The sequence below is a fragment of the Eleutherodactylus coqui genome, chromosome 1, assembly GCF_035609145.1.
Source record: "Eleutherodactylus coqui strain aEleCoq1 chromosome 1, aEleCoq1.hap1, whole genome shotgun sequence".
NCBI lineage: Eukaryota > Metazoa > Chordata > Amphibia > Anura > Eleutherodactylidae > Eleutherodactylus > Eleutherodactylus coqui.
This window is the reverse complement of record NC_089837.1, coordinates 478,254,997-478,538,570: the sequence shown is the minus strand read 5'-3', so window position 1 is coordinate 478,538,570 and position 283,574 is coordinate 478,254,997. Positions and strand designations below refer to the sequence as shown.

At 43.5% G+C, this 283,574-nt stretch overlaps 1 protein-coding gene across 1 annotated transcript; it reads left to right on the top strand.

The window, feature by feature from the left end:
- The first annotated feature begins 52,726 nt into the window (after positions 1-52,726).
- GDF11 (growth differentiation factor 11) lies at positions 52,727-216,776 on the top strand. Its single transcript, XM_066584949.1, has 3 exons — positions 52,727-53,405; positions 207,867-208,240; positions 210,846-216,776. Exons 1-3 carry the CDS (start codon positions 53,006-53,008, stop codon positions 211,224-211,226), a joined length of 1,155 nt encoding a protein of 384 aa, XP_066441046.1. The 5' UTR covers positions 52,727-53,005; the 3' UTR covers positions 211,227-216,776.
- Positions 216,777-283,574: the final 66,798 nt, after the last annotated feature.

Sequence of the window (283,574 nt, the reverse complement as noted above, 5' to 3'; positions counted from 1 at the left end):
ACTATGGAAATGTCCCATAGGTGACTATAAGCTGCTGTATAGACATAAAGCAAGGCTCAGAATGAAAAGGGCACATCTACAGGGTTAAATTGTTGAAAATGTAGCTAAGGTTCATCCAGGTGCTTGCAGCAGGACCTCTGCTGTCACAAACACCTGCCATTCCGCTATGGCTACTAGGAGGCTTAGCTTCTAAGCCCTCCTGGTAGAAGCGATGTACTGCACAATCTGGAGCTTGCTGGCACTCCCATGCCGTACATATATGGCGCGTGACGAGAAGGTTAAAACAGCCTAAAAACACTGACCAGCCTAATCGAAACACCAATCACAAACTAAAATGGTTTACACAAATGCACAGAGCATGGGAAACAAACAAGGAGAATTGGAGCTCCCAACACAGGAAGAGCTATATGATGTCATAGGCATCACGCAAACTTGGTGGACTGATGGACATGATTGGAATGCAAGGTTTGAAAGATGCAACTTATTTTTAGGGAACAGACCTAAAAAAAAAAAAGGGGGTGTTGGATGTTAGGAAAACATTTATCTCCACAGAGATTCAGGCTTCAGAGCATGGGAGTTCTGTAGAAACTGGGTAAGCATACAAGGAGAGAACAACAGAAAGGACACCATTGTAGGCATTTACTATAGGCTGCCTGGACAAGCAGAAGATATGGATGAACTCTTTCTACATCAGATGGCCAAGCTCTCCAAAAAGCATGACATAGTGATGATGTGAGATTTTAACTATCCAGACATTTGTTGGGAATCTCTCTCAGGTAAAAGTAATGGATCCAACAAATTCTTATCAGCTCTTACTGACAACTTTATCTTCCAAAAAGTCGAAGAGAAAACAAGGGGATCTGCTATCTTGGACCTAATTCTTACCAACAGGGAGGAAATGGTTGAGGAAGTAAGGGTGGTTGGGTCCTTAGGAGGCAGTGATCATGCTATCCTTGAATTTTGGATTAAAAGGTGAGGAAGACCTAAGAAAACTCAGCCCAGGTTGGATTTCAGAAAGGCAGATTCCAATGAACTCAGAAAGAGGGTAGGGAGAATCCAATGGCTGGATGTTCTTAAGGACAGAAATGTCCAAGAAGGTTGGGAAATATTGTCAAATGAGATTCTCAAAGCGCATTCGTTACCAATCCCTAAAAGAAAGCAGACTGGGAAGCATTTAAAGTAACCAGGCTTGATGAACACAGAACTTGCAGACATGTTAAAAATGAAAAATATGTTTATCAAATGGAAAGAGGGTGGGATATCTAAAGAAGAAACTGTACGGTAAGTTTCAGAAAAACTAATAATGAATTGAGGCTTGCAAGAGAGACCAAAAGCAATAAAAAAAGGATTTGCAGGGTATGTCAAAAGCAAAAGAAAAGTCAAAGATGCTATTGGATGTTTACAAAAGGGAAATGGTGAATTGGTTAAGAATGATGTTGACAAGGCCGAGCTTCAAATATTTTGTATCTGTTTTCTCTCAGAAAGTAGATGGAACATCAACTGATCTTCCCTGTGCTATTGGGGGAATAAAAGAATGCAGGCTATCTATAAGCAGAGAGATGGTGAGGGAACACTTACCTAACTTACATCCTAGGATACTAAAGGAAGCAGCAGAGGTACTTGCTGAACCACTCGCCATAATCTTTGAAAATGCCTGGAGAACAGAAGTCCCAGAAGATAGGGGAAAAAAATTGCCCTTTTCCTCCCTTTTAAAAAAAAGGGAAGAAGGTGGATCCAGGAAACTACAAGCCTGTGAGCCTAACTTTTGTACCGGGAAAGATGTTTGAACAAATTATTAAACAGCATGTATGTAAGTACTTGGATGAAAATGGATTAATTAACCAGAGCCAGCATGGGTTTTCAAACAAGTCATGCTAGACGAATCTAATTTTCTTCTATGACAGTATCACCGACTGGGTTGATCAGGGAAATACGATAGATATAGTTTACCTTGACCTTTTTAGTAAAGCATTTGACAAAGTATCATACTATACTTATTGAAAAAATGACCATAATATGGGATTGACAAAGCAACTGTTGGGTAGATTCACAACTGGCTGAGTGATCACACTCAAAGATTGGTCATAAGTGCCTGCACATCCAAGTGGAAGAATGCATCAAGTGGGGAACCACAATGCTCTATCCTGGGCTAGTGCTGTTTATAATTTTTTATAAATGATCTGGAGGAGGGAATTGATGGAAAACTGATCAAATTTGCCGACGACAGAAGGCTACGAGGGATAGCTAACACTAGCGGAGAGAGAGCGAGAGAGTATTCAGAAAGATCTAGAAAAGCTTGGACAGTGGGCAGCGACTAATAGAATGGTATTTAACCCCTTAGTGACGAAGCCAAATTTTGGAAATCTGACATGCGTCGTTCAACGTAGCATAACTTCGTAAAGGCTTTACCTATCCAAGTGATTCTGACATTATTTTTTCACCACATGTACTTCATTTTGGTTGTAAAAAGAGACCGATATAATTTGTGTATATTTATTAAAAGTACCAATATTGGAAACATTTTGAAAAAATTGTCATTTTTTCACATTTTCAACCGTAATATCTCAAATATGTCCAAACATACTGTACAAATTTTTGATAAGATATGTATTTCCATCTGTTTACTTTATTCTGAATGCACACTTGAAAAACTTTTTTTTTTTTTTTTTTTTTTTAACCATTTAGAAGACGTACAAATTTAACATTACTTTTCAGCATTTTGAGGAGCACTTTGTTTTCCTGCACCAAGCCAAGTTTGCAAAGGCTCATAAGTGTCAGAATAATAGATACCGCCACAATTGACCCCATTTAAAAAACTACACCCCTTAATGTATTCACTGAGGGGTGTCATGAGTATTTTGACCCCACCAGTTTTTTTCAGGAATTAATTCAATTTAGAGGAGAAAAAATAAAATTTCATATTTTTGCAAATATGTCATTTTAAAGACATATATTTTTTTCCTATAGAGCCCATGAAAATGAGAATTTACACCCCAAAATGGATACCACCGTTTCTCCCGTGTTCAGAAACATACCCATTGTGGCCCTAATTTTATGTCTGGATGCACAAAGGGACCCAAAATGAGAGGAGCAGTCGGTGTCTTTCAGAACATAAATTTTCCTTGAAGGCGTTTTAGGCCCCATAGCACTTTTGTAGAGCTCTTGAGCAGCCAAAACCAAAGAGACCCCCACAAGTGACCCCCACTTTGAAAACTAGACCCCTTAACGAATTTATCTAGGGGTGTACTGCCCATTTTGACCCCACAGTTTTTGAATGAATTCAAGCCAAGCAAAAGGAAAAAATTGTGATTTTCGTTTTTTTCTCAATTCTGTCATTTTAAAAACAGCTTTTTTTGTACAGCACACACATGAATGAAGCCTTGCACCCCAAAATGGATACCCCTGTTTCTCCCGTGTTCAGAGACATACCCATTGTGGCCCTAATCTTATGTCTGGATGCACAACGGGGCCCAAAACGAAAGGAGTAGTCGGTGGTTTTCAGAACATAAATTTTCCTTGAAGGCGTTTTAGGCCCCATAGCACATTTGTAGAGCTCTTGAGAGGCCAAAACCAAAGAGAACCCCCACAAGTGACCCCATTTTGAAAACTAGACCCCTTAACGAATTTATCTAGGGGTGTACTGCCCATTTTGACCCCACAGTTTTTGAATGAATTGAAGCAAAGCAAAAGGAAAAAATTGTGATTTTTTTCGTTTTTTTGGCAATTCTGTCATTTTAAAAACAGCTTTTTTTGTACAGCCCACACATGAATGAAGACTTGCACCCCAAAATGGATACCCCTGTTTCTCCCGTGTTCAGAGACATACCCATTGTGGCCCTAATCTTTTGTTTGGATGCACAACGGGGCCCAAAATGTAAGGAGTAGACGGTGGCTTTCAGAACAGAAATTTAGCATGAAGGTGATTTAGGCCCCATTGCCCACTTGTAGAGCCCTTGAGCGGCCAAAACGACAGAGAACCCCCACAAATGATCCCATTTTGAAAACAAGACCCCTCAACGAATTTATCTAGGGGTGTATTGCGTATTTTGACCCCACAGTATTTGAATAAATCTAAGCAAAGCAGAAGGAAAAAATTACGATTTTCATTTTTTTGGCAATTTTGTCAATTTAAAAACTTTTTTGTACAGTGTACATAGGAGTGAAGACGTTTACCCCAAAATGGATACCCCTGTTTGTCCCGTGTTCAAAAACATACTGTGGCCCTAATCTACTTACAGGACACATGGCAAGGCCTGTAATGGAGGGAACACCCATTGGATTGCGGGGCACAACTGAATAAATTCCAGGCCCCATTGCTCATTTGTACGGAATAAAAATTGACTCCCTAAAAATATCACCCCCCCACACACACACACACTCCGCGCCCTTTTCGGCGTTCCCCAAATCTTAGATAAAAGTAATAATGTGAACTGTGTGGTATTTCCAAAGACGGGTAATTACGGAGACTGGTTGGGATGGGTACATGGGGCAATAAAACCGGGTATCCCCCTCCTCTCATGCTTTTTGGGGGTATTTCGTGACCTCAGTAGCGGGTATGGGGTGTAAAAAGTAGCGTTTCGTGAGTCTTCGTAAGCTTGATGAGGTTCGGCGGTCTCGCATAGAAGACGCTCAACAAGCTGCTCCTGGAACTGCAGGAAGGTGAGCGTTCCTGGGGCTTCTTGTAAATTACAGATAACAGGTAGCAGTCTGAATAACGCCGGGCTCAAGCAGCCGTAGGTGGAATCCGCTTGCGGAGGCCCACAGCGGATCCCGGCTGAGACCCTGCGTATGGCCACGTAATGTACTGCGCATAACTGCCTACTCACACAGACGATCATTTTTTGTTGTTTGTATTTCCCGCACCTTCGCTTAGCAATGACGCGGGTACCCGCAGCCCGTATACAAGGTAGTTGCATATGGGCTGCGGGTATATCCGCGACCATGGAGCACAATGGGCTCTATGTTGCGGATATCCGCGGTAAAATAGAACCTTCTGCGTTCTCTTTTCTGCGAGTGGATTATACAATTCCAACCCACTAATGTGAGCGGAATCGTGTAATCCAATACGATTGATCTGCGTATTACCGCGGATCAGACACATGCAGAATCCGTAATTCCTATCCGGTCATGTGAGACCGGCCAAAGGTAGATCGCTACCTTTTTTTCACGTGACCGGGGACCGCTCAACGAGGCCACCCGTCACTGCTCCAGGCTCTCGGCGACCCTTGGTCGCTGGGAGTAAGGAGATTTTAAGTTTCCTGGGCTCCCCGACTCCTGCGCATGTGTCCGGTGTTTTGCTGGCGGTCGCATGCGCAGAATCCGGGAAAGTTCACGGAAGAAGATTGCGTCGGGGTGCAAATACGGAGGCCTCCGGTAAAAAGTTTCATCTCCTCTCACTGATCGCATCGGTGAGAGGAGATGAAGTTTCACCTTTTTTTAACTTTTACGTGATCACCATTATCCATTGGATAACGGCGAACACGTGATCAGGAACTGCTCACCGCGGCCCCCTGTGAAATCTCCAGGCTCTCGGCTAAGTTTTGTAGCCAGGAGCAGGGAGATTTTAAATTACCACGGCTTTTGCGCTGCGCCTGCCATATTGGCGACGGGCGCGTGCGCAGAAGCTGGGGTAAGGTCCGCGGATAAATCCGCGGGCCTTAGGTACGTCATTTCATCCTCCCTCACGGATATGATCCATAGGGGAAGATGAAACGCAAGGTTTTTTAAACTTTTTTTTTTACTTTTTGCACTTTTTTTTTTTTTTTTTTTTTTTACTATACATGATCACTGTCATCCATTGGATGACAGTGATCATGTCCCTGGTGACATCTCTCTGCTCCTGGCTACACATGGCAGCCAGGAGCAAAGGAATTTTAAATTTCCCAGGGCTCTAGCCCCTCTATGCACGCGCCCGATGTCAATCATCGGGCGCGCATGCGCAGACGGGGATTGATTTCGGGTCCCGGGACATCGCAGAGGACCGGGGGTGAGTATTTTCACCTCCCCTCATGGATCCGATCCATGAGGGGAGGTGAAACTTTACTTTTCTTTTACTTTTTCAACTTTTTCGTGATCGCCGCTATCCAATGGATAGCGGCGATCGCGGGCCCCGGGACCGCTCACAGCGGTCCCTGGTAACACCTCCTGGTTCCCGGCTACCTTCAGGAGCCGGGAGCCAGGAGATTTTAAATTTGCCGGGGACACCCGGGCTTCTGCGCATGCGCGTGACGTCATCGTCTGGCACGCATGCGCAGATGGCCGCCGGCGGGACCGGGGGACACCGCCGACAAGCCAGGTGAGAATTTTCAGCTGCCCTGATGGATTGGATCCATCAGGGTAGCTGAATATCTGTCATTTTACACAGTTTTGTGTACTTTTTTGCGATCGGCGCTATCCATTGGATAGCGCCGATCGCAATACCGGGGGGGGACTGTCCGCATCCTGGGATGACAGCTCCATGCTGTCGGCTACCTGCGGGCACCAACAGTATGGAGCTGTCACGTCCTCAGGCAAGTGGGCATTAATCCAAAGAGGATGCATAAAACTACGTCCTCTAGGATTAAAGCCCACTTGCTGAGGACGTAGTTTGCCGATGGGGCCGTCGTTAAGGGGTTAACAAGGAGAAACACAAAGTCCTAGGTCTGGGCAAGAAAAATGAAGAAAGCACATACAGAATGGGAGGAATTGCTAAGCAGCAGCACATGTGAAAAAGAATTGGGTAAACTAATAGATCGTAGACTGAACATGAGTCTACAATGTGATGCAGCAGCCAAAAAGGCAAACCCGATTCTGGGATGTATTAGAGAAGCATAGAGTCTAGATCACATGAGGAATCACATGAGTTAATTATCCCCCTCTACTCTTCCTTAGTGAGACCTCATCTGGAATACTGTGTCCAGTTCTGGGCACCCCACTTTAAAAAAAGACATAGACAAACTGGAGTAAGTTCAGAGAAGAGTTACCAAGAGGGTGAGCGGGCTACAAATCATGTCCTGTGAAGAATGGTTAAAGGATCTGGGAATGTTTAGCTTGTACAAAAGAAGGCTGAGGGTAGACTTAATAGCTGTCTACAAATATCTGAAGGGCTGTCACAGTGCAGAGGGATCAGCCCTATTCTCATTTCTACAAGGAAAGACTAGAAGCAATGGGATGAAACTGAAAGGGAGGAGACACAGATATTAGAAAAAACTTTCTGACGGTGAGGGTGATTAATGAGTGGAACAGGTTACCTCGGGAGGTGGTGAGTTCCTCTTCAATGTAAGTGTTAAAAAAAAGGTGGACAAATATCTGTCTTGGATGATTTAGTGAATGCTGCACTGAGAAGGGGGTTGGACCCGATGACCCTGAAGGTCCCTTCCAACTCTACCATTCTATGATTCTAATAGTCTGACATGTTCTGCTCTGTACAGAAAACTTTGCAGTTACACCTATATATAGAATCCACCATTCACAATGAATGGTCGCAGCATGCATAAAAGGGCGAACTGTGGGGCAAACGGCCCAAGGCTTGGAGTGAGGAGGGGGTAGGGGACGAGATAAGTGGCTGGGGCTCTTTGTAGAGGAGAAAAGAAGGTGGTAGGTACTCTGGGAAGAAAGCAAGCAAGGGGGCCACAGTTGGGAAAGTGAAGCGCTGGAATAAGATAAAAGACAGGCGAATGTTCCTGAGCACGGACGATGCTGTCCCCACACTGGCTCTGCTGTTGGGGCTTGTGATGAGATAGGCAGGAACTCTGGACACCCAACCACCACTCCTGTGGCCTGCAATGAATACGGTCATTGCATCATTGTGGAGCCAGAGGTGAAAGTGGGTCCTGCCACATCCTTTTTGTCGCTGCAGCTATTGGCACTTGATTGGCTACTTTTTATGTCACCCTACAAACCGCAGACAGCAGCCATATCTCTAGTGCAACAAGGAGGGGGTGGGGTTCAGGGTGAGCCTGGACTGGGTTTTAAATCGTGTAGTTTGCAGCAATCCTAGGCCCCCTGATGTCAAGGGCCCTGTAGCTAAACATGTGCTCTGCCTCTATGGGAGGTCACTGGTGGACAATAGAATTTGTAGATTTTTTTTATTTTATGAAAAAAAGGAAAATGTTTCACAATATGGGTTTAACAAGTAAAGCGGAAAAAAGGGGATACACACTCCCTTTAATGAATATCTGGAAATAGTATTTAAGGGTATGTTCATCTGTAGCAGAAATGTTGTGGAAAATTTGCCCCAAAACCACGTTCCTTTTTCTTGCCATTCTGCAGCAAATTTTACCGTTTCAATTCAAGGGTAAAGTCTGATGCGATTGCGATATTTCCACTACATGTGAATGTACTCTGGGTCACCCCAAAAAATGTTCCCTTCTCTCCTCTCTGTCCACTGAACTGCTCCACAACTCATAGTTACCTGGTCAAACCAGGAGCCTACCCCAGCTGGCAACTGCACAGGAGGAGGAACTCAATGGACAGAAAGAAGTGCACATAACAGAAAAGGCCGTCCCCCAGAGCGTGTGCGGCGGTACAAGGGACTGAGACCTAGTTTTATCGATGCAGCAGATGCTACAGTTCTGAACAAAAATAAGTGCAGAGGAGATTATACTTATGCCGCGCTGTCAGTGGCTTTGCATCAGCAATATAGCTGACAGACTATCGCTCTTTTTAGAGGCCGGAAATAGAGGAGGCTTGGTGAGGCTGATGGAGGCTATTTCTAAGCTTAGGACTTATTCATATGTGCAAGTACAATTGTGGTCCCTGAAAAATGGACTGTTATGGGTTTTTTTCCGTTTTCTTTTTGTTTACCCAAGTGCAATCTGTTTATTGTGCACTTGAGAAAAAAATCAAGGTGGCCCAATCAATGTTTAAAGCTACACTGTGCAATTCTGTAAAAAACAAACAAACAACTAAATAGCCTAAAATCCTAGCAGGCAGTCAGTGTCATGCGTGTACAAAAAGTACAGTACTATGTGCAAATGTGTTGCACTGAAGTGTGCGCAATTGTGATTGCGTCTGTCTGAAGAAACCATTAAAATGGTAACCATTATATGATACATCCTACATTCCACATCTTGGTTTTCAGTGTTTTTGATAAATACGTGCTTAGATGAATGGAACATATATTTACAGGACATTTCAAACTTTTCCTAAATTCTCATGAAAAGAAATATGCAACAAATTCTGCACTGAATTAATTATAATATACAATATATTTTTTAAATCTTTTGATTTTTATTTTTAGGTTAACAAAGATTTTTATTATTTTAGATCATTTAGAATCATTTAATATTCCAACATTAAGGTCATGTTTGAAATCAGGGGGTTACAGAATAACAATAAAGTTACCGTATATTCCAGCATAGAAGACGACCCCCCCCAACTGTCGACTTATACGCCGGGCATGCCGTGTAGGAAAAAAACAAAACAATACTCACCTCCCGCGGCGCTGCTGCAGGCTGTCGCTCCCTCCTCCTCGCCGACAGAGCATTGCTTTCTGGATGCGGGGCTTGAAATCCCCCCCTCCAGAAAGCTAATGCTCTGATTGGCTAACTCAGGCAGCGTCAGCCAATGAAAGCTGCCGCTGCGTTAGCCGTTCACAGCCATTCAATTGAATGGCTGTGATTGGCTAACGCAGCGCTAGCTTTTATTGGCTGACGCCGCCTGAGTTAGCCAATCACAGCCATTCAATGATGTCATTGAATGGCTATGATTGGCTAACGCAGCACCAGCTTTCATTGGCTGACGTCGCCTGAATTAGCCAATCAGAGCATTAGCTTTCTGGAGGTGGGGATTTCAAGCCCCGCCTCCAGAAAGCAATGCTCTGTCGGCGAGGAGGAGGGAGCGACAGCGTGCAGCAGCACCGCAGAACGCCACAGGAGTTGAGTATTGTTTTTTTTTTCTACAGCTTATACCCTGCGTATAAGAAGATCCCCGGCTTAGGAGAAGATTCTCCAAGGTTAAAAGATCGTCTTAGACACCGGTATTTACGGTATATAATCAGTTTTTGAAAATATTGAAGAAGTAGGAATTTGAAGCATAACATTACCCCCTAGTAAAATAATTGTAACTTAAAAAAAAAAAAAATTTAACTGATTCGGAATCAGTACATTTCTATCGACTTCAACTCCACCAAAATAGAACTCTGACTCGCTTTTTCCACAGCCCTGATTGAACCTTTGTGTATTGCCTCTACTACCACTTCAGGTTGAATATTATGTCTTGGCAATCTTAAGAATGAGCGAAAAGAAGAGCTGACACTCTGGATGGAGTGCTTGACAGGATCGTTGCACACTTTTATCAATATGCTTATGTATTAAACGTATTGGAAATTCTGTTTTTTCCAGGAGATGGCACCATTGTGCAGAAAACTGATTTTACTTTCTTGCGGTTGCAGCGCATGATGCCAGCGTCACCTAATTGAAATGTTTGGACTATATGAAGTCATCGTAAATATAGAATAGCCTGTATATTACAGTAGATTATAGCTTTATATAGAACCCCCAATTTTTTAATTGTTTTATTTTATATTGGAATGTATTAGTTATGACATTATTATAGTATATAACAACATATAATGTTACATGTGCTAAGAAGATAAACCATCCTTCACAAATCTATAGGCATTCTAACATACCAACGCTCTGTTCATACGGTCATGGCTTTTAGTTATGATTGAAAAGTCTTAAACAGAAATTTTAAAAAAACAAAACGTGTTGCTCCATAGAGCTGAACTTTCTTGTATAAATGACAGATAGAACTAGTCTGTTAGATTCACTTAGTAATGGATCCTATTGACTACAGGCGGTCAGATAATGACACTGGTGCATGTCTATGAGGTTGCATACAGTGGCTTGAGGGCTCTATAGGAACTTCAGCTTCTTTGAGAACACCTGAAAAGTTATATTCGTGGAAATCTTCACTCCAGTCCTCAGGGACCCCAACAGGTCATGTTTTCAGGATTTCCTCAGTATCACACAGGTGATGTAATTATTGTCAGTCCACAGACATTGTCACAGGGGTTCTTACCATTGGATATCCTGAAAACATGACCTGTTGGTGGTCCCTGAGGACTGGAGTTGGGGATCCCTGCTCTAGATCATCACAATTTTCCTAGATCAGTGTTACCCATCCTGTTGGAAATCTATGTGACCAGTCAATGAATGATTTTTAGTTCCAAACTGACAAAAGAAGAAACCAACCTTAGGTTTGATGTGTTTCTACTTTAATCTTACCCATTTTTTGCACCAACTGTACTGTGCACTGGCTAAAAGTATGATCGTGTGCACAATAAGTTATACTTGAAGTCTTAGTTGTTGAATTCTACTTTAATTAAATGTTAGCTCATTGATATTCATCTATGCACAGCAGGGCACACCTTTTGGTAACGCCTGTGTGTATGAATATTATTAGGCCTAATCTCATATGCGATCACAAGATGTTACTTAGTGTCCAAGTGCGAACTTGTACGGTCCAAAGAAAAGGAGCATTTGTTCTGGATGGTGGTGCACACTTGCATGAAACATAAGTCCGGACTGTGGGTGTGGCTCATTTATATTCATATATTCACTACACATCACACCTTTTGGTAATGACTCAATCTCCTAGCCTCAGCGTTATCAAAAGGCAAGCCCTAAAATGAGTGTATGTATATAGTAACATAGTATGTAAGGCTGAAAAAAGATATATGTCCATCCAGTTCAGGCTATTACCCCACAATGTTGATCCAGAGGAATGTCTCATTTAGGGGGAAAAAAATTCCTTCCTGACTCTAATCTGGCAATTGGAATTAAGGCCCATTTACACACAAGGATGATTGTTCAAAAGATGGCTTTTGAGAGATCATTTTTGCATAAACTACTAATTGGTACTAATGCCAATTAATAGCTTATTAATGCGTGTGAGCCACCAGGAGCTATATTTGGAGAACAGAGGGTGGTCTGCTTTCTGATTACATTCCCTTTGTTCTGCCGAGGGGCTGACGGCTGAGACAATGTTATCAGTGCTCCCCGCGGAGAACACAGCATGAAGTCCCTGATATCAGCTCTTCTGCTGAACAATGGATTTTATGCAGAATATACAACCATTGTTCTGCAGAAAAGTGAAAGAGGGCCACATTTGCATGGAATGATTATCGCTCAAAAGATGACTTTTGAGCGAATTTTGAGTTATAATCATTGTGTGTAAAAGGGCCTTAATTCTTGGATCAACAACCCTTGCAGTTATTAATGATTATGACATATAATATTATTATGCTCAAGAAAGGCGTCCAGACCCCTCTTAAACTCTTTTATCGAATTCACCATAACCACGTCCTCAGGCAAGAAAGTTCCATAGTGTCACTGCTCTTACAGTAAAGAATCCACATCTATGTCAGTGTAGAAACCTTCTTTCCTCTAGACGTAGAGGGCGCCCCCTTGTTACAGTCACAGTCCTGGGTATAAATAGATGATGGGAGAGATCTCTGTATTGTCCCCTGATATATTTATACATAGTTATTAGGTCGCCCCTCAGCCATTTTTCTTCTAAACTAAATAACTCCAATTTTAATAACCTCTCTGGGTATTGTAGTCCACCCATTCTGTTTATTACTTTAGTTGCCCACTTTTGTACCCACTCATATGACCTTCTTAAGTACCGGTGCCCAAAACCATCCACAATATTCCATGTGTGGTCTGACCAGTGACTTGTAAAGAGCAGGTATAACTTTCAAGTTGCACTGATTTATGAAAGTTTTCTGGAACTTTTGAGTGAACTGGTGTAATTCAGTAGCTGATCACTTTAATTAAAACATACCTTCAATGATCTTAAAAACCAGTTGGGGATATGCACCTCACTGCAAATTCAGGTTTCTAATCTAAAATGTTGTTCTAATTTGCCATTTATTAGCTTAATTCCTGAGAGAGAGCATGTGATATATGCCAAATAACTTATATTTAACTTAAAGGAGATGTCTCGAGGAAGCAGTTAAATTTTTTTTTTGCCCAGTCCCCCCCATTAAACATACATTACTAAGCCCCCCTGTAAATGACATTTCTAGCTGGTTTGTACTTACCGTTCCAGCGTTTCAGCAACTTATAAAAGTTTTCTCAAGATGGCCGCCGGCTCTTTCCCCGTCGCTCGCTGCAGCCCGACGTGCGCGCTCCCGAGACGCTACCAGCTGTGTCTCCATGGCAACCGGACGCATCGCAGCCGCCGACCAGACGCCCCGCACCGCCAGGCAGCAGGTAAGGCGCTAGCCCCCGGCTCCCCAGCGCTAGACCCTCAGCCCAGGTGAAGGCCCCGGAGCCCAGCGCTAGGTTCCGGAGCCCAGCGCTAGTTCCCCCGGCCTAGCGGCAGCCCCCCCCGGCCTAGCGGCAGCCCCCCCATCGCAGCGGCAGCCCCCCCCCCCGGCCTAGCGACAGCCCCCCCATCGCAGCGGCAGCCCCCCCCCGGCCTAGCGACAGCCCCCCCATCGCAGCGGCAGCCCCCCCCCGGCCTAGCGACAGCCCCCCCATCGCAGCGGCAGCCCCCCCCGGCCTAGCGACAGCCCCCCCGGCCTAGCGACAGCCCCCCCGGCCTAGCGCTAGTTCCCCCATCGCAGCGGCAGCCCCCCCCAGCCTAGCGACAGCCCCCCCGGCCTAGCGACAGCCCCCCCGGCCTAGCGCTAGTTCCCCCATCACAGCGGCAGCCCCCCCCGGCCTAGCGACAGCCCCCCTATCGCAGCGACAGCCCCCCCGGCCTAGCGACAGCCCCCCCGGCCTAGCGCTAGTTCCCCCATCGCAGCGGCAGCCCCCCCCGGCCTAGCGACAGCCCCCCCGGCCTAGCGACAGCCCCCCCGGCCTAGCGCTAGTTCCCCCATCACAGCGGCAGCCCCCCCCGGCCTAGCGACAGCCCCCCCATCGCAGCGACAGCCCCCCCGGCCTAGCGACAGCCCCCCCGGCCTAGCGACAGCCCCCCCATCGCAGCGACAGCCCCCCCGGCCTAGCGCTAGTTCCCCCATCACAGCGGCAGCCCCCCCCCGGCGCAGCGACAGCCCCCCCCCCGGCGCAGCGCTAGTTCCCCCGGCGCAGCGCTAGTTCCCCCCCGACCCATCACTTACCTGGGACGCTTCTCGGGGCTGCTGGGCTGGGCTGGGCTTCTCCGCTGGGCAGCTCCAGTTTCTGCACCTTCCTCTAACAGAGGAAGGTGCAGAATGGCCGCTGCAGCGCGCTCCCGAGCAGTGACAGCTCGTCTGCGCATGCGCAGAAGAGCTGTAGCGGGGAGCACACTGAAGCGGCTCGTGCTGAATAGAGAAGAGCGGACTGCGCAAGCGCGTCTAAAAAAGCAAGCTGCCAGCGAATTTAGACGGAACCATGGAGACGAGGACGCTAGCAACGGAGCAGGTAAGTGGAATAACTTCTGTATGGCTCATATTTAATGCACGATGTACATTACAAAGTGCATTAATATGGCCATACGGAAGTGTATACCCCCACTTGGTTTCGCGAGACCACCCCTTTAAGCAACTGTGTTTTTTTGCCTATTCCATACCTTCAATTCCAACTAAAATGCACACATGGACTGGACTTCAGAGCTGATCCAGTCACTGAGTCGGTCTGGAAAAAATTCAGAACCCTCAGGATTGGAGACTTGCTCTCCATAGCGCATCTTTCCCCTTCAGAGATACTCCAAACCCTCCTGCCCTCGCATAAGCTATCTTTTCTACACCAAGCAATGGTGACCAGCGTAATAGGAGAATTCATTAAGAGATATAAAGGGGCTAGACCTATGCTTCCCTTTGAGACTACCCTGAATAATAAAGACCCGAAATTAAGGAAAATCGCCTCTCTACGTAAACGCTACATAACACCTCAGAGTATAACTAAACCAGCTTTCATTAGCTCTTGGGAGAGAGAGCTGGGTGTTTCTTTATCCCAAGAAGACATAAATCCAATATTAGCAACTTCATTTGGTATCTCCCCCTGCATTATGGCTCAGGAGGCGCACTATAAACTGCTTGTAAGGTAGTATAAGACCCCGCAGTGGCTCTATGCCTATAAATTAGCCTCCCATGATAAATGTTGGAGGTGCGGTAGAGAGGAGGGGTCGTACCTTCACCTATGGTGGAACTGCTCCCCCCTAAAATCCTACTGGAGGGGAGTTGAGGAGATCCTGAGGAAAATTAAACCAAATTTACACTCTCACCAGAGATACTGTTCCTCTGGAAGCCTTCCGCAACATTCCACCCCAGAAAGGACAAACTGATGGCCTTCCTGATAGACTCAGCTAAAGCATTAATACCACTGCACTGGCAATGCGAAGCACCCCCCTCACTAAAACCATGGAAAGAAAGAGTAGATGGTCTCTTCAATCTCGAGGAGTTATCGAGTTGGAAGAACGGTACACTTAACAGATTTACCAAAATCTGGAACCCCTGGCGCAGCTTGAGGCTCTTGGACATCTTTTCTCATGGAGGTACCTCTCCTAGTACCACCACCACCTGAACCCCCCCCCTCCTTTTCCTACCCCCTTTCCTCCCATTTACACCTCCCCCATTCTTTACTTAACTGTTTATTAAGAAGTTTATGTTTTATCTCAACGCCCTGGTTTCAGGACTAGCGCAATGTAGGGCGAAGTACCGGGATGATTGAGATGCAAAATGCGTATTTAGTATGTTTATAAGCAAATAGCTATACCTTAACCTAAGCTTGTAATATGAACGAATGTTTGTTTCTTGCATTGAGTGAAAAGCTTACTTGTTTTTGATATCCTATACGACTTGTCTGTTAGAAAAACGTGAATAAAAATTGATTTGAAAAAAAAAAAAAATGCACATATGGCTGTGCTACTGCCCAAAATATATTTGCCTGTCCATTATCTTATGTCTGCAAGTTATACTATTAACCCTTCCCAATCCACTGTCTGATATCTGAAGACATTCTGATTGAAGGCTGTACAGCTCCGATGTCTGAAGACGTCCAGCAGGGTATTCTTACTGTATTTTACTGGCTGCTCTGTTGTTGGGGGCCTCTCCAGCATGTCCTATACCCCAGTACTGGCTCTAGCCAGCAGACAGCGCCATTGTATAATGACAGAAAGAGAAAGCCCCCCTAGGAAACCCTGAATCCAAAATTGGATTGCAAAGGGTTAAAAAGTTCAAGCAATTTCCCCCCCAAAAAACCATCACCCAGCACTGTTAACAAAGAAAGAAAAATCTTAGGCCGATTTCACATGGGCAGTAAAATCGTGCGAGATTTTTGTGCATTGCGAGACACACAAATCTCAAACAAATATGAACCCCATTCTTTTGAATAGGGTCATACACATGAGGGATGTTTTCTTGCATGGCTCAGAAACGCTATTTTTTCTCCTTAGGGAGTGCAACTATAAACTAAGTGAGGAGACTCAAATGGCCATGCACGCTCCTCTGGGTAATATGCAAATAAGGGAGATGGAATAAATCCTCCACAGTGCCACCTATTGAAAGGCAGCATTCCTTCAAGCCAAAGTCAGACTTTTTATACAAGCCTTGTTACAATGACCGGGAATTAAAAGCAAAGCCAGACTCCATGCACATACAGCTGTTTCAGGGTTTTTGCCCTTCATCAGTGTACAGTAGGAGTCTGGCTTTGCTAATGAGAGGTCTGGGATGGGGGGGTCAGAAATGCTATCTTTTCTCCCTAGGGAGAGCAACTATAAACTAAGTGAGAAGACTCAAATGGCCATGCACGCTCCTCTGGGTAATATGCAAATAAGGGAGATGGAATAAATCCTCCACAGTGCCACCTATTGAAAGGCAGCATTCCTTCAAGCCAAAGTCAGACTTTTTATACAAGCCTTGTTACAATGACCGGGAATTAAAAGCAAAGCCAGACTCCATGTACATACAGCTGTTTCAGGGTTTTTGCCCTTCATCAGTGTACAGTAGGAGTCTGGCTTTGCTAATGAGAGGTCTGGGATGGGGGTCAGAAATGCTATCTTTTCTCCCTAGGGAGAGCAACTATAAACTAAGTGAGAAGACTCAAATGGCCATGCACGCTCCTCTGGGTAATATGCAAATAAGGGAGATGGAATAAATCCTCCACAGTGCCACCTATTGAAAGGCAGCATTCCTTCAAGCCAAAGTCAGACTTTTTATACAAGCCTTGTTACAATGACCGGGAATTAAAAGCAAAGCCAGACTCCATGTACATACAGCTGTTTCAGGGTTTTTGCCCTTCATCAGTGTACAGTAGGAGTCTGGCTTTGCTAATGAGAGGTCTGGGATGGGGGTCAGAAATGCTATCTTTTCTCCCTAGGGAGAGCAACTATAAACTAAGTGAGAAGACTCAAATGGCCATGCACGCTCCTCTGGGTAATATGCAAATAAGAGAGATGGAATAAATCCTCCACATGCTTGTGCATCGCAGCACCCATTGATTTCAATGGGACCCGACGGCATAGCCAGGTCCTGCATTGAAAGCAGTGGGAGAAACTCCGCAATCCTCCTGCCGTAGCTGTGCACGAAAAATCTCTATAAATTTGGTATTGACATAAACATACTGGCCTGCAGAATTAATTTAACTTATTGTAGTGGAAGGTGAACGTTGTTAACAATAATAAAACCTATCAGAATTGCTGATTTTGTTAATCTTGAATCTGGAAAAAATGGAACAAAGAGTAATCAAAATGTTATATGTTCCTGCAAAAAAATATGGGTCTTGGAATGCAGCAACACAAAAGCAAATCTTTCTGCACAAATATAAATTGTTGATTTTTAGTTGAACAGGATCATTCAATTGTTTAGTTCGCTGTACCAGTGAATGAGAACGACCGAATGATCAGTTTTTAAGCCAAACGATTAGCAAATGAGCCAACAATTAATCTTCATGCTTGCATGAAATGAGCAATAAGCGAACAAATTATCATTCATCATTCAATCGTTGGCCATGTTTACACTGAACATGTTTTCTAAGAACAACATGTAAAAGCAACTAAACTGTAATCTAGTCAAGCCCTGGAGGATAAGAGTTCAAATTTCCAGGTTGTGGTCTGGAACCATGCCAGTTATCTAGCAATGCTGGTGATTGGGGTTTCCTCTTAGTCTTAAGCAAGACCACAGTTGACTCCCTTAAGAGTCTAGGGTGACAGATTAACACCCACAGAATGCCAGGGACTATAATATAGCGGTACACTCACTGGGCCCAACTCCATCTCTCACAGGAAATTGTATATGACTCTTCCATTTTCAGTCAGTCCCAGGTAGCCAAAACAGGTACCACTTTTTCTTTCTGCCACTACTTCACAGCACAAGTGGCACGTAAAGTAGCCCCAATTATAGTCTCAAGCTTTTGCCTAGATGGAGCCATGCTCCGGTGTCTGCACTCCTGATTAGAACTAATCACATGCCTGGTAACATGACCAACAGCCAACTATCTGTATACCCCAGCTCCTGTACATAAAACATGTTCATACTTCAGGGCCAATAGTACAACAATAAGCATAAGAGTGATCAGAATGACACAGTCCCAGTTGCATTACTCGGATTACTGTAGTTTAATATTATAGTTCAGTTCACACATGCTCAATGCAAGAGGACGCGATTCATGGCGGCAGCAGTAACGCCCCCCTTTCATATGTAATTGTTTATTGGTCATCAAAGAAGTCCCATGGGCCTACTGAAAATGAAGTAGGATGTGTGTTTCCTGTGCTCCCGAATCTCATCTCATAAAACACCCTGCTGCTGTTCATCTGCCTGCAAGCCATTAAGAACAAAAGGCACCAGAAACCTCCTGAGGCTCCCTCTTCTGCCCTGCAGGGACAAAATCCCTAGTGTACCACTTAGCAGCAGACCCCATGACCTCAGGTCACCATGTGGCCTGGATGGTGCTGGACTCCTCACCCTTATATAAAGGCAACTGCACAGAAAGACATCACACTTTCAGCCAACTCAACTCAGCTTCCCACAGACCTTCATTGTCTCGCTGCCGCCATAATATAATCGCTGTCAGATTAAAGAAGGATTTTCCCCTGCTGCCTCCCAGCTTTTCCTTCAGCTAACACTGCTAGAGCAATGCCCATTCACTTGCCACCAAGAACCAGTAGAGAAGGGGACAAAATGCAGCACCCACAGATACTACACAGGTTGCTGGCCAGGAAACACCCTCAGCATCCCTTCTAGGCACCCTAATATTGTCACAAGACCATCTGTCACCAACACACTCTCCGCTTAATATCTCATAAAGGCCTTGGTCCTCTCCGTCCTCACATACCTCTAGTAAGGAGATGCTTAACTTAGAAATGCTACACTACCTTCCATGTGTACAATATCGGAAAACTCTACCTGAAACAATCAGAACTTCCAACTCCTTATTCTCAAAGTCAGAAATGTCTATCATGTTGAAATTGGCACTGTCAGGGAAGACCTAAAGGCTGGGCTGTCCATGAGTGTATAGAATAACTAGAAGAGAACCATGAGCAGACCCGCTCTTTGAGCTTCTGAGGTGTTGTGGACCTGTATTGTCAAACACTCACGTATAGACTCACGTGTCAGACTCACGTATTTTGGCCATGTTATGCGAGCAGAGTCGCTAGAAAAATCTATAATGCTTGGACAGATCAGGGGCAAAAGAAGACCTGGCCGCCAAAGGACACCATGGCCTGATACTGTCAAAGCTAATACTGGCATGGATATCACACCTGAAAGAAGCAGTGCAAAACCAGAAAAACATGGAGAGAGAAAACCTTTAGGATCGCTGAGGATCGTGAACGATTAAACGGCTAACAACAACATTGTCAAACACAAGCTCTTTGAGAGATACGTAAACACCTTGAGATTCTAGACAATAGAAGACATTGAGATTGCAAGAGCAGTGAGACTATGGATCTCTCTGCCTGAGGACGTAGCAAATTTGCTAAAAGAGTTCAAGAGGGGCGAGCTCACCTTTCTTCAGCAATACAATATTACATGTTATAATCATTAATAACTTCGAAAGAGTTGTTGATCGAGGGATTATTCCGATTGCCAGATTGCATTCAGGAAGGAATTTTTTCCCTAAAATGGGTGAAATTGGCTTCTACCTCATTGGGGTTTTTTTTTTGCCTTCCTCTAGAGCAACAATGGAGAAGAGAGAGGGCGGGTTAATAGGCTGAACTGGATGGACATGTGTCTTTTTTCAGCCTTACACACTATGTTACTAAATGACAGAACATTAGACTTAAAGGCCTCCATGAACCAGCTGACCCTGAAAGCCTCCAAGAAATTCTTTAAACTCTCTTTGAACAATTATTGGGTCATCCAAAAGAGTTGCCGTAAAAATGGACGGGCACACAGGACACTCTGTCACGGCATGACAAAGCTTGACATGGCATGATGTAATCTGCTCTGTGATAGACTTCATTCTCATGTCAGTCGTATCTGATCCAGGGGCTCACCATTCAAACTGCTCCAACCACAGACCAAACTCACTTCTCAACTCCAATCTTAAAATCTTCTCTAATTGTCTAGTCAACAGATTGAATATTTGGATGCCCGTCCTTGTCCATATAGATCAAGTTGGATGTTGCTGTTGCTCTTTGCTCTGTGCATAGAACACCTTGCTGTGGCAATCCGTGAATGCCCGGATACTTGGGAGATGAAAGTCTAGGACAAAGCTTTTAAAATATGCTGATGATGTTGCAATGATTACCCGACATCTATTCTCACTTCCAAACCTTCATGATCCTGATATACAAATATGACCATCTGTCCGGTCATAAAATTAAAAACCTCCAAAACAGATGCTCTCCCTATCAACTTACCTGCTTCACTCACTGCCTCCCTACAATAGTTTCCTATATTCCTGGCAGTCAATGCACCTAAATTACTTTGGAATAATAATCACCAGTTTATAATGTACTACCATACCCACCCCCATCCTTTTTCAGGAAGTCAGGAATATGTTAGACAGATGGAAATACTTCGAACATCCATCCTTCACTAATTCCTTCTCTAGATACATTCACTCTATGAATTTTGCCTGGAAAAAACATTTGCAATAGAATCCATACCACTGTCCTAACTTCTCTCCTGCCACAAGGCAATCGATCTCTCCTCAATTTAACTAAATATTATTTTGTCACTCACCTATGACATTTCCCACAGTGGATAACACTCTTGGCATACAACAAGTGAAGAGGGGTAGAAAAGCTTTGGCTTTTCCCTGTTCATCCTATGGTGCTTCTCTGGAGTGCCAAACAAACCCATCTCCATGTCCAACTTTTAGCACCAATGGAATATCAACTTGGCACTGCTGTAAGTCCCAATTTGGTTTGGCACATACATCATCTCCCCTTGCACCATTTCTATAAACATCACGTCTTGAGACAGTTTGAATTCATCCATGTTTAGACAAGTGTTTCCTAATTCCAGTCCTCAAGACGCACTCAACAGGTCATGCTTTCAGGATTTCCATAGTATTGCACAGATGATGTAATTATTGTCAGTCCCTCAAACATGATCACAAGTGTTTAATAAGATATCCTGAAAGCATGATCTGTTGGGGGTCTTGAGGAGTGAAGTTGATGATTGCTCCAGGCTGGTGTGTTTTACCTCTGTGATTTAATAAACCAGGTCTCATAGGAGTTAGTTGCCTTCATTCAACTCACTCCAAAATAAATTTTATATTTCCAGCCATTCCTACTAACAGATACGCAATATATCTACTTATTTTTGCTCTCTCGTCACATCCCGTTTCACACCCTTCAAATCCTTCAGAGGTTCAGCCTCTAAGGTCTTGATATTGAATATCTATAAACTGCTATTTTCTACATCCCTCTGGGGAAACATCCAAACATGGTTATATGCTTAGGTGGGATCGATACCTGGTTAGAAACATACCTACCACCATCGGGCAAATTATTTGGCGTAATGCAGGTAAATCATCTCTTCCAGCTTTATTAAAAGAGTTAATCTAAAATACTAACACATTTTGCCAATCTCAAAGTATTGTTTTTCCTATGTTACAACCCTCTTTTTTATTTTTATCCCTGGTTGCCGGATATCTGGTATCTCTTTGATATGATACTTTGTATGTCCCCCTTTTTTTCCTATCTTTCATTCATCCTGGAGTTTAGACCGATATATGGTACCAGTGGACATAAGTTTGCGCTGACATAGTTAACTCGTGTGAGACCGTTTGGTGTGTCAGATACAAACCATGTAATACGATAGGCAAAGACAATCTTATGCTTGCACAAAGGTCGCGCTCCACCAGTGATGTTGTTGTAATCTACTTTAACCCAAATTTTCTTTGATTTTATGTGGTCCTGTTAGATCTGATTTGTCTGTTGTTAAAAAATGTTTTCAATAAAAAAGATTGAACATAAAATATTAACACAATGGTACCACACTCCAGCACACTTTCATAATTTGATCCCCAGGGACCGTACTTCATATTTTTTTAGAACTGCTCTCTTATAACCCCGTATTGCTTTACGGTTCAATCCCTCATAGTAAGCATCTTTGTCCAGCCTTTGTTTGAACACTTGCATTGAAGGAGAACTCCCCACCTCCCGTGGTAACCTGCTCCACTCATTGATCACCCTCACTGTCAGAAAGTTTTTTCTAATATCTAATTTGTGTCTCCTCCCTTTCAGTTTCATCCCATTGCTTCTAGTCTTTCCTTGTACAAATGAGTATAAGGCTGATCCCTCTGCACTGCGACAGCCCTTCGGATACTTGTAGACAGCTATTAAGTCTCCTCTCAGCCTTCTTTTTAGCAAGCTAAACATTCCCAGATCCTTTAACCGTTCTTCATAGGATATGTTTTGCAGACCGTTCACCATCTTGGTAACTCTTCTCTGAACTTGCTCCAGTTTGTCTATGTCTTTTTTAAAGTGATACTATACAGAAAAAACTTTTCTTACAGCTGCGCTACACAGAAAGGTGAACGTGGATTCCCGGTGCAGGCGGGACACAAAGTTTTTGTTGCTCCGCCTGACACCCGGTAAGTAGAATCCTTTAGTTACTTAGTATATTATTTTTTCCCCTGGGCTATGGCGCTCTCCCTAATTTGTGTTTCTTTTTTAAAGTGGGGTGCCCAGAACTGGACACTGTATTCTAGATGAGGTCTGACTAAGGAAGAGTAGAGGGCGATAATTAACTCACGTAATCTAGACTCTATGCTTCTCTTAATACAGCTCAAAATTGTGTTTGCCTATTTGGCTGCTGCATCACACTGTTTACTCATGTTCAGTCTATGATCTATTGGTATACCCAAGTCTTTTTCACATGTGCTGCTGCTTAGCCCAATTTCTCCCATTCTGTATGTGCTTTCTTCAGACTACTTCTAGACTTACTGTGATGACTACTAGCTGACTATTGGACCATCCAAGTATAATTTATTCCTTCTGGAGATTACCAATCATTTAAATCCCTCCTTTCCCCATTTTTCTTATTCCTCCCTTTTGTTTTCCTTTCCATATCCCATTTTAAAATGTCCACAGCTCTCTCTGGTCTGACGGCTCTTCTGCTTTATTTTCTATTTTACAAGTTTTATCTTCACTATGATAATCTCAGTTTTCAATCCAAATATTAAGGGGACTACTTTCTGTACTCTAGCCAAGTATGGACACTCACTTTACTACATACTTCAGGTTTATTTATTTTATATCCCCCCTCTTAAAATAGTTTCCATTTCATGGTATGTTTATGTAAATATACCTTTATTGGCATTTCAATTCCTTCAATAAAAAGACAATTGATTGGGCAGCTTGGCTTCAGAGCTCCTTCTGTTGTTTCCCTTATCTGATACTTTAACGATATTTAGTCTACACTTGACCTATTGAGAAAATTACTATATATGATTTGAGAAACCATAACTTGACAAGTTTTCTTTCACTTACTTTTATATTAGAACTGTGTGCTTTGTTTTAATTCAAGCAATGAAACTTAAGAATTCACATGCTTTACTCGAATATTGCTTTGTTTTCCTTGTTAAGAAAAGTGTGAAAAATTCAATAAAAATACTGTTTAAAAAAAAATACAATTGCTAAAAAAGGTCCTGTATATAGAAAACTTCCATACAAGAAAGGTTTAGGTCTTGCTTGCACAAGTCTGTTTTACACAGCACCTTTGGGAAATTCTGATAGCAGGTATTACCATGCCACTATAACAGATGTTTGTATCTTCCCTAGGAAGCCAGAAATAGTCATGGTTATCACAATTCACGGATATCAGATAACTCAAGTAACTTAAGATTTGTCTACTGATCAATGAACGCCTGACCAAACTCATGATTCTTCATAGAGCATACTATACAACCTCAAAATGACATACATTTCAATTGGATTTCCAAGATGTGTGCCCAAAGTGTCATCATAAGTTTGGTACCTTCTTCCACCTACTTTGGCAGTGTCCCAGGAATAGGTGCTAAGTTTCTTAATGATGAGATAGGTATGCACCTTCTATTGAGCCCAAAGGTTTGTCTCTTGTCCGTGGACCCTGACTTACACTCTTCTAGATGTTCATATATATTACAGAAAGTCTTTACTATGCTTAGAAGGTAATTGCTAAATCTTGGTTGGTGTCTTGGGTGCCTTTAGGTCTCTGACTGGATCATTTTGGTGAACTCTATGATACCCCAGAAAAAATGGATGTTCCAAAATAGAAACCATCCAGAATTTTTTTTTTCAAAGTTTGGAATCGGTAGCTCTGGCCTTCCTCCCTTTTGGGTCAACCCCATTATATGACATATGAAGATTTCCCCCCTTGTTTGATGTAAATATGGTATTAGTACTAACGTCTTTTTTCAGCTGCGCAAAGTATGTTTAAGTGACAGTTAGCTGATAGGCTAGATGGGAACAATCGTTGATTGCGATTTTGTGAATGGTTTAAAGTAGGACCAATATTTGTTTGTGTTGTTATGTTTAAATTATACAGCTAACGGGCCTCCGTTAACTAATTTCTAATCCAGTCTAGGGCTTTTAGATGCAGGATGCTTGACTTGTACAGTATATTACACTGTAGCATCTTGGCATGTATCTTTTTGTAATTCCTACTGCCTTCGTTAATGCACTGTGTTTTAGGTGCAACTTACATGTTCTCAGTTTCTACGTCGCTTTTGGCAAAGATTTATACATTTTGTACAAGTGCTTTGTTACTTGTCAATAAAGTTTTATTATAAATTTAAAAAATATTTGTCTACTAACCATACCATTAGGTCATGTGACGTTGATACGCAAACCTAAATTGACACCAACTTGATTAGATAATAGAGTCAAGAAGACATTACATTCCTTGAGTACATCAATAAAATAAAACAATTTGAAATCTCCAACTTTGTCAAACTAAGTGGCACCCCAACTAAGGAAATGGGTTGGCTATTGGTTGGAACACGTGACTAGGTCCAACAATTTGCGTCATGCCTTGTACAATCCATGTGTTTTTTGGCCTGGCAAAAATGGACAAAATTAATAACAATAAAGCAAGACTTAGAAATACAAGTCTATCGCCCTAAGGCCGGGCTCACATGACCATATGCTAACATGCTGCGTAAAAATCGCAGAATTTTACCGGCGTAAGGAATTGCGTATCCGTGTGTTTCTTTGCATTCTTGCTAGTGTGTGCCTGTGTGTATACAGTGTATTTGACGCATGCTGTCCTGCACTGGCTTCCTGATTTCTTCTTTTTCTTTAATTTCCTTCTCATGTCTCCTAGCAACAAAAAACGCTGCATATACATAATATAATTGTGTATGGACACCATTTTAAACGCACCCATAGTGAACGATAGGGCTCTTACACGCTTAATACCTGGTAAAATAGAACATGCTGCGTTCTCTTTTATGCGCATAACATATGCAATAAACATATGCAAGTGTGAGCGGAACAATGGAAATCAAAGTACTTTCATTGATGCCATTTACCAGAATATTATGCAGGTGTTCATTGTGCACGTAATACACAATGCAAATATATTTGCATCAGCACAGCCTAAGGGATGCCAAAGACGATCAATCTACTAAGACAGAGTCCCTCGAGTTCTAGTACCCACACAGGGAAATGTGGCCATTAATCCTTAATTTTAAGGTTCTGATTGCTACAGTTAATGGAGCATAACATTGGCCTGCTTGCTAGTAGTCCTTGCAAATAAAGTGGATTAATCTCAAATAATTAAATAAGGGAGATGGAATAAATCCTCCACAGTGCCACCTATTGAAAGGCAGCATTCCTTAAAGCCAAAGTTAGACTCTTTATACAAGCCTTGTAACAATGTTTTGAGTCTCCTCACTCACCGTATAGGTGCTCTCCCTAAGGAGAAAAGATAGCGTTTGTCTCAAATAATTGTCACAGACCTTTGACACAATCTTTAAGACATGTACAGATCTTCAACGGAACTTCTTGACTGTCGTCCATATTAGAAACAGCAATAGCTAGGGATTAAACATGAGTTCAAGTTTTAGCACCTGCTTTGGCTTCTGTTGTTTTTGAACCTCTGAGGTTATAATCTCAAGATCTAAGCAGCTAAAATCTGACTTCTGATATTCAAAATGCAACATAATACATTTTCATTACGGTAAACTTTTGAATGAGCTTGCTTGCATGAGGGTATGAGTCTTGATTTTATTTCTAAAAGGCAATGCTGAGGTGAAATCTGTTTCCTTGTAGGGCATATTACTCCCTGATTTGTTTCAGATCTCTTTGGATACCACTAGTAGCAGAGTGAAACCGCCCCAAACTCCATAGATAGTCACAATCCTGAGTTCTAACAATGTAGGGTACTGACAGTATTTTCCCTTTTGTTATAGCAAATGATTTGTAATAGAAATATATACAGGGTGTCCAAAAATATATAATAATAGCGTGAAATAGCGTATAACTCTCTAACTCACTGGGGGAGATAAATCAAAACTAGTTCAAAATAAAACTGGTTTAGTTGCCCTTTTCGGGCTTAACCGGTTAGAAATAATGGGTGAAGCCAGGCTAAGCTTAGTACAAAGGAAATCTATTCCAAAAGTGCAAAGATGGTTTCAGACAAGGTTTCAAAGAAATCCAACTGCAACTAACTATCACTCGAATTAGAGATAAGTTTGAAGCAGATGGAACTGTTCAGAATGTCCACAAGAAACGGAACTCCGTGAAGATCGACGACCCCTACAAAGCAAAAAAGGTCTATGGAAAAGTATCTCCAGAGTGCGACTTTGTAGTGCCACAAAATTGCGGTACCCAGCGATATCGTTGCGACTTTCTCGCGGAAATCTCATGTCACCCATGTGAAGGAGGCCTTATGCAAATAAGGGAGATGGAATAAATCCTCCACAGTGCCACCTATTGAAAGGCAGCATTCCTTCGAGTCAAAGTAGGACTTTTTATACAAGTCTTGTTACAATGACTGGGAATCAAAAGCAAAGCCAGACTCCATGTACATACAGGCCTTATACACACGTGTCACAATACATAATCTTATATTTTGGGGTACCAAATTCCTAGATGATCTTCCTGGGTTTTATAAAGGACCTTACCCCCCATACCAGGCCTAAACAATAAAGTCCATCTGCTTCCATTGTTCTGCTTAGGAGTTAGTTTACTCTTATTACTGACCCGCCTTGCATATTTGATCACATCCATTTGTCGTCAGCCCTCACCTCTGTTTACTGTTGCTGACAGATCCTGTCAGCCATAACCCTTTCTCCGCCTGACTAAGACTTCTGCCTGCTGACTTGGTACCACAACTTGCCATCAGTTCAGTTATTCATCAGATCTTGCTAAAAGAGACTAATCCTGGGGTAGTAACTAGGGATTCTCTGTGGGATAATCCAGACCCTCAAGAGGTTAAGGTTTAAGGGTGAGAAATTCTAAATTCCTTGCATTCTGTTTGCAGAATTAGCTTTAAATGGGTATTCTGGAGACTGGGCAAAGGTTTTAAAATCTACCTAACAATTCCACTTATTGCCATTATTCCAAATGCTCATCTAAATCATCAACCTCAACCTTTTTTTGCCAACCTGCACTACTACTGCTTTCCAGCCATCTTCAGATTTCTATATTGTTATTTAAAATGGCCCTTGGGGAGTGCAAAAAACTACATCTCCCATAATGCCCTATTGCCAGTTATTGATGAGTGCACATTTACAACTGTACAAACTGTGTCATCATTACAGAAATTAAAGGCACTAAGCGTGCCTGAAGAGTAAAACAGCTTAGCATATATAATGTAACTATTGGATACTAATGGAGAACTAAGCAGGGGGGACTGCAGGTAAAGCAATATTTCTGCAGCTTTGTAAAGCAAGTTATAACATTAAATTGAAAAATTACATGTTAATACCGTATGAAGCATATAACTTTCACCTTTGAATCACTGGATTACCCATTTAAAGGGGTTGCCCCATTTTTAGCTATGTTGCTGCAGGAAGCAGACAGTGCCGCACAATATGTAGCGGCCTAAATTGGTACTACAGGCTAAGTTCCATTCATTTCAGTAGGACTCATCTTGTAGTACCAACGTGAGCCACTGAGCAATGTACGTCGCTGTCTGCTTCCGTCAGCAACACAGCTAGAAGTGGGATAACTCCTTTTAGAAAAAATAATTAGGGACTCTTTCATGCTTCTTACAGACCTTGCCATAGTATGCATTCGCCTCTTTAGCATTATTAAAGGGGTTTTCCGGGCAGCGCCCTCTGTCACAGCCAGGATGTACCAGGGTTAGAGCAGAAGCCGCTGCTCCAACCCCTGTGTAGTGGCCAGCACCTGTAATTGCAGGCGCAGCTCCCATTGATTTTAATGAGAGCTGAGCTTGCAATTACGAACACCTGCTGCTACCGAGGGGTCAAAGCAGCAGCTTCTACTGGGACTATGGTGCATACAGGCTGTGACAACAGGTGCTGCCCGGAAAACCCCTTTAACCCCTTCCCGCTGCAGGGCATAAGTTTACGTCCTGGGAGCCTGGTACTTCCCGCAACAGGACATAAACTTACGTCCTGGAGATACCGCGGGATCACATATGATCCCACACTATCCCGCAGCGGGAGCCGGCTGTCAGACACAGCCGGCGTCCCGCTGCAACAGCGGGGGAGCATCGGAGATGCACCCCCCGCTGTTAACCCCTTCTCTGCTGCGATCTAAGTAGATCGCGGCAGGGAAAGAGTTCACAGAGGGAGCGGACTCCCTCTGTGTCTCCGGCTGGCTCTCGCGATGTTATCGCGAGAGCCCGGCCGGTCACCATGGTAACAGAACGCCAGACCCTGGCGTCCTGTATTGCCTGTGCCTATGACAGCGATTATCAGGGCAGTGGTCAAAGTCCCTCAGAGGGACACAAATGTTGTAAAAAAAAAAAAATTAAAAAATGAATTTAAAAAAAATGTAAAAAAATAGTTAAAAAAACATATTTTTAATGCTTTTTCTCAGATTAGCATAAAAAAAGGTAAAAAAAACCCCAAACCCCACATATTTGGTATTGTCGCATCCATAACGACGCGTACAATAAGTTGCACATGCTTTTGACTTGCTCGGAAAAAAACGCAAAAAAAACCCCTAAAAAACTGAGGCAAAATGCTAATTTTTACCATTTTACCACACTAAAAACGCAATAAAAGTGATCAAAAAAGCTGTATGTACCCCAAAATGGTACCAGTAAAAACTACAGCTCGTCTCGCAAAAAATAAGCCCTCACAGAGCTCCGTGCATCAAAAAATAAAAAAGTTACAGGACTTTGAATGCAGCGATTTAGAATAGAAAAAAGATTTCCAAAAAAAGGGGTTTTATTGCAGAAAAGTGAGAAAACCTAAAAAAAATGTAATAATTTTGGTATCGTTGTAACCGTACCGACCCGCAGAAAAAATGGAATGTCTCATTTATGCTGCATGATTAACGCTGTAAAAAAAAAAAAAATCTATGGCAGAATTGATGCGTTTTCTCTCCCTGCTATCATAACAACAACAACAACAAAAAAGTTTTACAATATAGTCTATGTACCCAAAAGTGGCACCGATAAAAACTACAGTTCGCCACGCAAAAAACAAGCCCTCATACGGCCGCGTCGATGGAAAAATACAAAAGTTATGGCTTTTGATAAACGGAGAAGAAAATGCGCCAAAAATTGTTGCGTCCTTAAGCCCAAAATAGGCCGTGTCATGAAGGGGTTAAGCTTTTGTGTGTGAAAAACAGTAAAAAGAATACATTTCTAAAGTTCAAATATTCTTCATCACATAGATAGTTCCTGAGAAAGAATGCATGCATTGCTCACTGTTGTCCACTCTTCAAATTGGTGCCAAGTCTTAGTGAACATGACTACACAAAAAGAAGGAGACTGGATGAAATGGATGCTTCATGTTGGGGCAGCAAGGTGGAAGCCATTGCAGTTAAATAAAGCATTATATAACATAGCTGGTGGATAACCTAATCCTTAATACTTCATGCAAAACTTGTTTTTCCTTAGATCCCATTTGTCTAACATGAAGGTTGGGTTGGTTTATACGTTCTGAAGACAAAGCACTTGTACTTTGCTGATGTTCAGGCTGAGGTAGGTTGCTTTGGCACATGTATCCTTCTTTTATTAGAACATGCTATAATGCAAAATGTTTCCTTGTATATATTATTCTCCTCTAGTTACAATATACTCATCTCTAAAGCCTGTTTGGATATCATGTATGGCTTGGATATCTACACATTTTTCTAATACTGTATTTTATTAGATGGTAGTATTTCCTTTTGAGGATATCATAGTATGGACTGCTGAGTGTCTTTGCTATATAATAGTGCATCTGCTAAAAACATTTTTTTCAATAGTGACATCTGTGTTTGGTAACAAGACAAATTATTGCTAACTAGTTAAAGGCATCTTCATCCAGCAGATTTGCAAATACGTAAACTACGTGGATAGCACAACTACAGTAGAGTTGTAGCTACAGTAATGTTTTCTTTACCTGGAGCTAAGAGTCACACATGCATAAAATGTAACTTAAAATATATATATATATAGTTCTGCATTATTTTGTTTCTGTGCATGGGGGTGTGGGGTTCTTAATGACAATTCAGCATCACAGGCTTTTTTTACAGGTGCTAAAGTGGTGCAAGGCCTGATAATGGACCCAGTGGAATACAGAGCAGTCATCAAGTTCCTTTACTTGAAAGGCCGCACACCAGGGGAGACATTCAATGAGATGAAAGAGGTTTATGGGGAGGATTCTCCATCATAGGGTGTAGTCAAGAACTGGCATCGTCAATTCAAATGTGGTTTGACTTTGGTGGAAATGGCTACAATTCCAGGGCGACCCTACTCCGCTGTCGATAAACACACCATCCAGCAAGTGGAGGCTGCCATTTCAGAAAATTGCAGCATAACCATTCGTGACCTGGCCCAAAATGTCAAGATTAGTGTGGGGTATGTGACAAAAATCATCCAAGATCATCTTCATATGTATAAGGTATCCATTGGCTGGGTTCCCTGACTGCTCACACCTTTCCAGAAACAGGAAGGAGTCGAATGCTCCCAGGCTCTTTTGACGATGTGCCATGGAAACCAGGAAGACTTTTTCAACAGACCAATCACGCAGGATGAAAGCTGGGTCCATCACTATGATCCGGAGACTAAAGTCCAGTTGATGCAATGGAAGCATCCAGACTCACCGCCTCCAAAGGAAGCACGTGCCCAACCCTTGGGAGGCAAGGTCATGCTCACAGTCTTTTGGGACCAGCATAAAGTAGTCTTGATGGATTTCCTAGCAAAGGCTACCATGATTACTGGGGTATACTGTGCTTCACTGCTGCGGAAATTGCAGGAGGCCAACAAAACCAAGAGATGTGGCATGCTCACCAGAGGTGTCTACCCTCTGCAAGACCATGCCCAAGTTCACAACTTAAATGTTGCCCAGATGGAAGCATGCAGCTGCGGGTATGAAATTCTACCACATCCCCCTGATTCACCCGACTCGCACCACCGGACTTCCATCTCTTTCCAACAATGACGTCATTTTTGAAGGGCAAGCATTTTCCAGATGATGAGACTCTGAATTCCGAAGTCACAACAGGATTTTGAAGCAACCTGTCAACTGCTACAAGCAAAGTGTTTACAGTTGCATGAAGAGATGGGAGAAGTGTGTGTCCCTAGGTGGCACCTATGTAGAGAAGGACTAATAACTGGGCCAAGTTTCATTGCTCTCAATCCACAGGAAGTGGGACAGGGGAAATCTCTAATGAACGCCCCTTGTATTTCAGTACAAAATAAGGAAAGAGGGAAAAAAAACTGTAAAACACAAACATGAAAAAATAGAAAGACTGTGTGACACCAATCTAAGGCTTGTAGCGGTGCATTACACAGAATGGCCTGCAGAGTGTGCTAGTCAGGCATTCTAATACCTGCAAGAGGGAAAGAGAGGGTTAATACCCTAGTTGTAGCAATAGTTAGCTACAAAAGAGGCAGCTAAGCAGGAAGAGAGGACCAGTGCAGCAGAGCTGAGGTGCTGCAGGCTGGTGGCCTAGCAAAGGCCAGAGTCCGACAGGGATGACAACCCTGGACTCATACCAGCGAGATGTTGGCTGAGAGAGCCAGAGAGACAGCTTAGGGGAGCTGAAGGGGACGACAACCCTAACCTCAAACACCCAGGTGGGGTGCTTATATGGACTTTGTTTTTGTTGTATGCTATTTGCTTTGAATTAAAGGCTGGCAGGAGCCAGATAAAGAAATCCACGTCTCTGGAGTTTATACACGTGTGGTGCACTACTTTCATGAAAGAGAGGCCAGCGATCCCGAGGCGTGTGACCCCCAACTGCTTACCTATGGTAGAGGATGCGCTGGCATGATATGGAGTGGCGCCCAAAGCTGCAGGAGCAACACATGGATGTCTGCTGGGAGCAGTGCTGCTGTATGCAGAGTTTAAAGGGCCAGAAGGCCGAGTGTACAGTTTAAAGGGCCAGGAGGCCGAGTGTACAGTTTAAATGGCCAGGAGGCCGAAGTCTGCGAGGCACGTTTATGAACTTGTTTCTTTATATTATGAACTGTAATCAAGGACTGTCGTCTGGGGGTCCAGAAGAGCGGCGGCAATGCCACCTACCAAGTCGGGGGAGTGGGGAGAGCACTCCAGGGACTGAGGAAATGAGGCAATATGGACTGCAACATTCTGATGTGCAAAGTCTGAAAAAAAAGCATAACGTGTCTTTTTTGCACGTTGGTGCTGGGGAATCTGCATAGTGTGAACTGACATCCATTAACCATGACATGTCATGTATGGGGGAGTGTGGGATGTGCTTTCTATGTGATGTGCCTATTGTGGCTAGAAATGTTCCCCAGTGTGAACAGGTAGCTGTAAGGAGTGCAGCCAACGCCCATGTTGGAGTTAGCACAACAATGCCTTTAGAGAGAGAGAGAGGATAGATAGCACGAAAGGTGCAAAGAAGAAAAAGGCTGCTACTGGTGAGACAAGTGAAATTGTTAGGGCAGATCCTGAGGTCCAGGGTGAGACAGCAAGAGAACACTTGTTTGAAATCCAGGAGAGATTTGCACCAATGCAAGCTTACATAAAGTCTCTGGGGGAAGCATTGCAAACTGCTGATAAAAGGTAGGATGCGCAGTTGGAAAAAGAAAGGGCCAACTTGTGTCTGCTTGGAGAAGAAGCCAAGAGGCAAAGACTGTAAGCAGGGAATGCAGTTCTTTTAAAGGAGAATGAGCACCTTGGGAGATTGGCTAAGGAGGAAGCTTAACACAGGGTGTTGCTGGAACAGAAGAATGTTCAGTGTGAACTGAGCCTAGAAGAGATGAGAAGTGAGAAAAAGTATGTGGGGTACCTTTCAACAGCCCATGAAGAGATACAAGACCTCAGAGATGTAGCCAGAGATGAGGTTGATCGCAGAGTATGTCTGGAGGCACAATCTGTGCAGTATGAACAGGACTGTAAAAAACTGCAAATGAAAACCCAAGAGTTGGAGATGACAAGTTGCAAGTTAGAAAGAGCTTCTACAGATGCACACACTATAGGTTTGCAGAATAAAGTTGCAGAATTGAAAATGCAGTTAGCACAGAAAAATGGTGAATTGGAGTTCCAGATGTCAGCTTAAGGAAAGGCTGGAAATAGAAAAAGCTGCTTGCAGTCTGGCAGAGAAGCAAGCAGAGATCTTGAAAGACAGACTGGGTCACAAGGAAAACCAGGAAGCACTGCATGAGAGACTGGTGTCCCAGCTACAGATGAGCTTGGATGAGGAAGCTGAGGAATATGAAGCTCAAATCCAGGAGCTTAATCAGACCCATGCGCTAGCTATGAGGGAACTGTCCCAACGGTTAGTGCAAGCTGAAAAAATGAAAGAAACCTTGGAAGAGGTCAAACAGGCTGTGGAAAGCAAGTGTACTGAGCTTACCCATAAGGTGAAGGTGCTTTTGCAGACTAAGCAGGAGTCTGAGTGCAAGAGAAATACAGTAGAGATGCAGCTTCAAGAGCTACAAAAAAAACAAACTGAAGGTAAGGTGACAGTGTGCAGACAGCGTTGTCTGAGCAGGCTGCAGGTGGAGCTGGAAGCTCAGAGTGAAGAGTCCTAGAAGCTACTGCAAGAAGAGATGCAGCAGAAGCTTGGTCTCAGTGTACACCTGAAGACAGTGCAAGATGAGAGAGATGTGTTCCTCAAGAAAGGTAGAGAAAGATGCGGAAGCTAAAAGAAACCTGTCAGTGCAGGTTGCAACACTTCAGGCTGAGGTGATCTGGAATATAGATTGGAGAAGAGTGCGGTGTGCCTGGATTCTGTGGAAGAGCAGAAAAGAGAAATACCAGGGGAATTAGAAGCCACAAGTCAGCAGTATGAAGAGAAAACAGCTGCCTATGATAAACTTGGGAAGGTTAAAGTAAGTCTTTAGCAAGAGTTAGAAGATGTTACTGTGAAGCTTAATAACCAACAGGAGATTGTGTTCAACTTGAAGAGGAAGCAGGAGAAGTTTGATCAGTTGCTTATTGAGAAAGAAACCAAAGTGATCCCCTTGCAGCGCACCCTGGAAGAGGCCTTCGAAGTGAAGGTTGAGTTAGAAAGACTTAACAAGCAGTTGTGTTCAAGTCTGAACAGGGAGAAACAGAAGCAAGAGAGGCTTCATGGTGAGCTTGAGAGAAAGTCAGAGGATTTAAAGGAACAGCGTGCGATCGTCCAAGCATCGTAAGAAGACATAGCTCAGGTGAAACTCCAGCTGTCACAGGTACAAGCAAGTGTATGGTTTGCAGAGTCTCAGAGCTTGATATTGAAGTATAAAGAGGCTGAAGTCCAGAGGTCGCAGCAGAAAACTAACAGACATGATAGTGGCCAACCAGCAGATGGAAGTGGAGATGACCCATATGCAGGAAGAGCTTGCAGTGGCAGAGTGTGCCAGAAGACAAGAGCAAAAAGAGAGAGATAAACTCCCTAATGAAATTGCAGTAGCAGTAGTGAAGAGGCTCTACTTGTGCAAGAAGAGAGACTGTTAGAATCCAGTACGACACAACTAGAGGAAAATGAAATAACCGGAGTGTTTGCGGTTCTCACTGTCTCATATGTGGAGACCATTCAGAGTGGAACAGATCTCTGTGTAGAGAACATAGTCCTAAGGGAGATGGAAAACGCAGAAGTTGTGCAAGAGTCACTCTCGACAAATAAATGTGAACATGACCTGAAGTTCCCAATGGAGACACGGCAAGAGTTCCTGAACATACATCTGGAAGGTGAGGAAAATGCCATCGAAGGGTTCTTAAGCCATTCATTAATTGATCTGAGTCAGAAATATGAACAGAAGCTGAATGGTTTAAAAAGAGAGCTAGTAGGAAGTCTACAAGATGCTCTGAGAAAACAGGAAGCGAAGGCCACCAGTCGGGCTACAATACAGTCTTGTCACGCTTGACGTGTCCTCGGAAAGTGGTGTCAAAAGAAAAGGTGTGGTTTCCAAAGGTTGCCCAGAAGTTAAGCGCAAAGATGAAATGCATGGAGTCAGATAGTTGTTTTGCTAGAAGGGAGGCTCAGAGACTAGAGAGGTCTAGGGCCCAGTTCAGACAAGTAAAGGAAAAGAAGATCCGGATGAAGAATTTTAAAAAGTAAAAACCGTGAAAGTAATTGAGAGTTGAGCTACAGATGGAGGCGGAGCAGCCCTCTGAGTTACAAGAGTGAGTATAAATAAAAAGAGACCCCCGAGCCTTGAGTTTTGACCCTGGAGGGCCAAAAGAAAGTGTGATACGGCCTACGGCCTATATCAAAGGGGGAAGGTATGTAGCGGTGCATTACACAGAATGGCCTGCAGAGTGTGGTAGTCAGGCATTCTAATACCTGCAAGAGGGAAAGAGAGGGTTAATACCCTAGTTGTAGCAAGTGTTAGCTACAAAAGAGGCAGCTAAGCAGGAAGAGAGGACCAGTGCAGCAGAGCTGAGGTGCTGCAGGCTGGTGGCCTAGCAAAGGTCAGAGTCCGACAGGGACGATAACCCTGGACTCCTACCCGAGAGACAGCACAGGGGAACTGAAGCGGACGACAACTCTAACCTCAAACACCCAGGTGGGGTGCTTATATGGACTTTGTTTTTGTTGTATGCTGTTTGCTTTGAAATTAAGGCTGGCAGGAGACAGATAAAGAAATCCATGTCTCTGGAGCTTATACACGTGTGGTGCGCCACTTTCATGAAAGAGAGGCCAGCGATCCCGAGGTGTGTGACCCCCAACTGCTTACAGGCTTCTTTGTTTCCTTCTAACAGCCTTTTTTCTGGTCTAGTTTAAAAATCGCATACAAGTTTTCTGACGATGCATGCGTTTTTGTACGGGTTTTTTAGAGCATTGTTTGGTGATGCATTACTTTTTTGTTTGTCATTTCTTTCTATGGGTCCAAAATGTGCACCGAATTGCAGAAAAAATGTCACACCAAAAAAACGCTCCGTTAGGGTGACTACCCACTACAGTTTTTTTTTTCCCTGCGAAATTCGCAGCATTTTTTTTTCTGCAGGGGTCTATGGGACTTGTAATGTTGCGATCGCGCAAAATCGCAATTTTAGCATTACAAGTCCCATAGACCCCTGCAGAAAAAAAATGCTGCGAATTTCGCAGGGAAAAAAAGAAACTGTAGTGGGTAGTCACCCTTAGTAGTAGATTTCAAATTCACTGTTATCCTACAGCAAAGGGCCTTTTACACTACAAGATAAATTGGAACATTTGACCGATTGTGAAGTATTGATCATATATCATTCCTTTGGTGCGCATTTACACTAAACAAATGTGGTAGTTTCGATTTGTTTATTGGATCGTAACCATGCCTTTATGTTCAATAATTTTATTAACATTTTGAATAATAAACAACAGCGTTACAGTGAGTAACTCAATCTGGGGGAAATTTACATTTTAGGCTTAAGTAAAACCCATTGCTGGGGTTCAATCTTATAACTGGCTTTACCCATATTTCCCATTCAGGTTATCTAAAATCTAAACACAACTAAATACAAGTTAACATGATGAAACAAGACAAAAAAAAGGGGGAAGGGGAGGGGGAGGACAGACAAGGGAAGGAAGGGAGAGGGGAGATAGGAGGGGATAGGAAATAGGAAATACGACCTTGCTCACATGTCACACTAAATTCGTTAAGGCTCCAGTCGACCAGATTCAAGCCACGATTTGAAGGGATCCGACGCTCTCATAACTATCCAGGGACTCCATAGCTCATAGGCGCCAATCCGATCCTGGTCATCCCTAGACCCTTCTTCTTCGTATCTCATGATCATATCCAATTTCTCCATCCATATGATCCTCGATGGAGGGGAGGTGGAACACCACAAACCAGGAACAGACATCCTTGCCGTCAAAATAAACAGGCGCAGTAAATCTGCCTTAATTTTGGCAATAGACCGTGGCAGCATTAGGAGGAGGGCCATTTCAGCTGTTATGGACACCGCCGACCTGGTCATAGCATTATACAACAATTCCACGCTCCACGCATTTCTGACAGCGGGACATTCCCACCAGATATGTAACATATGTTCCAGGACTGCCCTGGCATCTCCAACACACCGGGGAAACGCGGGCATCCATTTGGTGTGGCCTCATCGGTGTCCTGTACCAGCGAGATAGGATTTTGAAATTCTGCTCCTGTAGTCTACCAAATTTAGTGCTCTTATGACATAGATTAAAGACACTCTTATTACCGAGATCCCATGCTCGACGGGGGACGACATCATACATAGGCCCTCAAATGGCGTCAACTGTTGCCTCCTGAATCCACCGGGCGTCAGGGACTCTGCAAAACCCTGCACTTGGAGATAGCTCAACCATGCTCGCGGGGGGGCTCTAGACTCCGTGTAGAACTCTCTCAAGGGCCTTACCCTCTCCTGTGACACCACATCTCGGACCCGCGGAATCGAAGAATAACCATGCCTTTAGACAGCCCTCTGCCACTTTCGATTCAGCAAATCCTTACTACAGCTGTTTACACGAAAAGGTTTGCATCAGATGAATGCTGATTTCTAGGTCCACATGAAAAATTCAATCAGTGAGCTAACAATTTATTGCTGATCGGCCACTCGCTGCACACATTTACATCTAACAATTATCATGAAAACCACTCGATCTACCAATTATTCGCACAATAATTGTGCCGTGTAAATGGGCCATAAGGCTACTTTTATACAGGACAACAGTCACTCCTGTGATCCACATAGGAGGAATAGGAAGGATAAGTTAAAGGGCAGCGCTCTGAGTAAGAATTGGAATAAGAGTAATTGTGTTAGGGAGCTACAATAGAGCTCACCATAAAGAATATAGGTAGATGTGTCGAATGACACAATCGTGCATAAAACATGTGGAACTACCTACTCAATATCTCCCAAATCCACCCAAAGGCAGAGAGCAAAGGGAGATCAAGGGTACACCAGTTTGCTAAAAAACTGAGCAATCCAGGATACAACAACAGCAATTCTATATAAAAACTTCATAGATATAGGTAAAACCTCTTTCGAGGAGACCTTCCCAATGATGATTTTCATTGCATGGAGGGTCCTTTATCCAGAGGGTTCAATCAAAGAGTATTTATTACTCCAAATATAAAAAACGCTGTCAGAAAAAAGTAAAGGTAGATGACATCAAGGACTAGACTTCTACGTTGCATATTACTCCTTGATGTCACCTACCTGCACTTTTTTCTGTCATCGGTTTTTATATTTGATTCTAAAGGCTGGATGCCACAGAGACCTTACCTTGATGCCATCTGCATATTTCTATATCACCTGCTTATGTTCTACATTGTTGACTTTTCATTCATTCTGGCCTGGGTCTACTAGGTGCGTGATAGCCTTAGCGCACGTTTAGGCTGCTCTTACACTGACACTTTTTTTGCGTTTACCGCGGCGTTTTGAATGGGATTTCAATGGGAGCCTCAATGATTTCAATGATGAGGTGTGCTAAACACCACCCTGCGGCTAAAAACGAAAGTAAAATAGCGATGCTTTGCCGCACTACTGTGTCAGAGTGGCCTAAGAAGGACGATTTCTCGTTTGAATAAGCGAATGACGTCAGAGTTCGTTTGTTTGCCCCAAGCAGCCTATTTACACAGACAAATGCATCATTGGCTTGTTCAAATGAGAAATCATTCAGTCGTTCACATCCACTGTATAGTGAATGAGAAGGACTGAACAATCGCTATTTAATCGGAAAGATTAGTGAACGAGCCAACAATGATTTTTAGACCTACGTAAAAGGAACGACGAACAAAAAGTAAACCGTTATTGTTTTGTGGTTGTTGACTAATTGTTCACATTCACTTGTTTGAGCGATTTTTTTTTAATTTTTTTTTATTTTTTTTTTGAAAGGTAATTGTTTCATGTAAAAGGGCTTTTAGCTTATCTCCCTGCCAAAATGTTGATAAAAATGTTACCGCAGCTCAGTGGTTAGCACTGTTCTGACATTGCAACTACCAAGCTCTGTGCCTTTAAAAGACTCTGCAACCTCCAAGCCTTCATACATTGTGACTGTCAGAATCGGCGGTTCTGAGCTCCCCGTGATTGGCTCTTGTTGCTGTCAGGCTCTCTTCCCCAATCATCTCCTGGGGAATGAGTTCTGACAGCATTTAAACATTCAGTGTTCCTTCCTGCAAGTGCCAGTGTATGTTTGGTCTTCAACTGCACCCGCGTTTCTTGTTTTTGACTCCTTGCTTTGACTCACTTGCTCTGAACCCGACTTCGCCTTCGCCTGACCCTTCTGTACTGTATTCTCTCCTGTTGCCGACCCGGATTGCCTGACCTGCCTTGTGTTTTGTTTGTGCCCCGTATTTGTCTGTAAGTCTAAATCCTGCCCCACATCCCTAGCTAGCCTAGGGACTGTCGCCCAGTTGTCGCCCTAGGGCTTAGCATAGGGAGGCAAGTAGGTAGGGACAGGGGTTGCGGGTAGTTAGGGACTTCCATTTACCCGGACCCCAGTCCTTGACAGTGACTGTAACAGTCAAGTTCTGAGGCTTCTGTGGGATCCCAAAGTAAAGGTCAAGAGCCACACATAAAGCTGAGCCTCCAACAGGTGGACAGTTTAGGCTGAAATTGGGGTATAGTTTCATTCCCTTAATTTGAGATATGCCTGTATTAGGCCTCATGTCCACGGGGAAAATCAGGCCCGCTACGGATTCTACATGGAGAATCTGCAGCGGGTCCCTCCTGCCCCGCGGACATGAGCGCTGAAAATAGGAATTTAAAAGAATTTACCCATCCGGAGCGGGCGGGGAAAGTCTTCTCTTCCTCACGGCCGGATCTTCTTTTTCGGCCGGCGGATGAACTCGTCACGCCGGCGGCACGTCGCCGACACGTCGCCGACGTGCCGCGCGCATGCGCCGGGCACATCCGCCGAGCCGAAGCAAGAAAGATCTGGCCGTGAGGAAGAGAAGACCTTCCCTGCCCGCTCCGGATGGGTAAATTCTTTTAAATTTCTATTTTAGGTCTCCCGCGGATCCGGACGGCTTCCATAGGCTTAAATAGAAGCCCGCGGGAGCCGTCCCCGCGGGAGACCCGCACGAAAATGGAGCATGGTCCAGATTTTTTCATGCTCCATTTTTAAAAAAATCCCTTTTATTGACCATCCGCGGGTATTTATCTACCCCGCGGGTGGTCAATGCATCCCTATGGGGTGCGGATCCGCGGGCAGGAGAAGAGTTAAAATCTGCTGCGGATTTTAATTCTTCTTTTGCCCGTGGACATGAGCCTTTAATACTACTGTATAGTAAACCCTCTGTATATAGGATATAGAATTAGTATTGATTATTTAAACAATATTATATAAATGTTGCAAATACTACTCTGATTAGAGAATATTGGGCAACAAAGCAAACCTTGTGAGAAATCAACATTGGCTTTTAGAGGCCAGAGGGCTCTTTCACAATTGGGCTATAGTGCCAAGTCATTTCTAGACTGGATCTCATGATACACTAACGAGACTCTGCATTTTTATGCTATTACATATATCTTAGTAGCTCTGCAGTGTTCAGAGCAGGGCAAGTGTTATTATGATGTAGTTTGGACTTTTATTTTATTTTAATTAAATACTGAAGAAATCTATAGACTATATTGCATGCACCACCTCTGTCCCATGTCTTTAGGTTGGCTTTACATATATACCGTATATCTAGCAAAGAATCATAGAATCATAGAATGGTAGAGTTGGAAGGGACCTCCAGGGTCATCGGGTCCAACCCCCTGCTCAGTGCAGGATTCACTAAATCATCCCAGACAGATATTTGTCCAGCCTTTGTTTGAACACTTCTATTGAAGGAGAACTCACCACCTCCCGTGGTAACCTGTTCCACTCATTGTTCACCCTCCCTGTCTAATATCTAATCTGTGTCTCCTCCCTTTCAGTTTCATCCCATTGCTTCTAGTCTTTCCTTGTGTAAATGAGAATAGGGCTGATCCCTCTGCACTGTGACAGCCCTTCAGATATTTGTAGGCAGCTATTAAGTCTCCTCTCAGCCTTCTTTTTTTCAAGCTAAACATTCCCAGATCCTTTAACTGTTCCTCATAGGACATGATTGGCAGACTGCTTACCATCTTGGTAACTCTTCTCTGAACTTGATCCAATTTGTCTGTCTTTTTTTAAAGTGGGGTACCTAGCACTTGACACAGTATTCCATATGAAGTCTGACTAAGGAAGAGTAGAGGGCGATAATGACCTCACATGATCTAGACTCTATGCTTCTCTTAATACATCCCAGTATTGTGGTTGCCTTTTTGGCTGCTGCATCACAATTTTCACTCATGTTCAGTCTGTGATCTATTAGTATACCCAAGTCTTTTTCACATGTGCTGCTGCTCAGCCCAATTCCTACCATTCTGTATGTGCCTTTTTTCTTTTTTCTTGCCCAAATGTAGGACTTTGCATTTTTCCTTGTTAAATACCATTCTGTTAGTCGCCGCCCACTGTTCAAGCTTTTCTAGATCTTTTTGAATATTCTCTCTCTCTTCCCTAGTGTTAGCTTGCACCTCATTAATGCACCTCATTATTGCAACTTTTCAGTATTGTTACAGCATACGGATACACCAAGCAAAGGTTTCTCTTAACAAACTGGTCCTAAATGTCACATAAAAAAACCCACCCTCACAGGTTTGAATATAAGTTCAGGCAGTTCAATCCGCTGCTTATTTTTATTAGTATTTGTATTTATATAGCATTGACCTTGGACCCTGTTGGCCTAAAGTCCAGCTGCCCCCCTTACCCCCATCCCCACATGCATAACAAAAAGCTAAAGATGACAGTAAATGACTGATGTACTATGCTACAAATCTCCCTCAGACAAAGGTTACATATTGAAAAGGTTTACATATGTATATGCACAAAATATATATTATTATTATTATATAATATCACAATATTATATTATATTACCAGAACTAGGTTTATGCTTTAGCCTATATTATAATTTGATCAAACATTTGCCCACTGTTTTCTTAAGACGGTCTGGAAGTTGTAAGGTACTCAGATATTCAGTGGAACTTTTAATATAGCCATATTTTGCTAAGTATCAGCTCATGATTTATTACTATATATATATTATTTTTCTGTACTTTGCACATTTATTATTATTTTTTTAATTTAGGCAACTAAAAAAGGGATTGAGTAACAAAATGAATTCCAACTCAAAACTAACTAATTTAGCTAAAATACCCATAAACTTGAAAATTTAACTCATTTTTAGTGTTTAAATGCTCATTAAAACACAATTCAAATGGCATTGTCTAAACAATATATATTCATGAAACTTGATCACCCTTTGACTGACAGATAACAGCTGAGCCATGATTGAGGTCAGTGGAGTCAAGATAAAATAAATCATCAATACAATAGTTTTCAAAAGCAGAGGCCGGTGTTACGTCTGCCTGGCGCACTAAAGCGCCACGCCTCCATACAGACGCAGGATTGTGTCCTTTTAAAACCGTAATCACACACATAGTATTGCAAGGACCAACTGCACCTCTCCAGGCCAAGATGGTAGCCCCCCTGTCCCTTACTGATCAGGGAAAGTAGTGAACCCCTGCATAAAAGCGGGGTGCTCATCCCAATAAGGTCGGCCCCACTGTCTTCATCTGGGGCCTAGATATCCCTGATCAGGAACCTGGAGAAGATGCACTAAAAACACGTAGGACACGACACTGTTCACACACACTGAACACAGAAGATGACTGCACATACAGCACATGTCTGGCCACTTGCACAGACATACAAAACACGTCGCTGTTCACACCAACATACCAGGTTGTGCATACAACATATAACAAGAACGCCACCCAGAGCTCACATGCATACAGATGGTCAACCATAGCCAGTCCAAGTGTCCTCACACCAGGGGAATAGAAAGTCCACCACCATGTTAACATAGGTGATGCCTAACACTGTTCCCTATCTGACAAACACATAGGACATCAGACGTCTGGAGGCCGTACCTGCCCAGGGATAGGGAGAAACCTGCGGATGTGTGCACCTGTGCAGTCACCATACTACACACTACTCAACGCATGCAACCCAGAAAGCAAGGAGGGGAGGGACAGCAGGTGTCCAGACCGTCTTCAGGGTAGGAGAGAAATACTACAGTCAAGCATGCATATACCGACAGAGTGGAAGATATCAAATGTACGGCTGATGTCAAAAATAACTGAGGCTCTACCACTGAGACTGGTGCTGCTACTTTGTTATTATGTTCCTGCAACTTATTCTGGGGGAAACTGGGTTTATTTCTTTTGCCTAGTGATAGAATCGTCTATCTCCCTCATTGTCTGAGATTAATCTCCCTATTTTGGGGTTTACCGGCTGGTCTCAAGCTGATCTATTTAACTATAATTCTTTGGTTCCTGATGAGGCTACGCTATCTGTAGCGGAAACGCGTTGAACCTGTCGATGCACTTATTTTGCAGTTATCGTACTGTATTTTGGCTCCTGTTGGCCATTGCTCACAAGAACTTTGTTGAGCCTTAGTTATTTTTGACATCAGCCGTACATTTGATATCTTCCACTCTGTCGGTGTAGGTGTGTCTGCTCCTAATACTCATGCACACCTATGGCTGCTGACGCAACAGGCAGCGACAGTTAGTAGTGGGAACGCTGCACCTGCTCCAATGCAGGAGCATTTTTTCGTTTCCTACTTATTGAATAGCTGTAGAAATTAGTGGAGCTGGGAACATCATTCCTAGAGAGCTGACCTTCGTCCTGCCCCCAGCCTTTTGACATATACGGCTGGGTGCTAAGAAAGTGAATTGGGATTTTCCGAAATCCAATATTGTTGGTTCATATACCTTCTCCCAAGGCAGCTCATAAACTACTTTCCCCGCTTTATGATTGGGGTTATGCTTTAATTTTTGTTCGTGTGTCTTTGACTTAGGATTTGAGACACGAAATCCTATTTTAATTTTATACTTTGAATAAAAGTTACGTTTTAGAGACTACAATTGAACCCTCACTGTGACAAATTAGTTCTATATCTAGGCGTTCTTCCTGCAACTGTGAAACTCTTAATACCAAGTAATAGTTTAAGCAAAATGATCACTCAAAAGCCATCTTTTGAGCGATCATTTTTGTGTGTAAAAGGGCCTTTAGCATTACGTGTATTAATTAGATTAGTAGCTTGTTCTTTTCAGCTTCACTTTACAGTAGATTCAGTGCTAAAATGTAAAAAAAAAAGGGAAAAAACGACAAACTTTCTTAGCATTTAAATCCAAATTTGCGCAAAATAATAATGGAAATCTAGCATTGTCTGTACGTATTTTAAAGCAGAGCATTAAAAGGTATCATATCTACAAGATTACTTGGTTTCTCACTCTGAGAACAATCACTTATTGCTGCGATAAAACGTCGGCCGAAAATCCCAACCATCGGCTGTATTGAATTCCAATGCATTTGTTCAGATGCTCGATTTTCCGGTGCGTAAAATCGGCTGTCCAAAAAAGACGGCGCACATGTAGTGCATTCCGGTTTTTATGCCAGGCGGAAAAGATAGGTCTTGTACTATCTTTTGCCGGAATATACCGGCCATTCCCATAGACTCTTATGGGAGCCTATGAGAACCATTAAAAAAGAGAAGGGGGAGGGAGTTTAGCAGTGGCCCGCGTTTCTAAAGTCCCTCCCCTCCACTTGCCAGCAGCTACCATAGACTGGGATGGGAGTTTAGCATGACCACTTCTGTTAAGTTCCCGCCCTGTCCTGCCCTCTTTCCCTGCCGACAGTCGGCAAGGGTGGAGAGGGAGTTTAGCACACTAGTTCTGCTAAGTTCCCGCCCCCTCCCTTTGCCGACAGCTGGAAAGGGGCGGAAAGAGGGAGAGAGTTTAGCAGAACTGAACTCTCTCTCCCAAGCTGACGGGAATTCCGGGCTGCAGCCTATACACGCCGCACCCAACCGTCTGAATGGGCGAGAAAATGGGAGATGCAGTCACAGCTTGGTCATGCCTGCCTCTCGTTTATGTGATTTTTGCCCGCAATTCGGGCAACCGAAAATCGCAAATCGCAGCGCCCATGTGAAAGAGCCCTTAAAGGTAGACAAATCAACACAACATTTACAGTTGCAAGAAAACATAAGTGAAACCTTTAGAGTTATCCAGATTTCTAAATTGATTACTATGTCTGAAGTTATCTAATTAGTGATCATAGACAAACACAATCTAACTAATACTACACTAATAGTTATACTGTTCATGTATTTTATTGAGCCCATTGAATAAATATTCACAGTCCAGAGAGAAAAAGTAAGGGTGACTTTTCACGGGACAACTATTGTCTGAATGTTTGCTAGATAGAGCAAATGTGACAGTTGTTCCAACCAATGTGACGAGTGAGAATTTGTTCACTAGTTGCTACTTGCTTGGTTTCAGCTCACCTAAAAATAGTCTCTAGTTGATTATTGCCTAGTCAGGTCACAGTCTTGACTCCTGAACCTTAGCCTATCAACATGCTGTGGAATGACTTGAAGAGGGCTGTGCACGCAAGGCATCCTAGAAATATTGATGAATGAAAGACATTTGCAGGGGGGAATGGTCCTAATTTCCTCTTCAATGTTGTGTAAATCTTATCTGTAGCTACAGGAAATGTTTGGTGGAGGTGATGGCTGCTTAAAGGGGAACCTACAAGTCATTAAATTGAAGAGTTCATTTACTTTTCTCCTTACACTGTGGGTGCTTTCTCAATGTGCTCAATAAAAGATATGAATGTTTTAACTAATAACTGTTTGCGTGTTATTAGTTTAGATTATGTTTTTCTTAAATTGTGATTTAGACAACAACCAGGTCACATTTTATCAGTAATCACTGATGAAGTCTGGGTCATTTCAAAGGGTTCACTTTTTTTGTGACTGTATAGAATTCCCCTTCTTTGCAGTTTTTGGGAGTCAGTATATTCTGAGAACTCAGGTCAGGATTGTAGGTAGGCCAAAGACTTGAGAAGAAAACCTACCTTTAGATAAGTAAACAATGAGTCTTTCTTTAGTACTTTTGACTGATAGCATTGCAAACATATACAAACATTCAAAGATTAAATACCCCGTAGGCTCTCTTTCAGAACGCCTGATCAAACCCTTATTAACTGTAGCAACATAAACTTCAGACCATAGCCGGATAATAACTCAAAAGAAATGGCAGATCATATTGTAGAAGTCAATATGGTCATACACCCAATTATGTACTGTTGAAATGACTGTTTTTGCACTGCTGTGCAATCATAATGCTAAGATATGCTACAAATTTCTTATGGGTGCAGGCCTGACCACTTGAATCTGCACAATGCCTAGAACAGATGGGCCATGGCTTCATTTTCACTGAACAGTAAACTATAACACAACTCTATTCAATTTAGTTAAATTGCAGAACTTGCAGAGTGTTAACTTTTACTAACGCTGTAGTAAGTTATTGCATATCCTAGTAATAGCCTTTAAAAGAGCTGTCCAAGTATGAAAAGAAATGTAATCCCTTAGTGACATGGCCTACTTTTGACCTAAGGATGTGACAATTTTTTTGAAAATTTTCATCTCCACATTGCAAAAGCCATAACATTTTTATTTTACTGCTAATATGGCCATATGAGGGCTTGTTTTTTTGCGTGGCAAGTAGTTATAGTTTTTATTGGTACCATTTTTCGGGTACATATAATAAATTGCATAACTAAATTTTTTGGGGACGGCAGAGAGAAAAAACACATCAATTCTGCCATTGTTTTTTGGGTGTTTTTTTTTACAGCCTTAATCATACAGCATAAATGACAAGATCAATTATTTTGTGCAGGTTGGTACGATTACAACAATCACAAATATATATATATATATATATATATATATATATATATATATATTTTTTTTTTTAGGTTTTTCCACTTTTTTTTTTTTTTGCGTTGCTGGGTTCAAAGTTCGAGAGCTTACATCCTGGGGACGGAACTGCTTCCCAGCCAGTATGTTACGTAAGTTTACATCCTGGGGAGGGAAGGGGTTAAACGGCTAAAAATGTGTTAAAATAATAAAAGAAATAATACCAACGCATTCTCTCTCCCAGCAATAGAGCTCAGCACTTTAGATTGATTTTTCAGCACAAAAATGTAAATTTAGGAAAGGTAAGGCTCCCTGATGCAAGCATCGAGTCATGACTGACTCCTAGTGTGACGTCACGTCGTGATGTTTTCTTGGTTTTTACAGGGTGTTTTTGCCATTGCCTTCCCCAATCATCTTTTTGCCCCCCAGCAAGCTGGGTACTCATTTTACTGACCTCAGATGGAAGGAAGGCTGAGTCAACCTTAAACCAGCTACCTGAGTCACACAGGGCTTGAAGACCACAATCTTCAGGTCGTGAGTGAGAGCTTAAGACTGCATTTCTACTGCCCTAACACTCTTCCCCACGCGATTGCACTTATTGCAATTATCACACTGGCTACCATATTACCACCAGTTATCGAAAAGTTTGTGATTATTTATGCTAGTACTGTAGCCATATTGTTCTAGGGCATAGTGGGATCTGAGTGGTTAGATCCCCTGATCAGATATTGATGGCAATGACATATCCTAGTGATATGCTATTAATCACTATGGTGGAAAAATCTCTTTAAGGTGATCATAGATGGAAAGATGCATCCCGATATCAGAACATTCCTCTGTAATCCACATATATGCAAATATATTCTGCTAGAACTATAGCAACTTTGCCTTTGTTAGTTAACCACTTTATTGCGGTGGCCAATAGCGGAATGACTTGATTTTGTAGCAAGAACTATTAGTGACAACTGCATATTTTTTATGCAGGGCTGATAAAGCACAGATATCACAAGTATTATTCTGAACTCCTATTATTAGCAAGATTAAATGATATATTAGTTCTCTATATGTAAATGAACAGGAGTCATGGATGCCTTCTAGAGTTGAGTGAAAGCTTGATGCTCGTTCGAGTATTAGTGTACTCGATGGTGCTCGTTACTCGAATGAGCATCAAGCCGTGTTCGACCCCGCCCCAGTTTTTGGCTCCTCCCCTCTGTGACGTGCCTGTTTTGGCCCCTCCCCGCCGCGACAAAGCGCACGTCAATGGCAATTTTTTTGTCTGGCAGGCAGGGGAGAGAGAGAGAGAGACCAAAAAAAAAAAAAAAAGCTCGGAACCTGGCGTCCCACATACAAAAATGCTCGAGTCTCCCATTGTAGCCAATGGGGTTCGTTACTCGAGTAGAGCTCTCGAATTTTACGAAAAGCTCGACTCGAATAACGCGGACCCAAGCATTTGGGTGCTCGCTCATCTCTAATGCCTTCTAATGACAGCTCCTCAAGCTTGATAGTCAAGGTAAGAAATGTATTCTTTTAATCTCCATATATAGATCAACGGACTAGCGCTCCAATCAAGGAGGTTCTAAAGAGAAGGTTGCTGTAAGGTGGTATATAGATATACAAGAATGTATAAGGTGGCCATATGACAGGCGGCCACACGGTTAATCCTGGAAGGCCTTACAGATGTATCCAAAGGAATAGGATCCTTAATCCATAGGGAGAGCTTCTGGGGGAGAGTCCGAAGGTGAAGATGACCTTGGTTGTAAACACAATAGGATTAGGTAGAAAGAACCCCACGCTCCTTAGCAGTTTGGATAACAGAGAGGCTATGGATCAATTATTAGTAAGGATAGTAGAACTTACTTTGTAGAGGAGCCCTGTGTAAAAACGGGACTCCTCTAAATCCAGGTTGTGTTATAATATTGCTAAGAGAAGAAGGTAGATAGAAACAGCGATGCAGTCCTGTATAGAGATGTGGCAGTGCCAAATTTTTGTAAAAGGGTACGTCATAGTCGATGTACGATACAGTGGAAATTGAAGGAGAGAAAACTGGATCTTGTAAGTTGCTGCCACAAATGATGGCATGGTTTGAGTCTAACAGCCAAACCTACACTGGGCAAAAATTGTGTACTGATCCGACTGTTATTTTATGTTGACTAAAAGTCTGAAGCAAAGAAATGCGCCTTTATCTAGTCACCTGCCTCTTCATCCACTTGTTCTAATGGGGCCCTGTGATCTGACTTTCTTTAGGAAATGTTCCTTGATAGACCAGCCTTCTGGGAAGTAATACATTCAGACTCCATCAACGTCTCACCCGGTAAGCCCTGAAAAGTACCTGCCTAGGTCCCATCCAGCCACAGGGACCTTTCAGTACTACACCACCAGATTGTAGCTATCTAAATGCATAGCGTTGGGTTCCAAGATGGGCTAGTCCATTCCACACATATAATCTTTGTATACTAACTGAACTAGGAATCAAGGCATAAATAGAATTAGGCAAACTCTTATTGAAAAGATCCTCTACACATTAAAGGAGTTGTACCAGAATTAACTTTTATCAACTATACATAGGACAGGTGATAAAAGTGCTTCTTCCACCCGCAGTAACATCACACTGAATGGAGCAATGGCCACAAATAGATGGCTGCTGCTCCATTTGGAAATAACCAAGCACGTTTCTCGGCTATCTCGGGTAGTCCTGTTAAGAATGAATCGAGCGACACCCTGCAATGCACAACCAGTGCTCCGAGCAAACTCCTTCATAGTTGCACGCGGAAACAGGTCCCCTTTCTCAGGAATGGTGAGGGTCTCAGTGGTGAGACCCCCACCAATTAAACTTTTATCACCTTCCGGTACATCTCCTTTAAGTTTGCTATAAGGATAAAAGAACAAAATTATTTTCAGGCTAGACTGTGGGTGGAATTGTGACTGCATGGTTAGCAATGTTGTCTATCAGAACTAGCACTATGCATCCATTCTACCTGGTACTCCATCTAACACTGCCAAAGCATAAATCCTGTAAAATTGTGCCTGAGAGAGAAATCAGATGGTAAGATTTGCTTATGCCAGTGCCTTCTCTGTAATTTCATGAGTAATAAGTTGGCAGAATGTATAGGGTCCGTATATATTGTGTCAACTTATTACTTAAGAAACTACTAAGAAAGGACCTGACATAAGTGAATCTTACAATCTAATTTCTCTCTCAGGCACAATATATACACTGTAGTGATTTTGACGATGGGCATATTGTGTAGGCGAGATGACTGGGTCAGAATATCTCCAAAACAGAAGCTCTTGTGAGGCATTTCAGGTATGCAGTGCTTAGTGCCTACCAAAACTGGTCCAAGGAAAGACATAGGTGAACTGGCGACAGAATAATGGGTGCCCAAGACTCACTGATTCAGGTGGGGAGCAAAGTCTAGCCTTTTGAAAAGTTAGTTATGGCTATGATAGATAGGTATCAGAACATATGGTGTACACTGATCAGGGTGTTCATGCTGGGCCCTGTGCACATGCAAACCGGATGATGGAGCCAAAGAAGAAGGTGGCCTGGTCTGATGAATCGTTTTCCTTTAGATCATATGTGAAGCAAAGGATAGCCAGGTGGATGTGCAACGCTTACCTGAGGAAGAGAAGGCATCAGGATCTCCTATGGGAGTAAGGCAAACTGGTGGAGGTAGTGTGGTGCTCTGGGCATTGTTGTGTTGGGTATGGCCAATAATAACAATGTTAATTTAACACATACTGTCTACCTAACCGTTTATACAGAACAAGTATATCCCCATCATGGCAGCAGTATTTCCTAATGGCAGTGGCCTCTTTTATCAGGATAATGTGCCTTGCCACACTACAAAAACTTGTTAGAGGAACATGCTAAAGATTTTGAGATGCTGATTGATGTCCAAATTCCCCAGGTCTAAATCCAATTGAACATCTATGGGATGCATTGGAGGGGTCTCACCACTATACATACTATATGAGCACTAAAGGCGAGACCCGGAGCATGCGCACTAAAGCAGGCTCCAAGGATTGGCATTCCCTGCTAGGCAGTGAATGTTATGTCACTAGTGACCTGCAGGAAGAAGAATGCCGGCAATGGAAAGGCTTGTACACGTGTGACTACCTCTCTACTCCTTCACACAGCTGGTGGTCATAACTATCTGTACTGGAAATGCCATCTATTACACACACATCTATTTATCTAATATCTATTTTTCTTTCTTATTTCTATCTGTATCTAATTTATATCTATCTATCTAATATCTCTCTCTCTCATATCTGTGTATCTATCTATCTATCTATCTATCTATCTATATCTATTATCCATCTATCTATCTATCCCCTATGTATATCTATCTACCTCATATCTATCTGTCTATCTCATATCTATCTATCTATCTATCTATCTATCTCATATCTATCTATCTATCTATCTATCTATCTATCTCATATCTAGCTATCTATCTCATATCTATCTATCTGTTATCCATCTATCTCATATCAATCTATCTATCCATCTATATCATATCTTTCTTTCTCATATCTATCTGTTTATCTAATATCTATCTATCTATCTCATATTCATCTATCTAATATCTCTCTCTCTCATATCTATCTATCTATCTATCTATCTCATATCTAGCTATCTCATATCTATCTATCTATCTCATATCTAGCTATCTATCTAATATCTCTCTCATATCTATCTATCTATCTATTTTATCTATCTACACTACGATAGCACATGCTGAGACAATAAGCTGGTGACAATGACACCTCCTGACAAATGCCATCTATAACACTGATACACTGACAAACTCAGCCCTGCTACATCTGTCTATCAGAATGCTACTGAAAATGCTATTGCTACATATTATCCAACATACAGTATACATGTGTATATATTTATATATAATCTACACAGAGAAACACACACATCTACTAAGGCTGTAGAGACTGCTGTGCACTTGCCCACTTGCCTTCAGCTACAGGTTCTGCATGCCATAAAGCAGCCATAAAGGGGGTGTGATCCCTGTTCTAGAGGTGGATGAGGAGTGTTACAATAAGAAGGCTTTGTGTCTTGGAGATGTGTCACAGCCCCCTTCCCTGTACCAAGTCACAGGCTCTGAATCTAGAGTAGTCACTTTGCTCCTGTTCTCTTCCTCTCCTCTCTCTCTCCCTGTGTTTTACTTTGTTGACAGCCCTGCTAGGGGCCTTTTGTTACCTCTCCAGCCAATGAATGCATTTTACGACAGAGAACAGTTGGGATATAAAAAGAAGGAGTCCCTGTGCCTAGTACATGATCTGTGGTTGCCTACCCCTCCCCTATAAAGACCTGCACAAGGCAGCTGTCCTCTGTGCACCAGCAGCAGCAGCAGCACTCAGCCTGGACACTCAGCTATGCTGTCTCAGCGCTCCCCACTCTTCTTCTGCATGCTGGTTCTGTCCCTGGAGTTTTCCAAGAGTGGAGGAGAGTCTATGATGGAGAAAGGAGCCCTGCAGGTGGAGACCTCTCTGGGAGAAAGTGAGGAGCAGGACTGCCCAGTGTGTATGTGGAGGAAGCACAGTAAGGAGATGAGGCTGGAGAGCATCAAGTCCCAGATCCTCAGCAAACTCAGGCTAAAGGAAGCCCCCAACATCACCAGGGAGGTGGTCAACCAGCTGCTGCCCAAGGCTCCCCCTCTGCAGCAGATCCTGGACCAGCACGAGTTCCAGGGAGACTCCTTCCAGCATAATGCTTTCGTGGAAGAGGATGAGTATCATGCCACCACGGAGACTGTCATCAGCATGGCACAGGAAAGTAAGTGCACCCCACTGCTCAGTACTGCATCAGTCACTATTGCTATAGCGCTGGAGGTTACAGCTTGTCAGGGCATTCACACGTGCTTTGTACCCACGTGTGACAGCTCACCCATTGATCATCAGTGCAGGCAATGTATGGCAGGAGCTGCTTGGCAATTCTCTTGGGCATAGTAGGGGTTAAATGCAGTTTCATGCCATCACCTGAGTGCATGCAAAGATTAAAGTGTCTAATGATGCCCTGAGATTGTATCTGCATTTACTGCTTTCACTGACACTATTGTAAGTTTAGCTAGCATATAATGTGCTGCAGTAATCTGGGTACTGTAGTGCCAGTAAAGCTCTTTGCAGACTCCACTAGTTGTGCCTTGTAGAGAACTGCTAGGCTTACAGTTTTTAATAAGTTAATGAAGTAACTGCGTAACTTCTTCAAGTATGAAGTGAACATAGAACCTTCGAAGGGACCTTTCACACAGGACAGAATATTCCACAAGAGGATTGTGGAATATACCATCCTGCTGAGTACTCTGCACCAAAATCCGCACTGCTAATGTGTAGATTTTGGTGCTGAATTGAAATTAGCAAAGTCCTGTCTGCAATTCTGCATCAAAATCTGCTGCTATCAGTGGGGATTGTTGTGCAGAATTCTGAGACGCGTATTCCGCTATGCTGTTGCAGAATATTCTGCCCCGTGTGAAGGTTCCCTTAGGGTGCTTTCACGCGGGACGTAGTTAGTCCGCACGGACATTTCTGCGTCAGTGATATTCCTATTGGGCTTGAATTTCGCATCTTTTAAAATCCATGCGTTGTTACTTCAAAACTGCACAATTAATTTCTGCAGCGGTAAAAGCTTTCTGCCATTGTTGCGGATTTCTAACATACAGGAAATGTAATTCCGCAATTAAAGTCTGCCGAAAAAAAGCACAACAAATTCCGCAAAATGTTCAGCAGAACTCATTCTGCAGTTAAAAATGCAACCAAATCTGCACTATTTAACAAAATCCGCAACTATTCTGCATCCTGCGGACTAATTCCGTCTCTTGTGAAAGCACCCTTATGGGGAAAACTGCAGAGTGCAGACTACCTACCTGAGGTTGCGGTTATATTACGGGATTTTTCTTATTATAGGGCCGTTTTAGACAAGCATATATGGAAGTGTTATAGATGACATTACAGCTGTATATCATCAGTATTTGCCTCCGTATATTTTATTTTCTCCTGGACAAATACTGATCCGTATTTGCCGGATAGAAAAAAGTAGCAAAACAGAAGCAGAAACGGGAAAAATAGGTCATGCTGTGTATCTATGTGAATAGATACATAGATTTATATTAGCTCTGTATTACAGTCCGCAAAACGTGGACCAAGTATGGAGCTAAATACTCATCTGAAAGGGGCCTGATTCTGTGAGCATCTAGTGTTAATCATTGCCTGTAAAAGACTTCTAGAGATTGTCTTCAATTTATGATAATCGCTGCCATAGTAATTAATGGACATGATAAAGATTTGTGTCACTCTATTGTGTAGATGGCAGTCATTAGCATAGAAATGAATTGCCTCCAAATGTCAGACACTGATATAAAGGAGCTGATCATATCATATCTGTGCGGTAATACTCAGTCTATAGTTGTTTGCAATCAGCAGAATTCATATCTTTTTAGAATTGTAGTTTGTGCATCCAATCATAATGAAATGTGTGTTTGATTGCTCAAAATGTGGATTCCTGGTGCTGAAGTATATATGGCAGAATAATGGTAATCTTGCAATGATTTTTCCTATGATACAGCCAACAACATAGCAAAGTAACAATGTGTTACATCTAGAAGGTGTTTGGATTATTTTGGATATGTATCAAAATGTGTCAAAGTTTGCTTCTGTTGACATTAAATTGTAATTTGAGACATTTATTTGTCAATCTGTTGAATCAAAAGTGACATTTTCTGTGAATGCTCTGAATGTGCACTATTCTGATTAATCATTTTATGTACAGGAATTTGGGCTGATCAAGCAAGCAATTTGATGACCTATTGTTACTGAAGGGAACCTGTCATAAGGTTTTCCTATGAAATGTAAGCTATGCATGTAGTAGTGCTGATAATGTGATTGGCATATTGCTATATACTGTTGTTACAAGTGCCCTGGTACCTTTACAATCCTCTTTTGAAGTTTTCCAATGCTGTATCAAAATTGGGCGAAAAGAGTCAGATTTTGGTGAAAGAGTCCGATTTTCTCCATATCGTTACGCCAGGCATGCCCCACAGTTTTGATGGACAGGCATAATAATTTTCTATCCTTTGATGAAATCCCGCACAGGCGCTGTGTCAAAGAATGCCCATGCTTCCATACCAGCATCCACCTTCACTTGCGCTCACTTCATGTACTGAATGCGCATGCGCTTTCACAGCCAGGTTCACCTGACAAACAGCCAGATGGAGTCTGATGTCATGCAACCCTGCAAGCAATGGCTGTGAAAGCGCATGCGTATTCAGTACATGAAGTGAGCGCAAGTGAAGGTCGACACTAGTATACAAGCATGGGGATCCTGTGACACAGCGCCTGCGCAGGATTTCATCAGAGGATAGAAAAGTAATATGTTGTCCATCAAAACCGGAGTCATGCCTGGTGCAATTGTGCAGAGAAAATCCTTTACCAAAATCTGACTCTTTTTGCCTAATTTTAATACAGTCCGGGAAAACTTCAAAAGAGGATTGTAAATGTATCGGGGCACATATAACAATAGTATACAGCAATATGGCAATATCATTATCAACACTATCAGGGCTCATTCACATGAGCATGTATAGACCGCGCATTTAAGCACGCTGTTTTCGTGAGTGTAATTCCTATGAATAGAACCCATTGATTTCAATGGGTTCATTCACATTTGCATACTTTTGTGGCATATTTCGGTCGCTTAAAAAAAACTGTAGCGTGTCCTATGTTTATGTGTATTTAAGCGCCAAAATACTGTATTAAGTATATAGAGTGCATAAATATGTTGCACAAAAATGAACGCACTTGCGTATGTACGCTGCATTTTGTGCAGCGTATTTACACGACCGAAACCCGCAATACACCATGTGAATGCATCCTTACATGTATAACTTAGATTGCGCAGGAAAAACCTGATGGCAGGTTCCCTTCACGGAAGATCATTAGTCTAGAGCTAGTTTACATGACTGTACACTTACTTATGTCTTCAAATGTATTATTTGTTGTGCACTTAGTTCTGTTTATTGTGACAACTATAGCACGGACATGGTTCTGCAATATCAGTTAATGTTACTTTCTCAATTATTACTGTACTTTTCATTAGTGTCGCACTTTTCCTGATATTTTCACCATTACTTGAAAGCTATAATGCTTAAAATCAATGCATTTCTATTGTGTCATATTTAAAAAGGGGTCACCTCACCTGGTCCTCGTACTGACAGAAGGACTGACATGTCCACAAAGTCATTACCTGATAACAAGTGTCCAACAAGTGATATGGTTTCCACATTCTGACAGAACAAGTTTCCCTAAGCAGCTGGGGTCATTGAGCCTCAAATGTCTCTTGTCTTAAGAGGGATACTGCTGTGTCATGCTTTGCAGCCTATGTAGAACATTTGCTTTGGTGTTTGTTAATACATTGTCTGCAGATTTATTGCAAAAACTATATAGATGTATCTCCATCTACTTGAAAGTTATTTAGAAATAGCTGAGGGTGGTCTATCTATCTATCTATCTATCTATCTATCTATCTATCTATCTATCTAAATCTATCTCAAATCTATCTATCTATCTAAATCTATCTCAAATCTATCTATCTATCTAAATCTATCTCAAATCAATCTATCTATCTCAAATCAATCTATCTATTTATCTATCTATCTCATATCTATCTCATATCTATCTATCTATCTCATATCTATCTATCCATCTCATATCAATCTATCTATCTCATATCTATCTATCTATCTATCTATCTATCTATCTATCTATCTATCTATCTATCTATCTATCTATCTCATATCTATCTATCTCATATTTATCTATCTCATATCTATCTATCTATCTCGTATTTATCCATCTCATATCTATCTATCTCATATCTATCTATCTAATATCTATCTATCTATCTCATATCTATCTATCTATCTATCTATCTATCTCATATCTATCTATCTCATATCTATTTATCCATCTCATATATCTATCTATCTTTCTACGTGTTCCTATATGCATTTACTTAAAGCTGTACATTTTATTTTCTATCTTATTCTTTCCCTCTTGTCAACAGATTATATTCCATTACCAATGCCTTTTCTTTTTCATACTTTCCCGGTTATCCCTTCTGCTAATTCCTTGCCGTTATCCCCTTTTATTTTCGCTCTGGTTTGCGTTCTCCTAAGCTCATTCTCTCTAGTCTTTTGTTATACTCAGGTCACTTCTGTTGGTTTTTCCTTTTGACCATGTGCAGTAATAACAAAGCCTGGCTGTGGTTACCCCCATGGGGTCCTTGTGTTGTCCTTTTCATTGGTTTTGGGAGGAGATGGACAGATCCATTTGGCAGTGTTAAAGGAATGTGACTGGAAGCATTTCTAATCCGCTATGTCTATTCCAACTCATGCTAAATACCTAAATTTTATGATGTCCCTAGATCTACTGCCTCTTCACTGTCATTGCTCATGTTTGCTCAAGTTATTGAATAGGGACCCAATCGTCAATATGCCTGCACCTGTAGAAAGTTACCTTGTGAATACTGAGTTCTACGCAGTAGTGTTTTGATTTATTGGCCAAACTCTTCACCAACCAACTTTTAATATACATTTAAAAACAACTTTTTCACTTAAGAACCCTTATCTTTCCATGGATTTGGTAAGACTCCAATTCATCGCAGTACATATTCAATACACGTATAGCATAAACAATTTGGTGCAAAGTATTTTTTTTTATTTCAACGCTTGTCATCTCACACTATTCAGCTTATAATATTTTGAATATCACAAACAAAGAGGAAAGTTGAGGAAGGACCCATCTATATCATAATTACACTGAGAATTTATCAGGAAGCTTTTATGTCGATACTACTCACTTGGGTGTTAAAAGTAAGCCGAAATATAAACGTACCATTCTGTAATTTCCCTTCATGTCTTATTATCATATTATTATATGCATGTTTTTATTATAATACAGAATAGATGTTTATCATACAGATGCAAAGTGTACTAAAGACATTACAACAAGAATGCTACAGGACACAGGTGTACCAGTGGCATCATGGGGATTCACGGAAAATGATAGAATATGTTTATGGCCAAGGCTATTTTTCTCCATTGTGAAGTTACATAATGTTTTGTGTCACACTTCAGGCCTGATGATAAAGTTACTGCTCCCTACTACTTTTACATTCTATAGCCAAATGCTTTTGTTTGTGCTTATTATTGTGTTTGACAATAATAAATAGTTTATACAAGTTCTGATAGTTGAAGAATAGTAGAATCCATATCTATCAATAGAAGTTGTAATCAGGATTCAATGCTAAGTATTGTCATTTCATTGAACCAATAACATAGAATGGAATACCTTTTGAAATGTTAATATCTAGAGATGAGTGAGCATACTCGTTAAGGACAGATACTTGAGCAAGTATCGTCCTTTTCGAGTACTTGCCTGCTCGCCCGCAAAGATTCAGGTGCCATCGGGGGTGAGCGGTGGGTTGAAGGAGTGAGCAGGGGGGAGCAGGAGGGGGGGAGAGAGAGATCTCCCCCCCGTTCCCCCCCGCCGCACCCCGCTGGCACCCGAATCTTTGCGGGCGAGCAGGCAGGTACTCGAAAAGGACGATACTCGCTCAAGTATCTGTCCTTAATGAGTACGCTCGCTCATCTCTATTAATATCAGGTGCAGAAATGTGAAAATACATACAGCAGTACTTACCTGTCTTCAGCCCCAGCAATCCAGCGCTTTAGCACCACGGATCTCCCGGTCTCTGTTGACAGCGGACATTAGGTAACTGCTGCCTTCCAATCAGAAGCCGCTGTGTCACTCTTCCCAACTCCTGGCATCATGGCATCCAGAGTGTGAGAACTGATGCCAGGATAACGGGCTGTGACACTGCGGCCTCTGATTGGCAGGCAGCGGTTACCTGGCTTGCTCTGTAAATTTTTTCGTCACATAACAATGTACACTAAAGATACTATATAGAAAGGGTGGTCACAATGTGTCTTGACATCTGTATGCGGTTTGAAGGACACTTTACATCCAGCTCTTGAATAACCATCTCCATACTAAAATGGCCCATGATTTACAACGTCATTCCCTTCTTCATAGCTCTCTCAGAGTTCACAATATTTGCACACAAGGGTTATGCCTTGGGCTTTCCTCTACTCATGTTCTGAAGACTGTGCCACAGTAGTATTTAGCCATGTTCATATGTTTAGGATTCGGTCAGGTATGGATTTCACACCTAAATTCTGACATCATTTTTTGAGATTCCACCAGCAATTTTATATCCCCCCCAGCATGTCCATTATTGCCAGCAGAAATCCAGATGCGCTCCACCTCCATTCACTGAATGACTATCGCTCTTGTGCGAAAGTACAGGAGTAATAGTTGTTGGGATGACTGTCGGGCACCCGAAAGTTGTCCCAAGTAAAGGTATCTTAATTCACGCTCCTCCAAACAAATCTCTCAACTGTGGACATCTTCTACTAACTAAACATGTTACAAACTATGATCCCTTTAAACGTATCACCATACTGCGACGTAACATTTAACAACGTTGTATATACATTTCTTTACTACATCTTTGTTTCTCATTTGCAGTGCTGAATATTTTCGGTTGGGAACCTAAAGCTGGTCAAACACATTAGATAGAAGTGGGTTGATAGTTGAACAACTGTTGAACGAATGATGGTTCGGTGAACAGAAGCAGCCATAAACATTTTCGTTCATACTGGCTATGACAATCGTTCAAACTAACCATGTTGTTCAATGACACGAAGAATTGATTGAAAGATCTTTCTGGGAGCATCCTTTCAAAGATAGATCTTTGGTAGAGATGAGCGAGTATACTCGCTAAGGCACATTACTCGAGCGAGTAGTGCCTTAGCCGAGTATCTCCCCGCTCGTCTCTAAAGATTCGGGGGCCGGCGCCGGTGACAGGTGAGTTGCGGCGGGGAGCGGGAGGGAGAGAGGGAAAGAGAGAACTCCCCTCCGTTCCTCCCTGCTCTCCCCCGCTGCTCCCCGCCCCTGCGCCGGCCCCCGAGTCTTTAGAGTCGAGTGGGGAGATACTTGGCTAAGGCACTACTCGCTCGAGTAATGCGCCTTAGCGAGTATACTCGCTCATCTCTAATCTTTGGTGGATGAAACATCTTTGTTTCAAAGAACTTTCATCCGACCACAGTATAAAAAATTTGGCATGGCCAACTTCTTTCCAGACAATGACTGTCTATTATTTGGCAGCTGAAAGAAGTTTTTGATGTTAAATTTCACCAAATGAAAGACTGTTTTGGTTGATACCATTTCCCTCTGAAAGTAAGCCCAACCCAAAAGTAAGCCCCACCCTGCTTTTCTGGGTAGGCTTGAACTATAAGCCATCCCCCAAAAATAAGCCCTAGCTGAAGTACATGAAAAAAAACCCCATCAATACTCACCTGGCCCGCAGCGTTTGAGTCCCTTGCGATGGTCCCTGGCGCTGTGGCAAGCTGCCATGTCCCCTACGCTGCGATATCCTCTTCCTTCTGGTGACGGGGCTTTCAATACCCCGCCTCCAGCAAAGCGAGCATTGTGATTGGATCTAGTGCCAGCCAATCAGAGCCAATCAGGACCAGATAAGTATAAGCTCCCCCAAAAATAAGACACTGTGCCTCTTTTGGTGTAAAAATCAATATAAGACAGTGTCTTATTTTCAGGGAAACACGGCATCATCCATTTTCATCTACTTTAGCCTAAAGGGTAGTATCAATTTGCCATAGACAAATGCTTTGTGAGGGTTTTTTTTAGCAAATTCATGGAAGACCTCCACAGTCAATTTTTCCCTATCCTATGGATAGGGAAGAAGTTTATATCTTGGGTTAACCTCTTTAACTTTTAATAGGGCTCTTGCTATTTATCTGGTAAATTTAGGAAACAGATGAATGAGGTAAAATCTATGCTTTGTAATCGCTATAGCTCATAATTCATACTAGATCTATAGATATAAGATACAATTTAAATGTTTAGTTGCTCTTTCTCTCTTGATACATTTCATGAGTTTGCTGACAGAATGAAACCCCGCAATAATGCTTCATCACTCATAAAGAATTCATTTTATTTCCATCATAAAACCTGTGCTTTGTGATGTTTCAACCCAACAGTTTCATTAGATCTTTTCATCATGTGGAATCTGTGCACGTTGCCATAACCTTGTGCAGGAATGAGGTGATCACATAACATGCTTTAATATCTTTTATGCTTCAATAGGCTTTATGTAATTCTGTAAATCATTACTCACACTCCCCCAATGGAAAATGAAGTCAGTTATTCAATGCTATGCACGGATACTTTTGTAGGCATAGTAACAAGTTTTCAAGGATAATTCATGAAAATTGCCGTTACGATGTCACAATGCATATGAATCATATTTCACTTAATTGGTATCTGCATATTCAGTATGCATAAAAAAGATGTGTGACCTGTGTTTTACATACATCATGTTGAAGAAATGGCCTTAGCCATTGTGATTCCTAAGGTGAGCTGTAAATTCTCACTCGTCTTCTTTATAGAAGAAGGATATGTTCAAGGATTTGGTACAGAGTAGCAGCAGTAAAGGGTTTGCTTAAACTCTTATTAGAATGTAGATTACAGCAACTAGGGAACTCTAAAAATGTATTTTCTGGAATACCCCATCAGTAAACTAGAGTTTTTGAAAGACATTACTCTCGCTGCAGGCCTCGATTCCCGAAAAGTTTGGATGCTGTGTAAAATGTAAATAGATGTAATGAAGAAATTATGCAACGATTTGGAAATCTCATAGAACTATATTTTATTCACAATAGAACATATAACATATCAGAAGTTAAAAATGAGACATTTCTCCATAACCTAAAAAAAAAATTAACTCATTTAGAAATTGATGGCAGCAACACATCTCAAAAAAGTTTGTACTAGAGATGAGCGAGTATACTCCCTAAGACACATTACTCGAGCGAGTAGTGCCTTAGCCAAGTATCCTCCCGCTCGTCTCTAAAGATTCGGGGGCCGGCGCGGGTGACAGGTGAGTTGCGGGGGGGGGGGGGGGGGGGGGGGAGAGAGGGAGAGAGAGATCTCCCCTTCGTTCCTCCCTGCTCTCCCCCGCTGCTCCCCGCTCCCCCGCCGGCCCCCGAATCTTTAGAGACGAGCGGGGAGATATTCGGCTAAGGCACTACTCGCTCGAGTAATGTGCCTTAGCGAGTATACTCGCTCATCTCTAGTTTGTACCATGCCATGTCTACCATTGTGTAGCATTGCCTCCAATTTTTACAGCAGTCCGGGTAGTGAGGAGACCAATTGTTGGAACTTTAGGAGAGGAATATTCTCTTTCATGTAGGATTCTAGCTGCTCAACAGTCCTGGGTCTTCTTGGCCGTATTTGTTCATTTGATATATGGCAAATGTTTTCTATTGGTGAAAGGTCTGACTGCAGGCCGCTGGTTCAGCACATGGCCTCTTCTTCTTTGAAGCCATGCTGTTGTGGTCATGCAGTATGTGGTTTAGCATTGTCTTGCTGAAACAAGCAAGGCCTTCCGTGAAAGAGATGTCTGAATGGGAGCATATGTTGTTTTTAAACTTCTATATACTGCTCAGCATTGATAGTGCCCATCATAATGTGTAAGTTGCCCATGCCATAGGCAGTAATGCAACCCCTTACCATCCGAGATGCAAGCTTTCGAATTGTGTGCTGATAACAAGCTTCTCTTCTCTTGAGTCCGCAGGACACGCCATCCGTGGTTTCTGAAAAGAATTTCAAATTTTAATTCATCTAATTATAATTCATCATAAAACAGAACAGTTTTCCATTTTGTCTCAGTGCATTAAAATGAGCTTTGGCCCAGAGAAGACACCGGTGTTTCTGGATAGTGTTGATAAATGGCTTTTTCTTTGCATGATGCAGCTTTACCTTGCATTTGTGGATTGCACAGCAAACTGGATTCACAGACAATGATTTCTGGAAATATTCCTGAGCCCATGCAGTGATTTGCATGACAGAATCATGCCTGTTTTTAATGCAGTGTGTCCAGTTTTGACCATTGTCCGTGTTCCTTGTGCACATGTATTCCTACAGATTCTCTGAATCTGTTGATGAAAATATATAATGTCGATGACGCGATATTCAAAGTCTTTGCACTTTTACGTTGAGAAACATTTTTCTGAAATTGTTCCACAATTTTTAGACATAGTTTTCACAGATTGTTGAAACTTTGACCATCTTTGTTTCTGAGAGACTCTGCCTCTGTAACCTGCTCTTTTTATACATAGTCATCTGACTTAGTAGAAAATTGACCCTCCAGCTGTTTTTCATTAGTGCCACTTACTTTTCCAGACTTTTTAAAGTGGCTTATCACTTTAAACTTAATTTTTAGTAGTGAAACCAAAAAATGTCAATGCAAGTATATTACTAGATTGATGATAAGTAGTGTGAAGAATTAGTGTCCATTTAAGTACTGGTAGAGGGTCCCCAACACTTCTGCCTGTTGCAGTTCGCAACAGATAGTAAATTTCAGTTTGTTGATGTTGAAGATTTGCCTATCCATGTACGGTCTTATCTACGGATATAGTAAACTTTAACCAGACATTTAAAGTGTTTCGTTCATACTGTATTTAATGTGTTAAATGTCAAGTTAAAGTTTGCTAAATTTCTACCTATCTTATAGGTGAGTGTAGAGCAGAACTGTTAATCACACTGCGGCAGTGGCCAGAAAAAGTGGGTTTGAAAACAAAAAATAAGATGGTCCACTTATATAGTACTAGATTATATACTCGGTGTTGCCTGGGTTTCCACTCTTACAGCACATTCCAGGAAGCTCTGTATAAAATTTCATGGCATGACAGTAGTTACATTATTGGTCCATTCATCCAATAATAACATTCAGATGTAAAACGCAGTCCTTGTACCCTTGTGCCCTTGATTCACTAGCTATGCCTTATTCTTTTAGAATTCAGACCTGATGCTTTTCTGGGGTCTCTGCGGCCCTTGATGTCCTGATTCTTTCAGTCTTTTTTTGAATTTGGGCCTCAGGCTGTTCCAGGGTCTCTGCAGCCCTTGTTTTAGTGTCTCTTTCCCACAATACTTGAAGTTGGGTCTCATGCTATTCTGTGGTTTCTTACACCCTTGTTCACTTGTCTCACTCACTCGCGATAATTTTACTTGCTTTCGGCTGGACTTGTCCAAAGGGTTTCCATTTTTTCTAAGGCATTCCGGATCCAACGCACATCTAAGTTATTCACTACGCTGAATTACAAAGCATCTTATGTTACCATAGATTTTTTGAAATCGTGTAAGAAAACTGTGATTGGTAAACATGGCAACCAATCATCATTCTTTTAGCTCCTCTAGAATATCTATCTATCTATCTATCTATCTATCTATCATATCTATCTATCTTTTATATCTATATATCTATCTCTCTCTCTATATATATATATCTATATATATATGCGCAATTTTATGTTCACGTTATACTCAACCCCTTCTAAGTAACTACATTTGAGATAGAAAAGTACAGAATTCAATTAAGGGAAAGGTGATAAGAAGGTCGTCGCAGCATTTTACAATAGATTTACTTATCATTTTACAGGCGAGCAACAGTTCTTCTTTGAAGCAAATAATCAGCTCTGTACTACCAGGTAAATGGGGTCCCTCAAGATAGAAGAAGAAGAAGCTTTTTATACTTATACTAGTGCATTGTTTGAAATGTGAGGCCAGCATTACAGGGCACTTTCTTTTGGGTATGCCCTAGGGAGAACAGGTGCCAGCTCTCCATTTAAATGCTTCTCACAATGCAGTGAAGTGGTGCAACTGCAAGAACCAAGACATTGTGCACCACAGTATTCTGCTGGGTGTGGTGATAAAGTGGTGAGGTCTTATGTCAGAGTTGTCATGCAAATAATTATATCTATGTATTACTGTACTGTAGTATTCCCTTTACTTTATAGATAATCATAAATATACTGAGATTTCCTTTCTAATAGATATGTATTATGTATTAGGAATTGTCTTTTACTATTTTGTTTGGAAACTTTTTAAAATTTTTCTTTTACGTAAACTTTGTTTGCACATGCCTAGGTGGTGCTGTCCTCCAGCCTTTTGATGTCACTACTTTTCTCGCCACCACCACTCAGTATAGAGGGATGTGCATTAGTGTAGATTGGTTAGCACTGTTCTTACTAATGCAATCCCTTTCTGAGTCAGTATTCCTTCAGGGAGCTCTTTGATAATCTCCACTAAATGATGAGCAGGTTCTATAAAATAATATACCGTTTATAAAGATAATATTCCAAGTATTAATGACAAACTTTTTTATATTTCATGTTATGGCAACATAGCAAATGTTATTACAACAGAGGTCTAATTCCGTGATTTAAGTTATTTGTAAGTCAGCACATTTGCATAATGCTTGAGTAATATCGTCTCCGATGTTTGCCGCCTAGGTACCTTTTTGGTAGTGCTCCAGTAGAGTAGTTGTCATGGCTCGCTAACAGATTTGCAGCGCAATGACCACAATGCGGTAGCCGGTCTGGCGACAAAAAGTCAGCCTGGCCCATGTGACTGCAGCGTTGGCTCTGCTGCTGTGGGGCTTGGTCGGTTGGGTGGTTGTTTCCCCAACCAGTCAGCCTTATTGTAGTATATACATTTTGGCTCCTCCTCTCAGAGGGCATTGGTTATTTCTCTGTATGGTAAAATTCTGGTTTGCTCCACGTCCGTGGGGTGCTTCCGTAGCCTCAGATAAGTCCCTGGTGTTTACTAATTAATATTTGATCTGGCTTATCTACTATCTAGCACTGTCATATTTATTGTTATTTACATCTGTCAGTAATTTCCCCTATGCTATCTATACACAGTCCAGATAGCCTCCAGGTTCATAACATGGGGCCACCCTCGTCAGGGCGATTGCCCTGCTTTCATGCAAGGTTTTTCCCATGGTACCGCGATAGGTTTAGACTTCTCTTTTCCTGCTTTTGAGTTGAATTATATCTCGTTATGTCCTCTGAGGTTTTATTACTGTGTATATCCATCCTGTTTGATAACTATCATGTCTGATCCAAATTAGGTGTTTTGGTGTCCGGCTTAGGCTTAACAGCAGTGACCCTGGCTTAGCTGCATTGTTAAATAGGAGTTTGACGGGGGTGGGGTGGGGGTGGGGGGTGGAAGCAGATTTCAGAATACATCAGTGATGTTTCTGCTCTACCCACATTGCTTTACACTGCAGGTCATCTGCTAGCCTAGGTTGAATTCTGTGTAAAAGAAGAGGCTGGTACAAACTTACCAGGCAGTCGTTATGTAGATTACAAACTTAAGTGAGAAAATGAAATTATCGGATAATTGCTGCATAGATTTTGTGGTTAGTGGGCTACAATAAGGTCAGAACCTGCATATCAGATTTATTAAGGATCTATCATGAGATAAGGTTAGTGGGGTTGGCTGCATAACTCTGCAGTTGTGGCCTCACTGACTCTATTCATGTTTTCTATTTCATTTTTCATACTCACCTCCCTTCACCTGGATGAGCTTTCCGTAGATCCGGCTCCGGGCATTGTCAATGTGTCAAGTATTTGGCCATTCATTCTCAAGGGGTGACATCAGACTTGATTGATGATAGCCTGACATCACCCATTGACAGTGAGTGGTAGGGACCACCCACTTGACACATTAACAGCGCTGGGAGTAGGACCTACAGTAGGAAGATCTTATCTGTGCAAGGGGACATGAGTATGAGAAAAAAACAAGAATAGAATAAGTGGTGCTGTGGCTGCAGAGCTCTGCTTTATCCCATGATGCGTCCTCTTTAAGTAAGTTGCGTTTTTTTTTTGCTTGATCGGTTTTCATATATGTGGATATAAGAAGTAGCATGAAAAGAGCGTCAGTGATTTTTCTTAAATGTTTTAATATCCTAGACTATGTGGGTTTTAAGTGACATGACTTCCAATGTGCTGATACACATCAATCTATCCAAGACATAAGCAGTTAATTATTTGGATTGTTTCCAAGGTTTAATATTTATTAGTTAAGTAATTATGTTGTGCCTCAAAAGTAAACTTAGTGCCAGATGGGTCAAGACATTTGATGCTTGGGAGCCACTGTAGTAAATGTTTCCAATTACACAAATATCTTGGTTTAATTGTCAATGAAGTGTACATGACACTCCTGACCCTTGACCTCTACCCTTGCTAGAAGGCCTAAAATAACACTAATTTGACCTGTTTAGATAGGGAAGTGTGTAAAGGCCTGGCATGTGCGTTTAGGGAACTATATATATAACGTGTAATGAGAAAATATCAAATGTGGTAACCTTGAGTCACTGCTCGTAAAAGGCAGACTTAATAGGGCTTGTCGCTAACATCTTGTTATATATGATTGCATTGAAGTTGCAAGTATATTTTAAATGTTGCTTGCCCTTTTTAAAAAATCTTTGAACAGAAATAAGAAGTGTGCATAAAGAAAATATATTACAAACTTATTAAGCGTTACTGTAGTTTTCGTTTATAAGATGCGTCTTATAAAGTGAATGTGCCGAAATTCGTTGAAATCTGCATTTGTTCGTGCAAGTTTAACGTATGTGCGAACAAATGTACGATCAGTTGGCAGTTCTCTCTTCATACCACTGCTGCCCATCATACGTACCGCGGATTGGTGGTGAGCACCATCGGGAACTGCTGCTGCTTCCCCGTCTCCACCAATCGGCTTCTTCCCTTTCTCCTGCCATACACAAGTGCCGGTGTGACACAGAGCTCCGGTGTTTCAGACCTCTACTGCTCCTTCTGCTCTGTCGCCCGGTACTATCCCCTACACTGTACCAGGGTGAGTTCAAAATATTTTTCCTCCCCGAAAACAGGGGTGCATCTTATTGTCCGGTGCGTCTTATAAAGCGAAAAATAGAGATGAGCGAGCACCAAAATGCTTGAGTGCTCGTTACTCGAGTCAAACTTCCCGCGATGCTCGAGGGTTCGTTTCGAGTAACGAACCCCATTAAAGTCAATGGGCGACTCGAGCATTTTTGTATATCGCCGATGCTCGCTAAGGTTTTCATTTGTGAAAATCTGGGAAATTCACGAAAGTGATAGGAACGACACAGAAACGGATAGGGCAGGCGAGGGGCTACATGTTGGGCTGCATCTCAAGTTCCCAGGTCCCACTATTAAGCCACAATAGCGGCAAGAGTGGGCCCCCCCCCCCCCCCGCACTGTCAGCATAAGCAGAGAAGAACGATGTTAGCCCATTGAATTCAATGGAGCCGGCAATACAGCCGGCTCCACTGAAAGCAATGGGCTGCCGGCGAGCGCGGGATGAATTTTCGGGAAGGGCTTAAAAATATAAGCCCTTACCTGAAAATCATCCTAAAATGTGTAAAAATAAAAAGAAAATGTATACTCACCTTTCCGCTGAAGCCGGAGTTCAGCCGCGTGTGGACGGCAGTTCTCCTGAACTGCTCTGTGTAGTATTCAGCAGCCGGGGATTTAAAATCCCCGCCTGCTGAATGAGCTGCCTCTGATTGGTCACAGCCTCACCAATCAGAGGCAGCTCTCACTCACACCCATTCATGCATTCAGCAGGCGGGGATTTTAAATACCTACCTGCTGAATACTACAGAGAGCAGTTCAGGAGAACTGCCGGCCAGACGCAGCTGAACTCCGGCTGCAGCGGAAAGGTGAGTATACATTTTTTTTAATTTTTTTTTACACATTTTAGGATGATTTTCAGGTAAGGGCTTATATTTTTAAGCCCTTCCCGAAAATTGATCCTGCGCTCGCCGGCAGCCCATTGCTTTCAATGGAGCCGGCTGTATTGCCGGCTCCATTGAATTCAATGGGCTAACATCGTTCTTCTCTGCCACAGCTGTTACAGCTATGGCAGAGGAGAACGATCTTTATGCTGACATATTTTTTATTTTTACACATTTTAGGATGATTTTCAGGTAAGGGCTTATATTTTTAAGCCCTTCCCGAAAATTCATCCTGAGATCGCCGGCAGCCCATTGCTTTCAATGGAGCCGGCTGTATTGCCGGCTCCATTGAATTCAATGGTCAGTGCTCGTTTAATCGAGACGAGTACCGGGTGGTGCTCGTCTCGAGTAACGAGCATCTCGAGCACCCTAATACTTGAACGAGCATCAAGCTCGGACGAGTATGCTCGCTCATCTCTAGTAATAATGTACAAAATGTATAAATATCCGATGATTTGGGTACAGGAATGCATACCTTGTGTATCTTGATCTAAACCGAGGAGAACAATGAGGAAGTACATCAAAAAATAACTTTGCTCAGAAAGAACAATCTAGTAAGCACTCAGAATACTCTTGGATGGAGAAAAAGAAGTGTTGTGAAAAAATGAGAGTGGTGGTTGTGGCTGATTCCCTTTTGAGAGGAACAGAGGCCGCTGTCTGCAGAGCTGACACCTCACGAGAGATGCGCTGTCTTCCAGGTGCACAAATCAAGATGTATCTGGTAGGCTGTCAAGACTCTTCAGTCACCAGTCCTACTAATACATGTAGGGACAAATGACAATGCAAAAAAGGACCTTGCAACTATCTGCAGAGACTTTGAAGACCTTGGAAAGAAGGTGAAGGAACTAGGAGCACAGGTGGTCTTCTCATCCATCCTCCCAGTGGATGGCCATGGAATAAGAAGATGGATTTTAGAGGTGAGCAACTGGCTACATTAATGGCTCAGTCAGCAAAGATTTGGATTTCTAGACCATGGAGTGAATTACTTATATGATGGACTCCTTGCTTCAGACGGGTTGCATTTGCAGTTTGGATGTAATATGACTCCCATTATTGCCTCTGGGGGAAACATTGACAGCAGCAGGGTCCCAATTTATTACTCTGCTGTAGGTATTAAATGTTCTACCCAAATTGTGCAACTGAAGACACTTCAGATATTTCCTTCTCTTCATCCTGCCTCAACCATCTTTAACATACATTCATTTTACTGTTAATTAACTTCAGCTGGGTGAAGGAACTCAGAAGCAGCCACATGCCATCATATAGCAAATTCAATTTGTAATGATTTAGGGCTCCCCATCTTTCTCTCATCCCTTTAATCAAGCAAATATGAAAATGTTGTTACAGTCATGTGATTTTGACGATGATAATGTTACGACTGACCTGTATGTATTGGTTGCGTCCTAAATGGACAAATAATATGTACTCAAGTACAAACGCGGAGAACACAAATATGTTATAAGAAAGCACAAAATTAGGAATACGGGGGAATCTGACCCTAACTCTTAAGGTATGAGAAGACCCAACTAGCGGAGTGCTTGCCCTGATGAGGGTGACCCTATGTCAGGAAACTGGGGCAACGCTATGCTAACTTTCCCTAGATGTGACAGAGAGTAGTGGCAAATGTTAGATGGCACACAGTGCAATATAACTAGAGTTCAGGGAAAAGGTGTACAAATATGTCACATGATAAAGTATTAAAAATCAGCAGACTTATCTTAACAGAAATGCAGATCACAACCAGGAACCGCCAGCTGGACCAGGAATACCTTCAGAATGAGAGTATGACAGGCGTCCTCTGTGAGGAGGAGCCAGAATAAATGTACAAACACTGAAGCTGATTGGCTGGCTGGTGATGCCACCTCCCAGCCAACCAGTCTGGCCATAGACTGAAAGAAGTGTCTCAGTCGGCATCTAGCAACAAAATAAGATAGAGCATGAGGATCACATAGAAAGGGGCTGATGCCGTGATGTCACCGCAGTCCCAATTATCTGTCTTGGCCAGCGAGCCATGACAGAAAATGTTTGACTTTTGTTTGAAAAATACATAAATTGACAATATACTTATATAGCTATGTATATAGTGCTTCAAATGTTTGGCAATTACTATAGGCTCAATTGTCCTTTCATCTAAAACAGCATTATGATTGTACAGCACTCCAAGAATCGTCTGCTTCTCGCCTTAAATACAGAGTAGAATGGGCCTAGTATTTGCTCAGCAATATTCAGCAGCTCCTTAGAGCTTTTCAGTGTACTTGAACATGTTAATTTTGTGCTGAACAAGTTGGACACACTGCTTGCCAACATAACTGAAACAATCCAAGTTGCCCACAGTTCAGAGCCATTGAGCAGATCTGTATTTGGCAGCAGCATGATCATTTGGATAACTTACTTTCACAAAACAGTGCCAATGGATTGCTTGGATTCTAAAGCTCCATCCTGGTCTGAATGAAAGCTTTCAAAGACTGGCCGTTTTCACTCGTTTTCTCAAACTGGAGTTTAGTTTCTTCTGACAAAATTAAAGGTGTGCATTGCTAGGAGTGTAGCTAAAGAGGGGCTACTGGGGCATGTGTCCTGGGTGGCAAGGAGTGCCAACAAGCCTCTTTGCCTGGGTTGGTGTATTTAAATACAAGGCTAAGACAAGCAAAGGAAAGTTCTTCTAGTCAATGTGACTAACAACCTTTAGAATGTACATGGACATAGAACATACTGTACATGGGCGTACAACATACATGGGCCTCTTGCTAATTAGGAAGGGCTTGTTAGGGTAGCTTCACACACAGCACTTTTTGAAAAATGCATTTGCAGATTTTCATGCAGCCACAAGTGGTTTGAGATAGAATGAGAACTATAAAGGAAGGACTTCTATTTCTTCTCCATGCTGGATCCACTTCTGGCTTTGGGTAAAAAGACTATCAAAATCCGCAAGTGCTTTTTTTCCTAAAATATGGTGTGTGTGAGGCCACTCTTAACCCCTTTAGTGGCATGCCCGGAAAATCTCCAGGGCTTGCTGCACTGACTTGCACAGGATGCAAGATAAACCTGCCACTGAAGGGGTTAATATATAGTTGGGAAGTGGAACGCCTCTTTTATTGTAGAATATTTAGGCCTCATGTCCACGGGGAAAATCAGGCCCGCCGCGGATTCTTCATGCAGAATCCGCAGCGGGTCCCTCCTTTCCCGCGGACATGAGGCCTGAAAATAAGAATAAACTCACCTGTCCTTGACGCTGCGTGTCTCCCCTTCGCCGCGGCCGGATCTTCTTTCTTCGGCCCGGCGGATGTGCTCGGCACGCCGGCAGCGTGCCGCGCGAATGCGCCGGGCACATCTGCCAGGCCGAAGAAAGAAGGTCTGGCTGCGAAGGAGGGGAGACCCGCAGCATCAAGGACAGATAAGTTTTAACTCTGGTACGCGTGTTCCGCGGATCCAGACAGCTTCCATAGGCTTCAATATAAGCCTGCGGGAGCCGTCCCTGCGGGACACCCGCACGAAAATGGAGCATGTTGTGGTTTTTTTCCCGCACGCGGATCCGCGGCTGAAGGGAAAAGTGACATCCGCAGGTATTTAAGTACCTGCGGGTGTCCAATGCATCCCTATGGGGCGCGGATCCACGTGCAGGAAAAACGCTGCGAATTTAAAATAAAAATGATCCCGTGGACATGAGGCCTTAATGTGACCACTAAAGGATTCCAGAAGTTTAACATAAACATTATAGTATTCTGACAAGAAGTAGTTGTTACATCCAAGCCGGACAAAATTATTGTGTCCTTAAAGGATGAGTATATACACACTTGATACATGTGCAGATAACACAAAATAGAATAAGGAAACATAAAAGTGGGGAAAGAGTGAATCTGACCCTACTGACTATCCTACTGATACGAGAAAACCCTACCTAAAAGAGAAGTGCTTGCCCTGATGAGGGTGACTCCACATCAGGAACCTGGGGTGACCCTGATTCTCCCTACATGTTAACAGGGAATATGGCAAAAATTAGATGTAACACAAGCAAATGAAACACAAAACTTTCTGACAGTGAGGGTGACCAATGAGTGGAACAGGTTACCACGGGAGGTGGTGAGTTCTCCTTCAATGGAAGTGCTCAAACAAAGGCTGGACAAATATCTGTCTGGGATGATTTAGTGATCCTGCACTGAGCAGGTGGTTGGACCCGATGACCCTGGAGGTCCCTTCCAACTCTACCATTCAATGAAATGTTCCGGAGATAAGATGTAGCAACACACCAAATAAAGTAAACCACTAGACAGACATCTGTACTGAGGTATAGGACTGAACCATAAGCCACCGACAAGAACAGAAACCCCATCAGACGGAGAGAATAACCGGCATCCTCTGAGAGGAGGAGCCAGAATGATTGTGTACAAACTAAAGCTGATTGGCTGCCTGGGATACCCACCTCCCAAGCAACCAGTCTATCCACACACCAGCAAAGAAGTGTCGGATTCAGCATCCAGCACTGAAATGACACTGAGCATGCGCTGGCATGAGGATCATGTGGACCGGGGGCTGACACCGTAACATTACCCCAGTCCTGATCCTCCAACACAGCTGGCGAGCCATAACAGTAGTATTTTTGAGCTTCCCTTAAAGAAGTTATCAAACTTAAAACAAAATCTATAACAGCAGTCAGCGGTATAAAACATAAAAAGAACCAGTATTCTGGGTGTGATAAAAGATAAAGGTGTTTTAGGGCTGCATTTCTGTGTGAATTAGGGTAATTTGTATGATGGAAGTGCTGTCTGGATATTTGGGACCTCTGGGTTGCTCAATTTTTTAGGGGCCTGTGACACCTCCTCCACATTTAAAAGAAGCTTGGGTGAGGTAGCCTCAAAGAAAATGAGCAGCAGAGTAGAGTTTGCTACAGTATTCTAATCTATAGTCTATGGAAGTTACAGAAACGTCAGTTTAAATGTTTTTCATTCATTATTTATTTTTGAAGATCACTATGAATGGGAAACTATATAATGATGGGTCATGAGGAGTCCTCCTGTAAATTGTTTCTCACCTTATGTAATGCGCTAAGATACACCAGTCCTTGCTATAGCACCAGTTTGAGTTTCTGCCAGTTTAGGCTGCTCTCACATCTGCGCTGTGGTTCCAGGTTTCCTTAAAGGGGTTGTCCCGCGCCGAAACGTTTTTTTTTTTTTCAATAGCCCCCCCGTTCGGCGCGAGACAAACCCGATGCAGGGGTTAAAAAAGAAAACCGGATAGTGCTTACCTGAATCCCCGCGCTCTGGTGACTTCTTACTTACCTGGTGAAGATGGCCGCCGGGATCTTCACCCTCGGTGGACCGCAGGTCTTCTGTGCGGTCCATTGCCGATTCCAGCCTCCTGATTGGCTGGAATCGGCACGTGACGGGGCGGAGCTACGAGGAGCCGCTCTCCGGCACGAGCGGCCCCATTCAGAAAAGAAGAAGACCGGACTGCGCAAGCTCGTCTAATCCGGCGATTAGACGCTGAAAATCAGACGGCACCATGGAGACGAGGACGCTAGCAACGCAACAGGTAAGTGAATAACTTCTGTATGGCTCATAATTAATGCACAATGTACATTACAAAGTGCATTAATATGGCCATACAGAAGTGTATACCCCCACTTGCTTTCGCGGGACAACCCCTTTAAGAGACATCGTACATGCATGCCCATCTATACATTGAAGTTTATAGGATTTATGAAATGCCAGGCCGTTACCTCGACATCCATAATCTACAATGGAGAGCCACTTGCATTGTCTCCTCCTTTCCAGAGTGCTGATTAGGGGGTAAGGTGACCCCCCATTCTCCCAATGGTTTGGAATTCTGGAAGTGAACTTACTTTGTTTTATTATCATAGAATGTTAGAGTTGGAAGGGACCTCCAGGGTCATCGGGTCCAACCCCCTGCTCAGTGCAGGATTCACTAAATCATCCCAGACAGATACTTGTCCAGCCTTTGTTTGAACACTTCCATTGAAGGAGAACTCACCACCTCCCGTGGTAACCTGTTCCACTCATTGATCACCCTGACTGTCAGAATGTTTTTTCTAATATCTAATCTGCGTCTCCTCTCTTTCAGTTTCATCCAATTGCTTCTAGTCTTTCCTTGTGCAAATGAGAATAGGGCTGATCCCTTAGGACTGATTATGTTATGTACTTGGGATATACCATAAATGTCTCCGGTGGGAGCACCCTTGCAGACCCTGAAAGTAGTTCAGTATGGCAATGTGGCCCTCAAACGAAAAAATGTGCTGAAATTTGGCAGGAAAAAAAAAAGATCATATTCTGGTAATTGCGAGGAACTGACTCTCCAACCATGCTCATTTTGCCATGTGTTTCACATACATGACAGCCATAAAGTAACACATTATTTTTGGTTGGTCACATTGTTTTCAAGGCTGATTCTTTAATGGATTTTTGTTGAACCTGTTTATTGTTCCCTCTAGTTAAATGCTTAAATTAAACGTTATCTTATAAAGCTCTACATCGAATAAAGTAGAATTCAGATGTGGACATGAAGTCGTATGAGTGGCATTTGTCATTTTTATATTGTCTAAAGTTCTCTACTGAAGTTCTTTACTCTGAAAGCTCCATAGGCTGTAGGATTGAATATGGGTTATACTGTTTCTTGTGTATTATGCATATACTGAATAGGCACTTTATTACTAGAGATGAGCGAGTATACTCGTTAAGGCACATTACTCGAGCGAGTAGTGCCTTATCCGAGTATCTCCCCGCTCTAAAGATTCGGGTGCCAGCGGGGGAGAGCGGGAAGGAACGGAGGGGAGATCTCTCTCTCCCTCTCTCCCCCCCCCCCCCGCTCCCCGCCGCAACTCACCTGTCACCCGCGCTGGCCCCCGAATCTTTAGAGATGAGCGGGGAGATACTTGGCTAAGGCACTACTCGCTCGAGTAATGTGCCTTAGCGAGTATACTCGCTCATCTCTATTTATTAGTCATCTGCCCTTTCACAGTAGGAGCTTTTCTGTATGCAAATTGGACACGTGACACCGGAGTGCATTATAAAATCAAGCCAGTAAGTTTTCCATGGATAAGTTTTAGTGTGAATCCACAGTGGAAAAATTGAAAAAGTTGAGCGATCAGAGCCACTTTGAACATAGCATGCTCATTGGTGCTAGAATAGCCAGGGCCAGCATTTCAAAAACTGCCAACCTTGTGGATTTCCTTGTGCAATGATGTTGAGAGTATACAGAAAATAGTATGATTGAGAAAAAAAATCTTGCAGCAGATGAATCGACATTTCTGTTGCATCTTTCTGATGAGAATGGCAGAATTTGGTGCAAGCAGCATTAATGAATGAACCCTTCCTGTTTGCTGTCAGTAACTTCATCTAATTTGTGGCAACTACAAGAAGCTATCCTGTCCACATGCGCCAATATTCCTGCAGAACGACACCTAGTGGAATCTACGCCATGACAAACTGCTGTGGTTCTGAAGGCCAACAGGGGTCTAATGCACTACTGAATGGGTTTCTCCGACAAAGCGGCCCTTCAATGTACAATGAACAATATAGGTGACACACATCAAAAATGAGGTTCCAGTTATTGTACTCCTCAGTCTGTTGGAAAAAAAGGCCTAAAATCTAAACTATGAAGATGTCTGTATTGGTGATGAAGAGTATTTGTAATAAATCTTTCCATACTTATTTTCCTACTTTACTTGCTGTAAAAACAGAATCAACCAATAGTATCCTTATCTCAGGTTTAGCAAAGATTTCTCATTTTTGGAAATTTTTCCCTTAATTACATGAAAGAAAAGATTTGGGTTCCGGCGGGGGGCTGCGGGGGAGAGCAGGGGGAAACGGAGGGGAGATCTCTCTCTCCCTCTCTCTCCCTCTCTCCCCCCTGCTCACTCCCACAACTCACCGCTCACGCGCGCCGGCACCCGAATCTTTTCTTCCGAGCGGGCAGGTACTCGCTAAGGACAATACTCGAGTAATTGTCCTTAGCGAGTATGCTCGCTCATCTCTACTGGTAAACCAATTTTATCAATGAAGTATCTCTTATAGATAGATCTTCGTACATCATATCAATATTGGCAAAAAAATCCCAAAATCTAGTAGTATGAAAAAAGTAAGGACGCCCCATATACAGCTTTTGAATTTTCTTTTTACCTTTGTGGATACACAGACATAATATTTGCTTTGCATTTAAAAAATATATAAAAACTAAGATGATGGAATTGACCCAAAATTCTGCAGATATGCCATTTTCTTTTTATGAAAAACTAATTAGGTTTGGCTTTCTTTTTGTTGTTTACATGTGTGGGTATCACCGTGCCTCGATCTAAAGGGCTTTCTGAGGCCTTCAGGGAAAAAAAAGTTTGCTTATGAGTCTAGAAAGGGATTTAAAAACATCAGAAGATCATTCACAGCGTATCACGCATCTCCTTGGTTATTGCACGTGCGCTTGCGCATCCCCATTGACTTCTATGGGGACCTTTGGTGCGCAAGTGCGGTGGAAAATAGAGAATTCTGCTTTTTTTTGGCATGACCAAAATGCGCAGGAAAATACGCACATGTGATCGAACCCATTAAAATCAATAGATTCTAAACTCTGCGTATTGTGCGCACACATTTTGATTGCGCAAATCAGCACAAAAATACGCCCCTGTGAAGGGGGCCTAAAAGGATTGTTTTCTTTGCAGTACCCGACTGCATAGGAATGCACAGCTGTACTTTTCTATATACCAAAAAGTTTTAAAAAAAAAGAGTATCAACTTATACCACTTCTGCAGAAACCAAAATGACACTCTTTTGACATTCCTTGGGACCATAGAAGTCTATGCACAGATTCAGCAAACATTCCAGGGGCATTTCAGTGCAAATGCTGCCTTAATAGACTCTTTTAAAAAAAAACAATTTTGAAAATCATGTTTTCTGGGTCTTTATTGTATAATATTTTATTAGTTTTGATTTTTTTCTGATTTTTCTTGCTGTATAATGCAGTATATACCGTTATCATTGGTTGCTCATCATAAAATACAATTCTGAAGGTCTTTTCAAAAAAGTATATAAACAGAGATGGCCGATAATGTGATAGCACTGTCAGTAAGTTTGGAGATAAGGTCACTAGCAACCTGTATATAAACTTTTGTGAACTTCTGAATGTTATTCTAATTAACCATCATAGTATCTTTAACCACCTTTCATACCATCCATGACCTTGTCCCTGTTCTTTGACCATACTGTTGCTTGCTGATTGAGCATTAATGACCCTACTGGTTTCACTTGACCTTTTAACCTAAGTGACTAATCTCTTCTGCATGCCACAAAGGTTCTGGGGACTGTCAATAACCAGTAAAGTCGGCTACGGGTTTGCCAGCTGGATCCCTGTAACAACTAGTAGGTAGCAGTTGTCAATTACAATCTGAATACTTATATTTTGCACTTAATGTTCAAAGATGAACTAGTACTTCAGAGTTCTTATACTGTTCAGGACGTATGGGTGAGCATCTTTAGATGCCCTCTGTCATGGATCTATCATATGCCCTAGTAAGCTATGCCCATGTGTATGGACATGTTATTGCTCTCAGTAAGTGAAACTAAATTAGCTGGTAGATATAATACTTTTTAATGACAAACAAAAGGAAATGATGTTAACAGTGCAAGCTTTCGAGACTACTTGGGTCTCTTCATCAGGCATGGAAAAAGTATCATATCTACAAGAGTTTGTTTCTCTTATCGACAGCAATAATATTTTGTTCTTCGGGCTAACATGGTACTAAACATTTTTTCTTTTTACCAGTCCACGCAGAGTTGGTTTTAGATAAAATGTGGCCATGGGCAAAGTTAAAAGTAGGGCCTCAAAATCTGAAATGTTGCACCAACGTAGCCACATTCACTCAACTCTATGAGTTGGGATTATTTGGTGACTCTTGCATTGAGCAGGGGGTTGGACCCGATGACACATCCAACTCTATGTTTCTATGAACTCAGTAAATAAAAAAAATATAATCCTGTTTTACTTCAGTTCTCAGAACCCAGGCCAGATCTGACTAAATAAAAAAATAGAAGATCCTAATCCTCAGACCAGCCTGTGCAGCTATACAAATACAGTATCCGCAAATTCGATAGCAGGTAGACAGCTCATGTGATTTTTCTCACCATGGGACCACTGAACAATTTCTTCCTCAGACTTCTTATGTGATATCCATCTTGTGTATGTCCTCACCAGGGGCGGATTTAGGGTGAATACCCACTTTTTTGACCCAGCGATATTTTTACGCAATTTCCAATGGGACTTTCTGATGTTAAAAATGCATCACAAGTTTGTGCTTTGCGATTTTTGTGCGATGCGTTTTTAACATTAGAAAGTCCCATTGACGATTGCGTGAAAAAAACGCAGCGATATCGCGTGAAAAAAACGCACAAGAAAAACGCAAGTGTGCAGGAGCCCTAAGGCTACCACAAAGCCTGTATGAAGATTTTGGTCCTCCCAGCAGTCTAAAGTTTTAATGATGTTCTGAATTTTAGTGCATAGATACAATAGCAGAACCAAGCTTACTGTGTGCATTCGTTACAAAAAATAAGCGGGCTACAGAGATATGGAACCAAAACTAAGCTCACAATAGAGATACTGTTCCAGAATCAAGTGTACTGTATGGATACAAGTACTACGTGTCTTATACATCGATACGGTACCAGAACCAGCTTTCTATGTAGATACATTTCCAGAACCAACCATAATACAGATATATAATAACAGAACCAACCTTATTATAAAAAATATGGTACCAGCACCAAGCTTAAAGTCGCGTGATTTTGTAGCTGCAATGCTACAAATCGCATGTATGTAAAGCCCATGCTTTCCTATGGGTTCCTTCACACATGCAATGTTTTGTAGCATGCCACAAAGTGACACAAAAACCTCACAGGTCCGTCGATATGCACGCGACTCGTGAGGTTTTGTAGCCCGTGTTTCCCTATGGAGCCTTCTTCTCTGTTGCATCGCATCGCACAAAAACGCGTCTTACGTGCGATCCGATGCAACTTTGACAGTAGCAAATGCTACTGTCAAAGCTATAATCTAAGCCTTAACTGTAAAGAAAAAAAAATACACATACATCACCTTAGATGCGCTGTCAGCCCGGCCGCAGCTTCTCCCTGTGTCCTGGCACTGATCTTCTTCTTCTCTTCTGGCCGGAGATTCAAAATCCCCGCCTCCTGGAAGTGCTGGTTGTGATTGGCTGACACTTAGCCAATCACAACCATCACTCGATGAATGGCAGAGATTGAACCAGAAGAAAAAGAAGGAGCAGATTTGGCGATTTAATTACAAGCAAACTACAGAAGACAGGTACACAATCCACACATCACTGAAAGGAGGAAGGTTCAATGTTTTTCATGACCTTCTAGTACGTCCTACGTTCTGACATATAGCAGCACTGTTTCTTATTTACAATTTATAGTAGGAGAACAATTTGCAATTTATCTATAGGAAAATAGTGATACCACAGGAGAAATCAATGTGTGTGCTTGAGTTTGCTGAGTGTGAATCCATTGTTCAAGTGCAATGTGAATTCTGGTATCGATTCCAAAAACAGCATCTCGTCACAAGCAGATTTATGAGTGACACAGAAAATTTGTTGAACTTGGTTGCATATGCAAACAGAAAAGTACTGGTTGCCCATGCACGTCTTGTGAAATTGTGGAGTGTATTGGAGACACCCAGCATTGCAATGTGGCACAGAATGGAATTTACTGGAATGTCATAAAAACCTTTAAACCTTTTTCTTATCAGTGATGTGGATTGTGTACCTGTCTTTTGTAGTTTGTAATTAAATCCACAAATCTGCTCCTCCTTTTTGAACAACCCTGTATATACAGGCATAATTTAACGGTACTGGTGCATCTTGTCTCCACCGGAAGTATGGGTGAAGTAATGGGTTTGTCCTGGTTGAGTTATATGAAACGCCCAAAGCAGCTGATTGGCTACCTTCATGGCAGCTGAAGACAGCGTCTGAAACCTGGCGGGGAAAGGGACACACAGAGTGGGGCCGGCTTCAGCGCGATTGCCTACCTTGACACTGGCTGAAAACAGCGCCTGACACCCGGTGAGGGACGAGGAGACAGAGAGCTGGTCTTGCTTCAGGGGAGGCGGTGGGATGGGAGGAGAGATTGCAGCGCTGATGGGAGTCCAGTGGGGAGAGTGACAACGGGGGGATGGGAGCGGAGCTGATCCTCCGCTTACCTACATGCAGGTTATTTTGGTAGCGGCTTTGGCGGCGGAGCTTTCATCCATCCACCCATGTGACAGGGGAGCCGGCTTCAGTGGTGGAGGAGTACAGGAGCACTGATTCTAGCAGAGATGGGAGGGAGGGGTGGAGTGGGTTGGGGAAGACTGGCAGCACCGGGCCCAGGAGGGTTGAAGGGAGAGTGTCTGGGAGAGTGACAGGAACCAGGAGGGGGGATCATGGTAGACTGCCATGGAAAGTGACATCAGGCTCTGATGCAGAGATGGCTGGACTTCGGAGAGAGAATGACAGCGGGGCCAGGAGCAGAGATAGGAGGCCGGCGCAGCCACAGTGAAGGTAGCCAATCGGCAGCTGTGAGCATTCCTTATAACTCCACCAGGACAAACCCATGATTCCACCCATAGTTCTGGTGGAGACAAGATACACCAGTACCTAATTTAACATACATACACACTTATATAATGCAAACACATATGGATACTTACACCACCACCGGCAAGAAGAGCATTCATGCATAGTGGAGTACTGCTGATTCTTTAATATAGTTTTAATATAGTCTGTGTTTCATTTCCTAACCATTCTCAAGGAGTGTACTTGCAGTCTGTTATAAGACAGAGCGCTGGTCTACTTAAAAGAATCTGGAGATGTACAGTTTCTTCTTGTGGAGACCGAGAAGTAAGTGTGGGGAGACTTATGGGCCATGTAGCGCTCTTTTCGGTAATTGGAGATTGTACAGTGCCTCTACAGTGCCACCTATTGGAAGGCAGCTTCATTATAAATCAATGTCTGGCCTTATAACAATGACTGGGAATATAATCCAAAACTAAAGTCTTCTGTTTCTGAGGTTTTGCCTCTCATCAGTGAGGAGTACGTTTCTGGTTTGCTGGATGAGATGCCTGTGATATGGGTCAGGAGAGGTGCAGTTTCTCCTTGTATAGACCTACAGATAGGAGTGAGGAGACTTATAGTCAATGCAATGCTCCTGTGGGAACATACTGCACACTGATGAGGGGCAAAAGCCCCAAAACAGCCTGTCTGTTTCTGGCTATCCAGTCCTCCTGGAGAAGTCTCTGGTTTTGGTTTATATTTCCCGTTATGCTACAAGACCTGTTAGAAGGTTTCTTTCAATAGCTGGCACTGCAGAGGCATTATGCTATCTCCATGTGCATACTTAAAGGGATCTGTCGCAAACTCATGGTACAGTAATCCTTAAACTTGAACCTTACTTCAGTGGTGCCTGTAGGTCAAAGAGCACTCATTGAACAACTCTTGAACTCATCTTTGGGCGTATGGGATAGGCATTAAAGTCTGATTGACAAAGAGTGAGGCTAACATTTCAAAACTTCATGTACAAGTATCAGTAAGGTAGCCATGATTTTTGACAATATCACCACTGAAGCCTTTGATTGCTGAGCAGTCACATGTCAGAGGCAAGGCTAATAGGATGCCTGTCAGTGATAAGATGGCAGGCATAATGCACTGCAATACCGTAGGATGAATAGTGCTAGATGGTGCTAGACAGGGGAGCCATTGTATGGCTTTTTCCTCTATTTTACACCTTATGTACCCCTTGTGATTTTTTTTTTCATTCTTGGAAAACCTCTTTAAGGCCCAAAAGAGCTTAGGGGTTTAAAGAGAATCTGTCATCTCTGAAAACCTCCCCCACAACTACTGTAATCAATAAATAGTTTAATTTTTATTGTTCTACTAATTTGTGTCCACCTTCTGTAATCCCATAAATGAGCTGTGCGCAGAATGCTGATGAAGTAGTCCTAAGGGTCATCTTCATTATATTGCATGCGTTTAGGAGTCCTCAGTGTGCATCAGCATGGGGCCTTTGGAGGTAAAAGATTCCCTTTAAGAAGAAGAGGGCTTTACAACACAATGTTTGTTGTGACGGATGAGGGATAGGGGAGTCAATGTATGGACTTGACAGTTTCAGAGTTGGATGGAGTCTTAATCAGTTTGGTATTTACAGCTCACACTGCCCCAGTCTGGATATGCCTCAATAGAGCCCATTTATATTTGCCAATTATGATCATGATTTGCATATTTCCAAGCCATTATGATATGAGTGTAACATGTTAGCTAGTGGCTACTGCTAGCACATGCGTTTTCCCAATAATTGTCGGGCTGCACTTGCAAGTTCATGCCTTAACCACAAATGACAGCGGAGTTATGTTATTGGCTGCAGCACCTCTGACATCACATAAACAGGCAGCCTGTAAACATGACATCAGAGGGGTAACTTGGAGCAGCAGCATGGGGCACAGTGGAAAGCCGGGAGAGGTGAGTATATGCTGATTTTATTGCATGGAGAAACATACGTTTACTGAAAAAATATTATCAGACCACCCCCTTAAGAAAGGCACAGATCAGCAATGAAACCATCATTTATCCTCAATTGCGACGACATAAAAACAATTGATATCAGTGGAACAATTGATAAATTTCAAATGCATCTCAATGACATTTGTCATTGCTGCCCAATACACATCCAGGTCCTGGCGTTCAGTGGTGTGGACTGAGTTCCCCAGTTTTGTGATTGGGAAATACGGGACCTATTACTCTGTACCAGATTTAGAATCTGTATACATAGAGTAGTAAGCTCTACCCCCAAATAATACATATGGTAATTAAATATCACCACCACATAATACTGGTTAATATAGTCATACCATTACTGATGACACCATACCACACTGCAGACTGTCTAAACGAATGAAATTCTGATAAGATTCAAGGGCAGAATAAATATTTACATCCAGTGACACACAGGTGATGTCTTCTCTAATTGGAGTTATTTGCCTCTTGCATCTTCTCCTTCCAACCCAGACCGCCATGACAGTTTCTTGCAGCCACGACTCACCTCTGCAGAGTTTACAGCACATACTTCAGCTCCATACTTTCACAACACATACAACCTCTTCACCAACACCCTATCCAGCTGACCCTGCAAAAAAATAATAGTGAAATACAGATACCTGTAGCACTCTTCATAATAATAGTGCCATGCAAATTACATAGCACCACTCACATAGTGACCTCTCTAGTGACTCGCAGTTAATAGCTTCATAGAGATAGTGCCCCCATGTGCGCCATAGTAAATAGAACTAATACAGTATACAGCTCTCAAAGTGCCCTATAGAAATTTCCGCCATATAGAAAGTTATGTCCTATACATGGCCAATATAAAATTATGCCACATATATACTGTATAATGTCTCCCAAAGCTCACCATATAAAATTGTGCTCCACATAAAATTATGTGCCCCATAATGTCCTATATAAAACGGTGCTTCCAAAACAGCCCCAAAGAAGATTATGTGCACCACATTAAATTCTCTCTAACCCCCACATATATAATTATGCCACCCCAAAATTTCCTGTATAAAATGATGCCACCTTCAAAGAGACCCATATAAATAATGTCTCCCTCTCTCATACACCCTGCTGTTAAATCACCCTCTTCTCTCATAGACTGTTCTCCATAGCTGCTTTCCAACACAGATTGATACCCATGTCCTATTTCTCTTGCAGGCTGCTCCCTTCTCTCACACAGAACGCTCCCCTGCGGTTCCCGCCTTTCTCAGACAGACTGATCTTCATGTCCTTCCTTTCTCACAAACTTCTCCCCAAGGCTCTACCCTCTCACACAGACTACCTCTCTCATGCAAAGTCTCCTGATTACCTTCACAAGTGTTCATAGTAGCAGACTCTTTTTTCCCCTATGTCGAGACTCAAGCTGCATTGGACCTAATCCCTTCCTGTCCGATCATGTGATCTCAACTATCGCTTCTTTTGTGCCACATAGACCGCTGGCTAAAAAAAGCCAACAGTGTTGGACTGGGTTGCCTAGGGCCCAGTGTACATCTAAAGAAAGAGAATGCAAGGCCCAGGAAGGGAGGATAGTGGCCCACCACCTGATACACCTAGATGTCATCTCAACCACCCTACGCATCTATATAAATAGATAAACTAGCCTCTTTATTATGTGAACATATAGGCTGGCTGATATGCTGCCTATCTGTATGTGCTGAAGTGAGTGTACTTTGCCATGTACTGCTTATGCGGGGGTGATGGGCCCACTCCTGGCTCAAAGCCCATTGGGGGATTCATCTGTTCACTTTTTGCCCAGTCCAAGCATGCCTTAAATCCACCGAATCAGTTAAGAACCTGAGCGTGAGGCAAGAGCTGGAAAGAAAGAAAAAAAAATTATTTTTTGAGTGTGATTTTGCCGCCCTCCTACAATGCACCGCCCTGGGCACTGGACTTCCGGTGTCTAGGGATAAATATGACCCTGATTGTAATACAGCACGTATAGGATTTTATGAAGCCCTAGCTTACCCGTATCTGCATCCAATTTTATTTGAAGTTTGTTCTGTTAGATTCCTTATGAAAAACATATCTTTAATATGGCGCTGTTCGGAACTCTATACAGTGGCACATGGAGACCCTACAGAACCAAATGGACTACTACTGGTTTCTGGGTGATAATGTAGAAAGACTTCTAAACTTTGCATTGGAACTTAGGTGCTCTCGTAATGTTGGAAGGGCTTTTACAACAACTGAGGTACATTGTAAATGTAACGCTAGCGAGTAAAATGGGTTGAACAAATGGCGAAGAACAACTTTTGCTATTTTTATGCCCAACTGCATATTAAAGATGATGAAGCAGGGCTTTCTTTAAATGGTTAGCAAAGAAGAAAAAAATGAGAGCACAGATCCTGGCATTTCGGTGTGTTATCAGTATAGTTTCTAATACTCCACATATTAGCAGTTGGCTTAGCGGGATTTACTGAAGCATAATTAAGTGCTACTGTGAACAATAATTGGGACCCATCTGCTTTTCACATAGCAATACAAATGACATCCCGTAATCATGGGGAAGGTCATGGAAATGAATGGCTGGTGTCATGTGCGGATGAGGTAGTGCAATTGAATTGGAGATGTCATTATAAAACATGGACTGGAGAACTGTGGTCTTTATATATTGACTGCATGTAATGAAACTTTTATCAGGGAGAGAAAATTACAATAATGAGCTTTTTTCTTAGCAAACAGTGTTGCAAGCCGATTATGTAATACTGTGCAATGTACTTGATTTATTGTGAGTGTGACATAATGGGAATCCTAATTTCTGGCAGTAGACTCGCTGTGTTCTCAGGCTTTGTCAGCTGTTGAAACAGTATAAGCATCTAAATTGAGATGTAAAAAAGTCTTTCAAAGAAGCTGTGGAGTCATTGCCCAACTTACCATAAAACCGAACGCAGAATGCGGGATGCCAGCGCAGACAAGAATAGAAATTACCAGTAATAGTAATAAAATCTTGTGCTGATTAATATTTACGAATTGTTAATGTTATTGTAAACCAACAAGATCCCTTATTATATTAGATATATGATTAAAGTGAAGTTCCATCTTTTGTCATCCAACATTCTGCGTGCGCAAAACACAGAAAATAGAACCCATTGATTTCACTGCATTTGTTTTCATTTCCTTTTTTTGCACTCACATTTCTCATACGTGCAAAAAAATAGGACCTGCCTTATTTTACTGCGTATTTACACACCAAGGACCCAATAGAAGTCTGTGGTAGGTGCTCAAAACACAAGAACATGTCCAATACGCTGCACAATTCTGTGAAATAGAGAGCACATCTGGACCTCATTAGGCTAAATAGCTTTTTAAATCAGTGAAGGGGATGGGGGAGAGGGACTGTCGTACGCGCATGTAAATCCCAATAGGCCCGCTCTCCCTGCTATGGGGATCCCCAATGGATATCCCCATAGCGCAGAGAGAGGGGGCGGGGCTGTAGGGCTTCTCACAGGGATTTCCAATGGCAAATAGAGAGGGGCGGGGCTAGAGGACAGATCCCTATAGCCCCACCCTCTCATTCCATGCTCTTGGAGAAGCCCAGTAACCCTGCTCTCTCTCTCTCCCGGCTATAGCGAAATCCCTTGTAGCGAGAGGTGGAGGGTGTCCCCTAGTGCCCCCCGCTGCTGGGGAACTTCCCAGCAGTGGGGCTGGAGGAATAACCCACTACTTACAGCAGGACATTTAAAACATGTTGCCCAGTAGCACATTTTAAATGCCCCGTTATAAATTCCTGTTACTCCCCGTGGGGATTAAGGGAACCCTCGGTGCTTCCCCTTACCCCTGCAGGGACTAACAGGAGTTTACAGCAGGACATTCAAAATGTGCTTCTGGTCAGTACATTTTAAATGTCCCGCTGTAAGCAGCGGGAAATTCCCTCGGTCGGCAGAAATCCTCCTAAAATGAATTGTAATCTTTTCCTGTGCAGGAGTTTCCATAGACTCCTGCTCCCATAGGAGTCAATGGGAACTCCTGTGCACCAAAGATAGGTAAAGTAGTATCTTTTCTCACAGCATGGACCTTAGATTCGGGCATTGTAGCCACGCATGTCCTGTCTTTGATTGGTGCGAGTATTTGACGCGTCTAAAATTCCTTCATGCGAACGCCTCTATAGGAAACCATTGGTTCTATTAGAAGCGCTCTTTTCGCGCGCTTCTGATGCGCGAAAACAGCGCTCGTGTAAAACAGGTCCAATGGTCAGTTGATAACATCCTGTCTGCTTGCAGCCACTACTGGTAACTAGGTGGAGTTCTGGAACAAACTGCAAATGGTTTTGTTATTGAGGTCCCTATACAAACAATATGCATTATTCACATAATGACCAAACTATTTTGGGCCCTATTGACCATGTGATTTTTTTTTTTCATTTTTTTCATTGTTATGTTACAACATTTCTTTAATCTTCCCATTGACATAGCCATATGACGGTTTGTTTTTGGTATGAAGTGTGTTTTTTAATGGCGGCATTTTGGGGTAAGTATAACATAATGATTATAACTTTTATTCAACATGATGAACTGTTTCATGACTCAGGTCTCATTCATATGGGCGATGCGTTTCTACACTGGCCACATCGTGGACGATAATCGCATGGATGAAAAAAATTTGGTCACGGCCAAAATTTGTGTTTTCTCACCCATTCACATGGCCGGCTGTGGCGTATTGCCGGAATAATATACCGCAGCCTCGAAATCCCTCGATCAGCAGAAAGACCTCCTAAAGCCTTTGGGTTATTGATGCTCTGCATCCAGGTTTCATTCTTCAGTTCTGCTCTTCCCACTTTCAAAAAATATTACCTTGTTTATTTTTCTGGTGACATATCTAAATGTGGACTAGTATTTGCAGGAGAAGTTGTATTTTTCAATGGTATCATTTAGCATGCCATATAATGTATTGGAAGACTTAAAAAAAAATTTGTGGGACAAAATGAAAAGAAAACACAATTAGGGCTTAAACAGACGGGCTCATGCGCTAATACGCTCGCTGCTACGAAGTTAATTAGCGCATGAACCAGGGGTTTTTCTTCTTGACTATTAAAAAAGAGTAATCAGATGCATTGCAATAACTTGCTATGAAAATTAACGTAATCACAAAAACCTGACTTCCACTAGATTTCAGACCTGCCAAAAAAAGACCTGCTAACATCTTTTCAATAACCTTCTCATTAGCTCAGGAGAAATTGTTAACGAGGACAAGGCAATTGATTTCATTTCGTCGAATTCTAAGAGCAGAGTGGTTGCTTTTAAAAGGGAAATGGTGCTTGAAATCATTGTCTCGTTAACCATGGTTACCTCCAAGGAAACACGTGCAGTCATCACTGCTTTGTATTAAAAGGGCTTTATAGGCAGGGACATAGCTACTTGTAAGATTGCCCCTAAATCAACCTTTTCTCAAATCATCAAGAACTTCAAGGAGAGAGGTTCAGTTGCTGTAAAGAAGGCTTCTGGGCGCCAAGAAAGTCCAGGACAATCTCATAAAGAAGATTCAGCTAAGGGATTGGATCAACACCAGCTTGCTCAGTTATACCACCAGGCAGGTAGGTGTCAGTGCATCTGCATATACAGTGAGGCGAAGGCTTTTGGAGGCTGGCCAGGTGTCAGGAAGGGCAGCGAAGAAGCCACTTCTCTCCAAGAAAACAACAAGGATAGACTGAGATTCTGCAGGAAGTACAGGGATTGGACTGCTGAGGACTGGGGTAAAGTTATCTGTTCTGATGAAGCCCCCTTCAGACTTCTCGGGACATCTGGGAGAATGATTGTCCAAAGAAGAAAAGATGAGCATCCTGGGACCATTCAGTGTGGGCTTTTCATCTGACAGAATGGGCTCACTTACAATTTTTCCTAAGAACACTACCATGAATAAAGAATAGTATCTAAACATCCTCCAAGAGAAACTTCTCCCAATGATCCAGAAGCAATGTGGTGATGAACAATGTCTTTTCTAGCACTTGTCAAGACCACTTCTCCTGGTGTTCTGTGGTAGGCTCGCAGCGCCTTCTGGTAACACCAGCGCTTTTGGGTTAATTCTGAAGCCCCAAGAGTTATGTCTAATCCAGCTTAACTGATGAAGGGGCCTACCCCGAAACGCTTATCTGCTGGTTTTAATTGACACAATGAAAAGAGAAGTTGGATAAATCTTAACCCACTGCTTGGTGAAATTCATTGGAGAGCAGCGCCGGGCTACCAGCATCATTTCTCCATTTTTTTCTAGCACCTTGTCACAAGGCAAAAGTGATAGCTAAGTGACTCGGTGAACATAACATTGAAATTGTGGGTCCATAGCCAGGAAACTCCCCAGATCTTAATACCCTTGAGAACCTGTGGACTATCCTCAAAAAGCGAGTGGACAAAGAAAAACTCAGAAGTTGTGAACAAACTCGAAGCAGTAATTAGGCTAGAATGGGTAAAAGATCACTCAAACGACAGTTTTCAGCGACAGCTTTGAGCGATCATTTTACATAAACTATTAGGCCTTAGTCACACGGGCGTTTTTTCACGCGATTTGCGCATCGCATGACGGATGCGCATGCGCAAATCGCGTGACCGGCGCCGAAAAATCACCCGAAAATCTGCTCCTAGCCGCGTTTCATTAGAAACGGGCTGGAGCTGTCCAGCACATTGCATTCAATGGAGCCGGCAATACAGCCGGCTCCATTGAAAGCAATGCGCTGCGGGCGAGTCCGGAATGAATTGTCGGGAAGGGCTTAAATATATAAGCCCTTCCCTGCAATTCATCCTAAAATGTGTTAAAATAAAAAAAAATTGTATACTCACCCTTCCGCTGCAGCCGGAGTCCTGAATTCATGAATGGGTGTGTGAGTGAGCCCTGCCTCTGATTGGTCAGGCTGTGACCAATCAGAGGCAGATCATTCAGCAGGCGGGGATTTTAAAGCCCCGCCGGCTGAATAGTGCCGAGAAGCAGTTCAGGAGAACTGACAGCGGCCGCGGCTGGACTCCAGCTGCAGCGGAAAGGTGAGTATACAATTTTTTTTTATTTTAACACATTTTAGGATGAATTGCAGGGAAGGGCTTATATATTTAATTCATCCCGCGCACGCCGGCAGCCCATTGCTTTCAATGGAGTCGGTTGTATTGCCGGCTCCATTGAATTCAATGGGCAAACATCGTTCTTCTCTGTCACAGCTGTTACAGCTGTGGCAGAGAAGAATGATTTGTCTTCTATATATTCTCAATGGGGTCGCCGCTGCTGCCGCCGGCCCCATTGAGCGCATATACAGAAGAGAACAGGAATCGCAGATCGCAGATAGGTGCGATTTGCGATTTCTGTTCTATAATTTATCGGACGAGCGCATAAAAAGCGCTCATGTGTCCGATACCATTGCAAAGCAATGGTTTTATAAAATCGCCGGACGCATGCGCATGCGCAAATCGCGGCTAAAAACGCCCGTGTGACTAAGGCCTTAGGTAGCTAGTCAGCTACTTAATAGCTTATCCGCGTGCAAATGAAGCCTTTAGCTGAATGCAGTTAATAGTCAGAGGGCTCTTATCTGCTTTTGTTCTCCGAGGGAAACAATGCTATCAGCACTACCCGCGGAGAACTCCTAATAAGACCACACATTGATTTTTTGGTTGGCCTAAATTTAACGATCAGCTTGCAGTGCACGAAAAGTGCATGACGGACGCGAGTTTAGATGCAACGATGATCGCTCAAACGATCGCTTTTTAACAATTTTTGAGTGATCATTGCTTGGAGTAACTCGGCCTTTACCTTCGCTCAAGATTTGGCCCAGAAGCTGATATCCAGAATCTCAGGGCGAATTGCAGAAGTCTTGTAAAATAAGGGTCAACACTGTAAATATCGAGTCTTTTCCTAAACTTGATATATCCGTAAAAGTTTAAAAACTTATGAAATGCTAATAGTTGTACTTCAGTATACCATAGAAACATCTGACTAAAAGATCTAAAGACACTGAAGTAGCAAATATTGTGAAAATCTAAATTTGTGTCAGTCTCAAAACTTTTGGTCATGACTTGTATGTAAATATCCCAGATAGCATATTTCAATAGCCCAACACTTTTTCCCAGGCTTGCTGGTTCATCAGGGGGCAATAGAAAAAATTCTAGAAATCTGGACTACAAATACTAAAAGAGATAGAAAAATAACCTTTAAATATACAGTACTTAATAGTAACACAATCGCCAATAGACAATAATGGCATACTTAGCTCCATGCAGTAACTCGAAATGTAGAAGAGATAGATCATCCCAAAAAGGTATATGTAACAGGAGCATCCACATTCTGAACACAGTCCGACATGCGGAATCCGACCCGTCCGTGTGAGACCGGCCTTAGACTTATGTAGTGCGGCTTGTCACAAAAATAACTCTACCCTCATGTGTATGCATTATGTACCTCTACACACTGTGCCTCAAACTCGCACATCGTCACCATAGCATCTATGACATACTTCATGCCTCTCATTATCTACATCCACACAAGCAGCATGAAGCTGCCTCTCTCAATCAGATATACAAGCCTGCATTGTAAAACATACAGTTTTTTATCAGTCATCTGCTAAGGTCCCACAACAACGGTTTCACGAAGTGGCAAAATCTTGGTTTAACAAATTCTAAACTTAAAGGGGTTGTCCAGTAGGAAATTATTGATGGCCTGTCAATAGAATAGGTCATCACTAGTAGATCGGTGGGGGTCTGCTGCCTGCTGATCAGCTGTTTGTTGGGTCGGTGTTCTGGCGCACGAGTGGATTTCTGCAGGAAGCAGACAGCTCTGTTCTCATTACAGAGGCCTGGCTTGGTATTACAAGCAAAGTTCCTATTCACTTTAATACTTGTAATACCAAGCCTGGCCATATCAGTGGGAACGAAGCTGTCTTCCTGCAGAAATCAGTGGAGTGCATAAGTGTATTTGCCCAGCAAACAGCTCCCAGACAGCAGACCCCTGCTCATTTATGCTGCAGATAGGCCACCAATACTTTACAACTGGACAACCACATTAGGTCCTGTAAAGTCATGATACATTCTTAAATGCATAATAGCGAATTGAAGCAGCAAACAGAGAGAATGAGATAATGAAGGGAACTCCCCGTTGGTTTGCCCTGAGTATTATATGTATTCAAAATAGCTGATGCCTTTCCATTATAGCTATTATTCCTAATTCTACTTAATCATATTTCTGAGCATTGATATTTATATATAGATTGAAGTCACCATCCTGGGATGGGCTAAGAAAATAATATATACAAATATAGCAAATGTGAACAGGACATTTAATGTGTTATAATAACTTAACCCTTTCCAATCCACAGTCTGACATCTTCCTACATTCTGAATGAAGCTTGTACAGCTCCAATGTCAGAAGACGTCCGACAGGGTATTCTTACCGTCTATTGCCGGCCACTCCACTGTTGGAGCCTCTCTGGAGCACACACACTGGCTTTGGCCAACGGATGGCACCGTTGTATAACAGCAAAAAGAGAAAGCCTTTTAGGAAACACTGAATCTAAAATTGGATCAGAAAGGGTTAAATAAGCACTCTGCTTTTTTTGGAGGGGAGGAAACCATTACAATATTACTGAAGACAATCTCTGTCTTGAAGAGTCCCCATCTATAGCTAGTCCTTTCCAGGCTGTGTGTTCTGCACTTTCTTCGAGCCTGCAGGTCACATAATCAGCACTGTGACAGCAGAGGGAGTGCTAACAGAGTTGTCCACTCCCTGTCCAACCATTCACTGCTTCCTGTGAGATACCAGTAGTGCGATGATGTAACCGTGCCACCTGGGGACAGGTAAGTATTTTTTACTTGAGTAGAGGGCACTGTTATTTTCAGGGGGCACGGTGTATTATTCACTTCAGGGACAGTCGTTTTTATTTCAGGGGGCACGGAGAGTAGCGCTATTTTCAGGTGACAGTGTGTGTGGCTACTATTATTTTCATAGGAGCCAAAGATGTTTGGGCGGCCAACTCAGCAGTGGCGACACCTAGCTGGCAGAAGTTATGAAGGTTTGGACTAGATACAGAAGAATAAGAACAAGTACCATCAGACAACGTTACCTGTGAGTCAATGAATGTTACTGTGCATTCTACCTCATGAAATTGCAACACTCAGCATACTCTTACTATTGTTCACATCGTACTTGGAGCTGTAGTTTCATATGGTAAAATCTGTTATAGCATGAGTTAACTTGACTTGGGTCAGGAAGGGTATCCTTAAGGAGAGCACCTAGGAGGTGAGTGAGGAGACTTAGAAGGCCATTCATGCTCCTCTGGGAAATATGCAAATAAGGAAGATGGAACAATACCTCTGCAGCGCCACCTATTGGATGGCAACATTTCTGCAAATCAATGTCCGACCCTTTATACAAGTCTTTATCAGAATGATTGGGAATTGAAAACTTAAAGACAGAAAAACATACACAGACAGCTGTTTCGGGGTTTTTTCGCTCCTCATCAGTATGCAGTAGGTTTCTGGCTTGGCTAGTGAGAGGCCTGTGATGTGGATGGGGAAGGTTATCATTACTCCTTAACGACAGCACCTGGACGTTGTGTACAAAAGACACCTTATAAGTCATTAACTTGAGTTGGTAATTGGTATACTTGATTATTAGATTAGAAATCATTTTCCACAGTGTGCTACACCCTAGACATCCCTCATACCTAGCAGAGAACCTGTTGTTACAAATTTGAATCCCACCTCTGACCACCTTTGATCTGTCTATAGACTTGGGTCTCAGTACTCGAACACCCCCTGACCAAAATTTCTCTAGGCCTTTAAGAGTAAAGTAGCCATCACTACAGACCCACTAAAGGAGTTTCATGATAAAAATGGAGCAGATGAGAAAATATGTTTAAATTGCATTAGTCTGGAATGGGTAAGGGCATGTCCACACAAGAAGGAAATCCACAGGTAGGATTTTGTTGCTAATTTGCATGAAATTTGCAGGTGGAATGCAGTGCAAACATTTGCTGTTTATGGATCTGGCCTTAAAGGGAACCATTACCTCCTACAAGCACCATAAAGTAATTTTAAAAAGACATAGACAAACTGGAGTAAGCTCAGAGAAGAGTTAGCAAGATGGAAAGCGGTCTGCAAATCATGTCCTATGAGGGACAGTTAAAGGATCTGGGAATGTTTAGCTTGCAAAACAAAAGGCTAAGAGGAGACTTAATAGCTGTCTACAAATATCTGAAGGGCTGTCACAGTGCAGAGGGATCAGCCCTATTCTCATTTGTACAAGGAAAGACCAGAAGCAATGGGATGAAACTGAACGGGAGGAGACACAGATTAGATATTAGAAAAACTTTCTGAAAGTGAGCATGATCAATGAGTGGAACAGGTTGCCATGGGAGGTGGTGAGTTCTCCTTCAATGGAAGTCTTCAAACAAAGGCTGGACAAATATCTGTCTGGGATGATTTAGTGATCCTGAATTGAGCAGGGGATTGGACCCGATGACCCTGGAGGTCCCTTACAACTCTACTATTCTATTAAAGGGGTTGTCCCGCGCCGAAACGGGTTTTTTTTTTTTCAACCCCCCCCCCCCCCCCCCCCCCGTTCGGCGCGAGACAACCCCGATGCAGGGACTTAAAAAAAAAACAGCACAGCGCTTACCTTAATCCCCGCGCTCCGGTGACTTCTATACTTACCGGTGAAGATGGCCGCCGGGATCTTCTTCCTCCGTGGACCGCAGCTCTTCTGTGCGGTCCATTGCCGATTCCAGCCTCCTGATTGGCTGGAATCGGCACGTGACGGGGCGGAGCTACACGGAGTCGGCATCCTGCACGAGAGGCTCCATTGAAGAAAGCAGAAGACCCGGACTGCGCAAGCGCGGCTAATTTGTCCATCAGAGGCCGAAAATTAGTCGGCACCATGGGAACGAGGACGCTAGCAACGGAGCAGGTAAGTATAAAACTTTTGATAACTTCTGTATGGCTCATGATTAATGCACAATGTACATTACAAAGTGCATTAATATGGCCATACAGAAGTGTATAGACCCACTTGCTGCCGCGGGACAACCCCTTTAAGTATATTGATAAGTGAAACATTTATCTTGAGTCAGTTGATTTGAGATATAATTGTACCTTATAAAAACTTATAAAATAAGCTCATGATATATTAAAGTGGTTTTCTGGGTGAATACTATTGATGTCTTATTTTCAAGATAGGTCATCAATAGTTTCCAGTGCAACTAAACTAAACATTGTCATTGAGGTTGGAGCAGAAAGTCGAATAGGCAGATTCGCTCCCATTGATTTTAATGTGAGCTTTGCCTGCAATTAGCTGCGCTGCCTGATAAACAAGGGTCAGAGCTATCTGCTTCCGCTCCATAACTTATGTTGTAATGCTGACAGCTGGCACCTAAATGGCTTTTTTTGGTTGTGGGTCCTGAGCAGCAGACACTGCCAATCAGCTATTGATTACCAATCCTGATAGGTCATCATTATAATTTGCCCAGAAAACCCCTTTAACCCCTTGAGTGGCACGCCCGGAAAAGTTCCGTGACGAGCTCCACTGCTCATAGCAACATAGCCCGGAAGATTTCCGGGCTATGTATCACTATGGGAGCTGCAGAGCACAATGCCACAAGCTGTGACAGTGTGCTCTGCCTGCACAGACCCACAGAGAACAAAGCAAGGGCTTTGAAAAACCAGCAGAAGATATTGCCGACATGTCGGCAATGTCCTGCTTTGTTTACAGGTTGCCATAGAGACCATCGGCTTGTCAGAAGCAAGCCGATGGTCTCTGTGGCAGGGAGAGCTGGTTGTTAGCTGTCAGAGGACAGCTAGGTACCAGCTCTTACAGCAGAGATCAGAGAAAACCTCCGATCTCTGCTGTGTTAACCCTTTACATGCTGCAGTCTATGTGACTGCAGCATGTAAAGGGCTGTTACTGCAGCATGTAAAGGGCTGTCACCATCGGACCCCCGGAATGTGATCAGGGGTCCTGATGGGTCCCTGTGGAAGTCCCCTAAAGGGACAAAAAAAAAAAAAAAATTTTAAAAAAATAAAAAAAAAAAAAAAGTAAAAAAATTATTAAAAAAATAAAAAAAAACACTTGTCTCCCTTTGCTTTGTAAAAAATCAAAAATACAATCACACATGTGGTATCCATGCGTCGTAATGACCCAGAGAAGGAACTTAATACATTATTTAACCCCTTAATGACATGGCCCCATTTTTCTTTTTTCCTCATTTCTTTTTTTCCTCCCCCCTGTTTAAAAAATCACAACTTGTCCCGCAAAAAACAAGCCCTTATATGGCCATGTCAATGGAAAAATGAAAAAGTTATGGCTCTTGAGACGCAACTGCAAAACTAGTTGAAATTCAATGATTAGACCATTTTAAAAAACCTGCCCTGGTGGGCACGACAGGGTGGTAGGAAACCTGCCACTCAAGGGGTTAAAAGTTCACAATCCCCCTTTTCCAATTTTTCATATAAAGGAATACATAAATAAAAACCAAAGAGAAGTGGTATTGTCGCATCCGTAAAATTCCATATTATCAAAATATCACGGTATTTATTCCATAAAAAAATACAGAATGCCAGAATTGTAGTTTTTTTTTGATTACCCTGTCTTTCAAAAAAATGGAATAAAAAGTGATATATTAATAAAAATTACAGAAAGCAGTTTTATTTAAAAAAAAGTTAATTTACTTTTTCAAAATAGTAAAACATAAACTATAAATTTGGTATCATCATCATCATACTGACCTGCAAAATCAAATGCACATTTCATTTTTACTGTACCATTAACATCATAATCAAAAATTGCGCAATTGTTTTTTAAAATTTCACCAACACTTAAAAATGTTTCAAAAATTTTCAGTAAATTATGAAGTACATTTAAGGGGTTGTCAACTATTAATTGCCTATCCTTAAGATGGTCCATCAATAGTATCCTAACAAAAAGACCCTCAATAGTTTACGACTGGACACACCCTTTAAATAGTACGATTATAAAATACAACTCATACCACAAAAAATAAGCCCTGGAAAGTTATGACTCTTTGAAGGTGGGGACGAAAAAGCACAAAAATAATCTTTGATCTTGAAGGGGTTAAGGAACGTACTGCCAACTTTGATATACTAATCTAGCCATTTGTGCATCTGGGGCTTTATATTTAGATCAAGTTTGCCTTTTCCCCTGAAGATATCTGCTTTTGGAAAATTGATGCATAGAATAGCCTTTATTTATCGAAACAAAAACATATTGATTTGTTTCTTGACAAAACTGTTTCTTTTTTGGCCCGTTAACATTTAAACATGATTAAGGATGTATTAAAGCTTTGTTCATATCTTGCCGTAAAAAGTGTTAGTTTTCCATCAAAGCGATGGGCTTCTCCCGGCAGAATGCAATGGACCCCATTAAACGTCAGTGAGGTCCACTGGGAGGTGCTGGCATCCGTTGTGCGATGGATCCAGCACAATGTTGCAGCTTTAATTTTTATGAATGGAGGCCGCTACGCTGATGTAAATAGAGCCTAACAAAGATTGCCTTTATAGGCTGATATACTACTATATCATGCGATTAGGGGGCAATCAGAATACCTCTGTAATACAGCATGCCATGTTTTCTTTCTTGTGGAACCTCATGCAATCCATGAAAAGTAAACTCAGATTCTGTATTTAATATGAGACCCATGGAGCTACATTATCTGTACCATATCGATACCATGACTGTCTTCAGCTTTTAAATTTTCTATTTGGAATCTTACCAGATATTCCTTAATATATGTTTTGTATAGAGTGTAGAGATGAGCGAGCACGCTCGGTAAGGTCAGTTGCTCGAGCGAGCATCGCTCATCTCGAGTAACTGCCTTCTCGTCCGAGCGTGCTCGGGGGGGCGGTGGGGGAAGCGGGGGGGAGAGAGAGAAAGATCTCTTTCCCTCTCCCACCGCTCCGCCCCCCGCCTCGTGCTGCCCCCCCCCCCCCGAGCATGCTCGGACAAGAAGGCAGTTACTCGAGATGAGCGATGCTTGCTCCAGTAACTGACCTTATCGAGTGTGCTCGCTCATCTCTTATAGAGTGTTATTAACATTGTATGGAACTAAGAGATGTCCATTTAGCCTATAAGCTCTTGTGGGCAGAGACCTCTCTTTTTGTCTCTTTGTTAGTTTTGATTAATTGTTTTTTACTTGCTTGTTACTTTAACAATTGTAAGAGAGAATGTGTTAATGCTATACTAATACAAATATTAATAATTACTACTATATGTAAATAGCTGTTCTCTGCTTGTAAAAACTTCTCAGAATGTCTAAAGGCCCTTTAACACACAACGATTATCACTCAAAATTCGCTCAAAGGCCATCTTTTGAGTGATAATCATTGTGTATAAATGTGCGTCCATTGTGCACTTACCGTGCACTTTTCGTCCATTGCTGACTTCAGGTCCGCCTGAAATCCTGGTCCTTCAGGATGGTAAGATAAGAGGGACCGCACGCTGAGTTCTCCGCATGCAGCACTGATAACAGCTGATAACATTCTTTAACAGCTGTAAACAGCTGCTGTCCCACTGCAGAACAATAGCGATGTATTTAGAGAACAGACCCCCCCACTGTTCTCTAAATACATGCAATTAAGTACTAAAGAGCTTATTAGCTCATTAGTATCTATGCAAAATAATTGTTTAGAACTGTCAGTTTCTGACGAATTTTGAGCGATCATCTGTTTGTATAAATGCACCCTAACTACCTCCTTTAAATATCCAGTCTGAAAACATGTAATTCTTTTTTAATTGTACTCCCAGACTAATCTAATTTCTTTCTATGACAGAATCACTAACTGGGTTGATCAGGGAAATGTGGTAGATATAGTATATCTTAACTTTAGTAAAGCCCTTGACAAAGTATCTCATAGCATACTTATTAAAAAAAATGACCACATATGGTACTGACAAGGCAACTGTTAGGTGGATTCACAACTGGCTGAGTGATCGTACTCAAAGAGTGGTCATAAATGGCTGCACATCCAATTGGAAGAATGTCTTAAGTGGGGTACCAGAGGGCTCTCTCGTGGGTTCAGTGTGGTTCAGCATTTTTTATAAATGACCTGGTGGAGGGAATTAAGAAAAAACTGATCAAAATTGCAGATGACACAAAGCTAAGAGTGATAGCTAACACTAGTGAAGAGAGAAAGGATTCAAAATCAAGATCTAGACAAGCTTAAACAGTGGGCAGCAACTACCAAAATAGTATTTAAGAAGGAGAAATGTAAAGTCCTACATCTGGGCAAGAAAGAAAGAAAAAGCACATACAGAATGGGAGGAATTGAGCTAAGCAGTAGCACATGTGAAAAAGTATTGGGTATACTTATAGACCACAGACTGAAGATGAGTCAACAGTGTGATGCAGCAGCAAAAAAAGCAAACACAATTCTGGGATGTGTTAAGAGAAGCATAGAGTCTAGATCACGTGAGGTAATTATCCCCCTCTACTCTTCATTAGTCAGAACTCATCTCGAATACCGTGTCCAGTTCTGGGCACCCCAATTTAAAAAAGACATAGAGAAACTGCAGCAAGTTCAGAGAAGAGTTAGGCTGCCTGTCCACGGGCGATAGTTTATTGTGTTACCCACGGCGAGAATCCGGCTGTGGGTAACGCAGTGAACGCTTTCCATAGTGGTCCCTTCCAACTCTACGATTCTATGATTGTATGTAAGTTTCTGACAAAAAAAATGAAGATCCATAAGTAGAGACAGGCTTCTAGAGTGTATTTAGGCTCTTACTTTCGGGCATCCAACTTGAAATATTCTCCTTATGTAAAAAAAAGTTACCCCTTGTCAAACTAATTTCATGTTCCTACATTTCAGGAGTGGGACCCAGTGTGGTCTTGTACTGTAGCCCTTTCACTTCTGGGTCTGGATTCAAAATCCGTTCTTTTAAATAGGGCCTGCTCACATCTCTTTACTGTCTCAGCCCAAGGGTTCTGTCAGGGTAAAAGTCTAAAATCCTCAAAATGAAGCCCCTGGATTGAAAGTAGACAGAACCTTTATCTGCCACTAATAGTATTCATTCTGCCAAGGAATTCAGGAAACAAATGGAAACCTGTTGAAACTGAGAGCTATTGGTTTCCAATTCAGTAAATTCCACCAATGGCATATATAGTATGCGGTAAGAAAAACACTTGATGCAGCACTCATACACATTTAATACCTGAATAAAATTGCACAACTCTTGTTTATATTTGCATGGTTTTATAATACAAGGTTCTTAGCACCCATTTTGATCAAAACATGTGGGCCCAGTCAATACATCCAGGCGAACCTTATTGGATGGGTTCCTAGCTCTAAAAACACCTCTATTTGGGCAAAAAGCCTCCAAATAAATAAAAAGGCTGGATACCTGGCTATAAACTCTTACTAGAGCACCTGGGATAGATGGATGAATGGAGAGTATGACAAAAATTATGGCAGCCACTGCTCCGCCAAAAGCATATGCAACAATGTAGTCAGAACTTCCAACAAATAAATTAAATGTGAAGGTGCACGTTAGCCATGGCTGTGACAAATACAGTAACCGAAACACATGCTGTACATTCAGAAATACTTTTTTGCATCTTAGCATCCCAAGATTAAAAGGGAACCTGTCAGCACCTTTGAACCCCATAAACTAAGTTATGTGGCTCAAAAGTGAGAGGGTTCCAGGGAGATGCATTTTATACTCACTAAATCCCCTAATTCAGTACTGTGCCCCAGAGAGTTACACACAGAGTGACTCTTTTCCGAAGGTTATGTGCATGCGCTCTCCCATAGAGATCAATGAGGGTGACACATGCACAGCTTTCTAAAAGTAGTCAAACTGTGCAAGCCTGCTGATTTCTTGGGTGCACATTGCTGGAGTGAGATACCTGGTGAGTATGAAACGCAGCTCATCGGACACCCTCTTTCCCTTACTTTTGATCCCCTTAATACAGTTTTTGTGGCTCAAACGTATTGACAGGTTCCCTTTAAATAGCAATAGGGAATAAACTAGCCTATAGGATGAAGTAATCCTTCAGTTGCCTTCTCTGCTCATAGACGTTTTCCTTGGATACTTTAACATTATTTGTCTATGACTTTTGAAGCAGTCTCAGTCTCCAACTACACAAGTCTTTTTTATCATTTCTATCTATTAACTTTATTTATTACAACCAGGACAACCCCTTTAAGTTGAAGAATTAATACTCTGAGTGCAAAGTAAAAAATAGGATTTGTTAAAGAAAGGTAAGGTAAAGTCCCCTGGTGACTGACTCCTAGGGGAACGTCACATTGTGATGTTTTCTTGGCAGACTGTTTTTGTGGGGTGGTTTGCCATTGCCTTCCTCAGTCATCTTTTACCCCCTAGCAAGCTGGGTACTCATTTTACTGACCTCGGAAGGATGGAAAGCTGAGTCAACCTTGAGTTGGCTACCTGAACCACACAGGGATTGCACCTGCAACCTTCAGGTCGTGAGCGAGAGCTTAGGACTGCATTTCTGCTGCCTTAACACTCTGCCTCACACAGGGTAAAAGAAAACCTGTCATCAACTTGGAGTTGGTGACACCAGTGGCAGGTAGGGAATAATACATTAGAGGGTCTGGTTGAGCTTTTTTTAAATTAAAGCCTGTAATGTTTAGAGGTTTAAACTTTCCTACGCTGTATAATAATGAGTTAAGAATGGTCTGGTAGGGGGTTTTAGACCGTCTATGCTGTCTGCAATGCCCTTCAATCCCTGGCCATTCTTTCTGTGATTGGTGGATGACATGGATAACATCTCATATGTCATCCACAGTCCCCTCCAAATCTTGCGCAACCACAGTAGAGCCGGTGGAGTATGCCCACAGCTAGATGATTTGTGTAAGCTCTGGTCCGTGGTTGCATGAGGTTTGGATGGCTCTTTGGGTGGCATAGGGAATGTCATCCACATCACCCATCAATCACAGAATGAATGGCGGGTATTGGAGGACTCTGCAGGCAACAGAGATGGTTCTCTCCTGCCGACCAGACCTTTTGGGATTCATTACCAATTCAGCGTGAGAGGACTTAAACCTTACATTTACAAGGTATCTGGACATTACAGGCTTAAATAAATAGAAAAAAATGTTGACACTCTCTCTAATGTATCCTTTCCTACATGTCATTGGAGTCACCATTTCTAAGCTAATAATAGGTTTAACGGATAGGTGCAGCGGAGTATATCATTGTTTTTTTCTGTATAGAATCTGATTAAAACAACTTTGTATGTTCTGTATGAAAATGGAGACATAAAAGTACCTGTCGCCTGAACCCACTGATAACGGCAGGAACGGATGACTGTAATGTGCATGGAGGCTGCTCAATGGGTGATGTTGAGGGAAAGAAGGATCAGAGAGATGTAAAGGTTTCTTATGCCATTACATGGTCATGTATGGCCTTTCTGATATTTATGCAGTGTGTGGACAAAACCTCTTAAAGCTGTAACAGATTCTAAATTCATGTCGGTCATGTTCCATTTTGTTCTTCATAACTGGCAGATTCTTTTTTTTGCATTTTTCTGCAGCATTTTATACAATGTCAACATCTCCCCATTAAAACTCTTTGGGTCTCTGTCAATTTTTTAATTATCAGATTAATAGTATTTTTTCATTATAGTACAGTTCATTCATACCGATCTGTCCTTGATACATTGCTGAGCTTTGATTTATACCATGAATTTTTTGGTTCAGCATGGGAATTATGAGTTATTTCCGATGTAAATCATTAGGATCACCAATGGGTCTTATTTGTAGATTTATCACAATTCCCACTGGGATCTTTCACGTTTCTGAAAAGTTTCTTGGATGAAACAATATAATAATAATGTGATTAAACACAGTATTTTATTATATTTAATGAAGATTATTTTTAGTATTATCATGGTGATCTATCCTGCATTACCAAAATGAATTATACTTAATGAGATGTTTCCTGAAACATAAGAAAGAAGCAGTAAAATGTAAAAAAAAAAATTGGCTGAAAAAGCTATTGGCTGAGAACAGATTTGAAATATTGAAAAAAAGTCCTTACAGGGGTTTTCCTTAGGATAGACCAAGTGGAGTATTGATTTTTTTCCACCCCTATCAATCATCTGTGGCATCCCCTTCATTGATGATCTTGCATAGTGTCTTACATTGCGTATTGGCTGTGCCTGTTATTGCAGCTCCCTGCAGATCATTTGAATCGAACTCAATCACTACCAAGTGTATGGTACTGTGCTTGGTAAATTGGGAAAGTCAACACTACGGCCTCTTCAATCAGCTGATCAGTAGAAGTGCCAGGAGTCAGATCTTCACCGATGTGACATTACTGACCTGTCCTAAGAAGAGGCCATCAATATCAAAGTCATGGAAAGTAGCTTTAAAATTGCAAAGGAGGCATTTCCTCAGTATGGTGTAAGTAGTGAAAGGTGTGAGAACTAAATCTGTCCATACACACTGGATAAACCTAGGCCGATCCCACTTAACATTTATAGGGACAGTCCCTAAAGAGCAGAAGAACCAAGGCACATGATAGTACCCAATACTTTACTCTTCAAGGAGATATGGTATAGAAGTGTCACTCAGAAGTTTGTCTTTCTCATGTTTATTGATCAAGTATGTCTGCAAAGAGGCTGGCGGATATTCCTGTCGGCATAGCAAGCACTCGGCCACCAAATTTAGAGTCCAGATGTTGCTTGATTCATTAAAATGAGTATAAAAATGGTAAAACTAGATTTTTATGGGTGTTGAATACAGTATTAAGAAGTGCCAGAGATGAGGAACAGTTCAGTTATGCTCACGCAGATTTGGTTGCAGACATTTCTGAGACTGAAAGTCCCCTCCATGCATCTGAATAGGGTTGTTTCAACAACCTGTGCATGAATTTCAGCAAACCCCATTCAAATAATTAGAAAAAAAAGTGATTTTTCTCTGTTAAACACATCCAAAACACCCTCCAGATTGCATTAATATTAATGACGCCTAATTCACTTTTTAAGGATAAAAAAGGCCTTTTGAGACATTTCCTAGAGGTGGCAAGGATGGTGACCACTAGACATTGGAGATCTACAGTGGAGGAATTAATAGCCTCCACATTTCTTTTGCTATGGCATCCATGGAAAGATTTCAGAGGCTCTCATGAGTTTCCTGTGTTTGCATCATCCTGAGCTTGGAGGTTTCACCTTTTCCCTCCTCTCCCCCTAATTATTTTTCTTCCTCTATTTCCTCCCTATTTCCAGATTTAATTTAGTAGTAATTGGATTTACTTTGGGTAATTGTTGTCCTGTGCTACAAGGCTGTATATCTTATCCTCTTATTTGTTGGGTAACTTTTATTACCTCTAATGACTTAAAGAGGACTTGTTATGGGATGGAATCAGTGGGGTTGGCTGCATGGCTCTGCAACCATGGTCCCACAGACTTCTTTTTTTATACTTTCCTTCTCTGTTGACGGTAAGTGATGCGGAATGCCTACTTGACAAGTTGACAACCCCTGGGACTAGATCTAAGTAGCTCCGGGTGAAGGAAGGTGAGTAAGAAAAAAAACGCAAATAGAGTAAGCGGGGCAGTAACTGCAAAGCAACGCAACTAACCCCACTGACTCAGGCCCGTGGCAGTTCCTTTTTAATTGGAGGTTATGCACAGTGGAACGCTCAATTGATCTACAGATTTTAATTCATTAAAAGACGACTCAGTTTCTACATTCTGCATTTGTGTCCTTTGTTTATGCTTCTACAAATAATTCCATGATGCATTATAAAATTCATTGCTTTATTCCAGATTTTCTGGGTAATAAATTGTTGTTTTAAAAACTTAATAAAAATATAATAATAATAATCTTTATTTGTATAGCGCCAACTTATTCTGCAGCGCTTTCAGGCATGGATAAATGCAAAACAATACAACAATTACAATATGAGGTATATTGGGTTAGACAGAAATGGGTTGGGGGTGGTACAGGAGGTGCAAGGGGTGGGGAACACAGGCAGTAGGAAATTTCATGTGCAGATCAGATTTGGTGTGCCTCCCTGAAGAGGTGCGTTTTTAAGGCACGTCTGAAATTTTGTGCATCGGAAATTGTCCGGATGCCTTGGGGTAGAGCATTCCAGAGGATTAGTGCTGCTCTGGTGAAGTCCTGTAGGTGAGCATGTGAGGTTCGTATTACAGGGGTGTTTAGTCTTAGTGTGTTAGCCGATCGGAGTGAGCGGGCTGGGTGGTGTACTGACAGGAGAGAGGCGATGTATGCTGGCGCAGCGCCATGCAGAGCTTTGTGGGTGAGGTAGAGGAGTTTAAATTTAGTTCTGTAGTGGATGGGCAGCCAATGCAGCGACTGGCATAATGCAGAGGTGTCTGAATAACGACTGGATAGAAAAATGAGTCTAGCTGCTGCATTTAGTGTGGATTGGAGTGGAGCGGGTCTAGTATGGGGGAGGCCGATGAGTAGCGAGTTGCAGTAGTCAAGCTGGGAGTGGATGAGGGCGACCACGAGCGTCTTTAGCGTGTCCGTGGTTAGGAACGGACGTATTTTAGCAATATTTCTGAGGTGCATGTGGCATGTTTGGGCCAGAGATTTGATATGGGGAATAAAGGGGAGGTCAGAGTCCAGTGTGACCCCAAGGCATCGGGCATGCTGTCTGGAGGTTATGATGGTGCCAGACACTGGAATGGAGATGTTGAGGGGAGGTCGGTTAGAAGGTGGAAAGACAAGGAGGTCAGTTTTAGAGAGGTTTAGTTTGAGAAAAAGGGAGGACATAGTGTTAGAGACAGCAACAGACAGTTGGTGATATTTTGGAGGAATGGTCCATATATCATATATATATTATACACAAATAAATAAAACAGTCACAGACATTTCTGCAACAAATCTGCCACCATCAGTGGTGCTTATCAGGCACCATCTTCATGGTGAGATATTTACTTTCAGTTTCATATCAATCCCATGATGCATCAGCACAGCATTAGCTAGAGGCTGTACTATCTGTGCCTGCCGGGAACAGTTTATTTATCCTTACATTATATATTAACCTAAATAAACTAAAGATCGTAAGTATGGAGTTAAGAAAATAAACTGTGACCTCCTCTATTATAACTGTGTGACAGGAACTCTGTGATGATCATCAGTAAGTGTTATAGGAGTGTCTGTATCCCCCTCTAGACAGTTTCTGTGGTTGGTTTCATAAAACAGTATAACACAGACTGTAAAACTGACTTGTTTCAGGCAACATTATCCCAGGTCAGAATTGAGATCACATGACCATCTGAGGAGGGGGAGGCCGGGAGTTTTAGGTAGAAAGGAAAAACTAAACAAGGTAGCACTAGCTCACTTATATATACTGTGAGAATAGCTACATAATAAATGGGGGAAAAATCACTGGAGTGGCCCTTTAATTGTTAACAAAATTATTGCAGATATTTTTCAATTCTTTCACTATGACTGGAAAGATGGGAATTAAAATGATAGATTTTCAACGAACTTATCGCTACAAAAATCACCTTGGGAAGCTCTGTTGGGCAAACATCCCCAAATACACATCCAAATGAATAAGTATTGCAATTGATCGCTCCTGGAGGAAAACCACAGTTAGTATTGACTTTATGAAGGCAAAATCATCCTGGATCATGGTCAATGAGAAGTTGGCAGCTATCCTTAGGGATCATAAAGGGCTGTATGAAAAAACTTGGGTGTCCTGGTATCATTATTCGTAGTACAGGAAATGGTATCATTATTCGTACTACAGTCTATGGAACCCAACAGCCAGAGCTTTGTCCCTTCCGGGACAACCCAGTTTACCATCAAGCATTTCATATACTCCCCAGTGGATTTATGAAGAACATGAGTTCCGACCAGTTCAACAGAAGAAGTTCATATTAACTTCCCATCTCAGGTTTACTCACATGATTAACCATACCACAGCCTTAATCCCCCCCCCCCCCCTCGACATTTCCTTATATGTTCCTCCCACGTTCTTTGTCCTCCCCCACCCAGTACATCCGTTTGTGGTCGTCCTGTGTTTATACTAATTAATTTTAGTTAGGGTTACAGTTTTTGAAGAAGCGGAAAATGAGTATTTTTTTTATATTTGATTAACTGTACAAAAAACAGTTTCAGACAATGTAACTCTTGATTTATTTGTTCAATTTTGCGGCATCTTGACTTAACACGTGAATGTGATGTTGTAAGTCTGGATTGATTTGTTATGACTATTAAAAAAATCAATAAACAGTTTGTTAACCAATACCATAAAATCAACCAGATTTGGGGGCAATCACTTGAATATCACAGACCAGGGGCGTAACTATAGAGGGTGCAGGGGATGCAGTTGCACCCAGGCCCATGAGCCTTAGGGGGCCCATAAGGCCTCTCTTCTCTATATAGGGAGCCCAGTACTATGAATAAAGCATTATAGTTGGGGCCCTGTTACAGGTTTTGCATTGGGGCCCAGAAGCTTCAAGTTATGTCTCTGTGCAGCATGGTTTAGGTATGGGTACGGGTACAGATATAGATAGAGGGGGGGGGGGGCAGCTCACCTTTTGCATCAGGGCCCCTGAGCCTTTACTTACGCCCCTGTCACAGACTATTGCCATGTGTCCAATACCACAAAAGCAAACAGATTTGGAAAACGTCATTTGATTACTACAGATTATTGTCACAAACTCCTCTATTTGTCATTTAAAGCATCCAGATATCCAGCATATATTAATGTGTGTCACTAATTAAACAGAAAAGCATTATAACATCATTAGAGTGCATGCTTAGTGCAAAGTCAAAGACCATTATATAAGATTACGAAATGAGAGTCATTAGGTTGTGTGTATAAGGCCATGTAATGTATTAATGACATTTTCAGGGACCTGTCACATTCACCAGCATGTACCATACCCTTACTTGCCAGTCCGGGTCATTGGGTCTTTGTTTACCCAGCAGCTGGAGCCTATTAAATCTGACACGTGCAGGTAGTCTTTGACCTATTTCAACTCAATGCAGCCCAGATGTTGCTATGATAGTAGTTCAGTAAGGTGAACATTTAGTTAATTGCTTTTGAAACAATGCATAACCTTGTCCTCAAGTGTAAACTACATGACATATGTAAGCAGTATAAATCACACAGCAGTTTTAATGACTTGAGAAACACGTTTCTATCGAACACTTATGCTATTTAAATTGTGATATTTGAAATAATCCACAAAATTTCCATAGTCCTGGATCATATATTTGCTTTTTATTATTTTTTTGCTACATTTAAAAAGGATACCATTTAAGTGTACTTAAATTAACCATTTTTCTCAATTCCATCACAATGTGTTTTTCAGTAATGGGAATTTTGCAGCACTGAATGGAGTCAATGAAAGTGCATTGATTTTCATTGATTTATTCACACGTGAGAAAATCGATTGCGTATAATATGTGCACAAAAAAGAACACAGCATGTTCTATTTTGCCACATGTTACGCGCAATAGAGCCCAGTGTTCTCTATTGGTGAGTAATCAACGCTGTACATACACAGTAAAAAAAAGCAGGAAGATGCGTGTGATGCGCCATACGCAGCAATAGACCGGCTCACCGCTGGCTCCATAGCGGTAAAACGCTGCATGATACACGCAGCGTTTTACGTTTAGGGCTTAGTCACATGGGCGCATCAGCACCCGTACACCAGCGCCGATGCGCCTATGTGACTGAGCCCTTACTGCAGGAAGAAGACGGCTGTACTTCAAGACGGACGACTCCCCGCAGTGCTGAAGAAAGAACACATGACCGGCAATGAAGCAGGTCACATGTTTTTTCTCCCGACGCTGCAGAGAAACGTCTGTCTTGAAGTACGGCCGTCTCCTTCCTGCAGTGACATGGGCGCCAATGTGCCTGTGCGACTGAGCCCTTACGGTCGTGTGAGAGCCTGGCCTTACTGTGGTTGTTCTCAGTAAGACAAACAATGTAATCTCATAGATATAATACCTTTTCGTACCTAACAAACAGAGATTACGTTACAGCAAGCTTTTGAATCTACTTAGGATATATGTTAAGAAATATATATTTATATATTTATTTATATATATATATATATATATATATATATATATATATATAAAAGGCACAGACATGGTGTGATTAATTTGCACTTAAAGCAATAACAGAACAGGATGAGCAGAGGAGAAATTGCTTAATTAATTAGTCCATTGATAAGCATGTAAGAGTTTCATGGTATCTAAACTGATGTTATAGCCCTTTTACATGGGCCGACAGTTGGGTAAACGACTGCATGAGGGCTGACGTCACTGCTAAGGTCGTCAACACTCGTAAAGAGCGTAAAGACTGAAAAACATTGTTGGGTTCTCATTGGCTTTTTACTTGGCGCTTCACTTTCTAAGTAAAGCGCTGAGCGTTTGCATGTAACGAGAAGCCTGTGATAGATTTTGCGCTGACTAAAGTCAGCAATAAACAAACCACGAACAAATAGTTTGCATTTACACTGAATGACTAGCGCTCAAATTTGTTCGTTTAAGCGAATTTTGAGCGATAATCGTTGTGTAAATGGGCCATTAGGAGGGACCAGGCCTGTGTGTTATCTCTGCACCACCCCACCATAAAACCTTGAAAATGATTCATCTGTGTATTGCGAGTATCAATGATGGTTATACATTTGTGTTCCCAGATTTGTAATTGCCTTTTAATATAATAACCATCATGTGTTTTCTCGCATATATTTTCTTGGTGGTTCTGCTCAATTCACTAATATTGGATTTGTTTTTATTTTCCGATCGTTTTTCTTTATTGCTGGACTTAACTTTATTGGGGCCATCAATAGAAAGTCATTCCTAAGCCTATCCTCTAGAACAACCATATGTCTCCTCTTAAACTATTTAGTTTGTTCCGTCATAAATTAGAGCCCTGTAAAATAATTGAAAAGGTGATAAGCCCAACACAGTATGCAGTAACCCTCTGCTTTGCCTCATAGACCCTGTTGCTGCTCGTTATGGTGTTAGAACCTGGATGCACTGAAGTCTCCCCAAAAACAGACTTCTTTCCAATAATTCTGTAAACTTTCACAGGAATGGGGAGTTGTTGGGTTTGAAAGTCAATCCAACAAATTTTGTATTGAGCGCCACTGAAGGATAGGGATTATCAATTCAGTGATGATATTAGTACCCTTCTTGTGCTGCACAGACAGTAGCTAGACGAGCTGGGAGGGACTCAGTAAGGTGCAGGTAGGTTGTCTCAGGTATCTGGAGCCATGCTGACTGCAGTACATCCCACAGTTGCTGGAGGGTGCGTCGGGTAGGATCTATAGAGCGAACACGATGATCAAGGTGGTCCCACAGATGGTCAATTAGGGTCAAGTCTGGGGTATTAGGGGGCCAGAGAGTACTTAGAAGTCTTGGTCATGCTCTTCCAGCCAGTGTTTGATATTTCTAGCCATGTGACTTGTTGTATTGTCTTGCTGGAAGATCCCATCTGCCTCAGGCAAGAAAAATGGCATGTATGGGTGTATATGATCCGCAAGGATAGATTCATAACCAAATCAGTTTAGAGTGCCTTCCAGATGGATGAGTGGGCCCCGAGAGTGCCACAAAAAAGTTTCCCAGATCATAACGCTGACGCCAACCGGTTGTGTTTTTTCAGCAACGGTTGCAGGGTGTTTGTTCTCTGATATTTCTCACCTGACATGCCAACATCCATCTGTTCGATGAAGAAGAAAATAAGACTCCTCTGGGAAGGCAACTCTTTGCCAATTAGCAGCGGTCCACGACACATCCGTTCCTTCATGGGCTACGCACTGCCAATGTCAAAAGTATGAGGTGGTCATAATCATGTAACTCAATTGTGTATAAATAACATCTTTAGAGACCTCACATGGAATTAAAAGACCCCACATATGGCTCTTAATTAGAGATGAGCGAACGTACTCGGATAGGCACTACTCGTCTGAGTAATGTGCCTTATCCGAGTACCGCTGTACTCGTGCTCAAAGATTCGGGGCGCTCCGCTGCTGACAGGTGAGTCGTTCCTCCCCGCTCTCCCCTTCAGCTCCCCGCTCCGCAGCGCGTCCCGAATCTTTGAGCACGAGCACAGCGGTACTCGGATAAGGCACATTACTCGGACGAGTAGTGCCTATCCGAGTACGTTCGCTCATTTCTACTCTTAATTTATTATTTTAGAAAATGAAGGTTGGATGTCGTTCAGTTCTTAACACTAAAATACTTTTCTTTATTGGCCAAACTCAAATACATTTTAGACTGGAAGACCTATTCTGTAAATAAAGAGTGGCTTGACTTGGTAATGAAATTTGGGCATAGCACACTCTTTCATATTTTGGAATCAGGGACCCTGTAGAACTCTACAAGGGTAGTCAAAAATTATATATATGGTCTTTAACAATGTGTTGCTATGTACGTAAAAAGATCTAGTAAAAGGCACAGAAAATGTTTTTGAAGGCCGCCTTCAGGCAACTGCACATCATCACAGGCCTTTTGGCGCATGTCCATGGGGCTGTCACAAACTCCTTAGTCATCGCGGCTCGAAGATGCTGCCCCTCCTGGAAATTGTTTCTTTATGCTCACGCAAAGAGAAAGCATTAAATTTGAATCACTCATGTTGCATTTGAAGTCCATAGCATGTTATTAGTTACATAAACAGTTTCATAGGGATTGGTCAAATATAAAAATAATTTTTGATATCGCTAATGGGCCTAGGAATAGGCAATTAGAAACTAGGAACAGGGTGGCAAGAGAAAAATCCACAAAAGCAGTAGACCAAATGAAACGGGTGTCATGGAACCGTTCTGTTCTTTTTAAGCATTTACAAATGTTTTAAAAGTTATATACTACGCAACGCAAACAGATACTATGCTGCAATAATCTAAATCTATTATATTTAGAGAACCAATCAGAGCTATTGCTTGCTGGAGGCGGGGTTTACAATCCCCGTTACCAGTAAGCAATGTTCTGTCGGCACTAAAAACTGCAAACAAGCCTGCCAGAACTGTGGAGACCAGCGGAAGGGGCCCGGACGGCGCCTGCTAGGTAAGCATTTTTTCTTTTTTTTTGCGTAGTGTGCTAGGGCTTATTTTTAGAGTAGATATTATATTTTGAGGTTCCCCAAAAAATAGGGTAGGGCTTATTTTAGGGGTAGGCCTTACTTTTCCTGCATTTTAAGGCATGCCCTTGAGTTTTACGGCAAGAGTTGTACCAAATAGTTTTTTTTAACTTTTTTCCAGCTTTTCTCATAGTACTTTCAAAAAGTTATGATTCTAAGCAAAATTTTCAAATTGCATGACAATTCAAATTTGCAACTAAAATGCTTACTCAAGTGGCCCCTTTATACAAATAAGATGTATTCTGTAAAATCTGCAATGTGAGGGGTTCCTATTTGCTACAAATGTTTACATTTAAAATAATCCCAAAACCTAATGTAATGTGTTAAATGGGTTCTTCTTTGTTCCTATATGATGGACAGAACACTTGATTCTTTTGCAGGTTATCAGAACCAGAGTTAATGGTATACTATAAGGCCGCCTTTACGCTGGCGTGAAAATCGTGCGAGTTTGTGCATTGTGAGACACACATATCTCGCACAGATAAGGACCCTATTCTTTTGAATGGGTTGATTCACATTAGCTATGTTTTCCTACATGGCACCGCAATGTGAGGCTATGCGAGAAAGAAATTGCAGTATGTCCTATTTTTCAGTGAGATCGCCTATTGTTTTCAATGAAGGCAATGGAAGAACTCCAATATCCTCTGCTGTGGCTGTGACATCCGCAGCGGGAATTCCCTTCATCTCTGCAGTGATGCAAGGCTGTTTTAAGATAGAGCATGCCCCGATTTTTTGTTCTCTCAACATTGCATGAGTGAAAACATTGCAGATGGGAAGGAAACCATTGTAAATCATTGGTTTCCTAAGCTGCTTTTTTACTGACTATCGCAGCAGGGGAAAATCGCGTGATTTTCTTGCCTGTGTGAAACGACCCTAACTGTGATTCTGATGAAGCATGGAAGGTTCAGGTGTGGTGCCTTTAACCCTTTCCAATCCAATTTTGGATTCAGAATTTCCTAAAAGGCTTTCTCTTTTTGCTGTTATACAACAGTGCCATCTGCTGGCTAAAGCCAGTGTGTGTGTGTGCACCAGAGAGGATCCGACAGCGGAGTGGCGGGCAATAGACGGTAAGAATACCCTGTCGGACGTGTTCTGACATTGGAGCTGTACAAGCTTCAATCAGAATGTAGGAAGACGTCAGACAGTGGATTGGAATGGGTTAATACAAGCGTAAAAAAAAAAAAGCATTATACTCACCTAAAGGCAGCCATATTCGGTCTTTTTTTTTCTTGTGAGCTAGTTGAAAACAATCATTTATGGTGACTGTCAGTGTTTGAAAATCTCTTTTCTGACTTTTTTGTATGACTTCTTTGACTCTGCGCTCAGGATGCTGGTAAACGTCTGGTTCATGGAGTCAGTAAACATCCTAATTAGGTACAGAGGGGTGAGTAGATGAATTTTCGGAAGGAAAATAAAAGACCCCCAATCTGTGACAATCATAGAGGAAATACATCTGGGTGATCCATAGTTGTACAGACGAATCTGATCTACCCATTCATTTTAATGGGACTACCAGGGATAGCTTTTTAAGTGCTCAACAATTACTAGCAGTGTCCCTGAAATGAATGGGACCACTGGAGACTGCCATTGACATGTCCGGCAGTACCTATTGAAGTAAATGGTGCAGTGGTGTGGTCGGCGCTTTTAAATTTTCAGTTACACACTGGGGGCGATATCTGGACTAGTAGTTGGACCTCCAGCAATTATTTGGCAAGTTATCCCATATCCTGTGGATAATGATTTGCTAAGATCAGAATACACCTTTGGTGCTCGTTTAGACGCACGTTTTTTGCACGCCTATGTGCGCAAAAAAAAAAATGCTGCATAGATGTGCAAAATGCACGTGCAATGGAAGCTCTGTGCTACTGGAGCAGCTGTGCTTGTAGAAGATCACGAAGATCACTGAACATTGTGACAGCACTGCACCTTGTTCAGTGATGAGGGAACTGCAACGGGGACGAAAGGATCCCCTGCCACAGCTGTCACAGCAGTGGCAGAGGATCACGATGTTTTCCCATTGCTTTTAATAGGGCTGGTGCTACTGCCACCCCATTGAAAGCACTGGGAGCGGATCGCTATTCCTTGCTATGGCTGTGACAGCTGCAGCAGGGGATTCCTTGGATGTGAAATGCCTGGATGCTGCATCGGCCCCATTAAAAACATAGGGAGAAGATGTGTTCCCCTGCCACAGTTGTAACAGCTTATATTTACACTTATATCTCAAGCCACCCCCCGACAGGGGTTGCCTTCATCCCATTGCTTTCAATGGGGCGGCAGCTGCACCAGCCCCATTGAAAGCAATGGGATGACAGCTGTGACAGGGGATTCTTTTTAGTCCCCGCTGCAGACCCCTCATCACTGAACACTGTGACAGTGCTGTCACAGTGTTCAGTGGTGAGGAGACTCACTGCGGGGATTAACAGAACTCTCCAGGAGTCCCCTCGTCCCCTGCCACCTCTGTCTTTTATGCGCAGAATGGGCCCTATCTGTGCGCATTAAAGGCACGCATGTCCTATCTTTTGCAGTTGCTACATAGGAAACCAATGGTTCTAATAGACACAAATTTATTTGCTCACATAGGCGCGTACAAAAGTGGCTCTTCTGACCGCGGCCTTAAAGGGAATATGTCATCAGACACTTGTTTTTTAAGAATTTTTGGCAAATTTTTTTTAGTTTTGATGTCACAATCTATGTTTTAACAAATTCTAATCCTACAATTTTCACACTGACCACCAAGCCTAATAACAGTGACATGGACCACAGATGAATGAGCTCTATATTAAGTGACTGGCAAGGATGGGAAGCGGAACTCTGAGCTATTCGGTCTTGCTTCGGCCTCTATCAATGTTATTTGGGAGACTTGACATTAAACTGATTTTTTGTCTTCTTTTCATCATTGACTTTATTTTGCTAACTTTGGAGCGATATACTGATGGTGTTTTTAGGAGAGTTTGGAATTGGGTCCATAGTGTTTTGCGTCCTGGGCATTGTGCATGCGTGGCATTTCCTTCCCGCGGTTGAGACCTTTTGCCGTCACCTATAGAGTGGTGATACAGGATCCTGAGTCCATTGATCCAGTCCCCATTTTTTCATCTTCTCTCCCCTATTGCCTTTATCATAGGCTTGTTCTTTCTCATGTATAGTCGTCATTTATTTTTATGACAAACCGCAAGCGGGGCTGTTTAATATGGCACTTAGTGTTGTGAACTCTCTTATATATATTTATATTCTTCTGTTTAGAGCAGCCCAATAGAAATGATGTAGGCTGCATTTCCTGCTTCCCCTCTTCGATAAAGCTAGTGTTTGTCGGCCTCTAGGCAACAGTCAGCTGACTGCATCATTGACAGCAATGATGCAATGAATTCTTATTGGTGGGAGTCAGCGCATAAACATTGAGCGCTATGGGATACTTTGCCATTAGACCACCTGCACACGGCAGAACCAGATTCTGTAAGCGGGATTCTGCAGTAGAATCCAGCCCTGGGAAAAGCAGTATCCGCGCTACCTTCTTACTTTCGGTTTTATCTGTGCTGCAGATGGTTCGCACAGCTCGCCATCGGACATGCGCAGTACAGTCCTGTTTTTTCCCCCATCATCGCTTAGCGATAACACAGAATCCGCAACCTTTCTACAATGTCAATGCGGAAGGGCCGCCGATTGGATGGCTTCCATTAACTTCAATGGAAGCCGTCCGTGTGGAATCTGCACAAAAATGGAGCATGCTGCTATTTTTCTTCTGCTTGCAAAAGCTGCAGTTGGTTTCTGTAAGTGTGTAGGAAGAATTGATTTCCCATAGCATGCTAAGGGCGGCATTTGTTGCAGATCCGCAGTGCGGACGCTCACCGCCAATTCCGATAGGCGTCCACCTATCATTTATCTCCGCCCATGAGCAGGAGATAAATGATAGGTGGATCAGGGTGGAGTTACTCAATGCAGTTACTTTGCTTGTAGTCCTTAATTTTCAGCCATGTACTTCTGTATCTGATTTATGGGCTGTTGATTGGTAATGGGTAGAGATGAGCGAGCACCAAAATGCTCGGGTGCTCGTTACTCGGGACAAAATTTTCACGATCCTCGAGGGTTCGTTTTGAGTAACGAACCCTATTGAAGTCAATGGGCGACCCGAGCATTTTTGTATATCGCCGATGCTCGCTAAGGTTTCTATTTGTGAAAATCTGGGCAATTCAAGAAAGTGATGGGAACGACACAGCAACGGGTAGGGCAGGCGAGGGGCTACATGTTGGGCTGCATCTCAAGTTCCCAGGTCCCACTATTAAGCCACAATAGCGGCAAGAGTGGGCCCCCCCCCCTCCCAACAATTTTTACTTCTGAAAAGCCCTCATTAGCAATGCATACCTTAGCTAAGCACCACATTACTTCCAACAAAGCACAATCACTGCCTGCATGACACTCCGCTGCCACTTCTCCTGGGTAACAAGCTGCCCAACCCCCCCCACGACCCAGTGTCCACAGCGCACACCAAAGTATCCCTGCGCAGCCTTCAGCTGCCCTCATGCCACACCACCCTCATGTCTATTTATAAGTGCGTCTGCCATGAGGAGGAACCGCAGGCACACACTGCAGAGGGTTGGCACGGCTAGGCAGCGACCCTCTTTAAAAAGGGCGGGGCGATAGCCCACAATACTGTACAGAAGCAATGAGAAATATAATCCTGTGCCACCGCCATCAGGAGCTGCACACGTGGGCATAGCAATGGGGAACCTATGTGCCACACACTATTCATTCTGTCAAGGTGTCTGCATGCCCCAGTCAGACCGTGGTTTTTTATAAATAGTCACAGGCAGGTACAACTCCGCAATGGGAATTCCGTGTGCACCCACAGCATGGGTGGCTCCCTGGAACCCACCGGCTGTACATAAATGTATCCCATTGCAGTGCCCTGGACAGCAGAGCTAACGTCAGATTAAATGCAGGTGGGCTTCGGCCCACACTGCATGCCCCAACCTGACCGGGGGTTTTAATTCATAGACACAGGCAGGTACAACTCCCTATTGTGAAGTCCCTGTGGACCGACAGCATGGGTGGGTGCCAGGAAGCCACCGGCGGTACATAAATATATCCCATTGCATTGCCCATCACAGCTGAGGTAATGTCATGTTTAATGCAGGTGGGCTTCGGCTCACACTGCATGCCCCAGTCAGACTGGGGTTCTTTAGAAGTGGACACATGCAGTTACAACTCCGTATGGACCGACAGCATGGGTGGCTCCCTGGAACCCACCGGCGGTACATAAATATATCCCATTGCATTGCCCATCACAGCTGAGGTAATGTCATGTTTAATGCAGGTGGGCTTCGGCCCACACTGCATGCCCCAGTCAGACTGGGGTTCTTTAGAAGTGGACACATGCAGTTACAACTCTGTGTGGACCGACAGCATTGGTGGGTGCCAGGAAGCCACCGGCGGTACATAAATATATCCCATTGCAGTGCCCAGCACAGCTGATGTAACGTCAGCTTTAATGCAGGTGGGCAAAAAATTAATTGGATTACACTGTAGGCGAGGGCCCCCAAAAATTGGTGTACCAACAGTACTAATGTATGTCAGAAAAATTGCCCATGCCCAACCAAGAGGGCAGGTGAAACCCATTAATCGCTTTGGTTAATGTGGCTTAATTTGTAACTAGGCCTGGAGGCAGCCCAGTTAAAATAAAAATTGGTTCAGGTGCATGTTTCAACGCTTTAATGAGCATTGAAATGTATAAAAATTGTTTACAAAAATTATATGACTGAGCCTTGTGGGCCTAAGAAAAATTGCCCGTTCGGCGTGATTACATGAGGTTTCAGGAGGAGGAGGATGAATATTATACACAGATTGATGAAGCTAAAAGGTCCACGTTTTTGATGGTGATAGAGAACAATGCTTCCATCCGTGGGTGCAGCCTACGTATTGTTTAGGTATCGCTGCTGTCCGCTGGTGGAGAAGAGAAGTCTGGGGAAATCCAGGCTTTGTTCATCTTGATGAGTGTAAGCCTGTCGGCACTGTCGGTTGACAGGCGGGTACGCTTATCTGTGATGATTCCCCCAGCCGCACTAAACAGAATTGAGGAGGCTGACTCCCACTGCGCCGCCCATGTTGGAGTTGGTATTCCACTATAGCTCTACACTGCTCATAGAGCCTGGCCAACATGTGGAGCGTAGAGTTCCACCGTGTGGGCACGTCGCACAGCAGTCGGTGCACTGGCAGATGAAACCGATGTTGCAGGGTGGCAGCGTCCGTGTGGGACTTGCGGAAATGTGCGCAGAGCCGGCGCACCTTTCCGAGCAGGTCTGACAAGCGTGGGTAGCTTTTCAGAAAGCGCTGAACCACCAAATTAAAGACATGGGCCAGGCATGGCACGTGCGTGAGGCTGCCGAGCTGCAGAGCCGCCACCAGGTTACGGCCGTTGTCACACACGACCATGCCCGGTTGGAGGCTCAGTGGCGCAAGCCAGCGGTCGGTCTGCTCTGTCAGACCCTGCAGCAGTTCGTGGGCCGTGTGCCTCTTATCTCCTAAGCTGAGTAGTTTCAGCACGGCCTGCTGACGCTTGCCCACCGCTGTGCTGCCACGCCGCGCGACACCGACTGCTGCCGACGTGCTGCTGTTGACACATCTTGATTGCAAGACAGAGGTTGCGTAGGAGGAGGAGGAGGGTGGTTTAGTGGAGTAAGCATACACCGCCGCAGATACCACCACCGAGCTGGGGCCCGCAATTCTGGGGGTGGGTAGGACGTGAGCGGTCCCTGGCTCTGACTCTGTCCCAGCCTCCACTAAATTCACCCAATGTGCCGTCAGGGAGATATAGTGGCCCTGCCCGCCTGTGCTTGTCCACGTGTCCGTTGTTAAGTGGACCTTGGCAGTAACCGCGTTGGTGAGGGCGCGTACAATGTTGCGGGAGACGTGGTCGTGCAGGGCTGGGACGGCACATCGGGAAAAGTAGTGGTGACTGGGAACTGAGTAGCACGGGGCCCCATCATACCTTTGAAAGCCTCCGTTTCCACAAGCCTATACGGCAGCATCTCCAGGCTGATAAATTTGGCTATGTGCACGTTTAACGCTTGAGCGTGCGGGTGCGTGGTGGCGTACTTGCGCTTGCGCTCCAACACTTGCGCTTGCGACGGCTGGACGGTGCGCTGAGAGACATTGGTGGATGGGGCCGAGGTCAGCGGAGTTGAGGGTGTGGGTGCAGGCCAGGAGACGGTAGTGCCTGTGTCCTGAGAGGGGGGTTGGATCTCAGTGGCAGGTTGGGGCACAGGGGGAGAGGCAGCGGTGCAAACCGGAGGCGGTGAACGGCCTTCATCCCACCTTGTGGGGTGCTTGGCCATCATATGTCTGCGCATGCTGGTGGTGGTGAGGCTGGTGGTGGTGGCTCCCCGGCTGATCTTGGCGCGACAAAGGTTGCACACCACTGTTTGTCGGTCGTCTGCACTCTCAGTGAAAAACTGCCAGACCTTTGAGCACCTCGGCCTCTGCAGGGTGGCATGGCGCGAGGGGGCGCTTTGGGAAACAGTTGGTTGATTATTCGGTCTGGCCCTGCCTCTACCCCTGGCCACCGCACTGCCTCTTCCAACCTGCCCTACTGCTGCACTTGCCTCCCCCTCTAAAGACCTGTCCTCAGTAGGCGTAGCAAACCAGGTGGGGCCAGTCACCTCATCGTCCTGCTGCTCTTCCTCCGAATCCTCTGTGCGCTCCTTCCTCGGACTTACTCCAATTACTACTACCTGAGTGATAGACAATTGTGTCTCATCGTCATCGTCCTCCTCACCCACTGAAAGCTCTTGAGACAGTTGGCGGAAGTCCCCAGCCTCATCCCCCGGAACCCCGCGAACTTTCCAAAGGTTGGGCATCGGTCACGACAAACTCCTCCAGTGGGAGAGGATTCGGAACCATTGCTGCCCATTCTGGGCAGGGGCCCGAGAACAGTTCCTGGGAGTCTGCCTGCTTCTCAGAATGTGTCATTGTAATGGAGTGAGGAGGCTGGGAGGAAGGAGGAGCAGCAGCCAGAGGATTCAGAGTTGCAGCAGTGGACGGCGCAGAATTCTGGGTGGTCGATAGATTGCTGGATGCACTTTCTGCCATCCACGACAGGACCTGCTCACACTGCTCATTTTCTAATAAAGGTCTACCGCGTGGACCCATTAATTGTGAGATGAATGTGGGGACGCCAGAAATGTGCCTCTCTCCTAATCCCGCAGCAGTCGGCTGCGATATACCTGGATCAGGAGCTCGGCCTATGCCCACACCCTGACTTGGGCCTCCGCGTCCTCGCCCGCGTCCACGTCCTCTAGGCCTACCCCTACCCCTCAGCATGCTGTATTACCAGTAGTGCAGAAACAGAACGCTGTAATTAAATGTGCCGCTTATTGGCCTGTGGTTGGAGGCTGACTTCGCTTACGGAACGCACAGCAGAGGCAGGAAAGAATTTTGCGCAAGCCTGCTGTAACACTTAGCTGGCTGTGTATGAATTAGGACAACTACCCCCAGCAGAGACGCAGTACAGTCAGGATGGTCACAGGCAGCCCAAATAGATTTTTTTTCCCAAATTTTTTTGGAAAAGCCCACTGCCTATATAGACTGGATATGTCTTTCACTGTCCCTGCCTCACCAGCACTACTGGCCGTGGACTATGTAAAATTACTGCAGGACGCAATGCTCTGGACGCAATGCTCTGCACGGCCGATATACAAAAAAAAAAGTGCAACACTGCAAAAAGCAGCCTCAACAGTACTGCACACGGTCAGATGTGGCCCTAAGAAGGACCGTTGGGGTTCTTGAAGCCTAAAATCACTCCTAACGCTCTCCATATACAAGCTCCGGCATCAGCAGCACTTTCCCTGATCTCTGTCAGAATGCATCTGTGGCGAGCCGCGGGAGGGGCCGATTTATATACTCGGGTGACACCTGATCTCGCCAGCCACTCACTGCAGGGGGGTGGTATAGGGCTTGAACGTCGCAGGGGGAAGTTGTAATGCCTTCCCTGTCTTTCTATTGGCCAGAAAAGCGCGCTAACGTCTCAGAGATGAAAGTGAAAGTAACTCGAACATTGCGTGGTGCTCGCCTCTAGTAACGAGCATCTCGAACACGCTAATACTCGAACGAGTATCAAGCTCGGACGAGTACGTTCGCTCATCTCTAGTAATGGGTGGTGATTAGAGATGAGCGAACGTACTCGGTTCGGGTGTTTTTGGAACCGAGTACCTTCCCTCATCTGTAGTGGTGATGTGATTTGATTGGGGGAAGTGGATAGCACTGTATAGTCTCTCTCTATATATACTACTTGTATTTATGCTTAGAAAAGATCAATACAGTCAAAATGTTGCTAGAGATGAGCGAACGTACTCGTTTCGAGTAATTACTCGATCGAGCATCGCTATTTTCGAGTACCTGGCTACTCGGGTGCAAAGATTCAGGGGGCGCCGGGGAGCGGGGAATGGCGTGGTGGAGCGGGGGGTAGCAGTGGGGAACAGGTGGGAGCTCTCTCTCTCTAACTCTCCCCCCCACTCCCCTCTGCAACCCCCCGTTCACCCACGGCGCCCACCGAATCTTTTCACCCGAGTAGAGAAGTACTCAAAAATCGCGGTGCTCGAGTGAAAAAGGGGCATGGCCGAGTACGTTCACTCATCTCTAAATGTTGTATTTACTATGCAGGAATAAAGATTCTTTATCCTTTAGCAGCTTGAATGTTGCAATGGAGGATTTTTTTGTTGTACTTGTAGCTTTATGGATTCCAGGTCCCGGTGACTGTGCATTCACTTTGATGCTGTGTATGTAAAGAGCGCTGCTAAGCTTTTATTTTCTAAAGCCTATTGGTACTCGTGACACATCCCGTTCTGTAGAGAAAACTTATCAGCAGTCATCTCATTATATCATAGGCAGGACTACAACGAAAAGTAACATCCAGATCCTACTTAAAAGTAAGATCCACCATTCTCAAGAGGTGATGGTCATGGCTTATCTACTATATAAAAAAAATTAGTTTTTGTTCCATAACAGTAAAAAGCAGCAATACAGCAGCAAGGGATCAAAACAGAGAATGACCTTACGCGTTTCAAGCCTGAACAACTCAGCTCCTAGTCATAGCAAGGTTCCATGTTACCATTCAACAGTAATAGCAAAGACAAAATGTGATTGTTCCCAGTAAGAGAAACCACATAATCTTGTAGATATGATACTTTTAACAGCTAACAAAAAATACATGATGTTATAGCGAGATTCCGCACAAGAGAATCTCTCCCTCTCTCCCCCGCGCTCCCCCCTGCCGCCCCCTGCTCACCCACGCACCCCCCCCCCCCGAATCTGCTTGGATGAGTATGCAGTTACTCGAGAAGAGCGATGCTCGCTCATCTCGAGTCTTAACTTATTATTATCCCCTTGTAAAATTCACCAATAATTTGCCATATACAAATAATAAATCTACATATGTAATCAAAACTATTTGTATATCTACTATATGTAATTAAAAATAAACATCCATAGTAATATAGGAATCCAAATGTTGCAAGACTGTTGATATATACATATATTAATATATACACGACAGTTCAAAAGTTTTAAAACACCTCAATTTTTCCAGTAATGTTTGACATTAATACAGTTCAAGTCCAGCAAATAATGTGAAGTAGTTCAAAGGTTCAAAAGTTAAAAACATAAAAATATTATGAAATTTTAGCTTAAAACTCAACAATACTATGAATTTATGATTTTAACCAAAGGGTTTTTTCCAGGGAGCAACTCAAGGACAGCTGCTCTGCAGCACAGAAAGCAAAGTGTGGTTTGATATTGGATGCAGACTATTCCTATAGGTGTCTCAACTTTTGTAGATTACTTTCAAACCTTCTGATTCTTTATAACCAGTGTTAGAACAGACTACATTACAACACCCACTAGAGCAGGATTTGGACAGTGCTGCTCTTCAGGACAGAGCACATTGCTATCATAATGGGAAGAAAAAGGCAATGAACCAAAGAAGACAGATGGAAATTATAACCCTTTTATAGATCTGTCCTACAGAGAAATTGCCCAAAAAGCCAAGGTGGCCGTCACTACAGTTTTCTACATCATCTAAAAGCACTGGGAAAGTGGAAGAAACTGTGACCAAAAGAGGTTTGACAGATCAAAGGCCAATATAATTTCAGTCAACAGTTTGCTTAATCGGCGCCTCACGGCACAAAATCTTCAAGTACAGCTGATTGTAGCAAAAAAAATAAAATAAAACACATTTCAATTTTCAACAGTGAATTGAAGATTTCTATCTGCAGGTAGATTATCAGTAAGAAAGCCACTGCTAAGATTGCAAAATGAAAAAAAAAGACTTGCCGAGACAACAGCATTTCCAGTGGACTACTGAAGAATGGAAGAAGGTCTTATGGACTGATGAATCAAGATTTTACATCTTTGGTACATCATGCAGGGTTTTTGTACATTGTCAAGTATGTGAAAGCATGGTTCCTGAGTGTGTGTCACCAACTGTCAAACATGGAGGAGGAAGAGTGATGCTCTGGGGCTCTTTTGCTGGATCCAGACTTGGCAACTTGCACAGGGTGACTGGCACACTGAAAAAAAGGACTATTGTAGCATTTTGATATGCCATGCAATACCCTCTGATGTATGCCTATTTGGTCAGGGGTTCGTGTTACAGCAAGACAATGATCCAAAGCATACTTAACGAAGACAAGAAGAAGCCTGTAGGCTTCAACGAATTGAAGGGTCTGTAGAGTCTTCAGACTTAGACCCCACTGAGCTTGTGAACTGCACAGAAGGGTGAAAGGAAAGCAACCTACAAGGGCAGCACATTTGTGGGAACTTCTGCAACAATGTTGGGAGAAAATTTTGGAACAATATCTGAATATGATTGTAGAAGGAATGCCTGGATTGTTTAAAGCTGTTATATCAGCTAGAGGGGCTACTTTGGGGAGTCAAAAATCTAGATTTAATTTGGTAAAACACAGTTAATTCATTATCTTTATTTATCTTAACTCGTATATTTGTTATATGCCTTCATTTCCAAGAACATTTGAGACATTGAACTGTGTAAATATCAATGAAAACTGGAAAAATTCATTTCAATGGGGCTTCTCGGATGAGCATTTCAGCGAAGCGTTTCTAATGCGCTCTAAAGCAAATGCTGTATGTCCTATTAGATGTCTTAAGAAGAAATAGTATACTTCTTACCCGTAACAGTAGAATGACAAAACTTAGTATTACGCATGTACTTGCAACATCCACAAAGGGATACTTGACCCTGATATACATCTATATGACCTGGTTACACTCAACCATGTACCAAGAGATCTACCACTAGTAGAAATAGCAGGACAAAGCATATTCCCTATGGTATGACCTTTCCTGGCTAAAAATCTGCAGCCATGTTGCAGGATGGATCTAAGCTTAGAATCTGCATATAGTATTGTTAAATGTTTCCTGATGATAGACACAATTTTGCCATAATCCCTTAAAAATTAGGTAACAAAAGTGGTTATGGTATCCCCCCTAGAAGCTGCCTTGTTTTAAGAGATTTCTGTAAGGTATCAATTCTATCCGTACTACTACCGGTAGCATGACTCCATTGTATAGAGGAAAACGGATACTTTCTAGACTTAAGTCGAGCAGATACTCTCTGACATTTGATGGTATAATGGAGTGATAACACAGTACCTTGCTATGAGTAAGAGGCAAGTTCTTCAGGCTTGAAACATGTAAGACTTTATCTGTTTTTATCTCTTGCTCCTGTATTGTGGCTTTTTACTGTTATGGAATAAAAGTTACATTTTAGATATATTTTTTGAGTGCTGGAAATTTTCCAAATTCTGCTGTGATACTATCGGCAACTGGCATTTCCTTCTCTGCAGATCAGGTTAATATGACTGTAATTGATGGCAGTGAACTAGTCTGAAGTTAGTTTTTTCAGATGAGCGAGCACGCTTGGATACAGCAGTTAGTCAAGCGAGCATCGCTCTTCTCGAGTAACTGCTTGCTGGTCTGAGCGTGCTCGGGGGGGGGGGCGGCTGGGGGTGGAGGTGAGCGGACAGCGGCAAGGGGTAGCGGGGGGGGATTGAGAGAGATCTCTCTTCCCCCCTCACTCACCTCTGACGCCCCTCCTGAGCACACTCGGACCAGTAAGCAGTTACTCAAGAAGAGCGATACTCGCTCGACTAACTGCTGTATCCGAGCGTGCTCGCTCATCTCTATTAGTTTCTGAACAGCTTTTTGGCGCTGGCTTTTTTACTACTTTTAGAAACACATGGGGCCAAAATTCTGCTCACCCAAGAGAGCCAATGGCTGCATGATATTGCCAATAGTGCTACCTTTCTACTGGCAGAATTGTGGGGGTCATTGGCTATTGAGACCAGGTGAGGTTTTGGCCACATGCTCTTACCACATAGTGGAAACCAAGCCTTAATAACTTTTCACCACCTTTAGCGACAACATACAGCAAGTGTTTTACAGGTTGGCAGTTTTTAAAGTATGACTTATAGCGGTTTTCCCACAACTTAAAATTGTCTCACAACGACTCTGACTTTGTGGTTGCTGCTGACTAGGACATGTGACTGCTGCAGCCAATTACTGGCCGTAAAAGTGACCTTCTATAACAAGTGATTGGCTGCAGTAGTCACATGTCCTGGTCAGCAGCAACAGAGTGGTTCTGAGGCAATTATAAATTGTCGGGAACCCTTGTAATTACATTTTAGCTTATAGACAGATGATTGTCCTATAGCATCTCCTGATACGGTGTGGAATTCAGTGAAGAATTTCTCTCTGCAGCCACTTATAGGGAGCGCTCACTGCTGCCATTGGCTCTGTACAGGAACATTTAGATATATCTTTAAAGGGACTATCTAACAGTTAAAACCCCAAATGTTCTAAAACAAAAAATACTGCTTACCTCTCCAATGCTCTGCTATTCCAGGCGGTCTACCCAGTTTACAAGCGGTGAGCATGTGACCACGGCAGCCAACCAATGGCCCAGCAGTCATGTCCTATACTACTTACATTACCGCTCAGCGATGGCAACCATGGCGCAGTAATATAAATAGTGTCAGTAAACCCATTTTTACAAACCTCTTCCCAAAGGTACAAGAATTGGTAGAGCACTCATGAAGAATTAATTAATTGTATTCATTGCAATTTGATATTAAACAAACTGCACATATTTGGTCTAGGCATATTATGGACCTGTACTTATGTTGCCAATGACAGATCCGCCTTAAGAATTTTGATATACCATGCTGAAGCGCTAAGAAATATAATGCTATACGGGATCTTTGTGTTTTTTTTTGCATTTGATCATTTTGATCACTTCAGGCTTTTAGACCATATGATTTTGGCATTTTCATATTTTTCAATTCAGATACATTTTTATCATTGGCTGTGGACTTGAAAAGCCGATATAAGTAACGTTATAAGATGCACTGTTTTCTAGAAAAGAGTTTCAAGAACTTTGCTCCAAACTTGGCGTTGGAGAAACATTGCAAATCAGATGCTTAATTTATGATAGATTTTCTAATCTCATACATCATAATCCACCCAATTTGTAGGTTCACTCCCATGTCACCGATGAATTGTCATTTTTTTCTTGCTATTTTCAATCCTTTTTTACCCCTCACTTCTTTCCTGCTATCCCTATTTTTTCCTAGACTCTCTCACCTCCCAATGTTTTTGGCGATGATGGCATTGATTCATGAGGTAAGTTCACATATAGTATATCTTGTTTTTCATATATTGTCGGAGGTTCGCATCACTTCTGCAGCTTAAAAATTCTACATGACTTCTTTATTTAACAGTTATAAAGGAGGCCTACTAGAAGATAATACAATTTATATTGAAAATGTTGTCAAGGAGACATTTTGTGGATTCAGTTACCAAATATAACGATATGTGCATCCTAATGGGCTTTTATAGTGGCATTTATCTGTGTGAACATGGTTGCCACGGGAGGTGGTGAGTTCTCCTTCAAACAAAGGCTGGACAAATATCTGTCTGGGATGATTTAGTAAATCCTGCCCTGAGCAGGGGGTTGGACCCGATGACCCTGGAGGCCCCTTCCAACTCTATGATTCTATGTATTTGTAACATTGTAATATAGTGTGTAAGCCTGAAAAAAGACACATGTCCATCAAAGTTCAGCCTATTATCCTACAATGTTGATACAGAGGAAGGCAAAAAAAACCATGAAGTATAAGACCATTTCCCTCATTTTGGTGGAAAAATTCCTTGCCGACACCAATCTGGTAGTCCGCAAAAATCCCTGGATCACCGACCCTTCTGAAAGAATCAGTTATTGTAACATGTAATATTGTTACACTCAAGGAAGGCTTCCACATCACCACGTCCTCAGGCAGAGAGTACTATAAGTCTCACTGCTCTAACAGTAAATTTGATAACCTCTCAGGGTATTGCATCCCGCCCATTCCTTTTAATAATTTATTTGCCCACCTTTGAACCCGCTCAAGCGCTGATATGTCCTTCTTGAGTACCGGTGTCCAAAACTGTCCACAATATTCCATGTGTGGTCGGACCAGTGACTTGTAAAGAGGGAGAACAATGTTCTCGTCTTGTGCTTCTATATCTCTTTTTTGACCCACCCTATTTGCCTTGGCAGCAGCTGCCTGGCACTGGTTGAATGGACACAACATATGCATAATAACTCTGCATCTGGCAGAAATCAGGAGACATGTCGCCATCAGATGCCCTCAATGCATCAGCCTTCGAATTCAGGCATGACAATTTAAGAAATCATAGCTCAGGAAGGAAGTACTGTAAGATAATGAAATACAGTTTTCTCCTTTTTTCAATGTTCTGGTCATGTTTAAATTTTTTTCCAGTATGTCCCCTTTAAATGTTCTGCTGACATAAAATTATCCACTTTCCAGAAAGTCACAATTAGCTCAGCCCAAGAGAACCTCTTTTCCTTGGCACCTAATGAATATTAACATTGTTTTCTGAATAGGACTTTTAGTAAAACATACTAACTTCAAAGTCCATTTATTATTCTTGGGGGAGATTTTAATCTTGCTTTTTCCGTGCCCCAAGACAGGAAATTTCAATTACAGTCATAAGCATTTTCAGCTATTGAAAAATCAGCCAAGAAAGCTCTGAAGGAAGATCATATTGTTGATGCATAGAGAATGCAAGAGCTGCTGGAAAAGGCTCCACATTTTGTCATCCAATGAAACATTCACACTCATTAAAACATCTTGCTCCGCTTCTGACCATATTTCCTGACCAATCTCATTATCTTGCATACAACCTCCACACGACCTTCTTCTTCATCCAACAATCAATGGTTTAGAATATTGCTATAGGCATTGGATATTTCCATCATTACAATTATCATATTTATGCAGCCATGGAAAAAATGTGTTCATAGCGACATTGTACTTTAATAACCAAAATCAGCATCAAAATCTGCAACATTTGGTGTGGCTATTGAGGTGTTTTTATCTAATCTATTTTTTTTCTAAATTTCTAATTTAGTAATCCACTTTTAATTGAAGGGGTGAAGTCTGCTGAGGGTCCATGTCTAAATTGGCATCAAAATTTACAGCAATGGCACAGATTGTGATTGGGCTTTTCAATTCGGAATTTAACAAGGATTTTGTTGCAGATTTTTGTCCCCAATTCCGCAGAGTATAAATGACCAGGTTTAATCAACAATAAAACGGAAATTTAACATTTATTATTTTCCGTTTTTACACTGGATGATTATTACCAGAAATGCAAGAAAAGGTACAAGTTGTAACAATAATTCATAAGAGATGAGCGAGCACCCAAATGCTCGTGTCCACATTATTTGAGTCGAGCTTTTCGTAAAATTTGAGAGCTCTACTCGAGTAACGAACCCCACTGACTACAATGGGAGACTCGAGCATTTTTATATGTGGGACGCTGGGTGCTGAGCTTTTTTTTTTCTTTTTCTTGGTTTGTGTGTTTTTTCTCTCTCTCTCTCTCTCTCGGGGGTGGGCCAAAACAGGCACGTTACAGCGGGGAGGAGCCAAAAACTGGGGCGGGGTCGAACATGGCTTGATGCTCGTTCGAGTAACGAGCACCATCGAGTATGCTAATACTCGAACGAGCATCAAGCTCGGCAGAGTATGTTCGCTCAACTCTATTCATAAGTATAAATGGATAGTTTTTTTTAGAATTCCATTCCTAATGCCATCTACCTCTACCTTCTATGGCTTTGAACATATCCAGAGAACCTGCCTCTTCTGCAAAACCTATAAACTGGTCCAAAGTCTTCTTAAACCCATGTTCCAATCCACGCCCCACCTGATAGGTTTATAGCTGCCTGGGATAACTTTACGTAGAACAACTGCCTTTCAGGTAGTCACTCAGAAAAGTCGCTTAAGCGAATGAACAACAATTGTTTGAAAGCTTTTACACAGAGTGCTTATTGCTCATTTGCTTTTTCGCCAAGATACTGTTTGTAGGAGATGTCTCCATGCAAATTCACTCGCTAGTCGTTGACTTTCCACCAGATGACTTTTGAGCAACCAGTCACTATTTTTTAGTTGAGCTGAGATTAAATGACTAGCTACTAGTAATCGAATTATCGCTTATCACCCTGTTTTTCACTCTAAAAAAAAATCTCAATTCACATCCGTACGTCTGCTTGAATCTGGGGAAGTTAATGCCTTCCAAAGGGCGAATATTATAGTGAATCATCTGAGTGGGTGCCGATCGCGGATTCCGCAATTCAAATCCATTCGTGTGCAGGCGGCCTTACTTGTTATGCATCTACCCCTAAATTTCTTTCAGAATTTAGGTTTGTACAGGGCTCATGTATCTAATGTGCATTGGGTTTACATTTGCTTGATCCTTGTTTAAGTGACAGAAATGCAGTCAGCTCTTGCTCACGACCTGAAGGTTGTGAGTCCAATTCCTGCTTGGTTAAGGTAGCCAGCTCAAGGTTGACTCATCCTTCTGAGGTTGGTAAAATGAGTACCCAGCCTGCTCAGGGGTAAATATGGAATGCAATGGCAAAAAAATCTACCAAGAAAATGTCGGAATGTGATGTGAATTTAGGAGTCAGTCATGACTCGGTGCTTGCACCAGGGGACTTTACCTGACCTACACCTGCAGTTACTAGCACCAGCCGCTACAAAGGGGTTGAGCAATAGCTTCCACTCTGCACAATGTGTATTTTGACGGTGACAGTGGGCACTGGAACAGCTGATCAACTATCCTGTCCTGAGGTCATGAATAAAAATTGTCTGGAAACCCCCCTTAACATTTCCGAATTAACAGTGACAACCATAGTTTCACAATAAGACAGTGACAGGTAAAGTACCCGCAAGTAAACAGTGACAGCGACAGATATTATTTAAAGCAGAAAAAATAATACATTTTGTGAACTGTTCATTAATTAATGGTCAGTTAGCAATCATGGTTGACACATAAGATCCATAGCATTTACCTACTTAAGGAAAAAAGTAGAAAATAAAGAGAATAAGTGAGAAAGCAACAGTAGCAAAGGGAAAATGTAGCAATGAAGAAGTGATTTGAAAGGCTTTTCTACATGGACCCAAAACACAATAAATGATATTTAGTGCAAAAATTCTGAAATTGTCTTAATTGATCAAGTTCCTTAAAGGTGTTTTAAGCGGTTGCTCCATGGGAATAGCATTACATGGTGGCCATTAAGCTAAATGTTTATCAATGTAATACAAGGATAGCTTGAGTCTGCCAGAACAGGAGATGTTCCTCCAGACTTTTATTGGAGTGGCAACTTGCTTGGTCAACTGCTCCTCCATTTAAACTCCTTTTTAATGCAGTTCTGTGGTAAAGAAAGACAAGGGATTCAGGAGCAATCAGCAGTCCTAGGGATTTGATGCCTCCAGTTACCATACAGTTATCACTTATGGTTAAAGGGCTATTCTGGGACTTTTAAAATTTTTTCTATTGATGACCGACAAGTCATCCATAGTTGGTCATTGGGGACCTGCTGCTTCGATCCCCGTTGATCCCCATTGATCAACTATTGATGGCCTGTCGGTCATTAGTAACATAGTAACATAGTATGTAAGGCCGAATGAAGACAATGTCCATCTAGTTCAGCCTGTTTATCCTTCTATGTTGTTTATCCAGAGGAAGGCATAAAAACCCAAGAGGCAGGAGCCAATTAGCCCTTTTGGGGGAAAATTCCTTCCCGACTCCCTAATGGCAATCAGACTAATCCCTGGATCAACCCCTAATAGTTCCTACTTGCCTGTGTACCCGGATTAACAATTAACCTAAGATTTATATCCTGTAATATCCTTCCCCTCTAGAAAGACATCAAGCCCCATTTTAGACTCCTCTATGGATTTTGCCATCATCACATCCTCAGGCAGAGAGTTCCACAGTCTCACTGCTCTTACAGTAAAGAACGCTTTTTTGTGTTGGCGATGAAACCTGCTTTCTTCTTGTTACCATTGCAGTCCTGGGTATAAACAGATCATGGGAGAGATCCTTGTCTTGTCCCTTATGTATTTATATATAGTTATTTGATCACCCCTTAGCCGTCTTTTTTCCAGGGTAAATAATTCCAATTCTCTGGGTATTCCAGTCCTCTCATTCCATGTATTAGTTTAGTTGCCCTTCTTTGAACCCCCTCAAGCACTGTAGCATCTTTCCTGAGCACCGGTGACCAGAACTGCACACAGTATTCCATGTGAGGCCTGACAAGTGCCTTATATAGTGGGAGGATAATGTTTTCGTCCCTCGCCCCTAGACCTCTTTTAATGCACCCCAAGACTCTATTAGCTTTTGCAGCAGCTGTTTGGCATTGGTTACTCCAGTTTAATCTATAATCCACTAATACCCCCATGTCTTTTTCCATATCACTTTTCCCTAGCAGTACCCCATTTAGTGTAGATTGGTGACATCTGTTTCTCCTGCCCATGTGTATAACCTTACATTTATCAACATTGAACTTCATTTGCCATTTTTCTGCCCAAGCCCCCGGCTTATCTAGGTCTGTTTGTAGCCGTACCTTGTCCTCCGTTGCATTGATTATATTGTATAGTTTTGTGTCATCTGCAAATATTGATATTTTATTGTGCAGCCCCTCTATCAGGTCGTTAATAAATATATTGAACAGGGCTCAATACAGAGCCCTGTGGCACCCCGCTAGCGATGGTGGCCCAATCAGAGTATGAACCATTTATTACCACCTTCTGCTTTCTATCACTGAGCCAATTCTTTACCCACTTACACACGTTTTCCCCCAGACCGAGCTGTCTCATTTTATATATTAGCCTATTATGCGGCACGGCGTCAAATGCTTTAGAGAAGTCCAGATATACAAGATCAATAGACTCTCCCAGGTCCAGCCTAGAACTTACTTCATCGTAGAAGCTGATCAGATTGGTCTGACATGATCGACCCTTTATGAACCCTTGCTGATGAGGAGTTATTCCCTTGTTCTCCTTGAGGTATTCTTCGATGGCGTCTCTTAGAAACCCCTCAAATATTTTTCCAGTTACTGAAGTAAGACTTACCGGCCTGTAGTTACCAGGCACACTTTTGGACCCCTTTTTGTAAATTGGAACCATGTTGGCAATGCGCCAATCCAATGGTACAACCCTGGTCTTGATAGTATCCATAAATATTAGATATAGCGGCCTAGCTATCACATCACTTAGTTCCCTTAGAACCCTTGGGTCTATTCCATCTGGGCCTGGTGATTTATCGATTTTAATCTTTTTTAACCTGTTCCGCACCTCCTCCTGCGTAAGGTATGAGATATTTTGTGAGGAGTTCATTTTATTCCCCTGCATCTCATATGGCATTTCCTTTTCGTTTGTCTATATGCTTGAAAAGAAACTATTTAATAGGTTTGCCTTCCCTCCATCATCTTTAATGGTTTCTCCTGCATTATTTGTTAAAGGGCCAGTGCTCTCAGTGCAAATCCTTTTGCTGTTAATATAGTTGAAGAATAGTTCCGGGTTGTTTTTGCTCTCTTTGGCGATCAGTCTTTCAGCCCCCTCCTTAGCAATTTTGATCTTATCTTTGCATATTTTGTTTTTTTCCCTGTACGATTTTAGCGCTTCTTCGCTGCCTTCTTGCTTTAGTAGTTTGAATGCTTTATTTTTTTCATTTATTGCCCCCCCCCCTTACCGTCTTGTCAAGCCACATTGATTTCCTTTTACTCGAAGTTCTTTTATTTTTAAAGGGAATGAACTTCTCACATGAGGTGATTAGGATCCTTTTAAACTTTTCCCATTTGTCCTCTGTACTGATATTTTTGAGGATGCTGTCCCAATTAATGTTGCCGATAGTAGTTCTAAGCTGATCAAATTTTGCTTTACTAAAGTTTAGTTTATTTGTTGCTCCCTGATAAGGCTTCTTATTGAATGCCAGCTGGAAGATGATTATATTGTGGTCACTGTTCCCCAAGTGCCCCTCAACCTGCACCCCCGTTATTCGGTCCAGTTTGTTAGTTAGTACTAAGTCCAGAATGGCCCTCCCTCTCGTTGGTTCCCGCACAAGTTGGGTAAGGTAGTTATCTCTAATTGTTCTCAAGAACTTATTACCCCTATGAGATTTGCAGGTTTTGTTTTCCCATGTTATATCCGGATAATTAAAGTCTCCGATGATAATTACTTTGTTGCGGTTTGACACCTCTTCTATCTGCCTTAATAGTAAGGTTTCGATTTCTTCTGTTGCTTTTGGTGGTCTATAGAAAACCCCTATCAGGATTTTGTTATTTTTTTTCCCCTGTATTTCTACCCATAGAGATTCCACCTGTTCGTCTCCTACCCCTATATCTTCCCGTAGTCTCGGCATTAAGTACGATTTAATGTATAGACATACCCCTCCCCCTTTCTGGTTTCCACGGTCTCTTCTGAAGAGATTTTAACCCTGTAATTTCACCACCCAATCACACTTATCATCAAGCCATGATTCCGTTATTCCAACTATATCATAGTTTTCATCGGTCATTCTCGCTTCAAGCTCACCCACTTTACCGATCAGACTTCTTGCATTCATGGTCATACAATTTATACAGTTTTTTTTGTTCTTTAAATTCATTTTGTTACTAATGGTACTATTGGCCGATCTGTCAGTTCTAACTGTACTAACCCACCCCCTGCTCAACTCCCATTCCCATTGCTTAGACCCAGGTTGTTAGCTACACTGACTACCCCCTTATTTCTCTTTTTGCCCTCCCCCCAGTCCCTAGTTTAAACACTCCTCCAGCCTTCTAGCCATCTTCTCCACCAGCACAGCTGCACCCTGCCCATTAAGATGCAGCCAATCCCTACGGTAGAGCCTGTAGCCGACAGCAAAGTCAGCCCAGTTCTCCAGGAATCCAAATCCCTCCTTCTTACACCAACTCTGGAGCCACTTGTTTACCTCCCTAAGATCCTGCTGCCTTTCTAGTGTGGCTTTAGGTGCAGGTAGTATTTCCGAGAAAACTACCCTGGAGGTCCTCGCCCTAAGCTTGGACTCTAAGTCCCAGAAATCATTTTTGAGGGCCCTTCATTGACCTCTAATTTGTTCATTGGTGCCAACATGCACCATGACCGCTGGATCCTCACCAGCCCCTCCCAGTAATCTGTCAATCCAATCCGCGATGTGTCGAACTCGAGCGCCAGGAAGACAACACACTGTTCGACGATCCCGGTCTTTATGGCAGATTGCCCTGTCTGTCCCCCTTATAATTGAGTCCCCCACTACTAGGACCTGTCTAGCCTGCCCTGCGCTCCCCGTCCCCATCTCACTGGAGCAGTCAGCTCCCTGGCGTTCAGAGGGCATGTCATGCTGCAGCAGTGCTGGCTCTGTATTGGCATCCCCCTCATCTGCCAACTTTGCAAACTTGTTGGGTTGTGCCAGTTCAGGACTAGCCTCCCTGGTTCTCTTCCCTCTACCCCTCCTTTTATCTGTCACCCAGCTAGCTGCCTGCTCCACCTGCTCTTATGTACTACCGTCCGCCCCCGCCTCTACCCCAGCGAGTGCCTGCTCAGTAAGCAGCAAACTCCTTTCCATGTTGTCAATGGCTCTCAGTGTTGCCAGTTGCTTATTTAGATCCAAGATTTGGGCTTCTAAATGTGCGATGTGCACGCATCTTGCTCAACAATATGCACCCTCGATCGGCTGATCAAGGACCGCATACATTGCACAAGTAGCACACTGGATGACATTGCCAGGCATGGAGCTCATCTTAACGGGGATCTACAATTTACTTGTGGAAGTAGTGAAGATAGACTTGCTCACACTCCGCTCCCACCGCCGCCTATGCGCAACCGCTCACACATCGCCGCCTACGTGCAACCGCTCACACCGCCGCCTATGCGCAACCGCTCACACACCGCCGCCTATGTGCAACCGCTCACACACTGCCGCCTATGCGCAACCGCTCACACACTGCCGACTATGTGCAACTGCACACACTCCGCCGCCTATGCGCAACTGCGCACACACTGCCACCTATGCGCAACTGCTCACACACTGCCGCCTATGCGTACTAAAAATAAAAGATGTCCTAGAATAACCCTTTAAGAAGGGGATGCCCTTCCCATACTGTATGTTCCTCCTTATTTCAGCTTCAGTTTTGGAAGAATGGTCCAAATGTAAAGGTGATTATATATTAGCTCAAAGTTGGTGGGACCGTCTCCACATCTAGTATGTGTGGAGATGTCCCAGCTCTCCATTGGCAAAAGATGGGGTACAGAAGGGTCGAGCATGCATTTCAAAGTACTTTGTGATTGTTCTCAGTAAGGGAAACCAAGTAATCTTGAAGATATGATACCTTTTAATGGCTAACAAAAATACATGATATAGTGAGCTTTCCAACCTACGCAGGGTTCTTCTTATGTAATAGCTAGCAAAAGTGCAAAACGCTTTATTTAACTCTTTATCAGAAGTTCAATTCAGAACCTGCAACAGATCTGGCAAAAAATTCCAGACAAAATAGTGCATCATGCTGTGCTATTCTGTCCTGTAAAGTGCTGGTCAGAATGCTGAAAGCTAGACAAACCCATTAAAGTCAATGGGGTTCATATAGAGCTAGGTCTGGCATGTGCTGGGTCTGGCGTTTATTTATATTGTTCGGCTCCAAGGATGGAGATGAAAAACAGATATCTCTTAGAGCCCCAACACAGGTGTGAAGGGGGCCTGAAATGATGTTTTTGTGTTGAAAAATCCTTTTAAAGTGTTGGCCATTAGGGGTCTCACTTCGTTGTGATTTGCTGTCCATTTCTTGTTGTCATAAATCCATCTCTAATAACATAGACACCAAGACGTGTACCACAATAGGGGGAATTTATGTTTGTTGTTGTTTCATGCTGCTCATAGAAGTCTATGGAGAGGGAGGGTGAAGAGGAGGAAGCTGTTGGAAGGAGACAGGTGCAGAGAGATTCACACAAAGATGCTGCTGCAGCTAATAGTGTTTGCTGTCTCAGAGCTACCGAAATCACATTTACATTGCTCAGTATTTCTATATAATGTTCTCCATGATGCTATTACTTATGAGGGTGTTCTACAGAGAGTTAGAGAAGAAAATATCCTATTCACCTATGTGAGACGAGCGGGCAGGTACTCACATAAGGCACTACTCGCTCGAGTAGTTTGCCTTAGCAAGTACGTTCGCTCATCTCTAGTTTCTACCTACCTGCTCAGGGAAGACTGAGAATTAGAGATATAGCCTGCAGAGGGCCAAAACCGCTGAAAAATGCCATATACAAGTCATATAATGGTCAGGAATAGTGCTGCTACTAGTGTACATACAAGTGACAGCTTATTGTGAGCTGTCTCCTGAAAAGTTAGGTATGGTTTAATGTCATATTCTGTAAATTTAACAATTCTGTAATTTTCTTACAATTAGCATATGAACCAATCATATCTAAATATCTTTTAGATGATGTACAACATTGTAATGGTAATTAAGGAGAATTAGTTATAAGGACTCAAAATTTGCTCAAAAGCCATCTTTTGCGCGATAACCGCTGTGTCGAAACGTACGCCTATTGGTCACTTTTCGGGCACTATTCGTTTATCGATGACTTCAAACCAACTTGAAAATCATCATGCGGTCTTGTTCTCTGTGGGATAGCGCTCATAGTATTCTTTCAGCTGCTATCCTACTCGAGAACAATGGAGCTGAATGCAGATAAAAGACATCAAACTGTTATCTGCATTCAGCGAAAGGCTTCATTTTCACACTAATGTTATAGTAATAATATAAATGTGTTTCTTAAATCAGCCTATGCAAACATACATATATATTCATATATCCACCTTCAAAAGAAATAGTTAGCAGTTAAATGGTTAATGACCTCAGTATTATAGGTTGGTATATACAAGTAGAAGTTGAAGCTCCCACGTACGGTTCCCATAGATCACTAGCAAGGGAAGGAGCTTCTTATCTCTGACTGCATACTTTCGGTCCAGATTGGTATATTAATAAAGTCTGTGCTACTTGGGTATATAGGAATTACGTGTTCAAATAGCGACATACACCTGAGGCGTAAACATATGTTAATTATCAGCTTCATTACATACTAGGCCAATCATGAGTTGTTATGATGTTAGCAGGAGTATGCATGTAATTGGTGTGTCATATTCAGTATTATCTGTATTGTACTTCCTTTCAATAAACCGGAAGGGTATGGGGGCTGACGGAGAACATCCGTGAGTCCAAATACATATATTCATGCATGAAGCTTCTCATTATAACCAATCTGGAGCAAACCAGTGAAATCTTCTGAAATATGATTTATTCCCTTAACACTAATAAGCTATTAAGTAGCTGAGTAGCTACTTAGTAGTTTATGCAACATGATCGCTCAAAACTGCAGTTCAAGTTTTATATTTTGAACGAATTTTGAGCGTTCATCTTAAATGGGCCTTAAGTTGTACTGGAGTAAAATGCAACAGATTTATTAAAATGCAAATCTCTTAATAAATTTGGCAAATCTTTGGCTGTCTGTGCGTCGAAAAATGAAATCTAGCACATAGAATTGCTGAATAATGTATGCCAATTTCTGTCATAAATGATATAATCCTGCCCACTTTCACTAAAGCTCACCCACTGTTTTAAAAAGTTGAGAGAGCAGGGTAAAATACAAAAGTCACATATTTTGCACAGAAAGGTGTGTGCAAAAATGTATGACTTTTTTAAAATCACCTACTAAATTACTTCCAGTGTGCAGTGTTCAAAAGACTATTCTGGAGCTACAGTGCAACATGCTGACATGGCCTACTTAGATAGCTCAGCAAATGCTCTTAGACATTTGTCATCAAGCGAGACTTACCATAGAAATGGGAAGTGGTTAGAGATGAGCGAGCACGCTTGGATAATCAGTTACTCGAGCGAGCCTCACTCTTTTCGAGTAACTGCATTCTTATCCGAGCACCATGCGGGGGGTGGGGTTGGGGGGTGAAGTGAGACAGATCTCTCTCACTCTCTCCTCCGCTACTCCCCGCTATCCCCCACCACTACCCCGAGCATGCTCGGACAAGAATGCAGTTACTCGAGAAGAGAGAGGCTCGCTTGAGTAACTGACTTATCCGAGCATTCTCACTCATTTCTAGAAGTGGTATATTATTGTGTCAAATTATGAATGCTACATATGGTATGGTTGGCTATAAATTATATATGTACATAGATATCCAAAAGGAAACGTTAGAGATTATATATGAAAGAACAAGCCAATTTGAAGAGCACTAATAGTAAAGTGTGGCATAGAGTGTTAAGGCAGCCGAAATGTATGAGAGTTGCAGGTTCAATCCCTGCATGGTTCAGGTAGCCGGCTCAAGGTTGACTCAGCCTTCCATTCTTTCAAGGTCGGTAAAGTGAGTACCCAGCTTGCTGGGGGGTAAAAGATGACTGAAGAAGGCAATGGCAAACCACCCCGAAAAAACAGTCTGCCAAGAAAACTGCACAACGTGACGTCACCCTAAGAGTCAGTCATGACTTGTCGCTTGCACGGGGGGACTTTACCTTTACCTACAACAGAATATGTCACTAATTTTGCAGTTCTGAAACTTTGGAAAACATTTACTTAAAGGGGTTATCTATTTTTGTTTTGTAAGAGTCAGCCAATCACAGGAAGCTCTCCCCGAATGAATGACGGGCGAGAGCTACAGATCTGGGGACAGCAGCAGAAGTCGACGCTGGCCCCGGCAGGTGAGTTTTTTTTTTTACTATTTTAAAAGGCTTTTCAGGGAAGGGCTTATGAAGCCCTTCCCTGCAAAGCCACTGACAGCTGCTGGGGCTCAGTGGCGACTTCTGCCGCTGTCCCCGGCTCTGTAGCGCTGCGGAGCTATCAGCAGCCGGGGATTTAAAATCCCCGCCTGCTGGTAGCTCTGATTGTGGTTGGCTGATTTAAAATCCCCACCTGCTGGTAGCTCTGATTGTGGTTGGCTGAAGTGCTTCAGCCAACCACAATCAGAGCTACCAGCAGGCGGGGATTTTAAATCCCCAGCTGCTGATAGCTTAGAACTACAGAGCAGGGAACAGTGCCAGAAGTTGCGGCTGAGCCCCGGCAGCTGAAGGGAGGTGAGTATTGTTTTTTGTTTTTTAAACATATTTTTTTTAATGGCTTTTCAGGAAAGGCTTATGAAGCCCTTCATTGAAAAGCCATTGACGGGATGCCAGCAGCAGGATTCTCTACCGCAGCTGTCATGTGTGACAGCTGCGGTTGAGAATTGAAGAATTCCCTTTGCTGCATCTGCCACAGATGTGGCAGATGTAGCAACAGGGAATTTTTTAAACTAGCGGGGGTGAAGGAAACATCTGCCGCATGCGGCAGATGTGTTCTTCATGCCCGCGGGGGTCACGGCAGTGGCGGAGAGGTAAGTTGTTTTTGTTTTTTTTTGTTTTGCACTAAAATTTTTCTTTTTCAGGGAACATAGTAACATAGTATGTAAGGCCGAATGAAGACAATGTCCATCTAGTCCAACCTGTCTATCCTCCTGTGTTGATCCAGAGGAAGGCAAAAAACCCCAAGGGCAGAAACCAATTTAGCCCTTTTGGGGAAAAAATTCCTTCCAGACTCCCTAATGGCAATCAGACTCTTCCCTGGATCAACCCCTAATAGTTCCTACCTGCCTGTATACCCGGATTGACAATTAACCTAAGACTTGTATCTTATAATGTCCTTCCTCTCCAGAAAGACATCAAGTCCCCTTTTAAACTCCTCTATGGATTTTGCCATCACCACTTCCTCCGGCAGAGAGTTCCACAGTCTAACTGCTCTTACAGTAAAGAATCCGCTTCTATGTTGGTGATGAAACCTACTTTCCTCTAATCGTAGCGGATGTCCTCTTGTTACCGTCGCGGTCCTGGGTGTAAACAGATCTTGGGAGAGATCCTTGTATTGTCCCCTCATGTACTTATACATGGTTATTTGATCACCTCTTAGCCGTCTTTTTTCCAGGGTGAATAATCCCAATTTGGATAGCCTCTCTGGGTATTCCAGTCCCTTCATTCCATGTATTAGTTTAGTTGCCCTTCTTTGAATCCCTTCAAGCACTGTGACATCTTTCCTGAGTACCGGTGACCAGAACTGTACGCAGTGTTCCATGTGAGGCCTGACAAGTGCCTTATATAGTGGGAGGATAATGTTCTCGTCCTTCGCCCCTATACCTCTTTTAATGCACCCCAAGACTTTATTTGCCTTTGCAGCAGCTGACTGGCATTGGTTACTCCAGTTCAGTCTACAATCCACTAGTACCCCCAGATCCTTTTCCATATCACTTTTCCCTAGTGGTAACCCATTAAGTGAATATTGGTGACATCCGTTTCTCCTGCCCGTGTGCATAGTCTTACATTTTTCAACATTGAACTTCATTTGCCATTTTCCTGCCCAAGCCCCCAGCTTATCCAGGTCCGTTTGTAGCCGCACATTGTCCTCCGTTGCATTAATTATATTGTATAATTTTGTGTCATCTGCAAATATTGATATTTTGCTGTGCAGCCTAATACTGAACCCTGTGGCACCCCACTAGCGACTGTGGTCCAATCAGAGTATGAACCATTTATTACCACCCTCTGCTTTCTATCTCTGAGCCAATTTTTTACCCACTTACACACGTTTTCGCCCAGTCCGAGCTGCCTCATTTTGTATATTAGCCTATTATGTGGCACAGTGTCAAAGGCTTTAGAGAAGTCCAGATATACGAGATCAATAGATTCTCCCTGGTCCAGCTTAGAGCTTACTTCATCGTAGAAAGTGATCAGATTTGTCTGACATGAGCGACCCTTCATGAATCCATGCTGGTGAGGAGTTATTCCCTTGTTCTCCTTGAGGTACTTATCGATGGCGTTTCTCAAAATCCCCTTGAAAATTTTTCCCATTACTGAAGTGAGACTTACTGGCCTATAGTTACCAGGCTCACTTTTGCTCCCTTTTTTGTAAATTGGAACCACGTTGGAAATGCGCCAATCCAAAGGTACTACACCGGTCTTGATAGTGTCTAGAAATATTAGATATAGCGGCCTAGCTACCTCGTCACTTAGTTCCCTTAGTATCCTTGGGTGTAATCCATCTGGGCCCGGCGATTTATCAATTTTAGTCTTATTTAGTCGCTTCCGCACCTCCTCCTGCGTTAGGTATGAGATATTTTGTGATGGGTTCATTTTATTCCCCTGCATCTCGTGTGGCATTTCCTTTTCGTTTGTGAATACACTTGAGAAGAAACTGTTTAGTAGATTTGCTTTCCCTCCGTCATCATCAATGATCTCTCCTGCATTATTTTTTAAAGGGCCAGTGCTCTCCCTGCAAATCCTTTTGCTGTTAATATAGTTGAAAAATAGTTTCGGGTTGTTTTTGCTCTCTTTGGCGATCAGTCTTTCAGCCTCCTCCTTGGCAGTTTTGATCTTATCTTTGCATATTTTGTTTTTTTCCCTGTACGATTTTAGCGCTTCTTCGCTGCCTTCTTGCTTTAGTAGTTTGAACGCTTTCTTTTTTTCGTTTATTGCCCCTCTTACCGTCTTGTCGAGCTACATTGGTTTCCTTTTAGTTGAGTTTCTTTTATTTTTAAAGGGAATGAACTGCTCACATGAGGTGATTAGGATCCTTTTAAACTTTTCCCATTTGTCCTCTGTACCGTCATTTTTGAGGATGTTGTCCCAATTAATGTTACCGATAGTAGTTCTAAGCTCATCAAATTTTGCTTTACTAAAGTTTAGTTTCTTTGTCGCTCCTTGACAAAGAAACTAAACTTTAGTAAAGCAAAATTGGCTTTGTAAAGCCCTTCCCTGAAAAAGAATGCTGAGGGCCAGCAGAGCATTGTTTTCAATGGAGCCGCCGGCAGCAGCCACGGCTCCATTGACAACAAGCACGCATCTGTGTTCACGCGTGTTTTTGCTCGTACCTAGGTGCGGACGTATGTACCTAGGTGCGGACATACGTACACACAAAAACACGCTCGTGTGAACGTACACTTAATCATGCAGCATAAATGACACAATACATTTTTTATGTGGGTCTGTTCGATTACAACGATACAACTTTTCCGCAATAAAATCCCTTTGTTTGGAGATTTTTTTTTTTCCCTAAATCACTGCATTCAAAGTCCTATAACTTTTTTATTTTTCCATGGATGGAGCTCTGTGAGGGCTTATTTTTTCAGAGACAAGCTGTAGTTTTTATTGGTACCATCTTGGGATACATACAACTTTTTTTAAACACTTTAATTGTGGTTTTTTGGGAGGCAAAATGAAAAAAATAAGCAATTTTAGTGTAAAAAAAGAAAAAAAAGTACTTACCTGTCCGTCACTGCCATGTATTGGTATTGCTGCATCCGTAAAAGTCCTTTCTATCATAGTAGCGCAATATTTATCCCGCACGATGAACATTGTCAGGGCTCAGTCACACGGGCGCCAATGCGCCCATGTTTCTGCACGATAAGACCGCTGCACTGCAGATGCGGACGACTCTACGCATTGGCTGGAAGAAAGAACACATGGCAATGGAGCCGGTCATGCAGAGAGTCATCCGCACGCGGTGCTGCCGTTTTATCGTGCAGAAACACGGGTGGATTGGCGCCCTGTGTGACTGAGCCCTCAGGAGAAAAAAAAACAACACCAGAATTGGGCTTTGATGGTCATCAAAGCGCTGTGGAATAAGTTGGCACTATACAAATAAAGATTATTATTATGTGGACACTAAGAAAAAATTTAATAAAACATCTAATGGTACCAATAGAAACTACAGGATATCCTGCAAAAAAGTAGCCCTCACTCAACTATGTGGAAAGATAAAAATGTTATGGCTGACAAAGATGGCAGGAGAAAAACTTTTTTTTTTCTTTAAAGATATTTTACTTTTTAATAATAGTACAGCAAAAAAACACCTACATAAATTTTGTATTGTCGTAATTGTACTGAGCCGTAGGATAAAGTTATCGTGACATTTTTGTACTCCGTAAAAACTAGACCCCATCCAAATATGGAAGAATTTTCCAAAGTTTTGTTCCATTTCACTTCACATAGAAATTGTAGAAAGTTTTTCAGTTAAGTATATGGTCCAATAAATAGTACCGTTGAAAAATACAATTCGTCCCGCAAAAACAGCCCATCAGACAGCGACGTCGACTGAAAAATAAAAGTTACAACTTTTTGACAGTGGGGAGGAGAAACCAAAAATCAAAAAAGAAAAAGGATTGCATCCTTAATAGTTTCGGCAATTTCTTCCTCATTTAGTGCTTTAGTAGCATCTTTAATATGTTTATGCCACCTAATTTTATACAGATTTCTGTCAGCTACACTACAAGTTTCTTAACTCTTTTAAACCTCTTATGGGCAGACTTCTTTTCTTTTACTATATTGCTAACTTCTCTAATGAACTAAAGTGGCTTCTTTTACTTTTGCTAGTGTGTTTGGTATTAAGTTTAGTTGCTTTTAGAATGACCACTGAGCACACAGTCCTGCAGTTTGTTTTCCACCCTGTTAATTAATGTTTTACTTAAACTCACCCGTATCCTTGAAATTAGTCCTTTTTAAATTTGATAGTGTGGTTGAAGTAAAGGATTTCTCAAAATTAAATTTATTTAAAAAATTTGAATTCTGCAGCAAGCACTTCTTCTGTCTTTATGTGAAGGATGCATACTATCCCTCTTGAAAAACTCTATCTTAAACCACCTACCACCATCATCAGTAACATATCCAAAACCTTCAGTTTTACACCACTGTTGTAGATACCGTGCTTCCCTGAAAATAAAACAGTGTCTTATATTAATTTTTCTTCAAAAAGGTTTAACTTTTTTTACATGTATAGCTGCCTGGACACTATTTAAATTGCCTTTTTTAATTAACTGTTAGCAGGGCTGAACTTTGGAGTAGGGCTTATATTTCAAGCATCCTCAAAAAGCCTGAAAAATCATTTTGCATCCTCAAAAATTCTGGAAAATCATGCTATGTCTTATTTTCAGGGTATGTCTTATTTTCAGTGAAACAGGGTACTTATTAAACTCTGAGATACAAAGTGTATTGTTCATTTCATTACAGACTGGTAGAACAACTGAAACTGTAACAGAATTTTGTTATTTTACAAAGCTCCTAGCTTAAAATTTGGAATTCTCTTTGTGCAGAAACTAAATTATTTTGAGACGAATCATCATTGGTTCCAAGGTGCAGCACAAGATCAACTTTACTACTTGTAGCCTTGACAATATTTACTATACAACTTTTATCTTTACTGACTTTACATCCAAATTCTTCCCTACATCAACATCTCTAATTCTTGAATCACCAACAAGAACATGTCTTGTTTTCTTGGTTATTCCATTAACTGCATCAAACTGGTTAGTAACACTTGATGCTTCAGATCGAAGAATTTCTCCCTTGCTAGCAGCATTGTCCTATAGTGTCATATGTTCTGTGTAGAGATGAGCGAGCACCAAAATGCTCGGGTGCTCGTTACTCGGGACAAAATTATCGCGATGCTCGAGGGTTCGTTTCCAGTAACGAACCCCATTGAAATCAATGGGCGACCCGAGCATTTTTGTATATCGCCGATGCTCGCTAAGGTTTTCATTTGTGAAAATCGGGGCAATTCAAGAAAATGATGGGAACGACACAGCAACGGATAGGGCAGGCGAGGGGCTACATGTTGGGCTGCATCTCAAGTTCCCAGGTCCCACTATTAAGCCACAATAGCGGCAAGAGTGGGCCCCCCCCCCCTCCCAACAACTTTTACTTCTGAAAAGCCCTCATTAGCAATGCATACCTTAGCTAAGCACCACACTACCTCCAACAAAGCACAATCACTGCCTGCATGACACTCCGCTGCCACTTCTCCTGGGTTACATGCTGCCCAACCCCCCCCCCCCCGCACGACCCAGTGTCCACAGCGCACACCAAAGTGTCCCTGCTTAGCCTTCAGCTGCACTCATGCCACACCACCCTCATGTCTATTTATAAATGCATCTGCCATGAGGAGGAACCGCAGGCACACACTGCAGAGGGTTGGCATGGCTAGGCAGCGACCCTCTATAAAGGGGCGGGGCGATAGCCCACAATGCTGTACAGAAGCAATGAGAAATATAATCCTGTGCCACCGCCATCAGGAGCTGCACACGTGGGCATAGCAATGGGGAACCTATGTGCCACACACTATTCATTCTGTCAAGGTGTCTGCATGCCCCAGTGAGACCGCGTTTTTTTTATAAATAGTCACAGGCAGGTACAACTCCGCAAGGGAATTCCGTGTGCACCCACAGCATGCGTGGCTCCCTGGAACCCACCGGCTGTACATAAATGTATCCCATTGCAGTGCCCATCACAGCTGAGGTAACGTCCGATTAAATGCAGGTGGGCTTCGGCCCACACTGCATGCCCCAGTCAGACTGGGGTTCTTTAGAAGTGGACACATGCACTTACAACTCCCTGTGGACCCACAGCATGGGTGGGTGCCAGGAAGCCACCGGTGGTACATAAATATATCCCATTGCATTGCCCATCACAGCTGATGTAACGTCAGCTTTAATGCAGGTGGGCAAAAAATTAATTGGATTACACTGTAGGCGAGGGCCCCAAAAAATTGGTGTACCAACAGTACTAATGTACATCAGAAAAATTGCCCATGCCCAACCAAGAGGGCAGGTGAAACCCATTAATCGCTTTGGTTAATGTGGCTTAATTGGTAACTAGGCCTGGAGGCAGCCCAGTTAAAATAAAAATTGGTTCAGGTGCAAGTTTCAACGCTTTAATGAGCATTGAAACGTATAAAAATTGTTTACAAAAATTATATGACTGAGCCTTGTGGGCCTAAGAAAAATTGCCCATTCGGCGTGACTACGTGAGGTTCCAGGAGGAGGAGCAGGAGGAGGAGGATGAATAGAATACACAGATTGATGAAGCAAAAAGGTCCCCGTTTTTGATGGTGATAGAGAACGATGCTTCCATCCGCGGGTGCAACCTACGTATTGCTTAGGTATCGCTGCTGTCCGCTGGTGGAGAAGAGAAGTCTGGGGAAATCCAGGCTTTGTTCATCTTGATGAGTGTAAGCCTGTCGGCACTGTCGGTTGACGGGCGGGTACGCTTATCCGTGATGATTCCCCCAGCCGCACTAAGCACCCTCTCTGACAAGACGCTAGCCGCAGGACAAGCAAGCACCTCCAGGGCATACAGCGCGAGTTCAGGCCACATGTCCAGCTTCGACACCCAGTAGTTGTAGGGGGCAGAGGCGTCACCGAGGACGGTCGTGCGATCGGCTACGTACTCCCTCACCATCCTTTTACAGTGCTCCCGCCAACTCAGCCTTGACTGGGGAGCGGTGACACAGTCTTGCTGGGGAGCCATAAAGCTGGCAAAGGCCTTGGAGAATGTTCCCCTGCCTGCGCTGTACATGCTGCCTGATCTCTGCGCCTCCCCTGCTACCTGGCCCTCGGAACTGCACCTTCTGCCACTAGCGCTGTCGGATGGGAATGTTACCATCAGTTTGTCCGCCAGGGTCCTGTGGTATAGCATCACTCTCGAACCCCTTTCCTCTTCGGGTATGAGAGTGGAAAGGTTCTCCTTATACCGTGGGTCGAGCAGTGTGTACACCCAGTAATCCGTAGTGGCCAGAATGCGTGTAACGCGAGGGTCTCGAGAAAGGCATCCTAACATGAAGTCAGCCATGTGTGCCAGGGTACCTGTACGCAACACATGGCTGTCCTCACTAGGAAGATCACTTTCAGGATCCTCCTCCTCCTCCGGCCATACACGCTGAAAGGATGACAGGCAAGCAGCATGGGTACCCTCAGCAGTGGGCCAAGCTGTCTCTTCCTCCTCCTCCTCATGCTCCTCCCCCTCCTCCTCAACACGCTGAGATATAGACATGAGGGTGCTCTGACTATCCAGCGACATACTGTCTTCCCCCGCCTCCGTTTCCAAGCGCAAAGCGTCTGCCTTTATGCTTTGCAGGGAACTTCTCAAGAGGCATAGCAGAGGAATGGTGACGCTAATGATTGCAGCATCCCCGCTCACCATCTGGGTAGACTCCTCAAAGTTTCCAAGGACCTGTCAGATGGCTGCCAACCAGGCCCACTCTTCTGTAATGAATTGAGGAGGCTGACTCCCACTACACCGCCCATGTTGGAGTTGGTATTCCACTATAGCTCTACGCTGCTCATAGTCTGGCCAACATGTGGAGCGTAGAGTTCCACCGTGTGGGCATGTCGCACAGCAGTCTGTGCACTGGCAGATTAAACCGATGTTGCAGAGTCCGCAGGGTGGCAGCGTCCGTCTTGGACTTGCGGAAATGTGCGCTGACCCGGCGCACCTTTCCGAGCAGGTATGACAAGTGTGGGTAGCTTTTCAGAAAGCGCTGAACCACCAAATTAAAGACATGGGCCAGGCATGGCACGTGCGTGAGGCTGCCGAGCTGCAGAGCCGCCACCAGGTTACGGCCGTTGTCACACACGACCATGCCCAGTTGGAGGCTCAGCGGCGCAAGCCTGCGGTCGGTCTGCTCTGTCAGACCCTGCAGCAGTTCGTGGGCCGTGTGCCTCTTCTCTCCTAAGCTGAGTAGTTTCAGCACGGCCTGCTGACGCTTGCCCACCGCTGTGCTGCCACGCCGCGCGACATCGACTGCTGGCGACGTGCTGCTGCTGCTGACACATCTTGATTGCGAGACAGAGGTTGCGTTGGAGGAGGAGGAGGGTGGTTTAGTGGAGGAAGCATACACCGCCGCAGATACCACCACCGAGCTGGGGCACGCAATTCTGGGGGTGGGTAGGACGTGAGCGGTCCCAGGCTCTGACTCTGTCCCAGCCTCCACTAAATTCACCCAATGTGCCGTCAGGGAGATATAGTGGCCCTGCCCGCCTGTGCTTGTCCACGTGTCCGTTGTTAAGTGGACCTTGACAGTAACCGCGTTGGTGAGGGCGCGTACAATGTTGCGGGAGACGTGGTCGTGCAGGGCTGGGACGGCACATCGGGAAAAGTAGTGGCGACTGGGAACCGAGTAGCGCGGGGCCGCCGCCGCCATCATGCTTTTGAAAGCCTCCGTTTCCACAAGCCTATACGGCAGCATCTCCAGGCTGATCAATTTGGCTATGTGCACGTTTAACGCTTGAGCGTGCGGTGCGTGGCGGCGTACTTGCGCTTGCGCTCAAACAGTTGCGCTAGCGACGTCTGGACGCTGCGCTGAGAGACATTGCTGGATGGGGCCGAGGACAGCGGAGGTGAGGGTGTGGGTGCAGGCCGGTAGGCACTCGTGCCTGTGTCCTCAGAGGGGGGTTGGATCTCAGTGGCAGGTTGGGGCACAGGGGGAGAGGCAGTGGTGCAAACCGGAGGCGGTGAACGGCCTTCGTCCCACCTTGTGGGGTGCTTGGCCATCATATGCCTGCGCATGCTGGTGGTGGTGGCTCCCCAGCTGATCTTGGCGCGACAAAGGTTGCACACCACTGTTCGTCGGTCGTCAGGCGTCTCTGTGAAAAACTGCCACATCTTAGAGCACCTTGGCCTCTGCAGGGTGGCATGGCGCGAGGGGGCGCTTTGGGAAACAGTTAGTGGATTATTCGGTCTGGCCCTGCCTCTACCCCTGGGCAGCGCACTGGCTCGGCCTGTGCCCACACCCTGACTTGGGCCTCCGCGTCATCGCCCGCGTCCACGTCCTCTAGGCCTACCCCTACCCCTCAGCATGCTGTATTACCAGTAGTGCAGAAACAGAATGCTGTAATTAAATGTGCCGCTTATTGGCCTGTGGTTGGAGGCTGACTTCACTTACGAAACGCACAGCAGAGCCAGGAAAGAATTTTGCGCAAGCCTGCTGTAACACTTAGCTGGCTGCATATGAATTAGGACAACTACCCCCAGCAGAGACCCTGTACACTGAGGATGGTCACAGGCAGCCCAAATAGATTTTTTTCCCAAATGTTTTTGGAAAGGCCCACTGCCTATATACACTAAATATGTCTTCTGTCCCTGCCTCACCACTACTGGCCCTGGACAATGTAAAATTACTGCAGACTGTTTCACTGTGGACAGGAATACAGCAGTGATGTAACAGGCAACACAGAGCCAGGAAATAATTTTGTGCAAGCCTGCTGTAACACTTAGCTGGCTGCGTATGAATTAGGACAACTACCCCCAGCAGAGACCCTGTACACTGAGGACGGTCACAGGCAGCCCAAATAGATTTTTTTCCCCAAATGTTTTTGGAAAGGCCCACTGCCTATATACACTAAATATGTCTTCTGTCCCTGCCTCACCACCACTACTGGCCCTGGACAATGTAAAATTACTGCAGGACGCAATGCTCTGCACGGCCGATATACAAAAAAAAAAAAAGTGCAACACTGCAAAAAGCAGCCTCCACACTACTGCACACGGTTAGATGTGGCCCTAAGAAGGACCGTTGGGGTTCTTGAAGCCTAAAATCACTCCTAACGCTCTCCCTATAGCAGCTTCGGCACCAGCAGCACTTTCCCTGAACTACGTCAGAATGCATCTGTGGCGAGTACAGTCAGGATGGTCACAGGCAGCCCAAATAGATTTTTTTTCCCAAATTTTTTTGGAAAAGCCCACTGCCTATATAGACTGGATATGTCTTTCACTGTCCCTGCCTCACCAGCACTACTGGCCGTGGACTATGTAAAATTACTGCAGGATGCAATGCTCTGGACGCAATGCTCTGCATGGCCGATATACAAAAAAAAATGTGCAACACTGCAAAAAGCAGGCTTAACAGTACTGCACACGGTCAGATGTGGCCCTAAGAAGGACCGTTGGGGTTCTTGAAGCCTAAAATAACTCCTAACGCTCTCCCTATAGCAGCTCCGGCATCAGCAGCACTTTCCCTGATCTCTGTCAGAATGCATCTGTGGCGAGCCGCGGGAGGGGCCGATTTATATACTCGGGTGACACCTGATCTCGCCAGCCACTCACTGCAGGGGGGTGGTATAGGGCTTGAACGTCGCAGGAGGAAGTTGTAATGCCTTCCCTGTCTTTCTATTGGCCAGAAAAGCGCGCTAACGTCTCAGAGATGAAAGTGAAAGTAACTCGAACATCGCGTGGTACTCGTCTCGAGTAACGAGCATCTCGAACACGCTAATACTCGAACGAGTATCAAGCTCGGACGAGTACGTTCGCTCATCTCTAGCTCTGTGTTATCTAGGACCTCCAAAAAGAAGGATTTAGGGGTTCTGATTTCTGACAGCTTCAAAATGAGTCCATAGTGCAGTCAGACAGCAGGGAAACAAGTAGGATGCTCGGCTGCATAGCTAGAGGTATAACCAGTAGAAAGAGGGAGATTGTGATACCGCTATATAGAACTCTGGTGAGACCACATCTGGAATATTGTCCTCAGTTCTGGAGATCTCACCCACAGAAAGACATTGATAAAATAGAATGAGTTCAAAGATGCGCTAAAAAAATGGTGGAAGGTCTGAAGAGCAAAACTCATTAGGAAAGACTTAAAGAACTTCATTTATGCAGACTGTGGGAAAGATGAGAAAGGAGGGACATGGAAAACAATCATCAAGTTTTAGGACTAAAGGCACTTAAGTGTGCTGGAAATGCATCAGTAAAGTTTTTTCTGATGTTTTATATTTTTGGATTAATACAATTATTGATTGTAGATGTTTTTCAAGTTTCGGATGAGCTGGCAAAAATCTACAGTTTTTGGTTTCTACATCCGGTCAAGGAGGCACGTGCTCTGACCCTAATACATGGACTGGTTCCTGAGCTGGTTCGGGAAGGAAGTGTTTTTAATATGAAACTAAACATTAGTTCAAGGGAGCACAATCTGGGATTAGTTGGGAGGAAATCAGAAGCAATGTCAGAAAATATCATGTTACTGAAAGTGTCATAGATCGTTGGAAGAAACTTACAGCAGACGTGGTTGAAAAATCAATTAATCAAATCAGGCTTCCTGTGATAAGTATAGATCTATCCTAAGAGAGAAATAAAAAGGAAATAATATAAGGGTAGATCAGATGGACGAAGTGGTCTTTTTCTTCTGTCAGTTTTCTATGTTTCTATGCTTACAAATTACCATTTTTGGGGGTTATTTATGGACATAGATAGATACTTGGTAATATCTGTTTTATGCGTTGATCTTGTTATGGGAATAAATCATTTTTCAGAAGATTTCACTGGTCTGCTCCAGATTGGTTATAATGAGAAGCTTCTTGCATGATAATGTATTTGAGCTGACTCAAGTTATCAGTCACACTCTAATACCCTTCTGATTCATTCAAAGGAATACAATACAGATATAGTTGAACATGACACACCCATTACATGCAGCGACCCCCCCCCCCCCAACATCATAACAACTCATGATTGGCCTAGTATTTAATGATGCTAATGATTAACATAAATTTATGCCCCAGGTGTATGCCGCTACTACACAAATCACCTTTAAGTAGATGAGAACAAACTACACTTACACTGTGTTCATTGTGCCTGGACCAAAGGAATGTAGGAATAGATAAGGAGCTCCCCCCCTTGTGCCAGGAATTATGTGTACGGGTCTACAGCACAGAATTCAACATACACACACCAGTGTACAATATTGAACCAGTTAACCATTTAACTGCTAGCTATTTCCTATGAAGGTGGATATAACAGTATATATATAACACATTTATTAATACTACAACAATCTGATTGCTATCTAATGGCCCTTTTATACCGGATGATTATCGTTCAGAATCGTTCAAATATCCGTGCTCAGTCATTCACTTTCTGAACGACTTTCTGTTTACTGTGAATAGAAGCAGGTGGGTGGAGAACGCTGGTTGATGCCAGCGATTTTCGACCCTGTGTGGTTACACACCACTGGGACACACTGCCAAGCATCGTTTGCCCAATAGCTCGTCCCATGTAAATGGACCACAAGTCATAGTTTTAAATAAAGACAATCTAATTAAACTAGCAACACGCAAAAAGTTTACTGTTCATGTCTTTTATTGAACATTGTGTCAATATCCACAGGGAGAAAAAGAAATGACAAATGGTGTTACAATTAAGGAGATGAGACTGAAGTGTGTGCTTCAAAGGTATTTTACTCATTAAATAAAGGCACCAAAGTCTGGTTAGGCTCTTTATACACTGCATTGTTCTATCCAGCACAGCCTCCGTCCCAGCTTTTTGTCTTCTATGTAGAAAACTGCATAGGGATGGAAAGCATGACAGAACTGGGACAGAATGATAGGGTTCAGTACATGAGATGGAGACCACTAGGGTCCTCTTTTCACATAGTTTTCATCCGTCAAGCTTTTAAACTGGATAGTAAAGTGTCATCCTCACGCCAGGATGGAGCATACACTGGATCGAATAGCGCAAGGCGTGAAAACATCTTTACTGACAAATCTGTCCTTTTCTAGAAATATTGGTTAGTTTGAACCATTCCTTGATGGTAACAACTTTCAGAAGACCTCAGGAGATGTGTTATAGAGATACATGAAGATGGAAAATGTTACAAAAGCATTGCTAAAGACCTGGTTGTACATCAATCCCCAGTTGGACAAATTATCTACAAATAAGACAAAATTCTGGATTAATGCTACTCTCCCTAGTAGTGGGCGCCCTGTTAAAATCACTCCAAGAACACAATGGACGATCCTGAAAGAGATAAAGCTAACAACAGCAAAGGTCATACAGAAGACTCAACAAACTGAAAAACCTCTCTTCATGTGTTTATGTATATTAGAAAAGCATGACACCGTGAAGGAAGGCGCTGCTGCGCAAGGAAAACAGCCCATCTTAAGTTTGACTCAACAGCGCTTCTGAAAAAATGTTTTATGCATACTCGTAGTTAAGACAAAGTGAAACCTTTTAGCACAAATGTACAATACAATGATCGAAGAAAAAAAGAATGCTGCACACCAACAGCAGAACCTCATCCCAACTGTGAAACATGGTGGAGGGAGCATCATGGTTTGGAGCTGCTTTGCTGTCTCAGGGCCTGAATGCCTTGCAGTCATTGAGGGAACAATGAATTCTAAGGTGTGTCAAAACATTTTACAGGAAAATCTAAGGGCAGCAGTCCATGACCTTAGCTGAAGAGATGTTGGGTGATGCAACAAGGCAACATAGGCACACAAGTAAATCAACTAAACGATTGTTTAGTTAGAGTCCTGACCATACGACCATGTTCACACAGTGTAACTTGCCACCGATTCATTGAATGGATGTGATTGGTTCCTGCACTCAGCCAATCAGAGGCAGCGCATCCAGGAGGTGGGGATTTTTCAATCCCTGGCCAGAAGAAATGAAGAACATTTCCGGGAAGAGAATAAGCGCCGGAGCGGACAGCTCTTTTAGGTGGTGTGTTTTTGTAAAAATTTTTTCATGCAGTTAGGGCTTCTTTCAGGTAAGGCTTATATTTCAAGCCCCTTTATGAAAATCCCTGCGGGTGTTGCATTATCCCATTGCTTTCAATGGGGCTGCAGCAGCGCCTGTCCCATTGAAAGCAACGGGAGAAGATTATAGCTGTGGCAGGGGATTCTTTCATCCCTGCGAGGAGTCTCCTCATCACTGAACACTGTGACAGTGCTGTCACAGTGTTCAGTGAGGAGGGGATTCCCCAAGGGGATTAATCGAAGCCTCGGCGAGTCCCCTCATCCCCGCGGGGATTAACAGGAGTTAACAGCGGGACATTTAAAAGGTGCTTCCGGCCAGAAGTACCTTTTAAATGTCCTGCTGTAAGCAGCAAGGAATCTATTACCAACGCAGGAGTTTCCATTAACTTCTGCTCCCATACAAGTCAATGGAAACTCCTGCAAAATGCGCACCAAAGATAGAACATGTTCTATCATTTTTAGGTGCACAGCATTTTGCACTGCTAATTCCTCGCATATGAACGCTTCTATGAGAACCCATTGGTTCTTTTAGAAGCATGCATTATGCGCGTGCAAAACGCACACTCATCTGACCGAGCCCTAAGTGGGCTGTACATTCAAGGCATCACAGAAATAATGATGAACTGAAACATATTTGCAGGCAGCAATAGGCCAAAAATTCCTCATCAATGTCATGCAAACTTTGTTTTTTGCATTTACAGGAAATGTTTAGTAGAGGTAATCACTGCTAAAGGGGAAACTGCAGGCTACTAAATTCAAAGGCTCAGTTTTCTCTGTGCACTGTATGTACTGTACTCATTGTCCTTACTAAAAGACATGAATAGTACAACTAGCTGTGTGTTATTAGTCCAGATAGATTGTATTTGTGTATAATTTTGACTTAGATAACAATTAGACTACATTTTATTAGTAATCATTATGCAGAAATCAAGGTACATTTACTCTTCACTTACTCTTTTTGTAATGATAGATAGACATAAACTCGTTTTGCATAACTAAAATGACCTTTTAGTATCATGGACAGTGCTATTAGTGTAAAGATTTACAATATTGATCATTTACTATCATTCCATAGTATAGTGCGGATGTAATATTGCAAAAGTAAATTTGATGATGTTAGATTAATAGGATTGGATAGAGAGATATCAAAATTAGGGTCTTACTGTACTTGAGGATGCTACCACTAGATGGCACTTCTTGTACTTAAGGTTTTCACAGCAATCGTACAGCAAGGATGTTGTTTCTAATGACTGAAGGAGAAAAGAAAGATTCTTAGTTTTGGAGTAGCTATACAATAAACTGCTAATAAAGGAATACACATTTTCAAAAGTTCAAATAGAAATAAGCCAAAGCATGTTAAAGGCCAGTGAAATTAATAGGACAATATGTGTTAACCCTTTAAGGAGCCCTGTGGTTTGGTCTGAAAGGACCAGACATTTTTTAAGGATTTTACCCATGTGGTGGTTTTACTGCCCTATTTTTTTCTTCAGCTATCAAAATTATTTTTGCTGCATTTTTTCTCCATAACATATAGGGATATTTTTTATAGCTTTTTTCAATGATTTTTTTTCCCATTTTTTAATTTAACTAGTGGTAAAAAGCTAAAACAAAATGATATTTTAAAATGTATCCCTGTTTATTTTTAAAATTAGTATAATTACCCCAAAATAAAGTACAGAAATGAGTTCATTTTGTTTCAGACATTTTGATATATGATTTGTAAAGTCTCGGATTACAGAGCGCATATGGTGACAGTTTTGGATGGCGTTAACGGTGGGTTCTTTTTTTTTATGTATCTATTTTTATTTTATTCTGTAATTTTTTTGCCTATTCTTGTAACCATTTTCTTCAACATCTATGTTTCCCATGACATCCTGTAAAACCTCTGGGGGACATTCACATTGTCTTCTCCTCCGAGTCCTCAGCTGTGACTTACAACCAAGGACCTGATCTACAAAAGGACCTGTAATCCCACTCCCCATTTTTACTATAGGCCAGGATTAAAGCCCAGGACCAAGCGCTGTAAATTTACTGTGCTTGTTCCTTAAGGGGTTAAAGGGGGATTTGGTAACTCCTGAGGACATTTCATAAATGTGTGTGTTGGGAATATATATTATAGCTCATTCTGTTTCTTAGGGTCGCTTCACACAAGCGTGTTTTTGTGCGTATATAGGTGCATACATCAGTGCGCACCCATGTACATACAAAAACACGCGTGAATGCAGGTCCGTGCTTTGTTTTCAATGGAGCCGCGGCTGCTGCCGGCGGCTCAATTGAAAACAATAATCTGCCGGCATCCCTGCATTATTTTTCAGGGAAGGGCTTTACATATAAGCCCTTCCCTGAAAAACAAAAATTTTAGTGTAAAAAAAATAAAAAATAAACGTACCTCTCCGCCACTGCCGTGTCCCCCACGGGGATGAAGAACACATCTACCGCATGCGGCAGATGTTTCGTTCATCCCCGCTAGTAAAAAGAATTCCCTGCTGCTACATCTGCCACATCTGTGACAGATGCAGCAGGGGAATTCTTCAATTCTCTACCGACACCCCATCAATTGATTTCAGGTAAGGGCTTTAAATATGAATGATGGGCAAGAGCTGCCTGTGATTGGCTGAGCACCTCAGCCAATCACAATCAGCTCTTTCAGCAGGAGAAGACGCGTCTGAGCCCCGGCAGCTGAAGGGAGGTGAGTATGTATTTTTTTTGCTTTTTACACCACTTTTACTGGATTTTCAGGGAAGGGCTTATATTTAAAGCCCTTCCCTGAAATTAATTGACGGGGTGCGGCAGTTGTGGCAGATGTAGCAGCAGGGAATTCTTTTTACTAGTGGGGATGAAGGAAACATCTGCAGATGTGTTCTTCATCCCCGCAGGGGTCATGGCAGCGGCGGACAGGTAAGTTTATTTTTTATTTTTTTACACAGCCGAAGCTCCATTGAAAACAATGCGTGCATTCACTATGGTGCACGCATGTCCTATCTTTGCAGGCACACGCCTGTAAAGTACAGACATGTGCACACACAATAGGGAATGCATTAAGGCTAATAGATGCATGTTTTTGTGCGCACGTATGCACGCATAAAAATACACGCTCGTCTGAAGCTACCCTTACTGTATGACTGTTATTTTATATGTTTGCTATGTTAGTATGTATTCATAATAACGTAATAAATAGAGTTTAGAAATTATGGCTCTATACAATCACAGAGTTGTAGAGTTCCTTAATATGGCACCCATAGAAGTCTTATCAGGCCAAACTGCTACAATTTCAGATAGAACTTTTTTCTGTCTGATTGATGCGTAATCTGACACATGTTCCTTCTGGTGCTTTAAAGTTGGTTTATTGTCTCTAAAAGCATTACTTATAGAAGAGAATGTCTCCTCCCTATGAAGCCTTAGGGATTGCGCACCAGTTCACATAAATCATGCAATGGATTTGGGTTTGCTTGATTCCATAATGTTATTCCTCAGGAAGGTCTCTTATACTAGTTTCAAAAGGTGAGAAGGTAGTTAAAGGGGTTTGCAGTTGTAAGCTATTGGTGGTCTATCCTCAGGACAGGTCATCAATAGTAGATCAGCAGTGATCTGCCGCCCAGAGACCTTGGCCAGTCAACTGTTCACTGTATTTTTTTACTAAGCTGATTTTTGCAGGAAACAGACATCTCTGTTCCGACTGCATTCATTTCAATGAGAACTTGGCCTGCAATTCCAAACCTGGACACTGCAGTAAGAACAGAGCTGTCTGCTTCCTGAAGAAATCAGATATGTGCATGAGTGCACTGGCCCAGTGAACAGCTGATTGTCGGAGGTTCAGAATGAGGAAGAACTGCTGATCTGCTATTGATGACTTGTGCTGTGGATAGGCCATCAATGGTTCACAACTGAACAATGCCTTTTATATCTCATCTTTATTTTTTTCCTATCACTTTGTGGTGAACTGGTTGTAAAATATCATTATATTATAAGTATTAAATAGTACTCCAATAACAGGAGGTCAACAGAAACCTCCACAGAACCTCATAAAACTAGAAATCCTAGCAGTGTACTCCACATGGAAGCGCACAAGTCTTGGATTTCAGGTTTTCACTGAATCTAAGAGAATAAGTGCAGAGAATCAAACAGTGAAAGGTGAAACTTTAGGCATATGCAACATTCCAAAACAACTTGAGATATTTTATGGATTACATTATGATCCCCTAAACTATTGGAAAAATGCAAGATTATGCAAGAAAGATTATTAGAAAATCCATGTGTGAGTTATACCTCCAGGCATCTAAAGGTATATATATATATATATATATATATATATATATGGTTATTGTGTACAATACGTTAATTAAGTGAAATGGCCATTGACAATGTATGTGGGCAAAAGCACAGCACTGATGAGTAAAAGAAGGTCCATAATTATGGAATAAATGAAATCTTTTTAACATAAAACCTGTACCAGTTACATAATTGGAATATGCAAAAGTACATATAAAGTCAAATTTGGTTTTCTTGAGGTGATCCTTCAAATAAGAAAGCAGATGATGTTTCAATGGAGCCAGATCAGCTGAATAAAGAGGATAATCCAGCATCTTGAACCCCAGTCCAGCCAGTTTGCATTGGGTGATGGCCGCTGTGTGTCACGAGGTATGTTCGTGCAAGAACATGACACCTTGGGTCAACTTTCCACAACTTTTAGACTTCATTGCTTCCTTCCATTTATCCAGAAATGTTGTGTAATACACAGCCCTGATAGTAGACCCCTTTGTAAGGTAGTTTGTAAACAGTATCCCATCTTTATCCCGAAAGTACAGACAAATATAACCTTGGATGACAACTTATGCTCTCTTAACTTTTTTGGATGCGGAAAACCACTGTGTTTCCATTCTTTTGACTGCTGTTTTGACTCAGGATTAGAGATGAGCGAGTATACTCGCTAAGGCACATTACTCGAGCGAGTAGTGCCTTAGCAGAGTATCTCCCTGCTCGTCTCTAAAGATTCGGGGCCGGCGGGGGGGCATGGAGCGGCGGGGGAGAGCGGGGAGGAATGGAGGGGAGATCTCTCCCTCTCTCCCCCCCGCTCCCCTCCGCAACTCACCTGTCACCCGCGTCGGCCCACGAATCTTTAGAGACGAGCGGGAAGATACTCGGCTAAGGCACTACTCGCTCGAGTAATGTGCCTTAGCGAGTATACTCGCTCATCTCTACTCAGAATCATACATAAAAATCCACATCTCATCCATCGTCACCAGTCAAGACAGAAAGACATCGGCATCCTGCCAAAAGCACTGCAGAATTCCTCAAGAGGCTTGCACTCAGGCACACTTTTAATCTGCTGACAAACATTTTGGGACCCACTTGGCATACACTTTCCTCATGACAAGATGATCGTGAATTATGGACTCAACTGCTTTTCTGGAAATGTTTAGAGCCTTGGCTATCGTCTTAGCAGAAATTCCCTGGTCTTCGAGAATCATGTCACGAATGGGGTCTGTGGTTTTCAGAATGGCAACAATGAGGATCTCCAAGAACAAGTCTTCATCGTCAGTCTTGAACTAGCTGGTTTTAAGTTTGACAACCTAATTTCTCACTATGGAATACAAAAGGCACTTGCCACCTGATGTTTGCACCATGTCACCATTATTGTCTTTGGCCGACATCCCTTTCAGAAATAGACATTTTATCACCACTCTGTTCTACCTTGCAGTAAAAGCTATTGTAGAATCCGACCATGTTGTCTTCAAACCTGTATATCATAAGAATGGCACATGAGATCATGCCAAGATATTGCAAAGATTGAGCTTTCAAATTATATAACTTTTATTGATGTGAAAACAAATGAAGATTAAAAAGCCAAGGATTTATCAGCATCCCTGTAAGGACCGTCGGTTTGCGGGTCCCTCATGCCCGCACCGCCGGTCCTGTCACACGGGCTGCCGCTGTGCGGCGCAGGGGGGCCCCGGTCCTCATCACCTCCCCTGGCCGCCGAGCTCCTCCTCGCCGCCAGGTTGCTAGGGACGCGGTGGGTGTTGCCCAGCGTCGCGTCCTCGGTATCATAGCAACCAGGCATGTGTCTCCTTCCCTGCCTCCTGCAGGGCTGGGGGCGGGTTCCCCAATGCTGCTGGGTGCACTCAGCTGCTGTCAGACTCCCTGCCCCAATCAGCTGCTGGGGCGGGAGTTCTGACAGCATTTAAACCTGCTTGTGTCTGCAGACCAGTGCCAGTGTTAGTTTGGTCTTTCTGCTACACCAGCGTACTTCTTTGTGACTCCTGACTTTTGACTCCCTGTTTTTGAACCTAACATTGCCTTTGCCTGACCCTCTTGTACCGCGTACCCTCTCGTTGCCGACCTGGATAGTCTGACATTCCTTGCTGTTGTTGTTCCAGTGTCTGTGTGTTTGTTAGTCCCAGTGTTCCCCTTCCTTAGTGAGTGTAGGGACCGTCGCCCAGTTGTCACGCTGGGGCTTAGCCCAGGGGGGCAAGTAGGTAGGGACAGGGGTTGCGGGTATCTTCAGGGACCTCCAGTTTCCCGGACCCCGCACCCTGACAATCCCTCGTAGTTATTTTCCAATGCGGAAGAATTTCGAGTAAGAGAATATATTTATTTCATTCTAGAAAAGAGAAAGAATGGGCAATATCTTGTCTGCATTTTCTTTCTTCTGTACATCTCTCAGCCTCCCACAGATAGAGGAGACTATATGTACAGGGGGTCTCTTTGTATGCAAAGTTTTTGAAAAAATGATGGTTGCCAGTGAAGCCATTCTCTAGGCGTTAAGGAATGATAAAAGTTGACCAGCTGTTGGTATAAAAACCATTCTCTACCTTGAGGATTGACAAAATATATGAAGATGGTGGCAGATGGTTGCATGTTGGGATTTAGGATAGGAGTAAATCCATAATTAGTTTAATCACTTGGGAAAGCAAGGGTTTACCTATATGAAAAACCTATATGGAAAGTGCCTTTATGGATATCACATTAGGTTGCGTTTACCTATTCACTTCAATCTGATTGAAATTGTTAGATTGGAGCACAAATTGTTATGAAAAAATGGTCGTAATTATCAGATCTTTAAGATCTACCTCTGACTAATTGCTGTTGCCATACACAATACGGTAGTGACTGGTGGTTGAACATTATGGGAAAGCCTTTTTTACGTCTTGAGATAAACCTAACCATACTACAGTACGGTACAGTGGGCAATTTTGGGCACATTGAAGTTGACTTTTCTATTCTTTCTTCACGCAACAAACAAATAACCAATTGGAACAGCTCACCAATATGTAATGGAGGGTGCATGGGGAAGGAACTTGTTATTTGTATAGCGGCAACTTATTACGCAGCGCTTTCAGGTAATTTGTTTATTACCCTCCACCAAGCTGGTACTCATTTTTTACCAACCTCGGAAGGATGGAAGGCTGAATCAGCCTTGAGTTGGCTACCTGAACCAAGCGGGGATTGAACCTGCAACTTTCAGGTTCAGAGATAGAGTTCAGAGTGAGAGGTTAGGACTGCATTCTGCATTGTGCCACAGAAGGCCACTTGTTGGACAGCAATTTGCAGCAACAGAGCATAGAAGGACTACAAGGTCCAGCACTCCATGAAAGTTAAGATCTTGAACTTAATTTTACATCTTTAAAACTGGTAGTCAGAACATCATATTACTGCAGATGGCTTTAAGCCAGTTGTGGACTGAACTGATAGATAAGCAATGAAACTTAACTGAAGTACTTGTGAAGTGGACATATATATCTAAATATAAACTACACATGTTACACACACAAATCACAGATATATGAGGGGGTACCCAAAGGAAACGGGAATCTTCTAATAGTCGGGTGTTACTAATACAGGCTTCTGTTGCTACGTGGATGCCTGCGGAACTCTTCTGAGGTGGTACGCCAGCTGATGTTGTTAGGGAAGGTCCCATTTGGCTCCAAGTTGTTCCGTTTTTCGCTTGTTTTGTGATGGCTGATTCATATGAACAGTATGCTGCTGTAAAACTTTGTCTTCTTTTGAGAAAAAAAGCAACAGATACAGTTGTTATGCCACAAAGAGCCTAAGAGGAAGCTGCCATGAGTAAAACACAAGTTTATGAATGGTTCTCCCATTTCAAATGATGTGAAACGTCAATTAATGATTAGAGATGATCGAACATGTTCGGCCCCGCCCCTTTTCGCCCGAACACCGAACTTTGCGAGTACTTCCGTGTTCGGGCGAAAAATGTTCGGCGGTCGCCGTGGCAGCGCGGGGGGGTGCGGCGGGGAGTGGGGGGGAGAGGGAGAGAGAGAGGGCTCCCCCCTGTTCCCCGCTGCTGCCGCCCGCGCTGCCACGGCGCCCCCCGCCCCCCGGCGGCCCCCGAACATTTACGCCCGAACACTGAAGTGTTCGGGAAAGCCGGTGTCCGGGTGCGTAAGTGTCCGTAACGGACACGTTCGATCATCTCTATTAATGATCAACGACTTTCTGGACATCCTGTGGCAAGCAGGTGACTGGTTTTTCCGTCATGACAATGCACCTGCCCACATTGCACTTAGTGTTAATCAATTTTTGGCAAAAATCGGCATGATGCCCTTGCTTCACCCAATCTCGCTCTATGCAGCTTTATTTCTTTGGGTTAAAAGAGTCCCCAAAGGAAAATGATTAGCTGATGTTGAAGGGATGCCCCCTCTTATGAATCAGGCACCACAAAACAGGCAAAAAACTGAACAACTTGAAAAAAAAATCACTGGAGCCGACTGACCCTTCCCCAACAACATCGGCTGGCATACCGCCTCAGAAATATTTCGCAGACAATCACCTAGTAACAGAAGAAGATCCTTGTTTCCTTCGGGTACCCCCTCGTATGCATACACAAGTGGGACATATTACACATATACTTAGCTCAGACAGCTGAAGTCTGGACATCATGCACGGAGTCTCTACATCTCCTTCTCTTCTCTGGATCTACTGCTGAGTTGCTGTAACATTACAAGGCAGGAGAGGAGGGATGCAAGACCTTTATGAGGGTGAAGATAGGGGAAAGCAGAAAGAGCAGCCTGAGCTCTATAGAGGGTATAGAAGACCTGGGGCTGCTGGACGGAACGTCTCTCTCTGCATCTTCCTCTGCTGTCAACAATGATAGCAGATGCAAAAACTTTGCATATACTTAGAACAGTTATGGACATGTGAAGTCACATGACCCTTCATGTTGGCCGCTTTATGGACTTGGTTGCTTGCTGACTGGAGTAACGGTGTTTCTAAACCAGCAGGCATGGATTTCTGCACTAGGAAAACAGTGTAGATTAGGGGGAGGAGGAAGAAGGCAGAAGATCCACTTTGACTCAGTAGTTAGCATTATTGCTTTGCAGCACTGGGACCATAGGTTCAACTCTGTTCAAGGACAACATCTTCTTGGAGTTTGTATTTTATGTACCGTCTCATCCTGTGAAGGAAACCAAAGCATGGTGGCTCAGTGGCTAGCACTGTTGCCTTGCATCACTGGGGACTTAAATTCAAATCTGACTAAACAGGTGTTGTCCTTGGTTGGCTTTGAGGCTAGGACCTCAGTGCTAAAAGGCAGTGGTGCTAACCACTGAGTCACATTTGTAGAGGAGGAGATTTTAGTTGGTCCAACTGAGGTTCACACCTTTCGCAAAGTTTGACCTAAAACAGGATTCGACTGTTTCCATTCACTCAACACTAATCCTATGATGTTTCTTTACTGGGATGGATACCTCTGATGGTTGCCATTATTCACCAATAGGCTACAATGTTAAAAATACAATTTGAGAGTGTAATGTATACCTTTTTACTGAATGGCACAAGGTTGTATTGAATTGATATCATGACAAGCTGTATAACTTGTATATATAGGATATGGCTATACTAATAACACGCCCATCTCAGATATATTACTCATCACATTATTGACGTTCAATTGTGCTAATACAAACTTGTATAAACAACCACGTAAAGAATAATGTGTGTCTCCTATTTATGGCTCTTTATGAAGAAAGCCTTGATCCAATTCATAATGAACAAGCTTAAAAAGGACCTGTCATGGTATAAAGTCAGCAGGGCTGGATATAGCTTTGCAGCTGACTCTATCCCTGTATTTTCATACTCCCCTCTTGGACAGGCTCTTCTTAGGTCTGGCTACCAACACTGTCATTGTGTCAAGTGGGACGATCCCCAATAATAACTGTTAATGGATGATGTTAGACTTGATTGATAAGTTTTCAGAAAACAGATTTCCATTGGTGGGATCCAGGGGCTTACATACAAGGGGTGTAGAAATAGCAGTAATATCCATTCCATGGTGCTTGAAGGGAGTCTCCCCCTACTAGCTGTTTTCAGACAGCTTTGTACATTGCACAGTGGCCCAGGTTGATACTGCAGGCTAAATCCTATTGAAGTGAATAGGACCTGCAGTACCAACCTGAAGCACTGCGCAATGTATGGAGCTGTCTGAAAACAACTAGAAGTAGGAAAACCCCTTAAAGGGAAGCCAAAAGCCTCTATGAGGTAAACTTATGTCCTGTGGATGACATGGGCTCAGAAGTGAGCCCATGCCATGCTGCAGCAGGAGCCGGCTGTGACTGATAGCCTCTTCCATCTGGGATTACAATCCTAATGGCAACCGGGCACCATACATTAGTGTCTGGGCCTGCCATGACCTGTCATTGCTATTTCGAATGATAATGCATTGCAATAACGATCAGAGCTTTTATGGTTCAAATACCCTATAGGGATATAGAAAATCTAAAAAAAAAATAGTGTGAAGAAACACCAAACACATAATATCGCGGCTTGTCGGTCAGGACGGTGTCATGGCATGGTGGCCATGATACAGGGACAGACCTGTCATCCTGCTATGTAAGACATGGGTTAATGCACATTGTGCAGAGATTGCTGGCTGCTATCTCCCAGTATGCTGCATATTTGTATGCTAATTATGTGTCATACCTTGAGAGAGGGTTTAGGGTGTGGTTCTCTAGTGGCTCTACCTATCAGCAGGTGTGGAGGGCTTTACATTCCTACCCCTCCCTTTTCTCCTTGCTGTTTATTTCAGTTCTCTAGGAGTTTTGTCCAGGTGATCTCTAATGAACCCCCTGCACCCATTCCGTCTGAGGGGGTGGTGGTGTCCGTGGTGTCCCTGGATCTGGAGGAGCAGATTCATAAGGCACAAGATTTGGCACCTACTGGCCTGCCAGAGGGAAAGCTTTTTATTGCTCTACATCTGAGGCTTCAGGTACTCTCCGAAATGCATAGTTCTGGCAGGTCATCTAGGCATTAACAATACTTGAAAGTTGGTAAATAGAATTTTATGGTAGCCGTCTTTGAGATGTGATGTTTTTTGTTTTGTTTTCACATGCAAGGTCTGTGCTAGAGCCCAAGTGCCTCAGAATCTCCCAGCGGGGAAGTTGTTGCCCCTACCAGTACCGGAGAGACCCTGGACTCATCTGTCCATGGATTTCATCACTGCCTTACCATCCTTAGAGGGAATCACCATTATCTGGGTGGTGGTTGATTGTCTCAGCAAGATGTGTCATTTTGTTGCTCTGCCTGGCCTACCTAATGCTAAAAAATTGGCTAAGTTGTTCATAGCTCATGTTGTTCGGTTACACAGGGTACCATCTAATATTGTCTCTGATCGAGGGGTTCAGTTTGTGTCTGGGTTCTCGCATTTTGTGTGTCCTCAGGTATACAGCTATCTTTTTCATCTGCTTACCATCCTGAGACAAATGGTCAGACGGAGAGGTGTAACCAGAGTCTCGAACAGTACCTGCAGTGCTTTGTTTCTGATAATCAAGAATGCTGGTCAGGGTATTTACCTTTAGCAGAATTTGCTCTGAACAATTGAGCTTTAGAGTCTACGGGCACATCCCCTTTTTTTGCAGTTATGGCTTCCATCCGTGTTTTGGTTCATTTACTAAATCTATATCGGAGGTGCCCCAAGAGAATGAATTCTCATCCAGCCTTGAGGGAGTCTGGGAGGAAGTTCCGAGAAATCTTAAAAGATTAGTAAGAAGCTATAAGAGGGTGGCGGATAACAGTCGGTCAGAGGGAGTTAGTTTTCAGGTGGGTGATTTGGTCTAGTGGTCTACCAAGAACATCAAGCTTAAACAACCATCCTTTAAGCTGTTTTATAGGTCCTTTTAAGATGACAGAGAGCATTAACCCAGTGTCCTTTAAATTGGAGATTCCTAGCTTGTTAAAGATCACTGATGTATTCCACAAATCTTTACTTAAGAAGGTTGTGATTCTAGTACTTGGGTTGTCCTGTCCTTCGCCGGTGTTGGTGAATCGGAATCTGTAATTCAAAGTCAGCTGCATCATTGACTTTCATCGCGTCAGGAACTCATTACAGCATCTGGTGCATTGGCAAGGGTACGGTCCTGAGGAGAGGACGTGGGTTCCAGCGACTGAGGTAAACACGGACTGGTTAATTAAAAACTTCTATAAATGGAATCCTGGATCAGGTCCTAAAGGTCCAGAGGCCCCTCCCCGGAGGGGAGGTACTGTCACGGCTTGTCGGTGGCGATGGCGTCATGGCATGGTGGCCACGATACAGGGACAGACCTGTCATTCTGCTTCTATGCAGAACACGAGTTAATGCACATTGTGCAGAGATTGCTGGCTGCTATCTCCCACTATACTGCATATTTGTATGCTAACTATGTGTCATACCTTGAGAGAGGGTTTGGGGTGTGGTTCTCTAGCGGCTCTACCAATCAGCAGGTGTGAAGGGCTTTATATTCCTACCCTTCCCTTTCATTCTTGCTGTTTATTTCAGTTCTCTGGAGGAGTGGTTGGTGTAGGTGGAAGTCTCTAGCCTGGGTGAAAAGCTTCCTATTCAATTAAGTACTGGTGTACCTTTCTGTCGATTTTGTTAACCCTTTATTGTTTTGCTTTTGCTTTGCTGGGTCTGTGCACCTCTTCAGGGGTTTCTGAAAGAGATAAACAGGGTTCAGGTGAAGACAGCAGGACTGTCCTTATCAGGACAATTACTCTGCTTTTAGGTAGGCGCTCCTCATTTCCCTGTTCAGTAAGGGACAGTTTTTTCCCCATCTAATTGTGCCTGGAATGGTGCTTACGGTCCTACATAGTTTGGTGCATGCTTTTTGTGTTCTGTGTGAACGCCACGCTGTGTTCGTGGTGTTCTTGTGCTGCACAGACGTGACACATACCCCCCCTTTTTTTACGCACTTTCCCATCTGTATAATAAATAACATTTTTTTTCAACCCACATATTTGGTATCATATTGCTAACGATCTGTACAATAAATTGAGCCCACTATTTATCCTTTAGGCAGAAAATGTAAAAAAAAAACTGCTAAAAAACTGAGGCAAAATGCTAATTTTGTTCATCTTGCATTCTAAAAAGATGCAATAAAAGTGACAAAAAAAGCTGTATGTATCCCAAAATGTCCAGTGAAAAATAAAAAGTTATAGGACTTTGAAAGAAACAATGTCAAATAAAAAAAAATATTTCCAAAAAAAAGGAGTTTTATTGTGTGAAAATGGAAAAACATAAAAAAAATAATTTTGCTATCGTTGTAATCGCACACAGAAAAAATGTATCATGTCATTCATGCTGCATGATTAATGCTGCGAATTAAAACAAAACAATGGCAGAATTGACATGTTTTCTCTCCCTGCATTCCAAAAAAATATATATAAAAGTTTTGCATTACATTATATATATATATATATATATAAATGGTAGCAATAATAACTACAGTTTGCCGTGCAAAAAACAAGCCTTTACAGGGCCATGTCAATGGAAAAGTAAAAAAGTTATGGCTTTTAAGAAGTGGAGGTGAAAATCACCAAAAACCGGTGCATCCTTATGGCTAAAATAGGCAGTGTTCTTAAAGGGTTATAAAAAAGTTGCACTAAGTTTCAGGCTGTAATCTTCTTTCTTTGATTAATTTTCTGACCCCCTGACTTTCAGTTTGCAACCTGCTCCTCCTTTCAGACTTTTCTCATATGGTTAGGCCCTTGCAGTTAGACATGCATGTAAGGGGGTACTCTTGTCCCGTCCCTCTCTTGTACTTGTATGTTCTCCGTCTGGTTTTGTTTGGTGTTATATTCTGTAGGGCTGCGGTAGAACACTTAAAGGGAACCTGTCAATAGATTTTGCTGGCAGCATGTTATACGAGCGCTCGTATACAACCTTATATACAACCTGCTCGTAGTGCCGAGCAGGTTGATATTTACTGTGGCCTGTGCAGTCTTTAAAAAGACAGTACTGTAACTTATTTGGATTTGGACTGAAACATTGAAGTCAATGGGGAAAAAATTGAAACATTTTAATTCCATTATATTTCCATTTCTCTGCTCCAGAAGCGGAACAGAGACAGTAATTAATCATGTCCACTAGCAAAATTAAATTGCGGATTCCGCAGGTGAAATTTTGCCCATAAAAATATCATTGGCCATCTGCAGTCAATTAAACTGAATTTTGCACCCGCAAAGGGCATTTTAATCTATTTGCGTTTTTCATGGTCGGAAAAAAAAAACGCAGCATGCTCCATTTTAGTGCGAATTCCGTGCGGTGCGGCCACATTGCTATCACATTGTTATAAATAGGTGGGGATATCAACATATAAGAAAAAATACCATTTAAAGCAAATCCGTGTGGAATCTGCAGCAGATTCTGTGGGATTGTATTTTTGTAGTGGACATGAGGCCAAAGCCCTAATGCAAGTCTCATCACAGCCTTTAGCGTACGAAGCAGCAAGAAAAAAGTAATAAAATGGGGTTTTTTTGGTAAAGTTTAGGTCTCTTCCTAAAATACTTGAAAATATATATTTGTTTTTGTGGGAAGGTTTTGCTTCGGTTTATGAAGTTTTTCAAGAATGTGAAGAGAAAAAAGTCTTATGTTGCTTTTCACTCTAATGGACATAGATTATGTAAATGGTTCTTAGAATTAAAAATGCTGACATCCCCTGGCATCTTCCCAACACTTTCCTAAAAGAAGCTAATGAGTGCAACAAAAACATAATGAGTGCAACAAAAACATCCTTGTATGTTGGGGTATAATTGTAAACTGTTATATTTAAAAAAAGCACTGATCCATGGTCCTGAGCTTCAGCCTATTCAACCTAAAAATGTAATTGTTTGTCAATTAGAAACTTCCATCTTTATTGTTTGTTGTTTTAGATTGGCAACTTAAATAGTCTTTTGTGTGATTAATTGAGAAACATAAACATATGAACTCTGAAATGGGCTCATCCTGTCGTGTTAAAAGGATTTGTCTAGGACTTTTAATTGATGGTCTATCCTTATGATAGGCCATCATTGTATAATCCTTAGGACCCCCACAAGCAGCAGAATGAGTCGGTCCTGGCTAGAATACCACGGCCCCTTCATTTTTATTCAGGCACAGTGCCATACAAACAGGTGTGGTTGTGCCTGGTTCTGCATCTCAGTCTATTCAAGTGAATAGAGCTGAGTGTGGCTGAGCTGGAGGACAGCCATATCCTCATGTACTGTGCCTGGATAAACAATGAAGGGGTCATGGTGCCTCACCCAGGGCTTAGACCCCCATGATTATACAGTAATAGCCTATTTTTAGGGTAGGTAATCAATTAAAAGTTCTAAACTACTAGAGATGAGCGAACGCGTTCGTCCGAGCTTGATATTCGTGCGAATATTAGGGTGTTCGGGATGTTCGTTATTCGTAACGAGCACCACGCGGTGTTCCGGTTACTTTCAGTTTCCTCTCTGAGACGTTAGCGCGCTTTTCTGGCCAATTGAAAGACAGGGAAGGCATTACAACTTCCCCCTGCAACGTTTAAGCCCTATACCACCCCCCTGCTGTGAGTGGCTGGCGAGATCAGGTGTTCGCCTAATATAAAAGTCGGCCCCTCCCGCGGCTCGCCTCAGATGCGGTGTGAGTTAGATGAGGGACAGTGCTGTTTATACCGGAGCTGCTGTAGGGAAAGAATTGGTAGTTAGTGTAGGCTTCAAGACCCCCCAAAGGTCCTTATTAGGGCCACTGATAGCTGTGTGTTGGCTGCTGTTAGCAGTGGGATTTTTTTTTTTCTCAAAATCGCCTCTGCAGACCGTTGCACCTGGCATTAGGGACAGAAGTGCTGCATAGGCAGGGAGAGTGTTAGGAGTGAGTGTAGCCTTCAAGAACCTCAACGGTCCTTTCTAGGGCCATATTTATCCGTGTGCAGTACTGTCCAGGCTGCTGTTAGCTGTGCTGCATTTTTTTTGGGCTTCTCAAAATCGCCTCTGCAGAGCATTCCACCCTCCATTGATACTGCAGGGAAAGAATTGTATAGGCAGGGCCACAACACAGTTATTATTCATAGAATATACGCAGTGCTGCCTGTTGGTGGGAAAAAACTGAAAACAAATCTATTTGTCCAGCCTCTGTCCGTCCTTACGGGCGGTGGAGACGTGTGAGCTGCGTGAAGAACATTGCTAAATCATACGCACCCAGCTACGCTTTACTGCTGGCTTCGCCATTTGCTTTCCTTAATTGGGAAAAAAAATACCTGCTCTGCCAGAGTTATAATAACTCTGCTACCCTCACGTTCTGTGACACATAAGCAGGGACACAGCACAGTTATTAAACTTCTCATGTTCATTGAATATACGCAGTGCTGCCTGTTGGTGGGAAAAAACTGAAAACAAATCTATTTGTCCAGCCTCTGTCCGTCCTTACGGGCGGTGGAGACGTGTGAGCTGCGTGAACAACATTGCTAAATCAGACGCACCCAGCTACGCTTTACTGCTGGCTTCGGCATTTGCTTTCCTTAATTGGGAAAAAAAATACCTGCTCTGCCAGAGTTATAATAACTCTGCTACCCTCACGTTCTGTGACACATAAGCAGGGACACAGCACAGTTATTAAACTTCTCATGTTCATTGAATATACGCAGTGCTGCCTGTTGGTGGGAAAAAACTGAAAACAAATCTATTTGTCCAGCCTCTGTCCGTCCTTACGCCTGTGGAGACGTGTGAGCTGCGTGAAAAACATTGCTAAATCATACGCACCCAGCTACGCTTTACTGCTGGCTTCGCCATTTGCTTTCCTTAATTGGGAAAAAAAATACCTGCTCTGCCAGAGTTATAATAACTCTGCTACCCTCACGTTCTGTGACACATAAGCAGGGACACAGCACAGTTATTAAACTTCTCATGTTCATTGAATATACGCAGTGCTGCCTGTTGGTGGGAAAAAACTGAAAACAAATCTATTTGTCCAGCCTCTGTCCGTCCTTACGGGCGGTGGAGACGTGTGAGCTGCGTGAAGAACATTGCTAAATCATACGCACCCAGCTACGCTTTACTGCTGGCTTCGCCATTTGCTTTCCTTAATTGGGAAAAAAAATACCTGCTCTGCCAGAGTTATAATAACTCTGCTACCCTCACGTTCTGTGACACATAAGCAGGGACACAGCACAGTTATTAAACTTCTCATGTTCATTGAATATACGCAGTGCTGCCTGTTGGTGGGAAAAAACTGAAAACAAATCTATTTGTCCAGCCTCTGTCCGTCCTTACGGGCGGTGGAGACGTGTGAGCTGCGTGAACAACATTGCTAAATCAGACGCACCCAGCTACGCTTTACTGCTGGCTTCGGCATTTGCTTTCCTTAATTGGGAAAAAAAATACCTGCTCTGCCAGAGTTATAATAACTCTGCTACCCTCACGTTCTGTGACACATAAGCAGGGACACAGCACAGTTATTAAACTTCTCATGTTCATTGAATATACGCAGTGCTGCCTGTTGGTGGGAAAAAACTGAAAACAAATCTATTTGTCCAGCCTCTGTCCGTCCTTACGCCTGTGGAGACGTGTGAGCTGCGTGAAAAACATTGCTAAATCATACGCACCCAGCTACGCTTTACTGCTGGCTTCGCCATTTGCTTTCCTTAATTGGGAAAAAAAATACCTGCTCTGCCAGAGTTATAATAACTCTGCTACCCTCACGTTCTGTGACACATAAGCAGGGACACAGCACAGTTATTAAACTTCTCATGTTCATTGAATATACGCAGTGCTGCCTGTTGGTGGGAAAAAACTGAAAACAAATCTATTTGTCCAGCCTCTGTCCGTCCTTACGGGCGGTGGAGACGTGTGAGCTGCGTGAAGAACAGTGCTAAATCATACGCACCCAGCTACGCTTTACTGCTGGCTTCGCCATTTGCTTTCCTTAATTGGGAAAAAAAATACCTGCTCTGCCAGAGTTATAATAACTCTGCTACCCTCACGTTCTGTGACACATAAGCAGGGACACAGCACAGTTATTAAACTTAGATAATTCATTCACTAGAGGCAGTGGGGCCTTTCGTTTTCCAAAAAGGGCAAAAATTATATTTGGCCTGCAGTTTTGCGCCAATTTATTTCCTGCCTGTGAAATCAAATCACTGGTAATACAGCATGCTGAGGGGTAGGGGTAGGCCTAGAGGACGTGGACGCGGCCGAGGACGCGGAGGGCCAAGTCAGGGTGTGGGCACAGGCCAAGCTCCTGATCCAGGTGTGTCGCAGCCGACTACTGCGCGATTAGGAGAGAGGCACGTTTCTGGCGTCCCCACATTCATCGCCCAATTAATGGGTCCACGCGGGAGACGGTTATTAGAAAATGAGCAGTGTGAGCAGGTCCTGTCCTGGATGGCAGAAAGTGCTTCGAGCAACCTATCGTCTACCCGCAGTTCTGCGCCGTCCACTGCTGCCAATCCAAATCCTCTGTCTGCTGCTCCTCCTTCCTCCCAGCCTCCTCACTCCACTACAATAATACCTGCTCAGGAGCGGGAGCACTCCCAGGAACTGTTCTCGGGCCCCTGCTTAGATTGGGCAGCAGCGGTTCCTCTCCCACCAGAGGAGTTTATCGTCACTGATGCCCAACCATTCGAAAGTTCCCGGGGTCCGGGGGAAGAGGCTGGGGACTTCCGCCAACTGTCTCAACAACTTTCTGTGGGTCAGGAAGACGATGACGATCAGACACAGTTGTCTTGCAGTGAGGTAGTAGTAAGGGCAGTAAGTCCGAGGGAGCAGCGCACAGAGGATTCGGAGGAAGAGCAGCAGGACGATGAGGTGACTGACCCCACCTGGTGTGCAACGCTTACTCAGGAGGACAGGTCTTCAGAGGGGGAGTCAAGGGCATCAGCAGGGCAGGTTGCAAGAGGCAGTGCGGTGTCCAGGGCCAGGGGTAGAGGCAGGGCCAGACCGAATAATCCACCAAGTGTTTCCCAAAGCGCCCCCTCGCGCCATGCCACCCTGCGGAGGCCGAGGTGCTCTAAGGTCTGGCAGTTTTTCACAGAGACGCCTGACGACCGACGAACAGTGGTGTGCAACCTTTGTCGCGCAAAGCTCAGCCGGGGAGCCAACACCAACAGCCTCACCACCACCACCATGCGCAGACATATGATGGCCAAGCACCCCGCAAATTGGGACAAAGGCCGTTCACCGCCTCCGGTTTGCACCCCTGCCTCTCCCCCTGTGCCCCAACCTGCCACTGAGATGCAACCCCCCTCTCAGGACACAGGCACTACCGCCTCATGGCCTGCACCCACACCCTCATCTCCGCTGTCCTCGGCCGCATCCAGCAGTGTAGTTCAGCGCACCGTTCAGCCGTCGCTTGCGCAAGTGTTCGAGCGCAAGCGCAAGTACGCCGCCACGCACCCGCACGCTCAAACGTTAACCGTCCGCATCGCAAAATTCATCAGCCTTGAGATGCTGCCATATAGGGTTGTGGAAACGGAGTCCTTCAAAAGTATCATGGAGGCGGCGGCCCCGCGCTACTCAGTTCCCAGTCGCCACTACTTTTCCCGATGTGCCGTCCCAGCCCTGCACGACCACGTCTCCCGCAACATTGTGTGCGCCCTCACCAACGCGGTTACTGCCACGGTCCACTTAACTACGGACACGTGGACAAGCACAGGCGGGCAGGGCCACTACATCTCCCTGACGGCACATTGGGTGAATTTAGTGGAGGCTGGGACAGAGTCAGAGCCTGGGACCGCTCACGTCCTACCCACCCCCAGAATTGCGGGCCCCAGCTCGGTGCTGGTATCTGCGGAGGTGTATGCTTCCTCCACTAAAGCACCCTCCTCCTCCTCCTCCTCCTCTGTCTCACAATCAAGATGTGTTAGCAGCAGCATGTCGCCAGCAGTCGGTGTCGCGCGGTGTGGCAGCACAGCGGTGGGCAAGCGTCAGCAGGCCGTGCTGAAACTACTCAGCTTAGGCGATAAGAGGCACACGGCCCACGAACTGCTGCAGGGTCTGACACAGCAGACCGACCGCTGGCTTGCGCCGCTGAGCCTCCAACCGGGCATGGTCGTGTGTGACAACGGGCGTAACCTGGTGGTGGCTCTGCAGCTCGGCAGCCTCACGCACGTGCCATGCCTGGCCCACGTCTTTAATTTGGTGGTTCAGCGCTTTCTGAAAAGCTACCCACGCTTGTCAGACCTGCTCGTAAAGGCGCGCCGGCTCTGCGCACATTTCCGCAAGTCCCACACGGACGCTGCCACCCTGCGCACCCTGCAACATCACTTTAAGCTGCCAGTGCACCGACTGCTGTGCGACGTGCCCACACGGTGGAACTCTACGCTCCACATGTTGGCCAGGCTCTATGAACAGCGTAGAGCTATAGTCGAATACCAACTCCAACATGGGCGGCGCAGTGGGAGTCAGCCTCCTCAATTCCTTTCAGAAGAGTGGGCCTGGTTGGCAGACATCTGCCATGTCCTTGGTAATTTTGAGGAGTCTACCCAGGTGGTGAGCGGCGATGCTACAATCATTAGCGTCACCATTCCTCTGCTATGCATCTTGAGAAATTCCCTGCAAACCATAAAGGCAGCTGCTTTGCGCTCGGAAACGGGGGCGGGGGAAGACAGTATGCCGCTGGATAGTCAGGGCACCCTCCTGTCTATTTCTCAGCGCGTACAGGAGGAGGAGGAGGAGCATGAGGAGGATGAGGAGGAGGGGGAAGAGACAGCTTGGGCCGCTGCTGACGGTACACCGGCTGATTGCCTGTCATCCTTTCAGCGTGTATGGCCTGAGGAGGAGGAGGAGGAGGAGGATCCTGATAGTGATCTTCCTAGTGAAGACAGCCATGTGTTGCGTACAGGTACCCTGGCACACATGGCTGACTTCATGTTAGGATGCCTTTCTCGTGACCCTCGCGTTGCACGCATTCTGGCCACGACGGATTACTGGGTGTACACACTGCTCGATCCACGGTATAAGGAGAACCTGCCCACTCTGATTCCCGAAGAGGAAAGGGGTTCGAGAGTGTTGCTATACCACAGGACCCTTGCGGACAAGCTGATGGTAAAATTCCCAGCCGACAGCGCTAGTGGCAGAAGGCGCAGTTCCGAGGGCCATGTTGCAGGGGATGTGCGTAGATCGAGCAGCATGTACATCCCAGGCAGTGCAACAGTCTTTAAGGGCCTGGCCAGCTTTATGGCTCCCCACCAAGACTGTGTCACCGCTCCCCAGTCACGGCTGAGTCGGCGGGAGCACTGCAAAAGGATGGTGAGGGAGTACGTAGCGGATCGCACGACCATCCTTGGTGACGCCTCTGCCCCCTACAACTACTGGGTGTCGAAGCTGGACACGTGGCCTGAACTAGCCCTGTATGCCCTTGAGGTGCTTGCTTGTCCTGCGGCTAGCGTCTTGTCGGAAAGGGTGTTTAGTGCGGCTGGGGGAATCATCACAGATAAGCGTAGCCGCTTGTCAACCGACAGTGCCGACAGGCTAACACTCATCAAGATGAACAAAGGCTGGATTTCCCCAGACTTCTGTTCTCCACCAGCGGACAGCAGCGATACCTAAGCAATACGTAGGCTGCACCCGCGGATGGAAGCATCGTTCTCTATCACCATCCAAAACGGGGACATTTCTGCTTCATCAATCTGTGTCTAATATTCCTCCTCCTCCTCCTCCTGCTCCTCCTCCTGAAACCTCACGTAATCACGCTGAACGGGCAATTTTTCTTAGGGCCACAAGGCTCACTCAAATAATTTTTCAGAACAATTTTTATAAGTTTCAATTAGCTTAAAAGCGTTGGAACTTTAACTTGAACCAATTTTTCGTTACACTGGGCTGCCTCCAGGCCTAGTTACCACTTAAGCCACATTAACCAAAGCGATTCACCTGCCATCTTGGTTGGGCATGGCCAATTTTTACTGAGGTACATTAGTACTGTTGGTACACCAATTTTTTGGGGCCCTCACCTACAGTGTAATCATAGTAATTTCTATGTTCTTCGCCTGCACTCATGGTACAGAAAGGTGTGTGGGGTTGGCCTACACTTTAGCTACATAAATGTCACTTGTGCCTTGGCTATACTAAGGCTACTGAAATGGAACTAAGACTGCGCTCCCGCTATACTGCTGCTTCAGAATTGTTACTGGGGCCTGTCTTGAGTGCTACTATTGCTTACATGGAACGAAGACTGCGCTCCCGCTATACTGCTGCTTCAGAATTGTTACTGGGGCCTGTCTTGAGTGCTACTATTGCTTACATGGAACGAAGACTGCGCTCCCGCTATACTGCTGCTTCAGAATTGTTACTGGGGCCTGTCTTGAGTGCTACTATTGCTTACATGGAACGAAGACTGCGCTCCCGCTATACTGCTGCTTCAGAATTGTTACTGGGGTCTGTCTTGAGTGCTACTATTGCTTACATGGAACGAAGACTGCGCTCCCGCTATACTGCTGCTTCAGAATTGTTACTGGGGTCTGTCTTGAGTGCTACTATTGCTTACATGGAACGAAGACTGCGCTCCCGCTATACTGCTGCTTCAGAATTGTTACTGGGGCCTGTCTTGAGTGCTACTATTGCTTACATGGAACGGACACGTGGAGAGGACACGTAGTGCCTCAAAAACATCCCCCTCCTCCTCCAACAGGGAAAACATTGTTGGCAAATGCCTTTGCATTGGTTCGTCTGGTGGCAGTCCAAGAATTTCACCTTTACCGACACTACAAGAGAGCCCCCCCACCATCCCCCCGCCACGGCCCACTTAATCCTGGCCACATTCCGAAAACCAACAAAATACAACCGTGGTACTAGGTCCGCAGTCACCACCACATTACCACCAACGCGGTTACTGTTAAGGTGCATATAACCACGGACACGTGGAGAGGACACGTAGTGCCTCAAAAACATCCCCCTCCTCCTCCAACAGGGAAAACATTGTTGGCAAATGCCTTTGCATTGGTTCGTCTGGTGGCAGTCCAAGAATTTCACCTTTACCGACACTACAAGAGAGCCCCCCCACCATCCCCCCGCCACGGCCCACTTAATCCTGGCCACATTCCGAAAACCAACAAAATACAACCGTGGTACTAGGTCCGCAGTCACCACCACATTACCACCAACGCGGTTACTGTTAAGGTGCATATAACCACAGACACATGGAGAGGACACGTAGTGCCTCAAAAACATCCCCCTCCTCCTCCAACAGGGAAAACATTGTTGGCAAATGCCTTTGCATTGGTTCGTCTGGTGGCAGTCCAAGAATTTCACCTTTACCGACACTACAAGAGAGCCCCCCCACCATCCCCCCGCCACGGCCCACTTAATCCTGGCCACATTCCGAAAACCAACAAAATACAACCGTGGTACTAGGTCCGCAGTCACCACCACATTACCACCAACGCGGTTACTGTTAAGGTGCATATAACCACGGACACGTGGAGAGGACACGTAGTGCCTCAAAAACATCCCCCTCCTCCTCCAACAGGGAAAACATTGTTGGCAAATGCCTTTGCATTGGTTCGTCTGGTGGCAGTCCAAGAATTTCACCTTTACCGACACTACAAGAGAGCCCCCCCACCATCCCCCCGCCACGGCCCACTTAATCCTGGCCACATTCCGAAAACCAACAAAATACAACCGTGGTACTAGGTCCGCAGTCACCACCACATTACCACCAACGCGGTTACTGTTAAGGTGCATATAACCAGTCTGACTGGGGCATGCAGACACCTTGACAGAATGAATAGTGTGTGGCACATAGGTTCCCCATTGCTATGCCCACGTGTGCAGCTCCTGATGGCGGTGGCACAGGATTGTATTTCTCATTGCTTCTGTACAACATTGTGGGCTATCGCCCCGCCCCTATTAAAGAGGGTCGCTACCTAGCCGTGCCAACCCTGTGCAGTGTGTGCCTGCGGTCCCTCGTCGTGGCAGACGCACTTCTAAATAGACATGAGGGTGGTGTGGCATGAGGGCAGCTGAAGGCTGCGCAGGGACAGTTTGGTGTGCGCTGTGGGGGGGAGGGGGTGCGGTTGGGCAGCATGTAACTCAGGAGAAGTGGCAGTGGAGTGTCATGCAGGCAGTGATTGTGCTTTGTTGGAGGTAGTGTGGTGCTTAGCAAAGGTATGCCATGCTAATGAGCGCTTTTCAGAAGTAAAAGTTGTTGGGAGGGGGGGGGGGGGGCCCACTCTTGCCGCTATTGTGGCTTAATAGTGGGACCTGTGAACTTAGGATGCAGCCCAACATGTAGCCCCTCGCCTGCCCTATCCGTCACTGTGTCATTCCCATCACTTTCCTGAATTGCCCAGATTTTCACACATGAAAACCTTAGCGAGCATCGGCGAAATACAAAAATGTTCTGGTCGCCCATTGACTTCAATGGGGTTCGTTGTTCGAAACGAACCCTCGAGCATCACGGGAAGTTCGTTACGAATAACGAACACCCGAACATTTTGGTGTTCGCTCATCTCTATAAACTACCCTTTTAATCAGATTCTTAAAAATATTTTTAGGTAGTAAGCTCTTCAAACAGTAAGTGCACTTTTTACAAACTTTTGCCATGTCAGAGCCACATGTCAAAAGTTTTGATCAGACGCATAGAGATTTATAGAAGATGTCTGTAGACCTATATGTGTCCATTTTCAGCTGCCAATAGGAGCTAGCAAACAATGAAAACATCTGAATGGGTACATTGCTTATGTGAGAGCTGCAGACCCCTCGTTTCAGTGATTAGTGAAGGTCTCAGCAACAGGACCCCAAATGATCAAAACTTTTGATATGTCACTCTGACATGTCTGAAGTTTGTAGAAAATGAAGTTACTTTTTAAAGGAAATCTATCAGCTTGATTATAGTGTCCAAATTGCAGGCAGCATGTTATATATACAGGAGGTGAATGGATGGATATATAGTTTTTTTGGGGGGGAAAGATTCAGTATAACTTGTATTTTATTTATTTACATATCTACTCATTTCGAGCTTTGGAGCCCAGTGGGCGGTCCTATCAGCAATTGAGAGCTAGCTGTGTATGACTGTGCATGCAGAAATCATTCACAGGGACACCCATTGGACCTCTAAGCCCATAATGAGCAGGGATGTAATTGAATAAAATACATGTTATACTGAATCTTTCCCCATAAAACTACCTTATACATCAATCTGATCCGGCCTTCCTGCTCTATAACATGCTGCCTGCAATTTGGACTGCATGTTCTAGCCCTTAAAGAAAAACTGTAAATTATATCACCTGATATGGAGTTAAATGGCTATTTTTATTGAGGTCCTCCAGGATGGCATCTCTTAGAAACCCCTCAAACATTTTACCTACAATAGAAGTAAGACTTACTGGCCTATAGGTTTCAAGTTCACTTTTTGACGCCTTTTTCAATGTTGGCAGCACATTCGCTACGCGCCAACATTCTATCTATTGTTTAATTCCCTTAGAGCCCAGGGGTGTATGCTATCAGGACCCGGCAATATGTCTATTTTAATCTTTTTAAGGTGATTCTGTACATTTAATGGAGAGTTTACTTTCTAACTGTGCATTTCACCTGACATTTCATTTTCCTCTGTGAACACACTTAAGAGAAATCTATTTAGCAGATTTGCTTTCTCCTCATCATTTTCTACAATTCTTTCCTCATTACTTTTTAAAAGACCAACACTTTCAGTTTCAGTCTTTTTGCTATTTATATAATTGAAGAACAGTTTAGGGTTAACTTTACTCTCTTTGGCAATGGGTTTCTACACCTGTCTCCACCTTTGCTGCTTTTATTTGCTTTTTACATAATTTATTTTTTTTCTTACGGCATGTTAGTGCTTATTCATGTAAAGAATTGCTTTATTTGTATTAGATACTTGCTTAATTTTCTTTAACCTTCCATTTATATATAATTTTTTTTGGTTGACATTTTGGGGGCTTTGGAATGAATTACCAGTTTTCCATAAAGTTTTTTGGTTTCAGCAAAAAAAAATTCAACATGCAATGATCATTCCGGAACCAATTAATATTGAATGTTGGAGGACCACTGTATCCCCTTTTTCTAGCCTGTATTCTATACTATAGATATGGTTATAGTCTTAATTCTGGGAGAGTGAATCTGCATATAAATAAATGTTGATGTAAAGTTCTAAATTAGATAAATTCTTCTAAAAAATTGTATCACAAAAAATATTCATATTGGATTCAAATTCTTTTAATTTCCATATATTCTCTTTCACATTTATACCACTTCCTTCCTAATCTCTGTTCTCTACTTCCCCTCTCTTTTGAGAGTTTATTTTCTTTCACCTCAGTTTTTGACCCAGTAACTGAAAAATGCTGCAAACCACTGAGTTGTTTTATGTCCAACCAAGATGACCATCTATTTGTCTGTTTATTACATAATAACAAATAAACAGGGTTATGTAATGTCAATAGTTAGAATAAATAAGAAGGAATCAATTGTGCTAATTTTGCATTACAGTTATTGTCTTTCTAAATAATCTTAACAAGAAATGTTTAGCTAATCACTTTTTCAACACACAAGGACAAAAGAAATCAAGAAATGGGAAATACTTTATTAAAGCCTACGTTCAATGACAAAATACCATGTGACTTATGTAATAGATAGAACATGCCTTTTAGGATGACTGCAATCATTTCCCTCTGTGATGCCCCCATCTATTCTCGATGATATCCTGCTGTCTGCATCTATCAACCACATGACATAATGTTTTGTTTCACTAAATCTTGTCCTAACCGTCCTGCTCTCAGACATCTAGACAGACAGGGAGAGAACAGCCCTACCCATGAAGCCATAGAAGGTCTGAAAGATGCCTACAGGTCCTTGGCTATGTTGAGAGGATAGATCCTGAACATGGAGATGGATTGCAAGTGCGGAAAAATCTCTATATAGTATATAATATACAGTATGAGTATATATATACATATATATATATATATATATATATATATATATATATATACACATACACACACACACACATACACACATACTATGAGTGCAGGCTCAGTTACAATATTCTTCTAAATAATGACATCACCACATAATGGTTAATATAATAAATGTAATTGAACTGACCACTAAAAGTAACTCCAGTGTTCATAAGTAATGAGTTTTCTGCCCAGAGTTGCCTGCTTTTGTTTTTCTAATGTAGACCCAGACCACCATGAAGACTGCTGTCAGCCAAAATTCATCTCTGCACACTCTCCTGCCTCTTGTTTAGCTGGCAACATCCCAGGCCACCCTATTGAATCTTTGACAGCAGCATCATTTGAGCTATCTTCTAATTCTTATGGTTATATGCACTGGCGTAACTATAGGTGGTGCAGTTGCACCCGGGCCCAGGAGCCTTAGGGGGCCGATAAGGTCTCTTTTCTCTGTATAGGTAGCCCGGTACTATGAATTAAAAGCATTATAGTTGGGGGCCCTGTTACAGTTTTTGGATTGGGGCCCAGGAGCTTGAAGTTACGCCTATGCGTTAAAGGGGTTGTCTGGCGGCAGCAAGTGGGGTTATACACTTCTGTATGGCCATATTAATGCACTTTGTAATATAGATCGTGCATTAAATATGAGCCATACAGAAGTTATTCACTTACCTGCTCCATTGCTGGCGTCCCCGTCTCCATGGCTCCGTTTAATTTCGCTGGCTTCTTGATTTTTTAGACGCGCTTGCGCTGTGCGGTCTTCTGCCTGGTGAATGGGGCCGCTCGTGCCGGAGAGCTGGTCACTGCGTCGTCATGGTAGCTCCGCCCTGTCACATGTGCTGATTCCAGCCAATCAGGAGGCTGGAATCGGCAATGGAAAGCACAGAGCCCATGGTGCACCATGGGAGAAGACCCGCCGTGCACCATGGGAGAAAACCGCAGTGCATCCCTGGGAAAGGACTGGCGGCCATCTTAGGCAGAAGATTTTTAAAACTTCATATTTCGTCAGATCGGTGAGTAGCAAGCGGTTTAAAAACCGCTTTAAATTGCTATTTTATGCCAGGGGGGTGACAGGGGGAATGGGGTAAAGTAAACTTTTGATGTTTGCCGCGAGACAACCCCTTTAAGGGGTTAAGAGACGTTGGGGGCCCCCAAGATAAACTTTTGCACCCAGGCCCATGAGCCTTTAGCTATGCCCCTGGTTATATGGTTAGGGCATTTGGCCCTATTCTGTGTTTTCCAGTAAACATGTGCTTTCACAAACGTATTTACAAGCTATTAACAACACAATTTAGCTATCCTTTTCAAATATTCATTTTGTTTTTTAAACTGATCTATAGGCTTCCAGCAGCGCTTCTGTCATGGTTAAAAGGATCCATTTGTCGCCATTTGACAAGTCTGCAAATCTTCTTTTTAAAAAGAACAGACAAATGTCTTAAAAGGGTTATACCAGAATTTCAAGTTATCCCCTATCCGTTCTCGAGATCGGCAGGGGTCTCAGCAGTGAGTCTCCCACCAAACAGCAAGTTATTCCCTATCCGTTCTCGAGATCGGCAGGGGTCTCAGCAGTGAGTCTCCCACCAAACAGTAAGTTATTCCCTATCTTGTGGATAGGTGATAGCTTGAAATTCTGGTACAATCCCTTTAAGAAATTTTTTTAAAGATGAAAAACAAGATGATTCAACAAGATGAAAAACCATGGCATTATCTTGGCCTTACAATACAATTGTTGCTCATCCACACAATTTTACAAGAACTAATTGCTTTTTCCAGACTTACGTAGAAACAAGACAAACAGTGTAACTAGTTAATACATAAAATCATAAGAAAACACTTATATCATTTTGATCATTGAAACCTAAAGTAGCAAGAGTCTTCGTATATATAAACCATCCTGGCTTCTCAACAATAACTTCTACCGATCACCACCGGCTTTTGGCACTCCTACTCGTTCTGTACCTGCAAACTTCAATACATCTGATTTAGCGCCATGGACATCCTGGATTTCTCCATGGTAACAGACAACAACCAATCCTTGTGTAGTCTTATCCTGAAGTCATACTTTCTTTCCTTTGTCACCAACTTCTAGTTAATTTACTAAATATGTGTTAGGAAAAAATAAGGTATACCCAAGGATTGTTTGTCTTCTAGTCTTATAGAAACACATAGGTCTGCCCTGGGAGCTGTAGACATGAAATGGGGAAATATTTTTAAAGAAGGCTAATTTGGTTTATATTTTGTGATAAATGCATTGTCGTAGGATAAAAAAAATTCTCGAGAAAGTGGACATTGTCTTTAAAGGGGTATTCCAGTAAGATTAAATTAATCCCTATCCACAAGCTAGGGGACAACTAGCTGATTGGTGGGGGTCCAACCACTGGGAACCCTACCGATTACTAGAACAGGGGTCTTGTATTTTCCTGAGAAACTGGCAAAAGGAATGGACTAGTGGCCAAGCAGACAAACTGCAGCTCCATTCATTTTGCTGGTCCTGCAGGAGGAGATGAGACCCCTGGTGATTAGTTGGAGCCTTACCAATCAGCTACGGTAGTTATACCCTATACTGTGCATAAGGGATAACGTAATCTTACCCGAATACCCCTTTAACATATTTAAAAGTTTGAAATTTAGCTAATTTATCTAAATCTTGTAAAAAGAAATCAATAAAAAAAACATGAGTAATGAATGAGAAGAAGGATTAGAAAAGGGCTTGGGAAGTTGTCTGTGGGATGTTTGGAATTCAAATCCCAGCCTTGAGTTTATGTTTTACTTAGTTATGCAAAAACAAACAAGAAATAAACATAGAAAGGAATGTAGCCCTATTCACAGGATGCTTCTGGACTGTAACTTGCTATGAATTTTAGCAGCATAGGGTAAAACTTAATACAGGGGCAAAAGAAAATGTGATCTTGGTGTAATGCATTTATCTCTTCTTCCGTTCCATGTAAATGACTTGCTGTCTAGATCTTTACATTTCACGCAGATTACCAGCAAGAAAGGCCTGTGCTTTTCAGGCATGGCATTGAGTGTTGATACATAAAAGGAGACAGGATGACACACAGAGAAGAAGAATTTGACATACTAATGTGGTCATTTATCAAAGTCTCCCAATTGAAAACCAGAAGGAAAAAAAAACACATCAGGTTAGTTAGCCAAAACAATCCATTAGCTTCACTGGGCCGTTTCCAAAATTATTTTAATAAACGATTGACAGTAAATCATATGTGCTTCCAAAGCTTATCCCACAGTCACAGCCTCAGTTCTAGGAATAAGGGAACTTGTATCAAATGACATGATTTTCTAGGAAAATTCGTAGCTTTTGTACTCATGCTTGAAGCCTAGAATTGAACAAAAGTCAAATTAACAGTTTAATCTATGCTCATCCATTATGCTTATGCAGATCTGCTACCAGGGCCACCCAGAGGTCCAAGCTAATGCTTTAAAAAAAGGGCCTATACTCTTAAGATTGTTGCCCACATTACTACATTATTATGATGGGGGCTAAAAAAAACTATGAGGTCAAAACCAATTTACCCAATTTTGGGGGATAAAATTCCTTCCCTACTCCATAATGGCAGTGAGGATCATCCCTGGATCAACCTATTGGGAGGTTGGGTTAAATTAACAGAACACCTTAACTATGACTTCAAAATGGAATAATGAAACAGAAAGAAATTAGTCCTCTATAGAAGGGTCCATGTCAAAAAAATCTTGAAGTACTCCAGTTTTCACACTGGATGCTAGCGTTGACAAGAAAAAAACTGGCACTTCCTGTTTTCTAAAACCCACTAGTCAGCTTTGCTTTGTAGACTTTGACATTTTTGAGTTGTGGACGATTTTTGAGTTGTGCCCAATATTTTCGAGCACAACAGGTATCGAACAGTACTTGGACTTCCTGTCCATGTGCTGCCCAATGCGCGGGACACCACACATTATATGTCCTAATTTCTTTTGAGAATCAGAAATAGAACGGGACATGTTGCAATTTTTTTTACTCGGATTATTCACCAAAGTAAAGAAAAGAACATATGAATACGCCCATTCAAATGAATGGGTCCCATTTAGAGATGAGCGAGTATACTCGCTAAGGCTAACTACTCGAGCAAGTAGTGCCTTAGTCGAGTATCTGCCCGCTCGGCTGCTGGTGCGGGTGACAGGTGAGTTGCGGCGGTGAGCAGGGTGGAGCGGGAGGGAGAGGGAGAGAGGGATTTCCCCCCCTTCGTTCCTCCCCGCTCTCCCCCGCCGCTCCCCACTCCCTGTCGGCAGCGGAATCTTTAGAGACGAGCGGGGAGATACTCGACTAAGGCACTACTTGCTCGAGTAGTTTGCCTTAGCTAGTACGCTCGTTCATCTCTAGTCCCATTGCTGTCCAATTTGGCACCAATTTTTCAAGTCCAAAAATTGGACAGAAAAATCATCAGTGTGAATATAGCCTTATTGTACTTCTGGAAGTCTAAGTAAGGCAAGATGTACTGTATATACATCTAGAGACATGCAGGAAAGTGTAGTTGAATTTTCTAGATTCAGTGGTATCTTTGACTTCTGGAGAACATGACAGATATGGCCAATAGAGGCAGGAAATGAAAAAAAATGATGGCTATCTGTCAATAGGAAGAACAATGTACAGGAGGCTCTTGGGAACCCTTTAGGGGTCTAGGTTTGCGTGACTTATCAGTACTTTAGGTATAATTCTGTAATCCATAAGGAATTTGTGCCGGATTGATATTATGTAATGGAAAGGGAGCAGACTTGAGTTTGAAATCTGTCAAAGGAAGCTACTGGTTTAGTCTTGTAATTCTAAAAGGATAAATGTAGGTTTAACTATTTGCTATCCACAAATGGACATTTCATATAATTTACAAATGACAGAAATGGTTTCAAATGGTAATCGATAAACTATGGATATAGCTTCAGATGGTAATGCACAAAGGACAGATAAAGTTGCAAATTGTAATTCACAAACAACATAAATGGTTTCTAATGGAAATCCATAGATGATAGATACAGCCTCAAAGTGCAATTCACAATTTCAATCACCTCTTGAAGCAGCATTTGAGTTGTTCAGACCAAAGCCAATATTCTTGAGTTGTGAGAGGGAAGAATAATGGTGCACCCCTCCTCTAGCGATGGTCACTTCTGGGTTTGAGAAAACGGAGCCCATGAGACCATATGGACAGTATAGAGGCACAGGGCACAGCTAAATCCCCAAAATATTAGCTTGCTCTGTTTCTGTGGTGAGGGGTTGCTGAATGGCAAATTGCTTATTTCCAGAGGTGGAAAGAGAATGAGGCTTTGTGGTGCTCACCTATACCCATGTCCTATGTATGTGCCCCTCTGCCTACAGCTGCTCACTCTCTTTCTCCTGAGTGCTGCCATTCCACTTTTCACAGTGCTTCTTCTTCGTAAGACCTATCTTTTCCAATAAAAGCCCTTTATTCAGTCCTCTCAACTGCCATCCAATAGGCTTCTCTTCCCACCTCTTTTCTGCTTCCCCAATACCCCAGGATCACTCTGTGCAGGTCCTTTACTGATCCATCACCGGATAAAGAGATCAGGATTGGCTATTGCCAGGTCCCTCGTTCTTACCAACACTACCTGCAGTGTGCAAGAGGGGGTAAGAGGAAATCCTCCTTTCATGCACTTAAGGCTCTGTATGTATCTTCACTAGACCCCGGGCAGGTGGCTGTATTGCATATTTTCTGCATGCTTTAGTAGTCTATTGATATTATTTTGATAAATAATGTCTATTCGTTTGCAATGTATGTGCTGACAAAATAGAATGGGAGTATGTTTCTAATATTGCAGCCCCCATCCTGTAAAAGTGCTTTCCTTGTTGCCTTATAAAAAGTCTCTTAGGGGTTACTGTGTAGTGTACCTCTTACTGAGCAATAATTATTTGCCAGTTATGCCTCTATGACATACTCAAAAGCATTTTGCCCAGTCAGACTTTGAGAGGGGCACGTCATTGGATTGAGAGAAGAAGGATGGTTATTTCGAAAAAGTTGCCCACAATCTAGGCTATTCTGACGAGTTGTTAGGGAGCAGTGGGTACATGAGGGCATGCACATGGCAAACAGGCTCTGGATGGCCCAGACAGACTGCCAGTAGAAAGGATTGTATGATCCGCCGACAAGCATGAGCAGATCCAAGGGCTTCGTTGTCTACTATCCAGACACAGGTGGTACATTCATTACAGAACCCTGGCCTCTGCCCGGGCCATTTCCAGGTGCTTAGCAGAAGGAAATTTGGTGCCACAGTGCCCATCAAATGTCCTGCCATTAACACCCCAACATCGTTGCCCTCGTTTGCAGTGATATTGTGATTGAGAAACCTGGACGTCTATTGACTGAAACTGTATCATATTTAGAGACGAATCCAGGTTCTGTTTGGGAGTCGGCAACAGTCGTGTTCGATTAGGGAGGCCTCATAGTGAGTGCTTCAATCCTGCCTTTGCTGTGGAGCGGCACACTGCCCCAACCGCTGGTGTGATGGTCTAGGGCACCATTACATATGACAGTCAGTTACCCAGAGTGGTGATCGAGGGACACTAACAGCTCAGTGACATATGCTGGAAATCCTTCAACCACATGTTGCCTCTCATAGCAGGCCTTTCAACAGGCATTTTCTGGCAGATTCGCAGGAATGTCTCCACTAGTTTGCCACACTTTCTTTGCCTGCTGAGTCAGCAGATTTATCGCCGATCAAGAATTTAGGGACCAGCCGGGCTACCATCTTCGGCCACCTACACGTTTTCAGGATCTAGAGGCCCAGTTGTAACATTCGTGGGCAAATGTACCAGAGGATAATATATGGAACCTGTATGCTATCTCATCATGTATCCAGACTAGAGGCAGTCCAACAGGGTACTAGAGTCTCCTCTGAATTATACAGCTTTCCACAATAAACATATAATTTCACTCTAATCTTGTAATCATGTACTTATATCATCATTACATTCACATATGTACTAATACAGACACATACTAATACGGTGAACGCTAAAATGATAATTACAATAACCTGCACAAGCACATTGGCCAAATCTTCGCTTTTCTGGCATTTGTACAGAATGTTTGCAACATTCATAGTTATCAGACAGGATATTGCATGTGCCACCCATTTCACTGATGCCTGAATCTACATGTGTAGACACTTCTTCACTAAGACGTAGGTATAGATTCCCCTTGTTCTGGAGCTTGGCGTAAAAGCCAGTGATAAAAGGTGTTTTTTTCTGACTACTTGCATGTGAATAGCTGGAGGCACTTGTCATAGAAAGTGATGGTTAAATGGAGTATTAGGGTGTGTTCATACTAGCATTTTTTGACTAATCCACTTAAAAAAATGGAAATGAGAAAGTGGAAGTAAAATGGAAAGCATCTGTAAGCTTTCCACTTACTTCCATTTTTCAGCATTTAAAATATGGAGGTGCCCCTTTAATGAAAGTGGCTCAGTGGTTAGCACTGTTGCCTTGCAATGTTGGGGTCCTAGGTTCAAATCACATCAAGGATACTATCAACTTTGAAAAACTCCATACAGTCATCATAGAATGGTAGAGTTGGAAGGGACCTCCAGGGTCATCAGGTCCAACCCCCTGCTCAGTGCAGGATCACTAAATCATCCCAGACAGACGTCTGTCCAGCCTTTGTTTGAACACTTCCATTGAACGAGAACTCACCACTTCCCGTGGTAACCTGTTCCACTCATTGATCACCCTTGATCAGATTTAAACCTACAACTAATGGCTGGGCCTTTATGCTAATTTATTGCCAGACAAATAAAAGAGTGAGAATAATAAACTGAAAGAGAATATAAAAAGCCAATACAGACATCACCCTTGGTCAGATTTGACCCTACCACTACACCACTGCAAGGCAACTATCGTTCCTATGGACATCTTCAAATATCGCTTTTTTAATGTCCTCAAAGCATAAAGAATAATTGAAGAGTTTCTCGTTCAGTCTCCAAAGATTAGCTTTAGACTCCCTTCCTGTATTTTTTAATACCCCATAAACTGGAGCGTGGTCGGACCATAAAAATGGGCCTATGGTGCATTTTGGACCATGGTCCAAAGGTTTGTGTGAGATCAACAAGTAATCTATACAACTACAGCTATTGTGGCGTGAGGAGTGAAAACTAAAGTCCCTGGCACCTGGATGCATGACTCCCCACAGGTCTACCAGTTGTAATCTCTCCAACTCTTTTTCAGTGTGCGTAGTGCTGTGCAAGAAATGGGGGGACTTACCTGATGTTGTGTCTGCCTCCGGGTCCTGTATGGAGTTTTTCAAAGTTGATGTTACTTTTAATGAGATTTGAACCTAGGACCCCAGCAATGCAGAGCAACAGTGCTAACCACTGAGTCACATCCATTGAAGAGGCACCATCACCACAAAACAGATTGTCTTCAAATTCTATCGGCTTCCCATTGAGTACAATGCAATGAAAAAAGGATCCATCTGTATTCTATTTCCGAAACTGGAAACAAAAGCACAGTAGTGTTAAAAAACCCAGAATGGAGATGGAAAATACAGAAACGGATTGAAACGGAAAACCTTCCACTTCAATACATTTCTATGGGCTTGAAAATGAAAAAGTTTTATTTCTGTTTTGCTGTTCGCACAATGGATCAACAAAACGCTAGTGTGAGAAGACCCTTATTGTCATCTTGTAACCCCTAGGTCCAGCAGTAAGCTCTAGCTTTGCATGATCTTGTAAGGTGATCTATCAAACAATCAGTACTTTTACAAATACAGTTTTTATGTTTCTATTTAGTTTTCCTTCAAGACACAAAAAACATTCTTTTTTTTTTTTTTAAACAAGTTTTTATTGGTTTTACAATAATAAACAAAACATTCACATTTTCCAAGGATCACATGAAGTACAATCGATTGGTATAAACTGACATCCTGGATATAAAAGTATCTCGAACAAACGTCTGTGTCTGTTCTGTTGCTATCTCAAGTCTCAATAGCTGTAATAACAATGAACTTCGTTATAACTTGTACTTACTAACATGTAAAGTACATCCTTTTCTCTCTCCCTCCACTGCTCGTGGGGTAGAGGCGCTCCTCCTGCTCTCACTTCACTTGAGCAAGGAGCTAAGTAAATCAAAAATTAAACCATCTCATGGGTGGGGGGTGTGTTGGGGAAGGGGGGGGGGATAAAAAGGGTGGGGGGGGGAGGGAAGGGGGGGTGGGGTAAGATGAACCTATATTATCTCTACTAGTATCAACGGGTCTTCCCTATCCAAGGTTCGGCCCCTTTAGCTATTCCAACAATGTACTCACTCTCAAGAACCACTCTGCCTTTCCAGCGGATGCCCGATGCCGCGGAGCCGCCCGCCGTCTCTTCCACCCTGTTACAGGCGTCGGACCTCCTCTTCGGATAGACCTTGACTTCACCAAGGTCCAGCATGTCTCGGGGTCTCAAGTCCCTCAGAATTGCGTGTGTGCCTTTTCTTGTGTTAACCTGCTCTATGAGTTATCTCTCCCGGTTTCCAGTCTATTATGTGTTCATGCATTTAAGGTCTTTATTCTGCTCTAATTGTCTCCAAGGGTGCCAAACCTTGATAAACCTCTCATGTGAGTCCGTGTTCCAACTATAAAGCTCCTCCATGTTGTATATAGACTCTACTTTAGTTTTCCAGAGTGACAAAGTCGGAGGTGCCTTTTGGAGCCACAGGGAGGGTATCAGAGCCTTAGCGGCGTCAATCAGAAAGGCTATTAGTCTATCCCTGAAAGGGTGAAATGCCTCTGACGGTCTCCATAAGAAGAGTATCTCTGGTGTGATATGGAAGTTAGGTTTCAGTGTTTGTAAAACTCCTTCTATCTCTCTCCAGAATTTGGCGAGGGTACCACATTCCCACCAAATGTGGATGTAGGAACCTGTTGCCGCCTCGCACCTCCAGCATTTGTCTTTTTCCGTTAATTTATGAGTATGGAGCCACTGTGGGGTCCTATACCATCTGGTTAATACTTTATAATGGCTTTCTTGTGACAAGATGCATGGAGATAAGCCGAATGAAGTCTGTAGAATTAATTTTACGTCTGACGTAGATAAGCTTATTTTGAGTTCTTTTTCCCATGATGATAAAAATGCCGGTTTGTAGTGAGCTATAGGGACAATAAACTTGTTGCGAATACTTGAAATAGAGCTATTGTTTGGATGGTTTCTAAAGGTCTTTTCAAAGGGGGTCTCTGGTCTCGTAGATTTAGAAGTTTTCTGGAAATCGGCCAGTGTCTGCGTTATTTGGGCTTTTTGCAAAAAAGATACTGGGGGCTGCGGTGCCAATTCCTCCAGAATCTCTGCTGGTTTTTTGTCTGCTTGTTTTTGTAAGTCCCCCAGACTAAATGGTGCAAACCTCTTCCATAATTTTCTGGAGATGCTATCTGTTGGTAGACCCAGGCAGCTATTTATAATTCTCAAAGGGATTATAGGAGAGAGATCTGGAGCCAGTGATCTTCTGACCCTGTCCCAGGTTTCGCATGGACCCTTCAAGAGCGGGTTGAAATTTTTGGATCTATATTTATTTTTAGTTGGGAGCCATAACTCCTCCAGAAAGGTGTCTCCCGCGCTTCCCTCAGCCAATGCCCGGAGGACACTGTCCCCAGCAGGGGACACCAGGTCTAACCAGTATCTCAGTTGTACCGCTAGAAAGAAGTCGTGGACGCATGGAAGCCCCACCCCCCCCTCACTTTTTCTCTTGATCATGAGGCTAAAAGCCAGACGGGGTCTCCTTTGTCTCCATGTATATCCCGAGAAGGCAGAGCGGACCGCCTTGAAAAAAGCCTGGGGTAGGTGAATGGGCACCATCCTAAGTTTGTATAAAATTTGGGGAAGTACATATGACTTAAGTATATTTTTCCTGCCTAACCATGAGGCGCAGGGGATATCATATTTTTTCAATGTAAGTTTAATCTGCGTCAATAAGGGAGCAAAGTTTGCCTTATATAGGTCATTTGCATTCTTAGTGATCTTGATTCCTAGGTAGTCGATAGCTGTATCCGACCCTTCGAAGGGTGAGCTGGATCTAAGTTTTGCCCAACGGCCCGGAGGGACCGAGACATTAAAGATCGTGGATTTAGTGTAATTGATCTTAAAGTTGGAAATTGATCCAAAGACGTCCAATAGGGTAATGAGATTGGGGATTCCCGTTTCCGGTTCTGAGATGACAAACATGATGTCATCCGCAAAGGCTGCCGCACTCAGGTTAACTGAGTCTCCCTCCAGACCTCTAATATTAGGGGACAACCTGACCGCTCTCAGTAAGGGTTCTAAAGTAAGGATGAAAAGAGACGGGGAGAGCGGGCAGCCCTGGCGGGTGCCATTCCTGATGTCAAATGGGGGGGAGAGTAAGTTATTTATCTCAATCCTTGCATAAGGTTCCTTGTATAGAGAAAAGATAGCAGAAATAAAGATAGGTGGGAAGTTGAAATGTCTCAGTACTCTCTCCATATAGATCCAGCTCACCCTATCGAACGCCTTTTCGGCGTCGGTGCCAACCAGAGCCAGTTCAATCCTGTGGGTCTGCGCGTATCTAACGGCATGGAGCAGCCTATAACAGTTATCTCTTCCCTCTCTGTTTTTAACGAAGCCTGCTTGTTCCTTATCCACTAAACGTGGGATGATATCTTCTATCCTTTTTGCCAGTAGCTTCGCCCACATCTTAACATCGACATTAATCAGAGATATGGGCCTATAGCTGCCACAGAGCTCTGGATCTTTTTTTTCCTTGTAGATAAGCGTTATGTGCGCCTCTTGCGCCTGTTTCGGGAGTTGTTTTCCTGATATGAGTGCGTTCATTACATCCTTCAACTTGGGGGCCAGCGTGTCTTTAAATGTCTTATAATAAACTGCTGGTAGGCCATCTGGGCCCGGGCTCTTTCCATTGGGGCTATTCTTAATAATGTCTTCCACTTCGCTTAGGGCGATAGGTTGTAATAAGTCTAGTATCTCTGAGTCTTTCAGCTTGGGAAGGTTAGCTGAAGTAAGAAAGTGGTCGATCTGTTCTTTGGTGGTGTTCTGGTCTATTGATGAGTCTGTATTTTTAAGGTTGTAGAGGTCCGCATAGAACCTTTGAAAGGTCTCCGCTATATCTTTTGATGAATATTTAGCTACTCCTAAATGGTCTTTAATGGAGGATATGTGGTTTCTGGCTTTGGCTTTCTTAATTAGGGAGGTAAGTAGCCTGCTGGCTTTGTTCCCGTGAGCATAGAATTTGTATTGAAGATAGAGGTGCTTTTTATTATATCTGGATTCTAGCAAGCGTCCTAGTTCCCTCCTCAGGTCCTCCAATTCCTCCATGTTGTTTTTAACTAAAGATAATTTACTGCGCAGTTCCAATTTCGCGATTTGGGTTAGGAGTTTATCTATTTGGAGTTGATTTTGCTTTTTGAGTTTGGCGCCCAGTGAAATAAATAGGCCTCTTACATATGCCTTATGGGCCTCCCATAGGACAGGAGTATCTACATCTCCCTTGTCGTTAAGACGGAAAAACTCCTCCAGCGACTCAGAGAGATGGTCCCTCTCTATGACAGAGTCTAGTAGGGAAGCATTCAGCTTCCATATCCATTCCCTGTATTCTGCCGTGTTAAATCTCAGATCTATATGTATAGGGGCATGGTCTGAAATAGTAATTGCCTCAATCTTTGTCTTCGCTACCCTAGGCAGGATATCCTGGGAGACAAATAAATGATCCAGTCTTTGAAACGAGTTATGAACTTGTGAGAAGTACGTGTAATCTTTTTCTGAGGGGTTGATGGTCCTCCATGCATCCACGACTCCCATCCCCCTGAGTGTTTTTTGTAGTTTTTTGGTATGTCTCTGGGAGATCCATGATCTGCCTCTGGACGAATCTAGCAGTGGGTTGAGGAACATATTAAAGTCCCCTCCTAATATAATAGGGCCCTCGGCAAATGCCTTTAATACTCTCAGCTGTTCTAGCATCCAATTTACTTGGTTCGAGTTAGGGGCATAGAGGTTTGCTATTGTTATTTTTGAATTGTTAATGACCCCCTTTATGAAAAGTGCTCTTCCTAGCTCGTCTGAGAATTTCGCCTGCAGGGTAAAAACAATAGACTTGTGAATCATGATTGACACCCCTTTAGAGGCGGAGACTGGATGTGTGTTGTGGTAACCCTGGGGAAAATTTTTCCCGGGTAGGTGGCTGTGTTTGTCGGCTTTAAAATGTGTCTCCTGTAGGAGCAATATCTTGGTATTGTATTTCTTAACTAATTGTGAGATGTTGTACCTTTTTTGAGGAGAGTTCATTCCCCGGACATTGAACGATGTGACTCTGAGCAGCTCCGCAGCATCCGGCACCCCCATCTCTGTCTGGCAGAACTGAACGTTGTTTATTAGGGACTAGAAGGCAAGGAAAACAAAGTCAGAGATCGGCACACAATTCAAAGACACAGTATACTTCCAAGATTGGATAGACTGCTCCGCTGGCGTCAAGCGGGCCGCCTCCACCTTATCTCCAGCTGTTTGTGTATTTAAGGTTCAGAAAAAAAAAAGGGGGGGGGGGGGGGGGGAGCGGGTTCAGGAGAGTTGAAGGGATAAAAGGTTGGGGAAGTGGGAATAGCACACAATGAGAAACAAAACAGTTATAAAAATTAAATTGACAAATCAGCACTATCCGTGCTGTATGGGATACGGATGGGCTCTGTAAACTTACAAGAGCCCAGGCGTATATTCTAGGCGGAAAAATAGTTTTTCTGCTTTCAACGAGTAAAGTTGAACTAGGGCCTAATCGGGGTAGCACAAATAGGGCATTCTCCTTGTGGGGATACTATAATCAAGAGGTGTGTAACCGGAAAGTCATAGTCGGTGGAGATCAATTGCGTCATCCGAACTCCTTAATTTGGCGAGCAGTCTTACTCACGTCCCGAGGTAACGGTCTCCCCGGAACGCGTCGATGGGTCCTGGTTGGACCAACGAGTTCGTCCGACGCCCTGGAACAAAACAAAATTAGGAAGATACAGAGTTCTCTGTCTTTTCATCTCAGGTGGTTCCTTCTAAGTTTTCCTCTCTCTGCTTCTTTCTTTGCTTGTTGCGAGGTGATTTCACGTGGGAGACTGTATGCCAGCTTTCTTGCGAGGGCAACGTAGGCAGTGGCGGGAGCCCCGGGAATTCCGGAAGGGGGAGCCAGTTGGGGAGACTTATGGGCTCTAACCCCAGAGCATGCCAGTTGTCTTGTAAGTCCTCCGGAGATCTTATGTTGAACCTCCTTCCCTTGTAAGTAATCCCCACACCGAAAGGAAACAACCAAGCGTACTTGATGTTTTTGGCTTGAAGTTCTTCCAAAAGAGGTCTCAATAATCTACGCTTGGCGAGAGTGGAGGGGGAGAGGTCCTGAAAGATTCGAATCGCCACCCCATCATACTGTATATTTCTGGAGTCCCGTGCCGCGTTTAAGATGGCGGCTGCATCTGGAAAAGATAACACTTTGCACACTATGTCTCTTGGGGGGTCAGATGGAGCCGGTTGTGGTCTAAGAGCTCTGTGAACTCTTTCTATGACGATTTCTGCTGCTCTGTCTTCCCCCAGCAAGCTTGCAAAAATTTCCATCATTACTTTCTGCAATGTTTCGGCTGCCCAGGCTTCTGGGAGCCCTTTTATCCGAACATTGTTGCGGCGGCTCCTGTTTTCTAGGTCCTCTTGCATAAGGATCATCTTGTTTAGCTGGGAGTGCTGCTCTTTCACTACTGCTGCCAGCTCCCCCGAGTGTGTTGTAATGGTTGCCGTGGAGTTCTCAAGCTCCTCCACCCTCCTCCCCACACTCCTCACCTCCTCCTTAATCGCTGTCAGCTCCGCAAGCAGGGGCTTCATAGTTGTAGCCAGAAGTTCCCTCATAAATCTCTTTGAGAGGTGTTCGTCCTCCTCCTCCTCCGAGGACATCTCTCCCTCCCGCGCTGCTGTAGAGGCTGAAGCTGCCGCCGGCGCCATCTTCCCCGCCGCATGTGGAGAGCGGGAGCTTCTTTCTCTGAGAAATCCCTGCAGATCTGTTTGTCTCCGGACCGGCCGAGGAGTCACCGCCTGTTCCCCAGCCTTTTCTCTGCTGAACTTCCCCATTTCAGGTGATGTAGCTGTTTTAGAATGCCTTCCTTTGTGCTTTAAAGACGGAGCGCGGGCTCTAGGCGTCCATCTCTTTCCGCGGTCAGGCTCCGCCCCCACAAAAAACATTCTTGAAAAGAGCAATGATCCAATAATCCAAGTTATTGCATTAAGCAATTTCATTTATACCCAAGTTTTAGCCAAAAGAGACAATGCGGTGTTAAGAATCCTACAATACTCTTCCAAAATAAATTGAATTATATGAAGTATTTTCCTGTTTACATGGAACTTTTTACAACATGCTGCTTGTTGCCTTATGTTTTTCATTTAGCAAATAAAATATTGTAACTACGCACATAAAAATAGTAATGTCAACATACGTATATTTATAAAAGGATTTCTTAGAAATTCGCTCGGTTACCATATTTGTTACTAACGTGCAATACAAAAACAAGGACAAATAAAAACGCTTTTCAACGATTTATGTAACTAGACTGACCCGATGTTTGCTACGCGAACATAAAATGTTTCAAGAGTGGTGGTTGTGAACTTCTAAATCTGCTTGGTTAGGTGATTATTTAGAGTGTCACTGTATTTGAAGCAGATATCTAATATACAAAAGCCTACAGGTCTCTCTCTGTTTGTCTGTTTCTCTGTCTGTCTCTCTCTATCTTTCTGTCTGTCTCTCTCTGTCTCTCTGTCTATCTGTCTCTTTCGTTGTCTGTCTCTCTCTCTCTGTCTGTTTCTGTCTATCTCTCTCTCTGTTTCTCTTTCTGCCTCGGTATCGCTCTGTCTCTCTGTCTCTTTCATTCTCTTTCTGTCTGTCCCTCTATCTCTCGCTCTCTCTCTCTCTGTCTCTACTGCTTTCTCTCTCACTGTGTCACTATCGCTTTCTTTGGGTCTCCCTATGGCTTTCTCTCTCCGTCTTTCTATTGCTCTGTCTGTCTGTCTATTGCTCTCTGTCTCTCTATTTCTATCTCTCTCTATTTGTCTCTTTATCACTCTATCACTCTGTCTCTCTACGCTCTCACTTTGTGTTTCTCTGTCTCTATCGCTCTCTCTGTCTGTTTCTCTGTCTCACTATCGTTCTCTTTTTCTGTCTATCTCTCTATTGGTCTCTCTGTTTCTCTATTACTCTCCCTCTGTCTGTTTCTCTATTGCTCTCTTCCTTTGTCTGTCTTTCTATCGCTCTGTCTGTCTCTCTATCACTCTGTCTATCTCTCTATTGCTCTCGCTCTGTCTGTCTCACTATCTATCTCTTTCTATTACTCTCTCTCTCTGTCTCTATCGCTTTCTCTCTGTGTTTCTACTGCTCTTTATCACACTGTCTCTCTATCGTTCTCTCTGTCTCTATCACTCTTACTCTCTCTATTGCTCTCTCTGTTTGTCTCTCTATCGCTCTTTCTCTCACTATCGCTCTCTCTGTCTCTCTATCACTTTTGGTTGGGCAGTGTATGGTGCAGCTTAGCAGTGTATGCTGTGTTGCTTAGCAACGCTTCACTCATTCCAGCGCATGGCTGAAGCACAGCAGCGCCGCCCATAGACTTAACATTGTAACTTTTAACCCACCTGACAGTCCCTGAATGTATTAAGCTCACATTTGATGATTTTACAGCACTGGTGAGTATGTGTGTCATCTAATGACACCAACGTCATACACCAAAGTTACAACAAAGGGGTCAAAGTGTGGTGCAAGAAAAAGCAGGTAGATAAGGATAAATTCTGCTTCTGCAACATTTAGTTGAAATGAAAAAAGTTTCCGTTACGTAAAGCTTTATGTATCAGAAATTATTGCCGTGATTAAAGGGGTTGTCCCGCACCGAAACGGGGTTTGTTTTTTTTTTTGCATAGGCCCCCCGTTCAGCGCAGGACAAACCCAAGGGATGTGGTGAAATAAAAAAAAAGATTTTACTTACCCGAATCCCCTCTCTGCATCTTCTTCTTTCTTTTCCTCCAAGATGGCCGCCGGGATCTTCACCCACGATGCACCACGGGTCTTCTCCCATGGTGCACCATGGGCTCTGTGCGGTCCATTGCCGATTCCAGCCTCCTGATTGGCTGGAATCGGCACACGTGACGGGGCAGAGCTACACGATGACGCGTAGAAGGGGGCGGGGCCAGAACGCCGCTCGTGCCCGGACTGACAAGAAGGGAGAAGACCCTTCTGCGCAAGCACGTCTAATCAGGCGATTAGACGCTGAAATTAGACGGAGCTATGGAGACGGGGACGCCAGCAACGGAGTGGGTAAGTGAATAACTTCTGTATGGCTCATCTTTAATGCACGATGTATATTACAAAGTGCATTAATATGGCCATACAGAAGTGCTTAACCCCACTTGCTTTCGCGAGACAACCCCTTTAAGGCCCCATGTCCCGGGCAGTGAATCACGCCAGCCGACGCTTTCCATAGCGTTGCTATGGAAAGTGCCGGGCCCTTGTCCACGAGCGAATAATCATTGCGACTCTCTGTGGTCAGCCTATCTATTAGATAGGGCTAACCGGTGGAGATTTGGCGGTGGTTCCTGCTCCCGGGAGGCGGCTCACGCGGCAAAGCGCGTCGCCCATGGACAGCCGGCCTAATGTAGAACATACAGTAATACTGCAGCTTTTGGCTACATAGATAGCAGACAAGGCTGTTGAAAAAATTGCATGCTGTAAAGCAACAGTAGAGAGGAAGACATCATTAGAGAATCAAAGTAAAGGAATGCAACTAAAGTTTGACTGCTGCATTCAGTTTTGAAAGGGCCTTTGAAAAATTAAAAGTTACATTTAATTGCGATAAGCAACTTGTCCATTTTTTTCTTGTACTAGTGTTACGGCGCAACAGCCACAATCTGGAAATTTGTCCGGGCTGATGCCACAATGTCAGCCCCGGTCCTTGTGATTGTGGTGCCAGCACATGAGCCCTGCTTTTTGGCTAAGGTTGAAGACATGAATACAACTATCTGCTGGTGTGGGGTGTGATTGGTTGGCAGAGAGCTGGTTTCCCCAGCTGGCCCACCAACCATTACTGTAGTACATTTATTCTGGCCCCTCCTCTCAGAGGGTGCCGGTTATTCATCTGCCTCTTGGAGTTCTGCTCAGATCCATGTCCTGATGTAAGCATACTTTTAGATAGGTCTGCAATGTTTCTACTTACAGATTGGCTTTGTTACATCTGCTACCTTGTACTGTTTGTCAATTGTAGCAATATATGTTAATTTTCACCCCTCTTGTCACCACCTAGGGACAGTCAAGGTTGTCCCAAATTCCAGGACGGGGGGCCACCCACATCAAGGCAATCACTCTGCTTTTAGGGAGGGTTTCCTTGTATTAGTAGGTTACGGAAAGTCCTCTTTTCCCCTCTTTTCAATTTCATCATTCATACTTTTGTTCTCGGCATTATATATTGTGTGTACTTGTTCTATTAAAAAAACTCTTACATCCGATACGGACAACATATTTGGAGTACGGCTCGAATTTAACAACTAGTCTGGATACATATCTCCAAATATCTTTTTCAGTCATAGTGGAGAATGCAGTTCAATGATCATTTGAATGATTGAACTGCTTTCAAAATTGATTTACAAAGTAAAATGAGGACCATTGACTGAGAATTATGAACTTTATGTTGTTTTCGATTAGGGTTAACATTTCATTCTACCCAGAAGTATTAGGTTAGGTGCTATCAGAGCAGAAATGTATTATGTCTGGTATGATACAGTTTCATTTCTCTTCTAGACAACATTCAGTTTATTGAACTGTACTTCTACTTTTTATATGATAGTAGGCATAAACTGACTATGTATTTTCCAGGGTTGGTATTCCTGAAGTCAATCAGCTTGATGGCCCCATTACAGTTGGAGACTTCAGCTATGTAGATGTCTCACAGTAAAGGGAAACTCCAATAAATAATGTAATAAATGAAATTCTAATTCTAGAATGAATTCAGGATTGGAATCTATGGGGATGGAAAACACAAACAATGGCAGTGCACACACTGTCAGGTTAGGGGACGTTTTAGAGCACTTGATCAATTAGACTGAGTAGTTTCAATGACCTTTTAGATATTCTTGACAATCTTGTTTTACATGTAAGAGTCTGCTAGATACAAAAACATCTCCCAAAAATAGTGCATACATATACTCTATCAAAAGAAGTAGCACAACACGCAATGCTACTGAAAACAGTGCAATACATAGTGCGCCTCATGGTAAATAATTCCATCCAGATAATGCCCCTCAAAGTGCCCCATAGTAAATAAAATAAGTAAAATAAATCTGGTTATTTGTGTTGCGCCAACTTATTCCGCAGCATTTTCAGGTAATTTATTTATTACCTCCCCACCAAGCTGGGTACTCATTTTACCAGCCTTGGAAGGGTGGAAGGCTGAATCAAACTTGAGCTACTTGAACCACGCGGGGATTGAACTTGCAACCTTCAGGTCGTCAGTGAGAGTTTAGAACTGCATTTCTGCTCCCATAGCATTCTGCGCCACATGAGGCAAACAGCTCTATGGTCTTGTGTGCACTAGTACTCACCTGGCTAAGTCTCCCCTGCCTCCACTTTCTCTGTAGTATGGCTACAGCCTGTGTTCTCATCCACAGCCCTCTGTGGCTTTTCTTTTTTCCTCTCTTTATTCCTGAGGTGCTAACCTCTAGTTCTCTCTCTCTTTCTTACATTCTTTTCTGTTTCCCCTCCTCCTACAAAGATATCTCTGTACACCTCCGTCTACTGATGTGGATAATCTCCATCCATTCTGGCCCAACCCTTCTGTTGCACTTGAAGTAGCTCGTAGGAGACAGGAGAGAGGGAATAGGAACTTTTTTTGTATCATCCACACCCCTCCCTACTACACGCTACCCTAGACACTGGACATCCAGTGCTTATGGCAAAATATGACCTACTGATGCCCCACTCAAAGCTACACCCCTACATTTAATCCAGGTCTAGAGGGGGTTTCTAAGAAATTGGAATTCCCCCACGTGAGCTCCTGGTAGTAGAGCTCATAATCTTACCTGTACCTTAATGGGACTATGAAATTTTTAAAATGAGTTGTCTATATCTCGGAAATTTTCTTTGTGAAGATTTAAGAAAACATGATGCATTCTTGAAAACCACTTGCAGGAGCTGCTACTTTAGTGTTTGCTGTGTTTCTACAATGACAGTCCTTAATCAAAGCAGTATATAATATATCCATCTGTTTCTTATCAATCAATAGAATCAAATGCAATTGCATGTATAATAATAATAATGCAAGGTTGGTACTTGTGAGTTTTCTGTCTCCATTTTTGGAGTTGACCCTTCGATGCTATCTTGCAGGCTATTGCCGTGTTTATACCACCTGAATAATATTATAAATATTTATGTTTTGGAGAAATAAAAATAGTTCAAGAAAGAAATAGTACCCAGTTGTACCGCCTCTAGCTTGGATACAAGATGTGTTACAGGCAAGCATGGAAGCATACAAGATTCCATATGATATCCTGAGGCACATTGGTCCACGTTTGCTGTAACTGAGTTTCTAGATTGTGCAAACTCGTAGGCTGTCAAAGTTGGCATCCCAGATGGTCCCATACATGTTCTATTAGTGATATATCTGGCGACTGGGCAGGCCGCAAAAGTATGGCAATATTGTGGAGGCACTCCTGTGACATCCTTGCTGTGTGCGGCCAAGCATTATCCTGCTCGAAAATGCCTCTTGGAAGCTGCCATGAGAGGAACACATGTGGCTGCAGGATGTCCTGAACATATCACTGAGCTGTCATTGTCCCTCTTAATACTACTATGGGCGACTGACTGTTGTATGGGATGGCTCTGCAGACCATCACACAGTGTGCCACTGCACAGCAAAGACAGGATTGAGGAGCTCATCCCTAGGTCTCCAGACACAAACACATCTGTCCTCAGTGCCCAAACTAAACCAGTTTCATCATTCACGACAGCATTGCAAATGGAGGTGATGTTGGGTGGGTGTCAAAGGCAGTACATGTAATGGGCAGTGTGAAACCAGATGTCTTTCAGCCAAGCACCTGGAAATAGTTCCAACAGACACAGGGACTTGTAACAATGGTACCAACCTATCTCTGGATGGCAGACAATGAAACAGTTGTAGCTGCTCGTCCTTTTCCGACAATCAGATGATCCTCTTTACTGGAGGTTTGTTGAAGGTGTCATGAGCCCAATCTCCTTGTGTGTATGACCTCACACATCCCATGGTTCTAACACCTCCCAACAGTCTGGTTATAAAGACCCAGGTGTATGGCAGTTCATCAATACAACCATCCAGCTTCTCGCATTCCAACAACACGCCTCCTTTCAAACTCTGTTAACTGGGAAAAATGTCTTTGATTGCATCATTGAGGTGTCTAGTGGTCAACAAACTCTACACAAGTAGAAAAAAAGATGTCCACTACACACAAGTAGCCTCTGAGAGCCTTTTCATAGGCCAAGGGTGGAACCACTTCTAGGGCCTCAGGTGGCAAGACCGTTCATCTAATTATGCCACAACTCTAATCAGTTCTATATCTGCCTGACATGTAACTGCATGCTGAGTTTTGCAGAAAAACGACAACTCCTAGGTGCCTGATGTTTTTTGACAGAGTGTATTTAATTTTTTTTTTACAATTTTATACTGTACTTGCTACATTTCTATTTCTGTTCTTCCCCTCCCTCGCTTGCCCTCTCCTCTTGTCTTTGGTTCTCTGGGCTTTGATGAGTTGATTGTTTGGCTTGGCTCCATACTGGAGGAATTCTGGCTCTGTTCCCCAGTGTTCATTACTCCTTGGGGAGCTCTGAAACGGCCTGCTGCACCAGAACCTTTATTAGAAACAGATGTCCCTCCGTCTGTCCCTTGGGGCTCCGTCTCTTGAAGAACTGGTGCCACTAAGATCCCTGCCATAGAAAAAGGAGAGAGGTGAAGAAGCAAGTTTGAAGTGGAAAGAGTGATTGCAAAAGTTGGATGAATAAGAAAAAGTGAGGGTTATTGAATAGGTGAAATTGGACAGTATCACTTATGTAATGTAAGAATTCTAAAAAGAAAACCACGTAACAAAGTTAACCATGTCCATTCATACTGGCATCTCTATCCTAGTCATGTTATTACATGGACAAGAGTGCAGGATGGCTTTTTCTCATGTTTGATTAGCAGTTTGTCCAGGACTGTCATGCTCTGTTTAACCTTTATAGAGAAAAACTGTTCAAAATCATTACCATGACTTCAGGATGCAGAAACCTTGTTAGAGGAAAAAGGCTTAAAACTAGCTCCAGCCATACATTTCAAGCCTTTGCATTATTGAAAAGATTTAGAAGACTGCGCAGTTGTAAGAAAAAAGCAAATTAATTCTTTGGAATTGTCTGAATTTCTAAATTGATTACTAATAAAATGTGCTCTGATTTTTATCTAAGTCGCTATTATAGGAAACTAGAATCTAACTAAAGTCAAAGCATAGAAACAGTTGTAATTTTCATGTCTTTTATTGCACACATTGAGTAACATTCACAGTGCAGAAAGAAAAAGTAAAAGCCTCATTTAGATGGGACGCATGCCGGGCAAACGATGCCTGACACTTGTCTCTGTATACAGTCACTCCCATGCTGTTGCACAGGAGCTAGAAGCGCTGGCTTGCTCACAGAGCGGCCAGCAGGGGGGCGGGGGCGGCTGCAGGAGATTTCTTTCCTCCCTCTCCCCCGCCCCTGGTCATTGACATAACATAGCGGCCGTTCAATACTGAATGGCTGCTATTTATACTGAACAATCAGCATAAACGATGGATGATGAGCTGATCACGGATCGCTCAGTGTAAATAGCAGCCATTTAGTATTGAACAGCCGCTATGTTAAGTCAATGGAGAGGGGAGGGGGAGCGCGAGGAGAGAAATCTTCTCCAGCCGCCCCGCTGTGAGCTAGCGATACTAGCTCCCGTGCAGCAGCACGAGAGCGAGTATGTGCGGGGATGAGTGTCGGGCATCATTTGCCTGACATTCCTCCCGTCTAAATGGGCCTTAAGTAAACCATTGTGTTAATGACTTCTCCAAGAGTTAACGCACAATAGGTGTTTCAAATAAGGAGATGTGATTGGCAGTATGGGTTTTATGGGTGCATTGCACATTAAATAAAGGCAAACAAAGTCTGGATAGTAACAAATATGTTTTTCTCAAGAAAGATTGGTTAGTGTAAATCATGCCTTGATGCAAACAATTTTCAGAAGACCTTAAGGTATAAATACATACCTGACACAAAGGTGGAACCTTTTAACACAAATACCTAAAGCTATATTTGGAGAAAGACGATGTTGCACACCAACACCAAAACCTCATCCCAGAGGTGAAGTATGGTGGATAGAGCATCATGGTTTGGGGCTGCTTTACTGACTGCATAAACACCTTGTAATCTTTGAGGAAACAATGATTTCTAAGGTGTACCAAAACATTTTACAGTAGAAAGTAAGTGCAGCGGTCCATGACCTGAAACTGAGGAGTTGTTGGGTGGTACAACAAGACAATGACCCAAAGCAGTATATCAATGAAGCAATGTTGAAAAAGAAGATTTGTGTTTTGGATTTGCTGTGGCATGACCTGAAGAAGGCTATGCTTTGCTTGCAAACATACTAAAAGTATCGATAAATAGAAACACATTTGCAGGGAGGAATGGTTAATAGAGATGGGCGAACCTACTTGGCCACGCCCCTTTTTCGCCCCGAGCACCGCGATTTACGAGTACTTCTGTACTCGGGCGAAAAGATTCGGGGGGCGCCGTGGGTGAGTGGGGGGTTGCAGTGGGGAGTGGGGGGGGGAGGGAGAGAGAGAGGGCTCCCCCCTGTTCCCCGCTGCTACCCCCCGCTCCGCCACGCCTCCCCCCGGCGCCCCCTGAATCTTTTCAGCCGAGTACGGAAGTACTCGAAAATCGCGGTGCTCGATCGAGTAATTACACGAAACGAGTACGTTCGCTCATCTCTAATGGTTAAACATTCTTCCTTAATAATAAAAATAATAAAAAACATGACCTGTTGGCGGTCCCTGAGGACTGGAGTTGGGGAACCCTGGAGACTAGACAGTCTAAAGATGCACAATGAAGTTTGGGTGGAGTTCGCAGTGTTTAATCCTTGAGGACCGTGCCCCTGAGATCTCTTCTCTCTTCTGCCTTCCAAGAGGTAGAGATAGGGACCTCAGCACCAATCTATGTTAATATGTGAAGTTAAGTGTCCTGTAGATAGTTCTGAATATTGTTGCATTAGTTGAATTTGTTAGCCAGAAGTAATGACTTGTTTGGGTCTGAAATTTGATAAAAATTGTAAAGGCCCTTTGACACGGAACTGTTATCATTCAGTTAATCGCTGGATTGTGCAAAATTGAACAATAATCTTTAAATGTTAAGACGGCCAACAACTGAACGATAATTTCCTATAAGGCTGGGTTCCTATTGAATGGAAATCCCATGGAATCTCTACCCGTAGAGAGAAGAGAACCCGCAGCGGAAACGGTGATGCAATTGACATGTTGCAGATTTTAATTCCGCGGCGCATGTCAGTTTCCGCACAGCTTGTCTGCAGCAGACTGTCCGAAGCGTGTGGACAATATTTTTGCAAATCTCATCCACTTTGCTGCTTAGTCTCAGGGCTCAGTCACACAGGCGTTTTTAACGGGCGTTTTTCCGCACGTCAAAAAATTTACACTAGATAGAACCAATGCTTTTCAATAGCAGCGGTCACGTGTGCGAATTTTACATGTGGAAAAACGACTGCGGCGAAAATTATAGGTCAACAGTTCGCAGAACACATGTAACTGCGGCAAACCAGTGTTCTTTGTATGTGAAACTCTTGGATGCTTTTGCTTCCAGAGGTTTCACCTTGTGCTCAATGGGGCCGGCGGCAGCAGCGTCGACCCCATTGAGAACATATACTGAAGATCGCTCTCCTCTGCCACAGAGGAGTGCCATGTTCTCCCATTGAATTCAATGGAGACAGCAATACAGCCGGCTCCATTGAAAGCAATGGGCTGCCCGCAAGCCCTACAGTGATTTTCGGGGAAGGGCTTCAAATATAAGCTCTTCCGTGAAAATCAATCCAAAAATGTGTAAAAAAAGAAAAAATCTATACTCACCCCTCTGCAGCTGCCAGGGCTCAGCTGCGTCTAGCCGTCTCTTCTCCTGCACTGCTCTGAGTAGTATTCAGCAGGCGGGGATTGGCTGCCTCTGATTGGCTGAGCACTGTGAGCAATCAGAGGCAGCTCTCAGCTATTGAATGACAGCTGAGAGCTGCCTCCGATTGGTCCCTGCGCACAGTGTCCAGTGACAATGGGACTCCCCAGGGAGATAAAGAAATCCTCTGCCACAGCTGTCACAGCCGCAAAAGGGGATAGAGGGAAACGCCCGTGTGACCGAGCCCTTTTGAGTGGATAATCGCTGCTAGCAGCGGTTTTTCCACTGTGACGCCTGCTTAGGTCACGCGAATTTTTGAACCCATCAGGTATGCGTTCAAAAATTTGTGCATCAAAAGGCCCGTGTGACTGAGCCCTCAGGCTTAAGAATGCATGCGGAATTACCGTGCGGAAAGTCTGCACAAAAATTCTGCGGCAATTCCACCCGTGCGAACCCAGCTGAATAAGAAAGCTGCTGATCGTCAAACTGTGTAAATAGGCAGTCGTTCATCTATGAGCGACTGCCTATTTACTCTGAATGGAAGTGGGTGGCTGGAAAAGATAGCCAGTGCGCCCCCTCTATTCATTATCGCTCCTGTGCCTAAAGCGCTTGACAATCATCCTGTGTAAAAGGGCCCTTACTTCATATTGTGTTAAAAAAAAACATTAAATAAGTCAGTACGGAAAAGCCATTATAAGCAGCAGTGTCTCTATGTAAATTAGATTGTTGAAATGTTTGGAGATCATAAAAAATGGCAATTAAAATTTCTGAGTGGAATTCCTGTAGAGAAAAATGTTTCTGTTAAAGTCCAAGATCACAATCTATATATTTGCTAGCATTTCTGAAATAGCAGCATTGCTAACTTTCTCATTTCTACCTTTCTCTTCCTTCTACAGCCGATCCAGCAGTGAGATTGGAAGGAAACCCTCACTGCTGCTATTTTAACTTCAGCCCAAAAATTATGTTCACCAAGGTAGTAAAAGCCCAATTATGGGTCTACCTGCGACCTGTGCAGCACACCTCCACGGTCTACCTGCAGATCCTGCGCCTGAAGCCTGTAACAGAAGAAGGCAGCAAGCACATTCGCATTAGATCTTTGAAGATTGACTTACATTCTCGTACCGGCCATTGGCAGAGCATTGATTTTAAGCATGTGTTACAAAACTGGTTCAAACAGCCGTACAACAACTGGGGTATTGAGATTAATGCCTTTGATCCAAATGGAAATGATCTTGCTGTTACTTCGCTTGGACCTGGAGCAGAAGGCCTGGTGGGTATAACTTCTGTTAGTTTGCTCAAAAAGCAAATGTATTCAATTATACGATTTCATATAAGTCATTTTTATACTATATATATATATATACACACACACACACACACACTATATGGACAAAAGTATTGTGGAAAGTATGCCTCAACGTGTTACCGCTGTAATACAAGCAAAAGGAGGGCCGACACTTTACTAAATAGGAGAATAAAGCACTTTTTCTGAAAAACATGCAGTGTCTAAATACTTTTGTCCATATAATATTTGGACCCTGCAGAAAATCACCAAATATGCAAATCCTGAGTTTGCCGAACGGTATGCTGGGAAGGGCATGGGTAAAATAAAAAGCTGTTAATTTTGTAATGACTATTCATTCATTGGATCGAGCCCTTGTGGGACGAACTGGAGCCACGTTTACAACACCGCCACCCACACCCATCCTCACAACAATCTCTTCCCACAGCCTTGCGCAAGGAATGGCGAACTATTCCTGCCCAGACTTACAGAGAACTTGTGGAAAGTATGCCTCAACGTGTTACCGCTGTAATACAAGCAAAAGGAGGGCCGACACATTACTAAATAGGAGAATAAAGCACTTTTTCTGAAAAACATGCAGTATCTAAATACTTTTGTCCATATAGTGTGTATATATATATATATATATACACACACACACCATGTTTCCCTGAAAATAAGACCCTGTCTTTTTTGCCCCAAAAGAGGCATTAAGTCTTATTTTTTATTTTCGGGGGATGTCTTATACTTACCTAGGAGCCGTGGTCCGTGTCCTCCCACTAGTCTCTGGAGCTCCAGAGCGCTTGCTTGCAGTCCTCGGCTGCCAACAGAAGATCGCTCCCTAGTTTCGGGATTCAAAAATCCTGCCTCCATGAAGTGATGGCTCTGATTGGTTCTCGAGCGCTGCCAACTAATCAATGCAGTGCTCGATGAAACAATGTGATGGCTGTGATTGGTTCATCGAGTGCTGCATTGATTGGTTCTTAGAATGCTGCTCAGCCAATCAACAGCCATCGCGTTGTGGAGGCGTTTGCTTCAGTGGAGTCTCTACATTTCCAGCAGCAGCTTCTCCTCACTCCACAGCAGACAATGCTATCGCCGCCAGAGATGCAGAGATGAATGCTGCTCAGCCAATTCATAAATCCTGCGTCCACAACATGATGGCTGTGATTGGTTCATAGAATCATAGAATGGTAGAGTTGGAAGGGACCCCCAGGGTCATCAGGTCCAACCCCCTGCTCAGTGCAGGATTTACTAAATCATTCCACACAGATGTCTGTTCAGCCTTTGTTTGAACACATCCATTGAAGGAGAACTCACCACCTTCCGTGGCAACCTGTTCCACTCTTTGATCACCCTCACTGTCAGAAAGTTTTTACTAATATCTAATCTGTGTCTCCTCCCTTTCAGTTTCATCCCATTGCTTCTAGTCTTTCCTTGTACAAATGAGAATAGGGCTGATCCCTCTGCACTGTGACAGCCCTTCAGATATTTGTAGACAGCTATTAAGTCTCCTCTCAGACTTCTTTTTTGCAAGCTAAATGTTCCCAGATCCTTTAACCATTCCTCATAGGACATGATTTGCAGACCGCTCACCATCTTGGTAATTCTTCTCTAAACTTGCTCCTGTTCTTTGTGTGCTGCTCAGCCAATCAATGCGACACTCGATAAACCAATCACAGCCAGTGCATTGTTTCATTGAGCGCTGCAATTATTAGCTGGCAGAGCTCAAGAACCAATCAGAGTCATCGCTTCTTAGAGGCGGGATTAATGAATCCCAGAACCAGGAAGCGATCTTCTATCGGAGGCGCAGTGGGAGGACATGAACCGCAGATGATAGGTAATGTATTGGGGGGGTTTTGTTTCTGTTTTATGTAATTCAGCTAAAGCTTACTTTCGGGGTAGGGCTTATGTTATAAGACCCCTCCCCAAAAATCTTGAAAGATCAGGGTAGGGCTTATTTTTGGGGTAGGTCCTATTTCCGGGGAAACACAGTATATATAAAATAGCACTTGTATAAGACGAAAAACATAACAATATAAATAATTGAAATTAATTGGAAAAATATCTGATTTTTGAATAACAGGATATTTGGAAAAACAACACCCAGGTAGTTCCTTTCATGAGGTCAGAAGAGAACCTCTGAAAAATTAAAGGTGGAATCTGATTGATTGTCATGACCAACTACTCCGATTTTTCTTTCACCACTTTTGATACATCTCCCCAATGCGTGACTCTATTATTTACTTTATACTGCAGCTACAAAAATGTTTCAGCATCTTCATACTACCTTTCCTATGCTGTTCATCCAGGAACATAGCAAATACGCCAAATTGGTGCATGGCCTCCTATTGCTTTGGTTTCGAATAATGAGAATTTATTATAAGTATTGTACATTGCCAGATATTCATTCATCTGGACAATATCTCAACGGCCACCACTGCAGATCTAGAAAGGCAATAAGGAAGGTGTAGATTTGTGTAACCGAAGAATTCCAAGATGTTCATAGAAATACATGATAGGAAATGTTACTTCCAGTCTTTCCTTCTTTCTACATTTGTTTATTTTCAAGCATGTTTTTTTTCCCACACAGCACCCCTTTATGGAATTACGTGTTATGGAGAACAACAAGCGATCAAGGCGGAACTTGGGCCTTGACTGTGATGAGCACTCTACGGAGTCACGTTGCTGTCGATACCCGCTTACCGTGGACTTTGAGGCCTTTGGCTGGGACTGGATTATTGCTCCCAAACGCTACAAAGCCAACTACTGTTCTGGCCAGTGCGAGTACATGTTCATGCAAAAGTACCCCCATACTCATCTGGTCCAACAAGCGAATCCAAGAGGCTCTGCTGGTCCTTGCTGTACCCCTACCAAAATGTCACCCATTAATATGCTGTATTTTAATGACAAACAACAAATTATTTATGGCAAGATCCCTGGAATGGTCGTAGATCGCTGTGGATGCTCTTAAGACTTTGACTCTCTGTCCTTTAACTGCTCATATTCAATTCTTTTCTTTCTCTCAAGGGTACAAGCAGACCAAAATTAGGCATTGGGGATAGTGCAGAATTAATGCTACCACTCCCTTTATCCAAACCTAGTTAAAACGCTAGAGATTTGACACGTTTATGTCTTATTTCAGCATTTAGTTGAGCTCTTGCAATGAGTGCCACTGTCTTTACACATGGTCAATATGGCACCTCAGTGTTTGGGCCCATTCCTATGGGATTCTGATGAGCGGCAGCTCAAATCATGATGTGTCATATTGTACTAGCTGAAATGGGCCTGCTATCATTTAGTCAGCTTACGGTGAAAGTTAATGTTTTTCATTGTGCAAAGCTGCAAATTTAATGGGTATGAAGGGGGATATATTCACTTCTAAGATTTTTTTTTTTTAGCATGTCTTGCAAGTTGTCGGTTGCAAACTGGGGCCAAAAAAGATCTGTTTTGCACTTGACAACTGCCTATTGCATTATACATGTTTTCTCAAACTGGTTTTCACGGAAGTACATTGCATGGATTGCTTTGTGCTCTACGATCTACTCACTTATACATAATTGCCCTTAAATCACTGGAAATTCTCTCCCACCTTTAATCTTCCACAACTATTCCCTAAAAGGGAGAGTCCGACTCCAGAACAATATTCTCTGGAGGTTGCCTGTATCTACTGCTCTGTGCAATACAAAATGCAAAGCATACGTTAAATAAAGGAGTCCTTGTAAGTTTCCACTAATCATGTAACGTCTTTGTCCTTTCCTTAGTCGTATGCCATACATAGCATATGGACCAAGAATCCCGTTCGAAAATCGGTGGCAAAGGCCTGGATCCATAATCAATCGGGTAAACTTAAAACTTGAAAACATATTAAACTAGTAAAAAAAAAACTTTGCCCAAAAATGATTAGCGCTTAGCCTGGATTTAGTTCTTCTAGCAGTCCAGTGAGTATGAAATCACGAAGAATCATGAGTGTTAATGCTTCTCAGGGATTGGGCTAACATCAGACTTGAGTGAAGTTGCTATTTTTCACATTTTTAACTGTTTTTTGTCATGAGTATGTGATCAACAGACCAGCAGATTTCAACTTATTTCCACTTCCAGTCTATCTTAACAAACAAACTTGCCCGCTCTGTTACTTCAGTCCACTTTCACTAATTATTAATGATAAATCTGCAGTTGGTTATGTTATATGCTGTATCTAGCTTTAGGAAACAGGGCTCCCAATTATGGTAAACCAGGGCACCCATATTACCTGAAGTCACCCAATACTTTAAAGTTGCATTAATACAAAAAGTTCTAGGTACCCATCTATACTTGCACTTCTAACATGGGTATTTTAGGGCACTGTGGGGAAAACAATCATTCCTTTTATGTGACGTGTGGCAATAAATCATATTGACCTGGGAATACATGGGAGCTGTTCACATATCAACCACCAGCTACAATGAGAATATCTGGTCATTTTGACTTCTGTGCCTCACAGTCTGTGAATCCCCTTTGAACAGACTTTTTGGCCAAACTCTATAAAACATGTAGATGCTGCAACTTTTTACCCCAAATTCTGGATTTAAAATGTAAAAGCTTTAAATGACGGTGACATTTGAAATTTTTTACTAATAGGAAGAGATGAGGAACAGATGAGATATAATAAACAATAACAGCGCAATCAGTACGAAAACAAACTTAACCCTTTCCAATCCAATTTTGGATTCAGGGTTTTCTAAAAGGCTTTCTCTTTTTGCTGTTCTACAGCAGTGCCATCTGCTGGCTAAAGCAAGTGTGTGCGCCAGAGAGGCTCCGAGTGGCTGGCAATAGACGGTAAGAATACCCTGTCGGGCGTCTTCTGACATTGGAGCTGTACAAGCTTCACTCAGAACGTAGAAGGACGTCGGACAGTGGATTGGAAAGGGTTAAATCATTCAATTCTGCAGCTTTTTCAGCCATTTGTTCCTTTATTAGAACATTTTAGACTCAAAGGAGCAAATTCACTGCAACTCTAATATCAGCAATAACATTTTAAATAATAGCTATCTGGAATGATTATTTGGGCAGAAGAGACAGTCTTTATTACATGCCAGATTTCAGAAATGTAGAGAAGATAATCACGGACTGTAGGTTCAGTTTATTTTTTGAGGCATCAACTATGGATATTTCTTTAGCATCGGAGGTCCAAAGGATCTCTTTTTTTTTTTTTTTTTTTAATTTTGGGGGGCCAATGGCACCATTTGCACTATAGAAGGTCTTTCGACCAGTGGAAGAAGAGATGCCATTTTTTTTGTTCCTGTTTAGTCTCCAACAGGCTCCAGACTTGAAGGGACAAGGTTGTCCAGATGCTGTAAATTCTCTCTAGGAGGCATTGCACTGTAAGCACCCACATGCATCAGAATTGTACATCCAGGACTACTAGAGGTAGTTCCTTCCAAGCTGGGACTGCCCATCATTTCTATGTGTATGTTTACCTGTGTGAGTGGGAACAGTTTGTAGCAGGTATGTATAGAGAAGGTTGTTTTCTGCTGGAAGGTCATTGCCTGCCATTAGAACAGCAAGAAAACAAACTAATGCCTACTTTAGGGGTGACAATATCCTTATGCCAAATGCTAATTAAGCCCTGTGTTGCTGTGCAAGCCTCCACAAACTTTAATGGACTCTATCTGTCACAAACTTGACTTGACTGTTTGTAACCACTGAACAGTTGTTTGTGGCTTCGAGCTTTGAGCTACAATATAACCATTATTGCTATCATTACCTGATGTTTTCGTAACTACAAGCAAAAGCACACATCATTTACTGCACTCGCATTTGCTGGCTGGATACTCTAACACATGGAATTTTTCGGTCAGCTCTTCGAATAGAAGCTGCAAGGCGGATTTTCTTTTCTGTGTTGACCTGCCGAAATGACACTGCCCAATGTGACCGTCGTTTGTCAATGACGGATACTCCGACGAAGAAACCTATGCTTACCAGTGGGACATTTGATCTTTTGCCTTAATGTGTGTAAATTTATGTATGATTTGAGGATACATATTTCTCTGATATGAAATTGTGTTTGAGAGCTAGGCAGACATGTTTTTATACAAGACGTATGGTTTGTCTATATCGGGAAGGGATGTTTTATGCCTGTTTTTACTCCTTTGTTCTGGGGCTCATCTGAAAAAAAGGAAGAAACTTGGTGCTGTGACTTATATTCCTGTTCTTTTTCCACACAAACACGATTTCGATCCTGTATATAATTTAGTACAATATTTAACTAATATAAATTATGCCATGGACAAATTGTGGGATCTCCCCATTACTATTGTCCATTTTGATGTAGCAGTCCAACCAAATTCTGAGCTTACTTTTACATATGGTAAGGGGAACGTGAATTGGTTACAGATATGACATAAAGACAATACAGTGAAATGGGTTTTTTTTGAGACAACCACCCAAAATTACATGGTCTTCTAGAGGGGTGGTCTTCTCAATGATGATGACTGATGTGGATAGTCCATGATGGAACCTAAAATCTATCACAGAAAATCTGGTCTGAATAGAGGGGATTGTCTACTGGAGAAGCTTCACTGTACTTTATCTGTTGTTTCATGTGTATATTGCAGAATCAATTATACCAATGTCAAGAGAATTTAATATTTTACTTGTATTTCTATGTAGAGACTATATATTTCATATTTCTCTTTCCATATTCCTGAAAGCAGTTATTAATGCTGTCATATTTCTAGGGATGATATATCTAGATCCCTTTTAGCATTGAGCGGACTAAACTAGTGAAACCCTGTTTCGGGTTGAACTTTGCTAAAAGCTTTGGTTTGGCACAAACTCACATTGGGCTTCAAGCAGGGGCGTAACTATAGAGGATGCAGTTGCACCCGGGCTCAGGAGCCTTGGGGGGCCCATAAGGCCTCTCTTCTCCATATAGGAAGCCCAGTACTATGAATAAAGCATTATAGTTGGAGGCCCCTGTTCCAGGGTTTGCATTGGGGCCCAGGAGCTTCAAGTTACGCCTCTGGCTTCAAGCAAAGCTCTACCTGACACAGGGTTCTACTGGTTTGGTTCACACAACACTATTCCTGAACACAGGTGTATAACACTGTCTAAGAGCCCTAAAAGCCCTGTATAACACTCTAGAAGTGTTTTACAGGGCTTTTATGGGTCTTAAACCGTATTATACACCAGTTTTAGGAGTTTTGGTGAACTTCCAAGTCGGGTTGGACTAAAACCTTTGCAAAAGTTTGGCAAATCGGCAGAACCAAACTTTTTGAAAGTTCACTCGTCACTAATCACTTCCAAAGCCAGGCTTTCTATGTAGCAATTTGGTCACTTCTCCGAAGAAACGGTGGGAGTCTTCATGGGCTGATCTGGGCTTCAAAAGTATTTTAAAAATGAGCTGCTCAGACACTCAACAAAGAATGACATTATAGCCACTGTGGATATGGTTGCTGTTAGCACTAGTAAATTAGAAAGGTTTTTTCTAATATACTGTATGCTATAGACCTCACTGGTCTAAGCTAAGCTATTTGTGCTACTTTTGATATCTAAGCTGATGTCCTATTTATGCCATGAAGCACTAGTTGCACTGTACAGGTAAGGCAACAGAAAAAGACATGGTCAAGGGCATAGCTAGAAGCAGTGCAGAAGTTGCAGTTACATCCTAGCCCTAGAGCCTGAGGAGATAGGAGGAGATCAGTATTATAAATGATACATAATAGTTGGGGGTCCCTGCTACAGACGTTTCATTGTGTCCAGTAGCTTGAAGGCACACCTCTGGTCAAGGTACCCTACAGTATTCTTTAAATGAGCATCTCTCCCTATAGCACTACATGCAGTACTGTTTATAATTTCCAAAAACTCTATGAAATCATCACGCTCTATGGCTATCATATCCACGTAGATGGGGGAGGGAGCTATTTTCAAAAATAATTTTCCGATTTTCTTTAGATTTGTTCAATAATCTGTTACACACAATTTATTGAATACATATCCCCAGTTCTTAAACGTCAAAAAACGGAACATTCAACTGGATGCCCATCCGATCTCAGCATAGATAACGTCTCCTCCTGCTAAAAAAAAAAGTTGTTAGGGCAGGTCATGCTATAGAAAACAGATCCATTGTGAAAACTGCAGTGTATTGTTTTAGATTTCATGTTAGAGTTGCAAATATGAAATATGGATGAACTTGAAGCACCCAGTCAGCATTAACTATAATCCATTGTAATATCAGTTACTAATATCACATGCATTAGGTTTCGTTCAGTTTCATATATTACTCGTTCTGTGTGCTATACTTTATCTTGAATGATTCTGTATTCTCAGTTTCGAAACTTTATGGCAACACAATAAAGGTTGTGAATGGCTTGCTTTCTATTGGTAGAAAGAAACCACATGGTTTTCAAGCTCCTCATGCTGTGTATAAATGGTGTTACTCTATAATATGTTTTAGTACTTGTTATTGTAAATTTCATACACCCTAGCACCACCTCCTCCTCCATTTTTATAGACTCTGTTTTCTACAATAAAGTGCATTAATATAGCCAAATGCTTTCATTCTTTGGAGTTATTTTATTTCCTCTATTAAGGAACAAGTTTACCCACGAGCCAACGGCTAAATCACACGAGAATGGTGACCGTGGAATTCTTCAAATTGGTTAAAATAAGCCAATTAAATATTTTAAACTTTATAAAATGTTAGAGTCCATAATATCACACAATAATAGACAAGATTTAGAGTTTGGCCACAAAAGGCAAGTTTTATAAGAAGGAAACTATTAAAGCAATAACTCTTGCAACGTTTTGAATGAATTTCAGGTAAGAAGAGAACACGATGAATCATTTCACAAAAATGTACATTAATTGAGATGATTAAAGGGCCACTACAGCAAAAACACATTTTTTCATTCCTGCCTGTTACACTCTTGAGGTCTGTCTGTATACTGCAGTCACTTCCATGCAGTGCAGCCCCTGTCTGATTCTTATCAGGCACCATCAGGATGCTGAAATTTTTTGGTTTCACTTTCACATCTATCCCATGATGCATCAGCACAGCATTAGCTAAAAGGTTGTACCATTTCTGCCTGCTAGAGGAACATTTTAATTCTAATTACCTTCTATATTCACCCAAATAAGCTACAGACAATAAGGCCAGAAGGCTGAGCTGTGATTTCCACTATTATAGCTGTGTGTTGGGAGCTGTGTGATTATCATCAGTAACTGTGACAGTGTGTCCCCCCTCTAGGCAGTTTCTGTGGTAGGATACATGTAACAGCATCACACACACTGAGAAACTGACTAGAAAATGAACATGAAAACCCAAGTAAATCCGAATTGACATCACATGGCTATCTGAGGAGAAGGAGGCCAGGCATTTCAGATAGAAAGCAATAACTAACCAAGGTAACACCAGCTCACTTATATGTACTGGGGGATAGTTACATCATGAATGGAAAAAAAAATCACCGGCGTGGCCCTTTAAGCACAGGATAAAACATACATGTAACAAAACACAATTTACAAATGATACACAACTGTAGACGTGCATAAGGTTTGCAGGCACCTCCAACCCTGCTGTAACAAGCCATTAAATGCATTAGTTGAGGTTAATAAAATATAGCGTTAGGTACTCTGTTTGCAAGGCCCTGATTAAAGACAGCATTTTTAGGCTTGTTTCACGCAGCACTTTTTGGAAAAAGAGCAATATAACGTTGTGTGCAGATGTCTATAATGAAATATAGCGCGCACTGCACACAATGCGTTTTGGTTTGTTGTGGCATTTTTGGGATGTTCTGTATGGCTATTTAGATCCCCTGCTTCCATGTATATGGCCATGAATTAAATTGGGCTGTATTATCAGATAATTACATATTTAAATTAGCTTTTTATATATATATATATATATATATATATATATATACACACACACACATATAAATATTTTATATATATATATATTTTTTTTTTTTTAAATTAACTTAGTAGTACATTTTGTTTTATGTGTGACTATCCATATTGAAAAAAACTTTAAATATCGCAATTTTCACACTGGCCATTAGAACAGTCACAATAAGCTGATATTTTACATTTTCTGCAGCTCACTTTTCAGCTTTGCTGTATATATGGGAACATGTTCAGGATACTCATCTCATAATCATTAAGGTTATTTAACTGCTTCACGAGTGCACTTCATACCCAGCTGCAACATCAAAAACCACTATATACTGCAATACTGAAGTATTGCAGTATATAGTACAAGTTATCAAATGATCGCAAGTTCAAGTCTCCAATGTGCACTGAATAAAAATGTTTAAAAAAAAGGTTGAATTAAATCTTTTAAACAGTAAAAGAAAATAAAAAAAAGTCACAAGTTCAACTAAAACTCTTTTCCCATTTTTCCCATAAAAAATATGCAATGAAAAAAACCAACATTTGGTATCGCTGTTTCCAAAAGTGTGAACTATAAAAATTTGACAATATCCCACATGCTGAGTATTGTTAAAAAATACATAGAATGCCAAAATTGCAATGTTTTTTGTTACCCTGGCTCCCAAAATAATTTAATAAAATTGATTAAAAAAATAACTACCCGAAAATGGATTAATAAAAAACTACAGTCACCACACAAAAATCAAGCCCTCACACTGCCCAACGATAAAATAAAAAGTTATGGAGATGGAAACCATCTTTTTTTTTTAACAATGAAACATTGTTAAAAACCTATAGAATTTTGGTATCACTGTAATCACACTGACCGACAGAGTAAGGTTCATATGTCAGTTTTACTGCACCATGAGTGTCGTAAAAACTAAACCCCCTAAAAAAATGACACAATTCCACTTGTTTTTCATTTCACCCCACTTAAAAACTTTTAATCGTTTTTTAATACATTGAATGACTGTTTTACTTATGAGATACAGTCTGTTGCACTATATATTGGCCCTCATGTATCAAAACTGTCAACTTAGAATGTCCTTGTTGCCTAAAACAACCAATCAGAATTCAGCTTTCTTTTTTTAAAATGCTCTGGAAAATGAAAGAACAGCTCTGACTGGTTGCTATCGGCAACAGAGACATTCTTACTGTTAGACAATTATGATAAATTAGGTCATTGTTTCTTATATCTCTGAAGCAAAGTAAAGGAAATCTCCTGTGGTAGTCTCTAGGTAACTTATCCCTATTTCTCCTGATGTGGACTCTAAGCAATTTACTACACCTTTCTAAAGTGAGCTGGGTGCAAGTCAATTATTTCTTGGGACCTTAGCCTGGTCCAGGCTAAAGGGGTTGTCTAGGGTAAGAAAAACATGGCTGCTTTTTTCCAAACACAGTGCCACCCTGGTCCTCGTGTGGCACAGAGTGTTACGGCAGCAGTCCTAAGCGCTCGCACATGATCTGAAGGTTGTGAGTTCAATCCCTGCATGGTTCAAGGTTGACTCATCCTTCTGAGGTCAGTAAAATGAGTACCCAGCTTGCTGGGGTGTAATAAATAAGTTACCTGAAAGTGCTGTAGAATAAGTTGGTGCTATACAAATAAGTCCCTTTCCCTTTGTGTGTGGCATTGCAGATCAGCTCAATTAAAGTGAATAGGGGCTGAGCTGCAATACCACTGTGTTTATAGCAACCATGTTTTTCTAACTCTGGACAATCCCTTTAAATTTTGGCCATAAAAAATTTTGTACAAATTTACTTTCCATAGTCAGGGATCCTCCGGGGCCACTTTCCAATTGTTTGCCACTTTCCAATTGTTTGTGTGAAGCTGATCAGCCCAACTACGTAGTGCACAAGCTAGCTGCCATTTTTATATGAGCTTGCAGTTTATCTTATGTACTTGGTGAATGTTATGTACCCTACAATATTGACAGTTTTCATCTAATAGCGCTTTAGTGAGCAAGCAACTAAAATGTACAGTTCTTGGTCCTGGGCTTTAAGCCCATACTATCGTAAATTTACAGCACGGATTTAAAGCTTTTGCTCTTGCAATCTAGCAAAAGAGAAACTTTGATTCCAAACCATTTAACCCTTTCCATGCCATAATCAAAAGCGATTGCGGCATGCAAGTCATTGACATGGGTTGGGCGGCTTCCCCTGTCACCCATCAGCCCCCAGTGATGTGATTGTAAGGTAACAATTAGTTACCATGGCAGCATGAGGGCTGACAAAGGCCAAGAAAATACACATAATAGGTATCGCCCCGCATGTAAATTTCTGAAGTTTAAATTTTTAATTACTTATTCCACATAGTGAAAACCTGAAAAATAATTTTAAAAAAATTTAGAATTGCAATTTTTCATCTTTTTGCCTTGCAAGAAAATGCAATAAAAGTCATATGTGCCTCAAAATGGTATCAATTGAAAGTGAAATTCTTCCTGCAAAAAACATGACTGACATAGCTCCGTAGGTGAAAAAATAAAAAAAAGTTATGGATCTTGAAATGCAGTAATGTAAATTGAATTTTTAGGTTTTTAAAAAGTGTTCTTACTGTTTAAAGGTAGTAAAAAAAAAAAAAAAAAAAATTTGGTGTAGCTATTGTATTGACCCACAGAATGAAGGAAAAAGGTCATTCATGCAATACTGTGAATGCCCTTAAAAAAAAAAACTATTCAAAAATTGCTGGGTTTTGCTACTTCTACTCTATCTCCCAACAAGTGGGGTAAAAAGTGATCAAAAAGTCATTTGTAGGGGGCATGGCTTGGCTGTTCGACTGAATGGCTGCCTAGTGCAGACCTCTACACCACCACGGCCCAAAAGCTATGACACAGAGGCTAAATAGCTTGAGCACATGGAGTTCATTGGACCTCCTCCCTCTGCTAGCCCAGAAAAACAGAGACAGCGGCTGGACACTCTGGAGGAAACTTCCGATGCAAGGGTGAGTGATACCCTACATAATACCACCACATCCTCACACTTACCGGACATCGTAGATGGAATTCTGGTGACTGACACATCCATCACGGACACCACCATGAAGGTCATGCTGAAAGCCTTACAAATCTCAATGCAACTGAATTTTGCTCAGTTTATATAACCTTTCAACTCTGCCATTACTGACACAGAATCCAGAATTAACCATATTGAGACCAAGATGGAAGACTTTGCAACATCGCATAACTCGCTCACAGATGCCCACTACAACCTGGAATCAGAGCTTGAACAAATCCGGGTTGAAGTGGCGGATCTGGAAGACAGGTCTCATTGCAATAACGTGAAATTTAGAAGAATTCCACAGATTGTGACTACCTCTGAACTTATGCAATATCTCATAAGAGTATTGTTACTGAGTGTCCAGTACTCAAACTCAATATGATTCACAAAACAATAAGGTTGTGAAATTATTAGCTTCCTGTCTTAAAGCCCAATATCTTAAATCCCAGATCCCATATATATTAGGTTTAGACAACACGAGGAAATGAACTAACTCAACAGAAATAGGAAATAGATTTTCAGATTACAACTCAGCACTATAACTTAATAGATGACCCTTTCACATTTCCAAGGATGGCTCACCATATTCAAACATTCTTACATAAGATCAATCTTTCCACTCTCTCTGTAGCACAGAAAGAATTCCTTGACTCCCCGATTACAGAAAAAGAAGTGATTGAACAAATTTATTGGTTATCATAGCAATCATAGGTGTGATTTTACAAGTCACTCATAGGGACATAAAAAGTGTTTAAAAAAATGTAAAAAAAACCCCTTTTTGTGCTTTTTCCCATATTAGCATAAGATTTTTTTTTTTATTAAAATCCCACGTATTCGGTATTGTCATATCCATAACGACACATACAATAAATTGAACACGCTCTTTAACCTGCACAGCAAAAAGCGTAAAGAAACCTCTAAAAAACAGGCAAAATGCTTATTTTTTTCATTTTGCCTCCCAAAAAAACGCAATAAAAGTGATCAAAAAAGCTGCATGTACCCTAAAATGGTACAGCTCGTCTCACAAAAAATAAGCCCTCACAGAACTCCGTCCATGAAAAAATATAAAGGTTATAGGTAGAGATGAGCGAGCACCAAAATGCTCGGGTGCTCGTTGCTCGAGTCGAACTTTCCGCGATGCTCGAGGGTTCGTTTCGAGTAACGAACCCCATTGAAGTCAATGGGCGACCCGAGCATTTTTGTATATCGCCAATGCTCGCTAAGGTTTTCATTGGTGAAAATCCGCAAAACCCAAGAAAGTGATGGAAACGACACAGAAAAGGATAGGGCAGGCGAGGGGCAACATGCTGGGCTGCATTTCAGGTTCCCAGGTCCCACTATTAAGCCACAATAGCGGCAAGAGTGGCCACCGCCCCCTAACAATTTGTACTTCAGACAAACCCTCATTAGTAAGCCACACCTTAGCTAAGCACCACACTACCTCCAACCAAGCACAAGCACTGCCTGCGGGACACACCGCTACCTCTTCTCCTGGGTTACATGCTGCCCAACCGCCCCGCACGACCCAGTGTCCACAGCGCACACTAAAGTGTCCCTGCGCAGCCTTCAGCTGCCCTCATGCCACACGCTGGCCTCATAGCCACACCACCCTCATGTCTATTTATAAGTGCGTCTGCCATGAGGAGGAACCGGAGGCACACACTGCAGAGGGTTGGCAGGGCCAGGCAGTGACCCTCTTTAAAAGGGGCGGGGCGATAGCCCATAATGCTGTACAGAAGCAATGAGAAATCCAATCCTGTGCCACCTCCGTCAGGAGCTGCAAACGTGGGCATAGCAATGGGGAATCCATGTGCCACACAGTATTCATTCTGTCAAGGTGTCGCATAGCTCAATCCACACTGCAAGGGGAAAGCCATCTGCGCTCTGCCCCCTACCCAAGTCAGTCAGTGCCTTTGTGCCAGGCAGGTCAAACACCGCAATGGGAACTAAGTTTGCACCAACAGCATAGGGGGGTCCTAGGAAGCCCAAGACATGAACAAAAAATTGATCTGAGCGGCCAAACATGACAGACTTGCACCGCGCCCATGGCATAGGCCTCGGCCCACAGATTCAGCAATCCTAGGCAGGAAGCGGACTTTCACTGCACCCAGGACATAGGCCTCTGCACAAACCCTCAGCAATCGCGTGCCTACAGCGGACTCCAATGCTAGCGTAGCTGTGCATGTCTCATTAGCGCTGTATTGCTCCTGTAGTTTGTCCCAATGCAATGCCACGGATAGTAGAGCTAACGTCAGATTAAATACAGGTGGGCTTTGGCCCACACTGCATGCCCCAGCCTGACCAGGGTTTTTAATACATAGACATAGGCAGGTACAAATCCCCTATGTGAAGTCCCTGTGGACCCACAGCATGGGTGGCTCCCTGGAACCCACCGGTGGTACATAAACAAATCCCATTGCATTGCCCTGCTCAGCAGAGCTAACGTCAGATACAATACAGGTGGGCTTCGGCCCACACTGCATGCCCCAGTCAGACTGGTAATATGTACCTTAACAGTAACCACGTTGGTGGGAAAGTGGTCGCGACTGCGGACCTAGTAGCGCTGTTTTATTTAGTTGGTTTTCGGAATGGGGCCAGGGTTAAGTGGGCCGTGGCAGAGGATGGTGGGGGGGCTCTCTTATTGTGTCGTTAAAGGTGAAATTCTTGGACTGCCACCAGATGGACCAATGCAAAGGCATTTGCCAAGAATGTTTTCATTGTTGGAGGAGGAGGGGGATGTTTTTGAGGCAGTACGTGTCCTCTCCACGTGTCCGTGGTTATATGCACCTTAACAGTAACCGCGTTGGTGGGAAATGGCCTCGCTGCCATCATGTCTTTGGGAAGCCTCCGTTTCCACACCCCAGTGACATAGCATTAGCAGCGGTATAGGCAGAGCCCAGAATTAGTAACATTTCAGAGGTAGCATTAGGGACAGGCCCCAGTAACATTTCAGTAGCAACAGTATAGTCAGACCCCAGTAACATTTCAGTTCCAGAAGCGCAGACAGACCCCAGTCACATTTCATTGGCAGCAGTGCAGACAGACCCAGTAACATTTCATTGGCAGCAGTGCAGACAGACCCCAGTAACATTTCATTGGCAGCAGTGCAGACAGACCCCAGTAACATTTCATTGGCAGCAGTGCAGACAGACCCCAGTAACATTTCATTGGCAGCAGTGCAGACAGACCCCAGTGACATTTCATTGGCAGCAGTGCAGACAGACCCAGTAACATTTCATTGGCAGCAGTGCAGACAGACCCCAGTGACATTTCATTGGCAGCAGTGCAGACAGACCCCAGTGACATTTCATTGGCAGCAGTGCAGACAGACCCCAGTGACATTTCATTGGCAGCAGTGCAGACAGACCCCAGTAACATTTCATTGGCAGCATTAGAGACAGGCCCCAGTAATATTTCAGTAGCAACAGTATAGGCAGATCCCTGTTACATTTCAGTTCCAGCAGTGCAGACAGACCCCAGTAACATTCCATTGGCAGCAGTGAAGACAGACCCCAGTAACATTTCAGTAGCAACAGTATAGACAGACCCCAGTAAAACTTCAGTTCCAGAAGTGCAGACAGACCCCAGTGACATTTCATTGGCAGCAGTGCAGACAGACCCCAGTAACATTTCATTGGCAGCAGTGCAGACAGACCCCAGTATCATTTCATTGGCAGCAGTGCAGACAGACCCCAGTAACATTAACGTAGAAGCAGTATGGGCAAAGCAGCAGATTCACATTTCCCTGGCAGCAGTGTAGGGAGAGCACAGCATTTGTAACATTTCAGTAGTAGCAGTATAGACAGGCCCCAGTAACATTTACGTAGAAGCAGTATGGGCAGAGCCCACTATTTGTTACATTTCTGTTATAGCAGTATAGACATGCCCCAGTAACATTTCCGTTGAAGCATTATGGGCAGAGCCCAGTATTAGTTGAATTACAGTAGTAACAGTATACACCAACCAAGGTAAAATTTCAGGAGCAGAAGTATCGGCAGACCGAAGTAACATTTCTGTTGCAGAAGTCTAATCAGACCCCTCAAGCGTTACAGTGGCAGAAGTATAGGTAGGCAGAACAGAGTTACATTTTTGTAGCACAAGTGTAGGCCAACCCCAGACACAGTGGTGTACCATGAGTGCAGGCGAAGCCCATAAAAATTACTTGGATTACATTGTAGGCGAGGGCCCGAAAAATTGGTGTACCGACAGTACAAATGTACCCCAGAAAAATTGCCCATGCCCAACCCAGAGGGCAGGTGAAACCCATTAATCGCTTAGCGTACTGTGGCTTAATTTTTAACTAGGCCTGGAGGCAGCCCAGTCTAAAAAACAATTGGTTCAGGTGGAAGTTTCAATGCTTTAATGAGAATTGAAACAGATAAATATTATTTAGAAAAGTTATATGAGCCTTTTGGCCCACAGAAAAATTGCCCATTCGCGGTGATTACGAGGGGTTTCAGGAGGAGGACGAATATCATACACAGATTGACAAAGTTCTTTAGGTAGCGCTGCTGTCCGCTGGTGGAGAAGAGAAGTCTGGGGAAATCCAGGCTTTGTTCATCATTATGAGTGTAAGCCTGTCGGCGCTGTCAGTTGACAGGCGGGTACGCTTGTCCGTGATGATTCCCCCAGCTGCACTAAACACCTTCTCTGACAAGACGCTAGCCGCAGGGCACGCCAACACCTCCAGGGCATACAGCGCGAGTTCGGGCCACGTGTCCAGCTTTGACACCCAGTAGTTGTACGGAGCAGAGGCGTCACGGAGGACGGTGGTACGATCGGCTGCGTACTCCCTCACCATCTTCTTACAGTGCTCCCTTCGACTCAGCCTGGACTGGGGAGGTGTGAGACAGTCTTGCTGGGGAGCCATAAAGCTGGCAAAGGCCTTGGAGAAGGTTCCCCTGCTGCGCTGAACATGCTGCCTGATCTCCGCGCCTCCCCTTCTACATGGCCCTCGGAACTGCACCTTCTGCCACTAGCGCTGTCAGATGGGAAGTTTACCATCAGTTTGTCCACCAGGGCCCTGTGGTATTGCATCACTCTCAAACCTCTTTCCTCTTCGGGAATGAGAGTGGAAAGGTTCTCCTTATACCGTGGGTCAAGCAGTGTGTACACCCAGTAATCCGTAGTGGCCAGAATGCGTCTAACACGAGGGTCACGAGAAAGGCATGCTAACATAAAGTCAGCCATGTGTGCCAGGGTACCTGTACGCAACATATGGCTGTCCTCACTAGGCAGATCCCTTTGAGTGTCCTCCTCCTCCTCCTCCTCCTCAGGCCATACACGCTGAATGGATGAGAGGCAAGCTGCATGGGCACCATCTGCAGTGGGACCAGCTGTCTCTTCCTCCTCAGGCTCCTCCACCTCCTCCTCCACGCGCTTAGATATAGACATGAGGGTGCTCTGACTATCCAGCGACATACTGTCTTCCCCCACCTCCGTTTCCGCCCACAAAGCATCAGCCTTTATGCTTTGCAGGTATTTTCTCAACAGGCATAGCAGGGGAATGGTGACGCTAATGATTGCAACATCGCCGCTCACCATCAGGGTGGACTCCTCAAAGTTTCCAAGGACCTGGCAGATATCTGCCATCCAGGCCCAGTCCTCTGTAAAGAATTGAGGAGGGTGACTCCCACTTCGCCGCCCATGTTGGAGGTGGTATTCCACTATAGCTCTACGCTGCTCATACAGCCGGGACAACATGTGAAGTGTAGAGTTCCACCGTTTGGGCACGTCGCAAAGCAGTCGGTGCACTGGCAGATTAAACCGATGTTGCAGGGTGCGCAGGGTGGCAGCATCCGTGTTGGACTTGCGGAAATGTGCGCTGACCCGGCGCACCTTGCCGAGGAGGTCTGACAAGTGTGGGTAGCCTTTCAGAAACTGTTGAACCACCAAATTAAAGACGTGGGCCAGGCATGGCACGTGCGTGAGGCTGCCGAGCTGCAGAGCTGCCACCAGGTTAAGGCCGTTGTCACACACGACGATGCCCGGTTGGAGGCTCAGTGGCGAAAGCCAGCGGTCGGTCTGCTCTGTCAGACCGTGCAACAGTTCGTGGGCCGTGTGCCTCTTCTCTCCTAAGCTGAGTAGTTTCAGCATGGCCTGCTGACGCTTGCCCACCGCTGTGCTGTCGCGCCGCGCGACACCGACTGCTGGCGACGTGCTGCTGGTAACAAGTCTTGATTGTGAGGTAGAGGTTGCGTTGGAGGAGGAGGAGGAGGAAGGTTTAGTGGAGGTGGCATACATCGCTGCAGATACCAGCACCGATCTGGGGCCGGCAATTCTGGGAGTGGGTAGTACATGAGCGGTCCCAGGCTCTGACTCGGTCCCAGCCTCCACTAAATTCACCCAATGCGCCGTCAGGGAGATATAGGAGCCCTGCCCGCCTGTGCTTGTCCACGTGTCCGTTGTTAAGTGGACCTTGGCAGTAACCGAGTTGGTGAGAGCGTACGATGTTGCGTGAGACGTGGTCGTGCAGGGCTGGGACGGCACACCGTGAAAAATAGTGGCGACTGGGGACAGAGCAGCGCGGGGCTGCCGCCGCCATCATGTTTTTGAACGCCTCAGTTTCCACCAGCCTGTAGGGGAGCATCTCCAGGCTGATCAATTTGGCTATGTGGACATTTAAAGCTTGAGCGTGCAGGTGCGTGGCGGCGTATTTGCGCTTTCGCTCCAACAATTCTCTTAGCGACAGCTGGATGCTGCGTTGAGAGACATTGCTGGATGGGGCCGAGGACAGCGGAGGTGAGGGAGTGGGTCCAGGCCAGGAGACGGTCGTGCCTGTGTCCTGAGAGCGGGGTTTGATCTCAGTGGCAGGTTGGGGCCCAGGGGGAGAGGCAGTGGTGCAAGCTGGAGGCAGTGAACGGCCTTCGTCTCACCTTGTGGGGTGCTTGGCCATCATATGCCTGCGCATGCTGGTGGTGGTGGCTCCCCGGCTGATCTTGGCGCGACAAAGGTTGCACACCACTGTTCGTCCGGCGTCTCAGTGAAAAACTGCCACACCTTAGAGCACCTTGGCCTCTGCACGGTGGCTTGGCGCGAGGGGGTGCTTTGGGAAACAGCTGGTGGATTATTCGCTCTTGCCCTGCCTCTACCCCTGGCCACCCCACTGCCTCATCCAACCTGTCCTGGGGCTGCAATTGCCTCCCCCTCTGAAGACCGGTCCTCAGTTGGCTTATCACACCAGGTGGGGTCAGTCACTTCATCGTCCAGCGTCTCTTCCTCCAAATCCTCTGTGCGCTCCTCCCTCGGACTTACTGCCCTTACTACTACCTCACTGATAGACAACTGTGTTTCATCATCATCGACCTCCTCACCCACTGAAAGCTCTTGAGACAGTTGCCGGAAGTCCCCAGCCTCATCTCCCGGACACCGGGAACTTTCCAAAGGTTAGGCATCGGTCACGACAAACTCCTCTGGTGGGAGAGGAACCATTGCTGCCCAATCTGGGCAGGGGCCCGAGAACAGTTCCTGGGAGTCTGCCTGCTCCTCAGAATGTGTCATTTTCATGGAGTGAGGAGGCTGGGAGGAAGGAGGAGCAGCAGCCAGAGGATTCAGAGTTGCAGCAGTGGACAGCGTAGAAGACTGGGTGGTCGATAGATTGCTGGATGCACTTTCTGCCATCCACGACAGGACCTGCTCACACTGCTCATTTTTTAATAAAGGTCTATGACGTGGACCCAAAAATTGCGATATGAAGCTGGGGACCCCAGAAACTGTCCTCTCTCCTACTCCCGCAGCAGCCAGCTGCGATACACCTGGACCAGGAACTCGTCCTATGCCCACACCCTCACTTGGGACTCCGCGTCCTCGACTGCAACCGGGTGCACGTCCTCTGCCCCTACACCTACCCCTCAGCATGCTGGATTAAGAATCGAGCAGAGACAGAGCGGTGTAAAAATGTTTGTGAATTATTGCCGCGCAGTTGCTGGCTGCCACCGGTAATATAACGCTAAATGAAGCCAGAGATAAATTATAAGGAAGGCTGCACTTAGGCCTAGCTGTGAACTATGCAGTTTGGATGGGCGTGAAGTCCCACAGGCCACGCAGGCAAATGCACTGGGTAAGCGGTAGCCGTAAAAAGGAATTTTTAAAAAAAAAATCTCCTTATTTTACTCTGCAATGCAGGCTGAGGCTAGGCAGTGTGTATTTCACTTTCAATCTATGGGCGTTGGGCAGACCGTGAACTTCTGAGACAGCACACATATGACAGAGCGTTGTAGAAAATGTGTGGTTTCTTGGCGTACACTTAGAGGCAGACTGCAGTGAGGCTACGCAAAGTGCGGACAAAAATATGTTTAAATGAAGGCTGCACGCAGGCTAGGCTGTGAACTATGCAGTTTGGATGGGCGTGAAGTCCCACAGGCCACGCAGGCAAATGCACTGGGTAAGCGGTAGCCGTAAAAAGGAATTTAAAAAAAAATCTGCTTATTTTACTCTGCAATGCAGGCGGAGGCTAGGCAGTGTGTATTGCACTTTCAATCTATGGGCATCGGGCAGACCGTGAACTTCTGAGACAGCACACGTATAACAGAGCGTTGTAGAAAATGTGTGGTTTCTTGGCGTACACTTAGAGGCAGAGTGAACTGAGGCGACGCAAAGTGCGGACAGAAAAATGTTTAAATGAAGGCTGCACGCAGGCTAGGCTGTGCAATACAGAGGTACTACAACTCCCAGCAACCACGGAGTTAAATGCACACGGTCACAGAACTGTTGGGTTTCTTGTAGACAGGATTCTACACTACCACTGTCCCTGCCTGACCAATAGTGCCCCTATACTGAAGTACAGACTGCATCTCATCTCTAGTTATAGGACTTTGAATGTAGCGATTTAGAAAAAAATTATAATTTTCAAAAAAAGGGTTTTTATTGCGGAAAAGTGGAAAAACTTAAATAAAATATAAGAATTTTGGTATTGTTGTAATAGTACCGACCTGCAGAAAAAATGTATTGTGTCATTTATGCTGCATGATTCAGGCCCCTTGTCCACGACCGTTGCAGAATATCGCTAGCGATATTCTACAGCGGGGCATAAGGGGGGAGACCTGTCAGTTCTCTGCGGTGAGACTCACTGTGGAGAATCGCGACAAATCACGGCATGCTACGATTTGAGTCCTGTGAGCGAAGAATCGCTATGATTCTCAGCTCGTGGACAGGGGGCTGCGTTTTCCATAGCAACGCTATGGAAAGCGTGCACTGCATTACCTGCGGCTGGATTATCGCTACGGATAACTTAATGCAAGAACGCCGGTGGACAGGCAGCCTAAGGGTTTTGACGCCCGACCGATATACGAGGCCACTCTCTGCAAGGGAAGAAGGCAGGACGGGCTGGGAGCTAGTTCATTGAGCTCCCGCCCCTTCTACGCCCCTTGCCACTGTTTGCAATGAAAGGGGCGGTACGGGGGCAGAGCTAAGTTCTGCCCCGTACCGCCCCTCCCATTGCAAAACCCGACCGATATACGATCGTCTGAATAAGACTGAATGCTGTAAAAAATAAAATAAAATCGATGACAGAATTGATGCATTTTCTCTGCCTGCTATCATAAAAAAATGAATAAATGTTTTACAATATAGTCTTATTTACCCAACAACGGCAAAATTAAAACAAGCCCTTATACGGCCGCGTCGACAGAAAAATAAAAAAGTTATGGCTTTGAAAAATGGAGATGAAAATCCGCCAAAAATCGTTGCATTCTTAAGCCCAAAATAGGCAATGTGCTTAAGGGGTTAAATACAGACATCAAAATTTATTCCGAAATACTAGCTTCAAGATTCCCACCAATTTTACCATTCTTAATTAGGGAAGAACAAGTGGGGTTTGAGAAAGGCCGTCAAGCTCCAGTTTACACTAGAAGAGTACTAAATATCACACATTTCATAGAATCTAGGAAACTCCCTGTGATATCATATCCCCACTGCTAAAGAAATCGACCTTTGACTCATCCTATGCTGCCAAATACCGACCCATCTCAAACCTCCCCTTCATCTCCAAACTATTAGAACACCTGGTCTATTCCTGCCTTATAAGCTATCTATCTGAGAATTCTCTTCTTGACCCCCTACAGTCCAGCTACTGCCCTCTACACTTGAGAGAAACCGCCCTGACTACAAAAAGTGTCAAACAACCTTCTGATGGCTAAATCGAGGTGTGACTACTCCCTACTGATCCTCCTCGACCTCTCTGCAGCATTTTACAGTGTTGAGCACAAACCCCTCCTCAGTATGCTTCGTCCCATTGGCCTAAAGGACACTGCTCTCTCCTGGTTCTCCTCCTATGTATCTGACCACTCATTTAGCGTCTCCTTTACTGGCTCTACCTCCCCTGCTCTTTCCCTTGCTGTTGGGGTCCCCCAAGGCTCGGTCCTCGGCCCCCTCCTCTTTTCCATCTACACAAACCATGGACAAACCATCAGGAGATTTGGCTTTCAGTACCATCGCTATGCTGATGACACCCTGTTATACACCTCCTCCCGTGACATCACAACACCATTCCTCTAGAACGCCACTGACTGTCCGCTGTCTCTAACACTATGTCCTCTCTCTACCGAAAACTGAACCTCTCAAAAACTGTTTCAACCCTCTACTAACCGACTTCATTGTTATATCTCTATCTCAGTGTGTGGCACCACCATAGCTCCCAGACAGCATGCTCGCAGATGTACGCAGATGATATCATACTAACTTTAACAAACCCTATATACTGGAGGCTATTAAGGATACTGGCAAGATCTCTTATTATCAAATAAATACACAAAAAACTCAGATGTTACCCCTAAATTTACCTGGAGATACGTTTAACTATCTCCAAAGCAAAAACTCATTTCATTGGCAACACGATTTTATCAAATATCTATGCACCACAATAACTGCTTTACACAAAAACCAATGTTTTTCTGTAAACCTAATCTAATTATGAACCTATACTAAAGCTTATTCAAGCAGAATCCCTAAGACTTTCTGAATTTGAAATATTAGTGCTGAGGAAGATAGCGGCCTTTAAAATGCTTTTGCAGCATAAAATATTATACTTATTCCATACTCCTCCCATTGCCCTGCCAAAATGCTTATACTACCTGTCACGCCCACCCAGGACGTGCTGGATCCATAACCCGCAGATCTCGCACAAAAACACACAAACTGCATCAAAACAATAATAAAACAAAACATGGGAACTCTTTCCCTATCTAAATAACCTCAGGGACGGGGAACTGCCAGAATGCAGGCAACTCATCTTGACAAGGATGTTCCTGACCTCGTACCTTGGCCCTTAGTTAACCCTACGTGGGACCTGTAAATAACATGAGAAACACAAAAGAAAAGAAACACAAACTTAGCTTTGAGATGCAGTAGGCAAATGATAGATTCAGGACCAAGCAATGACTGTGAACACAGTCAGAGCTAGACTGAAAATTCAACAGCAATTCAGTCCAGCATCAGCCAGACTAAATAGCCATGACAATTACGTACAGGTGTGGCTAAGCATGTCTCACCTAATACCACACCCACCAGAGTCAGAAGAAGGAGAACGATCTGAAAAAGCTGCACTAGACTATCAGCACGACAGCAATCCCAGAACCGCTGCAACATTACCATTGTGGAAATTACATACATAATCTTATCATTATCCACTAACTCAAACATTCTTAATAGAGATGAGCGAGCATACTCGCTAAGGACAATTACTCGAGCGAGCATTGTCCTTAGCGAGTACCTGCCCGCTCGGAAGAAAAGATTCGGGTGCCGGCGGGGGGCGGGGGAGAGCATCGGGGAACGGAGCTTAGATCTCTCTCTCCCTCCCCCCCCCCCCCCCGCTCCCCCTGCTTACTCCCGCAACTCACCCGCGCCAGCACCCGAATCTTTTCTTCCAAGCGGGCAGGTACTTGCTAAGGACAATGCTCGCTCGAGTAATTGTCCTTAGCGAGTATGCTCACTCATCTCTAGTTCTTAACAATGTGGAAAATATTGCACAACCATGCGAAAATCAAAGGAACTCTCCCAGGAAAATATATTCCCCTCAAACTGTTTCAATATACCATCCCTGACTTAAATATCTCTAGGGGGATTTTGTTAGGTATCACTACGCCGGCACAACTATGGCAGGGAGCATCAATTAAATCCTTTGATCAACTGTTATTTCAGTCTTTGGAGGTCACTTTAAATATTTACCAATCCAAAATAAACCTTTTTTTTAGGCAATCAAAGCATATTTAAGATATTTTCCAGACAAACTAATGGTTTAACACTAGAGATGAGCGAACCTACTCGGCCACGCCCCTTTTTCACCCGAGCACCGCGATTTTCGAGTACTTCCGTACTCGGGCGAAAAGATTCGGGGGGTGCCGTGGGTGAGTGGGGGGTTGCAGCCGGGAGTGGGGGGGAGAGAGAGAGGGCTCCCCCCTGTTCCCCGCTGCTACCCCCCACTCCGCCACGCCTCGCCCCGCCCCCGGAGCCCCCTGAATCTTTTAACCCGAGTACGGAAGTACTCGAAAATCGCAGTGCTCGATCGAGTAATTACTCGAAACAAGTATATTCGCTCATCTCTATTTAACACCTGTTTATACACTACTCAATAATCAAGACACTTTCTAAAAGATATACCTAATAAAATAATGGGAAGGAGAGCTTGCGCAGACATTTTGTAATAGAGAATGGAAAAAAAGCTTTTCACCTAATCCTCAAAGTGCTTAAATGTAGCTCCCATGTGGAAACACTAATGAAAATCATTTTGCATTGCTCCTATACCCTATTCGCCTATCCGAAATATATCCTGCTCAAATTGTTGGAGAAATTAAATTTTTTGTCGAGCTTTCCACTTCTCCAGTAGTTTGGGGACTCTGTTTTTTAGGCGGTTTTCTCCCTGGTGGGTTGTGTAATATTGAAGACTCTTCTCCCTCGCTATAGAATCTGGACTCACACATACTACCACCAAGGTTTCAGCTACTAAGTTGTAAAATATTAATTTTGTTATACTTGACTATATTAAGACACTGGAAAAGTGTGGGCACTCCTGATTACCAGATGTATATGTATGAGAACATGTTGGCAGCCAATAGTTTCATGCTCACCAAGTTTTTTTTAAGGTTGAAGCCTCTTAGCTGTAATTTACAATTGACTAATTTGCTACAAAGTATGCCTTGATTATTCTTATACAAAGATTGTTTTAGTGTTACTGCATTCTGTTTTAAAAGTTTAAAAACTTTGAATCAAAATCATTGAAAGAAAAGTTATCGGTAGCCCAAACGGAACCAATAAAAACTACATGTTGTCCACAACCGGCAATCCAGCGACAAAGTAAGTATTTTATTTTAAAGTGTTTTTGGTGTGCACATAAAAAACTATATAAACTTGGTATCGCTGTTGTCGTGCTGATCCAGAGAATAACCTTGTCATTTGTTTTCACCCCGTGGTGAACACTGATAAAACAAAGCCAAAAAACAGTGGTGGGATTTCTGTGGTTTTTGTACATCCCCCCCCCCCCCCCTTCACACCAAAAAAAAAAAGTTTTACAACACATTATACGTACGACAAAGCTCATATAGCTATGTCAACAAAAGAATTAAAAAGATATTTCACTTTCAATATGGCAATTCAAAAACTTAGAAAATAGCTTGGTTATTAATTAGCAAATTAGCCTGGTCACTAAGAGGTTAATACATATCCGAAAAGTGGGTTAAAACATATAGAGTCATTATTTCTTTTGACTTACCATGGTGATTTTTTGCTAAATCAATTTTTCTTGAAGCATTTTAGTTTTTTCAATCATCGTTATTGGAAATATCAATCATCAAGGTTGGCTTCACACGAGCGTGTTTTTGTGCGTATATAGGTGCGCACCTATGTACGTGCAAAAACATGCGTGTATGAAGGTCCGTACATTGCCTTGAATGGAGTCGCGGCTGCTGCCGGTGGCTCCATTGAAGGCAATGGTCTGACGGCACCTCTGAATTGTTTTTTAGGGAAGGGCTTTACATATAAGCCCCTCCTTGAAAACAGGAATTTTAGTGCAAAAAAAAAAAATTAAAAACAAAAAAAAAATACATACCTGTCCGCCTCTGCCGTGTGCGGCAGATGTTTCCTTCATCCCCACGAGGAAAAAGAATTCCCTGCTGTACCTGTCACATCTGTGACAGATGGAGCAAAGGAATTCTTCATCCCTGCAGGGAATAAAGAATTTCCTACCACAGCTGTCACAGATGATAGCTGCAGTAGAGGATCCAGCTGCCGACATCCTGTAATTGTTTTTTTAGGGAAGGGCTTTAAATATAAGCCCTTCCCTGAAAAACAAGAAAAAATGTTGATAAAATTAAAAAAAAAACACTCACATTTCTTCAGCTGCTGGGTTTTAGCCATCTCCAGCCGGCTCTTCTACTGCACTGCTCTGAGGAGTATTCAGCAGGTGGGGTTTTACACAAAAATTCTTGTTTTCAGGGAAGGGCTTTTATGTAAAGCTCTTCCCAGAAAAACAATTCAGGGGTGTCGGCAGACCATTATCTTCAATGGAGCCACCTGCAGCAGCCGCGGCTCCATTGAAGACAATGCGTGCATTCCCTATGGTGGACGCATGTCCTATCTTTACAGACACACACCTGTAAAACATGGATATAGAAGTGTGTTTTTGTGAACGCGTATGCACGCACAAAAACACGCTCGTGTGAAGCCACTCCAAACCAAAGGTTCACAAACTTTTTCAGCAATGGAACCTTTTTTGAAGCAAAAGTTTCTCGAGGAGTCCCTTCATTATAAAAAGGATAGAGCGATTAAAAAAAAAAAAGGGAGAAATGCTAGAGCACTGCATGGGCAATTGATATACATTATATTTAAAATTAACATGCTGCAGAATTAAATCCCGCACCGCATGTCAATATCCGCATGGGTTTTGTGCAGATTTTTTACACAGTATGTTGATTAGATTTTCAAAATCATATCTAATTTGCTGCTACAGCTACTGTAAATTCTGCAGCAAATCCACCCCATATAGTAATAGTGACCCCCTATATTGGTGACCCCGGTAGTAATAGAGCCCCTTATGTTGGTGGCCCCAGTAGTAATAGTGTTCCCCACAGTCATCTCAGTAGTAATAGCATCCCCCACAGTGGCCTCAGTAGTAATAGCATCCCCCACAGTGGGCCCAATGGTAATAGTGACCCTCACAGTGGCCCCAGTAGTAATAGTGACCCCCACAGGGGCTCCAGTAGTAATCATAGACTCATAGTTGGAAGGGACCTCCAGAGTCATCTGGTCCAACCCCTTGCTCAGTGCAGGATTCACTAAATCATCCCAGACAGATATTTGTCCAGCCTTTGTTTGAAAACTTCCATTGAAGGAGAACTCACCACCTCCTGTGGTAACCACTCACCATCTTGGTAACTCTTCTCTGAATTTGCTCCAGCTTGTCTATGTCTTTTTTAAAGTGGGATGCCTAGAACTGGACACAGTATTCCAGATGAAGTCTGACTAAGGAAGAGTAGAGGGGGAGAATTACTTCACGTGACCTAAACTCTATGCTTCTCTTAATACATCCCAGAATTGTGTTTGCCTTTTTGGCTGCTGCATCACATTATTGACTCATGTTCAGTCTATATGATCTAGAGTATACCAAAGTCTTTTTCACATGTGCTGCTGTTTAACCCAATTCCTCCCATTCTGTATGTGCTTTTTTCATTTTTCTTGCCCAGAGGTACGACTTTGCATTTCTCCTTGTTAAATACCATTCTGTTAGTCGCTGCTCACTGTTCAAGTTTTTTTAGATCTTTTTAAATACTCTCTCTTCCCTAGTGTTAGCTATCCCTCCTAGCTTTGTGTCGTCTGCAAACTTGATCAGTTTCCCATCAATTCCCTCTCCAGATCATTTATAAAAATGTTGAACAACAATGGGCCCAGGACAGAGCCTTGTGGTACCCCACTTGATGCATTCTTCCACTTGCATGTGCAGCCATTTATGACCACTCTTTGAGTACGATCACTCAGCCAGTTGTGAATCCACCTAACAGTTGCCTTGTCAATCCCATGTTTGGTTATTTTTTCCATAAGTATGGTATGAGATACTTTGTCAAATACTTTACTAAAGCCAAGATATACTATATCCACCACATTTCCCTTATCAACCCAGTCGGTGATTCTGTCATAGAAGGAAATTATATTCGTCTGGCATGACTTGTTTGTTACAAACCCATGCTGGCTCTGGTTAATTACTCAATTTTTATCCAAGTACTTGCATACATGCTGTTTAATGATTTGTTCAAAGATCTTATCTGGTATAGAAGTCAGGCTCACAGACCTATAGTTTCCTGGATCCACCTTCTTTCATTTTTTGAAGAAAGGGACAACATTTGCCCTTTTCCAATCTTCTGGAACTTCTCCTGTTCTCCAGGAATTTTCAAAGATTATGGCAAGTGGCTCAGCAATTACCTCTGTTGCTTCCTTTAGTGTCCTAGCATGTAATTCATCTGGACCTTGAGACTTAAATTCATTTAAGTTAGCTAAGTGTTCCCTCACCATCTCTCGGCTTATAGATAGCCTGCATTTTTTTATTCCCCCAATAGTACAGGGAAGATCAGTTGATGTTCCATCTACTTTATGAGAGAAAACAGATACAAAATAGGAATTTAAAAGTTCAGCCTTCTCAACATCATTCTTAACCAATTCTTAACCAATTCACCATTTACATCCTGTAAGCATCCATTAGCATCTTTGACTTTTCCTTTTCTTTTGACATACCCCCAAAATCCTTTTTTATTGCTTTTGGCCTCTGCTGCAAGCATCAATTTATTATCAGCTTTAGCTTTTCTGACACTTGCCCTACAGTTTCTGCAAACTACATTATATTATTCTTTATATACTCCCCCCTCTTTCCATTTGATAAACATATTTTTCTTTATTTTTAACATGTGTGCAAGTTCTGTGTTCATCCATCCTGGTCTCTTTAAATGCTTCCCATTCTGCCTTCTTTTAGGGATTGTTAACGATCGTGCTTTGGGAATCTCATTTCGCTAAATTTCCCAACCTTCTTGGACATTTCTGTCCTTAAAAACATCCAGTCATTGGATTCTTTCTAAAATCTATTTTTACCTGGCCTGTCACTTTCCTTCCCATATTGTTTTAGTTTAAAGCTCTCCTAATAGTGACCCCCACAGTGGCCCCAGTAGTAATAGACACTCCAACAGTGTCCCCAGTAATAATAATGACTCCCACAGTGGACCCATTAGTATTAATAACCCCCACAGTAGCTACTGTGGGATGGTATATTGAAACAATTCAAGGGTAATATATATTTTCCTGGGAGAGTTCTTTTGATTTTCACATGGTTGCGCAATATTTTCCACATTGTTAAGAATGTTTAAATTAGTGGAGAAAGATAGGATGGTGTATGTAATTGCCACGAAGGTAGTGTTGCAGCGGTTCTGGGATTGCTGTCGTGCTAATAGTCTGGTGCAGGTGTTTCAGGCCGTTCTCCATCTTCTGGCTCTGTTGGGTGTGGTATTAGGTGAGACATGCTTAGCCGCACCTGTGGGTAATTGTCATGGCTATTTAGTCTGGCTGATGCTGGACTGAATGGCTGTTGAATCTTCAGTCTAGCTCTGACTGTACTCTCAATCATTGCTTGGTCCTGGATCTATTATTTGCCTGCTGCTAAGTTTATGTTTCTTTTCTTTTGTGTTTCTCATGTTTTTTCCCGGTCCCACATAGGGTTAACTAAGGGCCAAGGTATGAGGTCAAGGGTTTCGACTGAGGGTCCCTATGGTGGCGAACCTATGGCACGCGTGCCAACGGCTGCTCACCACTGCAGAGAGGACAAGGTAGAAAATGTTCTGGGCTCACACACTGACATTAGTGTGCATCCGGGCTCAGCGCTGAGCAGAGGAAGAGCGGTGCTGACTACAAGGAGAAGGTAAGTTTATGGGTTGGGGGGCTATTATTACTGTGGCTACTGTGGGGTTATTATTACTGAGAGGGTTAATATTTTTACTGTGGCATTAATATTACTGAGGGGTCAATATTACTATGGGATTACTATTACTGAGGGGGTTAATATTATTACTGGAGCTACTGTGGGGTTAATATTTATACGGGGCTTATGTAAGGTTAATATTATTACTGGGGCCACTGTGGGCTTACTATTACTACTGAGGCCACTATGGGAGTCCCTATTACTGCTGTGGCCACTGTGGGAGTAACTATTACTTCTGGGGTCACTATTACTAAAGATGCCACTGTGAGGAACACTATTACTACTGAGGCGACTGTGGGAGTCATTATTACTAGTGGGGCCACTGTGGGAGTCACTATTATTAGTGGGGCCACTGTGGGAGTCACTATTATTAGTGGGGCCACTGTGGGAGTCACTATTATTAGTGGGGCCACTGTGGGAGTCACTATTACTAGTGGAGCCACTGTGGGAGTCACTATAACTACCGGGGCCACTGTGGAGTCACTATTACTACCGGGGCCACTGTGGGGTCACTATTACTACTGAGGACACTGTGGGAGTCACTATTACACCCAGGGCCCATGTGGGGTCACTATTACTACTAAGGACACTGTGGGAGTCACTATTACTACTGGGGCCATTGTGAGAGTCAATATTACTACTGGGGCCACTGTGGGAGTCACTATTACTACTGGAGCCACTGTGGGGGTCACTATTACTACTGGGGCCACTGTGGGGGTCGTTATTACTACTGAGGCCACTGTGGGGGATGCTATTACTATTAGGGCTCCCACCCACTTGCCTTTTTTTCATGCTATATTGCTGCTTTTTTTTCACGCGATTGTCAATGGGACTTTTTAATGTTAAAAACGCACCAACTTGCAAAGCGTTTTTAACATTACAGAGTCCCATTGACAATCGCTTGAAAAAAAGGCAAGCTATAGCGCGTGAAAAAAAGGCAAGTGGGTGGGAGCCCTTAAGGACACTATGGGGGACTCTATTACTACTGAGACCACTGTGGGGGATGCTATTACTACTGGGGCCACTGTGGAAGTCACTATTACTACTGGGGCCAGCAATATTGCTGCTTTTTTTTCACGCGATTGTCAATGGGACTTTCTAATGTTAAAAACGCACCAACTTGCAAAGCGTTTTTAACATTACAAAGTCCCATTGACAATCGCTTGAAAAAAAGGCAAGCTATAGCGCGTGAAAAAAAGGCAAGTGGGTGGGAGCCCTTAAGGACACTATGGGGGACTCTATTATTACTGAGACCACTGTGGGGGATGCTATTACTACTGGGGCCACTGTGGGAGTCACTATTACTACTGGGGCCAGCAAAATGAGAACCCAGCTTGCTGGGGGTAATAAATAAATTAAAATAACCTGAAAGCGTTGCAGAATAAGTTGGCGCTATACAAATAGCAAGTCCCTTTCCCCCTTTGCATATGCTATGACTAGCAACTTTTAAGACAGTTGAAAAATGGGTTTAAAGCGCCATGCATATTACCTGTTCTGTCTTTTTCTTACTTTGTAAACTGATGTTGCAAGCAGATTTCAAAGATGGCGCCATTGTGTTACAATCCCACAATGCCCTGCGCCACCCCCCTCTGTGTGTGCGCTCCCAATGATGACAGGATGCATTGACCTCAAAAGCAGTCTCTCCTGCCCCTGCCCAGCATCCGCTCTCTAATTTTACTGTACAGTACGGGACGCTCTCCTGCTCCTGCCCACTTCCCGCCCATTCAAATTTCTCTGTGTTGACTGTCTGCTGAGTTGTGTATCTAAACCGCTCAGGTGTGATACTGTCTGCTGAGATGGTGTACCGATACAGCATCTCTGCAGACAGTATTACATCTGACAGGTATAGATACACTACGCCCCCCCTCCCATTCGGATTAGATACACTACCCCTCGCCCACACTGGGATTAGATACACTACGATTCCCCCGCTCAGATTAGATATACTACCCCTCCCCCTTACTCAGATTAGATACACTACCCCTTCCCCCACACTCAGATTAGATACAACACCACCCCACTCGGCTTAGATATACCACCACCCAGGATCGGCTTAGATATAGCGTCTCAACAGGTGTATCACACAGTATCGATTTAGATACAGTGTCTCAGCAGACGTATCACACAGGATCAGCTTAGATACACTAATTCAGCAGACATATCACTCCGGATCTGCTTAGATACTGTGTCTCAGCAGACGTATCACATGATCGGATTAGATACATCTGCTCATCAGATGTATCACACAGGATCTGCTTAGATACAGCAGCTCGGCAGACGTATCACACAGGATCTGCTTAGATACAGCAGCTCGGCAGACGTATCACACAGGATCGGCTTAGATACAGCAGCTCGGCAGATGTATCACACAGGATCGGCTTAGATACAGCAACTCAGCAGACATATCACACTGGATCAGTTTAGATACAATATTTCAGCAGACGTATTACACAGAACCGGCTTAGATACAGCATTAGCAGACGTATCACACAGGATCATCTTAGATATAGCGTCTCAGCAGACATCACATGATCGGATTAGATACAGCGTCTTAGATACAGCATCTCAGCAGGCATATCACACAGGATCAGCTTAGATACAGCGTCTCAGCAAACGTATCACACAGGATCAGCTTAGATAGAGCATCTCAGCAGATGTATCACATAATCGGATTAGATACATCTGCTCAGCAGAAGTATCACACAGGATCTGCTTAGATACAGCAGCTCAGCAGACGTATCACACAGGATCAGCTTAGATACAGCGACTCAGCAGACTCATCACATGATCGGACTAGATATAGTGACTCAGCAGTTGCATTACACAGAATTGGCTTAGATACATCAGCTCAGCAGACAGTATCACACATGATAGGCGACCCAATGCTGAGAAGTCACACAGCTATGTAGCAGAGCTCAGCTGTCACATTGCAGAGAAGCCAAACAGATATGTCCTTCTATGTCCTCCCCAGAACTGACAGTGTCCCCCATGGTGGCAGCAGTAGTAATAGTGACCACCCCCATGGTGGCAGCAGTAGTTATAGTGATCCCCAATACTGGCCACAGTAGTAATAGTGACCCCCCCATATGGGCATCAGTATTAATACAGACCCCCATAGTAGGCCCAGTAGTAATATAGACCATAATAGTAGCCCAAGTTGTAACACAGACCCCTATAGTACCCTCAGTAGTACTACAGATCCCCATAAAAGCCGTACTAATAATACAGAAGCCCAATAGTTGCCCCAGTAGTAATACAGACCCCATAGTGGCCACAGTAGTAATACAGAACCCCAATAGCTGCCCCAGTAGTAATGTAGACCTCCATAGTGTCCACGGTAGTAACATAGACCCACAATAGTTGCCCCAGTAGTAATGCGGACCTCTATAGTGGCGACTGTAGTAATACAGACCTCCAATAGCTGCCCCCGTAGTAATACAGACCTCCAATAGTTGCCCCAGTAGTAATACAGACCCCCCTAATAGTTGCCCCAGTAGTAATACAGACCCCATAGTGGCCACGGTAGTAATACAGAACCCTAGTAGTTGCCCCAGTAGTAATGCAGACCCCAAAGTGGCCACGGTAGTAATACAGACCCGCCAATAGTTGCCCCCGTAGTAATACAGACCTCCAATAGTTGCCCCAGTAGTAATACAGACCCCCCCTAATAGTTGCCCCAGTAGTAATACAGACCTTCATAGTGTCCACAATAGTAATACAGACCCCTAGTAGTTGCCCCAGTAGTAATGCAGACCCCAAAGTGGCCACGGTAGTAATACAGACCCCCCAATAGTTGCCCCAGTAGTAATAGTGTCACCCCTCTCTGGTCCATGGTGGCAGCACTAGTATTAGTGACCTCTGATACTGTCACCAGTAGTAACAGTGACCCCCCCACCACCACTTACCCTTCAGCTGAGGTCAGTCGGCCGGTGGATGCTGCTGTGCATCGGCTTCAGCTCCAGACAGTCAGTGGGAGCAGGCAGACATTGATGAGGCCACAATCCATGAAGTGAATGGACTGTGCATGCGCGACGGATCAGATGTGCATTCCCGAGAAGCCGACAAGCGCTGCTGCGCCTGCTCGACAAATAAAGAAGAGAGCCGGCTGGATTTGTCATATCCAAGGACAACGGGATCATCAACACAGGTGGGGGGCACCCGTTCAGGTAAGTATATATCTTCTGTATGGCTCATTTACAAAGCACACATTATATTACAAAGTGCTTAGTAATGACCCTACAAAAGTGTATAACTGCATATGTCATGGCCGAACAACCCCTTTAAGGCATTTTAATGTATGTAAGTGTAAAAATAAGATTACAACTTTTTTAACAATGTTATATGTACAAGTGTATGTTTGATGTGATAACTGTGAAGAAGTACTCATTACTACTTGTTAAACAGGTTCAGAATGATTTCAGTAAAAAAGCTACACAGGTATATTTTATCTACAACTTCCAAATAAAGTTTGTACTTTCATCAATAATATGAATTAGTTGATATTCAAACTAGAATTCGAGAGATTAAATAGTTAAGCTTCAAAAGACAGAATCTCATGTTTTAAATATATTTTGGAATCCACCAAATAATGTAGATCATATTGGGTTTACTGACTCGGTTTTCATATTTCTATATTATTTCTAACCTAAAGGGGTTTTGAAAATGGTTAAATAATGTTGGGAAGCTACAGTTATAATTTTTAAGCATTCAGTAGAATAGAGAAAAAATATATTCTGGATGGAAAAATGGCTTCCGCCATGCATTCTTTCATTCCAAACTCTCCTTAACCCCTTAGTGACGAAGCCTGTTTGCGCCTTAGTGACGGAGCTAAATTTTGGAAATCTGACATGTGTCACTTAACATATCATAACTCCATGAAGGCTTTACATATCCAAGTGATTCTGACATTGTTTTTTCGCCACATGTTGTACTTCATTTAGGTGGTAAAAATAGACCCAAAGAATTTGTGTATATTTATTAAAAACCCCAAAAATGGGGAAATTTTGAAAAAATTGTCATTTTTTCACGTTTTCAACTGTAATATCTCAAATATGTGCAAACATACTGTACAAATAGTTGCTCAGATATATATTTCCATCTGTTCACTTTATTCTGGATGCACGTTTGAAAAACTTTCGTTTTTTTTTTAACCATTTAGGAGATGTACAAATTTAACATTACTTATCAACATTTTGAGGAACGCTTTATATTCCGGCACCGAGCCAAGATTGTAAAGGCTCATAGGTGTCAGAATTATAGATAACCCCACAAATGACCCCATTTTAAAAACTACCCCCCTTAATGTATTCACTGAGGGGGTTCAGGAGTATTTTGACCCCACAGTTTCTTTTCAGGAATGAATGCAATTTAGAGTAAAAAAAATAAAATTTCATATTTTTGCAAATACATAATTTTTAACACAGAATTTTTTTCTATAGTGCACATGAAAACGAGGATTTACACCTCAAAATGCATACCCCCGTTTGTCCCGTGTTCAGAAGCATACCCATTGTGGCCCTAATCTTCTGTCCGTATGTACAACGGGGCCAAAACCGAAAGGAGCAGCCGGTGGCTTTCAGATCAGACATTTTGCTTGAAGGCGTTTTAGGCCCCACTGGTCACTTGTAGACCCCTCGAGCGGCCAAAACGATAGAGAACCCCCACAAATGACCCCATTTTAAAAACTAGACCCCTTAACGCATTCATCTAGGGGTGTACTGCGTATTTTGACCCCACAGTTTTTAAATGAATCGAAGCAAAGCAGAAGGAAAAAATTACGATTTTTGTTTTTTTGGCAATTATGTAACTTTAAACATAGTTTTTTTTGTACAGCATACATAGGAATGAAGACGTTCACCCCAAAATATATACCCCCATTTGTCCCGTGTTCAGAATCATACCCATTGTGGCCCTAATCTTCTGTCTGTTTGCACAACGGGGCCCAAACTGAACGGAGCGTCAAACTTTAACTGTCTTTTGACTTTTACGTGACCGCCATTATCCATTGGATAATGGCGATCACGTGACCGAAGACCGCTCACAGCGGCCCCCTGTGACATCTCTAAGCTCTTGGCTACCTTTAGTAGCCAGGAGCAAGGAGATTTAAAATTTTCTCTTGCCCTCCCCAGCTTCTGCGCTTGCGTCTGCCATTTTGGCGATGGGCGCATGCGCCAAAACTGGGGAAAGGTCCGCGGATAAGGATCCCGTCAGGGAACCTCGCTGGTGGCCTTATTTAAGTAATTTCACCTCCCCTCACGGATCCAATCCGTGATGGGAGGTGAAAATTTAGCTTTTTTTTTACTTTTACGTGATCCAATGGATAACGGCGATCACGTGACTGGGAAACGCATACCTTGGCCGCCCATGAAATCTCCAGGCTCTTGGCTACATTTAGTAGCCAGGTGCAGGGAGATTTTAAATTACCGCGCCAATCTGTGGCTTTTGCGCCTGCGTCCGCCATTTTGGCGACGGACGCGTGCGCAAAAGCCGGGCAAGGTCCGCGGATAAATCTGGGGGCTTAAGGTACCTAATTTCATCTCCCCTCATGGATATGATCCATGAGGGGAGATGAAACAAACGTTTTATCTTTTTTTTTTACACTTTTTAAACTTTTTTTTTAATTTTTACATGATCGCTGCTATCCATTGGATAGCAGGGATCATGTGACCGGGAACCGCATACAGCGGCTCCCGGTGACAGCTCCCTGCTCTCGGCTACTCATTCTAGCCGGAAGCAGGGGTTTTTTAAATTTCCCGGGCCTCCCGGCTCTCTGCGCATGTGCGTGACGTAATTGGTCTGGCGCGCATGTGCAGACGCCGGCGGCAGTGCCGGAGAGAAGACCGAAGGATCCGGACGCTGCGGAGGACCGGGGGTGAGTACTCTCAGCTCCCCATACGGATCCGATCCGTTAGGGGAGCTGAAACTTTAATTGTTTTTAACTCTGCATTGACTTTAACGCGATTGCCGGTATCCGGTGGATACCGGCGATCGCGTTACCGGGGGTGGGGTCCCGCGGCCTGTGATGACAGCTCCATGCTGTCGGCTACCTCCGTTAACCGGCAGCATGGAGCTATCACGTCCTGAGCCTGCAGGGCTATCATTCCTAGAGGATGCATAAAACTACGTCCTCTAGGAATAAAGCCCAGCCGGCCAGGATGTAGAATCCCGATGGGGCCGTCGTTAAGGGGTTAAAGTGCTTTTCCAGGACTTATCCATTGATGACCTATACTCAGGATAGGTCATCAATAGTTGATCAGCAAGGATTAGTCCAACCGAGTGTTCAAGTGTTATCAGAGCCACATCCAGTTTGGATGGAGCTGACAAGTCCATACTAGAGATGAGCGAACGTACTCGTCCGAGCTTGATATTCGTGCGAATATTAGGGTGTTCGGGATGCTCGTTACTCTTAACGAGCACCACGCGGTGTTCTGGTTACTTTCAGTTTCCTCTCTGAGACAGCGCGTTTTTCTGGCCAATTGAAAGACAGGGAAGGCATTACAACTTCCCCCTGTGACGTTCAAGCCCTATACCACCCCCCTGCTGTAAGTGGCTGGGGAGATCTGATGTCACCCGAGTATAAAAGTCGGCCCCTCCCGCGGCTCGCCACACATGAGGTGTGAGTTAGCTGAGGGAAAGTACTATCGTGCTGGTGCTGCTGTAGGGAGAGCGTTAGGAGTCAGTGTAGGCTTCAAGAACCCCAACGGTCCTTCTCAGGGCCACATCTACCTGTGTGCAGGCTGCTGCTAGCAGTGTTTTTTTTTTTTCTCAAAATCGGCAGTGCAGAGCATTGCACCCGGTATTAGGGACAGAAGTGGTGTATAGGCAGGGAGAGTGTTAGGAGTGAGTGTAGCCTTCAAGAACCTCAACGGTCCTTTCTAGGGCCAAATTTAAGCGTGTGCAGTACTGTGCTGGCTGCTGTTAGCAGTGTTGCATTTTTTTTTTTTTCTAAAAATCGTCTGTGCAGAGCATTGCACCCTCCATTGATACTACAGGGACAGAATTGTGTAGGCAGGGCCACAACACAGTTATTGTTCATTGAATATACGCAGTGGGGTCTTCCCTTTGCTAAAAAGGACAAAAAATTATATTTGGCCTGCCTGTGTCAGTCCTAAGGTCTCCGTGTACGTGTGTGCTGCGTGGACAACGTACAAAAATCAGACGCAACCAGCTACGGTTGAGTGCAGCCTTGCGCCAATTTCTTTCCTGCCTGGGAAATCAAATCACTGGTAATACAGCATGCTGAGGGGTAGGGGTAAGCCTAGAGGATGTGGACGCGGCCGAGGACGCGGAGGGCCAAGTGAGGGTGTGGGCACAGGCCGAGCCAGTGCGGTGGCCAGGGGTAGAGGCAGGGCCAGACCGAATAATCCACCAACTGTTTCCCAAAGCGCCCCCTCGCGCCATGCCACCCTGCAGAGGTCAAGGTGCTCTACGGTGTGGCAGTTTTTCACAGAGACGCCTGACGACCGACGAACAGTGGTGTGCAACCTTTGTCGCGCCAAGATCAGCTGGGGAGGCACCACCAACAGCATGCGCAGGCATATGATGGCCAAGCACCCCACAAGGTGGGACGATGCCCGTTCACCGCCTCCGGTTTGCACCACTGCCTCTCCCCCTGTGCCCCAACCTGCCACTGAGATCCAACCCCCCTCTGAGGACACAGGCACTACCGTCTCCTGGCCTGCACCCACACCCTCACCTCCGCTGTCCTCGGCCCCATCCAGCAATGTCTCTCAGCGCAGCGTCCAGACGTCGCTAGTGCCACAGTTTGAGCGCAACTACGACGCCACGCACCCGCACGCTCAAGCGTTAAACGTGCACATTGCAAAATTGATCAGCCTAGAGATGCTGCCGTATAGGCTTGTGGAAACGGAGGCTGCCCCGCGCTACTCGGTTCCCAGTCGCCACTACTTTTCCCGATGTGCCGTCCCAGCCCTGCACGACCACGTCTCCCGCAACATTGTACGCGCCCTCACCAACGCGGTTACTGCCAAGGTCCACTTAACAACGGACACGTGGACAAGCACAGGCGGGCAGGGCCACTATATCTCCCTGACGGCACATTGGGTGAATTTAGTGGAGGCTGGGACAGAGTCAGAGCCTGGGACCGCTCACGTCCTACCCACCCCCAGAATTGCGGGCCACAGCTCGGTGGTGGTATCTGCGGCGGTGTATGCTTCCTCCACTAAAGCACCTTCCTCCTCCTCCTCCTCCAACGCAACCTCTGTCTCGCAATCAAGATGTGTCAGCAGCACGTCGCCAGCAGTCGGTGTCACGCGGCGTGGCAGCACAGCGGTTGGCAAGCGTCAGCAGGCCGTGCTGAAACTACTCAGCTTAGGAGAGAAGAGGCACACGGCCCACGAACTGCTGCAGGGTCTGACAGAGCAGACCGACCACTGGCTTGCGCCGCTGAGCCTCCAACCGGGCATGGTCGTGTGTGACAACGGCCGTAACCTGGTGGCGGCTCTGCAGCTCGGCAGCCTCACGCACGTGCCATGCCTGGCCCATGTCTTTAATTTGGTGGTTCAGCGCTTTCTGAAAAGCTACCCCCACTTGTCATACCTGCTCGGAAAGGTGCGCCAGCTCTGCGCACATTTCCGCAAATCCCACACGCACGCTGCCACCCTGCGGACACTGCAACATAGGTTTAATCTGCCAGTGCACCGACTGCTGTGCGACGTGCCCACACAGTGGAACTCTACGCTCCACATGTTGGCCAGACTCTATGAGCAGCGTAGAGCTATAGTGGAATACCAACTCCAACTTGCGCGGCGCAGTGGGAGTCAGCCTCCTCAATTATTTACAGAAGAGTGGCCCTGGTTGGCAGCCATCTGCCAGGTCCTTGGAAAATTTGAGGAGTCTACCCAGGTGGTGAGCGGCGATGCTGCAATCATTAGCGTCACCATTCCTCTGCTATGCATCTTGAGAAGTTCCCTGCAAAGCATAAAGGCAGACGCTTTGCGCTCGGAAACAGAGCCGGGGGAAGACAGTATGTCGCTGGATAGTCAGAGCACCAGCCTGTCTATATCTCAGCGCGTTGAGGAGGAGGAGGAGGAGCATGAGGAGGATGAGGAGGAGGGGGAAGAGACAGCTTGGCCCACTGGTGAGGGTACACATGCTGCTGGGCTGTCATCCTTTCAGCGTGTATGGCCTGAGGAGGAGGAAGAGGAGGAGGAGGAGGATCCTGAAAGTGATCTTCCTAGTGAAGACAGCCATGTGTTGCGTACAGGTACCCTGGAACACATGGCTGACTTCATGTTAGGATGCCTTTCTCGTGACCCTCGCGTTACACGCATTCTGGCCACTACGGATTACTGGGTGTACACACTGCTCGACCCACGCTATAAGGAGAACCTTCCCACTCTCATTCCCGAAGAGGAAAGGGGTTCGAGAGTGTTGCTATACCGCAGGGCGCTGGTGGACAAACTGATGGTAAACTTCCCATCCGACAGCGCTAGTGGCAGAAGGCGCAGTTCCGAGGGCCAGGTAGCAGGGGAGGCGCAGAGATCAGGCAGCATGTACAGCGCAGGCAGGGGAACATTCTCCAATGCCTTTGCCAGCTTTATGGCTCCCCAGCAAGACTGTGTCACCGCTCCCCAGTCAAGGCTGAGTCGGCGGGAGCACTGTAAAAGGATGGTGAGGGAGTACGTAGCCGATCGCACGACCGTCCTCCGTGACGCCTCTGCCCCCTACAACTACTGGGTGTCGAAGCTGGACACGTGGCCTGAACTCGCGCTGTATGCCCTGGAGGTGCTTGCTTGTCCTGCGGCTAGCGTCTTGTCAGAGAGTGTGTTTAGTGTGGCTGGGGGAATCATCACGGATAAGCGTACCCACCTGTCAACCGACAGTGCCGACAGGCTTACACTCATCAAGATGAACAAAGCCTGGATTTCCCCAGACTTCTCTTCTCCACCAGCGGACAGCAGCGATACGTAAGCAATACGTAGGCTGCACCCGCGGATGGAAGCTACGTTCTCTCTCACCATCCAAAACGGGGACATTTCTGCTTCATCAATCTGTGTCTAATATTCCTCCTCCTCCTCCTCCTCCTGCTCCTCCTCCTGAAACCTCACGTAATCACGCTGAACGGGCAATTTTTCTTAGGGCCACAAGGCTCACTCATAATTTTTCTAAACAATTTTTATATGTTTCAATGCTCTTAAAAGCGTTGAAACTTTAACTTGAACCAATTTTTCCTTAAACTGGGCTGCCTCCAGGCCTAGTTACCACTTAAGCCACATTAACCAAAGCGATTAATGGGTTTCACCTGCCATCTTGGTTGGACATGGCCAATTTTTTGGATGTACATTAGTACTGTTGATACAGCAATTTTTGTGGGCCCTCGCCTACAGTGTAATCAAATGAATTTTTAGCCCACCTGCATTACAGCTGACGTTACATCCGCTGTGTTGGGCAATGCAATGGGATATTTTTGTGTATCGCCGATGGGTTCCAGGGAGCCACCCATGCTGTAGGTGCACACGGAGTTTAACCTACATCTGTCCACTTGTAAAGAACCGCAGTCTGACTGGGGCATGCAGTGTGGGCCGAAGCCCACCTGCATTAAGCACGACATTACTACCTCAGCTGTGTTGGGCAATGCAATGGGATATTTCTATGTACCGCCGGTGGCTTCCTGGCACCCACCCATGCTGTGGGTCCACAGGGAATTATAAATGCATCTGTTTCCACTTGTAAAGAACCCCAGTCTGACTGGGGCATGCAGTGTGGGCCGAAGCCCACCTGCATTAAGCACGACATTACTACCTCAGCTGTGTTGGGCAATGCAATGGGATATTTCTATGTACCGCCGGTGGCTTCCTGGCACCCACCCATGCTGTGGGTCCACAGGGAATTATAAATGCATCTGTTTCCACTTGTAAAGAACCCCAGTCTGACTGGGGCATGCAGTGTGGGCCGAAGCCCACCTGCATTAAGCACGACATTACTACCTCAGCTGTGTTGGGCAATGCAATGGGATATTTCTATGTACCGCCGGTGGCTTCCTGGCACCCACCCATGCTGTGGGTCCACAGGGAATTATAAATGCATCTGTTTCCACTTGTAAAGAACCCCAGTCTGACTGGGGCATGCAGTGTGGGCCGAAGCCCACCTGCATTAAGCACGACATTGCTACCTCAGCTGTGTTGGGCAATGCAATGGGATATTTTTATGTACCGCTGCTGGGTTCCAGGGAGCCACCCATGCTGTGGGGCCACAGGGACTTCACAATAGGGAGTTGTACCTGCCTGTGTCTATGAATTAAAAACCGCGGTCTGACTGGGGCATGCAGACACCTTGACAGAATGAATAGTGTGTGGCACATAGGTTCCCCATTGCTATGCCCACGTGTGCAGCTCCTGATGGCGGTGGCACAGGATTCTATTTCTCATCGCTTCTGTACAGCATTGTGGGCTATCGCCCCGCCCCTTTTAAAGAGGGTCGCTGCCTAGCCGTGCCAACCCTCTGCAGTGTGTGCCTGCGGTTCCTCGTCATGGCAGACGCACTTCTAAATAGACATGAGGGTGGTGTGGCATGAGGGCAGCTGAAGGCTGCGCAGGGACACTTTGGTCTGCGCTGTGGGGGGGAGGGGGGGTTGGGCAGCATGTAACCCAGGAGAAGTGGCAGTGGAGTGTCATGCAGGCAGTGATTGTGCTTTGTTGGAGGTAGTGTGGTGCTTAGCTAAGGTATGCCATGCTAATGAGGGCTTTTCAGAAGTAAAAGTTTTTGGGAGGGGGGGGGCCCACTCTTGCCGCTATTGTGGCTTAATAGTGGGACCTGTGAACTTGAGATGCAGCCCAACATGTAGCCCCTCGCCTGCCCTATCCGTTGCTGTGTCGTTCCCATCACTTTCTTGAATTGCCCAGATTTTCACACAAGGAAACCTTAGCGAGCATCGGCGAAATACAAAAATGCTCGGGTCGCCCATTGACTTCAATGCGGTTCGTTACTCGAAACGAACCCTCGAGCATCGCGAAAATTTCGTCCCGAGTAACGAGCTCCCGAGCATTTTGGTGCTCGCTCATCTCTAGTCCATACCCATCGCAATGGGCAGGGGTTGGTAATGCAGGAAAAACTTCCATTAAATTTAATGTAATGGGTGGCGCTTGTAACTGCAGGCATGGCTCTCATTGAAATCTGTGTGTATTTGGAGTGGAAGTCTCCACGCCGACCTCCCATGTAGTGTCAGTCGCTTCTTACTGTAGACATGGGTTCCATTGATTTCAATGAGAGCTGTGCCTGCAGTTACAAGCACCGGCCACTACACAGAGGTTGGCGCAGAGGCTTCTGCTCTGACCTCTGTGTTATTTCGGCCCTGACAGCTTGTGCCCACTCAACTGATCAATTGATCAACTATTGATGACCTATTCTGATGATTTCACTGGAAAACCCCTTTAATTGCCATCCCATGAAATCTGCTCTAGTGTGTACAGACTGTAGAGAAAGTATATTATGAGCTCCATTGTGAGTGATTACAGGCTGTGTAAAGTGATGTGCAGATTAATCCAATTGCTAGTAAAGGACTATTCTGATAAAGTTAGGGTAAGGATAGAGGATAACTAATTGAGTGTAGGGGGATCCCCACCAATTGCCAGAACGGAGTTCCCATGTCCCCCTAAGAGACTGGCACATGAATGGAGCGGCAGTGCACATGCTTGAACATTCTGGGTTCTTGAACTCAGTTATCTCCGTCGCTTCCGTTGAAATGAATGGAGCAATTGCTGAACCACATTATGTTGAAGAAAATAGATAAAGAACCTCTCATTCGTAATAATGTAAAAAACGTAACTTTTAGACAATGCTGATGCCGGATTAGAACTACAATTAATTTCATACTTTAAAGGAGATTTCTAACCTTTAAAAAAAAACTTGCCCCATAGTAGAGAATGGCGTAAAAATACAAAAGAGCCATTACTCACTCTTCTCTGTGTCTCCCATCCAGTGCTACCAACTCGATCTCCACTACTCTGTTCACTACTGAAACAGGAAGTGATGATACCACGTTCATCGATCACATGACCACTGTAGCCATTCATGCATACATGACTACTCAGGCCAGCAATTAGCTGCAGTGCTCGATGAACATGAAGGCATTGCTTTCTACTTCAGTGGGGATCAGAGTGGAGGGGACTGGGTCATTAGTGTTGGACCAGAGGCAGAGTGGAATGGGGAGTAATCAGTATTTTTTTTTTATGCTATTCTCTACAGTGGGGCAATGTTTTTTTTCCCCAAGTCATAAACAGCTCTAAACCTGCATGCATAATGAATATATCATTATAGATATAGGAATTTATTATATTATTTTGTAGCCCTTAGCTTATTTATACTAATATGAGCCTGAGTGAACTAAAGGAAGCAGTAATCAACAGATCTGTATGATCTGATCTTGATTGAATGGACAATTGCATTGAACTGTATATATTCCAGCCTTGATTTAAATGTAATTTCTTGGCATAAACTACTGATGACCTGTATTCTGAATAGGTCATCAATAGTTAATCTTTGGGGACCCGCCAATCAGGACCCCCGGCGATGAGCTGATCACCCAACCTGCTGTCAGTGTAGCAGGCTGGATGTTGTTATAGCTGGCTTCACTCTCATTGAAATCAATGGAAGCTGAAGCAGTTATTACAGTTCCATGTTTGACACCGGTGTCAGAGGCAGAAGTGTCAGAAGTATAGTAGTCGGCATTAGCTCATTCATTTCAATGGGACTAAAGCCAGCTCGGCACTTTCACATTCTTTCCCTGTGACGACGTCCAGCCTACTGCAATGATAGTAGCACAAGTGAGGTGTACAGAAAATAGGACTTTACCCACAGAGAGAAACAAATCAAATATTCAGGAATATGCTTACATAGTGTGGTGGGGTCACCCCTGCATATGCGGGTGCTCCATGACACATAACAGCCTGGAATATCTTTGTGTATATGCTTCAGTGGGTAAGGGAGAATCCTGGTCCACCATGGAGAGTGCCAGTCGCACCCATCTGATCCTAAACAGTGCTTCGGGCCAGCAAATGGGGTAAAATGGAAAAATAAAAAGGGGCAGACAGCGCTCAAAGACAATCTTTCATGTATCAAACCATTTAATATGTTGAACTGGAAAGTGGGTCACTTACTTTACCAGGGAGGTACATAGGCCCAGAAGGATCTCTGTCGACTCCCTTTATCCAGAAATGCAGTTATCCAAGTAAATGGTCCAGAGGTACAGGAATGCACAATCGAATGGAAGGATTAACATTTGGGGAATTAATTGAAATTTAAGCCAATAAACCAGATTTCTTTCTAAAACAAAAAAATTTTATAAAAGCAATAAAATAAAATAAATAATAGTATAAAAACAAGAAATGCGTGCCTAATTGTTGTACAATGTAAACTGAAGGCCCTGCGAGGCCTGTTTCCATTTCCCTTTTATTGCTTTTCTTTTTCTTATCGTACTGATATTTTCTAATTTTTGTAAAATATCGTGAAAAATTTAATAAAAAGAGATTAAACATAAAAACAAGAAATACTCAAGCAATAATCATAAATGTCCACATGACAGGTAGATATAATAAAGACAATCATGGCCCAAAATTAAGAAATGGGAGGAAGGAAAGAGCAACAAAACGACCGGAAATGACGTGCGTTCTGGAAGCTTCCGGTGTCGTGAACAGAAGTGGGCATGCGTCCCAGCTAGCAAAAAACCCCGCTGCAGCTCTATTGCCTGTAGAGCACAGAGACAGGATTGTGTGGAGGCAAAGATAAGAACGCTGCAGAAAAATTCTGCTGCATTGAAAGTTCTCAAGAACACAGCAGCCTCCACTGGAAGAAGTTTGAAACAACCAGAACTCTTCCTAGAAATGGTTGATCCTCCAAACTAATAATGCCTTGGTAAAAGAGGTGACCAAGGACCCAATGGTTATTCTGGCTGAGCTCCAAAGATCCCGTCTGCAGATGGTAGAAACTTCCAGAAGCTCAACCATCACTGCAGCACTCCACCAACCTGGGCTTTCTGGCAGAGTGGCCAAAAAGAAACCTTTCCTCAGTAAAGGACATATGGAAGCCCACCTGGATTTTGCTAAAAAAGCACTTAAAGGACTGTGAGAAACAAGATTGTCTGGTCTGATGCAACCAAAATGGAACTGTTTGGCCTTATTTCTTAGCATTATGTCTGGAGGAAACCAGGCACTGCACATCACCTGCCCAATACTATCCCTACAGTGAAGCATTGTGGTGGCAGCTGTGGGGTTTTTTTCCCTGGGAAAGGGAGACTGGTCAGGGTTGATGGAAAGCTGAATGGAGCAAAGTAGAAATATTCTAAATGAAAACCTTATGCAGTGCACAAGGGACCTCAGACTGGGCAAAAGGTTTGCCTTCCAACAAGATAATGACCCTAAGCACAGAACTATGACAACACAGGGGCTGCTTAGGGAAAACTCTGTGAATGTCCTTAATTGGGCCAACCAAAGCCCTGACTTGAACCCAATCAAACATTTCTGGAAGCACCTTAAAATGGCTGTCCACAGACTGCCCCATCCAACCTAAAGGAGCTTGAGAGTATCTGCAGAGAAGAATGACAGAAAATCCCCAAATCCAGGTGTGCAAACCTTGTGGCATCATACCCAAGAAGACTGAAGCCAAAGGTGCTTAAACTAAGTGCTGAGTACAGCGTGTGAATACTTATGTCAATGCAAAATATTGGATATTAATTTATAAAAAATTAACAAAGATTTCTAACATTCTGATTTCACTTTGTCATTACGGGACATTTAATGCAGAATGATGAGGGAAAACTAGCTTTTTTTTAATTTGCAAAAGGCTACAACATAATAAAAAGTAAAAAAGTGAAAACGTATGAAGAAGTTCCGAATGCATTGCATATCTATATAATAGCAACTACAGCTGTTCATGCGCACGTTCTCCTAAAGTACAGCTGGCTTTACAAATTAGATTAAAGTTGGGTGAGCCCACTGTTTTTGGTCAGGCAATCTAATGTCTGTGACATTCCTGCCATCAAGGTTAAAAAACAATGAGAATGTTGGATTTTTTAACATGACTGATCTTTTGTTCCCTAAGAGATTAGCTGCTGTCCAAAGCTGCTTCTCGAGAGTGAGAATGGATATCTGTTGGGCAATAGCTTTTGTGGCAAGGTGGTGCACATAATGTCCTGCAGGGGGCTGTAGACAGGCATCCAAGTGCTAACTAAGGAAAGAGAACACCTATGGGTGGGTGGTGCAGGAAGAAAGATAAAAGCATTGTATCCTGACACACTCAGGGGGAAGAGGCTGCTAGGGCACCAACAGGAGCTGCAGGCCTGAGGTCTGGTGCGGACCAGACTGTGTCAGTCACAAGTCTGACAGGGGAGGACGCCCCCTAGACACCCCATGTGGGGTATGGTGACAGGGACCGAAGTTGTGTTGTGTTCCAGTGTATATGCAATATGTTGATGCTGTAAACCATTGCTATGCGCAATAAAGCTGACAGAAGGCAGAGCTTTAATTAAATCCAGTTATCCAGAGTTTATGTGAGAGTGGTAGAATCCATCTTATGGAAGAAGATGGCAGTCCCCAATAGCAAGTAACCCCCAAGTTGTCACACTATTTACTGTATATTGCAATCCTAATTGTAATAGAAGTACGGCATGCAGCGTGCAATGAAAACACTGGGGCCCAAATAGTAAACCAGACATATCAGAAGAACAATGCAGATACTATGTAACATTCCATTTTTTATTGGTTAAGAGTGCAGATTGTGCTGTTCTGACAGTCAAAGGTAAGAGAAACTTGATGGAATGGAAATTAAATGCTGTGTGAACACAAAGAGAGAAATGTAGCAATTGCCACTTCTTTCCTACAACCTTAAACTAACAGCTGTTAGTGTGAGCAGAGGTGAGAGGTCATGTCTTGAGCTGGGTCACAGATGGTTTCTTGAGTCCAAGACGTTGTGTGATGGGGAAAGCTCTTGCTTAGTGAACATTATCTGAAGGGCATTAAGGTTAGCACATTATACAGTTGCAAGAAAAAGTAAGTAAACCCATTGGAATGACTTGGATTTCTGCATTGATTACTAATAAAATCTGGTCTGATTGTTATTTAAGTCACAATTCTATCCAAACACAAACTAACTAATCATATACAAACAGTTGTACCTTTCATGGCTTTTATTGAACACATTGACTAAACTTCTACAAAGCAGCGAGAAAAACTAAGTGAACTTTTGTGTTAATGACTACTCTAAGAGCTACTTGGTAAAAGGCATTTCAATTAGGGAGTTGAGATTGAAAGTGTGGGTTTCACAGGTGCTTTGCCCATTAAATAAATACACACAAACCCTGATTACTGACAGATCTGTGCTCGAAAGATTGGTTTGTTTGAACTATATCTTAATGAAAACTGCTTTCAGAATGCCTCAGAAGATGTGTTATACGGACACATGAAGCTGGAAAAGGCTATAAAAGTGTTTCTAAAGATCCCTGTGTATATCAATTCACAATTAGACAAATTATCTACAAATAAAGAAAAAAAATCACAGTGACACTAATTCCAATATTCGAATTCTCTTTCTGAATTCACTTATTTCTTTTTAAATTATTCAATAGTTCGCAAATTAACCTGAAGACCCATAACTTGTGCATAGACACCAGGGTATGGAGGACCCCATGTAACTTTACAGACCATATGCAGATATCACATTATATATTATAGAAGAACACCGCTGTATTTATGCTACAACAGTTGCATCATGTAGTAACTGTATCACGCCATGTTTATCCCTCCAACTTGCCTAAACAATTAAGTTGGGTACTCGAGTTACAAAGCCGTCAACCCAAAATTGGTTGTAGGCAACGGATCCTTACATACCCAGAATAAGTTATTATTACAAATTGATATTTATCAAATATCAAGTCTTTGTATAATGATCCTGAAGAAGAGCCAGGATTAGAGATGAGCGAGTATACTCGCTAAGGCACATTACTCGATCGAGTAGTGCCTTAGCCGAGTATCCTCCCGCTCGTCTCTAAAGATTCGTGGGCCGGCGGGGGGCGGCGAATGGCGGGGGAGGGCAGGGAGGAACAGAGGGGAGATCTCTCTCTTCCTCTCTCTCCCCTGCTCCCCACCGCAACTCACCTGTCACCCGCGCCGGCCCCTGAATCTTTAGAGACGAGCGTGGAGATACTCTGCTAAGGCACTACTCGCTCGAGTAATGTGCCTTAGCGAGTATACTCGCTCATCTCTAGCCAGGATTTATGTAGAACCACACAAGTATGGAGCATGCAGGAGCTAGGGTAAATTCCTCAAAACCAAACTTATTCATAAAAGGTCAAATAATTGTAATTTATAATGTTATATTGTAACTGTTCCTATTGACACTCCGTTTATCCCTAAGACAATAGCCTTTCTTTGACACACAATTGTTCCTATTTCCAGATGTTCAAGATCAAATGCAGAAACTGGGAGACAACTCTTCTTTTTTTTCCTATGTTATGTGTTGTAATGGTTAACGTATGCTCATCCAGCATAATGTTTCTTCAGCGGATGCCTGAAAATCAAAATGTTGCTCTTAATTATTATTTTTTTAATGGAAGTGATTATGATGGTTGAAATAAATGCATAAGTCAGCAAAACTGGGAGAACCTAAGCTTGGGTAACAATCATTACTGCATTGATTGTTTCTCAGGAACGTCACATGAGGACAGTTTGCTCATGTGGAGTTGGCAGTGAGGTGATAGGTCATATGATGTCATAGTTGGCGTTAGCCATGAGCTTGCTCATGGACAGCTGTGGGTGGCCCAGCAGGAGGCTGTGGGGGAGGTTTTGAATAAATAGCTTTTCTGTGCCCTAATTTTTACCACCTCCTCCCCTTCCACTCTCTCACACATACCCTTGTGATTATTATGAATTTATTTTTTGTCCCCTTTCCATTTGTGAATTTGGGTCACTGTTGTTTCAATGTATCATCTGACTCACTAGCTGGACCCTCTACGTGACCAGAACAATAGAAAGAGCTTGTTAAACTTTTGACATCTAACTTGGAGAAAACTAAATAAATGCATGAGCTTGAAAACGTTACAACTAGGGGTATTGCTCCCCTTCGCTGTTATACGGTACAGTTAAGTTTGACTCATTTTCTTCTTCACTTTTCCGTCACTTCTCAGTTTTTATGTTTTTATTTGATAACTTCAGAAATGTCATTTTAACCTTATGGCGTTTCATTTGCATAGTGTGCACCACTAAGAAAAACACCTTTCAGATTGCCATTGCCTCCATCTCAAGCTGAGCGCCTTCTGCACTTTACACAAAATGTAATAAAGCAGGAAACTATATATAATAGATCTGAATTATTATTTCATTTATTGAATGAAATGAATGAATTTATATAAAACCGACATAATTGTGTTGATCCTGGACTACAGCCTGTTTTATAGCCAAGAGCTGTACTTGACAATTTTGCTGGTTATGAATGGCAAATGTTTGCTATTTTTGCTATGAGTTAAGAAGTCAAACTACTTAAAAAAACACACAGTAATGTGTTAGTGGGCATGTGATAAAGGGTTTGGGTTAGTTTGGGGTTAGGGATATGGCATCTAGTGAAAGCAGATATATTTATTGCAAATAAATACTCTAAACAGAGGTAGAAGTCATGTAATATCCTCGAATCTTTAGAAAAGTTGTGTGGCTCCCTGCCTAGAAGGAGTAACTGAATTGCCACGCTACATATATTATTACATATACATACACAACCACTTACTTACATTCGTTATATTAAAATCACCCAATAGCTGCGGACCAGGGGCGTGACTATGGAGGATGCAGGGGATGCGGTTGCAGCCGGGCCCAGGAGCCTAAGGGGGCCCATAAGGCCTCTCTTCTCCATATATGGAGCCCAGTACTATGAATAAAGTATTATAGTTGGGGGCCCTGTTACAGGTTTTGCATTGGGGCCCAGGAGCTTCAAGTTACGCCTCTGTTGCGGAACTATATGTCTACATACAGTAAGTACCATAAGTGATCGTAGCTAGAGATGAGCGAACCTACTCGTTTCGAGTAATTACTCGATCGAGCACCACGATTTTCGAGTACTTCAGTACTCGGGTGAAAAGATTCGGGGGGGGCGGGGGGAGGCGTGGCAGCACGGGGGGTAGCAGCGGGGAACAGGGGGGAGCCCTCTCTCTCTCCCTCCCCCCCCCACTCCCCGCTGCAACCCCCCACTCACCCACGGCGCCCCCCGAATCTTTTCGCCTGAGTACCGAAGTACTCGAAAATCGCGGTACTCGGGTGAGAAAAGGGGCGTGGCCGAGTACGCTCGCTGATCTCTAATCGTAGCCCATTTAGTTAGGCTGTAAGAAAGGTAAAGATCTGTGTAGAATATACAGCACTATATATTTTAAGATATATTTTTTATATATAAAGTAACTTTTTTTAGAATTGTTTAAAAATATACATTTTTTAGTTATTTTATATTTTTAAGCACACATTCTTCTAACCATATCCGCTTTTATACAACTTCTATATTTTATTTTTCACACCTTTTTCCATTTTATTCCATTTTCACATTTTGTGATTTTTTTTTTTAATCCTTAATACTCCTTTTCAGTTTTATTTCATACATTTTATATATTACCTTTATGAGGTTTATATTGTTTTAACTTCCCTTGTGATAACACATCTTTATGTTATTATGATTTTATAGAATTTTTCTTTGATCTGTTTGCTTTATGGATTGTATTATGCAGCACTGAAGGTTTCCACTATTTGGTTTTACACACGATTTCATGTTTTTGAGACATATACACAAGTACCAGGATATTGTGTTACAAAACCCTCTTTATCTAATGATACATCAAAGTTAAGAATTGGGGCTAGTATATTGAATGTTTTCAGTCAAATCACCATGACTACGACCACTTCCGGTCTCGTGGAGCATGTGCACGAATTTGCGATCGCTTGCAAAATGTCATTGCTGGTGCACGGTGTGCGTGGTAATGTGGCCATGTTCTTCTGTTTGCATGTGGTGGAACACGTGGGCCCACCGATGCACGTATGTCAGGTCGCGAGCACGAACACATGCACGCACTTCCGGCATTCATTACACCATGTACTGTGCTGAAACACATTGCACTTTCCTGTATTGTTAACACTCTGTTCTGGATGAAAACTGAAGTTATTCCCATGCTTCAAACCTACCTGGACAACTGGGTGATACTTTATGAGTGAACGTGGATAGCTGTGGAGGCTCCCCAGTGCCTGCGAACTCCTCACTCAAGTAAGTGCCTTTCCTACTTTTTATTACCATCCACTTATACACTTGGAGTGTATTTTCTATCCGTGTGTGAAAAACATTGCACCATGTCCTATTCTGGTCTGTACAACAAATGAGAATTGGACATACAATATCCACAGTGCATGTGGTTCGGGGGCCATCAGTTGTCCAATGTGAGTTGTGCCCGAGAATCTTGGGAGGAACTTGCATACACCCATGTGAACGGGCCTTAAATTGGACTTGCTCACCACCTCTAGGACGATAAGTAAGGTCATATGTATTTGCAAGAACAATACGCACAGAATAGAACCCATTGATTTCAATTTGCACAAAATACACTAGGAGATGCAAGAAACACTGCGTAATTGTGCAGGAAAGAGAACACATCTGGAACTCAATAGCCATTTCAATCGATGCGTCTTTGTTGCCTTGCATGCAGAAAAGGAACGGTAAAATACGTTGATGCGTATGCATAGTTAATTCAACAAGTATGAGAAAGAATGAACTAGAGAGAAAGTGTGGACAAGACTTTGATGAGTCAAAAAATAATTTTATGCGCTGGTTCTGAAAGGTGTGGGGGGTCATGCTAGTCAAAGAAGTTGACTTTTTGTTGGGATTTTCAGCTCTATGCTTGTATATTAACTACATCAATTATCCTTAACATTAAAACCACCAAAACTTATTCTAAAGGCAAAGCAAGAGCTCATCAAGGCCAAGAAACAAAAAATAAGAAACAAAAAAATTCCTTAATGTTTGTCAAAACTTTTGGAATTTTTCAATTAGCACAAAAGTCAATTATCTTTACCATTAAAACCACGTGCCCAACCAAGCATCGAAAGTGTCCTGTGATATCTCCCACCAAGAAGAAGCACATACTTTAAATTTTGTAAATTGCGAGTTGGGCCTCTATGGATCGAACTTGTATTGAGAAATTGAGAGGCAAGTTAATACTTGAAACTCTTTATCATGTTCCTGAAACAATTGCTGAACATGTTTTGCAGTGTGGAGGGCACATTATGCTGTTAAATAAGGCCACTGCCATTAAGAATACCGTTGACATGAAGGGGAAAACTTGGTCTGCACAATGTCTTAATACGTGTCATCGAAATGAATCCCAGAACACAAGATTTCACAGCAGAACATCGCCCAGGGCATCACACTGTGTCCTCAGGCTTGCCTTTCTCCCATAGTGCAACCTGGCACCATCTCTGCTCCAGGTGAGACTCTTTTCATATTACATTTTTCTCTCCAGTGCTGGTTCTGTCCAGAGTTTCCATCTTTTATGCAGAAAACTGCATAGGGTAGAAAAGCAGGATGAAACTCAGACAGAACTCTACTTAACAAATCTTCGCAGACTCGTCTTGGTAACGTTAGACCTTTATGCCCATCCTTTGTGCACCTCTTTGGTACGGATTTTGCTATTCTAGATGTTTAGCTGCTAGCAGGTTCTCAAAAGGTTTGATATTCCCTGTATGTTCTATTTCATCTAGTTTCTCCTACCATTTTGTATCATTTGTTGATTTGTTCAAAGTACTTGGCTAATTTTCTAATATTGTCATGTTTTTCTCTATTCTGTCAAAAACAATTTCAATTTAAAGAAATATCCTAAGAAGATAAAAAAATTTTTTTTTAAATGTAACGAAATGGAAAGGGTAATAAAGCCATATAGACTAAATTGAGGCCAATTATTTGCAAGAACACATAGAATGGTGATGAATCTTTGCATGGATTGCTGTCTTTTAACATTTATTCTAAAGGCAAAGCAAGAGCTCATCAAGGTCAAGAAACAAAAAACTCCTTAATGTTTGTCAAAACGTTTAGAATTTTTCAATGAGCATATAAGAACTCTTTGAATACAGGATTCACTCTAAGGACATCACACCAACAATTAGTCCTGCTGGTGGTTGTGATATGAGGATGCTTTATAAAGTAAAGACTTGGTTGAGTTGATCTTTTACCAAATGTTGTATTTCGAGGGATTATAGCAACAAGATATTGATGCATTCTCCATCCATCTTTCCAATTCCATTTGAATTCTTCTGTATAGAGCCCAAACTCAGTATTGACTGTCCATTTCACCTTTTGTCTCAGTTGAAGCAGCCACATTGGCCGAGGAATAAAACAAAAGGACGCCAATGTCTGGATGTCAAGGTCAACCATTTTTAACCATCTATATATATAAAGCTGAAAGCCCTCACTGACTCACTGACTCACTGACTGACTCGCCAAAAGTTCTCCAACTTCCCGATGTCGTAGAAACATGAAATTTGGCACAAGCATAGATTATCTCCAAAATAGGAAAAGAAATTGGGTCCCAACTCGATTGTTCAATTCTATGCGCAAAAGAATTGGCGTCAAAATTTTACGTACATAATCTAAATCTCTCACTTTCCGGTGTCATAGAAACGTGAAATTTGGCACAAGCATTGATTATGTCATAAGTAGGAAAAGCTAATGGGTCCCAACTCCATTATTCAATTCTATGCGCAAAAGAATTAGCGTCCAAATTTTACATGCGGAAAGTAATTTCTTCACTTTCCGGTGTCATAGAAACAGGAAATTTGGCACAAGCATTGATTATGTCATAAATAGGAAAAGCGAATGGGTCCCAACTCGATTATTCAATTCTATGCGCAAAAGAATTAGCGTCCAAATTTTACGCACGGAATCTAATTTTCTCACTTTCTGGTGTCATAGAAACGGGAAACTTGGCACGAGCATTGATTATGTCATAAATAGGAAAAGTTAATGGGTCCCAACTCCATTATTCAATTCTAGCGCAAAAGAATTGGCGTCGAAATTTTACGTGCGGTATGTAATTTTCTCACTTTCCGGTGTCATAGAAACGGGAAATTTGGCACGAGCATTGATTATGTCATAAATAGGAAAAGCTAATGGGTTCCAACTCGATTATTCAATTCTTTGCGCAAAAGAATTAGCGTCCAAATTTTACGTGCGGAATGTAATTTTCCCACTTTCCGGTGTCATAGAAACAGGAAATTTGGCACGAGCATTGATTATGTCATAAATAGGGAAAGCTAATGGGTCCCAACTCCATTATTCAATTCTATGCACAAAAGAATTAGCGTCCAAATTTTACGTACATAATCCAAATCTCTCACTTCCCAATGTCATAGAAACATGAAATTTGGCACAAGCATTGATTGTGTCATAAATATGAAAAGTTCATAGGTCCCAACTCGATTATTCAATTCTAAGCACAAAAGAATTAGTGTCCAAATTTTATGTACGTAATCTAATTCTCTCACTTCCTGATGTCATTTTATATGAAGGAAACGTCGCATGGTTACCTCCACGTGGTGTTTCCTGGGTAACGCAGAGAACAATGCAAAATGGTGAACATATGTTTTTCCTCAGTATCTCTAAAGTAACCACGACTTCATCAGATTTTCCATGTGAACACCAGATAAACACCAGTACCAAATTAACTCGGGCGAAGCCGGGTATATCAGCTAGTAGCTAATATGAGTTTAAATTGTACAATTTGTTAGATGTATCATTTAGATAAGAAATAACACAAAAGACAATAGTTGAATAATTTCTGGTCAGTATCTCTACTTTACTAATGGTATGGTCCAAAAAAGTGATGAGGGCAGAAGTATTCTTTACTTTTCCAAGAGTATGGATCCTGCAGAGGGTACCACTGTTTCCAGATCATCTGATTGCATACGGTTCAGTTAATGACATGGATAAACATTCTTCCAGGTTTGTTTAGGCTGGTGAAAACATCTTGACAATTTGCTGATAAAACGTATTAGAGGATGTGGTCGAGGCCCGCTTCTTCATTACTTGAACAATCAGAAGAAATTCTTTTCACACTGATGTCCATGCAAGAATATGACCCAATTCAGGGTATAGAACCCAGACTCATGTTTTTTATAGAAAATAAATACATTTGTAGATTTTCACGGCCTGCTCAAAATAGAGCAAAGAATGTTTGAAAAGCATTCATTGTTTTAATGACAAAACTGAGATAAGAGTAAAAAACTGGGCAGAAGTTTTTAAAATCTAATGTGCTAATGTGTAGCATTTCCATATGGAAAAAAGATTATGGAGGAATTGTTTTATTAGACTGATATTCAGAGTCAGGTCACATTATTATGACCACCAGGGTAACGGCCATGTGCCACATGGGACAGCAGCTAGATGGGCTGGGAGTAGCTCAACAAGGTGCTGGTAGATTGTCTTAGGTATCTGGAGCCATGCTGACTGCAGTGCATCCCACAGTTGCTGGAGGGTGCGTTGGGGAGGATCCATAGAGCAAATACGTTGATCGAGGTCCTTCAGATGCTTAGTTGGGTTCAGGTCTAGGGAACTAGGGGGCCAGGTAAGTACTTGTAAGTCTTGGTTGTGATCTTCCAATCACTGTTAGACACTGTTAGACATTTCTAGCCATATGACATGTCACATTATCATGCTGGAGGATCCAATTTGCCTAGGGTAGACTAACAGCATACATGGGTGTAACCTTTCTGCAAGGATAGACTCATAACCAAATCGGTTCAGAGTGCCTTCCACATGGATGAACGGGCACATAGAGTGCCACCAAGAAGTTCCCCAGACCATAATGCTTGCACCACCAGCTTGTGTTCTTCCAGCAATGGTTGCAGGTTGTTCTCTAAAATATTTCTTACCTTACACACTAACGTCTATCTGTTCAACAAGGCAGAAAATGTGAATAATCTGAAAAGATAACCCTTTGCTAATCAGCTGTGGTCCAATTCTGATACTGCTATGCAAATTGAAGCTTCTTCTTCCGATGCACCTTTTTGTTAGCATAGGTGCAGTGATGATCCATCTGCTTTGGAGGCCAGTACGCACTATATATTAGTTATTCCCCATCATTTAATGGCTTTGGCATTACAGTGGTTCTTGGAGATTTACAGCTCATACTCCCTTGAGCTCAGTTATTTCCTGGGTACTGTAGTGCAAGATTTGCTCAAACATAAGTTTTTCTCCTTTGACTCCAGGTTCTACTTGCAGCTTACAAGTGCCAATATGGGTGCAAAATTCTCTCCTTCTATTGTCATTATTTATATGGCATGGTGGAAGTGACATTATTTAATGAAGATTGTCCACTTCAGCAAGATCCAGTCTGGTAAGGCGCTGCCTCTGATTGGTCATAGCACTCAGCCACTCAAAGCCAGTGCTTTCGGGGGGCAGGGGGCATAGGTGATGTATATATATTTTTTATTTTTTACAGCAGCTAGGGCTTATTTTCAGAGAAGTGCTTATATTTCAAGCCCTTCCCCGAAAATTCCTGCAGGGGTTGCCTGCATCCCATTGCTTCCAATGGGGCAGCAGCAGCGCCGGCACCATTGAAAGCAATGGGAGAACATCGCATTCCTCTGCCACAGCTGTAATAGCTGTGGCAGGGAATCCTTTTGTCCCCTCTGCAGTCCCCTCATTACTGAACACTGTGACAGTGCTGTCAGTGTTCAGTGATGAGGGGACTCCCTGTAACATCACACGATGTTACACGCAGCACGAACCTTCCCGGCATATGCATGTCCTATCTTTTGCAGGTGCGCGTATTTTGCGCCTGTAAAAAATGGACATGTGAACACTGCATAGGAAACCAATGGTTCTAATAGACGCGCTTTTATTTGTGCACATAGGCACACAAAAAACGCTCGTTTGACCTTCGCCTTAGGCTGTAAATTTGTAACTAAAAAAGCACGCACCTTGCGACATTTATTATCACCTAGTATGGTGATTGGCTGTCGAATTGAACCGTCTTCTTGGCTTTGCTATTCAGGCTGTGTGAAACGTGGACATAACAGATACATTTGTTGCTCCGTTGTTCACACTACAAAAAACTTTGTGTCACAAAAAAACCCTCATCATAGCTCAATATATAAACTGTAATCCTACTTTTGTGGGTTATCCCATTACATGTCTGTCCTGCCAAGACCAGGATAAAAAGACATACCTGATAATGAACGTGCTGGAAAGAAGAATGTATCGGCTGTTACATCTAATTTCTTTTTGGTTCATAAAGAAGATTTTTCCTCTCATAAAGTCTGCGGTATTGAAGAGTTAACCGCTAGAGATGAGCGAGCCTACTCGGTAAGGCAGTTACTCGAGCAAGCATCGCTCTTCTCGAATAACTGCTTAGTGATCCGAGCAGGCTCGGGTGGGCTATGGGGGTGAGCAGTAAAATGTTGCAGGAAGAAGTCAATGACGTGTTTAGGCAGACCAGTGTATCTAACCCATGCAATGAGAATACACCTCATACCAGTATAGAACCACAACCAGCTTGGACAGTCCTTGTTGACAACTGGGGTTGTGCTACATACGAACCCTACTATCAGCTTCAAATTGGTACTGTGACTCATCAAACCCGCCACATGTTGCGAATCCTGCAGGGTCCATTTAGTACCCTCATGAGCCCAGGATAGGCACTGTGTCTGATGTCTGCTGGGTCTTCCACTCCTATATCCCATGGAAGCTAAAGAATAGAGATGAGCGAACGTATTCGTCCGAGCTTGATACTCGTTCGAGTATTAGCGTGTTCGAGATGCTCGTTACTCGTAACGAGTACCACGCGATGTTCCAGTTACTTTCAGTTTCCTCTCTGAGACGTTAGCACGCTTTTCTGGCCAATAGAAAGACAGGGAAGGCATTACAACTTCCCCCTGCGACGTTCAAGCCCTATACCACCCCCCAGTGAGTGGCTGGCGAGATCAGGTGTCACCCGAGTATATAAATCGGCCCCTCCCGCGGCTCGCCACAGATGCATTCTGACATAGTTCAGGGAAAGTGCTGTCTTGCTGGAGCTGCTATAGGGAGAGCGTTAGGAGTGATTTTAGGCCTCAAGAACCCCAACGGTCCTTCTTAGGGCCACATCTAACCGTGTGCAGTACTGTGGAGGCTGCTTTTTGCAGTGTTGCACTTTTTTTTTTTTTGTATATCGGCCGTGCAGAGCATTGAGACCTGCAGTAATTATACATAGTGCAGGGCCAGTAGTGGTGAGGTAGGGACAGAAGACATATATTGTGAGGCAGGGACAGAAGACATATACAGTGTATATAGGCAGTGGGCCATTTTGGGAAAAAAATCTATTTGGGCTGCCTGTGACTGTCCTCAGTGTTCTGGGTCTGTGCTGGGTGTAGTAGTCCTCCTAATTCATACGCAGCCAGCTAAGCGTTATAGCAGGCTTGCGCAAAATTATTTCCTGGCTCTGTGTTGGCTGTTAAATCACCGCTGTATTGCAGTCCACAGGGCAACAGTCTGCAGTTATTTGACATACTCCAGGGCCAGTAGTGGTGACGCAGAGAGAGAAGACATATACAGTGTATATAGGCAGTGGGCCTTTCCAAAAACATTTGGGGAAAAAAATCTATTTGGGCTGCCTGCGACTGTCCTCAGTGTTCTGGGTCTGTGCTGGGTGTAGTTGTCCTCCTAATTCATACGCAGCCAGCTAAGTGTTACAGCAGGCTTGCGCAAAATTATTTCCTGGCGTTCCGTAAGCGAAGTCAGCCTCCAACCACAGGCCAATAAGCGGCACATTTAATTACAGCGTTCTGTTTCTGCACTACTGGTAATACACCATGCTGAGGGGTAGGGGTAGGCCTATAGGACGTGGATGCGGGCGAGGACGCGGAGGCCCAAGTCAGGGTGTGGGCACAGGCCGAGCCAGTGCGGTGGCCAGGGGTAGAGGCAGGGCCAGACCGAATAATCCACCAACTGTTTCCCAAAGCGCCCCCTCACGCCATGCCACCCTGCAGAGGTCAAGGTGCTCTACGGTGTGGCAGTTTTTCACAGAGACGCCTAACGACCGACGAACAGTAGTGTGCAACCTTTGTCGCGCCAAGATCAGCTGGGGAGCCACCACCACCAGCATGCACAGGCATATGATGGCCAAGCACCCCACAAGGTGGGACGAAGGCCGTTCACCGCCTCCGGTTTGCACCACTGCCTCTCCCCCTGTGCCCCAACCCCCCTCTGAGGACACAGGCACTACCGTCTCCTGGCCTGCACCCGCACCCTCACCTCCGCTGTCCTCGGCCCCATCCAGCAATGTCTCTCAGCGCAGCGTCCAGACGTTGCTAGCGCCACTGTTTGAGCGCAAGCGCAAGTACGCCGCCACGCACCCGCACGCTCAAGCGTTAAACGTGCACATTGCCAAATTGATCAGCCTGGAGATGCTGCCGTATAGGCTTGTGGAAACGGAGGCTTTCAAAAGCATGATGGTGGCGGCGGCCCCGCACTACTCGGTTCCCAGTTGCCACTACTTTTCCCGATGTGCCGTCCCAGCCCTGCATGACCACGTCTCCCGCAACATTGTACGCGCCCTCACCAACGCGGTTACTGCCAAGGTCCACTTAACAACAGACACGTGGACAAGCACAGGCGGGCAGGGCCACTATATCTCCCTGACGGCACATTGGGTGAATTTAGTGGAGGCTGGGACAGAGTCAGAGCCTGGGACCGCTCACGTCCTACCCACCCCCCGAATTGCGTGCCGCAGCTCGGTGGTGGTATCTGCGGCGGTGTATGCTTCCTCCACTAAACCACCCTCTTCCTCCTCCTCCTCCTACGCAACCTCTGTCTCGCAATCAAGATGTGTCAGCAGCAGCACGTCGCCAGCAGTCGGTGTTGCGCGGCACGGCAGCACAGCGGTGGGCAAGCGTCAGCAGGCCGTGCTGAAACTACTCAGCTTGGGAGAGAAGAGGCACACGGCCCACGAACTGCTGCAGGGTCTGACAGAGCAGACCGACTGCTGGCTTGCGCCGCTGAGCCTCCAACCGGGCATGGTCGTGTGTGACAACGGCCGTAATCTGGTGGAGACTCTGCAGCTCGGCAGCCTCACGCACGTGCCATGCCTGGCCCATGTCTTTAATTTGGTGGTTCAGCGCTTTCTGAAAAGCTACCCACACTTGTCATACCTGTTCGGAAAGGTGCGCCAGGTCAGCGCACATTTCCGCAACTCCAAGACGGACGCTGCCACCCTGCGGACCCTGCAACATCGGTTTCATCTGCCAGTGCACCGATTGCTGTGCGACGTGCCCACACGGTGGAACTCTACGCTCCACATGTTGGCTAGGCTCTATGAGCAGCGTAGAGCTATTGTGGAATACCAACTCCAACATGGGCGGCGTAGTGGGAGTCAGCCTCCTCAATTCTTCACAGAAGAGTGGGCCTGGTTGGCAGACATCTGCCAGGTCCTTGGAAACTTTGAGGAGTCTACCCAGATGCTGAGCGGGGATGCTGCAATCATTAGTGTCACCATTCCTCTGCTATGCCTCTTGAGAAGTTCCCTGCAAAGCATAAAGGCAGACGCTTTGCACTCGGAAACTGAGGCGGGGGAAGACAGTATTTCGCTGGATAGTCAGAGCACCCTCATGTCTATATCTCAGCGTGTTGAGGAGGAGGAGGAGGGGGGGGAGCATGAGTAGGAGGGGGAAGAGACAGCTTGGCCCACTGCTGAGGGTACACATGCTGCTTGCCTTTCATCCTTTCAGCGTGTATGGCCAGAGGAGGAGGAGGAGGAGGAGGAGGAGGAGGATCCTGAAAGTGATCTTCCTAGTGAGGACAGCCATGTATTGCGTACAGGTACCCTGGCACACATGGCTGACTTCATGTTAGGATGCCTTTCTCGTGACCCTCGCGTTACACGCATTCTGGCCACTATGGATAACTGGGTGTACACACTGCTCGACCCACAGTATAAGGAGAACCTTTCCACTCTCATTCCCGAAGAGGAAAGGGGTTCCAGAATGATGCTATACCACAGGGCACTGGTGGACAAACTGATGGTAAACTTCCCATCCGACAGCGCTAGTGGCCGAAGGCGCAGTTCCGAGGGCCAGGTAGCAGGGGAAGCGCAGAGATCAGGCAGCATGTACAGCGCAGGCAGGGGACCATTATCCAAGGCCTTTGCCAGCTTTCTGGCTCCCCAGCAAGACTGTGTCACCCGTCCCCAGTCAAGGCTGAGCTGGCGGGAGCACTGTAAAAGGATGGTGAGGGAGTATGTAGCCGATCGCACGACCGTCCTCAGTGACACCTCTGCCCCCTACAACTACTGGGTGTCGAAGCTGGACACGTGGCCTGAACTCGCGCTGTATGCCCTGGAGGTGCTTGCTTGTCCTGCGGCTAGCGTCTTGTCAGAGAGGGTGTTTAGTGCGGCTGGGGGAATCATCACGGATAAGCGTACCCGCCTGTCAACCGACAGTGCCGACAGGCTTACACTCATCAAGATGAACAAAGCCTGGATTTCCCCAGACTTCTCTTCTTCACCAGCCGACAGCAGCGATACCTAAGCAATACGTAGGCTGCACCCGCGGATGGAAGCATCGTTCTCTATCACCATCAAAAACGGGGACCTTTTTGCTTCATCAATCTGTGTATAATATTCCTCCTCCTCCTCCTGCTCCTCCTCCTGAAACCTCACATAATCACGCCGAACGGGCAATTTTTCTTAGGCCCACAAGGCTCAGTCATATAATTTTTGTAAACAATTTTTATACGTTTCAATGCTCATTAAAGCGTTGACACTTTCACCTCCACCAATTTTTATTTTAACTGGGCTGCCTCCAGGCCTAGTTACCACTTAAGCCACATAAACCAAAGCGATTAATGGGTTTCACCTGCCCTCTTGGTTGGGCATGGGCAATTTTTCTGAGGTACATTAGTACTGTTGGTACACTAATTTTTGGGGGCCCTCGCCTACAGTGTAATCCAATTAATTTTTAGCCCACCTGCATTACAGCTGACGTTACATCAGCTGTGTTGGGCACTGCAATGGGATATATTTATGTACCGCCGGTGGGTTCCAGGGAGCCACCCATGCCGTGGGTCCACACGGAGTTGTAACTGCATGTGTCCACTTCTAAAGAACCCAAGTCTGACTGGGGCATGCAGTGTGGGCCGAAGCCCACCTGCATTAAGCACGACATTACCTCAGCTGTGATGGGCAATGCAATGGGATATATTTATGTACCGCCGGTTGGTTCCAGGGAGCCACCCATGCTGTGGGTGCACACGGAATTCCCATTGCGGAGTTGTACCTGGCTGTGACTATTTATAAAAAACCGCGGTCTGACTGGGGCATGCAGACACCTTGACAGAATGAATAGTGTGTGGCACATAGGTTCCCCATTGCTATGCCCACGTGTGCAGCTCCTGATGGAGGTGGCACAGGATTGGATTTCTCATTGCTTCTGTACAGCATTGTGGGCTATCGCCCCGCCCCTTTTAAAGAGGGTCGCTGCCTAGCCGTGCCAACCCTCTGCAGTGTGTGTCTGTGGTTCCTCTCCATGGCAGACGCACTTATAAATAGACATGAGTGTGGCCGTGGCATGAGGGCAGCTGAAGGCTGCGCAGGGACAGTTTGGTGTGCGCTGTGGACACTGGGTCGTGCGGGGGGGGGGGGGGGTTGGGCAGCATGTAACCCAGGAGAAGTGGCAGTGGAGTGTCATGCAGGCAGTGATTGTGCTTTGTTGGAGGTAGTGTGGTGCGTAGCTAAGGTATGCATTGCTAATGAGGGCTTTTCAGATGTAAAAATTGTTGGGAGGGGGGGGCACTCTTGCCGCTATTGTGGCTTAATAGTGGGACCTGGGAACTTGAGATGCAGCCCAACATGTAGCCCCTCGCCTGCCCTATCCGTTGCTGTGTCGTTCCCATCACTTTCTTGAATTGCCCAGATTTTCACAAATGGAAACCTTAGCGAGCATCGGCGATATACAAAAATGCTCGGGTCGCCCATTGACTTCAATGGGGTTCGTTACTCGAAACGAACCCTCGAGCATCGCGATAATTTCGTCCCGGGTAACGAGCACCCGAGCATTTTGGTGCTCGCTCATCTCTACTAAAGAATGCTTTTCTGACCTGCGGGATATGCATGTGCGGCCTCTTGCATTGTATGTGGAAGCCATTTTTGCCAAAATTGCTTGTCTGTTCAGACGGACAATTATAGCAAGATGCTACTGGTAGCAATTATTAAGATCTTGTGGGCAGCCACTGCACTGTTCACTGATGGTGGTAGTGCCTTCTATGTTCTATTCCCCGTATACATATGACACTGTGGATCAAGGAATGTTTTATACCTGCACAACTTCAGAAATGGAATGTCCTATCCATCTGGCACCCACTATCATGCCTCATTTAAACTCCGATAATTCATGTTGCCTTGACTGTCCTTCTGGTAGCCTTAAAGGGGCTGTCTAAGACTAGAAATAAAGTTCTGCTTTTTTACTTGAAAACAGCACCCCTGATGTGTAATAGGTGTGCCTGATACTGCAGCTCGACTTCATTCACTTGAAGAGGGCTAAGCTGTAATACTAGACATAGCTCATTTAGGATATTTTTATATTTTAAAAGAAGAATGCCTCCAGCTTGCTAGGACTCGCCTACTGGCAGCTGGGGAATCCCCAGGTAGACCCTGGCCAACATCACACAGTACTCACTCTGAGACCGTCACATCACATGTCAGTGCTACCCTACCATAACCACCTCACAACCCAAAAAGAGGAATCCTGTGGTGGGTGGCATGGTTGGGCTGGGCTGGGTCCTGAGCAAATGTTTAGGGTTGCCCGGCCCCTGCACCTCAATGTCCGGCTGCTGGTAGAGCCCAGAATACCTGCTTTAGCACCACACATTTGCAGGACTTGATGTCCTGCACTATCTCACACAGCCTAATCTCACTTCTACCCCAGGCTTCTTCATTTAGAGTACATTGAAGGCTGGAGCCGGGGAAAGGAGCTAGAATAGGCTGTGAAACAGAGCGCAGGACATCAGGTCTTGCATGTATGTGGTGCTAAAGCAGATACTCTGGGTTCTACTAGCAGCAAGAGTTGCGGGACCACGGGAGGGAGGGGTCCTATTACTCATTGGGGAAACAACAGGGGTCCTATTCATTGGGTTCACAGAGTGCATCTTATTTCTCATTGAGGCCCCAGAAGGGTCACTATTACTAATTATGGTCAGACAGGGGCTATGGAGGGGATCCTATTACTTAGTGGGGCCACAGTAGGGGCACAGTTACTTAATGAGTATAATTGTCCAATCCTTGGACACTTATCGTTCAGTGTTTCATATTCCTGCGTCGTTTGCCCGCTTTTAAGCTGAACGTTTATCGTTCAGTTTTATTAATTTAAACAATTTTCTGATTGTTCTGTCTAAATAGGGCATTACTTATGTTGTATTCTCTATTGTTCCAGCTTACCAGTTCATTAATACTGTTTTGGTCTTAGTCTACAAGAGTAGACTTAGTAACAAGAGGGCATCCGCTACGTCTAGAAGAAAGCAGGTTTCATCGCCAACACAGAAAAGGGTTCTTTACTGTAAGAGCAGTGAGACTGTGGAACCCTCTGCCTGAGGATGTGGTGATGGCAAAATCCATAGAGGAGTTTAAAAGGGGACTTGATGTCTTTCTGCAGTGGAAGGATATTACAGGATATAAATCTTAGTTAAATTGTTAATCTGGGTTTACAGGCAGATAGGAACTATTAGGGGTTGATCCAGGGATTAGTCTGATTGCCATTAGGGAGTCGGGAAGGAATTTTCCCCCAAATGGGCTAATTGGATTCTACCTCTTGAGGATTTTTGCCTTCCTCTGGATCAACAACACAGGAGGATAAACAGGCTGGATAGATGGACCTGGTCTTCATTCAGCCTTACATACTATGTTGCTATGTTACTATGTATGTTACAACCAACCCACACAACATGGCCTTCTTCTTCTACCATCACTTCTCACAGTTATTCAAACATTAGTATAATTATTACCAGATACAAAGATTATTACATTTTAGAAATGAATTGTGAGGATATTAAATCCATAAACATAAGCTTTTGACAGTTTCTGGGATACAGCAGGGTTTTTTTTGTACTATAAAAAAAATAAATAAAGCAAAATAACATAAAAGTTAATTACAATATGTCACAAAATACACGATTGTATAAACAACTCTAATAATATCATAAAATAAATGATATTATACAAATATTTAGTTTTAGTTAAATATAGAGCTTGACTTCCATTATTCACTTACATGCTCCTCGGTCCTCATGGGGGTAATTTAATTTAGTCTTGTAATCTTATGTTTTATCTTTTATGTCCTCCCTTTTGCACTCAAGATATTATAATGGGCCGCTATGAATTTTTAATAATCAATTTGCTTTATATCACATCAATAAATTTAGTGTTAGTATTCTAATTGGCCATTATGCATGCCACAGCTACATAATAAAGCCGGGTGAAAACAAAGGCTGAAGTTCAACAAGTGGAACCTTTTTGGACTTACCAACGCTAGTTGATCCAGAGAAAGTTAAAAACTACATTTTAAATGGCACAAACGTATATAGTAATTTGCCATAAAGTAGATATTAAAAAAATCCTGCCCCTGCTGGCAATCGGACAGATGCCTGGATCACTCTGTAATGACACTGGTAACTTTAACCCTTTCCAATCCAATTTGTATCCTGGTTTTCCTAGGGGCTTACTCTTTTCCTGCTGTTATACAACAGTGCTATATGCTGGCTAAAGGCAGTACTGCATAAGGTGACACGTTGGATAGACTCCAAAAGCAGAGAGGCTGGCATTATACAGTAAGAGAACCCTGAGCACATCTTCCAACATCAGAGCTATACATCCTTAAATCATAATAATGTCTTCAGAGGTCAGACAGTGGATTGGAGAGGGTTAAATACTGCATTTTACAAGGAAGATATCTAAACCTTTCTTAAATCTATCCACAGTTTCAGCCATTACCAAACATATAAAGCCATGATCTTATGTTCTGTTTAGGATCTGCAAAAAGAATGATTTCCTGAATTCGTTTTTAGGCCTCGGTCAGACGGGCGTTTTTTCGCGTGATTTGCACATGCGCATGCGATCTGCGCATATATAGAACCATTGCTTCGCAATGGCATCGGACACATGCTGCTTTTTATGCGGATGTCCGATAAATTATAGGACACGAGGAATTGCAGATCGTGCCTATACATATACTATAAAGATCATTCTCCTCTGCCATAGCTGTAACAGTTGTGGCAGAGAAGAACGATGTTCGCCCATTGAATTCAATGGAGTCGGCAATACAGCCGGCTCCATTGAAAGCAATGGGCTGCCGGCGAGCGCGGGATGAATTTTCGGGAAGGGCTTAAAAATATAAGTCCTTCCCTGCAATTCATCCAGAAATGTGTAAAAATTAAAAAAATATATATACTCACCTTGTCCCTGCAGCCGGAATTCAGCCGCGGCCGGCTGGCAGTTCTCCTGAACTGCTCTGTGTAGTATTCAGCAGGCGGGGATTTAAAATTCTCTCTGAATTCATAAATGGGTGCTGTGACCAATCAGAGGCAGCCCATTCAGCAGGCTGGGATTTTAAATCCCTACCTGTTGAATACTACACAGAGCAGTTCAGGAGAACTGCCGGCCGGCCGCGACTGAACTCCGGCTGCAGCGGAAAGGTGAGTATATATATATTTTTTATTTTTACACATTTTTGGATGGTTTTCAGGCAAGGGCTTATATTTTTAAGCCCTTCCCGAAAATTCATCCGGCGCTCGCCGGCAGCCCATTGCTTTCAATAGGCTGGACAGCGCTCCTTTGATCGGGCCCGTTTTGCCGAAAACACTGCTAGCTGCAGATTTTTCGGCGAATCATCGGCCCCGGTCACGCGATTTGCGGATGCGCATCCGACATGCGATCCGCAAATCGCGGCAAAAAACGGTCGTCTGACCGAGGCCTTATAGGGACCATATACATATTCATAGTTGCAAGAAAAAGTAAGTGAGCCCTTAGGAATTATCTGAATTTCTGCATTGGTTAGTAATTAAAATGTAGTCTGATTGCTAGAAGTGAAAATTATAAACAAAACACAATCTAATTAAACTAATCAAATACAGACAAAATAATAAGTGAATCTCTGTGCTAACCCCTTAACGACCGCCAAACCACCTTTTGACGGCCTGTATCTGCGTTCTATGCATGAAGAGAGATCACAGGGCAACAGTCCATGATCTCAAGCTGAAGAGATGTTGGGTGATGCAATAAGGTAATGACGCAAAGCACACAAGTAAATCAATTAAACAATCGTTGAAAAAAAAAAAGATTTCTGCTTTTTAGATGGCCGAGTCAGAGTCCCTATCTTAACCCTATCAAGATGCCAAGGCATGACTTGAAGAGGACCATAAAAAAAAAAGGTTCAGTATGGTGTTAGCCAGTAGAGCAAAATGTGATTGTTCTCAGTAAGAGAAACCAAGTAATCTTGTAGATATGATAACTTTTAATGGCTAACAAAAATACATGATGTTATAGTGAGCTTTTGGACCTTTCAGGATCCTTCCTCAGGCATAATGAAACAGATCTGGATGGGGCATATATATGTGTGTGCACATTTGTATATAAATAATAAACAAATCTTGTTATTTGTATACACCAACTTATTCTGCAGCATTTTCAAGTAATTTATTCATTACCCACCCCCACCATGCTGGGTACTCATTTTCCTGACCTCAGAGGGATTGAAGGCTGAGTCAACCTTGAGCCGCCTACCTGAAATATGCGGGGATTGAACTCATGACCTTCATATATATACTGTGTATATATATATATTATACCCCATCATGTATTTTTGTTAGCCATTAAAGCATATGATATCTACAAGATCACTTGGTTTCTCTTACTGAGAATAATTACATTGAAGAGGATCATGCAGACAAGACATCCCAGAAGCATTGATATACATTTGCAGGGAGGAGTGGTTCAAAATTCCTACTCAACGTTATGTAAATCTTAGGGCTCATGCCCACGAGCGTCGCAGAATTCTGCCGCAGATTTCCGCTGCGGGAGTACCGCGTTTAAAAACGCGGTCGATCGTGGAATTCTGCAGCGGATGTCCGCGGTCTCCATTAATACTATATTGATGGGGACCTTCCGCTGCGGAAATCCGCAGTGAAATAGGACATGCCGCAAATTTTTCCTGCAGCGGAAATCCGCAGCAGAATTCCACATGTGAGCATTTTCAGCAGGAAAGCTATTAAGCTCAAGAGAACCTAATTGCTGCGGATTTCCGCCGCGGGAAACACAGCAGAAATCCGTCTGTGGGCACTAGCCCTTATTTGCAGCTACAAGAAGAGTTCCGTGGAGGTGTCTGCTGCTAAAGAGGGATCTACAGGTTATAGAATTCAATAATTCACTTACCTTTGGCCCTGCACTATGGATGTTTACTCAATAGCCTCTATAAAAGACATGAATAGGATAACTGTTTGTTACTAGTTAAGTTATATTGTGTTTGTCTATAACTCTGGCCTAGATATTTATTAGACTACATTTTATAAGTAATCAATGCAGAAAATGAGGTAATTCAAAAGGGTTCACTTACTTTTTCTTGCACTTGTATATAAATATATCATATCCCGACATGCAGTCTACTCTTCTCTAGTATAAATAACTGATAACTGAGATCTTCCAGACCTAATATTAACTACTAGCTGATATACCCGGCTTCGCCCGAGTTAATTTGGGATTGGCGTTTATCTGGTGTTTACACGGAAAATCTTATGAAGTCGTGGTTACTTTAGATATACCGGGGAAAAAAATATGTTCACCATTTTGCATGGTTCTTCGCGTTACCCAGGAAACACCACGTGGAGGTAACCATGCGACGTTTCCTTTATATAAAATGACATCAGGAAGTGAGAGAATTAGATTACGTATATAAAATTTGGACACTAATTTTTTTGCGTATAGAATTGAATAATCGAGTTGGGACCCATTAGCTTTTCCTATTTATGACATAATTAATACTCGTGCCAAATGTCAAGTTTCTATGACATTGGGAAGTTAGAGAATTAGATTCCGTACGTAAAATGTGGACGCTAATTCTTTTGCGCTTAGAATTGAATAATCGAGTTGGGACCCATTAGCTTTTCCTATTTATGACACAATAATCAATGCTCGTGCTAAATTTCAAGTGAGAGAATTAGATTACATACATCAAATTTGGACGCAAATTCTTTTGCGCTAGAATTAAATAATCGAGTTGGGACCCATTAACTTTTCCTATTTATGACATAATCAATGCCCATGCCAAATTTCAAGTTTCTGTGACATCGGAAAGTGAGAGAATTAGATTCCGTACGTAAAATTTGGACGCTAGTTCTTTTGCGCTAGAATTGAATAATCGAGTTGGGACTGCTTTACTTTTCCTATTTTGGACAAAATCTATGCTCATGGCAAATTTCATGTGTCTACGACATCGGGAAGTTGGAGAATTTTTGGCGAGTCAGTCAGTCAGTCAGTCAGTGAGTCAGTGAGGGCTTTCGTCTTTATATATATAAATGTTACCTTTCTCCAAACTCTTCCCAGCTCTCCAATAGCTTCTTATCGACTGGTGCCTAAAGGAGGCTGCATAGTCCAGATGCGGTTGCACCAGCGCTTAATCCTGAGGTAAAATAATACTTCCTTCTGTAGAAAGCATGTCTTTCCTAAGACAAGACAAAATTGTGCTTTTTTTATGCAGAAAAAAATAAAGCTTTTTTGACTCACATAACTTTAAAAAAAAAAAAAATTCTCATTAGTGGTGCTGTCTGAGGGCTCATATTTTAAAGAGAGAGTTTACTTTTTTCACGATGAGGTATATAAGACTTTTTGATCGCCTTTCATTCAACTTTTTTCTTGGAGATGTGGTAAGAAAAAAAACACAATTCTTTTATTGCATTTTTTTTCTGTCGCCATTCAACCTGTGGCATAAATCATGCAATGTTTTAATAAATTGAACTCTTACAAATACGACGATAGTTTTTATAGAGGATTTGAACCAGCGATTGTCTGAGTGCATGTATAACATACTGCAATACTTCAGTATTGCAGTATATCATACTTTTACAGGTATCCTATTAAGCACTGCCACAGGTAGGGCCATTTGACACTTGCTGTGTATTGAATGGGCTTGGCTCCCAAGCCTGCTTTATACAATGACACCCAGCATCTGCGATAGTTGCACAATGGCTGTCAGGAAGGGGTTAATACATACAGGGTTATTCAAAAAGAAGGAACAGATTTGAGGATTACTTACAAACTACAAAAGACGGGTACACAATCCACACATCACTGAAAAGAGGAAGGTTCAAAGTTTATGACATACCAGTAAGTTACATTTTCTGCTACACCGCAGCGCTTTTTCTAGTTGTTTACAGTTTATACGAAAAAGGGGACATAGCAGGAGAAATAGTTTTGCTTGCTTGAGTTTGCTGACTGTGAATCCACTGTGCAACGTCAATTCCAGCGTCAATTCCAAATACAGCCGTCTCGTCACAAGTAAGTTTACAAGTGGCAGAGAGTAATTGTGGAACTTGGTTGCAAAGGCAAATTATCTGCATTTTGTGGCATTTTGTGAACGTATGTATGAAAGTGGCCTAACTCAGAAATTTTTATTTCACATGGTTTTTCATGCACGTCATCTAGTGGGATAACACCGAGCTAATAATAATAATCTTTACTTATATAGCGCCAACATATTCCGCAGCGCTTACATAGACAGGGGGAATACAGAAGTACAAACATTACAGAACCACAGAACATAGTAATCAGTTGATGGAAACAATAGGGGTGAGGGTCCTGCTCCAACGAGCTTACATACTACAAGTAGTGGGGTGATACAGAAGGTAAAGGGGCTGGAGATGTGCATGGTATGGTGAGGTGGAGAGTGAAGGATGCAGGATGCTATACACATAGACAATGGTCAGACATTAAGCCGTGTGGTGGCAGAAACGGTGTGACTGCAGGGGGCAGTTGATGGTGGCTAGCAGGGATCACAGTCAATAGGTCAGGGAGCATGTTATCAGGCGAAGTACAGACGGGTTTGGTTTAGGAGATATGGTATGCCTCCCTGAAGAGGTGCGTTTTTAGAGCACGCCTGAAGTTTTGTGAGTCAGGGATTGCCCGGGTAGCCTTTGGTAGTGCATTCCAGAGGACTGATGCTGCTCTGGAGAAGTCTTGGAGGCGGGAATAAGGTGGTTCGAATTAAAGGGGTTTCGTTAGAAGAGTGGAGAGCCCGGGCTGAGTGATAGATTAAAATGAGAGAGGCAATGTAGGGCGGTGCTGCGTTGTGGAGGGCTTTATGGATGAAGGTAGTGAGTTTAAACTGAATTCTGTATTCAACAGGCAGCCAGTGTAGTGACCGACACAGGGCAGAGGTGTCCGAGTAACGGCTGGGCATTCAGGATGGATTGGAGAGGATAGAGCCTAGCGCGGGGGAGGCCGATCAGCAACGAGTTGCAATTATCGAGCCGAGTGTAGATGAGGGTAACAGTGAGCGTTTTTTAGCGTGTCCATGGTGAGAAAAGAGTGGATTCTTGCAATGTTCTTGAGGTGCAGCTGACATGTTCGGGCAAGAGATTGGATGTAGGGAGTAAAGGAGAGATCAGAGTCGAATATAACCCCAAGACAGAAGGCATGCGGTCTGGGAGTTATGGTGGCGCCACACACTGAGATGGAGATGTCAGGATGAGGTCGGTTAGTAGAGGGCGCGAACACCAGGAGGTCAGTTTTAGAAAGGTTTAGTTTTAGGTAGAGAGAGGACATAGTGTTAGAGACAGCGGACAGACAGTCGATGATGTTTTGGAGAAAAGGGCGTCCTCAACATAGACATGGTACTGAAAGCCAAATCTCCTGATGGTTTGTCCAATAGGGGTTGTGTAGATGGAGAAAAGGAGGGGGCCGAGGACCAAGACCTGGGGGACCCCAACAGCAAAGGAAGATGAGGGGAGGTAGAACCAGCAAATGAGACCCTGAATGAGCGGTCAGATGGGTAGGAGAAGAAACAGAAGAGAGCAGTGTCCTTTAGGCCGATGGGTGTGCACGTCAGCTGCATCATGGAGATGACCATCACTAATTCTTAAATGGTTTTACTGATTAAAACAGAAATTTTAATGAAAAAGACCTGTGCACGCCTTATTTCCAGCCCTTTGCTTTACACCATGACATTCTGAAGTAGATGGACATTATCTTCCTTCAGCCTAACATACTATGTTACTATTCTGGAATTCTGGCATTCCCACATTCAAAAAATCCTAACTCTTATTTTTCAGGTGAGATATCTACATAAGATCTTTTGTGGGATGAGTTGTATTTTGCTATGCTACCATTTAATGTACCACATATTGTATTAGAAGACTTTTAAAGATTTTAAGATTTCGAGCGATGATGAGCTACCCACAATTTTGTTTTGCTATGACAAAGTATATGCCAACTTAAATTTAGAGTAATCGATCATGTGCCGGCCAACATCAGAGGGGGTGAACGGTCATACCTACTAAAGAAAAAGGAGGCAGGATGGATACATAATTTGGATATGCTTACTCTTAATGGGCTCAACATTGAATACAATGTTGTGCCATTGTTGTAGTGTTCGTGTAATCTAAACCCCTGATATCACCATTGTTTTTGAGTATTGTTATTTATGACTGTTGTTTTATGTACAGTTATTAATGGTGTTCTCTCTCTGTTATGCCTACAGGTATATATGAATTCGATTGGATTGCCTTATTTTCCCATGTAACATTGTGCTAATTTGAAGAGATTATATATGAATTATCCATTTATATTGGATCTCATCTATTTGGAGCCTTCTCTTATCAGGATATTCCTGAGTAACTGATGCCCCTAGGAAATGAATCTGTGCAAAATATCGATAATGGAGTGAATATTTGGATATTGTAAATAAAAAATAAAGTAAAATTATGCACAAGAACTTGTGTTCTGTTATTATTGTTTATGATTGATGTTCATTATAGTTTCTTATCGTGTGTGTCAGATGAGATCAATACTTGAGTCCCCCGTAAAGTGTTTATTGACACCAACTATTCCTTTATGTGTATTCTACCCTGCCCTACTTTCATACATGCAGGGACCTGGATGGTTACGGTCCTGCATGATTGGTATTGACATATTGGTATAATGGGCTGGTTTTGGGATCATATACAGAAGATTCCGATGGGAAAGACAATATACTATGTAGAGGTGCACAACACAGAAGGGCCTGTAGAGGGCTGCAGACAGGACTTCTGCTGCTAGGGTTAACACCAAGGAGTGGAGCAGGAACCAGATAAAAGCCAGTTCCTGCCAAAAGCAAGGGAGAGAGGACCAGTGCAGCAGAGCTGAGGTGCTGCAGGCTGGTGGCCAAGCAGAGGCCAGGGCCCGACAGGGGCGACAACCCTGGACTCACACCCAAGTGGGGTGCGTATGGACTGTGTATTTTG

Coding starts and splice junctions, on each gene's coding strand:
- GDF11 (XM_066584949.1), top strand. CDS start 53,006: ATGCTGTCTCAGCGCTCCCCACTCTTCTTCTGCATGCTGGTTCTGTCC. Junction 53,406..207,866: donor CATCAGCATGGCACAGGAAA/GTAAGTGCACCC, acceptor TTCCTTCTACAG/CCGATCCAGCAGTGAGATTG. Junction 208,241..210,845: donor GACCTGGAGCAGAAGGCCTG/GTGGGTATAACT, acceptor TTTCCCACACAG/CACCCCTTTATGGAATTACG.